We start from the raw sequence: 288,358 nt of genomic DNA, 5'->3' as shown, positions 1-288,358 counted from the left end.
TGTAATTTGTGTTTGTAACCCCTGCTAATAACTCTTAGTAGTTGATGCCGGGTCATTTTTGTTTAAATAAAAAAAAAAGATTCTAAACATTACTTTAAAATAATTTGTATATTAGCATATTGTTTTCTATGGCTAATTGTGTTGTAATTACGATCAAAACAATGATATTTTAGTTACAATTAATTCTGTGAAAACTCATTAGAAGTAAGAATATTAGTAACTCACCATAATGTTCTCTTCCTTGACCGATAACCTTATTACAATAAGTGTTTTCTTTGGTCTTCACGGTAAGAACTCTTTTAAAACCGACCACAAAAACCAACAATAAAAAGATGAAACCAAATTATTTTTATTTATTTATTATTCTTACAAATAAAATAAGTACACTTATATCGGAAAAGTCAAGAGATATTTTTATAAAAATAAATATATTAAATTGTGTAAATTATATAAAATAAAAGTTTTAAAATCTATTTACATCAAAATTTTTATTACTAACCCAAAAATTAAACTTGTTTTTACAAAAGCATATTTAGCGGCAGTTCAAAAATACTTTTTAAAATCGATTAAGTGTATCATTTTCGTCTGAAACTCTGTTTAATTTATTCATTACAGAAATAATATGTTCTTGTTGTTTTTAGCAAAAAAGTTAAAAGTAATGCATTAAAAAAGTGTACAGTTTAAAATCCTTAAAAATAATCTGTATTTAAATTGTTCCGATTATTATTATTTGAGTATTTGATTTGATTATTATTTGATTCTACTGCGGTAACCATTCAGAAGCAGGAAGATTGGCTAAGTATGCATCTCCAAATTCTCTGAGTAGATCTTGTGCGTACTCCAATGTGAATGGCAATATTAAGTTAAAAAATCCTCTGGGATGCTCATTAAAATATTTTTCTATTGTTTGAACTAAAAGAAAAAAATGCAGTAAATATTAATTCACATATACCTTACTCCTATTTCATTTGTTAACATCTCTCCCCGCAGGAAACTTCCTCGTTAATTGTCAGACAGTTACGACATCAACCGAAAATCACTCAACATCAGCAATACATAATAGTTTGAACTATGTATCACGAATCAATAACTAAAAATTCTTGTACCGCAATGTAAGTAGTATTTTGTTTCTTACTAATTTATTACAATTCAATAGTTTATCTCTTACCAATTTGTGGATTTTCACTTTGTCTGCTAAATCAATTTTATGCATATTAATAAACACAAACATGTAATATTGGCATAATTACTATAACCTTTTTTGATCTATATCTTTATAAGACAGCACCCTAATATGGGCTTTTAATAATTTCAGCATTTAATTTACTTTGTACCGTTTGACCTGAAGATGCTTTGCAAAGTGTAGAAAGCGAAACCGGTCGTTTTGGTAGTAAAATTAAATTGATTGTGAGTAAGTCTTATTTTATTTCTTTTATCTATTTGAAATGGACTCACACAAGCAACACATTCATGATTCATGATTTAACACCTTTTCCATTCATAAAAGTAAATGTTTAAAATATTTAAGCGTTATTCTCTTTAGTAGCGGCATCTACTAATGAGAATATAAATCGGAAATCAAATTGAGGATTCGGTCCAAATCTGTATTTTCTAAACTTTGCAAAACAAACAGATGAATTCACCGAAATGCACAGGCATGAGGATTTATAATTTGCATCCACGTCATACCAATTCATCTAAGCTGAAATCCATTCATGAAAACGATCTCCTAATACTCCAAAATGGAGCAAAATGTAAAATACATTCAATCATATGTATATTTCTGCCTCTTGGCATCCCCAGAGCGAACTCAAGGTAAGCTCTAACGAAATTAAACCTTTTCCATCTATAAAGGTCTTCTTCTTCTTCTACTTCTTTTTATATAGACATGACTCTGTCTGTTTTCAATGTACCTCCAGTAAGTTGTCGTTTCATCGTTTTCGTGGTCTTTGATCGTCTTCGTATTGAGGAACCGTCTCTTGCCGTATTTACTACTCTATTTGCTGTGATTCTTCCATTCTACTCTTCTATTTCTAATCCAGTTCTTGATGTTCTCCACCTTGCATTTACGTCGTATATCAGTACTTCTAGCTCTGTCCCATAGTGTCTTACCATCAATTTTTCTGTTTTCATCTTTGCTGTTTCTAACATCCTTTTTGTCCTTTCTGTGCCAGGGCTTGTTTCTGCCGAGTATATCATTATTGGTCTGATGACTGTTTTGTAAATTCTGCCTTTCGTTTCTTTCCCGATATTTTTATTTCTCCATATTGTTTCATTCAGGCAGCCTGTGTCTCTGTTTGCTCTATTCACTTGATCTTTCACTTCAGTTTTGAGCTTTCCGTAGCTAGATAATGTGATGCCTAGATATTTAAACTCCATCACTTGTTCTATTAACTGACCTTCCAACTCCAATTTACATCTTAGAAAATTTGCTGTTGTAACCATGCATTTTGTCTTTTTTGGGGAAATTAACACATTAAATTTTCTGGCGGTTATATTAAATTGGTGCAGCATACGTTATAAATCATCTTCACTTTGAGATAGTAGTATTACGTAGTCTGCGTATGACAACCTTCAATAGAGGTATTAATTCGCCAATGAACAAGTAGAATTACTTATAAAGAGGAAGAAGAAGAAGTAAAGTTTGTGTGTTAATCTGTGATTGGGAGTAAGTACCACATTTTAAAATTTTATCTATCCTATGTTAAAGAAAGGTATTAAGTTGCTTTTTCAGTTTCTCTTATGGTTTGTGAAAATGACCAATAGTGTAGCAATTATAGAATAGTCTTTTGTAGCTTTATGGTACTTCCACCTATCTTCCTTTCTCACTGAGACTCAAAACCTAAAACCATTTGATGATTATTTCCTCATATTCTCTCATTTATAATGTCTCTGTATAATACATACATTAATATTTAACTTGGTGATCATTTACATATATATATATATATATATATATATATATATATATATATATATATATATATATATATATATATACACAACGCAAAAGTCTAGGGATATTTTTATAAATAGACGTATTTTGTTTATTTGTAATCAACTGAAAAAAAAGAAATGCAAAATTTGTAGTTTAAATTGTTGTTTAATATGTCAAAAACCATAAATTGAAAAAACAGAAAATTGGAACAAAAAAAAAATATATTGCAAATCACCCATCTTTCACATACCATCATAAAGTGTTAAAAATACGAAATATAAACTTAAAATAAAGTATGGCCACCACGCTGGTTTATCACAGCTCTACATCTACTGTTCATGCTTTGAATTACATTGTTAATGTCTGCTTTAGGTAGTTGTGTCCATTGTTCTATCAGAAGCTCTTTTAATTGAAATTCATTGTAGATATTGCCCATATGTGGAGTTATTCTTCGTTGGAGCCTGTCCCATACATGCTCAATGGGATTCAAGTCCGGTGATTGTGCTGGCCACAGCAATACATCAATACTCTCGTTATCCAACCAGTTTGTTACAATATGCGCAACATGTGGCCGAGCGTTATCATGCATAAAGTAAAAATTTTCTCCAACAGCAGCAGCAAACGGGCGCACAACAGGTTCAAGAATAGTGTCCAAATATTGCTGACTTGTGAGAAAGCCACGTGAGAAAATGAGGTCAGTTCTATTGTCAACCATGATTCCGCCCCATACCATTATTGTACCACCTCTGTATGTATACACTTCTTGAAGATGTTGTAATCGTTCTCCATTTCCGAGTCATCTCCAAACTCTTGTCCGACGATAATCTGGATGAAATCCATATCTAGACTCGTCACTAAACAAAACTGTGGCCCAGTCATTGTCAGTCCAATTTTGAAACTCTTGAAATCAGGTTAATTTTGCAGCGCGATTACCTTTAGATAAAGGTGGACATCTCAGTGGTCGCCGACTACGAAGATTGGCTTCGTGGGGACGATTCCTCACAGTACTACTGCTAATTGTTACATTATGTGCAAGCTGTAATTCATTAACCATTTCGGGTGCTGTAATTGTTGGTTGACTTCTGGCATTTAAAATTAAATATCGGTCTTAAGCGACAGTTGTAGAGCGACCACTTCCTGGATGTTGCTCGGCTGGACTCCCAGTGTCTCTAAACCGACGCCACAAACGACTTACGATGCTTTGGGAGACACCCAGCTGGTCAGCAACTTGAGTTTGTCGCATACCAGCTTGAAGGAATCTCACGGCTCTATTCATCTCATCCAACGTTAAATGTTGTCGTTGCATGGTAAAAAGACAATATCTTTAACTCACCTATTAAGCAAGAATGGTATAAAGTGACTAAAATTAAAAACAAACAAAACATAAAAATGTCGATTTTTTTGTCCCTTATAAAAAACATTCTAAAACACGTATTGCTATCAGTTTTACAATTTTTTTTTTTTGATAAGAAGTGAGTGTCTGTATCAACAATTATAGTACAAGCAAATTTATATGGTCATGGAATTTCTGTCATTGGTATTGTCAAATTATTAAAATATCCTTAGACTTTTGCGTTGTGTATATATATATATATATATATATATATATATATATATATATATATATATATATATATATATATATATTTTTTGTCATATTTATTTTATCTAACTTATTTCAATTGATAGACACCTACATTTTAATCGATTCCGAAAGATTTGCGTTATAAATGAAAATATAACTATTAAATCAGGCAATGCAAAAGGAACTCCAATAATTACGTACCTACTTAACTATAGGACCTACATATGACTGTGTTTGTCGTATCTTGGGTTAGGGAGTTTTTATTCATAGTAGGTTATATGGAAGGAGTTCTTTTATAATGCTTGTATTCTTTGTACCATCTTATTCCTGTATTGCGTTATTTATAAATATTGCTGAATTCCATGAAGAGTTCGGTAAAATAAGCTAGTTTATAATGTCCATAGATAAGATCACGGATCGTCTAACACATGCTTGCGGACTTCCAGGGGACCGAGGACTGCAGGTTAAGAAACACTGCTTTAGAGAAACCCAATGCTGTTCAACCTGTCTATATCATCATTTCCCAACAGTCTGCAACGCGCTTTAAATTAAGTCAGAAAATCTCACAACAAGTCAGATATTTAGATTCTTCAGTAACGAATTCATTATTGGTCAAAGACAAAAAACAGTATCCTATCAGAATTATAGTTTATTCGTCTTCCGGGTTTGGACCGTGTCATTTGTGAGTGACCCAAAAGTGGGTTCATCTCGACGTTTCGCTACAATTGTATGTAGCTTCTTCAGGAGAACAAAAAGGAAAAGAAAACAAAAGACAGGAAGATGGGTAGTTAGCAACGGTAACTCAGTTACTCAACGCAACCAGAGGCGAATACTAACTACCAAGATGGGCATTTGGTCACAGTAACTCAACTACTTAACGCAGCCAGAGGTGAAAACCAAATGCCAGGACAGGGATTCACGTCCAACAGCTCAGAACACTAACGCGTCGAGAGGCGGGGAGTGAATCCGACAGAGCGAATCCGATAGAGCGGTAGCGGAGTAATCGTCGGATTCACTCCCCGCCTCTCGACGCGTTAGTGTTCTGAGCTGTTGGACGTGAATCCCTGTCCTGGCATTTGGTTTTCACCTCTGGCTGCGTTAAGTAGTTGAGTTACTGTGACCAAATGCCCATCTTGGTAGTTAGTATTCGCCTCTGGTTGCGTTGAGTAACTGAGTTACCGTTGCTAACTACCCATCTTCCTGTCTTTTGTTCTCTTTTCCTTTTTGTTCTCCTGAAGAAGCTACATACAATTGTAGCGAAACGTCGAGATGAACCCACTTTTGGGTCACTCACAAATGACACGGTCCAAACCCGGAAGACGAATAAACTATAATTCTGACTCTGGCCGTGGAAGCCTACGATTTCAGTATCCTATCAATTGTCATATTTACTTACTTGAACTTTGTACTTACCTATCGGCATAAGATCTTTATCTGTAGCTGTTATTTCAATGCGACCTCCTCCTATCTGTATTTTTTGGTTTATTTTATCAAATTTATAATAATCTTCACCGTTATTTTTATAAGTTTTTAGAGTAGATTTTGAAAAAAGTTGAATTTCAGCTAAAAATAAACAAGTTAAGTAAACTGGATACGAGACTTGGTTTATTTTTTTTTATATTAACACTTTAACCTCTGTATCCTTCGTTAAGTGGACAGAGCGAAGAGAGTCGGGTTAGAATCCAATCGCGGTAAAAACTCTAGAATTAAATTAGTAACGTCGTTAAAAGAGTTTGTCTTGATCACAAATTAACAATGAAGTAAAATGTATCACAGGATGTATGTGAAATGTATGAAGGAAAATATACCAATGAGCTGGTCATGAAGTGAGGCTGGACACCAAAGTGTCGAAAAAAAATACATACAACTGGGAAATAAGCAGCCAGCGCGTGACCGGCGATGTTACGATGTTGAAGATAGAAATTACACAAGGCCAAGACTCCCTTTGGCATTTGGTGTCATTGAATTAAGAAAGAAGAAATCAAGGAGAATAATTTCCATTCCCTTTTGGCAGACATCCTTGTATCTTAGCCTACTTATTTTTATGAAGAAGATTACATTTCTTCCAGTTGATATTTCTCATGGATTACGAATTATATCGCCTTTTACACACGCCAATAATCTAAATTACGGAGATACTTACTTATATTTCCCTTAAACGTACCCTTTGCATCTATTGGGTATGAAAAGAATTCACCAGAAATATCATATTCTGTTGCCATATCCAACCAAGGAATAGTAACGCTTATTTCTGCATAATTCTTGTTAAGATCAACCCTAAAAATAAAAAAGATTTATCCGAATTATTATATTACAGATTTTTCTACATTTGTAATTAATTAATTATCTTTTGAAATCATTCAACCTAACCGCAATACCAAACAGCATGTAGATCGGCTACTAAAAGACCCGCATAACCGCAAATCAATAAGTTATAGAAGGGATATAAGTACAATATGTCCATAGTTGTGTTAGATTATCGACAAGAAACTATTGTTTATTTTAGGACGTCATAATAATATGTGGTACATTTCTTAACTACGTATGGTCAGGACGTCCTAAAATATCCTGTAGCAGCTTCTTGGGGATTAACCGACATGGTATTACAAATAGATATATCAAGAAACGGCAAAGAAGAAGAAAAAGAAACAATTACGAATACTGAACAAGATGAAAAAGAAGAAGTATTGACGTATGCAGAAGTGAAAGAAAAATATGCAAACTTAAAAACGGGAAAACAGCGGGAGAAGACGGAATATGTGCAAAACTTATAAAATATGATGGAAAGGCACTATACAGAAAGATTTATGAACTAATACAGAATATGTAGAACAAAGAAATAATGCCCGAAGAATGAAAGGAGGGAATTATAATGACAATCCCAAAACTAAAAGGAAACCATAGGATATGCAAAAACTATCGAACAATTAATTTACTGAATGTAACCTATTATAGTGTAATGACTGGTATACTTAGAGAAAGACGAACAGAGCACTGGCAGAGTGAAGCAAATCTCCGATATATAAACATCGATGGGTATTTACTTGCTAGCAGTTTCTGTAGGAAAAATAAAAAGAACGGTGGTACTGTAATATATGTTAAAAATACTTTTCCGTCGACCGTCCATTTATGATCAATTTTAACACCCTCAAAATCATTGATTAATGACCCCTATTAATAAATGATTTTCTATTAATGAACGATTTTATTATAGGCAACACAACATACATTGCTTGCATAAATTAATTAAACGCTCTGTGATTGGCAGTGACCTGTGGTGTAGGCAACCAAACATATACCTATTTATATTCTCACTAAAAAATTAATTTAAAATGAAGTAGCCGCTGTTAGTGCTATCTTCATTGTATGTCATTATTTACTTTATTGTTTAAAATTCTGTGTATTTGAAAAATCAAAGGATGGATATTGACGAAGAGTTTAATTTAACTCCACCAGAATTTAACTTCTTCTATCACATAATTTACAGAGGTCCAAGAAGACTTAAATATAAATTTGTCAAAATGCTATACAGCAGATAATCATTTATCAATATCTTCATTTAATTTCAGTAATTGCACCATTTCGAATATTAATGTTTACTATAATAAAACTACCACTAAGGAAACTTTGAATAAAGTCAATGAAAGCTGAAAAAATTGTTGTTTATCGTTAAGTAAATAAATATTTAAACTTTTATTTCTGAAAATATGGTCGACGGAAAAGTTTTGTAACGAACTCATGAATTAAAATGGCGATTAACAATCTCGAACATTAACGCGCTCGCTTCGCTCACGCGTTAAAATATCTCAATTGTTAATCGCCCTTATTAATACACTTGTTGGTTAAATAACTATTAAAATTCGAAGCTATTAACTGTGATAAATTTAATATAGAACAAACATCTGAATTTTGTGGAATAGTTCTAAAAGATATTAACACGGTTGTATTGGCAGTGTATAGATCGAGTAAATGTAACGATTTTAAGTCTTTTTTTACAAATTTCGAAAATTTATTATGTTCCATTATGAGGCCAAATTTAAAAGTAATAGTTTTGGGAGATTTTAATATTAATTTTATTGCGAAAACGGCAAATACTAGTAAACTGACTTCTATAATATCATCATTTGGAATAAATCAAACAATCCATGACTATACTAGAATTACTGATACATCTGCCACTTGTATAGACAATATTATGATAAATATTGAAGAAGATCAGTTGCGGGCAAATGTTCTTGAACCTTGTTTCTCTGATCATCGCGGCCAGTATATCAGTATAAGCTTAACATCAATTCAGCAAAAGTCAAGTGTTTGCACTAGAGCCTTTACGCAGAAGAGTATCTTAAAAATGCGGAACTTTTTATCAGTGTTAGACTGGAACATTTTTAACGATAATCTTGATGTAAATTACCTAGCAACGTTTCTAATAGATAATTATAATCTTGAAGTATCGCAATATTTTCCACTAAAAATCTGGTTATCAAAGACAGAAGATGTCCGGTAAACTGGTTCAATGACAACTTAAAAAATATGAGAAACATTTGCAAACATATAAAATACGTGCTGATTGTACTAAAAACCCAGTACATTACAGCGAGTATAAAAGATATAAAAATCATTACAATACTGAGTTGAAAAGAACGAAAAAGCTGGCATATGATCAATTGATATTAACTTCAAAGAGTAGATCCAAGACGTGTTAGAAGGTAATTAACTATCAGCGAAATAAAACAAATGCTTTACATAATTCAACAACCAACATATCTTGTGACTCTTTCAATAACTTTTTTGTTGAAATTTCTGAGAATATTATAAAATCTCTTCCAAATACACCAGACGACAAAATTGTGAACTATCAAAAATTTACAGCTCCATCGAATTCATTTTTTCTGTCTCCAACCAATCAACAAGAAGTATCCACAGTTATAAAAACATTAAAAAATTCAAATTGTTTGGATAAAAATGAGCTAAACGCATCTTTTATCAAAAGCACTAGGAAAATAATTACTAAATCTTTAACACATCTCATTGATAGTATTTTTTCAATCCGGATATTCCCAACTTCATTTAAATACTCCAAGATTGTTCCTATTTTTAAAAAGGGCGATCGTGACCTTGTAGACAATTATAGACCAATTTCCAATGTTTCGATATTGAGTAAAATAATCGAAACAATTCTGAAAAAGCGTCTTATATCGTACTTCGAAACAAATAACTTTTTTACTAGTTCACAATATGGGTTTAGAAAGGATCGTTCCACAACACATGCACTTTTAGATGTGATGAATGCCATAGTTGATGCCTTGAAAAGCATAATCACTCTGCCATAACGCTGTGTAATCTTTCAAAGGCCTTCGACTGTGTTTCTCATGATATTTTGCTAAAAAAACTGCATTTTTACCGTATAAGACGTACTCCTTTGGAACTAATTTCATTATATCTAAAGGATAGATACCAAGCAGTCAAGTACGAAAATTACCTCTCTGAATTTAAGAAGATAAAGCAAGGAGTTCCACAAAAATCTGGCCCTCATACTGAGTATGTGTTCGTAATGACAGAGGAAGGAGACCGTCGCATGGACTGGGCTAGCTTTAGACATGAGTTAAGTGACATAATTGATCTAAATGTACCAACCAAACTATTGAACAACTTGATGAAGAAGCAGAGAAACTAACTATAAATATACAACAAGCAGCATGGAACAATACCAAACAAATTATAAGAAAAACCAAAGGTCAAAATTATCCTAAAGAAATTCGAGAACTGGTGCAAACAAAAAGAAAAACCAGGAAAACAAGGCAACTCATCCAACAGTTAAAAAGGGAAATAGATATAATCTTTGTGGAATTGTATAAAAAGAATAAATAGATCAACGAAACAGATTCCACCGATTCGAATAAAAGATGGAACATGGACACGTGACGCAAAACAAAATTAAATTTTATTAAACACAATTCCTGTCATTTGACACGTTCTACGTGTCGGACTTGTCAAAATGCCCAACATTTTTGTTGGACATTTTTTCATATAGGTGTTATATAACGTTGGCTATTGAATGAACAACCTGCTAGTTTTTACAATCATATACAATACTTGTCAGGATGACACGTTTATCAAGTTCCACAATTAAAGCTTCCCCTGTTCCAGTCTTCACATACAGCCTACTATTAATAAACTTTTTTTGTTACGCGGTCACAACAGTGAATTGTGCAACAATAATTATTAGATTCTAAGGTGAACCATTGGGAATACCTATGAAAGTAAAGTATCAGATTAGGTTATATATAAAATGTTAGTTACTTAGTTAGCTAGTTAATCATAGGATTAGGTACATTATTCCATTAATAAATTAAAAAAAAAAACTAGTTTTTAAAGTTAGTTTTAATGATTGATCATTATGACCAAGTGTGAAGGTATCTGATAACAAAAAAGAAGTAAATATTGTCCTTACTTGACATTATGAATAATAGTGTTTCTTAATCCAGTTACAATTGAATTTTTGAAAGTTGCACTAATCTTGTTTCCCAAAATATTTACATTGCGACTATATAGAGGCAGCGTAAACGGATCAAATGGAGGTATATCTAGTTCCGGAATACCCTTAACGTAGTAAGGAAGAGTATTTCTGAGCTTATTTAGAAAACATTCACTAAAATTTTCCGAAGATGCCTTGCAACGATATTGCTTTAAGTATTCCGCTGAAATAAACAAAATATTATATTAGAAACTTTTATAACTTTAGAGATTAGTAATTGAGAAAGATTGTATGTAGACCGGTCGCAAGAGATTTGACCTAAAAAAAAAAGCAAAAAAGTTTACCACTTATTCCCCCCCCCCCTAAAACCTCCCTTGTAGGGGGAGAAAAACGGAAAAAATCGATTTACCAAGAATTCGTATGGGGTAAAATAAAATGTTTTAAATAAATAATGTAGCTGATATAATTTTGAACAAATATGTTTATTTTATTTTGAGCAAAAACAATTTTTGTGTAAAATGAACCGTTCTATCACAAACAACGCTTGAATCGACCAGTGATATTGAGTCTCAATTACGCGCATGAAATACATTTTAAATCAAATTTGTATCAACTTGGCGGTAAAAATTACAGAGATATGTTCCGTTGTTTCGATTTCTCCGAAATCACCTAATGGATCTGTAGTTATTAACATTCTGTGAAAATTAAGAATTCTTACGTTTTATATACCTAGTTTTTTTAAAAAACAATTTATTAAATTCATTTAATTTAATAAACATTCATAAATTGCCATTTTAAAGTTAAAAACGTATTTTATTAAATAATTACCTTCAATTACATTTAAAATGTGTTACTTTTCACTGATAGACGAAATATATTCAAAGTATTTATTTTTGTCCTTAAATTGTTAATAATTTAAAAAATTTCACAGAACAAACTGCAGTAAACATAGAGATCCATAAAACTCAAAAAAACTTGTTATATAACTACTCGGGTTTAAGTCCCTAATAGGGTACTTTTTTACCTTATTTCTCTGGACTAATAATTTTAACCTTTGTATTGTCTCTGGGTACGCCTGGACCCAGTGGTAAAATTCAAATGTTTATATATTTATTATACATATCTTAAATTTGAGAAGTGATGTTTCATGACATCCTTAAGATAAGGTTTATGGGTTTTATTTGAAATACAAGAAAGATATCTGTTGTTTATGGGTCCACCTGTACCCAGAAGTGTTTTCGAATGTACGTGATGTTTGTTTTATTTATTTTTCTGAGAAGGGTGATTAGATTTTATGGGTTCTATTTTCGGAAGCGTTTGTCTAGTATCTTTAGTGGGACGTGTACGAACTCATCACTATATAGCCCCCCATAAAATTATTAGACCCTCGGAGATATAGTAAACTGATCACCGGCATCCTTTGCAGATAGGTAAACTCATCACCGGGATTTTTGCCTGGTTTCTAATGCGAAAGATTGCCTCTTACCTGTTATACTTCTCGTTTATGTGATAATTTAATAAATTCAGAAATTATTTTAAGCAAGTTGCTTTAAAATTTAACTGAGATATTAATATGTCTCACGGTGTGGCCTATTAGACGTATCTGCCAATCTAAATGGTTTTGAGATCTAGAAATTTAGTTGCATAGGATTTCGATAGTAAACTTTAAAATGAAAATATTTGTCAACATGTGCTATTTTTGTTTATATCGGAGGTAGTCCCCAACTTCGTTATTTGATTTTCATTGCATTTTTATAATTTTTATTGAATTCTCGAGATAATTTGTTAAGGATACATTTGGTATAAATCTTACCGTTTTGGCGTTATTTGACTATCTTAAAAATAATAGACGATATTGGACAGTTAGTAAATATAAAATATCTAAAAAATAGGAAAAGCTGAAAACTTGAGTGTGCTATTAGTGCATAAAAGTCGAAGTAAAATTCAATTTTTGACACGTGCATTTTACATTTTATGGCATCATTGGCGGAAATTTTTAAATTTAAAGTAATTAGCAATGCATTTATTGTGACAGAATGCATCAAAATGCTTAGGTACAGTTTGCTGTACTTTATCTTTTAATGACTTGTACAAAGATCCCACAACTACAGTGCTTTTAAAAAGCAATTTTCTTACATTTTTTGGTTAGTTTTCGCCATTATTTGTAGGAGTCAGATGAGTTGTTCAGTTCATTTTATAAACATCATGACAACAACTAACCTCAATTAGTGTAAGATACAAAATAATTTTTATTTTGTAATTTGTACTAATTTTGTTTATTGTAGAACCCTGATGATGCAAATAAAGATTTGCGAAAGCTTGGTAGACTAAAAAGAGTACTTCTTTGTCCTATCTTCGGCTGCACACCCAGATAGTCGTTTTGTAGTCTAACTGATCAGCGTTGACTACAAGCGTTTATCGCTTTTTCAGTATATATATATATATATATATATATATATATATATATATATATATATATATATATATATATATACAGTATACTCCCTTTATAACGAACACGGTTATTACGAGGTTTCGCTTATAACGAGGTACATTAGATGTCCCGTGAAATTTCTATTGAACTATAACCCTTTATAGCGAGGTAAATTTGCTTATAACGAGACAAAATAAGATTGCAAAACGTGTTTTTTACGTTTTGGCCCGGCCGTAGCTATAAATAAATACCCTTTTTAACTGCGGGCCGCCCGCAATAAACTTCTTACAATTTATGATTCTTAGTCGGAAATATAAAATTTATGATTCACAAGTGTCATTGTATTGGGTTGACCATCCACACCTAATAATATGGGTCCTAATAGACAAGATGTGGAAAGTGTTTTAAAGGTTGTCAGAAACTTTATCCAAGGACAAAACGCAAATGAAGAAGCATAAAACTGTTTCACATCTTTAGAAAATATGATAGATAGAATACTGGACAATTTAAAGCGGTCAAAAATGACAAAATAACTTTATACGCTTTATACATATTTACAGAATACAGATTTTTTGTTTTAACATATATCATTGACAGTAAAAGTAAACAACTCTTTTTTGTTTTAATGCATTTCATTGATAATAAAAGTAAACAACTTTGTTTTAAAAACGCCATTCAAACAATATTTATTAGCATCTTATATTGCTCCGAATGGCTTCACTATAGAAAGTTAATGTTTTAGAAAACTACATATTCATATGTATGCACAATATTATTGTTGTTGGATATAACGAGATCCGCTTATAACGAGGTAATTAGTCTGCCATTTCAGTTCTCGTTATAGAGGGAGTCTACTGTATATATATATATATATATATATATATATATATATATATATATATATATATATATATATATATATATATATATAAGGAGTCCAATTAGGTCGGTACCATATGGAAAATTTTTTTATTTTTAGTTTTATGAAAAAAAATTTAATCTCTAGTTCTGAATGATCTAGAACTTCAATCATCAGAATCATATATTAGTATTCTTCAGTCATTTAGGCGGTTCATTAAACAACATGAATTTGATTAAGACTTGAGAATATCCACAATTCATTTTTTTTTGACAAACCGCGTATACAACTAAAAAAAATTTAATATCTGATCATTGTATTCTAGGTTTTAGATCATTCAAAACTTTTTATGTAACATAATTATTTTATATGACAAAATTCATAAAACTAAAAATAAAAAGGTTTCACATATGGTGCTGACTTAATACCCTATATATATATATATATATATATATATATATATATATATTTAATTAGAAATCTCAAAATGTAATATCAGAAAAGGTAATTTACAGCAACAAAGTAATAGTATGCCTTACCTAGAAGAAACATCTTATACAGTTAACTTAAAAAACTTAACTACGCTGATTTTTTTCTGTTTGATCAGGATGATCGCGAAAACCAGTGCGAAACAACTAAACAAAAACGGTATAAAATTTCTACTCACCAGTTGTATGACATTTAGTCACAAAAGGCAATTTGATTTTCTTTCGCAATTGAAATTTGAAATTATTCATAACCATCATTTTTTGTCCACGTTCGCTCAGAACGTAATCAATTAGCAATTCACCATCCATGTTGAAGAAACAAGGGCAAATGAAGAGAAATTTTTCTTTTCGCATGATTTTAGGTAGCTATTAATAGAAATTTGTGGAATCATAAAATAAAAACCAATAAATTGCAGTTGCATTTAAGATATATGGATTTGGATTATTCTGTGAAATTACCAAAATCTAGCCGTTTGCAAGGATTTTATGGTCTATACCTGATCCGGGGTGCAGGTACCCTAGTGATCAGTTTACCGATCTCTTAGGGTCTATTTTGAAAACACTACTTTTATGGCGGTGATGAGTTTGTACTATGTACGAGGGTATTTATGGTAATTGGTGATGAGTTTACGTGTACCCCTTTAGTGTTGTACCAGACTTGATCGCTTGAAGTTTAGAGTTGAGAGTGTGGTGTGAAAATCATTTGTGAAAAACAGAATAATAAGCGCTTGCTGAAAAATGAGCTCCAGGAGAGGACTCACGGAAGAGGAATTACGAAAAATCCTTGAAGAAGACTCAGAAAATGAAGATGAATCTACCAATTTAGAAACCGTCACTAGTGATGAAGAGTTAGTAGATGAAGAATTTTCTGAAGAAGATCATGTATCTACGGTTGATGATGACAAAGATGAAAGCAAAAACTCGGAAAATGAAATAGAAGTTCCTGAACAAGAAGATTTACAATATACTGCTCGCGATGTGACAGTTTGGAACAGATATCCACCACCTCAGTCACGTGTAAGGTAAGTGGTGGCTCAAGTGCTACACATATTTTCTTACTAAATTTGTGGGTTTTACTAATTGCGTTGTATATTGTTTAGATCCATCAATATACTAAATCCTGTATCAGGTCCCACCAGATATGCCACTCAACGAATTACCGATAAAACTATATCTTTAATCAGATTGTTTTTCACTGTAAAAGAAATATCACTGGAAAAGTTAGAAGCTTTTATAGGTAAATACTTTCATTACAGTTATAAAATAAATTAACTTGAAATTTTGCATTTTTATTCAAGGTTTATTTCTTGGCTGGTGTTCATGCTGATGGTAGGCCCATTTTTAGAGCTACTATGTCTCTAAAACGATTTTGTAACATCAGCCGCTTTTTGCGATTTAATGTTAAAGAGGATAGATCTATTCGACGTAGGCACGACAAGTTAGCTCCAATTAGAAGTTTTTTGATTTATTTGTAGCACAACTTCCCAAAATGTTTGCTCCATATGATAGCCTGACTGTCAACGAACAACATGTACCATTTAAATATAAGTATCCCTTCAGACAGTATATTCCAACAAAACCACGTGGGAAATATGGAATTAAATTATGGGTTTTATCTGATGTCAAAACTGCGTATGTGTATTGTGCAGAAGTGTATACAGGAAAAGCAGAAAATCAGCCCCGTGACGTACATTTTATTCCAGTTGAATTTCTCTCAAATAAAAGTAAAGAAACCCTATCATCAATTTTTGGGTTTCAGAAGAATATTACTTTAGTTGTCTTGTTAATTACAGTAAATCTGTTATTCTTTTGTCCTCGATGCATTTAGATGACCAGGTGTCATTGTACAAAGAAGGTGTAGATAAAACAGCTAAATTAGCGTCAGCTTATACCCGCAAAAGAGGAACTAGAAGGTGGCCACTTTGCTTATTTTATAATATTTGGCTGGATTTGGCGGGAATTAACGCGTATGTGTTATATATGCATGTAAATCCTCAATATAATAGGAACAAACTACATAAAAGAAGGCTTTTTATAAAAGAATTGGCATATAATTTAACAGAAAAATGCCGAATTGCCCGAATAACAAAAAACGTTTCACAAAAAATCCAAATAAATTTACATGCAGTAGCTGGAACAAGTGGAAATGCAAAGGAAAGTCCAAAACGTGGAAGGTGTAAACATGCGGATGGAAAAAAGACAGAAAATCTCGTACAAGATGTCAAGCATGTAAGAGATTTATTTGTCCTGATCATTCAAATAGCTTTTGTAAAAGTTACATTGAATAAATATATAATTTTAATTGAATATAAAGTTTTATTATTTTTTTATCACAAAAAAATGTTTTTAGTTCATTCAAATATCTTTTGTAAAAGTTGCATTGAATAAATATATAATTTTAATTGAATATAAAGTTTTATTATATTTTTTATTACAAAAAAAAAATGTTTTTAGTTTTGATACATCGATAACATGAAACTACAAAAGCTTCTAATTAATAAAAAAAAATGGAATTTAATTCACAACAGGTATGTACTCATACTCAACTTCTCCCGTACCCATAGACAAATAATGTAACATTAACTTTGGAAGAATAGGAACGTTAACACAGTACCTATAAAAATCATAGAGCTACGGCTCTTCGTTTACTAATAATTTATACTTAAATTGATCTGTTCCATTGTACATTGTTTAATTTTTAAACTACAAAAAAAAAACTGCGAGAAATAAGAAAATATAAATCTTGATATCCTATTATATTTCATTATAATGAGAAACGTTGCAAAAACTTACGGTAAATATGAGCTGCAAATGCAACATTGCAGATAAAAGCAAAAATAATTACAATTTTCATTGTTAATCAATACAGTTCAACTCACTAATGGTTAATGTTTTGATCGTTTGAAGCACTACCACCACTTTGTTTTTTAGTATAGCTTATATTATTATCAGTGGCTGTATTTTTCTGGTTTGACCAGTTTTTTTTTTAAATCAAGGAAGAATCTTGTACTTTATCCAATGAAAACATTATTTATAAGGCCAACCAGCCTGCAATAAATATGCTAAAATATCATCATTTAACATAATATAATTCGTATTAATTATGATACATAATAAATTGTTTTTTTTAGAATTAAATCAAATTTTGCAAGGTTTGTTAATGTTGAAATAGAAGAAGTTTATATTTATATTTAAGTTTTTGTTACAATAATTAGGGAAGAAAAATTAACGAAAATATTGAGTGCAGCAATAAATTAGAACAAGGATAAGAAAATTATGAAAATTAGCTAAAAATAAGACTGCTACGATGCTATGTGTTCTCCTTTTTTTCCCAAGGAATGGAAGCTTAGACACTAAAGACAGGTTTTGCTGACATATTGAAAGCTTGTGAACGATGGGCTGATAGAAGAATACTGAGAATAAACTGGTTGGACTGAGAAAAGGAAAACTAAGTTTTGAACAGCAGTCAAACTAGACAGTTGCCATATTTAAGACATGTCATGAGAGGTGAACGTTGTCACCGGGTCTTTTTCATCTTTATAGACCATAATTAAATAGCCGGAGATGATCGTTGTTGTCAAATATTTAAACTGATGAAACCTTTCAAAGTTGTAAAGATCCCTTGTTACGTGTTTCCTATTCTGTTTCGTTTTTTTTGTTTTTGATGTAGCACTATATTTCGTAGGCTAACTTCTTTTGTACCATTTTCTAGTTAAATAAAATCTTCCTTGACATAAATATTTTTTACTATACTTATATCATCAGTGAAATCCAGTATAGTATGAGACGCGTTTTTCTGTTTATTTTTTCACGATCCTATCCAAAGCGATGTTAAAGAGACGTGGCGACAGAACATTTTTCTATTTAAGACCTCTGCCAATTGTAAAAAAAATTGACCGCTTCTCTTTAAATCGCACGGGACTTGTAGGTTTCTCTAGTTATTCTTCAATTTCACTCTTTGATGCTATCGTATGTTTGTCTAAAATTTATAAATAGCTAGTGCAATGTTTTCTTATATTGCCAGCATTAACTGCCGTATCGATTTGATCTTCTGGTTAAATTCAATCTTTATAATAGTTTCAACACTTGGCTCAAAGTCGATATTTCTATTTTTTATCTTCCGAAAAAATATCTACTTCTGCTAGTCATTCTATTAGACTCTAGATCCTCGATAATCTTTTCTTAGTGTGCCCTTTTTTTGATTTTATCGCTTTTTGTCTTTATTCTGGATCCTCCGCATTTCTGGATACATAGTTTGCACGTTTAAATGGTGTATCATTTAAAGATTTAAACCTTAACTATAAGAATCCCTCGCATTCGTTGCTTACTAGCTTCTTTTCATTCTTGTTTCTTTTTCCGACATAAGTACTTCACATAAGTTGAACTTTTATTTCTCATATTGATTTTGCATTATTTTGATTTGCTACAGATCCCAAAGTGGTCTATACTGTTATTCTATATTCAGTTATTTTTTTGTACCTAGGTTATTTATTTTTTTGGTGCCTTTGAAAGCTTCAATATTACATATCGGAATCTATGTTGCTCTATTGTTTTATAATTTAGAATTTTTTGTCTAAATTTGGCTCTAACAAGGAAATAATACTGGATAATGGGAATCGCAGGTGAAAGGTAATCTAATATATACTGTCAATTATTTAAAAACGTATATTTAATAAATAGAAATGGTTATTTAAAATAGTATACAAAAGATAATTGTTCGGTAAACAAGAGTTATATGGCGATACATCTTCTTTCAACTAAGATGATAAACATTCTCCTTCATTTTTTTGTGTTTTTAAATATGTATTTGGCAAATAATTCTACATTAAACTGGACTTCCGGACACATATTAATAATTCGTAGCTCCAGCTCTTTGTTGACCATGTCCTTTGAGATTATAACCGTTTCTCAAAAACATCGCTGCTAAATATGGGTCTCCAAATGAGGTCGCATGTGACGTTGCTACTCCACCTAAAACATTTAAAATAATTTAAAAGATACTAAAATTTTAAAATGCAACCTTCATATGAGTAAAAACAAATTTTGTCTATATATTACAATTTTTTATGAAAGATTTGGGGAGTTATCAAAAAACTGTCAAAGTGTTTAGACGCATTTACAAGTTTCCTCTTGAAAATTTAAATATTTAAAACCATTATTTATACGGGTTTGAACGTGTAAATAGTGAATAGTGATAAAAACATTAGCTTATTGACTGAAAGTTGGCGCCAATTTGTTAAAGAATTGATAAACGGTTATTACAACGGATTTTAACGGAATTAAAATAAAATTTTAATTTTGTTTATGTGTGACAAACAATTTAATAAAATAATACTGTGCAGGGCCAAAAAAAAATACAAAGAGGGCCTGTTGGGCCAGAGAGAAACCGCAGAAACTTCAGATTACCAAAAATGTAACTGAATTTGACGATATAGTAGACTATAATATTTACGAGGACTTGTCAGAGATTAATGAAAATGATGATTTAAATTCAAATTCAGATTGTACAGACTTTAAGTACACAGACATCAGACACAAATTTAGAGTTAAACATTAGTAAAGCAGACGATAACATTTGCATGACGTAGACTTAGAAGTCATTTCCAACATTGCCCATAACGATAGTGATATTGACAGTGATCGTGATACATACGAAATATTGAAGAACCAAAAAAACAATTCTTTCGGAGGAGACTCGGACAGTAGTTTTGAAGACACTAATCTTGTTAAAAGAACTAAACAAAATAGAAGAATGAAGATGTAATCCAACCAATCAATGAAAACATTAGTTGCGCAAAAGAAAAGAATGAAAGAAAAGAACAAATGGCTGATGAATCAAATCCGTCAGGTTCAGGAGGAAAACCAAAATGTGCGGGAGGAAAATAGAAAACAACTGGCCAAACTTGAGGAAAAAATAACCACCAAGAACTTGGAAATTCAAAAACTTACACAAAAGTTATATGAAACGATGGAAAAAATGACAGAAAAAGAAAAGCCGTTATATAAATCGACTCAAGTTGAAAAACCTGCATAAAAACCAAAACCAGTGCAAAAAACGGTTGAAAAACAGGCAAAAATGCAAGAACAAGAAAGACCCAGTACTAGTACTGGCCAAACAAATATATTCGAAGAAAACGAAACGGAGTGAACAGTCCAACAAAAGAAAAAATTAAACAAAAAACCATAGAAGAAACAAAAAAAAGAGTGATGCTGAAAAGTAATCACTTATAATACAAAAGAGAAATGAACAAGCATGCATAGCCAGAGGTATGCTAAACAAACAACAAGAAAGAGATAACTATCACAACACTGTAGTCGAAATAAGAACTGAGGCAGTAAACGAAAAAATGAAGAAAACTGCGCCCAAACCAACGGCACAAAAAGAAAATGTTGAAAAAACAGCAGCGAAGAATGCTGCGCCCAAACTACCGGCGATCATCCTCAAGACAGTAGAAAAAGCCAATATATTTTCCAAAAAGCAGCAGAGAAAGAAATAGGCTCGACAAACAAATTTGCCAAATCGATCGTCATCCAAACACACCACAGAGACGGCTACCTAAACATGATTAAAGTGTTGGAGAAATATAACGAAAATAATAAAATAGAGTGGACTGCCTATCGAATTAATAATAAAAAAACCAAACGAGTGGTGATAAGGGGACTGTCGGAAATGACAGACATAAAATTCATTCAAAAAGAACTGAACAAAAAAAGCATTGACACCATCAAGATATCAAACATGATATCAAAAAAGAAGACAAAAGCGACCGTCACTTTTCCTAGTCACCATCAACGAGGAAGACGACCAAAAAATGAAAAAAAAAAAAAAACACCGATCTCTGCTACATCAGGATATATGTAGAAGATGAAATAAAAAATAATAAGGAAGTAATGCAGTGCTACAACTGTCAGGGATTCTTCCACGGATCAAAGGCCCGCCACTGCGAATCAAGATGTGTCAAGTGCGGAGAAAATTACTCAAGCAAAGAATGCCAAAATGTCAGAAACACTGACCCAAAATGTGCAAACTGTGACCAAACCCATATAGCAAATCACAGGTGTTGTTCAAAGGTACCCAAAAAGAAAAATTATGCTATACAACCACCAAGGAGCAGGAACATATAAAGTGCACCAGTAACAGAATCTGTCACAAACAACCAGGAAGACACAACAGCTGAAAGAACCAAAATCCGTAATCAATTCTGAAACAGCAATCCTTATGGCCAGCCTCAACGAACAGTTAAAGAACTTCATGTTTATGTTCGAGACGATGACTAGTGTAGTAAGCGCAATGGGCAGTATTGGTGTAAGCAGAACTGTCTAAACGGTTGGACAGTCTGCGAATAGGGTAATAGAATTTAAATGGGCTAACACAAAAAATCAATTCTCTGGACGAGTTTGCCAACAGACTCGGAAGACTGTTGCAGACAAACTAGATGCACTAGTCGAATGTACGCAGTAACAGAAGACCCAAAAAATACCCAATCCTTATATTTTATTTCTTTTATTTAGTTATTTTAATTTTTAATAACCTTATGTTACGGCAGTCATGCAACGCCAATACAATACAAAAAAGTAGAGTGAATAATGATCAGGTAGAAAAGCCGTTTAGGTAAAAGGCCCTTCGGGCATCTAATACCCTTCAGGTAGGTCAAAAAGACCAAACTTAAGCATCAAGGTCACGTACCGACAAACGTGGGCTCGATTGCCAGACCCTTCGGGCGCTCAGCTGACGAGGAGAACAAAAATTGTAAATGTAAAAATTAACTTCAGTCATTCATAGGGAGAAAAGCTCTTCTAGCTACAGTAAAACTACTACTAAGTAAAACACAGGATGTCCCATTACCCAGGGCATCCAAAGTAACTTTCAGTACAACGCCTTCCTTAGGACTCATAGCATTCGTTATGTCCTGCGAGGGGCAGGGGTGGTTGGTTATAGCTTGAGGGTCAAATAGGTTTTGCTCCATTAAGGAGTGTGACCGGTTTGATTTTAGGAAATATGGGTCCCACTGTTCCATTGGAACACACATGTCACTCGGAGCTGGGGTTCTACAAACGTTGTTTCAATTTTCTGCCACTCAAAGTACACAACTCTTATGTTATTGTATTATCTAATATTGAGTGTCAATAAACTCTTACCTCTACCAGTCGAGAATGAATTGGCAATAGCTGTAGCAGATCCTGATGGAGAATACGGTATATCGTTTTCATCTTGGGCACCAGAACCTGCCGAACGGCGTTTCCAGCTACCTCCTCCTCCGCCGCTGATGTTGATGGGGAAAAATGACGTAAATGATGGACCCCCACCTAAAATTAGTGTAATTAATTCAATTATGACCAAAATTAAGACACTTAGCTTAAACTACTTAAATAATACTTAGATTAAGACACCCAAAATGTTAAGTAATATATAGTTCTACCCACTAGAATACTAGTATATACAGATTGGCTCTGTACAGGAAATATTCAAAAATAAAAAAAAATATATAACAGTTTGTTTTATTATAAACTCGTTTTATTATAACATAATACAAAATAGTAACCCTCAAATTTTAGAAAAATTAAAAAAAAGAATGTAAATTAAATAACAGACGCAGAATTTTGATACAAAACAAAATTTGTAGCAAGTTACAAAACAATATTTTTACACAAAACCAAAAAATGATAAAATAGAACAATTCACAAATTAAAATAAAATTCACAATAATTTACATACCAAAAAAAACCATAAAAAAATCAAAAGTAAACCACACTAACAAAAAATACAGTGAGTCAAAATAAATTTGAATATTTTATACGCAATTAACTGATATTAAAATATTGTCGTAGAAAAGTGCATTATCGCTAGACACTCGACAGCCAATGGTCCACTCTACTGTTCAATATAAGAAGTCCGAAGGTAAGTTGCTCCAGTAATGAAAATATGAAACAAGTTATTTCTAAATTGAATTAAAAAACATCCTTTTATAATCTCCTTTAAAGTATTAAGAAGTTATGTACAGTAAATCCTTTTGATATAATTCATGTACACTGCACATTTTACGTGGAAATGTTTGTTTGCATAGTACTTTTACCTTTTTTATTCAACATTAAAGACAGTTTCATGTTACTTAACGAAGTTATCAAAATATTTAGATTTTAATACATATTTTTACTTTATATTTACTTGCAAAATATTTGTTACCAGCAGATCAGTTATTACCTAGAATTTAATGTAGTTCTAATCAGTGGGTTCTGAGAGATTAACGTAAGCGTAGATATTTATTAAATACCTCATACCCTGTACTTGGATTTTTGACCATTACGAGAAAATAATATCTTACTTTAGCAATACTCCCAAACTGGTTGCACATTAATGGTACCCTAATAAGTTTGTCAAAGTAACACTTATGATTGGAAAGAGTTTGTGTATTGAAAGAGAAAATCGCAAGGCGTGTCTTAGATATAAAGCAAGTAGTATTTAAATAGCACGCTTATTCTACTACTGAAAAAGCCAATGGAGGCCCTGTGCAACCATTTCAATCCGTACATAAACATGTGAGTGATTCATTGTATATTAGTGAGACAGTAAAATTCAAGTCACATTTTTGAAAACAGAAAAAGTGTAAATAATGAAGTAGAGATCGCACAATATAAACATAGACCACACCCTGAGACTATAGATCTTCCTGATAGTTCATCATCATCATTGGCTTTTACAACTCTTCGTGAGTTTTTGCCGCGTTTACTATTGCCTTTCATTGATTCCGATCCTGTGCTATTATTTCCCATGGCCTTACTTCCATCTTCTCCAGGTCTTCCCTGACTGCGTCTTTCCACCTTTTTCTAGGCCTTCCTAGAAAGTGCAAGATGAACCGCCTGAGTATTTTCCTCTTCCCCAGGTTCAATGGACCGGCCAGTCCCTAGACTTTAAAACGTGGAAAACTATGAATCGGATAAGAACGGGGGTCGCTCCAGTAAAATCAAACATGGCAAAATGGGGAAAAATCGACCAAGATGATGTGAACTATGACTGTGGAGAAACACAGAATATGGAACATCTTCTTACATGCAGAAACTGTCCTCATCGATGTACCCTCGAAGATTTGTGGCTCGCCAACAAAGATGGAACCGACGTAGCCCGATACTGGGCCGAAATTTTATGAATGACATGTCCGGACACGATAAAGTAAGTAAGTAGGCCTTCCTGTCGATCTTCTAATAGTTGTAAGTTCCTGATAGTTGTAAGTTTAAAATTTGAGACATTATACAGGATGCGGCAGATACACGGCCAATTACAAATATCTCGAGAACTACAGGGAACTCACTCATTGGTAAAATAAAAATTGGTATGAAGGAGATTTCAAGGCTGAACTGTTTAATGAAAATATTTTCATCTATTTACTACTTCCGGTTATACTAGAAATTTTTGTGTGAAATAAAAAAATCTTACTCTTAGATGCCCACCACGGAGTTTCGTCTTCGTCTTCTTGTTGAGGTCTAGATGGTTTCCTTCCTTTTCTATTAGTTTTGTTAATATTGTTGTTGTTTGCAGTTGAACCCTCAGCAGAATCACTGTTTTCTATTGCAATTTCCGGAGCTGAAACAATAAAGCATAAAGAAAATTATTTTGTACTACTTGAAAATACAAGTGATTCAGAAATTTTTAATAAAACTATGTTATAAATCTAATATAACATGGTATCCAAACCCCACATTTTCCATGAGTGTGTCTAGCTAGTATTAAAAGAGTGGCAGCTCTCTCCGTGATCTGTTATATTTGTTGATTCTACGTAGTCTAGTATTGCCTCAAGCTACTTTACTTCACTCACCAGATTTAAATTTGTACCATTCAGACATACAAAAAAAATCCAATGGATATTCCAGAAAGTTAAAAAATGGTAATAACTTCCAAAATAATAATATCTTGTCAATGGAAATACGAAAAGATACCAAGAGAAATATTTGCGAGAAACAGATATCTACAAAAAACAAAGGGGAAATAATAAGGTGGATGCAGTGCATGTAAACAAAAACATAGGTCTAAAAATATTAGCGCAAAATATTATGACATATAGTGCAGAAATTTTGATGATAAAAAAGCAGCAGTACGATCCAAGTCATCGGAATACAATAGACAGTAGGAGGTAGGCTTGGAGAGGTAGTACCTTTATATCGGTTGACTCACTGGTCCTCACAACCTAACAGAGCTAGATGAAGCGAATATAGCTCTGCTAAGTGGAGCCTCAGCCTTTCTAGTCAATACTGTAATGTGATGTGAAGTGCCTTACCCTACATGAGGTATCCTCGTGGATCTAGACATGGACATTAAGGATTACGGCAACATTACGGATCTAGACCGGAAAGTCGATAATTATTCCTGGAAATGGTAAACAGCATTTCTATTACCAAGTTGTGGCGTATAGGAATCGATCCTGGATCTGTGCAATATTGGTTAATAAGAGGCAGGACTGAAGCCAAGGTACTGGCTCTTATACTATGATATAAACTTATCAACCCGTCCAACCAGCGTGGCTTTTTAAGGCTACTTAGCATCTCACCAACAATTACTTCGAAATAGCGGATAAAAAAACGAATGGAATTGGTGGACAATTTAGAATATCTGGCTATAGTATTCGATGAAAATGGAAAAGAGAAATGGGAGCTCGATGCCAGAATAGCGAAAGGATATAAAATATTAGGCAGTTTAAGAGCCTAAATAAATAAAAAATACGATTCAAGACAAGCAAACTCCGAATGTATAAAACAGTAATTAGACTCACAGTAAGATATGCCTGCAAGACATTAACATTAAGTAAGAAGGATAAGGATACTCTGGAAAGGTGGGAAAGAAAAATATTGAGACGCGTATTCGAGGGAAGAAGACAGAAGAAAGCTGGGAGAGAAGAACCAACAACGAATTAATGGCTTTGTACAAACAACCTATCATTACCAGGTTCGTCAAGTCGCAAAGGGTCAGATGATTGCGACATGTAGAACGAATGGCAGCGAGCAGAATGCTTAAATTAGTTATAACCAGGAATCTAATCGGTTCCAGAAAAAAAGGTAGGCCCAGAACGAGGTGGATTAGTTAAGTGGAGGCAGACCTTAAGCACGTTAAGGTAAGAGACTGGAAAAGAAAAGCACAAATCAGAAGTGAATGGAAAAATATTATTCATCGGGTCCTATAGACCAGTTAAAAGCTTTGTATATAGGTACTTAAATTTAAGTTTTGATTAAAATAATTTTAATTAGTTAATTTTATAACTGCATTGTTTTATTTATTTAATATATACTATTTTACCAAAGTTATTCAGTTTAGCATTGGAAAAATGTATTTAAACACGCAGATTGGGAGGAAAAAGGCTTAAACATTGATCAAAGCATCAAGCAGAAAAAGTGATAAAACATATCATGAGCAAGCATAGGATGAGAATTGCTAAGAGGAGACATCAATGGAAAAAAATGGAAGAGGCCTAGACATAGACATAGTACCATTACTGCAAAATAACATATCTAAGCATATGGTAATGTCATTCTTGTTCGGAATATTGGAAAGGTTGCCACTATACTATTAGAATGGCTTATAATTATTGTTACTTCTAAGTAGCATACCATCTTTATTATGATTACGACAAGTGAAGAACTAAAAAGATCAAATTAAAAAATACAGATTATTCAATGACCACCAAACTTTCATACCTTGATTTTAAGAAGTGACTCTTTAAACACTTTATTACCGAATTAAACAAGCATCTAATAGCAGCTTGTTTCAAAATTTGCGGCAACATTTCGATATGTGGATTAAGAAACCTAAGTAATTGGCCCAATTGATGGTTGCGAATATGAAAATAAAAATCGTTCTTGAAAATATGATGTAAGTAGCTTCTAAAACTGATCAATCTTTTACCAGGCTGCTAAATTACAGATCCGGTGTTACATTAAATTTTCACTCTAGAGTAAAATTTTGATGTTAAATTTTTACTCTGTGTGTTAAAATTTTTGTCTCTGATTCGAAGTGAGTACCACATTAGAAAAGTTAGTCTATCCTATGTTAAAGAAATATATTTAGGAGCTTGTTTAGCTTCTCCTCTGATTTGTGGAAATGACTAATTGAACAATTGGAAAATAATTTTTGGAGCTTTACGGCACCTTCACCTATATTCCTTATAACCGAGACTTAAAACCATTTGATGATTATTTACACACCTGTTCTCATTTATTATGTCTCTGTATAATATATAGGCTACTGTGGGAAAACCAATGATTAGTATTTAATCTACATGTACGTTGTTTATTGGTATGTTGTTATTTATTTTAAGTCATAACCGGGTATATGAAAAGAGCTCTTTTATAATTCTTGTCTTCTTTGAACAATTCTAATCGTGCAATGGGGCATTTAAAAAGAAATAGGTCCAGATGCGGTCATTGTATATGCGGTCAAGGTAATTTTCGTTGCAAAAGCGGTCAATTCAAAATATTTTGGCAGGTAGAGATCGTGTAAGCACTCTGACCACGGCGCAGTAGACGAAATATGGTTTAGTCCCCACTTCCATGCGAAACGCATTGTACTATGCACTGTATAATTCCAATAGAACCTTTCTGCCTTTACGTGAATTTGACTCCGCCTTCGCGCAGCTTCATGGTCAGGAGTGTTTGAACTATCTTTAACGTTGCACCTGCCATCAGACATTGCCTATTGAAATATTTTAATCCGTTTATCTATATTTCGAAAAATAGGCAATGAAAACAGTAATGACTAAACCACAATAATCCCCTCATTACGGATTTTTGTAAAGTTTGTATTTGCCTAATTATAAAGGTTGGGGGGAGAATTACCAAAATCTAAAAATAAAAATAAATGTATATTATTTGTATATTGTTAGTTTGAGAGATTGTTTAGTGCAGTAGGTAACAACTTTTAATAATGGAAAATTTTGAAGTGATTGAAACCACCAAGGGTAAACCTTCTGCTCTTCATGCTGGATATCAGTATCGAAAATATAGGAAGAATAAGAAAGATGTTGTAACTTGGATATGTGTAAAAGAACGTCACCACAACTGTAAAGGCAGGTGGAAGACAAAACTGACGGAATTACTCGAAGTCAACAACACACCTATGTCCCCGATGTAGCTCTCTTAGAAGTAAAAAAGGCTACGTACATTTCAAAAATAAGAGCTCGAGAAGAAGACACTCCAACCCCAGACATTTTCAGTGAAGAGTTCGGAAAAACTATTTACACAAGGACTCGATTTTGTGAGTGAAATTCCTTTGTATGCCTCACGTAAGTCTACACTTTGTCGTTCAAGACATTTACAAACTGGTATCGGACCAGAACCAGCATTGTCCATTGAAATAGATATTCCACTGGAAATGTTGACATTAGAAGATGGTCAGATTTTTTTGTGTTTTGACGACACTGCAGAAGGAGAAAGAATTTTATGTTTTTCGACTTCGAAAGCAAAGGAAACGTTAGCAACAAAAACAGATTTTTTTGTCGACGGTACATTTAAGAGCTCCTCCAAACAGTTTACACAAATATATACCATGCATATTGATATGGGCAGCACTGACAACGAAACAAGAATTGTTCCTGTTCTGTATGCGCATCTACCAAAAATGAAAATGAAGGCTGTTTACTATACTGACAAAAAAACTAATCGGGTGGAAACCAACAACAGTGACGCTTGATTTTGAAGATGCTGTTATTCAAGCTCTCGAAACTGTTTTGCCAGATGTTAGACTGCATGGATGCAACTACCATTTTAATCAGTCAATAAATTTTATTTTCAACATAAATTGTGGCTAATTTCCCATTAAAATAGTAAATTGCATAAGATGTCACAAAGAAATAGCTTCAGAACACCAAAACGCTGATTAGATTTCAATATTTTTAACATAGCATAAAGGGAGTAAAATTTTAACACACGGCGTAAAATTTTAACGTTAAAATTTTACTCTAGAGTAAAAATATAACGAAGTAAAAATTTAATGTTACCCTGGGATAAAACTGATTTGTGTTTTCTATTAAAAGAATTATTGTCAGAATAGTCAGGATGACTAGTTAACTTAATTATGTAATAACTTTTGTACCCGTATTTGGCAAGATAATTGTAGACTCTATACTAAAAACTTGAATGCATGAATTTATATATTTGAACCTGTATATTTTATATATTTTAAAATATTAAAACTTACTTCTATTTGGAATATCTTGCGCTACTGGTACTCTTTCAGTAAATTCTTCTTTAGAATCAGAGTTCCATCCCTGTTCTTGAGGGAGTCCCGCAAAAGTATTGGTAGCGACAACATCTTTAGTAACAAAAGCAGTCATTGAGGGATAATAATCCTGGTTCGGAGATGGATTCTTGTAGTATCCCCCTATCATGTATCCTGACTGAGAAGGTTCTACATGTCTCCATAAACCTACAAATATAGTATGATATAATCTTTGTGTTAAAAGGAGATAAGAAGAATCCTTCTAATTATAGAAGCATTAATTTTTTACATACAATTTTGGCAAGCAATTAACCAATTGAAAATCGCAAAATTTTATCCAACATTGTCTTAAGTAGGCTAACTCCTTTTGTAGAAAATTTCATAGGAGAATATTAAGCTGGATTCAGAAAAAATAGATCGACCATAGATCAGATTTTTACTTTAAGGTAGCTACTTGAAAAAGGATGCGAATTCAATAGAACTATCCATAATATCTTTATAGATTTTTGAAAAGCATACGACATTATTAAAAGGGATTAAATGTTAAATACAATGACAAAACTTTCAGTTTCACAAAAACTTATCCAGCTTGTTAAAATATATTTGAATGGCTGTAGATCCAGAGTACGATTAGATAGCAAACTCTCAGAGTCATTTGAAAAAAAAAAGTAGCCTTAAACAAGGAGACGCGCTGTCACCTCTCCTTTTTAATATAATCCTGGAGAATGTAGTAAGAACAACACAAATTAGTACAGAACAGTAAATGGACCAAAATTACTACTAGCATACGCAGATGATATTGACATTGTAGGAGACACAGTTACCGATGTAAAGGAAACTTTAAATAAATTAGAGATATAGACAAAAAACAAGTCTAAGAATCAATGAAGAGAAAACCAAATAAATGTGCAATAACAGATAAAAAAGACGAGATAGAATAGGGCAAATGTAACAATAGACTCATAAAATCCGTAAACTAATTTTCGAAACCAAATTCAGATTTTTGCTTTAATCCGTGCCTTTTAAGAATTGCAAGGCAAAACAGACGTTGATAAAGATGTCATTAGAGACATGAAGAATCTAAAAATTGCATTCTACAACATATCTCCTCAAATAAGCAAAAATCCTTAACGAATTGGTTTCGAGTACTCGTACAGAGTATATCGGAATAAAAGGAAGAAGACAGTTAAGATTTGATTTCACGTACAGTGCGTCTGTGTATCCGCCTTATACGTATTCAGAGCGACGGTGAATATCTGTCTCTGAAGAGCCCTATTAGGGCGAAATACGTATAAGGAGGATACACAGACGCACTGTACGTGAAATCAAATCTTAAGACTCATATAACTTTAAAAGAGTGAAGAGTTTTCAATATTTAGAAGTGACAATCACCGCAGATAACGATATCACGGAAGAGATAAAAGGAAGAATTCAGGCAGCAGGATATATAAAACAGTGATTACACCGGTGCTCATGTGTGGATGCGAGACGTGGACGCTGACAAAAGCAATGGAAAGAAAATTCAGATGTTTTGAGAAAAACATCCCTTTAGATGTTTTGACACAATAGAACGTCTTAATATGCAACAAACATTAGAAAAATCTATCGAGTGTATTAAACCAGCATTTATGTGACCAGATTTCATAGACCTACGGAAAGCCTTTGATAGAATTCAACAAAAGGATGTTATCGCATTCTAAATTAAAGCACGAGTAAATGGGGAATTTACAGAACCCATTAAAGTATACGGTGGAATCAGACAAGGTGATTACTAAGCTCATTACTCTTTAATATCATTATGGATGAGCTAATAATGGAAGTGCGCAAAAGGAAAGGATATAAAATGAGTGGTCTGAAAAGACCACCGCTAATTGATTTAGAGCCGCCGTAAACAAAGTTATTATTGCCAATATGATCGCCAACTTTCGATAATCAGACAGGGTACTGAAAGAAGAAAAAGAAGGAGCAATAAACATCTCAATACATATATAAAGTACGTATTATGAAGTGCACAGTATAAACAAGGCCTGGCACAAGTAGAACAAACGAATAATGGGAACAAAAGAGTTGAAAATACTACACGGATAAGCGGCAAAACTTTATACGATAGATGAAAGAAGTGAAGATATTCGACGGTATACGAAGTAGTACCAGTTAGAACATGAGTACAAAAAAGAAGAATAGAATGGAATAACCATATTATTGATTTGTTCAAAACAGAACAGTAAGTATATCCCGAGACAAATCGCCACTAGGTCGAAGAAGTATTTAAGGACCTAAAAAACGCTGTATGTACAAGATATCGAAGATACAACAGGCCATTTCTCCATTAAAACCAATGGAAAAGAAAAAAGTTTTTTCTTGATATGGAAAAAGCTGTTCATCAAAAGTCAAATATTTACATAACATAAATCTGGTTAAATTATTATTGAACGTTATCCTTAGGTCTTCAACATGTTGGCATCATCAAATCGTATGAATCTATGTATACTTCAAAACAAATTATTTCCCATTCCAGTTTACAAAAGTAAAATAAAAAAATATGTTAACAATAAAACTGTAACAATTACAGTTACTTGTAATGTAACGTTTGTTTAAAAAAATTTAAATCTATAAAAAACAAAATTGAATTATTTTAAATAAAATACAGAAACAACACTCTTAAAAAGTTATACTAATCTAAGTATGAAATATTTGTTTAATACAAGAAATATAGTATAAATGTTACTAATAACAATATTGTTTAATATTATTTTTTATTTATTCAAAAACTTTACCTCTTTTGCTGGGAAGTGCATCAGTCGTACAAAGGAAGAAGACACTTAAAATGCACAAGATCACCATGTTTACTACACACTTTAAGGAATTTGTTTGTTTCTCTTGATTTGCCATTTTGACAACGTGAAAAAGATGTTTTATATTATTTTTAAAATCCCCACTAGCAATTTTTGCCGTTTGTACAAGAGTTGGCATAGTTATTTTAAGAAGTAACATGTTATCATAAGCGTTATTAAATAAAGTAATGTATTTTCTTATTAGGAGATAAAATATGTATACATATAATATTTTTATATCATAATCTGGTTCTTAAACTATTGTTTTATAGAATTTCCATATTATCTACTTTATCTAATGAGAATAAACCACAATTTTAATTAAAAATACATTTTATTTGTTGTTTCTAATTCCCTTTCGGAGAAATAAAATAGTTTTTTATATACCGAATTTAGTTATTAACTTGCTAATTTTATTCGGTATCTGTTATTTTTAGTATGCCTAGGAGAGAAACTCCTTGGGCCTACTGCGGCCAGTACTCCGGAACTCTAATCACAGGTCCAGGTTGTAGAGGCAGTGTGGACAAGCCTCGTATTGCAAGAACATCGGTCCTTTCGTTCCCCTCTGTACCTGAATTTCCGGGTACTCGTATCAAGTTCACCTTGTTAGTCAACGCAGTTGTATCTAGGGCTCTTTTTCATTCCATAACTAGCTTGGAGGTAACAGTTGGAGGACAGCTGCCCGATTGTACAAGCAGATATCGTGTGAATACAAGCCCTATCAACTAGTAGTGGGCAAAGAAGAAGATCGAGGTATTGCATTGCCTACCCATTTGTCCGTCTTGGACCTACCTGTAATCCAGACGATCCTACTCGGACGAAGTATTCGGTAAATATACTATTTGCCAAATTAGTATATCTTTATAGCATAGTATCTGTAACTGTCAGATTAACGCTAGCTCCACTCTACATCTAATATTAAAATCACATGGAAAATTTCGAAAATACAGACAATTCCGAGTTCAAACATCGAAAAGATTATAATACCGATGTTCGTCCGTCTAAAGATCTGGTCTACTGGCAAGGATCGATTCCACCGCAAACCAATAATCTCAACGGAAATAAGGGCTCGTGCTACAACCGTAGCGGACTACGATTGTCTAGTCTAGTCACATTGTTTTAAGCCTTTCGACTCTCGGAACTCCAAGAGATGTCGTTGCCACCTTTGACTAGAAAGGATACGGTCTTAGAGGCATTCAGGCGGCATAATCCCACGAATGATAGCTTCGTACCATTACCCGCTTGAGTAAATGCGTCAACCAAATGTTCGAAGCTGCGGTTCCTTTCGTACTGAGCATAATTACTATCGCAACGACGAGTCATCAGTAGGGTAAAACTAACATGTCTCACGACGGTCTATTATTTCCGCTCATACAAAAATAGTATTTTTTGAAATACATGTCGACAAAAAAATAGTGACAAAAGTTTGGGTCTAAAACTACAATGTGAGCAATTGTAAAACAATTTTGTCATACTAGTAGCATGTTGTGTCAACTCAAAACCTTTTCTGGTCGCCGAAGAACATAGTTAAGGACGTGTTCTTAACTAGGTCTTAGTCCCTAAAGAAGCTTACAATGAACAAGGTATAAACTAAATGTCAGAGAAACCTCTCGCATTTAATGTTCAGATCTGTAGATAGCTATAAATTGAGCTATATCGACATGGGATTATTGCGTCTTATTTTATTGAGGATGATGGAACAAGTTCAGTAGTGTTAATCAAGAGTGTTTTAGAACATTATTACACATTTTGAAAGAGATTCACTAATTTTTTGGCGCCCACATAATCTACAAGTGTAGAAGCGAAAGTTTATTATATGTTTTTTATCTGGTCCGTTTCTAAAAAGACCTGTTTTAGGTATTTACTGCATTGGCGAACATTTGTTCTGCAGTTTGTTTTTGTAGAATGTGTATGTTGCTCTCTTCAGTTTTTGTTTAATTTACAGAGGTGATAAGAAGTAAGAATATCCAATGCGAAGACCTATAATTACTTTGAGTTCAGTAAATTCCTTTTTTCATTTTTAGGTATCTTCCATTAGACCCTTTTTTGATATACTATATGTTTCTAATTCGATAAGGGGACTATTAACTTATTCTTCAGCAATACTATCAGCAATCTCATTACCAGTAAATCTTTTATAATTTGGCTTTGTAACAGTGTTACGTTGTTGTACTGGACGTGTACGAACTCATCACTATATAGCCCCCCATAAAATTATTAGACCCTCGGAGATATAGTAAACTGATCACCGGCATCCTTTGGAGATTGGTAAACTCATCACCGCAGATAGGTAAACTCATCACCGGGATTTTTGCCTGGTTTCTAATGCGAAAGATTACCTGTTACCTGTTATACTTCTCGTTTATGTGATATTTTAATAAATTCAGAAATTATTTTAAGCAAGTTACTTTAAAATTTAACTGAGATATTAATATGTCTCACGGTGTGGCCTATTAGACGTATCTGCCAATCTAAATGGTTTTGAGATCTAAAAATTTAGTTGCATAGGATTTCGATAGTGAACTTTAAAATGAAAATATTTGTCAAAATGTGCTATTTTTGTTTATATCGGAGGTAATCCCCAACTTCGTTATTTGATTTTCATTGCATTTTTATATTTCTTATTGAATTCTCGAGATAATTTGTTAAGCATACATTCGGTCTAAATCTTACCGTTTTGGCGTTATCTGACTATCTTAAAAATAATAGACGATTTTGGACAGTTAGTAAATATAAAATATCTAAAAAATAGGAAAAGCTGAAAACTTGAGAGTGCTATTAGTGCATAGAAGTCGAAGTTAAATTTAATTTTTGACACGTGCAAAGCTTTACATTTTATGGCATCATTGGCGGAAATTTTTAAATTTAAAGTAATTAGCAATGCATTTATTGTGACAGAATGCATCAAAATGCTTAAGTACAGTTTGCTGTACTTTATCTTTAAATAACTTGCTTGGTAGACTTAAAAGTCGTGTTTTGTAGTCTAACTGATCAGCGTTGACTACAAGCGTTTATCGCTTTTTCAGTATATATATATATATATATATATATATATATATATATATATATATATATATATATAATATATATAATATATATATATATATATATATATATATATATATAATATATATATATATATATATATATATATATATATATATATATATATAAGGAGTCCAATTAAGTCGGTACCATATGGAAAAATTTGTTGTTTTTAGTTTTATGAAAAAAAATTTAATCTCTAGTTCTGAATGATCTAGAACTTCAATCATCAGATATTATCATCAATATTAGTATTCTTCAGTCATTTAGGCGGTTCGGTAAACAACATGAATTTTATTAAGACTTGAGAATATCCACAATACATTTTTGTTTTGACAAACCGCGTATACAACTAAAAAAAATTTAATATCTGATCATTGTATTCTAGGTTTTAGATCATTCAAAACTTTTTATGTAACATAATTATTTCAAATTCATAAAACTAAAAATAAAAAGGTTTCACATATGGTGCCGACTTAATTGGATACCCTATATATATATATATATATATATATATATATATATATATATATATATATATATATATATAACAATGTGATTTTAAAAATTTAATCAGAAATCTCAAAATGTAATAAATATCAGAAAAGGTAATTTACAGCAACAATGTAATATTATGCCTTACCTACAAGAAACATCTTCTACAGTTAACTTAAAGAACTTAATTACGCTGATTTTTTTCTGTTTGATCAGGATGATTCGCGAAAACCAGTGCGAAACAACTAAACAAAAACGGTATAAAATTTCTACTCACCAGTTGTATGACATTTAGCCTTACACCCTTTCGTCGCACAAGTCCACAAAAGGCAATTCTTTTGCCTTTTGTGGAGTCTTTTGCAATTGAAATTTGAAATTATTCATAACCATCATTTTTTGTCCGCGTTCGCTTAGAACTTAATCAATTAGCAGTTCACTATCCATGTTGAAGAAACAAGGGCAAATGAAGGGAAAATGAATTTTGTGGAATCATAAAATAAAAACCAATAAATTGCAGTTGCATTTAAGACATCTGGATTTGGATTATTCTGTGAAATTACCAGAAACTAGCCGTTTGCAAGGATTATATGGTCTATACCTGATCCGGGATCCAGTTTACCGATCTCTTAGGGTCTATTTTGAAAACCCTACTTTTATGGCGGTGATGAGTTTGTACTATGTACGTGTACTTGGCCAGTTGCTTAAAATTAAAATTGGTATGTATCAGTCTAAATAAAAAATGACAATGAATGTTTTTTTAAACTTGTTTTAACTATTATTGTGTTATATTAAAAACTCATAAATGGGTTTACAATCATCAGCTTCCTTAACTACCAACTCCTTTAAGAAAGTTTGTAATCGTTACAACTATTTTCATGTTTTATATATACTGCAGGTATAAAGAGGTCAGTGCAACTACCTTTATACACTTTTGTCACGCTGCTTAACCAGAAAATGTTATTTTTCCAAGTCTGCGTTTACCTGTATTAACCACATATTATATTTTGTTAAATATACTCGATTTCTACCAACCTGTCAAACAGTGGGATTCAGAAAACATTTTTGCACCACAGATCATTTGTATACCAAAATAATGTTAAAAGAAAAGTGAAACGAGTGTAACCTATCAACCCATATGGCTTTTGTTAATTTTTAGAAGACGTTCGAGTAAATTTAATTATGGGCAATGTTCGAAAAAACGCAAAATCGATTCAAATTAAAGATTATTAAAAACTTATACGAAAATACAACCATAGAAATGGAACAAGAAAAAAATATAAAATAACCAGCCTTATATAATTATAAAGGAAAGTGAAATAAGGAAAGACTATCCACACGATATTTTCAAGGACATGAAATCACACACAAAAGTATTCGGAACTATAATTCGTAATTATTCAAGATTTCTTGTTGTCTCCTGTATCTTCGAACTATTCTTAAATATGTTTTTTTAACATGGTTAGTTTGCCTTTGAAGTTGAATATTATCTTTCAATATAATATCAACAAAAGTATTACTATTGTTTGATCGTTTAATGACTGCAATCTCTTTAATTTTTTAGTTTTAGTAGTTCTTCTATTTTGAGCATTTATCGGTCTACTATCTCTCGTTAGCTGCTTGTATCTTTGTTTTAGTTTTTTGTGGTGGCGATCCACATTTTTATTTTTGTATAATTTTTTTTGTCCATTTTTTATTTAGCGTAGTAACACAAATTAGAAATTTTACTTTTAAATTGAAATAATATATGTCATTAAATTTTTATTTATTAAATGTTCATATCAAATGCTTCATTCTACGAAAGAGGCCGAAGAAATTCAAAAAATCTGCAACTACAAATTCCTGGACTCTTTCTCAAATGTAAAAACTCCCGTCTATTAAAGTCTATTAAAATTAAACAAAACATAAGCAAAAAGGCACTAAAGGCTATAAGAATTTAAAAAAATGACGATTCCATAATTATCCTTCCAGCAGACAAGGGGAATGCAACTGTGATAATGAATAAAATTCAATATGAAAACAAAATTATAGACCTAATAACAAACGAGCCTTATACAAAATCAACGAAGGATCCAACTAAGCCTTTGGAAAACAGAATATATAGAACTTTATTCAAGTTTAAACATTATTTGACAAATTATCGAAGAAGATTAATTACACTCCATTACAGTAAGACACCTCATTTTTATGGAGTACCGAAAGTCAGATAAAATTAAATTATTAAAAGATTTAACTTATCTTAAACTTCTATTGTGGCATATCCCCATTAAAATAGTAATTACTTTAAGATGCCACATGAAAATGGCTTCAAAACAATATTAAATTACATATTAAATATTATTCATTATATTAAAATATACCGTGTCTAATAATAAAACGGATTGATTTCTGATCCCATGATAATGTTAGGATAAAATTCTAATATATCTAATAAGTTTTTTGTTGTGGATCTTTATATATTTCCATATTTGATGAAATTATTACTTCAATTATTTCATCGTTATTTGAAGTAAATTTTATAATTTGTAAATGCCAATCAGAGCAAACTGTATTAAAAGATTTTTAGATTTGGATAAAAACAAACATTTTTAATTTTTCCAACGTAACTAAAGCTTCTTTTGTTTAAAATAACGACACTAGATCAATGTTTTAGCCCAGCCCAGCTTTATAGACGATATTCGCCGTTGTAGGTAGATCTACATGATAAATTTTGCATATGAATTATTTTCTTATTCAAAATTCCGGACAAGTACGGATTCGTGTAAAATTTATATATTTTACCATTCACGATTTTTTTAACACTATCTTGGGCATGGTCTCCAGATGGACGTAGATAAGATTCCAAAGGCGTAGCAAACAGAAAAATAATATACATTTTAATTGTTAATGTTATGTTTCCGTTTAGAGATTGTGTTCTTGAATTACTCCTAATGTGTCTTTAAATATCTAAAACATGATATAACATTTTTATCTGTTGGTTATTAAAAGTATATGAATATTTATTTGGATCATAAACAAGAAAAACAGCAGTAAGATAGTAGCAACAGAGATGGAATGCCCGCGAAGATGCTGCAGAGTAACAAGAATGGAAAGGACAAGTAATGACGAAATAAAGCAAAGAACATCAATAGAAACAGACATACTAATATATATATATATATATCATATACCTTGTGCTGAGTGTGACTCATGTTACATCGGTCAGACTGGGAGATCACTGAGAGGGCGTCTTACGACACACCGCAGTGATATCAATTTATCTAAGCATACTTGTGCTCTTGCCCAACATGCCATTAACACTAAGCATGAAGTAAACTTTAATGAAGTTAAAATTCTTGGCACTGAACGCAATCTCGTTAAAAGACAGTTTTTAGAATTGTGTGCAATATTAAAACATCCTAATACTCTTAATAAGAGAACGGACATTAGTAATTTGAGCCAAATTTACCATGCATTAATTTTACAGAATTAGGCTTGATATGTTGTTTACTTAAATTTTGTCCCATTTTGGGGTTTTCTTTATCACATTTTCTTATAATAAATTTAAATAAAAATAAAAATAAATATAAATAAATTATTCCTTCTTTAATTAAGATTTATCAACTCATTTTTTATCAATATTTGTCAATAACACTTTTACATAATTAAGTAATTGTTCTTTTTGATGAACTTGTTTGATAAAACTTTAAATTGAATCTGATTCATAGAATCCTTTTCATTATGGTCCTTAATATTTGAACCTTTGGACTGTGGAAATTTTTTATTAATCTTCACCTGTTAGCTGGCTAACTAGTGACGTCATAATATTACAATATATGATATATTGGATTGACTTCTCTTGCTTTGTTCTTTGTTGACAGATCAATCACTGTAGGGTTAATGGTGATCTTAACCACCTTTTCCTTTCACTGCTTGGTTTTTTAACGACAAGTTGTCAACCAAATTTATCACACTCTTTGAATATACCGCCTTATACATAGAGGTTGGTAGCTTGCCTTGCTGTTTATGTCATTGTGACTTCAAGGCCACTTCTACTCACGTTGTTGTGCGTGGGTGTCAAAACTTTTAAATTCATTTACCAACGAGCCTCAGTAAGCTAAAGACTGGTAACTTCATTTTTTTTTTCTTTATTACTATTAATCTTTAATAACTTATAATGTTACCTAAAGTCAAAATTAAAATATAATTTTTAAATAAATTTGTTGGAAGTGCAATCTAATGATCTTTCTAGTTCTTTACACTTTAAAATAAACCTTAATGTTTTTTACTAAGTTTTTATAAAATTTTTTTTATATATACATGTATTTTTATCACATGTTCTTTTGCTGTGCTAATTTTGTCAAATTGCAAACTTTACCTAGTTTCAATTAATTGTTATATACAACGTTAACTCTGAATGTCCAGCTTTGTAAGCTTTTTCATATTTTTTACATCACTGACTGCTACATGTCTTTGTAAGGTAACACACTTTGGTTATAACTTCTCTATGGATGTTTGGTTTCATATTGTTCTTTTTAGATGAACTGATGATGCTTTCTGAGCAGAAAGCGAAACGTCTTCAATAAATAGATGAAGTAGCCATCGTCTTTGTCTTTTATTTCTCCACTTTGACCGATAAACCCACCACTCTTCGAGTGTACCTTAGTTTATATATATATATATATATATATATATATATATATATATATATATATATATATGTATATAGAACAAAAAAGACTAAAGTGGTATGGACATGTAAGAAGAACTAGCCATAGCAGATGGATAAAGAGAATAACCGAATAGAGCCCCATAGGAAGGAGGAAAAGAGGACGACCCCGAAAATCCTGGAGGAACGAGGTAGACGACGCCATGAGTAAGAGAGGCCTAAACGATGGAGAATGGGACAACAGAGAGATATGGAAACGGTTGAGCGAGGGAAGGCAGTGAATACTGTAGAATCCCTGAATATATATATATATATATATATATATATATATATATATATATATATATATATATATATATATATATATATATATATATATATATAGTCGGTCAGATAGCCAAGCGGGCTGGGCGGCCGGCTTCTCATTCGCTTCACTGCGAGTGATTCAGTGGACGTGGGTTCGGTCCCCAGCTCGGTGTACAGAAAAACAAAAAGTCTAACGCAGCAGTTTAAAATTCTAGATGAATCTACGGCTTAGACTAGAATATGCTGGTGTCTGATCGGCCTTTGGTGGAGCAGTACGGCAAGAGATAGGGGCTTGCGGCTCGGTGATACTCCTCCATAGATCCTTACCGGAAGGACGTGACGCTTAAAATACCGGGTATATATATATATATATATATATATATATATATATATATATATATATATATTGAATACAATTTATATATATATATATATATATATATATATATATATATATGAATATTTATTGTTTTATTGTAGATATTTGTAGGTTAAAGATAGCTAAGAGTGTGCTGTATATCGATTGATAAATATAGAGCTCTATTCAAGTTATCCTTTTGTTCGTCTGTCCGTTAAGTCTTCCTTCATTGTGGTATAATGTTCAATCTAAGATAAGATATTTGACAGAGACCTAGCAGTTGCACTATTGGTACATAGTTGGTATATCAGACGCCATTATATCCATGTGTTGATTTGGTCTGTTCAAGTCTTTGCCTTATAAATAGAGGAGCCTGTAGTTCCTTGAATTTTGTGTAAGAAATCACATTCTACCAGCTTCAGTTTTTATTGAGTAAATATAATAACATATTTCAGCTTTAAACATAACCTCTAATGTTGAGTAGGTTAAGTTTGGAAAATCACACTATACTGTACTTTTAATGTACCATCGATCATAGGTACATAATATTAGTATTATTTTTTGTTTATCGTTAATTAACATATATAAGAAACTTGTAAAAGTTTTCAGTGTAAAATTTTGTATGCCTCGAAGAGAAAAAAAAATTGCACTGCTGCCTTCCTGGATATAGAACAACGACCATGTTTGACATGACGGTCTCCTGTATAAATTTAAATCATCCCATTTCACTCCTTACTATCTACTCTTAAAATCATACCTCACACAACGTCACTTTCAAGTCAGATTCCTTACAGAAACCTCTCATTACTATCCCATAAAATCCGGTGTCCCTCAAGGAAGTATCCTGGGTCTCCTCCTGTACCTTATATACACTGCTAATATCCCAACAACAAATACGACCACAGTAGCCATGTTCGCAGATGACACCGCCATAATATCCATCGATGATGACCCCCAAGTAGCATCCTTCGTCCTAGTAGGAAACTTTCAAATACACCTGAACCTACTACAAGACTGGATGAATAGATGAAAAATCAAAGTTAACGATACTATATCTAATCAAATTACATTCACCAACAGGAACATCATATGTCCGAGAATTATATTCAACAACATATTACTACCAGTAAAAACAGAAGTCAAATACCTGAGAATGACATTTGATCAAAAGCTCAATTGGAAAGCACACATCTTGGCAAAAAAATTCCAAATCAACATGAAAATACGTCAAATGAATTGGCCAATAGGCCGAAAATCACAGTTATCTACAGATAATAAACTTTTCTTGTATAAGTGCATAAAAAAGCCTATATGGACATATGGAGTGCAACTATGGGGCTGTGCAAAGCCTTCTAATACCAAAATCATTTAGAGAATCCAATTCAAAATACTCAGAATGATTTTCATCGCGCCGTGGTACGTTAGTAACAAAACACCGCATGATGACTCTGGTATACTGTTCGTTGAAGACGAAATCAGCAGACGAATAGGAAAATATTTAGAACATCTCCCAGCCCACCCCAACGAGGAAGCAAGACAACTACACCTCCAACCAGAAGTCAGACGAAGATTGAAGAGACAGTGGCCAACAAACTTTATTCACTAATTTCAATTTTAATTTGAATTTTCATTCTAATTTTAGTTTCAAATTATAATCCTACATTAATTTAATTAGTTAGTGTTAGTATTGGGAGTGTTATCAGTGGATAATTTCTCCTCTCATGTATTTGCAATACTCTCATTTACTAATAGCTTGTAATAGCAGATTGTAAATTTGCAAATTTAATAAAAAAAAGTGTAAAACTTGTCACACTTATACGGCATATTAATACTTTCAAAACTTCTAGAGCAACAAGTTTTAAATATAAGGTTTGTTATGATGCCAAGATAGTATTTAATGGATTTAATGGTGAAAGCCAACAATTATTAGTTTATATCAAAACTATTTGCAAACAATAATTAAGGTTCGGGAATTAGCCTACAAATTGACGCAGCAAATAATAAGCGATCCCCTTCTACATGGAATAAAAAAAAATTGCAGGAGACATAAGAACGACTATTTTTAAATAGCATTCTTACGAAGGTGGCTTTGCCATTAAATATCATAAAAAAACTAGCATATCACAAGCAACTAGTTTTAATAATTCAAATGTACGTAACTTTTTTTGATAATTTGAAAGACGTCCACAAATACTTTGGACCATTTCCTTCAGAAATAATTTGGAATCAAGAGTAGACTGGTGTGACTACAATGCAAAACAAAATCCTTCAAAAGTTGCTGCACCTAAAGAAGTAAAAAACAGGTTGGTAACGTAACTAACATAAACTTTTAATAGTCTTCGCTTGTATCGCTCAGACCAAAATTTAGTTCAAACTATTACTGACACAAGGAAAGATAATGGAGCATTTCCAAAGACGGATCAAAGAAGCTGTTTTTAAGAAAATGTTGCAAGGCAATCAATCAACAAATCTTTAGAAGTGTGTCGATTTCAAAATGGGAAAGCTAATCAAGATAGTATGCCCATTGTATCTGCGGGGCTGAAACCTTATCCTAAAGCTAAAAATAGACAAAAGATAGGCCTACATAAAAGTAAGAAAATCTGGGCATTCTAAAATAGCTACTGGTACTCCAGTAAAAGGTTTCTTGAATTCCTGCTTTAGATAGAATATCTAACTTAAATTGAATGGCCAAATATATGGCCTAGGAGGACAAATTCGTTAAACTTCCCGTGCTCGAATCGGTATCAATAAAGTGTTATGATCATTTCGGCCTAGCCCAGCCTCATCAGACACTTTGGGCTGATACAAATTCAAACTCGGAAAGTCCAACGAATGTCTCCCAAAACTTCACTACAACAGTAGTTAGCTACAAAGGCGCCACCTGCTTTGGCGGCCGTGAACGAAAACGATATGATAATATCGTTTTCTGTATCCTCTGCGCTATGCGAAATGTGTAAAAGATATAATCTTTTAGCGAAAGCTGCTATCGCTTTAATAAATTAAATGGCCAAATATATGGCCTAGGAGGACAAATTCGTTAAACTTCCCGTGGTCGAATCGGTATCAATAAAGTGTTATGAACATTTCGGCCTAGCCCAGCCTCATCAGACACTTTGGGCTGATACAAATTCAAACTCGGAAAGTCCAACGAATGTCTCCCAAAACTTCACTACAACAGTAGTTAGCTACAAAGGCGCCACCTGCTTTGGCGGCCGTGAACGAAAACGATATGATAATATCGTTTTCTGTATCCTCTGAAATGATCATAACACTTTATTGATACCGCATAGCGTAGAGGATACAGAAAACGATATTATCATATCGTTTTCGTTCACGGCCGCCAAAGCAGGTGGCGCCTTTGTAGCTAACTACTGTTGTAGTGAAGTTTTGGGAGACATTCGTTGGACTTTCCGAGTTTGAATTTGTATCAGCCCAAAGTGTCTGATGAGGCTGGGCTAGGCCGAAATGATCATAACACTTTATTGATACCGATTCGAGCACGGGAAGTTTAACGAATTTGTCCTCCTAGGCCATATATTTGGCCATTTAATTTATTAAAGCGATAGCGGCTTTCGCTAAAAGATTATATCTTTTACACATTTCGCATAGCGCAGAGGATACAGAAAACGATATTATCATATCGTTTTCGTTCACGGCCGCCAAAGCAGGTGGCGCCTTTGTAGCTAACTACTGTTGTAGTGAAGTTTTGGGAGACATTCGTTGGACTTTCCGAGTTTGAATTTGTATCAGCCCAAAGTGTCTGATGAGGCTGGGCTAGGCCGAAATGATCATAACACTTTATTGATACCGATTCGAGCATGGGAAGTTTAACGAATTTGTCCTCCTAGGCCATATATTTGGCCATTTAATTTATTAAAGCGATAGCGGCTTTCGCTAAAAGATTATATCTTTTACACAATATCTAACTTGTTTTTAAGGAATTGCGCATTTTCTTTATGTAGACCTCTGTGGCTTATTTTTAATAAATCTCTTATCAAGGGTCACTTTAAATTACAATTTAGGAGAGCTTTTGTTAAGCCCATACACAAATATGGTGATAAGTTATTATTGTTCAATTACAATTCTTTCTGCTGTTCCTAAAATTTTCGAGGTTTTAGTGACTAATTTTTTCGTAGTTCATCTGAAGAATCAGCTTTATACTGGTCAGCATGGACTCTTGCCTGGTCATTCGACTTCTACTTGGATTTTGCATTAATTATTTGTCTGAAACTTTATTTTTAGAAGTTCAAATTTATATAGACTTTTACCATTTACTCAAAAAATTACGACTTTAACTAATCATTTGATGATTCTTTCTTACATTTTAGCTAATTAATTCTAATTTGGATCTACCTATTGTTTTGTATTATAAGATTGAAGTCTGGTATAATGAAAGGTCTGTCAATGAAAATGTCTCTCCAAACTACATAGAGAAACTTTGAATATTTGAACAATAGTCTTTCAAAGATATAACGATTATGCATTAAATTGAAAAGATACTTCTTGGTATTGCTCAAATTTTAAAGAAAAATATGTCTAGTAAACAAATTTACAAGTTCTAATATTATTTAATCAGAATCCTTTATACAGGGTCACTTGTTTTGAAAGTTATGTCATTTGAATTGGCCCAACTTTAAATAAAATCAACTTGAAGCAATTTAATTACTATATTGTGCTTTCATAACACTACATCTATCCAATATTGTTATTATATTCATCTTTTTAAATCATGAAATGTCTTGAACACCACCAATTATTAAGATATTTTTGATTATCATTGTTGAATATCTTGGGCATTGTGAAATTATCACATTATATTTATTCTTCTAATTGTGATTTGCTTTGGGTATATTAAAATCATAACAATATATATATATATATATATATATATATATATATATATATATATATATATATATATATATATATATATATATATATACATGTGTATATATGTATATATATATATATATATATATATATATATATATATATATATATATATATATATATATATATATAATACTCCAACTAATAAAACATTCTTCAATTTCCAATCTTTAAAATCGTTTCATTCCGCCACTGGCAAGTATGAGGAAACCCATTTGTATTATGTACTCATCCACTTATATACGTTTTATTATGTTTATGTATAAATGAACACCTGCTTTTGTATTTGTACGTCCATTCTTTTACCAAGAACAGTTTTATTGTCTAGCCAAATGCCAAAATATGCCACTTTGCATTATCATTACTTTCAATCCAAACGGCCATTTTCTTAATTTCCTACTCACAGTACTCAGTAGCCTGGAGTAAATTTTTATTCTTTTCTTGTAGTTTTGGGAAGAAACACTGTCTTTAAACATTCCACCAAATCAAAGTACCGGAGACGAAGAGAAAAACTTTTCAATGAAAATTGTTTAAAGAAAAAAGCTTTTTGAAGTAATACGGTGTCAAATTATTTGAGTAAATACATAAAAATAATACAGCTGGAGAATATAAAAGCCCAAATTCGGGTGATTAAAATAATACTTAATTACCAAACATCATTAATTCAATTATAACTTTGTAATTTTACAAAGATCAAATTGACGAGATTAATAAAAACATAAATAAAAACCTTCTCGCAGCAGGACTACAGGTCGCAAAGAAAACAAAGACTAAAGAAGACAAAATAAGCAACGAAACTAAACAGCTAATGACCGAAAGAAGACAACTACTAGCGTAAAACAAACGCTATATTCAAGAATACAGAGAACTTAATAAAACAATTAGAAAAGAACTAAAACGCGATATACAAAAATGGAACGAGAACTTAATAGAGCGAGTCATTGAAAACAACAGAGGCTTAAAATGTCTAAGACCCACACTGGGAGTTCAAAAAATCATCAAAATTAAAGACGCCAACAATAAGGAAGAGAAGGACAAATATAAAATAACAAATATTATCGAAGACTTCTACACATCCTTGTACAGCTCACAAGGCCAGCCTAATGAAACAACAAAAGAGAACGTCAAAAGAAAAATGAAAAACGTAGGATCAGAAGTACTACCAAATATAAAGGGATTCGAAATAGAAAGGGCTTTAAAAGAGCTAAAAAATAATAAAGCTCCAGGACACGATGGTATAATTGACGAGCTCTTGAAAACAAGCAAGACATTAACAATCCCTGTACTAACAGAGCTATTTAATAGATGGCTCCATAATAGCAAGATCCCTAAAGACTGGAACTAGAGTCTAGTAATACTCTTACACAAAAAAGGGGACAAATGTGATCTACAGAATTATAGACCTATATCGTTGCTCAGTCAAGTATACAAACTATTTATGAGAATTATTAACAACCGGTTAACCTACAAAATGGATAATTACTAACCGGTTGAACAGGCAGGCTTCCGCAAAGGATATAGTACATCAGACCATCTGCTGACAATGAGAACATTGATAGAGAAGGCAACTACCCGTATTTTTTGCCTTCGTCGACTATGAAAAGGCGTTTGATAGTATCGAGATGTGGGCCATATAACAAGCTATTAATAATTGTAGAATAGATTCGAGATAAAGGCAACTAATACATAATATATATGAAAATGCAACTACGATAGTACAACTAGACGAAAATACAAATCACATACCCATTAAGAGAGGAGTGAGACAAGAAGACGTAATATCGCCAAAGCGTTTCAACCTAGCCCTAGAAGACGTCTTCAAAACTACAAATTGGTCAACCTATGGCATTAACGTTAATGGCAACAAGTTAAACCACCTCAGATTCGCTGACGACATAGTGATTATAGCGAGCACATTCGAGGAACTGCAAATTATGATGGGGGAACTAGCAGCCAGCTCCCAATACGTCGGCCTAAAAATGAATATGAAAAAAACAAAAATAATGACAAACACAGATGACCCCAGACGTATAACTATAAATGGCAGTGACATAGAACAAATCCAGGAATATATCTACCTAGGCCAAATCCTGAGACTTGACAAAGAGAACCAAAGTGCCGAAATTACTAAAAGAGCAAGACTAGCATGGGCAGGATTTGGAAAACTTAGTTGGATACTTAAGAACCGCAAAATACCCCAATACTTGTGGAGCAAAGTGTTCAACCAATGCATCCTTCCTATCATGACATATGGATGTCAAACATGGACCCTAACCAAGGCAAACATGAATAAACTAGTCACAACAGAAAGAACAATGGAAAGAGCAATGTTAGGTAGAATACGATTGTCAGATAAAAAGAGGAACGACTGGGTAAGATCCAAAACAAAAGTAGAGGACATAGCTATAAAAATTGCCAAACTTAAATGGAGCTTCGCGGGCCACACTGCTAGACAAAAAGACCAACGTTGGAATACTACAATAGAACATTGGAGACCTTACGAAAGTAAACGACCAAGAAGAAGACCACAGATGCGATGGGTTGATGATATTAAAAGAATAGCCGAAACAAATTGGAAATATGTTGCTCAGGATAGAGACCGATGGAAGGAGTTGGGAGAGGCCTATGTCCAAATATGGACGACAGAAGGCTAAGAAAAAGAAGAAGAAGAATTTTACAGAAACAACAAGATAGTCACAATTTACATTTACTCGAAACATTAAAAACAAATTATTTTAAACATACAACTTAATTCTCATCGAAAAAATTTATATTGTGAGATATATAGTTAGATAAAATAAAATAATAAAATCTTTTAGCTATGCAGATTGCAAAAGGTCATAATAATAAAAAAATATTTTCTAATATAACAAAAGTTAGACTCAAATGTGCAATCCGGGGGTAAACAGAGCCAACCTTCATTCTCAGGTCTCCTGGTAAAGATTACTTCAGGGGAAACACCATTACGAGGAAAAATTAAGATAGAGTCTTGGAATCTCAGAAGTGTTACGGGTAGGGGTATGGTGTTAAAAGATGCGTTAAAATGAAGGAGAGTACAAATTTCTGGCATTCAAGAGACGAGAAGTCTAAAGGACAAATTGCGAAAAAGCTATTCAAACTGGTTTGAATGAGAATGAAAGAAAAGATTTCTGTCATCAATTGGCAGACATACTTAGAAATATTTCTTCAGAAAGAGAAGTTATAAATTGAAACCATTTTATTGCATTTATGAGTCAATCCAAGATAGCCTAAGGAGCAGTACATGAAGAACCAAGCTTTGGAACTAGAAATTACGCTGATGAGGATATGTTGGCATTAACAATATCACTAGATGTGGCGAAAATCACACCCAGTCAACTTATCACCTACAAAAGTCGAGAAAATAGTCCTCAAATAGACCTTAAATTTACCAAGGCAAATAAATTGGAGTTCCCAGTGATTATGTCAAGATTATAAGGTATATGTATAAGGCAATAATAACTGGTGTGAGAACAAGGGCAAGAGATTTATAAATTTCATTTGAAAATAGGATTTTTTTTATATACGATGAGATCATTGATAAAGACTAAAAACTTTGTTTAATAACTAATTTGTGTAATAATTACTAAGCACTACAGGGCACAATCTTATTCACTTCACCATTGTTGCTAATTTTAATAATTTAGTAAGTATTTCTAAGAATTTTAATATGTTTGATTCTTATTGAATGTATCATATGCCAGTAAGCCTTATAAAAAGTATCAATACTATTTTTTTTTGTTGAGTACGATGATGATTAGTATAATCACAATCTGGACAACTACTATTCCTTAAAATTAGGCGTTTACCCTATAGCATCTATTATCTAAACTAACAAGATAGTTTAAAAGGCTTTGTCCTCTTCAATCTTCTAGGTTGCCGAGTCGTATCGAGGAGCTAGTTTGCCTCAAGATTCTTGTACCCATGAAGTCGTTATTCGTGACTTCCTGCCATCTTCGTGTTGATTATATCCACAGTTTCTATTTCTAGGTCCTCATGGAGGTCACTGTTTACCACGTACCAAGGAGTATATGCAATGTTTCTCAGTATTTTATTTTGGAATCTTTGTATTATTGTTATATTACTTAGTCTAACACATCACGAAGTGGTCATCCATAAGGCTATGCAGGTCTCAATATTTGTTTGTAATTGTTTGTAAAGTAGTAACTTATTATGGATCGATGGAGTGGAATTTGTTCCAACTAACCATACAACCAACAATACAGTTTTTTATGCCATATGTTTAGTTCTTCCTCTCTTTTCTTTACGTGAGCCTTCCAGTGTAGTTTGACATCTAATTTTATACCAAAATACTTAACAGAATGTTCGTATAGTACTTGGATATTGATATTATAACTGGTGTTTATTGTATTTTGGTATTTGTAAAATTAACATAAACAGATTAAGTGTCATTCAGCCGGATTTTCCACTTTTTGTCCATTTGTGGATTTGGTTAATTGCTATTTGGACCTTGTTGGTCGCCTCTTCATTAGTCGTCCCTACTGCATGGATAACACTATCTTGTGGAACACCTGCTCTAATTTCTTTTAAGAGTAAAAAACAATGTTCCTGTTTAAGTCTAAAATACCGTTCATTTACGTACCACTGTAAAAGTTGTGAGTACTGTTAGTCAAAAAACTTAAACTTATCTTAAACCTTCATACCAGACTTTATCTAACGCCTGTGCAACATCAAGGAAGACAGCTGAACAGACTTTCTTTTCTTCTAGCGATCTTTCGACAGTATTTGTAATTCTGTGCATCTGGTCGATTGTTGAGTGCTTATTCCTAAACCAAAATTGATGCGTCTAAACCAGATTTCTTGCTTCAATAATTATTGGTTTAATTATCTTGGGGAGAAAGTTCAAAAAGGCTTCGATATCACAGGTAGCAAAGATATCAGTCTGTATGATGAAACCTCATGTACTGGTTTTCCAGGTTTAAGAATCATAATGACTTCGGCTATTTTCAGTATTATTGGTACATATTTTAATCTGAATGCAGCGGTTTGTCAGTTTTACTATACCTCTTCGAAGAAGATTTTTTTAGCAGCTCACCCGTAATTAAATTATAGCCCGGAGCTTTCTTCGGGTTAATACTCGTATTTTCCTTTATTTCTACAAGCTCTTCTTTTGGTGTAGTTAGTAAACTTTCTTTCTTTAACATTTTGCTCACATCTTTGAATATAAGCCCTTTTAGTCTATTAGTAGCTTTCAATAAGATATAGTCAGAGCTACTGTTATCTGTTAACTCCTGTAAGTAAGAATTGATTGAATCATTCTTTACTTGTATGATAGTCCTTTAGTTTAGTCGATATAGTTTAGTCTTATCTTGAGGAGCCCTTATTTGTTGCCAAATTCTTCTCAGCTTTCTTAACAATTCTGCTGCTTTATATAATTGCTGTGCGTGTCGTAGTGGAACTCTTTAGATTTATTTTCGCTTCAACGCTCAGCTTGAAACTTGTCCAATCCGTCAATTTGATTTTTAATGTAGGGTTATTTTCTTTTTTAATAACCGTGCCACTTATGATTAGTACTATGGGCGAATGATTAGAATTTAAGTCCAAACAATGCTCAATGTCTAGGGAATTAGGTGAAATATTCTTAATGATAAAGAACTCTATTAGATCAGAGGTCTTGTTTCTATCAATAGGTACTAATTTTAAACAAATATGTTTTTTTATATACGCCTCTTTTTAGTTCGTTTTGATAGCCCATGATTTGATAAAAATAGTTGCAGATACTTAGTTATTGGGTTTTAATTTAATAAAACTTTAAGAATCTCTTATTTTAATCACTTATTCTTGTATTGTAACATATTGTAACAAATACATACAAAGTATTGTATTTTGGAGGAATATTGTTGGACAGCTTTGTCAAGGGCAATGTACGAAAGTTTTAGTTTTTTTACATAAAAGTTCTGTTAGAATAATAGATGTGATATGTCACGTATCTCTTCAAGTATATTTTTATACCAAGAAGCCATAGACAATGTAAAACTGTATAATTGGGGTAAAAATAAACAGGTAATCAGTAGCAATTAAATATATCTAAATAAGATGAGAACAGTCGTATTGAATATTATCGCCATAAATTGGAAATTGGGTGAAAGAAAAATAAAAAACAAAAATTTGCAAACCTGGAGAGATTTTCAAACTAATCACTGACCTACCTGCATCCCGTGGCACGTAAATAGCATAAAATGCTTGCAAATCGCAAAGGTTTGCTAATCTAAAAAAATAATTCAAATCCGGATGTTTTAAAAACAAAGGTTGGTTGGTATTTTCAATTCAACTAAATTATATTGATCCCATCCAATCCTCCAACTATGCGAAAAGAAAAATTTCTCTTCATTTGCCCTTATTGCTTCAACATGGACAGCGAACTGATCATTGATTACATTCGAGCCAACGCGGACAAAAAAATGATGATTATCAATAATTTCAAATTTCAATTCCGAAAGACTCTAAAATCGAATTGTCTTTTGCTGACTTGTGCGACGAAAGGATACAGGTGTCATACAACTGGTGAGTAGTTTTTATGTTTTCTTTATTTGCTTCTTAATACTCTTCGCGGACCATTATGATCAAACAAAAAATATCAACTTTTTTTTAAATTAAATTAAAAAGTTTTTTAATACTACTGTATAAGATGTTCCGTGTAAGCGGTATAATATTACTTTGTTGCTTTAAGTAGAATATATCGTATGATATTACATTTTTAGATTTCTGATTAAAATGCATATTATCGCTTATACATAATGTGAAGTCTTAGTTACATCGTTTCAGAATTACTTGTTTTATATAACCAAAAAAGTTTGTAGCTTATTCTAATACATGGTATATCTCAAAGAATATACCATATATTATATATATTAAGTTGACTTTCCTGACGATCAGTCGCACACGAAAATGCCAAAATTATTTATAATGGCGTTGTTTTAATTTAATTTTACTACTTAGTTTACAATGTATGCTTTGTTAATACGTTAACAGATGGCGTTAGGAGCAATCAATGATTTATTTAATTTGTTTAAAATATAAAAAATAAATAAATAATAAAATTACTTTATTTAATTTTAAATACATTATTTAAATTTTAAAAATACAGTAAACATGATATGAAACGTCGCGCTAGTCTACTGTACCGCTTTCTGTATCACTTTTTTTCTAACTTGACACAATTTGCACGTTCCGCGAACGGTAGAGTGGGACACCTTTGGTGAAGTTGAAATCTAAACACAAATTATGTCAATATTGTTCTTTCAAGTTTTTTCTATTGAACAACATTTTCTTTTATGTTCATTTGGTAAAGAAAATTTTATAATTGGATGGGTATATATTTCTCCAAATTCCTTACGAACAACACTGTTTATCAGTCGAAGATATATCTCAAAGGTATAATCATCATAAGACATATATTCGGCGACTTCAATCTTCCTGATTATGTCCTGGTGAATTATCCTGGTGGTTGCAAGGTTCCCATGCATTGTACTTAGCTGAGTTTTATGGTTTCTTGAATTTTTTTCAAATGATTAATATTCCAAATGAAAGAAATGTGTTTTTAGACTTAGTATTTACAAATGTTGTGATTTACAAGTAACAAAAGCTTCAAATCCGATTTTTAAAAATAGCTATCATCACATAAGTTAGGCTTACAATATTAGTTTATGTGAATGTCAAGGTAAGTCATTAGAATATACTGAATTTTATTATGATTTTGTAAACGCAGACTATGAATGTCTCAATAACTATCTTTCAATGATTCCTTGGGAAGACCATTTGAGTTTGTCAAATGTTAATTTGACAGATTATGTAAAGATTTATCAAATCAATGTTATAACACTTATCTGAATCAAGTATTCAAGTAAACCATAATTTACAGTACCTGACCAAATTATTAGGCGAAGCATTAAAAATTTGCATTTTTTAAAATTAATAATTTTTATCAACAGGAATGAATTATTTTTGCGCATAACAACATTTAGTATAGTATGGTAACATTATTGTACTATTTTAACGTTGGCAACACCGCCAAACCCGCCATTTCTAGACAGCATTGCGTCCTGTCAACTAGTGTGCATTTTATAACCTCAAATACTGTCTGTGAACATTTAATTTTTAAACGGTTTTGGCCTGAAATTTTATTGCAGAGGTGAGTGATTTATCCTTTTTTATTATTTTTTAGATTATAAACATATGAAGTGAAGTTATTGGTATAATTAAGGGTATTATACATTTTTGGATGGGGAAAAACGCTGATCTGTCACCAAAACGAGTAGGTCAGGTATTTGGACCCTTGAAAGTTGGACAAATGTCTCAAAATTAAATAGCAGCCATGGTGGGAGTATCAAGAACTTTTGTAAGGAATATAAAACAGAAAATTGCGTCTGGAGTCAGTTTGGATCCAAAGCGTAAGGGTCACAGCGGACGATATTATGTGACTACTCCTAAGACTGATCGCAAAAAAAAGAAATATTTGCCTAGTAAACAGAAAGAAACACTGCGAATGCTAACCCAGGAAATAAGAGATGAAGGAATGTGTGTTTCAGAAAGCCAAGGCTTACTCCGGCTATGATAAAGAAACGTTTCGAATGGGCACAAAAATACAAAACCTGGACAGTGGAAGACTGGAAAAGGTATATTTGTGTTGTTTTGCTTGAATATCAATATTAAAAACTAAAAAACATGAGTATTTCTAAAATTTTTGTTGATTTCAGGTCTGCTTCTCGGACGAATCCGTTTTTCAAGTTTTGGCAGAAAAACGAAGTTTGTTGGGAGACGTCCCAACGAGAATTACAAGCCCTTGTGCCCACCTGCACAGACTGCATTGTACCCACCATCAAACACCCACCGCCACATGGACAACATATTGCAAACTGTTTCAGTAAACTTTTTTTAACAGTTTATTTGCCACAATCAAATATTTTATCCTTACCCAATAAGTTAAGTAGTGGTCCAGATGGTATTCCTGATTATTTCCTAAAGAACTTTATTTATGTACTAACTAATCCAATACGTCTTCTTTTTGAGTCATCATTAAAGACATCGGTTTTGCCAACTTTATGGAAGCATTCTTATATCTGAGTAATTTTTAAATCAGGTAATAAATAAGATAATATTAAATTATCGAAGCGTCTGTAAACAATCCTCTATACCAAAACTTTTCGATAGACTGCTGCATGATCGATTAAAGTTTTAGTGTAAAGAGTACCTAATACACAATTAACATGGATTTTCTCAGAATAAATCAACGGTAATAAATTTAGTACTCTTTGAACAAAAAATATTAAACGCCTTGGAGAATAACAGTCAAATGGATACTATTTGTACTGACTTCTCCAAGACATTTGACAGAGTAGATCATAACATTCTATTAGAAAAATTAAATGCATTTGGCTTCAATCATCAATCCTTACAATGGTTTAGCAGCTTTCTAAGAGACCGCACAAAACAAGTGAGAATAGGTTGTTTTAATTTAAATATGAAATCAGGACATATTCAAATATGACATGTGACATTAGGAGTACCCCAAGGAGCTCACTGTTCACCATTGTTATTTAAATGTTCATAATCATCATAAGTGGCTTGACAATCCGTTGTGGATCTTGTCCTGCTCACAAAGAAGTCGCCACTCCTGTCGATTCCTGGCAACTTCCCTCCATCTTCTGACCATTAAAATCTGTAGGTCATCTTCCATATCATCAATCCATCTCCTTCGTGGTCGTCCTCTGCTTCTTGTGTACTCTGGTTTTGAAAATGTTAATCTCTTCGTGTGTTCATGATCTGACATCCTAGCAATGTGTCCAGCCCATCTAAGTCTCTACATTTTGACGAATTTCACATTATCTGGATCGGTGTATAACTGATATCGTTCAAAGTTATACCTTTGACTCCATAGCCCATTCTCATTTACGGCCCCAAAAATCTTTCCATCATTTCCAAAAATACCAAGAAGTCTTTCATCATTTTGAGATAAGGTCCACGTTTCAGCCCCATATATCAAAACCGGTCTTATTAAGTTCTTGTATATATTGAGCTTTACTGCACGTTTTATATTTTTCTTTTTTAAATGTTTCTGGAGACCGTGAACAGTTCTGTTTGCTATTGCTACGCGTCTTTTTATTTCGTCGCTTGTCGTGTTTGTTGCGTTTACTAGCGATCCAAGATATGTGAATTCTTTGACTTGCTCAAAGGTGTGGTTGTTAATTTGAATTCTCTGTTGGGTACTTCGGGAGTTTTTATAAACCAACATATATGTGATTTTTTCCTCGTTTACCACAAGTCCTAATTCACTTACCGCGTCCGCAAGCCTTGCATACTGCACCATGTCTCTCATACTTCTGCCTACTATAACTGTATCGTCAGCGAATGCGAGAATTTACGTCGATCTATTAAAAATAGTTCCATTCATTCTAATATTTAATTGTCTGATTGCCTTTTCCAAGGCAATATTAAAGAGGAGACACGCCAGTGCGTCCCTCTGTCTTAGACCATTAATAATGTCAAAGAACATAGAGTTTTCTCATTCAATTCTAACGCATGAGCTTACGTTTTGCATTGCTCAGCTCTTAGTTGGGTCAACTTTCATTTAATATGTTTGTGAACGATATATCAGAATGGTTTGAAAATTGCGATTTTCTGATGTTTGCAGATGATTTGAAATTATTTAAATCCGTAGATTCAATTGATGACATAACTTTAATTCAAGAAGATTTAAACCGGTTGGTATGTAACAGTTAATTCATTAAAATCTTTAGGGTTTATCATCCTCAACTGTCTGAGACTATGTGTTTGGGCTTTAAAAACAGTTTATTATGCTTTGGTCGTATTTAAAGTGGAATATCCATCTATTGTATGGTCTCCAAACGGCCAAGTTCATTCTACTGCATTGGAGAGATTGCAGAACCAATTTTTAAGATATTGTACATATAAATTAAACATATTAAAGGAGGTAACATAACCTATATCATTCATTGATTGATTATAAAAGCCCTGAATTTGGGCACACTCGAGATAAAATTAAATATTGCTTTAGCGGAATGAATCTTTTTATTCTTCTTCTTCAAGTGCCATCTCCGCGGCGGAGGTCGGCAATCATCATAGCTATTCGGACTTTTGAAACAGCTGCTCTGAAAAGTTCATTTGATGTACATCCGTACCACTCTCTCAGGTTGCGTAGCCATGACATTCTACGCCTCCCTATGCTTCTCCTTCCTTGGATCTTTCCCTGCATAATCAGTTAGAGCAAGGTGTATTTCTCTCCACGTGTAATATGTCCGAGATATTAAAATTTCCTTGTTTTAATTATGTTTAAAATTTCTATTTCTTTATTCATACTTCTCAGAACCTCTTTGTTTGTGACGTGTTCTGTCCACGATATTTTTAGAATTCTTATATACACCCACAGCTCGAATGATTCCAGTTTTTTCATTGATGTCGCATTCAGGGTCCAAGATTCCATTCCATAAAATAAAGTCGAAAAAGCACCTCGCCAACCTAACTCTTAGTTTCAATTTTAAATCCCTTGTACATAGCACTCTTCTCATTTTGTTGAAATTTGCTCTAGCCTTTTTTTGATTTTTGATCTCCTGAATGCAATCATTTGTGGAGTTAATCATTGTTCCCAGATATGCATATTTGTCCACTTGTTCGACGTTGATTCCGTTTATTAGAAGATTCTCGTTATTTCTTTGAGTTTTCGATATTCTCATAAATTTCGTCTTCTTGACATTCATTGTTAGACCATACTCTTTTCCATACTCCGCTATTCTATTCACCAGTCTCTGAAGATCTTCAATATTTTCGGCTAAGATCACAGTGTCGTCTGCATATTTTACTCCAACTCCATTTACCTTTATTCTAGCTGTTTTACCCTCAAGAGCGCATTTTAGGATCTCTTCGGAGTAGGTATTAAAAAGAATTGGCGACAATACCTGTCTCACTCCACATCTAATTTCAATTTCTTCTGACAGCTTTTCGTTAACACGTACTTTTGCTCGCTGTTTATAATATAAATTTGATATGATCCTGAGGTTCATTCCATGAGGATTGTTTATGTCGTACTTTATCAAATACTTTATTATAGTCAATAAAACATACGTATATATCTTGATTGACGTCCAGGTATTGTTGTATCAGTATATTAAGTGAAAAAAGAGCTTCACGCGCTCCTAGGCCTTTGCGAAAACCAAATTGTGTATCATTAACGTCTATGTCCAGTTTGTGATATAATCTTTTTATTAGTTATGCAATAATCTATGAGAGATCGTTCTCCTTTTGTGCTTGTATATCAATATTTACTTACATATTTTAAATTATATATTTTATTAGACTTACAAAATTTATTTTATATTTTTATGTATACATATACATTATGTATATTTATTTTATATTTTGAATATACTGTATTCAAAATACTTCTTACGTGTAAATTTTTATATTTAACTCTTCGATAAATATTTGCATTTTTTACATATCATTTAAATATTCTTTATGGTAAAATTAAGTTGTTTTAATGTCCTAATGTTCTTCAGTATCACGAAATACATGTTAATATTCCAATATCCCACTGTATATATGTATAACTACCGGTAGAGCATAACACCGCAAGGCACGAAGTCCCGACTTGCAGATTTAAAGAGAAAATAATACATTATGATAAATGTACGACAGATATATTCAAAATTGATCCGTGCAATAGCACGCAAACCATGGACGTATAAATAACTCTGGTAAAAGAGGTAAATTTAAGAGGATTAATACAAAAAGATGTTTAAAACATTAAAATCGGTCTGATCGACGACGATTTAAGCAAAGAAATATGCACTTGGTAGCCAGAATGTCATGACATAGAATAAACCAGGAGCATAAGCATCACTATTTAAGCGAGCTCAGAAAATACAAAATAGACCTAGCACCAAATATAGTGGAGAAAACGGAGTTCGGAGTAGCCTTCATAGTTGAAAGAAGGCTACTGGTATTCGCACAATAAAATGAAACATGTCATATTAGATTTTAAAGCAGTGAATGAGAGAATATGTAAACTAAGAATAAAAACAAAATTCTTTAACCTCTCAATCATTAACACACATTGCCCAACAGAGCAACATAGCATGAAAATAAAAGTAGATTTTTACGAACAGTTAGAGGAAGTATACGACAGCTCGCCGAGAAATTAGACATTAAGATCATACTAGAAGATATGAATGCTCAAATAGACAAAGAAGATTTTTTTAGAAACCATTGGTAAACATTCGCTCCATCAAAACACCAATGAAAATGAAGAATTAATTATTATATAATGCAGTAATAATGCAATATTGAGTAATCGATATTACACCGCGTCTTACACAAAGTGACATGGATTATGCCTGGTGGAACAACCACCAACCAAATTGATCATGTCTTGATAGACTAAAGGGCTGTAATAAGCATACAAGAAGTGAAGAACCGAAGAGGAGCATGCTGCGGATCTGACTACCTCTTCGTACAGATAAAATACAGATGCATAATTTAGAGAAACAGGAGGAACAGACACGAGCAAACAACAGAACAACTAGGTATACAAAAACTGAGACAACAAGATATCAAACACAACTATAAGACAGAAATAACACAAATACAGGCATTTTAGGCACCGCAGAAATTGGGAAGAAATTAAGGCAAAAGTAATTGACGCAGCAAGACATATCATAGGCAAAAAAGAGATAAACAAAAAGAGAAATAAAAAAAAGAAAAAGAGAAAAGAGAATGGTTCAATGACGAGTGTAAAAAGGCCATACAGAAAAGAAATGAAAAACACAAGAAATATATGGAAAGAACAACCAGAAAAAGAAGAGCAAGCTACGAAGATAGAGAGCAGGAGTAATAGAATTGAGGGAAAACCAGAGACAAGAAAAATAAAGAGAGATCGTTAAGAAGGTAACATAAGCAAAAGGGACTGTTCCTTCCAAGAAATAGGATCTACAAAGCTTTTGTGACGTAACTTCACCTGAGAGTGTATAATCATTATATATATATATATATATATATATATATATATATATATATATATATATATATATATATATATATATATATATGTAAATACTTTTTTTTCTTTTTGGGTGTGGTAGTCAATAAAAAATAGAGCTTTGCTAAGGCGTACTATTTATTCTGAATCCAAGCTTTCGGTGGTTTTTTGCCACCTTTATCAAGGTCTACAAAGAAAATTACTATGTTGTAACAATTTGAATGGTGCAAAAAAGAACTATGAAAAACTATAAAAAACTTACCCGAATGTAAGATTCGTGGCATAAACAACAACGTTAAATAACATGATAATACTGAAATTGCAACTAAACAAACAAACAAAAAAGTTAAAAAACAAAATATGAAAGACGACATTTTAAAATAGTCGTCGTTGCAAGATTGATTTCAGTCACATTTCACGAACAGAGAGAGAAAGTGGGAGGACAATTATTGTTTAAATAGTTTGAAGAAAATACATAAAACAAATTTAAAACTAATGTCTCACAAAATACTGTTTATGAATTTTGAGTACTACCAACTGTATTACCAACTTGAAATTGAGCGGGAAATTAAAAATATTATTTGTAACATAAGCAATAGAAAGAAAATAGTATTTAGTAAATAGGTTTAGAAAAAACAACTCAAACAAAACAAAACTGAATTAATAACTGAAGTTTGATCAAAAATATTCAATTAATAAAGAAATTTTTAAAAAAGAGAAAAGAAAACTCTGAAATGCAAAATAGCTCAGTCAAAAGTCAATATAAAATTGTAAAAGATCTGAGATCCAGAATCTTAGCAAAATTTACAATTTTATATTGACTTTTGACTGAGCTATTTTGCATCTCAGAGTTTTCTTTTTTTTTCTCTTTTTTAAAAATTTCTTTATTAATTGAATATTGTTGATCAAACTTCAGTTAATAATTCAGTTTTGTTTTGTTTGAGTTGTTTTTTCTAAACCTATTTACTAAATACTATTTTCTTTCTAATGATTATGTTACAAATAATATTTTTAATTTCCCGCTCAATTTCAAGTTGGTAATACAGTTGGTAGTACTCAAAATTCATAAACAGTATTTTGTTAGACATTAGTTTTAAATTTGTTTTTTGTATTTTCTTCAAACTATTTAAACAATAATTGTCCTCCCACTTTCTCTTTCTGGTCGTGAAATGTGACTGAAATCAAGCTTGCAACGACGACTGTTTTAACATGTCTTTCATTTTGTTTTTTAACTTTTTAACGAGAAGACGTAGTTTAGCATCTCGATAATACAACTGCGCTGATTTGCTCAAGATATGCTGCGACGCGAGTCGATAAATTATATAACTTATCATTAAGATGTAATATTTAAGTAAGGCTGTGGTCTTCAATAAAGGCCGAACGCCGCGTATAGCGTTATGCTGTACGTCACGTCTTGTACAGCAGTTGCACGCGCAGTTCAGCGTATAATTAGAGACCACATCCATTATTCATTATAATACTGCATACAGACTCTACGTAAGGCGTCATGCTATACACGGCGTAAGGCGTATATTGGAGACCACCGAATAAAAGTGGGTCTTATGTAAAGTAAAATATTGATACGCTACAAAAATATTTTTTTAACTCGCATATTAATAACTTTTATTAATGCTTAATAAATTTTCCCGCCTGATGACTATTATTAATAATCACGTGTACATGAGTATGATACTAAAAAATATTTACGACAATGTAATTTACATATGACTTGTCAACTTCACATTTATAGATAAATAATACTTAAAATTTTTTAATATTCTATTTTACTGTCGATCAAAATTAATTGGAAAATTTTGTGAAAAATGTGAAGATTTGAAGTAAACAACATTGCATGTTAGACTAGCATGCTCTAATTATTTATTTTAAAAGTATTTATTACTAAATTAAATATACATTCTAGCTTCTTAGCCGTCTATTATAAGCCGATCGTACTGCCGCAAACTAGGTTTCAGATATTTATGATTTTACCCATTTTAATATTCTGCAACTCTGTACGAGCTTGTTTAGGTTTAGTGGAATATCATTCGTTCTAGAAGTCACTTGTAGCATTGTAGTCTCCAAAATGTGTTTATATTTGATAGTAGACTTTTTAAAGTTTTCTGCTACACAGTCTGCAGTATCTTGACTGGCGCATGGTAAGTTGTGATGTTTTGTGCTATAGTGATTTAGCTCAAAGAGCAATGGAACGAATCATGCTTGGAATATCACTGAGAGACAAGATTAGAAACACCGAGATAAGACGGTGAGAGTTAAGAAGATTATGGATATTATGGAAGAAATTACAAAAATGAAATGACGCTGGGCAGGTCACGTAGCCCGATATAATGACAACAGGTGGACACTGAGAATTCTAGAATGGGGACCAAGGACGACAACAAAAAGCATGAGAAGACCTCAAAAAAGATGGGTAGATGACATAAGAGCAATGGCAGGCAAACAGTGGATTAGATTGGCGCTAGATAGAGAAAGATGGAAGCAATTGGGAGAGATCTACATTCAGGACTGGATGGAAAATGGTTGACAAAGAGAGATTTAGCTATCGTGCAGTAGGTACCACGAAAGATCTTATTTTTTGCGTTAACAAATTTAATACATTGTTTCAATGAAATACATTTATTAATACCCTTTACTACATGCTAATTATACAATAGTTACGGTAGGACGATGCATACGATGCAGTTATAATTATTGACCTTGTTTGTCAGGCACATTCCGATTTTATAATCTATTATGTAGGTCATTATTATACAAACATTTTCGGGGTAGTCATTATATTTGAGGGTCTAGTTAACAGCATGTTTAGCTTGTGTAGAAAAACCAAAACCAAAATAAACAAAAATTTTTGTTTTTTGAAAAAGGACTTGTTTAAACCTATTCCCAGTCCCGCTACAAGGAAAACGCGTACATCCTTCACACCGTAAGGAAACTTGTTATGAGTATAATCTGATTTTTGTTTGTTTTCTGCATTAATTCTGCCCTATTATCGTGTGTCCTTTTGTATATATTTTGACTCTACAATCGTTTAATAAAGAAGTTCATTTATCTTCTTCTGGTCAACAGATCTAGACTGTTGTAATAAAATTATAATTACTGAAAAGGAAATAGATAAAAATTGAACTAAGTGAAAAGGAAAAATGGTGCCACTTTATATTTTCTGTGAGCGGCAAGGAAAATTCAAGGATTAGAGTTAGAGGGTTCATACACAAATAATAAAAATAAATATATAATCGAGATAGAACTTGGTTTGATAGAATAGAAATAGGTTTAATCCTTTCCTAAAATTACAAAAAAAGGAACAATCACACTTACCTTATGTGGTCTTTATTAGAAATTATTAGAATTATTTTTTCGTTGTTCACGGCAAAGTTAGTCGTGAGATAAAAATAATACAAAGTGGTTACCTACTAGCTATGTTTATTGCTGGATAAAAAACTCAAGATGGTAACCAAAGTAGAAAGGTAGCCACTATCCCCACTTTGACCTTTGACCTCTGACGTCGCAAGCCCCGTCTACATTCATCCCCACTCCACGCTCAAGCCGCTCCGGTCATGCTAACTGCTTAAAATTTGTTAAAGCTGTTCAAGACCTATTCGATACCTGATCAAGACCTGTTCAAGACCTGATCAAGACCTGTTCGAGACCTGATAAAAACATGTTGGACATCTGATCAAGACCTGTTCAAGACCTGATCTAAAGCTGTTTTATTATTAATTATTTGTCCTTGTTTGAGTTGTCTCAATTTACTTTGGATGTTTCTCGGTTTCGTTATAAGTTGTCTTTTCAAATCTTTATTCATCGTAAAATGTAGGTATGTGATCAATTTTTGAACAGCTTTAGATCAGGTCCTGATCAGGTCTTGATCAGGTCTTGATCAGGCCTTGATCAGGTCTCGAACAGGATTTGTACAGGTCTCGAACAGGTCTTGATCAGGTCTTGAACAGCTTTAACAAATTTTAAACAGTTTGCATAACCTGAGCGGCTTGAGCGTGGAGTGGGGACGAATGTAGATGGGGCTTGTGACGTCAGTGGTAAAAGGTCAAAGTGGGGATAGTGGCTACCTTTCCACTAAGCAACTGGACATATTAGAATACATTTCACAAAAACAGAAATTTGTCAAATAAAAGGCAGATATCGAGCACAGTTTATTAATTAAATCTTGCCCAAGTACTTTCGATTCCTAGAGCATTTTCAGGGACATTTCGTCAATTTTGACATATCCAACAAACATGGAATGTTATAAACATAAAATTGTACATTACACAAGGACAAACAGTTTAAAATTTAAAATAAAATTGGCGCACCTACATTATGGTTGGCATCAGGAGAGAGGAAAAAAAATTTTAACGGGAAACCAATGTTACAACAGTAACATTGGTTCCTCGTTATGTGCTGATTTTCATAAAACCGCTACACTGTGGTTCATTAAACCCAATAGCCCTGGCGACGCTAGTAGCGGTGGATTACCTCAAAACTAACATCTTTGTATTGTTTCAAAAATCCACGTAGCCCCGTGCCTGCCATTTTTGAAGTTCTATCAAAACGATGTTCTAATTTATTTATTTTAGCGAACTCAAACGCTAGACTTCTTAAAGCTCTAGAAGTTAACCCATAAAACATGTTGTCTATAGTTTTTATATAGTTGCAGAAATCTTCTTCTATTTCTGCTGTTAAAGTAATGTCGTATCTTCCCAGCTTTGTAGCTAAAGTTGTTCTTTTTAGCCTTTTTCTTAACGTAATTACCGCCATTCATATAGATTTTGTTACGCTTCTCTTACTTTATCCATTTTCAACTCTTTTTCCTGTTGCCTCCATAACCACCGGTGAGCATAAAACACGCTGAGAAGTTCGTTTTCTGCCAGACATGCCTAAAAAATGGAAAAAAAAACGTTTAATCCGTTTAAAAAAAAAACCTGGTTTATAAGAGTGCGCGCGTACTCTTACAATATAAATGACTGCGCACTCTTTGTGATATCTGTTTAATTCTGAAGCTGCCTCTGGTTAATTTCCTGGGAGGTAGATTGCCAACTATCCCTCCATCTTTTAGGTGGTCTTCCCGGAGGTCTTGAACCGGGTGGGTTGTTTTCTAGGGCAATTTTTGGGAGTCTATTCTCATCCATTCGTCTTACATGATTGTACCACATCCTCTTACGCTGCCTTCCCGATCTTACAATATTTTGAAATTTGCACTGCTCTCTGACGTTTGTATTTCTCACCCTGTCTCTTCTTGTTTTTCCCACTATTGTTCTTAGGATTTTCTTCGCGCACTTCTATGCCATATGTCATGATCGGTCTTATGCAAGTCTTGTAGATTCTAATTTTACTATCTGTGAATTTGACCAATGCTTTGTTGATCTGACTCCTTAGGTCCTTTACTGGGTTGTGTGTACCTGATATATCTATGCCCAGATATCTGAATTGCATCACCTGTCTATAGGGTTGTTCTAAACCACCAACTTACATCTGAGCGGATCTTTTGCTATTGTCATACATTTATTTTTGTTGGTAGAAATGGTCATATTTAGTTGGCGGCTTATTTGAAAGAACTGAAAGAGCTGTCTCTGAATATCATCTTCTGATTCGGCAATAATGGCTGCATTCTTTTGTTGTCCATTCTGTATCCGAGATTGAGAGATGTTACTCTGTTGCCCATGAGTAGGTTAAACAAGAAGGGGCTTAAAGTGTCGCCTTGTCTAATTCCTCCCGGTGTTGGAATATTTTCAGTGAATTGGTCTCCTGCTCTAACTTTGGTTACATTGTTATTATTTAGGTTATGGACTATCTTTGTTATGTTGGTCGGTGTTTTATTTTCTATTAATATATTTAGAATGTCTCCCAGGCAAACCCTGTCAAACGCCTTCATCAGATCAATGAAGCAAATATACGCTGGCATACCGAACTCTATAGCTTTTTCTTTTATTTGTTTAATTATGAATACTGCATCTGCTATAGACCGCCCTCTTGTAAACCTTGTTGTTTTTCAGCCTTTCGTCCTTAAAAATACTCGTGAAAAGTTTCATCGTTGTATTTAAGATGGTTATTCCTCTGTAGTTTTGTGGGCAGGTTTTTTGTCCTTTTTTAAATATGGGGATTGTGATGCTCTTATGGCATTCCTATGGTGTTTCTGTGTCAAAGTTTATTGCAAGTATGGTAAAATATTACTGCGAAATTCTTACAAACTACAGTTTTGTACAATATCAAAAATTTCAAAATATAATAAAAAAATAGATAAAAATAATTAAAGTTACATAATAACGTTATTATCGGTATTTATTTGTCTAAAATGCTCAAGACACATACAAACACTTCGCTTAATCGGTACGAACTAAAACGTTGTTCCTGTCGACGACGCACTCCGAAAATCGCACTCCGCCCTTTTATTGACCGTGCACTCTTAAAGTACTCTACCCTACTAAAATTCGTGAGTATTTCTTAAAAAATCATATTTATTTTCAAGCTAGTTTTAACAATGAACAACTACTAGAAGCATTAAATAAATTTAATATTAAAAAGTAATATGTAAGTGATAACTTACATATGCAAATATATGCAAAGTAAATGGGGCATACAGTGTTACGTGTTCCTCCGTACCATTGTGTATTTAACCCTATTGAGCATATTTGTCATAAAAAAAAGTAAAGGTGAGGGCGGGAAATAGTTCTTTTACCCCAAGTGTCAGTGTCATACAGTTAATTAAAATTGTTATAAATAATAGTCGACAGAAAGCTGGAAAAATTCAGAACAACATATTGTAAAAGTTAAACAGTCCTATCTGTTATAATGTTATATGCAAAGTTATAATATACAACGCGGGTTCCTGTACGCGGGGCTCTACAGGAATCGACCAACGTTCCCCAGCTACTCGTGGGAATAAATATGAATACTCACCAACATGCTAGGCAAGCACAGTGTTTAAATGCCAAAAACCCGACCACTCTAAACCAACCCTATTCAATGTGCGTCAAAAAGATAAACCTCAACATCGCCACATATAATGCTCGGTCACTCTCTACCGAAGAAAGATTCGAAGAAATGGAGGAAGAACTCTCAAAAGTGAACTGGGATATTGTAGGTATCAGAAAAAAGGGAGAGAGTCTTACCTCACTCCCCTCAGGCCATTTATTTTATTACAAAGGAGAAGAGGAATCGACAGTCGGAGGCGTCGGCTTCTTTATTCACAAAAGAATTTCTAACAGAATTGTGTCAATAAACCAAATCTCAACAAGAGTGGTCTACTTAAACATCAAAATAAACGCCAGATATATCCTAAAGTTCATTCAAGTGTACGCCCCTACTACAGGACATCCAGACGAAGAAGTCCAAATATTCTACGACCAAATATCTTGTGCAATCAAGGAAAATCCTGGCCACTTCTTAATAATAGGTGGTGATTTCAACGCCAAAATAGGCACAAAGGAAGACCCCTCTGAAATAATATTGGGAAATTTTGGAAGCGAAGGCAGAAATGATAGAGGCAAACAACTACTGACTTTCCTTTTGGAAAACAATCTTTATCAAATGAACAGCTTCTTTAAACAGAAAAAACACAGAAGATGGACATGGGAAAGTCCTGATGGAAAAACAAGGAACGAAATCGACTATTTCTTAACAAACAAAAAAGAATTATTTAAAGACGTAAATGTGCTAAACCAGTTCAGTACAAGCAGTGATCATAGGTTAGTAAGAGCTAAAATAACGATAACCGAAAAAGAAAGACTCAAAATGATAAATAAGAAACAACCAAAGAAATGGACAAAACCAACTAACATTCAGGAGTTCGAAAAATATATTGGTAATTCATTGAAAGATACCACAACAGCAGACATCAATATATTGAACAAACAAATAGTCAACACAATACAACAGGCTCAAACTAAATATTGTTCGACAAGCAAAAAAGATGAAAAACTGAGTCAACCCACGAAAACCCTTATAGAACTAAGGCGACAAATGAAAGGAGATAACACTACGAGCAAAGAAGCGATAAATCAAATAAATAAGACGATCACAAAGGCAATAAGAAAAGACATAAGAAACTACAATGTAGAAAAAACAAAACAGGCAATAGAGCAAAATAAGAACATGAAAGTTTTGAAGAGGAGCGTACAAAAGGGGAAAATAGAAATTAACAAACTGAGAAACAGCACTGGAGAAGAAACAACGAACAGAGATGAAATATTAAGAATAGTCGAAGAGTTCTACACAGAGTTATATAGATCAAGAAAAAAAGATAACAATACGGAACCTCCAATTACACTAAAAACTGGGGTATTAAACCAAGGATCAGATTTAATGCCCGATATAACAAAATCAGAAATCAAAGAAGCCCTGAAGAAAATGAAAAATAATCGAACCCCGGGTGAAGATGGAATAGTATCAGAAGCAATAAAAATTGGAGGGGATGTATTACTTGAAAAAATTAAACAACTTTTCAATATCTGCCTTCACAGCGCCAATATTCCAACAGACTGGAACAACGCTACTATGATTCTATTACACAAAGCAGGAGATAAAGCAAATTTAGAGAATTACAGACCGATTAGCCTCCTCAGTCATATATATATATATATATAAGTTGTTTACGCGAATACTAGTTAAGAGAATGGAAAGAAAATTAGAGACTTATCAACCAAGGGAACAGGCAGGATTCCGAAAAAGTTACGGAACAAATGACCATCTACAAAGTATAAAAACCCTAATAGAGAAAGCAGTGGAATACAATAAACCTCTAGTTCTAATATTTATCGATTTTCACAAAGCCTTTGACACAGTTGAGCTAAGCAAAATATTACAAGCGCTTAAAGAATGCAGGCTAGATTATAGATATACTAAATTATTATACAAAATACACCTGCAGGCAACAACCACTGTCAGATTACATACTAACAGTAATCGCATAAAAATAGAACGGGGGGTTAGACAAGGAGACCCAATGTCACCTAAACTTTTTAATACGGTACTAGAACATGCTTTTAAGAATTTGGATTGGATGACAAAGGGAATAAAAATACATGGAGAATATCTAAACAACTTACGTTTCGCCGATGATATACTTATAATAGCTGAAGATCTAGGTATGGCAAGAGAGATGGTACAGGAACTCGTTGTGGCTACAGAAAGTGTAGGTTTAAATATAAATATCTCGAAAACAAAAATCATGACCAATTTGGTACCCAACCAGAACATCAGTATTGGTGGAAAAGAAATAGAACTCGTAGATAGATATAAATACCTGGGACATGAAATTATGATTGGCAGGGATAACCAGACTCATGAACTGAAGAGAAGAATCGGCCTTGGGTGGGCAGCATTTGGAAAACTGAGAGAAACTTTTAAAAGTGAGCTGCCCACATGCCTAAAGAGAAAGGTATTTGATCAGTGCGTCCTCCCAGTCTTGACGTACGGAGCAGAAACACTTACCTTAACAAAAGCAGCAGCTACCAAACTGAGAGTCACGCAGAGAAGAATGGAGCGGTCCATGTTAGGAATAACTCTGCGAGACAGAATAACCAACGAAGACATCAGGAGAAGAACCGGAGTGACTGACATCATCGAGAAGATAGCCAGACTAAAATGGAGATGGGCAGGACACATAGCCAGAATGACAGATGGGCGATGGACAAAGAGGTTATTGGAATGGAGGCCAAGGGAAGACAAGAGAAGCGTCGGTCGACTACCTACAAGATGGACTGACGATTTAAGAAGACTCAATAAAAACTGGATGAGAGCGGCGCAAGATAGACGGGGTTGGAAATATGAGGAAGAGGCCTATGTTCAGCAGTGGACTCTTGAGGCTGGATGATGATGAATATACAACGCATTGTAATTGATTCAAATAAGGTCTCTGACAGTGAAACAATTAGACATGGACTAAAATTTATTATAAATGTTTGTATTATTATTATATGATTTCGCTATATTATTATTTTAAGCTAGAGTCCGCCTGTGATATGTTGTCACTAAAAACCAATAACTTTAATGATTCCATTGATGACAATAATAACACTAATCCTTTAACGAGGGAAAAACTAAGACGATAGATATATTTTGAGACAAGCTATACGTGTTCATGAATATAATAATGTATTAAACCTTCAAAATACTCACGTCCAATAAATTCTCGGTGAATCATAAGGTTGTACCTTTTTACAAAGTGTGTCAAATGAAATCCAAAATAAAAAGGAAGTATTTAAAAGTCAATTAGTAACAAACCAGTTCCGCCTTCTTCACACTAACGAATTAAAATAGTACAGTACTCCCGGTGGGATGATACTATTAGTACCGCCTTTATTATCGATTTCGTCTATTATATTCTACCAATTTAGCAATGTAGAACCAAGATGTGTTTATGATTTTAATTAACTAATAATACATTAATTATCCAAAAATTTGATGTACTAATAAATCATTTTAAACAAATATTTTATTACTTAACTTATTTTTTCATTGCTTGACCAATAATGGGTTAAGCTGATTAGGCGATGATCTTCGCAGCGACTCACGTTGTGCTTCTTTGGAACGTTGACTTCAGCTAATATGTTGCTATTTTTGCATTATTATATACCTAGAGTATTACAGAGTTTGTATAGGTGCTTGATATTAAATATTTTCGCATTTACGTTGTCGGGTCCCACAGCTTTATTATTTTTTAAACCTGCGATTGCATATTCCACTTCTAATTCTAATATTGGTGGTCCAGTTATCTTAGATAACTCCAGTCCAGTATCTTAGATACTATGAATGAATACACTTATGTTCTTACCAAACTTAAGAAGTCCAGGGACAGTTAGAAGAAGAGGTCTTATGAAAGTAGTCCACTCCACCATACTATACGCAGCATCAGTATGGCAGCAAGTAATGCAAACAAAAATACAGGACAATTCTATAGAAAGCCCAGAGAAAGGTTGAGGGTCGTCTGCACATATAAGACGAATTTGACAGTTGCCTTATAAGTGATATTAGGGCTGTCATTAATTCACCTACTAGTGGGGGAAAGAGCAATCGTATGACATAAGTGAAACCTACAAAGCAGACAAAAGAGGATTGATCAACACGAACTGACAAGAAGAATAGAAAAACGAACATAGGACTGAATGGACATGAACACTCATACCGGGCGTGAGAGACTGGGTAGGACATGGCTATAGGGAGACTAACTACACACAGTTCCTCACAGGGCATGGCTCTTTCAGAGCCTACCTGCAAAGATAGGTAAGAAGACGGCAACTGCGTTGACTATGGAGTTAACGATACAAGAGCTACCAGAGGATGGGCGAAGTCAGTTCGAATAATATAATGGAAGAGGCGGGAGAGGAGAAAATTAATACAAAGAAATCTTGGAGGTAATAACTAGAGTAAGAAAAAGAAAAAGATCCTACAAAGAGAACGACAGCAGACAAACGCTAAAAGTAATAAAAAGAGAAGAGACGAAAGCCCCGCATGTATGTAAGGATGGTCTGAACAAGACTAGTATAGTGTGTTCTTATTTAAATGTTCATGTTGAGGGATATGGTAAGGATTCTTTATTTCGAAAGGATTGAACATGTGTTCCCGTTTAGGATCTTATGATGCTAAATGTTTTTGTGTGAAATGCTAAAAGGCAGAACAGCACCGAAAAAAGTATTGTGGTAGTTATCGTGACGTGTGTAGTGAAGCATCTTGGAGGCTGTTGAGATGGATTCGCAAGTTGAATCAGAGGTGGTAGGTTTTTTCGGGATGTGAAGTTCTTTCCAGAGTGTAGTGTTTGTGTTTTTTGAGCTAGATGTGACAAATACCGAGTCAATAGTTACTATTGATTCTGAAAGCCGTTTTTACGCCTACATCCAGCTTCAAAACTAGTGTATTGCACCGTTGATTGAATTACCCTTATTCAATCAACGATTGCACTAAAATTTTGTTATTGGAGGTTTGCGTAACGGCCAGGCCTCGTCAGCTTTCAAGAGGCGATTTTGATACAAGTAAGAGTGTGTATGATGGCATGACAGTGATGGACGCTACCATTTCGATGTTACTTTAGTTACAGTCTCAGTAATTTAGACTCAGTCATTTAGACCTCCTCAGCAGACCCCCTAGAATTAGTGGCGGGCACAAGATTCAGTTGTCGGCCGGGGTGCCAACGGCGAGGTTACTTCGGTAGCAGAAAGAGGACCCTTTCACCATCATGTCATTGTGAGTGTTTTGTGTGTGAATGTTTTTGTTGAGTGTGAGTGTGTGCGAGCTGAACTGGCCAAGACGAAAACTGTATTTTCTAGTGACCTTTTCAGAACTAGTTTATTGCACTAAAATTCGTGTTATTGATCTCTTGCGTTAACGACCAGGCCTCGTCGGAGTTCGATAGATACTCACAATCTTACCCAGTTCAGGTGAGAAAATAGTTGCGGCTATTTTCTCGAGGGCGGACAGGTATCATTGAGTAGTGAGATTGGAAAACCGCAGAAAACCAATCTCCCCCTTTCTGTTAGTCAATGCAAGCCTGCTTTAGAATGGACGGAATATGAAGTTTTTTCTCTTGTGGGCTCCGGGTTCTTACGTGACCTAGATAAGAGCAGGAACTTTTTAGGGTTTCTTGGGTGTTAGACTGGGGCCATTGATGATTCTGAGCGTAAAGTTGAGAGTTTTAATTCTCTCGATGATTGTGGCAAAATTTGCGGTGATATGGATTTGACGGGATGAGAATCTCTAGGGTTTTCTGCTTACACTACTCAGAATTCTGAGTTCAACAGGGAGTAATCTTTTCTTCTGATAATCTTTCAGAAGGCAATATAAGTTAGACTTATACTATGTAACGGACCAAATGAATATTTCTAAGTATGTACGAGAGTTTTTGTGTGTGTTTTTTCAATTTCCCTGTAAGTGGTATGAGGAGGTGGGCTCGATTTCTGACTCTATCTCAAGTTGCCTTTAGATCAGGTTTCCAGTTGAGTGTCTTAGAGAAAAGAACACCCAAATAGGAAGCTATCGGGCGGATATCGAGCGTTTGTCCCATCAAATTCAGGAAAAATTGCAAAATACAGTGGTTTGCGTTTTTGCAGCGTTATGTGTAACTCTCCACTTATTGCACCATTCTGAAAGTTCTCTCAGGAAAATATCCCCCCATAGAGAAACAGTTGAGTACCTGAAATGTTTAGATTAGAAATGTTGCCGTTATATATTATATACAACAGGGGCGCTAGCACTGAGCCTTGGGGAACTTTAGCACGTGGAGTAAATGTGGTTGATATTTGATCACATTCTCACGACGACTTCCAGAAGCGGAGATGCACTCGATTGTATGAACCCTGGGTACTCGGGGAACTCGGGGTATTCAACTCTGAATCTAATACACGCCTGCTATCCGTTTTGGGAGACTCAACTGGTATGGTCTTTAGAAGATTTTACACCCTCAAAAAATTCTTGTTTACCTTTTCAAAATAAGCTGATATTTTTTATGTTCTTATATACTTTTATTATGTTAATATAGAAAAAGTATTGTATATATTACAAAAAGAAGGGAATTTTTTCTCTCCCACGAACTTTTATCACATAGCATATTGCCTTAATTATACTTGCACATAAACAATTAATTATTTAATAAAAAATATAAATAATAACATAAATAAAAAGTTATAATTATTAAATAACGCATAAAAATTTTAAAATTATGTCCTATTTGTCTTAGGGCCGCAACTGAACATTTTGAACATGCAACGGGAAGTTCCGTATTGATTAAATTTGATGAAATTCTGCCTTAAGAAAACCTCTTATAAACCAACATCTAACTTCCCCGATAATTCTTTTTGTAGACGACAATATACTTTACCCTATTTTTTATTTGTACTCGTCATTCGCCATGAAGCCGTTTAAGTGAGTTTGTAAAAGTTTTTTTATTATATTTAGTATTTAAAATATAAGATCGATAAGAAAGTTTAAAAAATTTTTAACCGAAAAATTAATATGTTAAAGTGGTAATAGTTATAATTTAAACGTAAAGTTAAAATAGTATAATATTAGTGACTTTGTACGTACAAGATGTAAACGTTATTGTGACAAACCGGGTATTTGTTTCAGATATTTTGGTTTTAGTGCAAATTCTCAACTATTATAGTTGCGGTAAAAAATATAGTAGAATGCTCAGATTTGTATGTTTTGGTAGTTTTGCTGGCAGATAGTGCGCAGATGTAACAAATACGGCTTAAAACTAAATTGCAAAAAGACAAAAATAATGATCATTAGTAAGAACACCAACATAAACGCCGAAATTACAATAGGCGATACACCATTAGATGCAGCCCAAATAAGCTATTTGGGCTGCAATATTAACGATATTTGGGATAACAGCTACGAAATAAAAACTCGTATTGAAAAAGTCAGAAGCTCTTTCAACAGACTTAGGAAGATTCTCTGCAACTTATCTTTAAGTAAAAAAATTATTAACACCATAAAAAACAGAAAATTGGCTTACTTCGCTCACATCATGCGTAATGATAAATACCGACTTCTACCGTTGATTCTACAAGGCAAGATTGAGGGTAAGAGAGGCCCTGGACGTAGTCGTATATCCTGGCTGGCCAATCCGAGGAAGTGGACTGGTCTAACGTCAACTGATCTATTTCGAGCTGCTGTGAATAGACTAAGATGGGTCAATGTGGTCGCCAACATCTATAGAAGATAGGCACATTTAGAAGAAGATAGTTTTGCTTTAAGATATAGTGCGGCAGCTGGTTGTACTGGTAAATAAATATATAATTAAAAATATTTATGTTTTATCAAAAAATATAAAGCAGGACACATCCTATGTGGTAAAATTAGTTTTGACCATTTTTTCAGGACTCCCACATAAAGAGCTTTTGGCTGATAGTTGTACCTCTATCGCGCATCAGAGTGCTGTAGGGGTGTAAGGGATGGCCTGGGGCATTGGGGCGGGGTGGAGTTACTCCTATTTTACTCGAGTTAATACATCTCGCTCCAATGAATTGTTCTGTTACACCCAAAAGTAATTCCTAGGGGTGAACATGTCTTACAGGCTCGGTTTAATTAGATTGCTTGCTTGCTTTTTAACCGAATAGTCAATAATAAATGTACAAGAACTCTATTTTTTCTTAAAACAATAGTAGTCTGTAACACCAGGCGTTGCGTCAACGCCTGTAGAAGAACGGTGGTAGATGTCGTAATTTTGTCCCATCCTAAAAACATTTAAAACCGAATATTAAGTACGTGCTAAAAATTAGTTTTTTTAACTATGTAACAACTAAAATATTTATATATGCATATTTTTTATAATAAATACTTTAATTTTTAGAAATGCGGAGTTTCATAATGTATTAGAAACTATATTTTTGGTAAGTAAAATATTTTCAACTTTCTTGAAAGAATTCCAAGAATATTTTCCAAGAATTGATGTTAATTTTTAGATGTATCTCTCCCTGTCTACTGTATATATGCCATAATATTAATTTTTGAATATTGCTTTCCCTTCCATAATAACATTAATCGTTTTTCTTCAATTCGTTCATCGGTGATCAATGTGCCTGTTTAAGTCTTCAAGTTATCTGATGTTCGATTTTCTTATTTTAATCTAACCACTCCATTCTCATACCTGTAAGACTTGTAACCATAACCTGTGATGGTGTTTCTCTGAAATAGTCCTCATCCGAAAATCCGAACGAAGATTCAGGTTGCTCCCTTAGCCGATGCCATCATTTTAGTAAATTTTCGTAATATTGGAGAAAGTATTTTCCTTATTATGGCCTGAAAATATTTTCGGACATTTGATGCCGAAATGTCTTTTGCAATACACTACTAATGCATTCAAAGTGATGTGTTGCCTCACATCCGCTGATATTTTTCTGTACAGGTCAAGATCGCTGCTGTAAGGACTGTCCTGTCAGCCAATGTATCGTTATACATATTTCGCCAAACAATAAAATTCGGTATTACGGTTTACCGTTTTTTTAAAAAGTATCTTCAGTTTCAATATGTAGTCGAATATCCTTACATCCTGTTTGTTACTATGATTGATAATTGTGTACTCTTGGTGTGAAACGAACTGTTATTATTTTTTAACAATTTCTAAACGGAGTTACAAAGAGTTATTTTTTAAACAATAAAATATTGCTTGCTTATAGTTTTTAGTATAGTAACTGATACATTCCATTTACTGTGGACCTTTTTCTTTTAGTATTTTATGCATCATACTCGAGATTTAACTGAGATTAATTTTAGTTCTTAAAAAATAATAACCTAACAGAAACAGCGAAACTACTCAACAAAGAATGCAATCAAAACGGTATACAATTGAGCAACATTTCTGGAAAAGTCCTGTACAAATGTTCCCATAAAGGGCCGATAAGAGAAAAGATTAGGTCGGCAGATGAACGGATTGTGCTGTATACATTTTTGCAGAAAGTAAGTATTTTTAAGGCGAAAGTAAATATAAATATATTTAATAGGTATTTTAAGGTTGAAAATGGTGAAGAGAGTGATACCGTTTGCGAGAGCGACGATTTACGATATCAATTTCAACAACTTCAAGAAGATTATAAAACTTTATTAGGTAAGTAATAAACAAAATGTAAATTTAGATCAAAGGTCCTCAAACTTTTTTGATGTCGGAAATCTAATTTTTTTACGGAACCCTTTAAAGCTCTAAACTAAAAGCAAAACAAGTTATATGTGTATAGTTTATTAATATTTATGCAAATAAATCTAGATACAGTAAAGGTGGGTACACATATACGAGCCGAACTGTTCGCGAACTGCTCGTGAGCTGTTTACGAACAGTTCGTTGAAAATATTTTTATGTTTCGACTATTCAATATCCTGAGTATCTAATAACAAACCGATAATTAATGTACTTCGTTATTCTAAATATTTCGGTATTTTGTTTACATTATCTGTTATTAATTTCTCTCGTTACTTTTGAATAAGCCGCTCTCGTTCAGCAATTTTGTTTAACCGAATGATCTCATCGCACACTTAGCAGAAACAATTTATAGCCTCGAACACCGTAGAAATTTAACTGCGAACATTCTTTGTGTTCGTCCCAAAAACCGACAGGCCGTGGTTCCTGACGAGCAACGAAAGAACAGCTCGCAAGCGGTTCGTCCCGTCGTACAAATAGACGAATATAGCGTTCACAAACGGTTCGCGAACAGTTCTGCTCGCATATGTGTACGCGCCTTAAGACTTACTGACTAAGTGATCAGTTAGTAAGCAAATGATAAAACTAAGTTCATTTAATGGGAGGTATGACATTGTTTTTTATTCCTCATTAACTAAGTAATGTCAGGTTTGATAGAAGAAAATTAAATTTTTATGTCTGGTTCGGCATCCAGCCTATTGCGGTATTTTGTTTTTGAAACAGTGGCGCACCCAGGGGGGTTTTGGGGGTTAAACCTTCCCAGGGCCGTATTCCGAGACTGTTATTCGCAAATTTAAGGACTCAAAATGGAGGTAGCATCATAAAAAAATTTTCGTTGCTCAACCAAAACCACCCCCAGAAAAATTCTAGGTGCGCTACTGTTTTGTAGCTGTATATGCCAAAAGTCCACCTCACATAAGTACGCTGTTGTAAATGGCAGAAGAAGATTTTATGTGGACAGTTGTTGATATTTTTTACGAACTTTACACCAAAAACCATTCAGTGGAATTATTTTGAATTTCACAATTTTTCCTTCAGAATTTTTCAAAACGATTTCCAGATTGGAAATTGATACATCAAAACAAAATAAAAATCTAATTTTCATTACAAATAATTCTTGTTTGGTTCAATCTAAAAAAAATCTGTGTGCTTGCCTTGTGATTGTTTCATGACACTAGAAAATTTATCTTAAATAAAAACCTTAAAAAACAATTTTTCTGTTTTTTTAATAGATAATTTTTTTCAGATGTTACATTCGAATTAACAAATTTGTTGCAAATGAATTTGGCAGAACAAGCTAAAAATGTACAACTGGTACTCACTCAGTGTGAATTTTTACACCCATCATTGTTTAAGCCCGTGAAAATAACAAGTGGTTGCCGAAGTGACAAAATTTCAACATCTGAAAAAAGTGATTATATAAATTCTGAAAAGAAAGGTGTACATAGTCAAGAAGTAGACGAACAAATAAGTATAACCACTCCAACAGGTAACTTTTAAAGCTTTTAATACGAAATAATGTTAAACGCGGTAAATCCTGCGTAAAGCGGACTTGCGTCGTCGTAAATCAGTTTTTGGCGTAAACAGGATCACTATTCTACCTCTTTTCTTTCCCGCTATAAGCTATTCTGTTTGTTCATTCCATGTTTTTTGCTATACTTTTTCTACCATTTTGTGATTTATCTCTTAATATTTTAACACCTCTATTCTACTTATGTGAATATTTTATTCTTTATTTTTGCTTAGTATCTTCTTCTTAGGGTGCCTGTCTGTTCTGAACGTTGGCGATCATTCTGGTTATGATAACTTTTTTGGTTACTATACGAAATAGCTGTGTTAAGGTCTTTCTGTACCATGCTCTCCATGGATATTCTTCTGGTTAGCAAGCCAGGATATTCTTCTTCGTCCTGGGGCCCTTTTTCTTTCAATTTTACCTTGCAAAATGCATTGAAATAGCTCGTATCTGCCTTGATTTCTCATGATATGTCCGAAGTACTGCAGTTTACGGCTTTTCACGATCTTGACCAAATCCGCAGTTGTATTCATCCTCCGCAGTACTTCTTCATTGGTGACTTTGTCTGTCTATGGTATCTTCAGGATCCTTCTGTATGACCATAGCTCAAAAGCCTGAATTTGGATAGAGTTTCCTCCTTCAATGTCCAACTTGTCCTACTACTTTCTTAGTATACACTCGCTTATACTCTACTTATAATTTTGCTCGTAACCATGCAACGGGGATCCAATCGATTGCCATCTACAATCACTCTACAATCTACAATAAGTCACTTTTGGAGAATCGCTGAACTTTTGCGTTGATAGTTATCTGGAGGATAGACATTTGTTATCAGAGATAGACAAATGTACCCGTCTTTTCACGTTATGTTTATACTTATTTGTAAGATAAACGTAAGATGATTTTCGTAACACACCAATATTTAATTAATTGTCAAAGAAATCACACTAACGGTTTAATATTCCTTTTGATTATACAATTTATGGTGGCAAAAATAAATTAAATTATGTAAAGAAAAACTTACTAATGCATAAAAAGTGATATATTTATGTATAATAATGATTCTTCTGACATATGTGTATATGTGAAGTATATGTATATTAATGATTCTTCATCTGAGGTTTCTCTGTAACACTAAATTATTATATAAAGTTAGCTCAAACATCTTCAACTTCAGAAAGTTCAATAATGTCCTCATTTTACAATTCATCTTCAAAATTGTCTTTATTTTGATCTGTTTCTAGGTTAGGTGGCGTAGTTACCTACCGGACAAACAGTATCACTTGTCGTCCTGGCCTTTTAAATAGATAAAAACGTTATATTTCCTTCTAATGTAATCACTTCTCTTTCGATCTTTCCGCACATTTCCTGTAATTCTTCTCAGTTTTTTTATCTCCGCCATTTACAATAGCCTTTTTGTTATGATTTGTTTTTGCTTTTTGTACTTAATCTCCCATCTCTTTCCCCAGGTTTCTTTTACAATATCTCTATCGTTTTGTCTTCCCTATCGGATCTTTTTCCCTCCAGCGTGACATATGAGTGCCTGTTTTGTAGAAACAATTCGACAATTTGTACTAAGTGGTAATTTTTGAGTATACCATAGAGTTCTGTCAGCAGCCTTCTGTGATACACTGTAATGTAGCCGGAGCTTAGGTCAATTAGTGCAAGTTCTGTTATTTGTTTATTTTCGCATCCCTCTTATACATGTGTACTTCATGAGATTGGGAATTTGGCTGGTGCATGTTTTAACGGGTCTGTACCCAGATTTGACGAAAATAATGAGTACACAGAAGAGATTAAGGCAAGAATAGGACGGGCAAGAAATTCTTTCAACAAACTGAAAAAAGTACTCTGCAGCAGGGACATTTCAATTTCCTTAAAGATAAGACTTTTGAGATGCTACGTGTTCTCCGTATTATTTTATGGGTTGGAGGCTTGGACATTAAAGAAAGATGTTTCGGACAGATTAGAAGCCTTCGAGTTATGGGTCTACAGAAGGATGTTAAGAATAAGTTGGGTGGGCAGAGTCACGAATGTCGAGGTGTTGAGAAGAATGGGAAAAGAAAAAGAGGTTTTAAATACAATTAAAGTCAGAAAACTGCAATATCTGGGACATGTCATGAGGGGCTTATAACTTGTTGCAATTATTAATGCAAGGAAGAATACAGGGTAGAAGGAGTCGCGGAAGAAGACGCATCTCCTGGTTAAACAATTTGAAAGCTTGGTTTAACTGCACTTCTGCTAAGCTCTTTAGAGCAGCGGTATCGAAAGTGCAAATTGCTACGATGGTTGCCAACCTACTTAGAGAAGATGGCACATGAAGAAGAAGAAGAAGAAGGCCCAGATTTGAATGACACGCAAATAACGTAACGCAAAGATGCAGTGATCTACCAAATAAAGCTTATTTTGCATTGCAAAATCTTTTAATGCTCTGTATAACCCCAAATTAGAACGAATCACCTGATATACATACCAAACTATCATTAAACTTGCCCTTACCTACACGCCAGAAACATAGACGAGAAGGAAAATCAATGAAGTTAGCCAATTTTAAAGATAAAATAATTAGCATTTTTGAATCGATCGCTATTGATTTCTATAGCCCTAAAGATAATAACAGTTACATTATTTTTTATTTCATAAAATATGGCTCCGTATTTTTGGATTCATTTATATTTATATGTTCTAGTGCCTTTAATACCATCATCATCACCTCAAAATGAAGTAAAGTACGTGCTAGAACAAATTCTTGAAAATGTTGTTAAATTAGAAGCGAATAATCAGGAATATACATCAAAAAATAACATTCAAGAAGTGAGATGTTTATTAGAAGATATCCTTGAAAAAGTATGTATATACTAGTTGCTAATAAAATAAAAATAAAAAATAAAAATAAAAACGTTTATTGCCAATAAAATATTTACATTATAACTTAAGATATTTCAAACTTAAAAATTATTGTCTTCTTTCTTCTGATGTCCCGCATCTGCATCATCTACTATCTGAACTGCATCCTCTTTGGGTGTTATCGTACCTACTTTCCTGATTGGTGGTCAATAGCAACCACCTGGCTATTTACATTGTCTGGATACGATTTCTGTCGAGGATGTCTCTTGTTTTTAGGAGTCTTCTTGTGGCTTGGTAAAAGAGGTATCTTCATTCTCAGCCACCTCCCTCAGTGGTGTATACTGGAACCTTTCCTGGATGTGTGCATTTGATATTCTGTCTTTTCATGTCGACCCGTCGATTAGTCTGTAGCATGACGTCTTTGATCTTTCCAGTTTCGTCCAGTTGTAGTCTGCTGTGGAACCCGCAACTAGAACTGCATATAACTTCACCGGCCTAACGTAGACCTGGTATAATTGAATCTTCTTGGTATTCGTTACGGGACTAGTCTTGAAAATATCAGGAAGTGTTAGTTGATTAGCTATAGTTGCTTTTACCTTAGTTTCTTGAACATGCTTATTTAATCTTCTGTCGAGGTGGACTCCTAGATATTGGACTGATGTTTCCGAATGAATGACGTTTCCACTCATCGTGCGGTCGACAACTGGTGGGCTGATTTGCTTTGTGAAGATGATGAACTGTGTCTTCTCAACTTTCTGCTGTCTTCAGCAGAAAACAATCTCAGCAGGTGGTTTTTTAACATCTGGATGATCCTTCTATCCACTTTTCCTGATGTGTAGATTGCCGTGTCATCTGCATATAGTGCTGTATTTATTTTTGCATCTGTTGGTAAATATTAAACAAAAATGTTGTATAAAATGAGCGATAGCTCATCTTGCTAGCTGTAGTTTGCAGTTCCTTTTTCTTCTAAATCCGAATTGGTCTTCTTGAATTATTCTTCCTCTTGCCGCATGTTTCAACAGTCTTCCCAAGATGATCTTCTCAAATATTTTTCCTAGTATTTCCAGCAGGGATATTGGCCTGTAGTTTTCTGGTCTTCTTCCGTCCTTTCTTGGTTTTAGTAGAGGGATGATTTTTGCATATTCCATTTGTTCGGAAAATGCGCTTTTTCTAGGCAAAATCTGAAAATGTAGTTGCACTATCATTTTCTTCGGTAGCTCCTTGTGTGCGATATTGTGGATGTCTTCCTTTCCTGTTGCTCTGTTTCCTTTTAGTCTTCTGATGATTTTAGCAACTTGTGTTGGATTTAGCTGGTCTTCTTCCTCTACTAAAAATTCGTAGTAAGTAGTTGTATCACTAAAGTTAAGGGTTATATACACTCCCTCCCTCCTCCGATTAACTTAATTATCTTCCGCATATAAACAGGTGGGTAAGTCAAGAAATACTGGATCTAATGGAATGCCGAATAAAGTTTAAGTATAAAAATCTTGCTTAGTATGGTGAAATTAATTATTATTCAATTTTAAAGAAAATTAAACATGACAAGAATCTTGAAAACATCGTAAACCTGAGAAGTGGTCAGCTTCTTAATGCTGCCAAAAAAACGAAAATGCATCTAAATGCAATAACTTTAGGCAGTTAATTAAATTAATTCTTGAAAATCATTTCACGATTTCTACACAGTATCGCTCTGCGAGTAGAAACGGAGTGATTAACTTTGTTCCGCATACTTGTACAAAAAAAAATAACTAATTTAAAAAAAAAGTATACGTCTGCTAACTTTCAAATTGTGTTTAGCATAACTTTTGGAATATATGGAATTAGCTGGGCTACACTTTAATCTGAAACTTATAAGACATCTCGACTATTATCAAGCAGCGACCATAAAAATAGACTGTATCTGTACTAGAAGAATTTCAATCAAACGAGTAGAGGAACAAGAGAATATGCTATCACAAAAGTTCGTGCCTAAATTAACTCATGCTGAAAGGAGTAGTCGTTGAATGGACAGAACGTTTTAGATACCTTAAGAGTTGGCTATACGATGCTATCATAATATATAACTTATTGTAGACATCTGTTTTTTAAAGCTCGTTGCGTTCTTGCAATATGACGAATGTCAGAATGCGTTTTGGTTTACGTTAAACGGCCCTTAAGGGATATGTCGGACATGGGCAATTAGCTGGTGAACATAACGCATTTTGGTTATATTTTTCGACCATTGGCCGATATCAGTCTTTGATTCTAACACCTATACAATATTAGTTACATGATATCAGTCTGTATATTATAGGTAATAATTTCTCCAATGGAAAAACATACAGAAGAAACCATATGCCATAAAATCAATGAAAATATTGTTACCACATCTGAAAATTCTCTTCCGATTCCATTGAATTCTGGCGAATACAAAAGAAATTTTCTAAGTATGGATCAATATTCACCAGGTGCTAAAGTCAAAACTTCAAGTCAAAAAATGGACGCAAAACTTACCTGCAATACTATTACAGAAGAAGGGCACTTACAAGAAGTACCAAATTTAAAGATCATGGATGAAGTTCCTCGGAAAAGAACCAAAGATCAAACCAAATTCAAATTTTCGAAATCTCAAAAAAACGCGTTGAAATTTCCACAAACACCTTTATGTTATTTAGAAGTTTGTAGAAAATTGGATGATGATTCTAAGAATACTTGCAAGTAAGTGTTTCGTATTTATAAATAAGTGTATTTTGTATTACTATAAATAGTAGTGTTAAAAATTCTGGTGATACGTTTAGTCTGAGACGTATATAGGCGTTTTTTTCGGTGTATTAAAATAATATCTTTGTAATCCAAATACATTTTCTTCAAGATTTTAATAAAATTGAGGCATTTTTTAAACCTTGTAGAATTGAATGAAAAATGCAAATAGTCCTTTGGATTAGAACATAAATACTAAACTGATATTGCGTCTTCTTTTCATGCCAAACGCCTGTCGAATTAATTGTGTAGATTAAAATTATCATGTTTTTGGTGTATATTTTCATTGACTGGATGCACTTTTCTGTAAAAGTATTGATTTTTCTTTCAAAATATGTTGCTTACATTTAATTTTTAAAATAGTAACTATTTTTGATATCATACCGATTTACCAATATCCATGATGAATCTTGTGCTAATCTCCGCATCGTCAATGTTGTGGTGTTGACTTCTAAAAAGATAAATCTATCAACTTTTTCTAAATTGTCAACTATGAGGTATGGTCTTGTTGCTCCCTGCGATCGGCCTTGTACTACGATTTTTTTAAGGGTTTATTGACAGACCTTTTTGTTTAGCATATGATTTAAGTTATGTATACGTATTCTCGCCTGTTAGTCTGCAACCTAAATATGCTGCCAGTTGGACTGATTTATTGGTCTTCTTCTTCTTCTAGTGCTGACTCCACTAACAAAGGTTGGCTGTAACCATTACAAATTTGTCTCTATCTACCGCTTTTCTTAAGAGCGTCTGTGTGTTTAACCCGGTCCAGTCGCGAATGTTTTTCAGCCAAGATATTTGTCGTCTACCAGGACCTCTTTTTTCTTCCATTTTTTCCTTTATAATAAGCGGCAACAATTCGTATTTCTCATTTTTAAGTAAGTGTTCCAAATATGCTGTCTTTCTACTTTTAATGGTGGTCAAAAGTTCTTTGTCTCTTTGCATTATGTGCAAAACTATTTCGTTCGTAATGTGACCGCTCCATGATATTTTCAAAATTCTTCTAAAAATCCACATCTTAAAAGCATCTAGCTTTCTCATTAAATCAATATTAACATGATCATCATCAAAAAGGCTGCTCTTGATTGCTATATTCTTGATCGAATTTCTGATTTTGGATTTAGATCTTCAGTAATCTAGGCTCCCAAATACTCCATTTGTCCACTTGTTTGATATTTTCATTTTTATCTGGAGCCTTGTTATGACTCTTTTGCCTCTTACTGATAACTATGGTTTTTGTTTTCTTTATGTTTATTGTTAAACCAAACTGTATCACAAATTGTGTTAAGTAGCGTCTGCAGGATTTTCTCACTTTCAGCTATAATTACTGTATCGTCGGCATAACGAATGTTATTTATATTTTTACCACTTATCTTGATCCCATTTATACAGTTTTTAAGTGTTGGTGTAAATACCTTTTCTGGATTTATTGATAGGTGCGGTTTTTCTACCTTTTGATGTTTTTCTAACTACGTATTCCAGATTTAAATTAAACATTGTTAGTGCCAGTCCATCACCCTGTATTAATCTTTGTGTTTAATTTAAAATGAGTCCGTCATCTCATGTTGTATCTGTATCTGAGCCAGTGTGTCCAACATTGTCATTCGGATGAGCCTAACTAGTTTGGACGGTATTTTAAATTCACTTAATATTTTATATTAATTTGCCCTGGTTAGTCGATAAAAACATAGACATCTATGTCATGTTCCCTGGATTTGTTCAAAATCTGCTTAACCGTGAATAATTGGTCGATAGTAGATCTTTCTTGCCTAAATGCTGCCTGATATTCCCCAATGATCTTCTCTGCGAGGGGTTGTAATCTATGGTTAAGTATACTGGTAAATATTTTATATCGACAACACAGCAAGGAGATTCCCCTATAATTTTGACAGAGGATTTTATCGCCCTTTCTATGGATTGGGCAAACTATACTTTAATCCACTCTTTTGGCATTTTCTCTTATCTCCATATTCTGTGTATGACCTCATATATCATTTTCGTTATATCCTTTCCTCTCAACTATATCAATGCTGCGGGTTTTCCATCACATCTAGATGCCTTGTTATTTTTCTGCAGTTTGGTTGCCCTTTTAACCTCTTCTATCGTTGGCGGCTTTGATATCTCATTCTCCTAATTTCCACTTCCTCTAAAAGTTCATGTTTTGTGATTTATCGATATTAAATCCATATATTTATCGATTTAGTTAAAGGCTCTATAATCGTTTTTCTAAGCTTTTGTGCTTATATATGTGCTAATTTTGACATTTCTACTATGCTTAGTCAGATCTTTGCTCTTAAGGATGTTTACTACGTATTAAACTGTGCCTCTCAATGTTTGTTTAGTCTCTTTGTTCCTAGTAAATGAAGGTGATTCACTTTTTGTCTCAGATTTACTTGTCGAATCTACCTAAAACTACTAAAATATCTGTAGCTTTATTTGAATACTTTGATATATTCTATTAGTTTACTTTTAAATTTTAACAAAATTTCAATTCCGTTCCAGGTGTATGAAATGTCTTCCCCAGCAAAACAGATATTACTGCTCATGCTTTGATTTGATTTGTAAAGACTTAGAAGAGAAAACGGAAATAATTCAAACTGAACACGCACCGCTATTACAAAAGCTACAAGATCAGAATCAGTTCGAACCTAGTCAAAACAAACCAAAACGAAAAGTATTAGGCGATGTTTGCGACATATGTAGAGAAAAGAAATGCAATTGTGCCTTTAAATCTAGACCAAAAATAGGAAGATCACCGCCAACATAGCTTCGGAAAAATAGTTTTGTTTATATTTGAATAAAAAAGTAAATTTTTAAATATTTCTTTTATTTCGTGGAATGAAATTTCCCAAGAGTGGTTTTGACACGAAAATCAAAATTTGGTAAACGGCTCGTTCGTGAAAATTTCCTTTCGCTGACGGTTTCTCTGATTTTACTAAAAAGATTCGTTGATATATATATATATATATATATATATATATATATATATATATATGTATATATATATATATATATATATATATATATATATATAGAAGATAAAATAGTTCCATATTGAAAAATTTCTTTGAAGGCTGGTACATGGTTGTACAACAAAACAAATTCTGTTCGTTTAAGATATAAAAGAAACTATGATCTTAGAAATTCTTACACCTATTAGAAAAACCTTGAAAACATTTTTATTCACTTAAAGTTGATTAACTCATTAATTATACTGTTTTCGATTTAATCGATTTTTGGTCATTTTGCATATCGAAACCGCAAAGTGGAATCTTTCGTTTGACTATTTTTTTAAGCCCTTTTCTCTATTCGGATTGCCGAATATAGGTCTCCTAATTCTCGCCATTCATCTCTGTTGTTTATAAGACGTTTCCACATTGGCCCTGCAGTTCTTTTAATATCGCCGCTCCATCGCATTTGCGGTCTTCCTGGTGGTCTTTTGGCTTTATATGGCCGCCAATTCCCGACTTCTTTATTCCATCGGCCATCCGTATTTCTATATTCGTTTGACTATATTTATCAAAAATACAACACTTATCTAGTCCGAAATGCATATTATTGTTCTACGAGAATACAGTTTTAGCATCTAATCTAGGTAGTTGCGGGTAGAATGCATTAATTCTAAAGATCCATATTTAACAATGATTAATCTTCGCCATTACAGAGTTATTAGCTGCCTATCTCTATAATTAGCCTACTTTACATTTGTCTGAATATTACCTATCTGTACATTTCTTTGTCTTTTCAGAAATCTAACTTTTAGATATATTTTCTCATCTTGTTTTGCACACATGTTCTTATTCTATATTAATACATCAATCAGTATTGCTTAACATGTCGTTACCTTAAACTAGTTCTAATTTATTATATACTGTTTGGTTGGTGACAGCTTACTATGCTCACGCATAGTAAGCTGTCAATGTACACACATGTCCAAAAGTTTGGAATACGTACAAATAATATATCTACGCCTATGGTGGTTTTAAAACTGTTGTTGATATTCATTCTAGACTGTTTTTAAATGTAAATGATAAAAAATTTGAATCGTTTTTGTATGGTTTTGGTCACATTCAACTAATTAGCGTATTTACACTTTATTTCAGTCTTTGTTTAAATTTGAATTAAGCCGTTTAAAAATGCTTAAAAACGTGATATCTCATTTTGACAGATCCAGAATAATTGCTTTGTTACAACAGGACTTTATTTAAAGTTATATCCCGAATATTGCTGATACTACTCAAAGTGCTGTATCGAAAATTAAAAAAAAAATTCCAAGATACAAATAACGTCAAGGATCGTCCCAGAAGTGGTAGAAATCGATGTACAACAGCAGCACAAGACCGGCAAATAACATTTATAGCTCGTAGAAATCGTCTGGAATCTACAAGTGGTATATCCAGAGAAATTTCTAGGCTTGAAGAAATGAATATTTCACGGCAAACAATAACACGCAGAATAAATGCGGTAAATTTGTATCGTAGAAGACCGCTACGTGTTCCTAAACTAACCTACCAACACAAAATAGTAAGGTTGCAATGGGCTAGAGAAATGGTTCATCATGATCCTAACTGGAATAACGTGATGGTCTCTGATGAGTCAAAAATTGACTTGGTATTTCATTCGCGACAAACACTGGTTTGGAGGGACCCAGGACGACAAACCCGACTAGAAACAGCCCAACCGTGTGTCCCATTTGAAGGTGGCAGTATTATGGTTTGGGGTGGTATTATGAGTGGTACACGGACGTCACTGCTGGTTCTGGAGAGAAGAGTCACTGGTGCTGTATACATCAAGGAAGTTTTAAATCTTGTCGTACGTCTATTCCGAGGGGCAGTAGGTGATGAATTTGTGTTTATACATGACAACGCACCTCCTCATCGAACATCAGCAGTACAAAATTTTCTTGAAGAAGAAGGAATATCTACATTACAGTAGCCCTCGAATTCCCCCGACATGAACATTATTGAACATGCTTGGGATATTCTCAAAACACGCATCAAGAAGCGAAACAATCCCCCTATTACACTTCGAGAACTTAAAGATACTATTCGTGAAGAATGGGAGAGATTCCGCAAGCCCAACTCGACCAGTTAATCGGCAGCATGCCAAATCGCCTACAGGCTTGCATACATGTCAATGGAGGAAATACTTATTATTAATTTTATTAAAAATTATTTTTTTCTATACTAATTTATTTTTAAATGTAAGTTGTACATTGTAAGTTTTTCACTGCCAGAAATTAAATATTTTTTTCGCATATCGTTTATCTGGTTTTGAGATTTATTCAGTATTGTTGAGGATTGAAACAAAATGATGTTTAACTATTCAGAAGATTTTATATATAAAAATCAATAAAAAGATGAAATATTCTAATATTCCAAACTTTTGGACATATGTGTAGTTTGTCGTTAATATTTTCAACTTCAATATTATTATTTCTAATTATTTTTATAATGATTGTTATTCCCAATAGGGGCTTCAAGTAAAAACATTACTAATCAGTGTGTATAAGTAATAAAATATTAATAACAGAATAATTACACTATAATCATGGCAGGTTTTTAAATATATTGTTAATATAAGTACACCGCATGTTACAAACAACGGGCGAACCAAAAAAAAACATCAAGATAAATTTTCTTGTTCAAGTAAATACAGGCAAAATTACATTTATAAGTTAAAATTATGCAGATAATGAGTACCAGAACAGTCTTCCTTTTTGTAAATAAAAAATAATTTAATTAAGTGTTTAATATTATCAAAATTTTATTAAGAAAAGGAAGAAAAATAGTGGGATAGTCGTTTTTTTAATCTATTTATTCTTCTATCTACCCAAAGTGGAAAAAAGCTTTTATCATCAAGTTGTTCAACATAACCTTGAATAGCTGTTTTCTCAAAATCAGATTCGCCCAGGTTTACCAGATAAACAATGTTTTAATTGGAGCTGATGAAATACAAACTTGTTTCGTTTTAGCTTGAAGGTAAGAAACCCTGATAGTTTGATACTTAGAACGGAGAAGGCTTTGATTGGTAGAACATAATCAACAAGGGGGAGCTGTTTTGGTCGAAAGAAGACATCGTCGTGTGTGATTTAAAAGGCCAATCAATTATTTTTTGTGACAGAATTTTTGTATGTTTCAAATAAAAGACTCTATACCATCAGAAGATCAAAAATTATCGCTATTTTAAAATACCATAAATTTTATAAAAGTTAAAAAAAAATTAAATAAAGTTTTCTGATTCACATTGCAAATATCATAAAGTTTTTTTAACGTCAAAGGATAATTATTAATATTGCTTAATAAATTTAAAAAGTTTCTTTTTATAATATTCAGAATTTTTTTTTTTTTTTAGTACAATAACATATTATGAACAAAGATTTCAATATTTCAAAATTTTCATATTATTTCTTTTGATAATAAAAGATATTTGTATTTGTTTATTTATGTTATTTCTATTTATTTCCTTTTCCTATATACTGTCAAAAATGTACACCTGCAACCCGATTGCTAAATTAATTAAAAACAAGATGCAGCAGCTGGAAAACAAAACATTAGTCTTCGTGTGAGTACCATCATATATAGGCATTAAAGGAAATGAACTAGCTGATAAAAATGCTCGAGAAATAGCAAATTCCCCAAATATCAGACCGATAATAAAACCATTAGCAGATCTCAATCCGTACTTTAAACAAAAGCTGATATGTAATTGGACTAAATGTTGGGAAGAAAAATTCTCAAAGTTAAAAGGAATTAAACCAAATTTTGGACGATGGAGTAATAACGTCCCTAGCCGTTTCCTTCAGGTTGTATTAACCAGACTCCGATTAGGACACAGCAAACTCATACATGAATATCTCATGAAGAAGGATCCTCAACCAAAATGTATGAGTTGTGACGTGCCGTTGACAGTGAAACACGTATTAACAGAGTGTCCCAAATATAGTGCTGAAACACTACCTAATAAAATTCCATCAGTTATAAGAGATATTTTTAGTGAATGTACCAGTGAAAATATTGTGAAATTTTTAAGTGACTGTAACATATTGAATCACATATAAGTATGTTATTAAGTAAGTAAGTATGTAAGTAATCATTATTGTTTACATTAGATCCATCCGCTAATAACCAATATGGTTGATGCGGCTGTCTTTATAAAAAATATATTGAGTCAATACACAACAGATGTGATGCTACAAAAATATTAAGGAATATGTAGGAAATTTCGTGATTTTCTATTTGTTTTGAGTGGATCGTTTTTTTCTGACACGCAGTGTATAATTCGATATTATTTTTAACCACTATATAAGATTGACATTGACACAAATGAAATGAAGTAAATGCGTGAATGTGGAAACTGGTTTCTTCATTTGTTCTCGACCTATAACAAAATTTAAATAGTGTTCAGAAATTATTTGTCAAGTGTTTTCAATTAGCAGACAAAATGCAAAATTATTTTTTAATATTTTTTTTAAATTTATTTGTTAACGTTTTGGCAGTGAAAAATCTACGTAAGTACTTTTTAAAATAATTTTATATGAAAGACCCGTCGTTAATATATATATATATATATATATATATATATATATATATACATATATATATATATATATATATGTTCAATAATATTCTTCCATTTCGTCTTCCAATCTTGTACCTTCAATAATTTTCGGTCTTCTTTTACCAATTTCATCCATTTTCTTCGGGGCGTCTTCTTTGTGAATTCTTACTTCTTTCACTCTTGCGATCTTACCGAGCTATCGTAATATTTGAATTGTGTCAAATATCCTTATTTTTAACTGTCCATATATTTTTATTAAATCGATAGTATATCTTCGCAAGATATTCTCCTCTTTTAAGCTTCCATATTTTAAAACAACAATATAATTTGTTTCATTGCAAAAATTTGGATTTTTATTTGTTTCTTATAAATATTTATTGCTGCTCTAAACAAATCAATCGACCTGCGTTGATACTAATTACGAAGATTCTGCCTTTGGTCAACAGATCTTCCTTGAATCTTTTCCTGTATTGAATCTCAAATTGGCTTACTTTTTTGCTTGTCCTTTAATACTCTGTGGTGTAATCAGAGTTCGAAAGCTTTGATTCTTTTTAAATTACATTTTTATCATCGAATGGTACACGGGCGTAGCCCAAATTTAGTTCCGGGTGGTGAGAATTTAAGAAAATAAAACGAGTAAAAGTCGTTACATATAATAACCCTTATATGCGAAGAAAAATATTAAAGGTGTAAAAAATAGAGATAGAAAAGAGCTCCTGGAAGGAATTAGAATAGTCCATTGAGCGGTGGGGACAATATAGGCTAAATAAAAAAAAACTTACTTTACTTTACTTTACTTAATCAGTAGAACCCATTTGTACCTTTCGGTGTTGGGCCGTTTACAATACAATTCATTAAATTACAATATTTGACAGTCTTCTGAGGTGTCCTAGCTCTTAACGAACTTTCTCCATTCGGTCCTATTGGATGCCATCTGTGTTGCTTCCTGCCAAGTCTTACCCTTACTCTGCAGTATCTGCGATATGTCACTGTTCCATTCTTTAATATAAATATAAATAATAAAAAAAAACACATTATATTCCGGGTATGTCAAAACAATCGGGACGGTCGAATATTTCGCGAAATTTACATTGGATCGAAAAACTGAAAAACGTGTTTTCAATATTTTTCAAAAATCTATCGAATGATACCAAAAATAACCCCCACTCTCACCTCTGGGGTTGGTGTGGGCGACAACTTTAAAATCTTAAATATGAACCTCCATTTTTTGGCAGACTTGGATTCCTTATGAAAAAAAATAGCTTTTATTTGAAATATTTTTGTCGAATTATTATAGATTATAACTACGATAGAATATAAAAAACGATTTATCCTGATACCCTATAGGCGAGCAGTCTACCTCTAAAAAGATGCTTAGAAACGGAATACACCGATCAAATTATATTTTGCATTTCTACCGCACCAAACCTTTTTTATTCGATTTTACATATTTTTTCAAGTTCAACTGTATTTTTTTTTTTAATTTTTCAGCTATAAGTAAGAATATTTTGACAAGGATAAATGGTTTCTATTTTGTCAAAAACCTAGTTTTAAATTTAAACAAAGATAACTCGAAATGGAATTATTTTTCGAAAAATTACCAGGATAGAAAAAGTATATATTATTTTAATGAGACACGCCTAAAAATTTTAACTCAAAGCCATTCCGGAAATTGTTGTTTTGTTGTAAGTTATTTATAACAATTTCCGGTCCACTTGGAAAAAATACATTCGAAAAAAAAAATATAAAATTGAATAAAAAAGGTTATTGCGGTAAAAATGTACAAAAAATTAATTAGTTCATGCACTGCTTTTAGGGGTAAACTGCTCGCAAGTAAGCAAGCAATTTTAGTAAACCCAGCCTGTGAGACATGTTCTCCCTTAAGAATTACGTTTGGATGTAACAATTCATTGGAGCGAGGTATACTAACTCGAGTTAAAAACAAGAGTCACTCCACCGCGCTCCAATGCCCCAGGCCATCCCTTGCCCCCCTATAGCACTCTGATGCGCGATAGGGGCACAACTATCAGTCAAATGCTTTTCGTGTGGAAGTCCTTGGTACAAGAACTCCAACACCATATCCTAACCCGATTATTGCAGGCTAGCGTGACGCGCTCTTTTCCTGCTTTCTCTAGTGACGTATCATCGAACTGAAATTGCTTGCTCGGGCCTCGAGTCTCCGGTTTGGTCTGGCGACTTGGTGTACGAGGATGTGGGCCCTTCGTGCCCAGGTTTTGGGGTTTTGTTAATTTTTTTGGATGGCTGTCGCCTTTTTGTTAGCATTTTTTTATTTTTTTGGCGGTTAGTCTTTATTTATTCATTTTTTATTTTTTTTTAATGTTGTCCTAAAAATAAACATCAAATAAAAAAATTTCCAGTGCTCCTTGGTGGGGCTTCTTCTGTTGGTAGAGCTACGAATTATCTAGACTTTATGTGTTTACCAGGATTTGCTGTTTTGGTCTTTTGTGTTTCCATCGATGGAACGCATCATATCTTATTATCTCTCGCAGCATCGAGCTTGGGTGATTCTCTAATTCTGCAAACCTAATTCTACCTTTTTCTGCCATTTTATCTATCACCCTTACTTGTTGCAGTTCTTTAAACAGAAAGCGTTCAGCGACGTATCTGGGTACATTTGCCGCTTCTCTGAGGATGTTATTGTGGGCTGCTTGTACTTTCTTTTTATTTGAATTGCATATGTGTCCCCATGCGAGAGATGCATATGTGATTATTGAAAGTATGATGCTGTTTATCAGTCTCATTTTTGTCTTTATGCCCAGTTTGCGTTTTGTTCCATAGTGATTCCTAGGTATTTCGCTTCTCTTTTCCATTCGATGGGATTATCTTGCACTAACAGCTGTTCCTCTTGGGTTTCTCTTTTCTTTTTGAATATGATTGCTTGTGTCTTTTCTGAATTGATTGCTATTTTCCAGTGGATACAACATTCTTCAATGTTATCCAATGCTGTGTGTAGATTGTTGACCGCTACTTATAAGTTTCTGTGTTTAGCCGCAATCGCTGTGTTGTCTGCATAAAGGCTGAGTAGTGTTCCTGGTGTTCTTGGAACATTTGCGGTATATTTTGTATACAGTAGGGGTGGCAAGACTGCTCCCTGTGGCGTTCCAGTCTCCGGAGCTCCATGCTCGGATAGTACTTGTCCTATTCGTACCCTGAAGCTTTGGTTGTTCAAGTACGAAGAGATCAGTCTCGTCATAACCTCACTGTATCCTTAGCCTCATTTTATATATTAGGCCTTTATGCTAGACTCTGTCGAAGGCTTTGCTTACATCCAGGAACGCTGCTCCTTGTACTGTTTTTCGTTAAATCTAGCTGTTATGTATTCTGTCAGTCTAAGTACTTGTAATTCGCTAGAGTGTTCTGCTCTAAATCCGAACTGAGCTTCTAGGATTAGTCCCATTTCGTATATTTCAGCTTGTAGTCATCTTAGTATTACTCTTTCTACGATCTTGCTAATTGCTGGCCGTAAGATTATCGGTCTGCAGTTTTGAAAAACATGGTATTCTTTCCTAACTTCAGAATCATGATAACGTGGGCTTCCTTCCACCGATGTGGAAAGAGCCTGCATCTAAGGATCGCGTTCGTTATGTTGGGTAAAAGTACTATTGCTTTTGCTGGTAGATACTTCAGAGCTCTATTTGAAATTTCAATTAGACCAGGTGCTTTTCTCGGTGAGCTATTTTTAATTAGTTCGTTTATTTCTTGAGGAGATGTAGGTGTGATTATCTCCTCTGGTTCTTCGAGCATTTCTTGTTATTCCTCGAATTCTTCGATGAAATCTACATCTTTGTGATAATTTAATGTACACTCTCTCTCGAGAGTCCTCTTTATCACCTTGGCTTTTTCATTTATGGTGTAGACAATTCCATTTTCACCGTGTAGTGGAGGTATGGGTTCTCTATCATTTCTTAGTATTTTTTGTATGTTTCCATATGTTTTGTATGTTTGCACCTTGTTCGTCCATTTCTTGAAGGTGGTTATCCCATTGTCGGCTTCTGTGTTCTGCTTGTTTTTGTCCTGCTGGTTTCTTGTCCTTCTAGCTCTCTTTTTGGCTCTGTTCTTTTCCCTTATCCTGTCTTTAATTTCCTGGTTTATGTCTCTAAACTTTCCTATGGTGTGATGGGTAGCTCTTTCGGGGCAACAGACTCAGTAAAACACAGGTTTGAAATAAAAATAAATCTATTAAGTATGTATATATACAATAAATAAAAACTAAAAAAAAAGAATTCTACGTTGTATACTTATAAAACAAAAATAAAATGAATTCTACGTTTCCGTCTGGGTCCCGCGATGAATGAGTTCCCCGGCAAACGTCTATAAAAGAAAAGAAATTAATTAGTACTACTAATATACTCGCTTTCGCTTCAATTCAGCGACAGCTCCGAATATGCTCGCAAACAAAATATTTAGCTGTGCAGACCCGCGGCAATGTTCAATACACAATGCCGACGGGTTCCGCTTGGCTAAGGACAGAGTATGATCCTCAATACGGAAATCTCTGTCCCGGTTGGTTCTGTGCAGATCCACGGTAATGCTCAATACGCAATACCGATGGGTTCCGCTTGGTTAGGGACAGAGTATGATCCTCAATACGGAACTATCTCTGTCCAGAATGTCTCGCTGGTTCACTACACCGGCGAGTCAGGGAGCCTAGAGCGCTAGCTACAAGACTGTCTAATTCCGCTATTCACACGCCTTAAATAGCCGTTTGAATCCCACTACACCGTCAGGTTGTAGAAGTGGATGCGCAAATATTGACACTCCCACGGTTCGAACTGTTAAACGATCATAGCATCGTTACACCCCCTTCTCTTTGAAAAAAAAAGTAACATACCTTTTTTTTGTGTATATGGTGTCTACAGCCTTTTGATGTCATCTATCCTTCTCGGTATCTTTATCACAATCTTCCTACCCACGGTTTTAAATCTTTTACATGCGCCGTCATCTGCTTGCGGCTACTACTATCGGCCAATTTCAGTTTTACTATTACTGGTGATATTACTGACGTTACTATGTATGGTCCTGAGTACTTCGGCGCTAGTTTGCTGGTGAAAGCTGCACTAGCTGATGATAGATGGTGTTCCTTTTTCATGACTCGATCTCCTGGATGTGGCTGCCAGTCTCTTCGTCTTAGATCGTAATGTTTCTTTTGGTCCTCGAAAGCGTGTTCCATGTGCACTTTCGCTAGTTCTCTTAACGCTTCTAACTTGTTTAAGTTTTCTGCATACCCCTGTATATCTTGTCCATTTGTCGCCTCTGTTGTGTCTAATTCCCTTCCGAAATTAAGAAGCGCTGGTGAAAATCCTGTTGAATCGTGTCTTGACGAATTTATGGCGTAGCAGAATTCTGGTATGAATTTGTCCCAGTCTTTATGGTTATCCTCCACGTAAGTAGCTATCATCGTTTTCAGTACTTTGTTCATTCGTTCTACTGGATTGCATTGAGGTGAGTACGGCGGTGTTAGAATGTGATTTATGTTATAGGATTTTAGGAACGCCTTAAAACTTCCGCTTGTGAACTGCGCGCCGTTGTCCGAGATGATTTTCTTCGGAATACCGAATTGCATGACTACCTTTGATCGTAGAGTGTCGATGATTGAGTTCGTAGATGCTGCTCTTATTGGCTGAGCGACGACCCATTTGGTAAACCGGTCTTGCACGACTATTAAGAAAATGTTTCCTTTTGCAGATCTTGGGAATGGTCCCATTAAATCAACTGAGACAGTATGCCAAGGCTTTTCTACAGTGGACGGTTGCATTTTCCCGGCTGGTTGCATTTGAGACGGTTTATATTGGAGGCACTTCGTACAGGCTCTAACGTAGTCTGCAATTTGTTTAAACATCTTAGGCCAATAGTACTTTTGCGCTATTCGGCAAATTGTTTTTGCAATTCCTAAGTGGCCTGCTGTGGTCAAGTCATGATTTTCCTCCAAAATATCTTTCCTTTTATATCTTGGTACGCATAATTTCCATGGGTTATTAAACTCTGGGTCGGCTAAATTACGGCTGCTCCAAACGTGTTTATATAATTTCCCGTTTGATATTTGTAAATCCGGGAAATCGTCTGGGTTCTGGAGTACATTCCTATATAAATTATCGTACCAACTGCATGATTCCAGTTCTGATGCTAATAATTCCGACTCTGGTTCTTCGCTCTGGTTTTCTTGTGGTTGTCGTGACAAAGCATCTGCTACCTTGTTGAGGACTCCCTTTCTATATATTACCTCGAAATCGTACTGTTGCAGTTCTAAACTCCACCTGGCTAACCGACCTGACGGGTTTTTAAGGTTCTTCAGCCATTTGAGGGACTGATGGTCTGATATGACCTTAAAATTGTATCCTTCTATATAAGGCCTCATTTGCTTTATCCCGTACACGATGGATAGACATTCTTTTTCCGTTGTGGAATATTTTGTCTCGGCTGGTGTGAGGGTTCGACTAGCATATGCAATTACTTTATCCTGGCCGTCGTATTTCTGTGTTAGTGCAACTCCAAGTCCACAGTTCGACGCATCTGTTTGCAGGTAAAATGTTTTCGAAAAATCGGGGCATGCTAATACTGGGGCCGATGTAAGTTTTGATTTTAGCTCTTCAAACGCGTTTTCCTGCTTATCGGTCCATTTCCATCTTATCTTCTTCTTCAGAAGCATGTTTAGCGGTCCTGCTATTGTCGAATAGTTGTCTATGAATCGGCGGTACCATGATGTTATTCCTAGGAACCGGCGGAGTTGACGCACATTTCTCGGTGCTGTAAGTCCGGTTATAGCGTTGGTTTTCTCCGGGTCGGTTTTTATTCCTTCTGCTCCAACCACATGTCCTAAGTATCTGAGTTCTGACTGGCAAAACGTGCATTTCTCGAAGTTCAGCTGTAATCTGGCTTCTTTCAGTCTTCGGAAAACTTCATGTAGGTGATTTAAATGCTCTTGGAGCGTTTTAGATATTACTACGATATCATCCAAGTAGGCAAACGCGAATTCCATATCGGGAGGTATTACCTTATCCAGTAGGCGTTGGAAAGTGGCTCCTGCGGAATGCAGTCCGAATGGGGTGGTTTTGAACTGAAAATGGCCTTTTCCGGGTACGCTGAATGCTGTCACTGGGCGGCTTGTTTCTTCTAGGGGTATTTGAAAATATCCCTGTTTCAAATCGAGGGTCGATATAAAATTTGCTTCCTTAAGTCTATCCAGAATTTCCGATATTCTGGGTAACGGATATGCGTCCTTATCTGATAATTCGTTGACTTTTCTAAAGTCAATGCAAAATCTGTACGAGTTATCCTTTTTCCTAACTAGTACAATCGGTGAACTCCAACCACTTGTGGAGGGTTCGATGGTTCCTTCTTTTAACATCTTGTCCACTTCTTGGTTGATGATCTGTAGCATTGCGGGATTGTGTCGCCTATAAGGCTGCTTGACTGGATCGCACTTTTTCTTCAATTTTATTTCGTGTCTTATTAAGTTGGTGGTTTCTGTTATATTCTCAAACTCCCTTAGTTCTTTTCTTAGGAACCTTTCTAACTCCGTATTTTGAGTGAAGTCTTTTAAAGTGTTACATGTCTCTTCTTGATGTTGTATGTATTGTTTGGTCGTATGTTTATCGAATTTAAGTTCGATAGAATGGTTCCTGAGGAATTCCACTCCTATTAATGCATCTTCCGTCAACCCTGGCATTACTATGAATGTTTGTCGGGTTTGTAACTTATCGATCTCGCATTCAATTGTCAACTTCTGGTTAAGCTCAATTGACGCTCCATTTGCTAGTCTTGTTCTCCCGCTGTAGCTATCTAGAGAGTCCTTGTATATCTGAGCTATTCTATCCCCGACGTAATTTTTAGTAGTTCCTGTGTCTATGAGCGCTCTGTATGTTCTTTGCCCTATTTTTAGTGATGCGAACAGTCGAATGTCATTGCTTGCTGGCTGTGTAACGGCGAAAACGAATGGAGTCGAATCTTGTTTTACAGACTGGGACGACTCCTTGTTTCTCCAGTCTGTAATTCGTTTCCCTGACGCCTGAAACAGCAGTCGCTGCTGTAAACCCCTTCTCTGTCGCAACGCGAACAAAACTTTTTCCATGGGTTTTTGCAGTTTTTACGGCTGTGACCTGGCATCTTGCATCTAAAGCATGCCGTTTTCGCATCGTACTCTGCTTGCTCCGTGCGTCTCCAGTTTCCACGGAAAATCTGATTTGCTCGGGTCTTTTCGTCTTCTAGAGCTTCGTATTCTTGGGCTAAATCCTGTAATTCGGCTAAGTTTCCGAAATCCCGGCGGCGAGCATAAAGCTTATATTCTGGTAACAAATTTTTGTATATCCTTTCGAGTTCTTGGTTTTTGGAAAAAGAGCCTTCTCGTCTGATTAATGTTTGAATCTCCGTGATATATCTATCTACTGGTTCGTTCTGTCTCTGTCTTCTGTTTCGGATTTCCTCTTCTAGTTGTAGCAAATATCCCCTGGGATAGAAAGCTTTTTTAAAATCTTCGCTGAAATCTGTCCATGACTTCCAATTTTTGTTATTATTTCTGTACCATAACAAAGCGTGGTCTCCTAATAATTCAGGTAATGCTCTTAGTAGATCTTGTTTATCGATCTCGTAGGCCAAACTTAATTCGTCTATCCTCTCTAAGAATTCTATTGCATCCGAATGTTTCTTGTCGAAGTGTGTGTTCCACTTTCGTACTTGATTTAGCAATTCTGGTTGCCCCATTTGTTTCGTTATGGTTAATTCCTGTAATTGTCTTCGGATGCCCGAAATTTCCTGGGCCAGTGTGTCGGATTCTGTTCCCTTGGAAGTTTTTTCTTTTGGGATTGTTCCTGTAGCTTCCTCGCGATTTTTAAAATAGGTTCTGAGTCGTGCTCTCAATTCGTCGACGGTTCCCTTGGGATCTAAGCTGCATTTTTCGGCCTCGCTCTGCAATTCCTCTTTGCAAAGTCGATTTATCCACGACGTACCTGTTACTGAGTCTGTGTCTTTATCTGTCGGCATGTTATTAATTTTGCTCGGGCGCCAGTTTGTGATGGGTAGCTCTTTCGGGGCAACAGACTCAGTAAAACACAGGTTTGAAATAAAAATAAATCTATTAAGTATGTATATATACAATAAATAAAAACTAAAAAAAGAATTCTACGTTGTATACTTATAAAACAAAAATAAAATGAATTCTACGTTTCCGTCTGGGTCCCGCGATGAATGAGTTCCCCGGCAAACGTCTATAAAAGAAAAGAAATTAATTAGTACTACTAATATACTCGCTTTCGCTTCAATTCAGCGACAGCTCCGAATATGCTCGCAAACAAAATATTTAGCTGTGCAGACCCGCGGCAATGTTCAATACACAATGCCGACGGGTTCCGCTTGGCTAAGGACAGAGTATGATCCTCAATACGGAAATCTCTGTCCCGGTTGGTTCTGTGCAGATCCACGGTAATGCTCAATACGCAATACCGATGGGTTCCGCTTGGTTAGGGACAGAGTATGATCCTCAATACGGAACTATCTCTGTCCAGAATGTCTCGCTGGTTCACTACACCGGCGAGTCAGGGAGCCTAGAGCGCTAGCTACAAGACTGTCTAATTCCGCTATTCACACGCCTTAAATAGCCGTTTGAATCCCACTACACCGTCAGGTTGTAGAAGTGGATGCGCAAATATTGACACTCCCACGGTTCGAACTGTTAAACGATCATAGCATCGTTACAATGGGTATGTCTATTTCTTCTTTAGTAGTGCTATTTCTGAGTGCTTCTTGTAATATGTTTACGAACTCTAGGACTCTTTCTTCTATTTATAGGATCTCGAGGCCTTACATATGCAGAGGGGATTCTGATATCTTCTTGCCTCATTTGTACTTGTAGTTGTTTCCATAGTGTTTAGTTGTGATGTTAATATTTTGGTGTGTGGAATTCCTTTTCTCATTAGGATTAAACTGCTCGCTGACTAGGAAAATTATGAATACGTGGTGGAGGCTCTCTCTGCCATTATCAATACTTTTTTGGTTGCTTTTATGTCAAAGAAGACGTCGTTTTTGATAGCGGGTGCTGCTATTGGGGTAAAGTACAAACTACACATGTTGTTGCTGTTATATATAAATATGTTTATGTCATGCAAATTCATGTTTTTCTGTATTAAACTCTATTTAATCTTATGCCGGGAATTGAGATATTTTAACCTTTATTTGGATCATTTAACAGTAGCTATTAACAACTGCCTTTTGTGTCTATATATATTTTTATAATATTATTTGTCTTATTATATAAAATTATACTATTGCTTTACATAGATATTTATATGATAATCAGCTGTGAAAGTCATTGCAACTGTTCTTGCCGTATCATATTTTAGCATACTCATGTAAAGATTTTGTAAACGAGCGGTTTGTGTGATATAGATATCCAAAGTTCGTCTCCTAACATTTAGTTTTCGAAAACAGCTGTATTTTCACGCTAATTCGTTCATCTTTTGTAAAGCAATCTGAGTTATGAATAACTACTAGTTTTTGTGTCTTTATCTGTGGTACTTATGTTGGTACTTATGATCTTCTGTTTGTATGTTATTATTCTGTTTACTTGCGTTAAATATAGTTTATTTATAGTCCTCTTGCTTTTATTTGTTTATGGTAATAAACATACCCAAAGCGTAAGGGAGACACCAGTGAGTTCTAGATTGAACATAGACATTCTTCTTCCTTTCTGATGGACTCATGATGAATTGTTATCTAGAGGCCATCGTATGTGCAGAAAGCAACAATTAAAATGGCAAAAGATAGAAAGACGTGGAGGAACACTGAAAAAACTTAGCTAATAGCTTCATAATATCACGATAGCTGGATCAAGTTAAGACGTCTTTTTAGAATTACTTTAATTGTGCCTATATTCCCCATTTATTTTTTCAATTTTTTGTTACAGATATTGTCTCTTTTTGTCTTAGTGTTCTTATAGCTGCAGCTTTCTTCTCTCTGTTAAATTGTGTACGATTTTTTCTCTTGTTTTCTTCCTTTCTTCTCTTGTTTCCTTCTTTCTCCCAATAAATTTCTCTGCTGCTTCTGTTATAGTTCTTGTTATCGAGTACCATTTCTGACCTACATCTTTACTTTTATTTTCATTTATTTCCAAATTATTTGTAAATTAATTCTAATTTCTAAAAAATAATCACAGCAACAATTTTATCGACCCAAATTATTATTAAAAACTGGATACCACATATCAGTAATTTACAACCATATTTTTTACCGCCTTTTCTACTTCTCTTCTTCTTTTATAGCTTCATACTTCCCGAATTGCCACAGATATGACAAAAAATTGAACCAGTGCCTGTTAGATGCCACCGAAAAAGTAAAACCATATTTAGCCAAAGGAGTACCAGAGCTAAACATACCTTCATTCGAACCATTTATCATACCAGAAATAAATTTGGAACAAGGCACGAACGCCTTAAACTTTAAAGCTAAGTTGCTGAACACGGAGATACATGGACTTACTAAATATAAGTTTAGTAGATTTGAGTAAGTAATAGTTCATAATAGCTAAATACTAACAAAAATATAAAAAAAATTCTCAACACTTTATATTAATAGCTAATTGAAAGGTGGTTTTTCTTAGTCAAACGCCAAAATTGAGTGTTTCAAAGTGTGAACGTAAAATATGAAGAAACGAATGCATTTTTCGAAACTCTGGTTACCAGCTGGTTACCAGCTGAAGTCCGTTTGAAGAGGTCTACCCTCCGAACGCTGGTACTCACGTGAGGCATGGTTATTATGTTGCCTGAAGTTAAATCTAATAAAATTTTTATTTTTTAACAATAACATGTACATTTTTTGGTAACTTTAATTTTTGTAAAGGGTTTTACCCTAATATTTTGGTGGCTCAGGCTTGTTAACCTGCTTTTAACCTGATGATGGAATTATTATTCCGAAAACGTTTGTTATTTTGATGTAGCCCTTCTAAGGATTTTTTAAATATACCTACACACAAAGATTTAAACCTCTTTTTGTGATACATGGTATACAGCCAGCTGCAGGAATTTATTTTCCTTGTGGATTTTTTAAAAACCTTTTCAAACATTTCTAATTTGTATTTATTTATCCCATAAGAAGTTGGAAATATTGGTTTTTTAATTGTTTGAAGAATAAATAAGAACTTTTGGTTATGAACATTCATCCTATGATTGGTATTATTTGTTGTTCGTGAATTTGTGAGGTAAGATCAAAGTATTAAGATATTTACTATGAATGTTCATATTTTAAGGTTATTGTCGAGTAAATACTTAACGTTTATTTTAAAAATCCGATAATCAGCGTATCGCGTCTCGGGCTGAGGGCTGGTGAAGGCAATTAAAATTTAATGACTTTTTCGTCTGAGAATGTAGGAGTATCGAATATCATATTATAAGAATATATACAATTACATAGTTAGGGTTAGTTGAGTCGAATTTGTACCACCGAAAGAAACTGAATTAAATAAAACTTTAAGTCACATTTGTGTATTTTAATACAAAAGTAATTTTTTGTAATAGAAATTTAATTTTGTATTTTTTCGAACCAGGAGTCTCTTGCGAAAAATAATCGTAGGACATTCATAACGTAATATTTGGCGACCGTGACAGGACTTATATACGGGTGTGCTTAAAAGTTAGTTATTTTCGCTTATTTTAGTGCAAACTTTTTTCCGGCGAATAATTTTGTTTTTGCCGTGAGGCTCGGCCAAAGTTAACCTTTTTAAGCGAAAAATGGAATCGGATAAAAAACTCAGAACGGTTCTTCATAGTGCATTTACGAAAGTTGCTACTGTTTTGGACAGTTTGTTAGCTGAACCGGTGGACACTCGACCCTGGCAGAAACTGTCTATTTATCTCTTTATCCTGCCAATTTATCCTGTTATTGAGTCATGTTTGGCAGAAGATATAATTCGACTATGGCATAGATCTTCACAGTTGTTAAGGCCTTATGTTTTCGTGTCCATGGAAAATATCGTAAAAATGAACAAACAATTGATTTAGCAACGGAAGGTTTTGGTTTACCGACTGAAAATAAATATAAATTCAATAGCCTCGTTGCCAAGAAAAATGTAAAATTACCTAAGCAAGGAACTGATCAGCCCTTAGTGACCGCTACTGGGTTAGTAAATTATGAGGTTTACAGGTGTGTATTTTGCGAAGTGCAGCATGACAGTACAAATTGTTTTAAAGCACAAAAATTTACTATGAAGCAGAAACGTCGAACATTTTCAGAAAAGAAAGCCTGTTTTCGATGTCTGAAAGTGCGACATTTTTCTAAAAAGTGTATGTATATTATGTTGTAAATCACATGCTGTTTTGATGTGCCCTAATTTGGCTCTTAATAAAATTGATACATCGACCTCAAGTACTACCCGTTCGGAAGAAAATATAACTGAGGATCAGACGCTTGCTAATTTGAATAATACAGAGGTTTTTTTACAAACTCTGCGAATAAACATAAGAAGTGCACATGGTACTAAACAAGTAGGGGCACTTATTGACACCGGATCGCAGAGGACATATATTTTACAAAGTACCGCGCAAGAAATGGGTTTTTCTGCTAAGGGAACGGAAAAGATTGTACATGCATTATTTGGCGGTAGAAGCACTTCTGAACAATGACATAAATTGTACGAGCTAACTGCGTCTAAAGGAACCTACGCTTGTTCATTTGATCCCTAGATCAACAAAAAATTTGTGCAGATGTCTCTTCTATTTATGACGGCCCTAGGATTGAGGAACTCAGTGACATGAATATTTCACTCAGCAATGTCGGAAAGACAGCACCAATTGAGATTTTGTTTGGAGCTGATATTGTAGGCAAATTGTATACAGGGAGGAAATATCAATTACAGTGTGGTCTTGTAACAGTTGAAACTTTGTTAGGTTGGACTCTTATGGGCAAGGTGCCGGCAGTTGCTTCTAATTTTAGTACAAGTATGATTACATTTTCGTTGTTTGTTGATAATTCTTCTATAGCGAAACTCTGGGAGCTTGATATTACTGGGATAACCGACCCCGTAAAAAAAATGACACGAGAGGTGGCGGCCAAAGAGGCTAAGAATTTTTTCTACGAGACTGTACGACGTGACAGCGAAGGCAGGTATGAAGTTATGTTACCTTGGTTGAACGAGCATCCTTTAATTTCAGATAATTTAGTTAGATAATACTTTAAATAAGTTGAAAAGGTCTAATTTGTTTTAATCCTATAACTTTATATTCAATGAGCGGTTGAACGAGGGTGTGATTGAAATAGTGAATAATCCCGAAGAGAATAATTGCGTGCATTATTTACTTCACATGCCCGTTATTAAAAATAATAGTGAAACCACAAAAATTAGGCCAGTCTTTGACGCATCATCTTATAAACAGGGTTGTCCTTCTTTAAATCAGTGTTTGGAGGTGTGGCCTAATCTTATTGAACTTATTTCTTCTGTTCTATTACGATTCAGACAACAAAAGGTAGGAGTTGTGTCGGAGATTCGAAAGGCATTTCTTCAAATTTCTATACATTCAAAGGACAGAGATTTTTTGATGTTCCTGTGGGTGAACGATGAAGGAAAGGAATTTGTATTTTGACACAAGAGGGTTGTTTTTGGAGTCAATTGTAGTCCATTTCTTCTAGGTGCCACTATAGAGTTTCATTTAACAAAGGCGTTGGAGAAATGGTGTAATGATAAACCGTATTCTAAAAACACAACTGAAAAGCTTATGACTGGGTTTTATGTGGATAATTGTGTGACCAGTGTTACTGATGAAAATGAGTTGAGAGTGTTTGTATCAGAAGCATCCGCCCTTATGGAGGAAGCTAAGATGGACTTAAGAGGGTGGGAGGCCTCTGGTAATACAAAAACAGTTGTCGCTGTTCTTGGTCTTCTCTGGGACTCTTCAAGAGACACTCTAAAAATCAATAGTGAAACTATTCAAGGAATGGAATTGTCAAGTCCCATAACTAAGAGACTGATGCTTTTCGTAGCTCAGAGTATATTTTGTTACTGTGTATAACCAACCCTGTTGGTTTTACCTGTCCAGTATCCCTATTCCCCAAACTATTGCTACATAAACTTTGGGAGAAGCGCCAGGGATGGGATGCTCCAGTCGAGAATGATATGGCTAAAGAATTTTGTAATTGGGTTACTCATCTTCCTGAACTGTCAGGTATTAAGATTTTCTCATTGGATTCAGGCTGGACCCATGGAAGCTGATTATTGGAGCTTGCACATGTTTTCAAATTCAAGTAAGAAAGCTTATGCGGCTGAAGTATTTTTAAGAGTTGTTCGGAATGATGTCTCAATTTTTCTTGTAGCAGCTAAGAGTCGTGTGGCCCCTTTGAAGAAGATTTCTATACCCAAATTGAAACAGTTAGCAGCCACTAATGGTGTTAGACTTTATCAGTCGATAAAAAGACAATTTTCTCAATATATTGGACAAATACATACAAATTAGAAATGCTTGAAAAGGTTTTTAAAACCCTCGCCAATTGTGACGTCAGAACTTAGTTAGTCCATTTCTACAAATATCCCAACACCCATTAATGAGAGAAAAAGAGTTAAAAAAGCACATTTGACATGTTTAATATAATTATATATCTACATTATTAAATATCTTCATTTAATTTTTTAGTTTTGATGTTCCCAACTTACAATTTTTTTGTGACTGCCAAATACAGGACTTAAAATTAAGGGGAAACTATACAGTAACTGGCAAATTATTGCTTGCTCCAATTGAAGGCAAAGGAACATTTACCGCTTCAGTAGGTAAGTATATAAAATATGAATTTTAATTTTTTCATATCTTTTCATAGAATAACTTTTCAAATCTATAGAGTAACAAACATTTCCACCATTAAATGTGGATTTATTGCTTTTCAAAACACTCTAAATAGTTTAAATGACCATCATGATAAAGTCAGCTTTACATTTACAAGTACTCGGATCCGAGTAGCTCGGATTTGAGTTACGAGTAGAACTGCGATCGTTTACATTAAATCCGAGCGATCAGAGTAGTTTCAAAGAGAATTTAAAAATGGCTCCATCAAGAACGAAACGAGCTGCTGTTGCATTAGTGTCATTAAACATTTTAAAGGATAAAAATAAAGACAAAAAAATTAAGAAAAAGAGAAGCATTTGGGTGAAACAACATTTACAAGAGCGTCACATATTTGAGATTGAAGAAGGTTTGCTCACAACTTTACTAACGCAAGATGGAAAGGAGTTTAAAATTTTTATGCGTATGGAATACGACGTATTTATGATGTTACAACATAAGGTAAGTTTTAGCACTTTAAAATAGGTATTTATGTTTAAAATTATTTTAATTTAAGGTTCATCCATACATCGATAAACAAAATACTGACTTACAAAGTAGTGTAAGTTCTGAGTTAAAACTTACAGTATCTATGAGATTTCTTGCCACTGGGGATAGCTTTAAGTCATTAGAATACTTAACAAGAGTGTCATCTTCGACAATAAGTTTATTTGTATAAGTTTGAAAGAAAGAGAAAGTAAAGTATTTTTTGTAAATATGTAAAGTTTTATATAATCGACCCCTTCTTTTCCACTGTACATGTGCCCAGAGACTCGATTGGGGTCCCCTAGTCTTTACTTTATTACTAAATGTTAACCGAATCGGTTATCTAGGCACGGAGAAGATATATGTGAAATAAAAAAACCTTTATCCCATAACCATAAGTGATATCCTGGGTGTTAATCTAAAACAGCGATTATTGCAATTAAGTTCATATAGGAACATTAGTCAACGCTGTGGCTTGAAAACTCCAAATTTCGAATAGTTGAGACACAGTTGCAAAGAAGTTGCTGAAATCTATTATGAAGACGTACACGAGAAGTTAGGAGTGGAATGTCTGAATTTAACAGAATACTTGGAAGGCACTAACAGTATTCTGGAAATATATCATTATTTAAAAGGGAAAAAAATTGAAGACACCTTTGTGGCTCAATTTTGTGGCTCATTCCCAACTAAAATAGTAAATTAACATGAAAAAGTATCAGTTTTCAAAATATAAATAATAATTCGTCTGAATTATGCACCTTATTCACTTTGTAAAGATTTTTTTGTTGGCAGTGGCACTTGTATGGCTAAACAATACAAACAATATTGTAAAAATGCCACTTTTTTCTTTTCTTGTAAGTACGTGGATCTTATGTTGTTGATCTTTTTCTTGACTTGGTCTGTGGTAATGGTCATGATATCCGCCATAGTCTCGTACGGCTTATTTCTTTTGATAATGTCCTGATACTCCTTCAGTTTCACATTCCATAGACAAAGAACGGTAAAGATCGATAAATTGATCCATTTTATCTGCAGAAAATCTTAGTTCGGCCATTTTTAATTTGGAATTTCCACCACTTTGACGCTCACTCGTACAGGAACTGACAGGAACTCGTACTGCTACTCGGTTTGCGTTCAACTTCAACTTCAATCCGAGCTCGGAACCGAGTGACAAGAGGCTCCGAGTAGACGTTTATACTTCCGAGTTGCACTCCGAGTAGAGTAACTCGGATCCGAGTACTCGTAAATGTAAAGCGGACTTAACTGGGAATATGACATAGGTGCTGCAACTATGTCATTAACTGTGGAATTGTTATTTAAACGTGGCTCTTATACATAAATACTGTTATACTTCTTTAAAATCACTTTATTCGGAAACAGTAAACAATACTTATAAACAATATTTGATAACAACTTCAACTCGATGATAACTATGCAAATACTCAATAACTACCAGTACTTTAACTATGAACTTTCTGTGTTTGTAGACATCTTCTGATGTCCCAGACTTTACGAGACATTTCGAGATTTTTCGATGACATCTCGTAAATTCTAGATTTTTAATACTTCATTTCTGACAAGAGATTTTTTCTATATGAAATAAATCTGTCGGAACAATACACACATATACACACCCACACGTTCACGCAATAACCGCACCCGCACTTCGCTCCAGAGTAGGTCTTTGAAGTATTCAACCCATCTACCTCGAATTTCAAAACTCAGACATTTTCAGAACAATGCTGAATATTTTATCTTAGAAAATCTCCGTCACTGTTTCATTATGTTATATTAAATTTTATCTCACATGCAATAAAATTTGTGCTATTAATCATTTTCAAATGTACAGAACGTACTTCCTATTTTTATTATTGTTGGTGACATCATGGGAACTGATGTATTGTCTATATACAGCATGTCCGTAAAGTATGGAATAAATTCGATATTTCCTAGATGAAAAGCCTCTATAAAAAAATCTAAAACAAGCCAATTTTAAGTGTAATGTTCTACATTGTACAACAAAATTTCATTATAAAAGGTGATACACATTAGGTGATGACGTCATCGGCTCTTTTTTTAAATGTAACACCCTGTATTTTAGAACCTTTTTAGATAGATATAAATGAGCTGATTCCAAAAAGCTATAATACTGGTTGTCTTACTGATATAATTTGAAAGATATACGATTAAAAAATTAATGTTTATTGATTTATAATATTAATAATTTATAAATAAATTAAAATAAATAACTTGAAAGTAATCCAGTATTTATTACATTGATAATACATTGAGTAAATAATACATGACTTTATCTTAAATGTTCGAATTGTAGCCCTTGGTGTATTTGACAGTAAGTTAAACGTTGTACAAATTCTTGTAGAACTTTGTTTATGGTTCCTTGAGAAATATTGTTTATTTTTTTACGAATTCTTGTTTTTAAGTCTTCAATATTTGCAGGTTTCGTTTTATAAACAACATTCTTCAAATGAGCTCACATAAAATAATCCATAGGAATGAGGTCTAGCGACCTCACTGGCCGTTCAATATGTACACGTCTTCTAATCCACCTGTTCGTAAAAATTTCGTTTAGGTATCTTCGAACATCTATAATATACCTGTTGAAACCATAAACTTTCATCAAATCCTCCAGGATTAATTCTACTGGGGAATAAATTAACTAAAGTAGGTACGAGATGTTGGATATAGATAAATAAATTTAAATATTTTCTAGCAGTGTCATCTATTGGCTACTTTACTAGTTGAATAATGTATCACTTTCCTTTTTTAGTCTAGTAGCAAAATTACAGTCATAGAGTAAACACGTGTTTCATTTTGTTCATCAAATCTCCATTTTTGTTCCAGAACTTTATAATTTCTCAATAGGTTATGGGCCCAGACGATTAAGTGGAAGATTTCCGATTAGTTCAAATAGTGTAGTACGTGTTCATTCGGTAAAAAGTTAGTGGATTAACAGTATCGAAAATGGCTGTAAACTATCTTATAAGTGTACCGCGTTTAACCGGTAGGGACAATTACCAGGACTGGTCGTTTGCGGTTGAGAATCTCTTCGTTCTAGAAGGATTGTCCAAGTGTATCCAGGGAACTGAAGAAGACACAACACTTGTTGCCAAAGCTAAAGCTAAGTTAATATTGACATTAGATCCATCCCTATATTTGCATGTAAAAGATGCTTGCACGGCGAAAGATGTATGGGATACGCTAAAAAAATTATTCGAAGATTCAGGTTTTTCGAGAAAAATGGGATTGATTCGAACGCTGATATCTTTACGGTTGGAAAACTGCAATTCCATGGAATCATACGTTAATCAAGTGATCGAAACGGCTCAGAAATTGAATAGGACCGGCTTCAAGATTGATGACACGTGGGTGGGGTCATTACTTTTGGCGGGACTTCCAGAAAGGTATATGCCCATGATTCTAGCTATCGAACATTCAGGAATCGCTATTACCACCGACGAAATTAAATCGAAATTGCTTGATATGCAGATAGACGGCGCTAGCAGTGGAAAGCAGAAAGCTTTTGCTACAAAGTCGAGTGAAGTTAGCACTAATCATGTCAAGAACGTCAATAAGAAAGACAAGAGAAATATAACCTGCTTTCTGGCAATTGCCTTGCAGCAAAGCCATCAATACAACAAGACAAGACATAACCTGTTTTCGTTGTAAACAGAAAGGTCATTTCATGAATAAGTGCCCTAATGCTAATAATAATGCTTTTAGTGCAGTGTTTTTAAGTAGAAAATTTAAATCTACAGATTTTTATTTCGATTCTGGATGCAGCACGCATCTTACAGCTAGAAAAGATTGGTTGAGAAATATTCGAGATGGTAGTATGTCCAATATATCTGTGGCTAACAGTGAACTATTAACGGTAGAATGTGCTGGTGATATGATGATAACCACAATTGTTGATAATAAGAGATCTGAGGTAAGCATAAATAATATATCATATGTTCCTGATCTGACAACAAACCTTTTATCTGTTTCTCAACTGATAAAAAATGGAAATGATGTTATATTTAACAATGCAGGTTGCAAAATGGATTGATTGCAACAGCTAATTTGCTAGACAATGTATATCGTTTAAATTTTGAAATGCCCAATAAGCAGAAAGCTTTTATGGCAACTACAATTAGTAGTGAAACATGGCACAGAAGATTTGGTCATATAAATTATAAAGACTTAAATCTAATGAAGAATGGTTTAGTAGACGGTATAAATTGCAACAGTAATATAACAAACAATGATGTATGCAAAGTATGTTGTGAAGGAAAGCAGACTAGACCCCCATTTAGTTACAGAGGTAATAGAGCTAGTGCTTGCTTGGAGATTATCCATGCTGACCTGTGTGGACCGATGGAGATGACTTCATTAGAGGTTCTAGATATTTCTTTATCCTTCAAGATGATTTTAGTAAGATGTCTTTTGTATATTTCCAAAGGTTAAAGATGAAACTTTTCAAAATTTTCAAAATTTTAAATCTTTAGTAGAAAAACAGAAAGATACTAAAATAAAGATTTTGAGAACCGATGGAGGTGGTGAATTTTGTAGTAATATTTTTGAAAATTTTCTAACAAGTAATGGAATCATTCATCAAAAGTCAAATCCTTATTTTCCACAACAAAATGGTGCTGTAGAACGATTAAACAGATCGATAGTGGAGAAAGCAAGGTGTCTTTTGTTTGACTCTGGCCTCGAAAAGATATTTTGGGCTGAAGCAGTCAACACTGCTGTTTATCTAAGAAACCGTTCAATTGTAACAGGTGTGACTAAAACTCCGATAGAAATTTGGACCAACAAAAAACCTGAAGTTGGTCATCTAAGAATCTTTGGATCTGAGGTAATGATGCTGATACCTAAAGAAAAAAGGTATAAATGGGACAAAAAATCAAAGAAAACTGTGCTTGTTGGTTATAGTGACAACATTAAAGGTTACAGATTATATGATCCCGAAATAAAAGATATTGTTATAAGTAGGGATGTAGCAATAAATGAAAAATCAGTTGATGTTTCAATCACAGTTGACGAAGAGTTGTCAGGATTATCAGATTCAGTGGGAGATAATCATGAATCATGTCAGGAACAAAATCATCATAATGAAAAGGACACATCGGTTGATGAAATTGCTGAAGACAACGATCCTGAGTACTTATGTAACTTGCCAAACTTACCAGATGAAATCAGGAGATCAACCAGAATACCTAAGCCAAAAAGGTTTGATGATTTTGTGAGTTATTTGTGTTCGGATAGTGACTGTGATCCAGTTAGTGTCGAGGATGCCATGTCAAGACCAGATAGTAATCTATGGTTAGCGGCTATGACAGAAGAACTGCAGTCTTTCCAGGATAACGCAGCATGGTAAGTGGTTGATGTTCCCGAAGATGGTTGTGTAGTGAAGTGTAAGTGGGTATACAAACGAAAGGTTGACAACTTAGGTAAAGTGAAATATCGCGCAAGACTGGTAGCAAAGGATTACACTCAAAAGTTTGGAGTTGATTATAATGAAACCTTTTCTCCAGTCATAAGGCATTCTACATTAAGACTTTTATTTGCTTTGTCAGCAAATGTGAATTTGGATATTTTTCATCTTGATGTAGCTACGGCTTTTCTAAATGGTGATCTAAAGGAAAATGTTTTCATGACTATACCTGAAGGTTTAGAAGTCGAAAATAACAAAATTTTAAAGCTTAAGAAAACCATATACGGTTTAAAACAGTCAGCTAGGTCTTGGCATGAAAAAATCGATAACTTCTTAATTAATCTAGGTTATAAGAAATCTGATTATGAGCCATGTCTGTACACAAAGATGAAAAATAGTCTAAAAACCATTATCTCTGTTTATGTTGATGATTTTTTTATTTTTTCTAACGATTCAGATGAATCAGATAATTTAAAATTGAAATTAAATGAATGTTTCAAAATTAAAGATTTGGGAGAAATTAAGAATTTTTTAGGTATGAGAGTAACTCGTAATAAAGAGAATGGTGTTATAACTCTAGATCAAAAATCCTATATTGAACAATTGTTAAAAAGGTTCAATATGGAGGATTCAAAAGAAGTTGCTACCCCAATGGAGATTAGTTTAAGTTTGAATAGAGAAGATAATGCATCTCCTCAAGTGCCTTATAAGAATTTAATAGGTGGTCTTATGTATCTGTCAGTTTTGACAAGACCAGACATTTCATATTCTGTAAGTTATCTCAGTCAATTTAATAATTATCATTCAGAAACGCATTGGAAGCATGTAAAACGAATATTAAAATACTTAAAGGCTACAAGAGAGTATGGATTAAGTTTTTCAAAAAATGATAATTATTTAAAAGGTTATGTAGATGCGAGTTGGGGGAGTAATTCTCATGACAGAAAATCTTATACTGGTTTCTATTTTCAGTTTTCTGGTGGACCTATTGTCTGGGAAAGCAGAAAACAGAATAGTGTTTCTCTGTCAAGCACGGAAGCTGAATATATAGCAGTATCGGAAGCTGCTAAAGAGGCTATTTTTTTAAAGAATTTGTTGTATGAAATGTTGGGTATTGATGAATTTGTTATACTATATAATGATAATATGGGAGCTCAGAAACTAGCAATAAATCCTGTATTGAATAGAACAAAACACATTGATATCCGATATCATTTTGTCAAAGAAGCTGTAAACAAAGGTTTGATAAAGCTGGAGTTTTTAGACACAGCTAACATGCCAGCTGATCTCTTGACAAAAAGCTTGTCCTGTAAAACACAACCAGTTTTTGAAAGAGATTGGTTTAGTTAATGTAGTGTCAGAAATATTTGTTAAATGATATTTTTTAAATTTGTTTATCTAGTGGGAGTGTTTAATATAGATAAATAAATTTAAATATTTTCTAGCAGTGTCATCTATTGGCTACTTTACTAGTTGAATAATGTATCACTTTCCTTTTTTAATCTAGTAGCAAAATTACAGTCATAGAGTAAACACGTGTTTCATTTTGTTCATCAAATCTCCATTTTTGTTCCAGAACTTTATAATTTCTCAATACGAGATACCCCCTTAAAAACTGAAGGTATGCCGGCTCGTTTAAATTACCTTCGAAAAAGTAGGGTCCAATGATTTTCTTTCTTACAATGCCAGCCCATACGTTTACCTTTTGCGGGTATTGTGTATGATGTTCCCGCATCCACTTGAGATTTTCTTTTGCCCAGTATCTACAATTCTAACGGTTGACCTCGCCATTTAATGTGAATGTAGCCTCATCAAAAAAAAAAAATAAAAATTTGAACCAGGAGAGGGTGTGCATCTAAAGGGGTGCTATTTTTCAAGTTTTATTACTTTAAAATTAAAGACAGTCAAGATTCCCTTTCACGCAAAAATAGTCTATGTATCTGTTGATACGTATTTCGCTTTAATAAAGCTCATCAGAACAGTTATTCATAGGCTTTCTCAACGTGAAAATTAATCTTTTCCTGTCTTTGTGAAGCAACGATAAAATGGCTTCGAAACGGACGCAATAGCGACATCTGATTAAATCCGTAAAATAGTTTCGAAACACAATTCAGATCACTGCCTTAATCTGAACCTTCTATAAATGCAAGGTATAACAGACGCTGATAAAGATGTTAATAGAGACATGGGGAATCTAAAATTTGCATTCCACGACATGTCTCCTCAGCTAAGCAGAAATCGTTAGCGAATTGGTTTCTTGTACTCATACAGAGTAGATCCGAATAAAAATAAAATTAAAGACAGTCAAGATTCCCTTTCACGCAAAAATAGTCTATGTATCTGTTGATACGTATTTCGCTTTAATAAAGCTCATCAGAACAGTTATTCATAGGCTTTCTCAACGTGAAAATTAATCTTTTCCTGTCTTTGTGAAGCAACGATAAAATGGCTTCGAAACGGACGCAATAGCGACATCTGATATTAAATCCGTAAAATAGTTTCGAAACACAATTCAGATAACTGCCTTAATCTGAACCTTCTATAAATGCAAGGTATAACAGACGCTGATAAAGATGTTAATAGAGACATGGGGAATCTAAAATTTGCATTCCACGACATGTCTCCTCAGCTAAGCAGAAATCGTTAGCGAATTGGTTTCTTGTACTCATACAGAGTAGATCCGAATAAAAATAAAATTAAAGACAGTCAAGATTCCCTTTCACGCAAAAATAGTCTATGTATCTGTTGATACGTATTTCGCTTTAATAAAGCTCATCAGAACAGTTATTCATAGGCTTTCTCAACGTGAAAATTAATCTTTTCCTGTCTTTGTGAAGCAACGATAAAATGGCTTCGAAACGGACGCAATAGCGACATCTGATATTAAATCCGTAAAATAGTTTCGAAACACAATTCAGATAACTGCCTTAATCTGAACCTTCTATAAATGCAAGGTATAACAGACGCTGATAAAGATGTTAATAAAGAAAGGGAATCTTGACTGTCTTTAATTTTATTTTTATTCGGATCTACTCTGTATGAGTACAAGAAACCAATTCGCTAACGATTTCTGCTTAGCTGAGGAGACATGTCGTGGAATGCAAATTTTAGATTCCCCATGTCTCTATTAACATCTTTATCAGCGTCTGTTATACCTTGCATTTATAGAAGGTTCAGATTAAGGCAGTTATCTGAATTGTGTTTCGAAACTATTTTACGGATTTAATATCAGATGTCGCTATTGCGTCCGTTTCGAAGCCATTTTATCGTTGCTTCACAAAGACAGGAAAAGATTAATTTTCACGTTGAGAAAGCCTATGAATAACTGTTCTGATGAGCTTTATTAAAGCGAAATACGTATCAACAGATACATAGACTATTTTTGCGTGAAAGGGAATCTTGACTGTCTTTAATTTTATTTTTATTCGGATCTACTCTGTATGAGTACAAGAAACCAATTCGCTAACGATTTCTGCTTAGCTGAGGAGACATGTCGTGGAATGCAAATTTTAGATTCCCCATGTATCTATTAACGTCTTTATCAGCGTCTGTTATACCTTGCATTTATAGAAGGTTCAGATTAAGGCAGTTATCTGAATTGTGTTTCGAAACTATTTTACGGTTTTATTACTTTGTGTACCGTTGTTGTGCAAACATCGAGATCACGACTATCCTTACGAACAGAAGTGTGCGCATCTTCTTCAAAAGCAAATAGAACATCTAATGTTGTATCATAATTTACACACAGAGGGACGAACTGATTTGCGTGCATTTTTAACCGTACCAGTTTCTCGAAATTTCTTTTCAATCTTACTTACTGTTGACTGCGTGATGGATATTTCTGGATATTTATCATTAAATGAATTAAACATCTGAGTTCTCGATTTGTCTTCATTCCCAATAATCATTTATAGTATTTAAATTCTTTGCTTTACACTCAAATTTATTTCTACTTCAAAATAATTCTAAGCAATAATACAGAACATTCACGAATTAACAGAATTATTGTACTACTTAATTGTTGTTGAACGTTACTAAAAATAATTACATTTCACTAAAAAGTAGTAGTAGGCTACTTTTTTGCAATTGATAATAAATAATTTATTTTCTAAGCGCACATCTTTCAAATTATATCTATTAGACCCCGAGTATTATACTTTTTGGTATTAGCTTATTTTTATCGATCTAAAAATGTCATAAAATATAGGGTATTACATTTAAAAAAGAGCCGATGACCTCATCACTGTAATATGTATCACCTTTTATAATGAAATTTTCTTGTAGAATGTAGAACATTAAACTTAAAAATAGATGTTTTAGATTTTTTTAAAAAAGCTTTTCATTTAGGAAATATCGAATTTATTCCATACTTTACAGACACACTGTATATTTTTCTTATTTTTCCATCAAAATATCCAATTATGATTTTGATGTCGATTCTGGGACGACAAGCATAGATGGATGGTTTCTACTCCGTCGGAGAATTTATATTCGACTTCTTATCTTTTTCTTCGGTTGGAGCTTGTTCTTACCTTAATCTTAGATAACAGATTCGTGGACTTTTGGATTAAACTGCATAATAAGATGTTTGATATTCATTTTTATTTTATAGATAACTGCAATGCAACAGTATACCAAAAGGTGACAACAGAAAAAAGAAAAAATGGATTAGAATTTGTAGTTCCAGTTCACACAAATAGCAGCATGACCGTAAGTGGTCCCAAAGCTAACTTAAAAGGTCTTTTTGACGACAATAGTGAGTTAAGTAAGTCCTTAAATACTAGATTTTTGTTACATATTACAAATAAACTCTTTTGTTTCAGGTGGAATTACTAACAAAGTAATAAATGATAATGTAAATGAACTATTTGAGGACTTGAGACCAGTTATAGAAAAGATTTTAACAGAAATATTAGAAGATTTATTATTAAAAGCTCTAGAGAGTCAAATTCCATTTGATATGTTATATCCTCCAATATCTTAAAAATGAGTGTTTATCATTTTTTAGACAAATTCTTTTATTAAAAAACATAAAAATTCAAGTCTTAATTTCTTCTGCATTATGGATATAGATATACCTAACTGTTAACAAAAAAATAAAGGAAGAATACATATTTTTCGCAGCTTATTTTTAAACCATTCAATGGATTCAAGGAATGTGTGGAAATTGTGTTCTTTTTTCTTTCACATAAAGAGCCATTAAGCTTATAGTTTAAAAGAGAGTGAGTTCGCAGTCGGTTAAAAAGGCGCAGGGGTTTTAAAGCACTTGGCAACATTGCAGAAATTTTGCATTGTGTTGTTTTAATCTAACCCGTACGTGTATTCTGTATAGTACATCCACTAATAATTTTCCAACATAAACATGTCTCATTCTGGTATCAAAGAGACCGCCTTTCAAATCAAGGTTGTCAGACATATTTCCTAAAATTCCTAAGGTTATATTTAAAAAATATTCTCTATTCTCTATTCGTTATTATTCAATTGCTAGTCAACGAACGACACTCTTAAAAAATAATATGAACATATTCTCAAAAAATATATATATAAATTAATTAACTAGGTACTAATATTTCCATGGACTCTTCACTAATGAATTAAAGCAACCGTGAACTTTGTATATATTACTTATATTCTAAGTAATTTTCGAATATTGGCAACATTGTAGTCTGGAGAGAATTTGAACGTTCGACGTTGCCCTGTTGGTGAATTTAGCGGTAATACTTTTATAGATATAATGATCGACTTTTAAGAAATCAGACAACTTTTAAGAATCCAAGTTCTCAAAAACGGTTTCAAGAATTGTATTATTTTTTTCCAAATTTCATTCATTTTATACCTTACCCGGAAACATGAAAAATTGCAGATATATTAATAATGGTATTAAGGTTATATTCACTAATTTTAAACTCATGCATTATGGCAACAGCGAAGTGCAAAGCCGTAAATTCTAATGAACACCTGTTTGTCTGGCTATGTGACACCCTAAAATATTTCCTTTTGCAGAGGCGGAGGCTTATTATAAGGTATAAGTAATATAAGTTATAAGTAATATTATATTTTTCTAGGATGGCATTTTTTAAGATGCATCAACTTCTGTGTTATCAATAAATAATGACAATTATGTTAATGACAGCTCCGAATTAAAAAATAAAGATTTGCACGTACAATCCCAAAGAATAGTTTTAAATATGTATGAGTGTTTGAAAAAAGAAAATATTGGGATGGCTGATAATGCAATTGTTTCGAGAATGCATGTATTAAAAAAATCGGGTATAAGACGATATATACAATTATTAAATTAGGCACAGTTACAGATCATTCCTTAAAACGAAAGCGACCAAATAAAAAATTGGGTAGGATTGACACTGCTGCAAAAGACGTTATTCAGCGAACAGTTTACAATTGATAATGCAATTGTTTCGAGAATTCATGTATTAAAAAAATCGGGTATAAGACGATATATACAATTATTAAATTATTCACAGTTACAGATCATTCCTTAAAACAAAAGCGACCAAATAAAAAATTGGGTAGGATTGACACTGCTGCAAAAGACGTTATTCAGCGAACAGTTTACAATTTTTACAAAGAAAATAGAGTGCCTACTTTAGAACTGATTCGTGAAAAATTAAGAGATTTCGATTCCTGAATATAATTATATATTCCGCCGAATTCAGTGATTGTTATGGATAATGCGTCGGATCATTCCCGCATATTAAATAAAATACCTAATAATAACACGAAAAAGGACGAAATTTTAAAATTTATGCAACTTAAAAACATCACTGTTCCTAAAAAGATTCCAGTAAAGAAAGAATTAATTAGAATGATCAAAAGTCGGAATTTTAAAAACGAATACGTTATTGACACCATTTGCAGCAGGCACGGCCATACTCTTTTGCGATTACCCTCATACTATTGCATTTTTAATCCAATTGAAATGTTTTGGGGTACCGTAAAAAAACGATTGCGAAAATACAATCAGTCAACAACATTAAGCGCAATGGCCATTGAGAATATTCGAGAAATAATTAGTGGCATTAATAGCGATGTGTGGAAAAATTGCGAAGCTCATGTTGTAAAAATAGAAAACGAATATCCTGTTTTACCGGCAATAGCACCAATAGTTATCCAACCTGACAACGATTCGACTTCAGAAGACTCTGACGATTCTTTTCAGTCCTTCTAATTAATTTCTTTACAGCTATCGCGATGCATCTTGAACACTAGTATTCATTATTATACAGTGTGTCGCATTTAAGATGAAGACACCTCTATATATCAGCTACTAAAATACATACAGATTTGACATTTTGCACAGTCATACATGTTGATAGTGCACATTTTTTTAAGATAGTCATCTGAAATTTAAATTTTAAACGCGGCTTACTGCGAATCCACAAACAGGGTAAATTTTCGACATTTTGCTTCGCGTTAGAGAAATCGGAATCTCTATCCTAAATCTACAATTGGCTGTCTAAAGATGCATCTCGGGACAGCCAACTGTCCGTTTTAGAATCCTGACTACAATTGAAGAGCTTATTTCCAAAGTGTCTTAAATCCATATAATGAAATCCATGAAATTACAGATTTTCATACAAATTATACAATTTTACAATTTTCATATGCACTTTTAAATGGTAAATAAGAAGTTGTTTTGGTACATATAACTTTATTCTAGACTTGAAGAAATCTATAAAGTTTAAAAAAAGAAAATTAAAAAAATCGAAATTTTGGATTTAAGACACTTTGGAAATAAGCTCTTCAATTAATGAAAAAAGTAAAAGTGCGAATTTTGACATAAAACTTTGTTATGTGGGGTTATAATAATATTTGGAACATCTTTTCCAAATAACTTTTTCAGATATCTCTAACTCGAAGCAAAATATTGAAGATTCACCCTGTTTGTGCATTAACAGTAGGCCGTGTTTAAAAATTAAATTTCAGTTGACTATTGCTGGATAGACAATCTTTTAAAATTTTCTGACAGAATGAGCCATTATTTACAGATAATTGTAAAAAAATATTATGGTTTATGTAAAAACTAAATAATAAGTCCAATATTCTTATAAATCACTAAAATTAACAAGCTTTAATTTGAAAGAATTAATTTGTTATTTATTCGATGTTGTGAGCCCGCTCCCATTTGAAAAAAAAACTGATTCTGTCCTTTGAAGAGTCCTATTCAAAAATGCCCCGTTTAAACAAATCGAAGGTTGAAGGGTGCCGGACATTTTTGCCGGAAACAATTCAAATTCAAAAGATCACCTTTTTCTGCTACGGAAAATATTGCTCCGATTTCTCACCAAAATCAATGTTGATACTTTAGTTTAGATACTCTTGAATCTCAAAAATACTCATTTACATATTTTTCAAGCCTCGAAAATGCATATTAGGTATCGCATTTTTCGGATTTTAAATCGCCTATATCTCCAAAACTATTAACTTTTGAGAAAAATGACATAGATCTTATTTAGAGTCACCCAAAAACCTAAAAAATATTTTTTGGAGCACAAAAGGTGATATTTTGAATTTGTTTAAAAAATTGTTTAAACAATTTCTGCCCAAAAATTGAGAAATTTTCCTGAATATAATTATGTAAAAATTAATAAAAATTATATGATTTTTCTTGAAATATGCGTCAGAGGTACCTTAGGTACGGATCTTTAACAAACGTATACACAGATCCTGGCCGGATAGCCCTTGTAGCTAAGACCAAGCAAATGAATGGAAGAAGAAGAAGGTTATGTGTTAATGACATTTAATGATTTGTTGTTGTATTTGTATTTATTTTTATTTGAACATAAGAGTTAGTTTTTGATAAAAAAATTTAATCAAAGTTTGTATTATTTTTATCCTGGCACAAATCGGCAGTTGAAAAGGCTTAAGAAATTAAGAAAATTCTGGAATATCGAAAATGGCATCGGATTGGACACCCGAAGAGAAACATCAGCTGCTGAAAGGATTGCAACAATTCGGGTCGACAAACATACATGCATTACATAAATCTGTACCCACCAAAACCCCTATAGAAATCCAAGTATTTTGTAATGAATATGCTAAAGCTGCCTTGAATAAAGATAAATTCCAAAATAAGGTTCCTCCAATAAAAAAATGGCTTTTAGTTTTAAAAAGACTTCATCATGGAAATCCCGATAATGTTCATGATTTAATTCCTAGGATACTGAAATACATTGCGTTATATGAGAAAAGAGGGGGTTCAAAATCGCTTAACTTGAGTCAGTGTTATTTAGCACTATCTACTATGTGCCGTGGACTAGATAATAGTGAATTAGATGATAATAGTGAATATTTCATATATGAGTGTTTGACAAAACTTGGAAAGTGTATAAAATATAGTGGATGTAAATCATATCAAAAGTATATTCGCCTTAAAACAACTTTAAATAATGTTAATGAAAGTCACATTGTTCTAAACCCACTGGATATTCCTAGCTCTTTTACAAAAGGGGGAAATAATGCAGAAGGGATGCAGAGATAAAGGAATGCATGTAATATTGCACATAAAATTTACACATTGTGCAAAGAAATGTTACAGCACAAAAGTATTTTTGTGGCACTTGTGAAAAGTAATACTAAGATTTTATATGAGTGGTTGACTGTACTAAATAGTAAAGACTATCAAAAATAAAACAATGTTAAACAATATTAATGTTTCAAAGTTTTGGTGTAAAAATAAAATGAGCTTCTAAATCTACATACCTCTATTTTATATTTTTTTTTGGCAAAGGGGAAAACTAGTCCCAAATTTGAGAAAAGAAATAAAACACAATTATTGACAAGGACAAATAGTTTGGTAATATATTCATAATAACATTCTACATTCAATAATGTACATAGAAACTTCTACAAGGACTAGAACCCAAAATGCAACCATAGGTTATCAAATTCTTTCAACTCAACAGTTTTTCCAAAAATATGAATTTTACTCTTGAAAAAGTACCTTTAGTTTGACAATGTTGAAAATGTTTTATCACAAAACATTGGCAACAAAATTAAAAATAGAGTTCACATTCTTCTTCTTAAAGTTCCATCTCCTATCGGAGGTTGGATATCATAACGGCTATGGTCACTTTGTTGGCTGTTGCTCTGAAAAGTTGTAGTGAACTACAGTTAAACCATTCTCTAAGGTTCCTCAGCCAGGAGATGCGTCTTCTTCCTATGCTTCTTCTTCCTTGCATAATAATTCTCAGCAGCTCATATTTTTCTCCTCTGGTTATGTGACCCAAATACTCTAGTTTTCTTCTTTTTATGCTGTTCATAATTTCTAACTCCTTATTTAGACGTCGTAGTACCTCAGCATTGGTAATCCTTTGAACCCACTGAATTTTTAATATTCTTCTGTAACACCACATTTCGAACGATTCTATTTTTCTTATGTGTTGTTTCTTCAATGTCCAAGCTTCCATTCCGTATAGTAAGATAGAAAATATGTAACATCTTAGAGCCCTCAATCTGAGATGCAACTGAAGGTCTCTGTTGGTAAGCATTTTCTTCATTTTCACAAATGCTTGCCTTGCAGGTTCAATTCGGACTTTGATTTCTCTGTGTTGGTCATTTTTGTCATCAACCCAGGTTCCCAGATATTTGTATGTCTCTACTTTTTCTATTTGGGTTTGCTCTATAATTAATCTTTCATTTCCATGTTGCGTTTTTGAGACAATCATAAATTTAGTTTTTCTCATATTTATTTTTAGTCCGTTTCTAATGCAATAATCGTTAATTCTATTTACCACTTCTTGTAGCGATTCCAGGGTGTCTGCCATTATAACGGTGTCATCAGTGAATCTTATGTTATTTACTATTCTTCCGTTTACAGAGATTCCATCACCCAGATCCGCTATCGCTTCCTGGAATATGGCTTCACTGTACAGCCCTGTCTTACTCCTCTCTTTATATTTATATTTTCGGACTTTTGTTCTTCTATCTTTATATTGGCCTTTTGATTCCAATACAGATTGATAATGATTCGTAAGTTTCGTCTGTCTATATCTTTGTTTCTCAGTACTTCTATTAGTTTTTCATGTCGGACCCTGTCGAATGCCTCCTCGAAGTCGATGAAACAGGAATAAATATCTAGGTTCATATCTAAGCATCTTTGAGAGAGGACATTAAAAGCAAACAATGCCTCTCTCATTCCTAGTCCCTTGTGGAACCCAAACTGAGTATCATCCATATCATCTAGTTTTCTATATAATCTTCCATGAATCACCTTTATAAATATTTTGAGGGTATGGCTTATTAGTGATATTGTCCTATAGTCTGAACAATCTTTACATTTTTTTATTTTTTAAAACTGATCCCTACAATAACAATAACAATTTATCATATAATTTGTCTATAAAAAATATGTCTTGTAAGGTATTGTGATATTTTCCACTCTTTGGTTCTATAATTCAACATAAATTTTCATTATTCACCATCTGGACTTCCGGCGAATACACTAACAGTACTTAACTTACTCAACAAAATGCTAGAAACTGCAATAACTTTTGAAATGACAAACTTTTGTGGGAAGTGTAGCTTTTTTATTGTCCAAGCATATATAGTAAAATTCCACTATTTGGAAGAGTGATTTCATCATTTAAACGCCGAATGTCCTTAAATTTAAATTAAAACTGCATGTTTAATTTGTGTTTTCCCATCCGAAATCATAGAAAGTATAATTAGTACATTTATTTGTGCTTCACTATAGCAGATGTAACCACAAGATGCCGTACAGTGTAGCCGATTCTTGTTGACAAGCAGCAGTTATGGTCATACAAACCTGAATTCTTCGACGCAGCGATTATTACCAACATAAAAATTCCAAAAAAATGAGTTTTTTCAATAGTAAAAATTGAACACAAAATTGTATTGAATTGTATGTTCAGTTTTGTTATATGTTTAAGTTTATAAAATAAAAATTGATATATTAGATTTCATTCCCATTCCGTTTCAAAAACTTGGCAACTTGGGAATTTGTAAAGCATCGTAGCGGTAATACCACCGCACCTGCCGAAGAAACGTTCATTTACATAGGCGGTGCTTCTGTTGCCTTTTGTGATATTTTTTGCGGTTGAAGTTTGTGGTGAAAATTCTAGTGTTATTGGAGTGTGTCGTTTTATAGTAAATTTTTAATTATATTCTGTGCTTATTAAAATATAATGGACGAACAACCGAGTTGTTCCATCAATAAGCTTTTTACAAATTTATTATATAGCTTTTTGTAACATAAAACACTGAAAACTTTGTTTTTGAAACTTCCACAAAATTTATTATAAAATCTTATCACTACAGCTGTTTCGTCAGAGTACCTTTCTCAAGTGATCTTTTTTTGGTATGCATTTACACATTATAGTCTTTAACCAAATAGGTTGAGGATGGGAGAACTGTTTGTCTCAAGTTGGTTAAATACTATAAAGTGGCTTCGTTAAAGACTATAAAGTGTAAATGCATACCAAAAACAGATCACTTGAAAAAGGCACTCTGCCGAAATAGCTGTAGTGATAAGATTTTATAATACATTTTGTGGAAGTTTTGAAAACAAAGTTTTCAGTGTTTTATTGTTACATAAAATGAATTTCCATCAAGTAACGGTCAAATCCATCAATTATAGCTTTTTGCTTATGGCATTCTGTATTTTTAGGGGAATGTAGGGAATAAGCCACAAAATATATTCAAATGTTTAATTTACTGACGTTTTGATCGCTATAAAGAGAGACAGCTTTTTGCTTGTGGAATTCTGTATTTTTATAGAGAATTTTGAAAATAAGCCACAATATATCTATTTACATGGTTAATATACTGACGTTTCGATCTCTATTCCAGAGACCGTTTTTAAAGTTAGAAAAAACAAAGAAAATAAATAATATAAGATTATATAAATATATAATAATAAAACGGTCTTTGGATGTAGAGATCGAAACTTCAGTAAGAACCTGTAAATAAATTTATATTGTGGCCTATTTCGAACAAATAATATTTAAAAATATAATATAATTAACGTTGAAATAAAAGTTAGTGTATGCCACTGGATTTTCATACGTCTTTCCCCACTTCTCTGCCTTCAAACGATGAAATCACTCTTCCAAATAGTGGAATCCTAGTATAGTGATAGTTTTTAATTTAATTTATTCGATTCAATTCATTTTATTTAAAAATATGCATGGGACTGTTACTACTCCACATAGTGTGTGGTCACACAATCTGTTGCATCACATTTCTTTTGTTTTTTTTTTTGCAGTTAACAATAAGAAAGCTATGCCCCTAATTACTTTATTGCTTTATATGAACCTCTGGTGTTTATCAATAAATTTATAATAATAATTTAAAATTGTGTCTTTTTATAAAAATTCACTTCACTTTTAATGACATGAAAATGTACCTTACTCAATTTTAATCCTAAGCTGCTCCTCTATGTTAATCCGTGTTCTGTATCATTAAGTGTACACATATATAGGAGACCTACAATTTAACAACTTAGTGAATTGGAGCTTCATTAGGTAAATTTATATTTCATAGTTTGTCAGTGCCTTCGAAGCAGCAACCTTATCAATATTTTTTACTTTTGTAATGAGAATCCAACCATCATTCAGCACCAAAGATAATATACTTCCCTTTGAGCTATGTAGCTTGAGAGGTAAATATATTATCTTTGGTGAGTGTTTCAGTACTTTGAAAAAGATTCACTACACATGTTTATTATATACTGTTTTGTTCACTTGTTCAATAAAAGTGATGTTCTATTTTTCTGAACTTCCTAAAAACATTGGTTGATTGTAGAAAATTGTTTAAAAATAATTTTGGCCCTAATTTAGAAAGATCTGAGGAGAGTAGTTCATAAATACTTGTCAGGCAATTATTAGACTTGTAAATCTTCCAGTTGTTTAGAAGTGTTAATTGCTTCTTTAGCTTCATGGCTATATTCTTGTCATAATAGAGATGTTACACTTTAAAATAAGTTTGGAAATGGCAATCATAATCAATTTCAATCCAATGTATACACACTAATTTTATCGCATTTATTTTAATACTAGTTTGTTACTAAAGTATTCTAAACCTGCTTTCAATGGATTCTCTGATGAAAAAACGGTTTTTTTTTATTGATTGTGTGCATATTATTATAATTTAAAAAAAAATCCTTTATAATAAGTATAATAATAAAAACCCTATCAGGCTACATCACAGAATGTTTTTGTAATAACTATTCCATCATCAGTGCTATCTGGATGTACATGTTTGAAGCTACTAAATATGTTGGTAAAAACCCTTTAAATGGAGTTTGATTAACTTTGAGTTACATCTTTAACAACTGTGATGTTTAAGTTACAAAAGGAATTAATCAATGGCAATTGATTGGCATACATTGGCACATGGCAATGTATGACTCCACTAGGGTTGCTTGTCGACTTAGACCTTAGACGAAGTGTCTGTGTAGACTAGTTGATAGACTACTGACACATACTTTAAAAACTCACACAAAGACTGACACTTAAATTTTGACATGTTTCTCAGTCAAAATTATACCATCATATTAAGAAAAAAATTAGCTTTAATTTGATATAAAAAACATGTACAAGTTTGATTAACTAAGTTATGAATGTAGTAATCCTATAGTGTAATCTTAGGCTAATATTTTCTTTTAACTTTTCTCAACAAAACCTGATTTGTCAATGAAGATGTCAATTAACAATACTAAATAATTTTGGTAATTAGAGGTACCTAGGGAAATATCATATCCCACACACTTTTACAAATACTTTTTATTTAATAATAAAGAATATAAAATAAAATTATGAAACATTTCACCTATGTATCTATAACATTAGTGGATGAACATTGAATTAAAAAACATAGGTAGTTCACACTATATATAATAAAATATTTTTTTATAGTAAAATCATAAATGCCCATTAGTTGATCAGGTGTGGCACAGATAATTTGGAATTTATCACTTGGATCTCACGAAATGCACTATATGAATAGTTAGAAAAATTTTGCTCCTTGTATATCATCTTCTAGTATAAGTTCACATTTTCTTTCATTTTCCAGAGCCCTCAAAACTTTAATAAGTACCTCTTGATTCATTCCAAAAAATATTGCATCTGAAACATCCTCTCCTTGTGTGAGTTCAAATAGTGTAACCACTGTATTTTGCATACCTCTTTCACAAATAGAATCATATATAATGCTAGCCCATTCCTCTAGGGTATGCCAATAGATTTCCCACCGGTTTTTATTTTTATCTACCGGAGATGCATGGCCACTTTTTTGTAATTCGCTTAGTATAGAGATTATAACCGTTTGGTCTAATTTTCTGTTTATTAATGAATTATTAAATAAAGGTGACTGGTTTGTATCTCTTACATCTAGGGTGTATGTTTTGGTTTGCTCGCAAAAGTTTAAAATTAATGATTTCCATGCATCTACTTGTTTTGCTCTTGTTTCAGGATGTGGTTGTAATGTGAAAAACGGTGGAAAATTGTATTGCCATGGCCATTCAATATCTACTTCTGGCATTTTGTTTTTACTAATTTTTTATTAAATTATTCAACATCTGTCAATTACAATTTACAATATACATTAAACTATGACAGACGTCACATGTCCCGTCACTGATCATGACAGCTGACGGTCAGTATCGTGGCTGACAGCCAACTTTCGCATTCGGGTTATGTTACCAACGAATATTATTATGCGAATATAGATGCGTCTGTTATTATATTCATTGCTATACAGTTCAAATAAATTTTTAAATTTCTTCCGATTCACTGCAGTATCACCACTCACTGACATGGTCTTCGGTGATTTTAGTATCTCCATTTTGATTAATTTTTACTAAGACTTAAAAAAATGTTTATTTTGTACCTCTTTCTGGCTTAGTAGACTTTATCAGATGATGCTTACTTTATCTGTCTCTTCCAAAAGCTGTCATGAGTCATGAGCTGGCGATCCTCATGCAACTCACCTTACACTAAAGCGTAGTGTGCATAGGAGCATAGGCCTATGACCAGAGATATGAGGACCCTTAAGCTAGCGGGGACACATGAGCGGAATCCAATTTAACCTACGTAATATTTTTTCACCCATTTTTCACTAATTTATTACCACCCTAATAATTTTTCACCACCAAACCAACCTTAAGGGGAGCGATTCTGCTGGCTTAAGATTCAAGCTAGCAGAATTCAAAAAAGAAACTTTTTGTTGATGGCATATTTTTTCACCCATTTTTCACTAATTTATTACCACCCTAATAATTTTTCACCACCAAACCACCCTTAATGGGAGCGATTCTGCTGGCTTAAGGTTCAAGCTAGCAGAATAATAAAATAAAAAATCTTTTTGTTGATGGCATATTTTTTCACCAATTTTTCACTAATTTATTACCACCCTAATAATTTTTCACCATCAAACCCCCCTTAATGGGAGCGATTCTGCTGGCTTAAGGTTCAAGCTAGCAGAATTCAAAAAAAAAACTTTTTGTTGATGACATATTTTTTCACCCATTTTTCACTAATTTATTACCACTCTAATAATTTTTCACCACCAAACCAACCTTAAGGGGAGCGATTCTGCTGGCTTAAGGTTCAAGCTAGCAGAATTCAAAAAAAAAACTTTTTGTTGATGGCATATTTTTTCACCAATTTTTCACTAATTTATTACCACCCTAATAATTTTTCACCACCAAACCCCCCTTAATGGGAGCGATTCTGCTGGCTTAAGGTTCAAGCTAGCAGAATTCAAAAAAAAACTTTTTGTTGATGACATATTTTTTCACCCATTTTTCACTAATTTATTACCACCCTAATAATTTTTCACCACCAAACCACCCTTAATGGGAGCGGTTCTTCTGGCTGAAGGTTCAAGATGGCAGAATTAAAAAAAAAACTTTTTGATGATGTCATATTTTTTCACCCATTTTTCACTAATTTATTACCACCCTAATATTGTTTCACCATTATACCACCCTTAAGGGGAGCCATTCTGCTGGCTTGCGGTTCAAGCTAGCAGAATTAAAAAAACATATTTATAATATACCACAGTGTTTTGCTAGGTTTTTACTCCTAGTAATTTTTCACCCCTTAACTACCCCTCGTGAAAAGTCAATAATTGTGTTAGATTAAAATTTAAGGAGAAATTTTTTTTTCAAATTTACTGTCCAGTACTTATAACTAAAATAAAAAAATGTTTTGTTAAGTTTATACTAAACTTTGACCAACCTGATAATTTTGCTCCCATAAACCTATTCGAAAACTTTCCTACTAGCTGAATATTGAAGTTTTTACTAATTTATTACCACCCTAGTAATTTTTCACACCTACACTACCCCTTGTGATAAGTCAATAATTCTGTTAGGTTAAAATTTAACGTGAAAAAAATCTTTTTTTACAATTTTACTATCCTCTACTTATAACTGACATAAAAAAGTATTTTTACCCTGATAAGTTTCCATCTCTAAACCAATCTTATTTGGAAACGTTCCTGCTAGCTTAATATTCGAGCCAGCGTAATTAAAAAAAATTATTTATGATATACCACAGAGTTTTTACGTTTTAAGTTTTTACGAATTTATTACCAACTTAGTAATTTTTTATCCCTCGACTAACCCTTAGTGGAAGTGAATAGTTCTGCTACGTTTAAATTAAAGAAGTTTTGTTTTATAATTTTACTAAATACTATTTGTAAATAAAATAAGAAACTCTCTGGTTAGTTTTTACTAAATGTTAACCAACTTCACCAATTCCACCATCTACACATTTACGCTGGTTGAATGCAAAGCAAATCTTTTCGGAAATATGAGATACTACAGTATTATGCTAGATTTGTACTAATACATTACCATCCTAGTAATTTTTCACCCTTCAACTACCCTCTATGAGGAGTCAATAATTCTACTACGTTAAAATTTAAGGTGATAAAAAATTTTTATAATTTTTAGCTATTTAGCTTATTTAGCTATTTTTATAATTTTACTGTATTCTACTTGTAACTGAAAATATAAATTGCTTGCCTGGTTTTTACTAAATTTGATCCACCCTTATAATTTTTGACCCCCTAAGCCTCAGTTAATGGGAAACATTCAACAAGATACACATTGACGCTAGGTGAATAAAATATCTTTTTGAAAACACAAGAGTGCTCTGCTAGAATTTTACTATATTTTTACCAGCCTAGTCATGTTTTTCTCAACTACCCTAATTGAAAAACATTTTCAAATGTTATTCTATACTAACTAATATTTATTTTTTCAATGTTTAAATATTAAAAATATGAAAACACACATTCCAAAAACTATAAATTTTACCTGTTTTAAAAAATTGACTCTGATTCGAGTCGTATTACATGGCTAAGCGAAATCGAATCGTTAGTCCCTTTTATAAATATAAAATAACTGAAATCAAGTTGAGTTTTAGTAAATACAATGGAATTTTTATATTTCACAGAATAAATTACCAGGTAAGAAATATTCAAATTGAAATAATTTTATTACGTCTATTACCTTATTTATCTGATTGTAAAGGAGGGTCGTCGGGACCATACACACCTATTGTTAAAAGATTTGTATTCATTAGGTATATGAAAATTTGAAAAATAATTTAGGTATTTAATATTTTAATATTATTTAAATAAGAAGAGTATTAACGATTGGTCAAAACATAATTTTAAGATTAGGTGTATAACATAAAGAATTTATATTGGAAAACATTTTAGGATATAAATATTTTAAGCAGGTATATTCAAATGAGACCGAAATTACCGGTTGGTCAGAACAGCTGATATAGATTATTTGCGTGGTAAAATAAATTTATATTAGCAGCATTTTAAAAATTTAAAGATATTTGTATTGTAATTCTTCGTCGATTTTTCATTCATTGTTAGTTGAATATAGGTAAAAATTAAAGGTTATTACAAAAAAATATTAACTTATTTATTTTGGTTATGGAAATGTTTGAAAGAATCGCCCACGGAGAGATCTGGTTTCTCGGCACAATCCACACACTCATAAATTGGGTTTTTTCTTATTTTTAGGATAGGATATACTCTGCATCTTTTCGTTTTCGTTTCGCGTTTGTCCGATTTATTAGCAATTATTTATAGGTAAATGTTCGCGTGCGATATTCCGTCTTTCTTTGCTTTTTTATAAATTAATTTACGAATTAATTCTAACCTTGATATCGTCTTTTATGTCTTTTGTTTAGTATATTGTTTAAAACTAAGTCTAACTTTCCACGGTACCATCGATTCATCTAGCGATAATTCTTTTACTGGATAACGCAGAGCAGTCATTTTATTAATAAAAAGTCTATAACTGTTCTTATTCTATAAAACCGATCTTCAGGAATAACATTCGGTCCCATTGGATTATGGATGAACATTAAGCACCTTAAAATTATAAGAAAAAGATCTCTTCCGAAGTTCTACAAAAAAGATTTTAAGTTGAATAGTGGATCTGTTTTCCAATAACCCTCCAATCTTGAAATCCGTATGTGTCAGTGTGGAAGATAATTCCCATAAATACTAGAAATTCAAATAAGGAAAGTAGTTTACATCTTTAAATGCTAGAATTTACACAAACACCAACTTCACCAACTTTTTTATATGCTAAACATTGCAATATTGTTGTTTTGTACATTGCCTATTTTTTAACAAAATTTTACTACTTAAAAAGGGATCATTCCCGTGAGTTGGCTGTATATCATATAGTTAAAAAACTCATTTAACATTGAACATTGAAGTAAAACACTGTTGTGATTGGTATATTTAATTAAATTTTAAAAATCCTAAAGGATTAAGTTCAAAACGTTTTCGGACGTATCAGTCCATCTTCAGTGAAATTTGTAGTAGTCTTAGTAAGTAATTAATAAGTAATAGGTAAGTAGTAATTTTTAATTAAATATACCAGTTATTACAACAGAAGTGTTTTTCACACACACACACACACACACACACACACTCGCAAATTTATTTAATTTCTGTTAAAGGGGTAATAAGGGGAGAAAAATTACTAAAGTCGTAATAAATTCGTAAAAACCTAGCAGAACACTGTGGTATATCATAAATATTTTTTTTTCTGCTAGCTTGAACCTTAAGCCAGCAGAATCGCTCCCCTTAAGGGTGGTTTGATGGTGAAAAATTATTAGGGTGGTAATAAATTAATGAAAAACTGGTGAAAAAATATGCCATCAACAAAAAATTATTTTTTTGAATTCTGCTAGCTTAAACCTTAAGCCAGCAGAATCGCTCCCATTAAGGATGGTTTGGTGGTGAAAAATTATTAGGGTGGTAATAAATTAGTGAAAAATTAGTGAAAAAATATGCCATCAACAAAAAGTTTTTTTTCTGAATTCTGCTAGCTTAAACCTTAAGCCAGCAGAATCGCTCCCATTAAGGGTGGTTTGGTGGTGAAAAATTATTAGGGTGGTAATAAATTAGTGAAAAATTGGTGAAAAAATATGCCATCAACATAAAGTTTTTTTTTGAATTCTGCTAGCTTGAACCTTAAGCCAGCAGAATCGCTCCCATTAAGGTTGGTTTGGTGGTGAAAAATTATTAGGGTGGTAATAAATTAGTGAAAAATTGGTGAAAAAATATTACGTAGGTTAAATTTAATTCCGCTCATGTGTCCCCGCTAGCTTAAGGGACCTAGAGATATGTAAGAGAGGAAGAGAGCCTTCTATGACGTATAATAACGTACTAAACTTGATGATTGTGATGATATACAGTCCATCTAATTTACTTACCTTTGCACGTCATTATCATTGACATAGATCGAAGTTGACATAGTTGCCAAAGTATAAAAAAATCCTGAATCCATTTTAACTAAAAAAGTCACATAATTATTTCAAAAGTGGATTAAACAACAAAACAAATTAATATTTAATGTAAATAAATAGAAACAAAACAAGAGTTAAAAAATAATCTTGTTAAAAACAGTTTGAGCCGCTTGTATGCGTCGTATAAAGATGTAAAATGGAATACATAGATATTTATTTTATTTTTGTAAAATAAAAAGTGTCAACACCGCAACTCTCAAATAAGTGTTACCAATTTAGGCCAAAATATCACCTTTGTTCGATTACAGTTACAGTGTGTTCCGAACAAATGTTCTTCATAAAAACGCTTTATAATGCATTTATACAAATTAAATGAAACATATTATTGTGTATTTCTTTAAGTTAACATTAATAGAAATCTTTAAATATTATTTCTACTCGTATATAATAAAATATGTCTAGTGGCTGTAATGCCAGTGCACTCGGCAAAGTGATTCTAAAAAAGAACACACCTACCGCCTAAATATTTCGTGTTGGTATCATGCATCGAGCAAAAAGACAAAAGAGGGAATGTAAAGGTAGTGGGGGCAAAAATATTGTTAGACAGGAAGTGCCATCTTGAGAGGCCACATTAAACAAGGAAAGAGAGACTCTTTCCTTGTTTAAGAAATCAAATTTAGTTGGGTTATGTTATGGCTGATGTTATTGTTTGTCCCAACTGTCACATGAACGATTATTTGTATTTTCTATTGAAGTTTTTTAACAATTGTTTCACATTTTAGACCATTATTGTTATTATTTAATTAAAATTTTATTGTGTTCTAGTGTTAAAAAAAGTATTTTAAGTGTATTATGTATTAATATTATGTAATATTAATATTATGTAATATAACAAATAAATAGATAAATTAGAACCCCTACACCACTGTATGATTATTGTAAAGTGTCATGAAATTTAAATTTGGCGCATTTGCATTTCCGGATATGTCCGCCATCAGAAGCCACTTTTTTGGTCTCCTTTTCATAACGATTAGATTCCCTCTTTTGTCTTTTTGCTCGATGGTATCATGTGACCTCACGTGTTATGACGCGGATGACGTGCAACGGTATGTAAATTAGATGAAGTATAGGTATATTTTAAAAATGACTTACCTGAAAAGTAAGGTTTGGCTTTTCGAACTTTCGTGAACACAATCAGAACACTTTAGCTACATTTTACTAAAATATTAAATAGGGGAGCAAATCTATGTAGGGGAGGACGGGGAGGGTTTGGACACCGGGAGCCACTAGAGCAAGCTTAAACGATTGCCACGATAGATTAGTGAATGAATTCAGTGTTGACTGTGTCATTATTGGTGCCGGTACGTTTTTGCGCGATGTAAGTATAAATATCATATTTTCGTAGTTCTTATGTAGAGTTTTATCCATAAATGACCACAAAAGTCTTTGCTGGTCGTTAAAATTTCTTGATGTTATTATTTATTTAGCAGGTAACCGTGTACATAAGATTTGTTTTACGTGTGTTGTGTTAATTAATATATCTAAAATTTGTCTAGAGGTTTATGCTGTTCATACCGACCCCATACAAAGTTAAAGTTTTTTAATGGTGACAATTTCATTTTATTTTTCAGAAATATGGCTTGAACTTATAAAAGACAAACAAACAGAACTTTTAACTCTGGGAACATGAAACTAACAGTTATGGAAGTCCTTACTGGAAACTTATGTTTACGTAAAAGTGCTTAAGAATACTTACGGTGTTACAAAATCAGCTCTTGGTAATTATGGTATTGCAGCCAGACAGAAAGGATTTGAGAAAGGCGACAAGAAGGTTAGCCTTTGAGTATGCTAGTAAAAACAATATCACCAGTTTGGCTTGGATATCTAGCTTCAATCCAACCACCGTTAAAGAATTTCAAGATAACCTCCATGAAACTTGCGTAACTACGATTCAAAAGGTTCAGATAAATATAAGCGCTAAAGGACGGCATCAGGTGGGCCAAATTACTTCCAGGGAATGAGGAAAATTATTTACACAAGTCAATATTATCGCTGCTAGTGGTAATTCTCTTCCATCGGCATGGGTATTGCCGAGACAAAGGTTTGATCCATTAAGAATGATGCGATTCTCTTTAAATGGGAGCATTGGATTTAGTTCATCTAGCAGGATGAACGACAGATAATTTTATTAAATTTTTAAGACACATTGTTCGTCACATTGATTATTCCAGAGAAGCTTTTAATAATGAACAATCATCAGTCACAATTGTTTATGGAAGGCATAGATTATTCAAGAGATAATGGAATAATCATATTGACTTTACCACCTCATACATCTAATAGGTCAATAGGTCTGTTTTAGTACCGTTTAAATCATTTTTTAATCAGGGTATGACGCTTGGTTGGACGTCCTGGACAGACTTTAACTATTTACGATTTACCAACAATTGGTGCCAAGGCTTGGGTCCAAGCCGTAATACCATACAACAATAAATCTGGTTTTAAATGTACAGTCATATGGTTATTTGATAGAAATATATATATATATATATATATATATATATATATATATATATATATATATATATATATATACAGAGACAGATTTTTCATGCTACGTTACAGATAGGTCTGAACCCATACCAAGTGAATATAATCTAGAAACTTAATGAGTTTTGAAATGGAAATTTTATAGCAAGCAGTCAATGGAAGTAATAAATTTTATTGATCTCGCAAGAATCGTAAAAAATGGCAAAAATTGCGCAACGTTTATTTATTTAAAAGATTTTAATAAAACGAATTTTGATTTTTGTCGATAGGACACTCTGATCAAAAGATATCAAATTTTTACCGTCGAGTTGATACAAATTTTATTTAAAATTGATTTCGCGCGCGTACCTGACATGTAAACTCACCGATCGCTTCAAACATCGTTTCTAAGAGAACGGTACATTTTACAGAAAAATACTAATAAACATTTTTATTCAAAATTATCTCAGCTACAATTTTTATTTGAAAGATTTTTCTTACGGCGTACAGATCAAATTTTTTGACCCACCACCTAAGAGGGAGGTTTTAAGGCAAAGCCTTGGGGTACAATTGGTAAACTTTTTTGCATCTTTTTTGAGGTCCCAAATTCATATTCTCAGGAAAATTCAGCTTGTTCGTATGATTTTTAGAGGTCGGATCTCTGACGACTGGACTATTATTATTACTAAAAAATGGAATTAGACACAACGTAATGATATTTCAAATATGCACACTACCACTATCCGGACCGGACTAAGTTACTCACTGACTTGTTGCTTGTAGTTGCTTGCTTTTTGTTGGCCAGCCAACTGATTAAGAATGATGTCTTATTTTGTGGTATAACAATCCATGTTATTTAGTTATTATATCATTAAGACTAACAACATACACTAAAATGAAAATATAAAATTTTAAAGAAACAAGCGTAAGGTGCCATCTAGGTAAGAATTTCCAAACAAATATATTAAAATGATCAATGAATTATTAAACTTAGTTGGAAGTAGTTCTCTAATTGTTATGAAATTTACTGATATTTATTATTGAGAGAGGATAGATATTCTTTGTCTACTATGTATAAACATTCAACTATTTGTGTATTATGATAGATAATTAGTCATGCCAGATATAACAAATCGAACTGTGGTTTTTTAATTACGAAGTTATAGCATATAGTAAAAGTATCGTCAAAAATAGTTTAGTGAATAATATTTTACAAATTATATTAAATTATACAGTAATGTTATTAACTAATATTTTTATAAGACATATATATTAATGCTAACATTATGAAAAAGGTAAGAACATTTAAGTTTTAGTTGTCATTTATTATTAATTTTTGTTTTCATCAATTATTTACCGTTTTATCAGTTTTCATTCGAATTAATTAACAGGTAGTTAGGTCCGTTATAATTACAATTGTTAAATTAATAGAAATAATATTTACAATTTTAGTTTTTCGGATTATTTTTTGCACACGAAGTATAAGAAAAAATTATATCATATCTGTGCTAACATAACTTTCGAATAAAAACCAAAGATCGTTGATTTCAGACGAGATTTTGGACAATAACATTTTTTAATTTTTGAAGAGATATAGATGTTAAATTTTTATTTTCACCAACAGCTTGTAAGGTTCACTGCTGAACATAGGCCTCCCTTAGTTGTCTCCAGTACTCACGATTTTGTGCCGTGCAAATCCAGTTTATTGTAACTCTCTTTATAACATCCGTTTACTATGTCGAAAGTCTACCTTTATCTTTGTATAATTGAAGTCTTCTTCTCGTAGTATTACAACCCTGGGTGGGTCTTCGCTGACTACACAACTTGCTTCCGTCTCACACAGTCGTCCAGGTGTTTCTTTGTTTTCTGTTGATTCTTATTGAATCATGTTTCATTTTTTCTGTCTTTTCCATAGTTTTTCTTGGCATTCTTTACCAAACCATTTTATCAAACGAGTCCTCTTCCTGTTTTTTTTTATTATTAGTTCTGGCGTCTCTGTAACTTTCCACAGCCTTTGGTCATCATCGCTCTGGTCTACTATATTTAGCTGCTTCATTTCCTGTACGTCAATTTTCTCAGTTTTCTTCATTTTACAGTTTTTCGATGTTCCATTGTTTCAATGCTTCGATCGTTGTTTTTGTGACGATATTCCCAACCCAATTTTTGCTCCGATTAGGTAATGGTCTGTTTTTCCATTTACTCCCCTGAAACTTCTAATATCCAGATACTTCCATATCTAGCATCAACAACTAGGTACATGGTCAATTTGGTTCCTTGGAGTTGTCGTTGTCGGAGAGACCCAATCCTGTTTATGAATGTTTTTATATTGGAACATAGTAGATTTTTCATGCATATTGTTAGCCGATACCAGCTTTACCAGCCTTTGCTCAGTTTTCGATTAAAATCTTTACAGCTTAGTTGCATGTCTTGCTAGGGATTCCGGATAATATACCACTTCGATTTATCGGCAAACAAGATACTATTTTCTACTATATCATATCTTGCAACGCAAGATGGCCTATTAAAATTTACTAAAACAGCAGCTAAGGTGAATAAAACAGTATACACAAGAAAACAAAAAATATTGTATGTATAGAAAAACGGAAAAATAAACTATTTTTATATAAAAATCTATTAAGTAAAATTATCCACAATATTATCAAAGAAATTATTTACATAATCACGGATCAAGTTTCTATTTATTAACGTAGTTACCTACGTAATTTAGTTGGTAATCTCGGAAAAACAATATTCTAATTCTGCCGTAGTTATTGGAGTTCTAATAATCACTTTTTAATAATAGTAATTTATTATTTTTAATATTTGCTATATAGTAATATTTCGCAAATATTGCTTACTAAATTAAAAGATAGTAAATTCAGAGCACCGATGATTTTCTTTATATCATTTCTCAAGTTATCGTTTGCTTTGTCTTTATCCATATTTTAAATCGACTTCCCTTGTTAGATTTCTCTATAAGTTTTTAACTTGGGTTATACCAGTATCAATTCCCTTGGATAGGTATGTTCTGCCTAAATGTCTCCTATCAGATCTTCTTTGTTGTTTCTCTCTTATTCTCGTCAACTTATAACTCGTAGGTAAAAGAAATAATAAATTAGACTTACAATCAATTTAATTTAACTAATCAGACGACCGGTTTCGCTTTCTACAATATGCAAAGCATCTTCAGGTCACGATACAAAGTTAAATAAATGCTGAAAACAATAAACCCATATTAGGGTGTTGTCTAATAAAGATAAAACAAAGATAGGTGATATAAATGATATAAATTACAGTAATTATGCCAATATTACATGTCTGTGGTTTTTCAAAATGAATAAAATGTTTAAACAGACAAGGTAAGACCCACAAATTGGTAAATTAGTCAATTAAACTGTAATTAATTAATAAATAAACAAATAAATAAAACATTACTTACATGCCGGTACTCTATTAATTGATGGTTGAAAGAACATGGTTCAAACTATCTTGTATTGTTGATTGGAGAACTCAAGTCAACTATTGTAATTGTTTAACAGTAAACGGGGAAGTTCTTGAGGAGACAGATTTTTTCCAATGAAGTAGAGATAGGTAAATGAAATTGTTTGTTTGATGAAAGTAATGTTTTATACCATTAAGTTCTTTAAAGTTATTTATATTTATTCTGGAGATATATTGATGAAATGTGTGTTATTTATTGAGATTTTTATTTTTGTTTTGGAAGGTGACAGTTGTGAGACAATGAATAAGAATAGATGTACAAATTGTGTGGGTGTGCAATTATATCAGCTTGTAATTATCAAATTTCTTTGATAAAGTTATGTTGCAATATATGACAAATGGTTGTAAAGTCCAATATATAAAGTTCTTCTTCTTCTTAAAGTGCCTATCCGTTCCGGACGTTGGCGATCATCACGGCTATCTTCACTTTGCTTATTGCAGCGCGGAACAGTTCAGTGGTAGTCGTGTTATACCACTTTCGCAAATTTTGAAGCCAGGAAATGCGTCTTCTTCCCGGTCCTCTCTTACCATTTACTTTCCCTTGGAGAATCAGCTGGAGAAGGCCGTAACGTTCTTGATTTCTCATTACATGACCTAGATATTCCAACTTTTTAGTTTTGACGGTCATGAGAATTTCACTTTCTTTCCCTATTCTACGCAGGACCTCCACATTAGTAACTCTGTCAACCCAGGATATACGTAAGATGCGCCTATAACACCACATTTAGAAAGCTTCGAGCCGATTCATAGATGCAACAGTCAGTGTCCATGCTTCCATTCCGTAGAGCAGAACTGTGAATATGTAGCAGTTCAATAGACGGCATTTTGTTTTTAATGATATGTCTCGACTGTTGAAAATAGTTCTCATTCTAACGAATGCTGCTTTTGCTTTTATTATTCGCTGTTTAATTTCGGTTGAGTGATCCCATTGGCTATTTAAATTGGTGCCTAGATATGTATATTGCTCGACTCTTTCGATATTCTGTTGGTTGATTGTAAGTTGAGCGTTTAGTATTGGTTTTTACTAATTGTCATAAATTTGGTTTTCTTTATGTTAAGAGCTAGTCCGTATCTGTTGCTGACTTCTGTTATGCGATTTGTTAATATCTGTAAGTCATTCAGATTATCGGCAAAAACTATAGTGTCATCTGCATATCTAATGTTATTCAACCATTCACCGTTTATTAGTATTCCTTTCGCACAACCGTCTAAAGCTTCCTTAAATACCCATTCAGAATAAATATTGAACAACAATGGAGACAAAATACAGCCCTGTCGTACTCCACGTTCTATTGCAATTTTATCAGTTAACTGGTCTTCTATTTTGATTTTGGCCGTTTGATTGTAGTAAATGTTTCTGATAATTCTAAGATCTTTGTTGTCAATTCCAATTTCTTGCATTAGAGTCATTAATTTGTCATGTTTTACTCTGTCAAATGTCTTCTGGTAATCTATAAAGCATACGTATATATCACAATTCACATCCCTGCATCTCTGAAATAGCACCTGTACAGCAAAAAGGGCCTCCCGTGTTCCCAGAGCATCACGAAATCCGAATTGTGTTCTTGTTAGTTGTTCCTCACATTTTGTATATATTCTTTTGTGGATGACCTTTAGAAATGTTTTAAGTAAATGGCTCATAAGGCTTATAATTCTATAGTCTTCGCACTTTCTCGCATTGGGTTTTTTTGGAAGATTTATAAAAGTTGACACTAACCACTCTTGGGGAACCACGCCCGTATCATATATACTGTTAAATATATTTGTCAACCATTTTATGCCATCATAGTCCATAAGTTTTAAGAATTCTGAGTGAAAATTATCAGGGCCTACTGCTTTACCATCTTTGGTGCTTTTGATGGCATATTTTACTTCTTCGACTGTAAATGGTGGTCCAGATTCGCAATTGGTGTTTGTTGTAATACCAGTGTTACTTCGTATATCTTCAAAAGTTTTTTCCACGTATTTGATCCAAATAATATATATAAAGTTAAAAATTAAAATTGAGACACTTTAAGACACACAGAAAACACACAGAAAACACTTAAAAAGCGGGGGGGGCGAAACAGACATTAAATTTAAAAAGGGGGAGGATTTTAAAAGAACTACATCTCTTACTTGGAGACAATGAGTTTTTTATGTTATATATCAGATTTTAGAGGTAAACTTGACAAATGTATTTTAAAGTGTGACAGTTCTTCTTCTATTTTTAATGCTGTAAGTTAAGCTGTAAGTTAAGTTATCTAGTTTTATGAAATAGGCTGATATTAATAAATGTCTAAAAATTTTAATTTTAGATATCAAAGTTATTTGATGTGTTAATATTGGCATACTTTAACAAACTTTAAATAATTAGATTTCAATGTAACAATATAAATAATTGTAATACATCTTCTATGATAACTAACTCAGGTTAGTCAAAGTTACAGAACAAACTTAAGTGATTATTTGGTAATTAAATTAAATATGTACATTTGTAATCAAAATGTACATAAACAAAATTACAAACTTTCTTTGAAATAATTGTTGATGTGAGTTATCTGTCATGGTGTGTATAAATATTTCAAATATTTATTCCAGTTCTGATATGTTAATATGGAACTTAAATAATAAGCAAATAAACTATTGATAAAATTATTGATAAATTAAAGAAAATTGACTGAATTATTAAGCCTTCAATAGTTAGTTGGTAATTTTAATATCTGACAGTTGGGACCGGAAATTGGTTATACCAACAGGTAAAAAGTTCTCTAGTTAAACCGGTGTAAAGCAAAATTATTCTTATTTCAATTTTTCTGTACCATGAGCAGAAATATCATCACACCGACATGAACAATGGTGAGTTTGTATAATAATTTCTGTAACACTTTAACAATTTCAAATTTATAGCCGTTTATAGTTAAAATATAATATTTCTATTTAAAAATGTTGATTTGCATATTATTAGGAATAACAAAATTCATTTAATTAATACTGCTAGTCTGAACGACTATACAATGTTGTGTTGGGAACAATCAAACCACGTGTTGAATTTGAAATCAAATATTTTGTAAAATGAGTGTATTTCGAAACCAGATGGGATGTACAGCATTAAAAATAGAAGAAGAACTGTCACACTTTAAAATACATTTGTCAAGTTTACCTCTAAAATCTGATATATATGTATATATATATATATATATATATATATATATATATATATATATATATATATTAGGGATTCTACAGTATTCACTGCCTTCCCTCGCTCAACCGTTTCCATCTCTCTCTGTTGTTCCATTCTCCATCGTTTAGTCCTCTCTTACTCATGGCGTCGTCTACTTCGTTCCTCCAGGATTTTCGGGGTCGTCCTCTTTTCCTCCTGCCTATGGGGCTCCATTCGGTTATTCTCTTTATCCATCTGCTGTCGCTAGTTCTTCTTACATGTCCATACCACTTTAGTCTTTTTTGTTCTATATATGTTAGTATGTCTGTTTCTATTGATGTTCTTTGCTTTATTTCGTCATTACTTCTCCTATCCATTCTTGTTACTCTGCAGCATCTTCGCAGGCATTCCATCTCTGTTGCTACTATCTTACTGCTGTTTTTCTTGTTTATGATCCAATTTTCAGCCCCATATGATACTTCGCACTAATGTTTTATAAATCTGCGTTTTTGTCTTCATATTTAGGTGTCTATCCCACCATACTGAGTTAAGTTGTCGGATTGCCGTTCTTGTTTGTCCTAATCTTTGTGTAATTTCTTCCTCTGTTGTTGCCTTTTTCGTGATTATAAACCCCAGGTATTTGAATTTATCCTTTCCTTTGATTGTTACGTTGTCATCAATCTGTAGATCTTCTATGTCTTCTTCACTTGTAGATAGGTACTCTGTTTTCGCGAGGTTAATATCTAGGCCAGCCTTGGTATATTCTTCTTGTAGTTTCTTCATCATGTAGCTGAGGTCGTCTTGGTCTTGTGCAATCACTACTTGATCGTCTGCAAAACTTAATGTATATAGGTATTCGTTCCGTACCGGTACTCCCATGCCTTCGCATTTTCTTTTCCATGTAGTCAAGGCCTTCTCTAAGTATATTTTGAATAGGGTTGGAGATGTGGAACAACCCTGCAGGAGCCCTTTTGTTGTGGTGAAGTCTCCTATGATTCTTGTTCCCATTTTAATGGACACTTTATTTTCTTTATACAGAGCTTTTGTAGCTTCTATGAGTTCCGTCTGTATTTCTAATTTGTACATTGCCTCCCATAGTTCTGACCTTGGTACAGAGTCATACGCCTTTCTCAGGTCCACAAATGCCAAGTGTATATCTCTATTTTTTGCTTTTTTCTTTTCCAACAGTTGTTCCAGTGTGTATATGTGGTCTATGCATGATCTTCCTGCCGTGAAGCCTGCCTGATCCTCTCCGATTTTGCCTTTTATCGCTTGCTCTATCTTTTCTCGCAGTATCTTCCCATATAATCTTCCTATTGATGATATTACGCTTATTCCTCTGTAGTTTTCGCATCGTTTTTTATCTCCTTTCTTAAATATAGATGTCATATATGCCGCCGTCCATTCCTTTGGGAGCTGTTCTCCATTTATGGCTTTCTGAAATATCCATTGTATCATACGGTGTAATTTTTTTGATCCGTATTTTATAAGCTCAGGTCAGATGCCTCCAGGTCCCGGTGCTTTCTTATTTTTGATTGCTTTTATGGCCGTTCTCATTTCCCTATCTGTTATTTCTATTTCGTGTTGTGGGAATCTGCTTCGTCTTCGCCTGTTTTCTTTTCCAATGAATTGTGGTCTTTGTTCTGTTAATAGTTCCTTGTAGTAGTCCTTCCATTCTTTGTCGTGTATATTTCCCAATTTAATTTTTTCTTTTGAGTTTTGTTTCAATCCTCTCAGTACTTTCCATGACTCCGAAGTTCTTGTACCTCCTATATATGTTTCAATATTTAAGCAGATTCTTTCCCATTCTTCATTCTTTTGCTGTGTTATTTGTTTTTTCACTTCTCTATCTTTTTCTCTATATTCTTTATAAACTTCATCGTTGTTTGTAGTCAGCCATTTTCTGTATAGTTGCTTTTTTTCTTGAATTATTCTTTTTGTTGGTTCATTTATTTCATAATAGTGCTGTTTATTTGTTATATGTTCTTTTTCCCCAAGGGCTTCGAATGCTCCTTGCTTTATACTCGCCTTTATATGCTCGTATATTTCTTCGATGTTGCCGTATCTGAATTCTATTAATTTTTGGTCTAGACGTTGTTGGTATAGTTCTCTTATTGATTGTTCTTGGAGTAGTTCTATATTGTATTATTTTTCTCTTATAGTGTTCAACGGTTCTTCTGTGGAGGGGGTCTTGTTATGTTTCCAATTAATGCTCATTTTTGCTGTCAGTAGTCTATGGTCCGTTCCACATCCTGCTCCTCTTTTGACTCGCACATCTTTGATCTTTATTGTGGTATCTTGTTTGATTATTATGTAGTCTATTATCGATTTCAGCTTTCGTGTTTCTTGCGTCCATGTATATTTATGAATATTTTTATGTCTGAAAAATCCGTTGGTGATTTTTAGGTTGTTTAGTTCGCATAATTCAATCAGACGTTCTCCGTTATCGTTTTTTTCATCCTCTCTAAATCTCCCCACTACTTTATCGTTTTCTTTTCTTCCAGTTCTGCCGTTAAGGTCTCCTGTTATAATTATCTCCACGCTCTTTTTAATTAGCTCTATTTGATTTTGGAGTTGTTCCGTGAAATGTTCTTTTTCTACTCTCGGAGAATCGTCTGTTGGTGCATATACTCCGAGTATCACTGTCTCTTTACCGTATATGTCTATATGCATTTTAATTATTCTCTCGTTGATTGGTTCCCATGTTCTAACCCTGTTCTTCCACTTATTTTTGATTAGTATTCCCACTCCTGCCTTTGCTCTACATTCTTTATTAACTCCGCTCCAGCAGTGGATATATCTGATATAAAATCTGATATATAACATAAAAAACTCATTGTCTCCAAGAAAGAGATGTAGTTCTTTTAAAATCCTCCCCCTTTTTAAATTTAATGTCTGTTTCGTCCCCCCGTTTTTTAAGTGTTTTCTGTGTGTTTTCTGTGTGTCTTAAAGTGTCTCAATTTTAATTTTTAACTTTATATATTGGACTTTACAACCATTTGTCATATATTGCAACATAACTTTATCAAAGAAATTTGATAATTACAAGCTGATATAATTGCACACCCACACAATTTGTACATCTATTCTTATTCATTGTCTCACAACTGTCACCTTCCAAAACAAAAATAAAAATCTCAATAAATAACACACATTTCATCAATATATCTCCAGAATAAATATAAATAACTTTAAAGAACTTAATGGTATAGAACATTACTTTCATCAAACAAACAATTTCATTTACCTATCTCTACTTCATTGGATAAAATCTGTCTCCTCAAGAACTTCCCCGTTTACTGTTAAACAATTACAATAGTTGACTTGAGTTCTCCAATCAACAATACAAGATAGTTTGAACCATATTCTTTCAACCATCAATTAATAGAGTACCGGCATGTAAGTAATGTTTTATTTATTTGTTTATTTATTAATTAATTACAGTTTAATAGACTAATTTACCAATTTGTGGGTCTTACCTTGTCTGCTTAAACATTTTATTCATTTTGAAAAACCACAGACATGTAATATTGGCATAATTACTGTAATTTATATAATTTATATCACCTATCTTTGTTTTATCTTTATTAGACAACACCCTAATATGGGTTTATTATTTTCAGCATTTATTTAACTTTGTATCGTGACCTGAAGATGCTTTGCATATTGTAGAAAGCGAAACCGGTCGTCTGATTAGTTAAATTAAATTGATTGTGAGTAAGTCTAATTTATTATTTCTTTAACCTTTTGAAATGGACTCACACAAGCAACACATTCATGATTTATAACTCGTACTTACTTGTATTGGGTGATCAGCATCTCGACGTTGAAGATGCCCTAATTACCTTAACATGTGCTCTTTAATTTTGACACTAAAACATTCCAGATACATTGTTTTTTCCTACTAAAGTTTTTTCTTTTTTTTACAAACTTGTCTACACTGTTCCACCTTTTTATTCTAAATCCCATTCAGTATTTCAGTCGCCTAGATTCAAAACCCGACAAGTCACAATTTTTTCAAAATCTTTTTTATTAGATATAAGAATTTGAAATACATAAACCTACAAGTCCATAATACATTTATCAAGCAAATCCCGACATATCCGATAATTATAGGCTCCCAAAAATGTACCTTAGATGCAAATACCGACAGGTCCATTCTCGTTTTAAATGCAAAAGCCGACACTTCCAATCCGCCAATAGACGCGTAGTATTTTACTCGCCACCTTATTTCGGTTGACAACGTGTTAGCCAAGCAGATCAGTTTAGTTTATGCTTTTAAGTAAATTGTTTGCAGTGTGTGTAATAAATTGCTAAAATAATGGATTCATTGGCAACTTTAAATACTGTTGGACAGTTTATTAATGTAAAACAGTGTGATGTGACAAAGGCTCGAAAAAGAGCGAAGGTCGAAACAAGAAGAGAAAAGGCAAAACGTGCAAGGTATAACCTATAATATTACAATAAATTAGTACATTATTTGTGATGAAATAATTATTTTTGGGTATGCTGCCAAAATCTTACCTGTGTACCCCACTTGCGGCCATAAGGGAAAGCCATATCAACCATTTTAATGTACATCTCATCTGTCCATGAACGATATAAGAGACTTTCATTCAGCTTTTTATCAAAATAAGGATAAAAGAGGACAAGACATGTTCATTTTACGCCACATTGACTCACATATCCCGGTAAGACAAAGGAAACGGCCAGCCAACAAAAATAAACCAAAATCTTATATTTTATCTTACAAATTGAAGAGAAGTGACAGCCTAATTGTTTCTGTATGTCGAACAGCCTTCCAAGGTATTCTGGGAATTAAAAAAGATAGAATTTTAAACATTATGAAAAACTACAAGAAGCATTCGCTTATTCCTACCGAAAGTAGGGGCGGAGATCGAATTGGACAAAAAAACGAAGGTAAAAAACAATCTATAAAAAAATTCATCGAATCCCTAAAATGTGCGGAATCTCATTATTGCCGTTCAAAAACATTCAACAGAATTTATTTGCCTGCTAAATTAAATATCTCAAACTTATGGAGAATATACAACGAGAAAATGGCCCAAAACGAAAACTTTAAAGTCAAAGAATGTTTCTTTAGAGATTATTTTAACAAAAATTTTAACGTTGGCTTTGGAACTCCGAAGACAGATTTGTGTTCAACTTGTTTACAGTACAAATCCAGCATAAAAGGCGAGACTGACGAAGCAAAAAAACTAGTCTGGAAGCACAACAACGTCTCCACAAAGTAAGAAGTGAGAGTTTCTATAGACTTCTTCCACATTTTCATTTGATTGTCAGAAGAATTTGGCGCTACCAAAACTTCCGGATCAGTCGGCTTATTTCAGTATGCAACTTAATTTTTATCACCTAACTGTAGTTTGTGGATCTTCAAAAAGTAAATTAACTCCAGAAAATGTTACGTCATATGATGGACCATCATAGAAGTTCAAACGAAATATCGTCTTTCTTGCACCACTTCCTTTCAGATTTTAATTTTGTGGATAATATACGTGTTCTTCGGCTTATTTGCGATGGGTGTGGAGCACAGAATAAAAATTCCACGGTCATCACCATGCTGAGCTATTGGCTTCAGTTTGAAGCTCCAAGACAAATAAAGGAAATTGAGATAGTGTTTCCCGTTGTGGGGCATTCTTATATTCCCCCTGATCGTGTGTTTGGACAAATTGAAAGAATTTATAAAAAACACACGGTAATTGTTCATCCTGATGAATATGTAAAGTTAATCAAAAAGTTTGCTGGAACTGGTGTTGCAATCAAGGACTGGAAGGCTGAAACTCAAAAAGTAATAAAACAACCAGGCTATTGGCATTTTAAGTTCCAACCGTCAAAGAGAGTAATCATTACAAGAGGACAAACAGTACCACTTATAAGAGGTGAGGCATTTTACAAAACTGACTTACGCGCATCCAAAAGCTTATGCAAAAAAGGAAAAAAGTCTCACAAGTTAGTCCAAGAACACTGAAGGCTGGGATAGCGATTAAAGAAGATAAGAAAAAAAGTATTACTAAGCTTTTGGAGAAACACTACGGAAAGGGATGGCAAGATAGAGATGAACTGGTCTTTTTCAAAGAAGTATTCCACGAAGCTATAGAGGAGGGACAAGGCAGTGAGGCAAACGAAGAGGAAGATAATTGCGAAGCAGAAACAGTTAGCTTTGCATGTTAGTCCATCATACATCATGCATACCTTTTATAGCACAAATACCAAACCAGTCTCTATTTCATCATGTACTTACCGGGTACTCCTTTCTTATTATACGCTTTCTCAAGATCAATAAATACTATATGAGCCTTTGTTTTTTTATTCCTATATTTTTTCATCATCTGCCTAATAATTAAAATTTCTTCTTCTATAGATCTGCCTTCAATACGAAAACCTAAATTGTTTTTCGGATATATCGGTTTTATCGTGTTGTCCTCAGTCCCCGGCAGGTATTTAAAACCAACGCTAAAGAATGTAAATATTATCAAACAATAATTAAGCCAGGCATTGAAATTACTTTTAAAAATAAGACAACCATATTTACAAAAAATTAGATCCTAGCATAAGTACCTAACACATACACACATCGAAAAAGTCAACAATATTTTTAGAAAGAGACGTCATTTCTTCTTTATTTGTCTTGGATAAAAAATAATCGATTTGTAGCGATTAGTAGTATTTAATATAAAGCAAAATTTGTTGAAATGTCAAAAATAACGAGAATGCCTTTAAGTACAATTAAAAAAAATAGGTCATCACAAAATATGGTCGTAATAAAAAAAACAAAATTAATACAAATTATGGCGTCCACCCTGTTTTATTACGGCTCTACATCTGGGTTCGTTTGCCCTGTCTTCTATCACAGGATCTCGGAGACGAAACGGCGTATATATTATATATCTCATCCATATGTGGATTATTTCTTCGTTGAAGCATGTCCCATACATGCTCGATGGGATTTGGGTCGGGGGGTTGTGGCAACATATCAATATCTTCGTCGGTAAGCCAGTATGTCACTAGGTATGCGACATGTGGACGAGCATTATCATGCATGAGGTGGAAGTTTTAACCGACAGCACTAGCAAATGGACGATCGATAGATTAAAGAATGGTGTCGAGATACTGCTGAGCTGTAAGGAAGCGATCTGGAAAAACGAGGTTCGTTCTGCCACCGAATATTATTCCACCCCGTGCCATTACTGTACCACCTCTGTATGTGTAATCTTTCTGTATATGTAGTAAGGGTTCTATATTTCTAGATCATCTCCATACTTTTACTGGCAATAGGCAATAATCTCGATGAAATCCAAAACTAGATTCGTCGAAGAATAAAACTGTAGCCCAATCATTTACATCGCAGTTTTGATATTGTTGACACCACTCTAATCTTGCAGCGTGATTTCCTCTGAAGACAGTTGGACATCTCAATGGCCTTCGACTGTGGAGATTGGTTTCATGGAGACGATTTTTTACAGTATCACGGCCTATGGTTACTGATGTGCCCGCTGTAAGGCGCTAACAAATTCTTCTTCTTTTTATATAGACATGAATGTTTCTGTTTTTCAATGTGCCTCCAGTAATTTGTCTTTCCATCGTTTTCGTGGTCTTCCTACTGATCGTCTTCCTATTGGGAACCATCTCTTGCCGTGTTTTTATTTGTTGTCATTCGGCTTATATGATCGTTCCATTCTACTCTTTTATTTCTTACCCAGTTCTTGATGTTCTGCACCTTGCATCTACGTCGTATATCTGTACTTCTAGCTCTGTCCCATAGTGTCTTATCATCAATTTTTCTAAGTGTTTTCATCTCTGCTGTTTCTAACATCCTTTTTGTCCTCTCTGTGTCAGGTCTTGTTTCTGCCGCTTATGTCATTATTGGTCTGATGACTGTTTTGTAAATTCTGCCTTTCGTTTCTTTCCCGATATTTTTATTTCTCCTTATTGTTTCATTTAGGCAGCCTGCGGCTGTGTTTGCTTTATTTACTTGATCTTCCACTTCAGTTTCGAGCTTTCCATAGCTAGATAATGTGATGCCTAGCATCTTAGTAAATTTGCTGTTGTAACCATGCATTTTGTCTTTTTTGAGGAAATTTACTTGTTAAATTTTTTGGCGGTTATATTAAATTGGTGCAGCATACGTTGTAAATGATCTTTACTTTGAGAGAGTAGTATTGCGTGGCCTGCATAGCAGATTATTTTAAGTTGTTTTTCTCTCATTTAGTATTCTTTTTTAGTTCTTACTTTTTTTATTATTTCATCCATAACCAGGTTGAACAACAGAGGACTCAGGGAATCTCCCTGTCCTATCCCATTGCCAGCTTCAATAGAGTCGGTTAGTTCTTCTTCTACTTTTACTTTTATTGTGTTATTTTGGTAGATATTTTTGATAGTTTTGATTATTCCTAGAGGTATCTCTCTTGCGTACAATAAGTGGATAACGTCTTTTAATTTGACCCGGTCAACAGATAACAGGTAACAAATTCAGATGCTGTAATTGTTAGTTGTCTTCTAGTAGTTAATACTAATAATCGGTCTTAAGCTGCAGTTTTAGCGCGCTCACATTCTGGATTATGTTCGGCTGGAATTTCGGTGTCACAAAAACGCTGCCAGAAACGAGAAACACGTTGGGAGACTCCCATGCGCTCAGCTATATTAGTTTGCCTCATGCATTCTTGAAGAAGCCCTACAGCCTATCCATCTCATCCAAAGACAAATGACGTCGTACCATGATGAAAAACAATATTTTCAATGCACTAACTAAACAAGAGCTTTATAGCTCGAACCAAATCGAAACTACCAGAATATTTACTACAATATAAAAACTATAGTTTTTTTCACCGATATTTTGATTTAATTTCGCTTCCCTCTTTAACGCTCATATAATTAACTTATATTATTAGCTTACAGTCTCTTTAAATAGTCCTAGTAGTCCTTATATTGTAGGCCTTGTTTTCCCTCTTTTTAAAAAATGTGTTAACAATTGGCATATATAGTGCTGTCGCTAATTCCAACATATTATCCCCAGCACAATTTCTAGTTCCAAAGCCTAGTCCTCCATATATTGCTTTATATTTCCTTTTAACATTTCATACCTATCACCTCTAGTAATATGACCCAGCTTTTCTAATTTTTTCACTTTACTCTATAGTCCAGTAAATGGACGTACCCTGTAAGCGAGCGATACCCTCTACTTATCCTCCACTTCACTTTTGGACTTGTGCCGTCAGTTGCTTTTAATATTTTGGGTGTGAAAACTATCCCTATTAGAAAAAAAACTAACAAAAAAATTGACATTAAACAAGATAATTTAAGATTTTATCACAGTTTAACCCCCAAATCTCACCCCCTAAATTAGTTACAATTAAAATAATACCAGTTGATACCTTGTTTCACTAATTTACATGGAAATTTGTATTTAGGCTATAATTACCCTCCAATTCAAAATTGGGCTTACGCCGTCGGTTCTTTTTATATTTTAGGGGTAAAAAGTACCATTATTAGAAAAATATCATATAATTGTAAACTTAAGCACTTTGGAATTATTTAATTATAGTGACATTCAATTTAGATTTCTGATTTCTTTACTGTTTTAATTTTTACCACGTAACTTCTAGTCTTATAAAAATTACCCCTTGCAAAAAATTCGAACAGTTGTATTTTTTTTTTTTTCATTGAAACTGTAAATACAATATTATGAATTTGTTATGAATTTATTTTATTTTAACTTAAAAAACAACCCCTATGAGTTTGTAAAGGCCGTATGACACTATGCATTTTCTTGTATCATTTTTTATATCGTTTCTGATATAACAAAAACATGGATAGTGTCATACAAGCGTATAAGTTCTTATATCAGAAACGAATGAAACGATACAAGAATTTGTGTCCGCTGCAGTTTCTTGTACAAGAAATGCGCCAATTTGTGCGCAAAGCCGCAAAAGCAAAAACGTAAAACTTCTGTCATAATGGCGGCTGGAGGAGAACTTTGATATACAATTAGACCAAGCAGACATCAGAGAAAAGTGCCCACCAACAATAACCAAGATTAGAACAGCAGTAGCAAAATTGAAAAACAATAAATCACAGGGATTGGATCAAATAGCATGGGAACTACTGAAAGTAGGAGGAGATGTATTACTAAAAACCATACACAACCGCTTTAAAAATTCGTGATGAGTTTAAAGATTATTTTATATCTCCAAATAAGAGAGTAGAATTTCAAGAGCATGCCATTCAAACACATAATTTGTAAAAAAAAAAACAAATAAATTATTAAACTAAATTATTTATTATTTCTGTCTTCCATTACAGCCTGTTAAATATGTTCAAAAATTGTGGTTTCCAATTTAGTTTTAATATTGGGACATTTTATTTCTTTCATTTTTGAACCACAGTATTTTAAAAAATAATCAGTAGCAGCTGGCTTGGGTCCTCATGTACTGCAGTTCTATTTTTATATGTGTCGAAATTTCGACCAATCATGTGCCGAATCAGATACAATTTCCGATAAAAGAACTTGCATAGTGTCATACAGAGCACAAATGTACGTGCAAGAAACGATACAAGAAAACATAAATAACTTTCTATATCAGAAACGATATAAGAAATGATACAAGAAAATGCATAGTGTCATACGGCCTTAAGAATTGGTAAAAGTAAGTATGTACCTTAATAGCACATTATGTGTACCTTACAATGCTCCAGTATGCGTATTCTAATATCTCTTAAAACATAAGCTAAACTTGTATACATAGCGTGTAGGAAGGAGCCTCTTTCAGTGGAGAGTTCCTCTTCCTTTTCTTTATTAATCAACTGTAAATGTTAAGGCCGTATGACACTATGCATTTTCTTGTATCATTTCTTATATAGAAAGTTATTTATGTTTTCTTGTATTGTTTCTTGCACGTACATTTGTGCTCTGTGTGACACTATGCAAGTTCGTTTATCGGAAATTGTATGTGATTCGGCACATGATTGGTCGAAATTTCGACACATATAAAAAGAGAACTGCAGTACCTGAGGACCCCAAGTCAGATGCTACTGATTATTTTAAAAAATACTGTGGTTCAAAAATGAAAGAAATAAAATGTCCCAATATTAAAACTAAATTGGAAACCACAATTTTTTAACATATTCAACAGGCTGTAATGGAAGACAGAAATAACAAATAATTTGGTTGTAATAATTTATTTGTTTTTTTTTTACATTTTTACAAATTATGTGTTTGAATGGCATGCTCTTGAAATTCTACTCTCGTATTTGGAGATATAAAATATTCTTTAAACTCATCAAGAATTTTTAAAGCGGTTATGTATTGTTTTTAGTAATACATCTCCTCCTACTTTCAGTAGTTCCGATGCTATTTGATCCAATCCCTGTGATTTATTGTTTTTCAATTTGGCTACTGCTGTTCTAATCTTGGTTATTGTTGGTGGGCACTTTTCTCTGATGTCTGCTTGGTCTAATTGTATATCAAAGTTCTCCTCCAGCCGCCATTATGACAGAAGTTTTACGTTTTCGCTTTTGCGGCTTTGCGCACAAATTGGCGCATTTCTTGTACAAGAAACTGCAGCGGACACAAATTCTTGTATCGTTTCTGATATAAGAACTTACACGCTTGTATGACACTATCCATTTTTTTGTTATATCACAAACGATATAAGAAATGATACAAGAAAATGAATAGTGTCATACGGCCTTTACTAATTTTTAATGCATAGTTTAATTAAAAAGTATGTAAGTTAAAAGCAATAAAATAATAAAACACAATCACAACTACATATCACATACTTAAGGTAGAATTTAAAAAACAGTTGATTTTTCTTAAACAATAAATCTATTTGGTAGAATATTTGGCTTAAAACGTTTCAGCCTACGCACTTCATTATTGTCATCGAATAACCGCTTCGCAAGTACATTGGGATGCACTTTTATCCGTTCACCATATTTGACATTGTAACTTGTTACAACTTCTTTTACCGAAGGTACTTCCAGATCTTTTTCTATACAGGAGGATGTAACATACCATGGAGCATTTAGTATAGACCTTAACACTTTATTCTGGAAGCATTGGAGAATTGCAAGGTTAGATTTGCAAGCGGTGCTCCATAGCTGAGTACCATATGTACATATGGGCCTGAAGATCGCCTTGTATATAAGCAGTTTATTCATCATCATCATCATTAACCTGTATGCGTCCACTGCTGGACATAGGTCTCCCTCAGCTCTTTCTATCTGTCTCTGTCTTGTGCGGCTTGCATCCAGGTGTTTCTAGTTGGTGGGCGTCCTCTACTCCGTATTGCTTCTTGCCTTGGCTTCCACTCTAAAATACGTTTTGTCCATCAGTTGTCTGATAATCTGGCGACGTGTCCTGCCCAATTCCATTTTAACGACGAGATTTTTTCGATAGCGTCTGTTGTTTTTGTTCTACGACGTATTCTTTCGTTTGGGATTCGGTCTCTCAGAGAGACACCCAACATCTGGCGCTCCATAGCCATCTGAGTCACGCTAATCTTATTAACTACCTTTTTTGTGAGTGTTAATGTTTCCGCTCCATAAGTGAGTACAGGTAACACAGATTGGTCAAAAATTTTCCTTTTGAGGCGTATGGGTAGATCCGATTTAAATACATGGTTTAATTTATCAAACCCTGCCCAGGCTAATCCTATGCGACGTGGGAGCTCACATGTCTGGTTATCTCTGTCCAACCGAATTTCATGTCCTAGGTACTTATACGATGTAGTCTGCACAATATCCCTTCCATCAACAGCAATATTTCGATTTAGCACCAGATTAGTCATTATTTGCGTCTTGTTCATATTAATCTTTAGTCCGGCCTCCAAGGAAGCGTGATATAATTTTTCAAACATTATTATTGCATCATCCATACGATCGGCTATAAGGACGATGTCATCTGCAAATCTCAAATGACTGAGCTTCTCTCCATTTATGTTGAACCATGCTCGTTCAGATGTACCTTCTTACAAGTATATTTTAAAAGCGTCGTGAATAGCTTTGGAGAGACTTTGTCTCGTTGCCGTACTCGTCGCTGTATACAGAATTTATTTGTTTTTTATTCAGATAGTCTTACGCTAGCTGTGGGTTTTTATTAGATATATTTGATTATGTTAGTGTAGCGATGGTCTCTTCGGCATTCTGTCAATGCTTTTAACATTTTCTGATGGCTTATGGTATCGCATGCTTTTTCGTAGTCGACAAATACCATTTTGTTGTATTCTGCAGACTTCTCTATCAGGTTCTTTATCACTAGTAAGTGGTCGTTAGTGCTGTATCTCGATACAAATCAAGCTTGTTCTTTAGCAGTTTGTTATCCAATGTTAATTTAGAGTTTCGAGCAATCAACCAGAACATATGTCTAATTTGATGCCCAGTTGTTTTCCTTTGGTAAAGATGTGCTTCTGCCAGATTAGTCGTTTATCAAGATGGATACCTAAGTATTTTGTGTCGTTTGCCTTACTTAATTGCTTGCCATTAAGTGTGACTGGAGGGCATTCACCTCGTTTTATTGTGAATGTTACATGTGTTGACTTGGTCTCATTTACTCGAATTCGCCATTTTTTTAGCCAAGCTTCTATTTTATTTAGGTTTTTTTTTAAATTTACTAATACTTTTGTGGGATTAAAGTCCATGGCCAGTATTGCGGTATCGTCTGCAAAAGAAGCAACTTACTGTACTACGACTAGATGAAAGGTCTGCAGTTACGACTAGATGAAAGGTCTGCAGTGAACATCAGGAATAAACTAACGTCCTAATACGCTTGCTTTTGAAACACATGCTTTGATAGGGTGAAGCTCAGTGTATTCATCGTGCTGGTTTTCCATGAAGTATCTATTTGAAACGTAGGATTTTAGGAATGAAAAGAAAGGATATGGCAATTTTTACCTTATCTTATAAAGTAGACCTTTATGCCAAACCTTATTCTAGGCTTGACTGACGTCTAGGAAGGCTGCTGAGAGGTAGGATTTACTTTCCAGTGCGTAGAAGATTTTTTTACTATTCTGTAGACCTGTTCCCATGCTTTTACGTGAAGTCGAATTGGTGGTCGGGAATAAGTTTACTTTTTTCTAATGGAATCAATCTTATCAATAGAAGCTTTTCGAATACCTTTGAAAGAATCGGCAGCAAACTTACAGTCTATAGGATTTTAGGTCTTCTGGTTTTTGTTATTGAAGATCATTATATTAATTTTTGTAAACGCTTATTTTTAAAAAGGTTGCAGTTGAAAGGGCTTGAACTAGTCACTAATCACGAGTGAATGCAAACTTTGAACAGCAGTGTCTTAACCAATTTTTGTCTTAAAGTCTTTGTCTTTGTAAAAGAAATTACACTCCAAAACGGTCATTTATTGAATTATTAATTTGTTTGTTTGAAAATTATTTTTATTTGTGTTAATTGTTTTATTGGCATCGCATTTCCTTTTGGACTGACCCAAATGTGCATTAAAATCACCTCCTATTATGACTCCCTAGTGATGAAAAACCACTCAGTATGTACGTACTTTTTCAGTTTCCTCTGTGTCGTCTTTTCCTATCCGATATGCAAGTGGAAATTGTTTAATAGGTCTTATTTCTATTGTTTATATAAATTGTTTACAATATCGTAATCGTTCTATAAACAATAGCAATCAGATACGAAGTAGAGAAAATAACATTATCCTTTTCCAGATTATTAGAGATATTTAGAACTAACGGTTTACATTTTATGACAATTATGTGGGTTATAAAATACCAAGTTTCCTTAGACAAAAGAAGCCAGATGTAAACGTAATATTTTCATAAAAACATAAAAATGCACACACGCAGTAAAATGGAAAAAACATAAATAAAACTTATATCATTAGCGTAGTAATATCGTCTTATAGATAAAATTTCAATTTAAAAAATTCTAGTAAGTATATACTAATTATCGTATTTTTTTTATCTACTATTTATTACTTTTAAATTTATGAAATAATTGGTGTTTTTTATAGGATACATACTTATTTAAATAAATATTTGTAACTAGCATAAATATTAACGGCAAAATTATTACATAATTATATTACCGCTTTTTTATTATCAGATTTTTATACTTACACTTTACTAGACCAAAAGTGCTTTAACCTTTAATTATAGCTTATTCCCATTTAAATAGTAATTACGTTAACATGCCACAAGAACATAGCTTTAGAACAATATGCTGAAAAAATGTAAAGATTCTCATTTTGTTGTTGTTGTTCTTCTTCTTCTTCTTCTAGTAACGTAGTCCAATTTTCGAATGGATAATTTTGTTTGCGACAGCTCGATGTAAATCAAAGGATATCTAATGGTACCACTTTAGGAGATTTCGGAACCATAATGTTCTTTTTAGGCCTAGGTCCTTTTGCCGGCCATCGTGTCCTATGATATGACGCGTAAAACGTTATACTTCACTGAATTTGTCATCACATGATCAAAATATTCAGGTTTCGAATCTGTACTGCTTTAATTATTTATGTTGCAGCATGCAGAAAATTCCTTAAAAATTATCTAATATTCAAGTATAAAAATTTTCTAGTACGTCCCTGGCCTGAGTATAAATATTTCCCCAATTCTCTGTTTACGTTGGATGTAAAGGAAAAAATTCCAAATTCCAGTTTGTAACTGCGACTGTAAATATGGTTTTATTTATTTGTATGTGTTTAGTCCGACAATTTTAAAAGTTGTTTGACTCAAGGTCGTTTTGCGATATAACAAAAAAATAAAACCTATCACACGAACTAAATTTTTAAACAAAAATAAAATTTTTAATATGTGCTGGTAAAATAACATCATTATCATCATTTTGGCTTTACAACCCTGTGTGGGTCCTAGCCTCCCCAAGAATTTTTCTCCAGTCTTCCCTATCCATCGCCTTCCTCCGCCAAGCACGTATTTCCATATTTCTCATGTCTTCATCGATATTATCTAGGAATCTTGTTCTGGGTCTTCCTCTTCTTCTTTGACCAATAGGTCTATCAAGGAGCGTTTTTCTAGCTGGGTCGGTTTGCTCCATCCGCATTACATGGCCTACCCACCTCAGACGTCCTATCTTTATGTGTTTTACGATATCTGGTTCCTGGTATATCCTATAGAGTTCGAAGTTGTATCGTCTTCTCCAGACACCATTTTCATTTACCGCTCCATAGATGCGCCTTAGTATTTTTCTTTCGAAACATCCTAACATGTTTTCATTGCTTTTTGTTAAAGTCCAGGTTTCTGAACCATATGTTAGGACTGGCCGTATTATTGTTTTGTAGAGTTTTACTTTTGTATTTCTTGATATAACTGTAGATTTAAAAAGGAGATTAAGCCCAAAATAGCATCTATTAGCCGTGCAAATTGTGCGGTTTATCTCTGCGGTAGTGTCATTTTCAGTATTGACGAGCGTTCCCAGGTATACAAATTCGTTAACTGTGGTAAAATAATAACCTACCTTTTATTAGAACAAATTGTTGTTTTCGTTTTCTTTTAATGTTTAAGTACAACATTGTACTTGTTTCATTATCATCATCAGTCCGTTTCAAGTCCACATCAGGACATAGGCCTCTTCTATTTGTATCCAGACTACAGTGTACAGGTCTTGTACAGTGTGGATCCAATATTTCGTCATATTTCGCAGATCATCTTGACATCGAGTAGGTGGTCTTCCTCTGTTTCGTTTATCTATTCTTGATCTCCATTCGGTTGGTGGTCCCTATCATTGAACGCTCCACTGGCAGTGTTTCTGCACCGTTTCCGGAAATCATTTTCAAAAAAATTTTTAAACTAAATTATAAGATTTACAATGTAAACGATTATAAATCCAGGCTCACCCAGTAAGAATATTACGTCAGTGTTATGTTCGTAAAGAACTTATAGTGAAAGATCACCAGGAAAGGAGTTAAGCTTTTAGTTATTAGGCAGATCCGTTGATGTCACACTTAATCAACCCTTGATCAAGTGGGTCCGTACTCTTAGCCCATTTTACCATAAATAGAAGGTCTAGGTGAAACACCCTGTATATATTTACTTCTACTCCAAGCCACAAAAGACAGAACAAGCAACTTAACTATTATAAAAGATTGAACAAGAAAAGCATTTAAACATGAAAAAATTATCTGTCGATAGATCTTATTTATTAAACAATTATATATAAACGGAAAATAATTCTTATCTTAAATTAATTATTACAACAAATTGTAGAAACTCGGTCAGTAATGACTCATTTATATTTGTGGTAATTATACAGCAGTTTTTATAGAACTAACATAATTTTGGCAACAAACTATGATTTCAATGAACTATGATCTCTTTTTAGGTTGATTCGTATTAATACGGGATGAAATGGCGTTTGACTTAAACAAATATATTTCAGTGGAAATTCCATTATTTTTTATGTTTGTGAATTTTTTACTCACAAGTAAGTATATTAAAATATTATAACTAGACATAAAATTACTTATTTCTGTGTGTCTGCTAATATTCCACTTTATCACTTATCTTTCTACAATAATTTGCAAAAGAATTAATTAACTTGAAATTGGGCGTACCACAATTTATAAAAGTATATACTGGGAATGGTTTAAATAGTTGTATACCCCAGTCTAAAAAAATAAATAGGTGAAAAACATATTAGAGGTAATGGATTTTCTAAAGAGCTATGAGCCATTAAATTTCATTCTTTTCAAGTGTGAGTTGTGTGAAAATTGGCTTTAATTTGATATAAAATACATGCATATACGTCATGAGCAGCGTATTTTATTTAAAAATATAAAAGAACGAAATAAAATTTTTGTCAAAAACTAATTACTATTAATTGAATTAAAAATATTTAAACTTTGATAAAATAAAGGCAGATATCGAGCACAGTTTTATTAATTAAATCTTGCCCAAGTACTTTCCCTCACTAGAGCATCCTCAGTGAGGATGCAGACGCATTTCGTCAATTTCGGGCTATCCAACAATCCCAGAAGTTCATAAACATAAAATTGAAATAAAGTTGAACATAACACTACACTAAACAAGGGCAAACAGTTTAAAATTATTTAAAATTGTCGAAGCTACATTTTTGTCGGCAACAGGAGAGAGCCAAACAGGATTGTTGGATAGCCCGAAATTGACGAAATGCCCCTGAGGATGCTCTAGTGAGCGAAAGTACTTAGGCAAGATTTAATTAATAAACTGTGCTCGATATCTGCCTTTATTTTATCAAAGTTCATTTATCCGAGCATTCAACCTTATATCAAAAATATTTACGGCTACTTTTTGACTGGCAACCTATTATCAATGTATTCTCCTAACTTTAAATGTATGTAAAAATGTAACTTTGATGAACTACGTTATGAACGCGGTGCTCCTACAGTGGGATCTTGTACTATTAGACTGCTAGACCCAAATATAATCTCAAAAAAATTAACTACTAATTAAATATATTTTTGGATGAAATACAAGCCGCACAACTTTACAATGGCATAAAAATAATCCGCATAAAAAGAGACCTTACTGTATATACTAAATAAACAAAAACAAGATTTTTAAATTAAAAAAAAACTTTTTGTTAAAATCCTTTATAAAAGGTATATAAATTAAAAAACCCAAACGGTCTATGTCATGAAGACAAAACGTTTTCGGAATCCATATTCCATCACCAGTGTCCTAAAAAGTATATAACCATTTTAATTAAAAAGAACATGAAGTTAAAATTTTGACCAAGGTTAATACAAAATGTGGTTAGGTGTACTTGTTTTGAGCCACTAAATATCTGGGTAAAAACCCGTTAAAAGTTATATGTTACAATTTGGTTTACATTATTTAGTCTTATATTTTAGGATGTTAAAGTTACCAGTGGATATGATAACATGGCAACGTACGACTCCACATGAAGTTGCTGGTCCTAAGACGAAGTGTCTACGAGGACTTGATGATACGTTGCCATGTTATCATATCCACTGGTAACTTTAACATCCTAAAATTCAAGACTAAATAATGTAAACTAAATTGTAACATATAACTTTTAACGGGTTTTTATCCAGATATTTAGTGGCTCAAAACATGTACACCTAACCACATTTTGTATTAACCTTGGTCAAAATTTTAACTTTATGTTCTTTTTAATTAAAGTGGTTATATACTTTTTAGGACACTGATGATGGAATATGGATTCCGAAAACGTTTTGTCTTCATGATCAAATCAAAATTTTTTGTGATACATGGTATACAGCCAGCAACAGGAACTTAGTTTCCTTGTGGATTTAAAAAAAACACCGAAAAATACATCAAAAATAATATTTCGTTATTATGACCATGATATTCCACCTATAAAAATTTGAAAAAAATCATTACAAAAGATCTGCAAATAATCAGATAACTTGACACTCAAAAAATATTATATATTTTTTTAGGCGTTAAGTTCGAGGCAGTTTTATTTTAAACAAATTTTAAAAATTTCAAAAGCGTTAAAAAAATTGTATGTTGGGCCAAACTTTTTGTAAAAAATACATGTTTTAGGCACTAAAAAAAATTTCCTATAAAAAAAGTTTCTACGATGATTAGAAGTGCATATAAAAACAAAAAAATACGTTTTAATTTTTTTGAGGTTTTGTTTGGGCCTAGGGGTCTAAAATTTTTTTTGGTTGGATGCTTTTTGACGTAGGAAAACATTTTTTACTATCTTAACCGGCTAAACCCTTTGTGCAAAATGTATAGAAAGTTCAAAGGACAATTACTATGTGAAAAGAAATAAATACGCCACCTTTGAAGTTTAAAATAAGTTTATTTACATTTCAATTTCCACGTCGGAAATCGTTATGAAAATACAAATAATAAATTAAATAAATTTTGTTTTTTGTTTATTTGAAATGATTATTTAGACTTGTAAACAGCTTGTGTCAGCTTGTCTTTTAGAATTATTACGAGTATATTTATCATCCATTTCTGTGTTAACATGTTATCTGCTCATTAGTTAGCTTCGTAGTATTAGTGTACTTTTCATCATTTTTTGCATATTTTTGCAATAAATGCATATATAGTTATATGGCATGCAGTATATATTTAATACTAAACAACATATCGTATGCGTCACTGAATGGAAATTTTTAAGATGATGTTTCATTTCCATTCTATTTGACCATTTAATAGTTTAGTTAAGCTTTTGTTCAAACAGTGTTGGTAATTAGTTTTTCAGGAAGTGGTAATCAATAGTATTAAATATCCTTTTTAGTGGATATCATATAGATAACCAAAGATATAATAGTCATTTTAGTAAATAACAAAGATATTAAAATGTCGAGTCATTCTTGCAAATACGATACCAGATTATGTTTTAAAAAATAGTTGAATTATATTACGTAGGAAGTTGAAGGTTGAAACTTGGTATCTTTAAATGATAAAATGTAATACATCATAGACCAGGAAATATATTATAATAGTGGAACATTATTAAATAGTCCATAGAGATTCTTATAATATTCTTTTCGCGCGCACACTGGGACTGGAGACGGCAAAACTCTTTAATATCTAGTGACAGAGTACAATAAATCACACAGAAGACTAAATAAGGCAATCAAAAACAGCAAAAGACAATGCTGAATGGTGCTTTTCAATGAAGTGCAGAATGATCCGTGGGGCAGGCCATAAAAGTTGGTCATAACTCACCTGAAAAGCCGTTCAATGCCAACATCTACATGCCTTCAGTCTCTAGAGAGGATCGTTACTGCGTTGTTTTCTCAACAAGACTTTTATTATCCAATCGAGAAGTGTGAGGCTGAAGAAATCCCGTCGATCACGAAAGATCAACTGATAGGGGCGTGTAATAGAGTAGGAAATAATAAAGCTCTAGGCCTACATGTGGAATCTCAAACATCGCTTTAAAGCAGTCATCAAAGAATCACCTTCAATGCCTCGAGGAGGTTACTTTCCCGCACGTATGGAAGCAACAAAGATTGCTGTGTCCTCCAAAAAGGAAGAAACCATCAGATGAACCATCATCTTATCATCCGCTCTGTATGCTGGATATAGCTGGCAAGATATTAGATCGAATAAGTACATCAAAGAATCTAAGCAGCAGTTAAAGCGGTACCCAATAGCAATCAGTATGATTTTGCATGATATGATATATTTTGTATGGTATAATACACCATAGTATTTGCGGACAACTTAGAAGACCTACAAGTTCTTATGAACAAAATCACGTATTACAGTCAACAGTATGGACTTAATATTAACGTTAAGAAGACAAAGTTTATGATAATTAGCAAGAAAAGAATAACAGAAGGTCAACTCTACCTCAACCAATCCCCTGTAGAAAGAGTGACGCACTACAACTACCTCGGCACTATAATAAATGAAGAATGGAACAACAACCGGGAGATTAGAGCACGCATCGGAAAAGGTAAATCCACCTTCAATCGGATGGGGGCCTTCTTCAAGAGTCACTATCTCTTGATATAAAAGTAAGAATGCTGCGATGCTACGTCTTCTCTGTCCTTTTTTATGGTGTAAAAATCGTGGACCTTGAACGAAGATATGTGCAGAAAACTGAAAGCATTTGAGATGTGGCTATATCGGAGAATGTTTAAGATCCCGTGAACTGACCGAATCACCAATAAGGAGGTCCTCAGAAGAATGAATAAGAACCGAGAGGTACTGACCACCATCAAATCTCGAAAGTTACAGTTCTTCGAACATATTATGCGAAATGAATCCAGATATGCTCGCCTTCAAGCCATCTTGCAAGGAAAAATATTTGGAAAACGAGGTCCAGGAAGAAGAAGATCATCTTGGTTAAAGAACCTCATCTGGTTCAATACAACATCTGTGCAGCTTTTCCGCGCTGCTGCAGATAAGATAAAGATTGTCATGATGATCGCCAACATTCGTAACGGATAGGCACATCAAGAAGAAGAAGATGATTTTTGAATTAGACACTTAACACTAGATGCGATTAATCTTATCTTAACATAGATAAAGAGGCGAATGCTGGGACCAGAAGGAAAAGAGATACGACTGTCTGGTGGCCACATTGGATATTAAAAATGCTTTTAACTGCGCCAACGGGGATTGCAGTGCTAAAGTGTTAGTAGCAAAAGCAATGCCGAATGTATTTGGCCCAAAAGAAAGCAGAAGGACGTTACTTTCGTCAGTAGTTGCATCAATATTAAAATATGGAGTATCTATTTGGGCTGACACCCTCAGAACGTGGGAATTAGAGAAAGATCGAATCAGTATATCATTTGGGCGTCTTGAGAGGTACCAGCTCATTCCGCGCAGTATCTAAGGATACGGTATATATCATAACAGGGTTCTTTATCGTCGAAGAGGGCCAACTGCAACTACATTGTGCCTTGATAAACTCAGAAGAAAAGAACAGCAAAATAGCATGCGTTAATGAAAAATACAGTGGGATTCCGCAACAACAGGCAGGTGAACGCATTTTGTTATACTACAGGTGAATGTTTGACTGAACTGCAAACATGGCTAGGTCAACTACTATCTGATGCAGAAGCTCTCAGATCATGGCTGCTTTCGATCATTATCGCTTCAATCATGACGATTCTCCAGAGTGTTCGTCCTGTCACGGAGTCAGTGAAGACGAGAAGCACGTATTTTTCGAGTGTCTTCGTTTTAACTTGCTAGTTAAACTGAGACTCTAGAAACTGTTCTAAAACACAAAATTCGACGTTAAACCTTAGTAGGACAAATAGTTTGATCAAAGGTAGCTTGGGATGTAATCAGCTTTAGGATGTAATCAGCTTTGCATTGAAAGAAGACGAGCTGAAAATAAAGATTGACAGAGTGAGAGAATCAATGACTTTGTCAACTTGAAGGAAGATTAATAGCTAGATCCTCCTCCCATAAAGTAAAGACAAAAACACACACGCACACACAGTGAGTTTTTCTTCTTCTTGTGCCCTCCATTACTAGAGGTTTGCGATCACTACATCAAAATCTTCTCTATTATGTGCCGCTCTTAGTAATTGTTAAAAGTTTATGCCGTCCAAGTTCTGATACTGCGAAGCTATGACATTGTTTTTTTACCTGCTCCTCTTCAGCCTTCTATCTTTCTTTTAATTATAATTCGTAGCAGGTTCGCAGGTTATAACACGTAGACTTAAAAACATCAATTATGTATATACAGAATTACAGTGTGAACAAAATATTTTAACACTTACTTTGAAATTTAACCTCAAAAACTAACTTTGACTTATCTTCATCGCCCCGTAAAAAATTCGGATACAACAGGTATGGGAATCTACATTTATTATTACTGACAGACATTTATAAGTGCAGTCAGGGTGTATGATTTACTAGCGATACGGCTTTATACTAAAGTTTGCAATATTTCTAAAATGTTTTATAGTTTGTATGTATATTTATATTTCTTCTTCTTCTTTTTATGTAGACATGACTGTCTGTTTTTCAATGTGCCTCCAGTAAGTTGTTGTTCTATCATTTACGTAGTCTTCCTACTAATCGTCTTCCTATTGGGGAACCGTCTCTTGCCGTCTTTACTACTCTATTTGTTGTCATTCGGCTTATACGATCGTTCCATTCTGCTCCTCTATTTCTTACCCAGTTTTTGATGTTCTCTACCCCATAGTGTTTTACTACCAATTTTTTTAAGTGTTTTCATCTCTGCTGTTTCTAACATCCTTTTTATCCTGTCTGTGTCAGGTCATGTTTCATATCATTATTGATCTGATGAATGTTTTGTAAATTATGCCATTCATTTCTTTCCCGATATTTTTATTTCTCCGTATTGTTTCATTCAGACAACCTGTGGTTCAGTTTGCTATATTCACTTGATCTACTTTGCAACTCCAATTTACATCTTAGTAAATTTGCTGTTATAACCATCCATTTTGTCGTTTTTAGGGAATTTAACATGTTAAATTTGCTGGCGGGTATATTGAATTGGTGCAGGATACGTTGTAAATTATCTTCACTTTGTGAGAGTAGTATTGCTTCGTCTGCATAGCAGATTATTTTAATTTGTTTTTCTCCTATTTGTACTTCTTACTTTTTTTATTATTTCATTCATAATCAGGTTGAACACTAGAGCACTCATTGAATCTCCCTGTCTTATCCCATTGCCAGCTTCAATAGAGTCAGTTAGTTCTTCTTCTGGTAGTAGTATAATTTCATTCAGTGTAGTTGCTATCACTTTGGTTATTAATTTTAATGTTGCGTTTAATAAATTAACTCCTCCGTAATTTTCTGGGTCCCATTTGCCTTCCTTTTTGACGAGAGGTTGCTTGATCTTCATTCTTGAGGAATTCTGTTTTATTCTATTATTCTTTGGATTAGTTTTAATAGATGATTGGCCAGATCTGGTCCTCAGTACTTTATAAGTTCGATTGATATTCTGTCCTCTCCTGGTGATTTTCTGTTTTTTAATTTCCTTAATGCTGCCTTCACCTCTTCCTCCGCAATATTTATTTCTTCGTTTGCCGACACCTCTGGTGTTGGTGGTTCATTATCGTCGGTTTTAGCAAATAAAGATCGAAAGTAGTCTGCCCATGTTTCTTTCTGAATGTGTTTCGTTTTTCTTGAATAAATTCATTCATCTCTTTTCTTTATATATAAAAGATATTCATATTTAGTTTAATTAATCATGTTTTATACACGCCACTGTTAGTCATTGATTTCCCTAAGAACTTTTTTATAGTATTTCTACACATAAATATGTATGTGAATTTTCCTTGTCACAGAAATTTTCACCATAGCCATAAAGCTTTAACGGAAATAGTTCATATTGGTGGGGAAGAAATAGAAGTAAAATAGAATATTCCGCTTTTAACATGTTAACATGTCAATAACGTATTTTACAAAACAATATTGGTGTACCTACATTCAGATTTGTTTTTCTTTTTCGTCATATCGTCTTCAATCAATAGTTCTCGAAAGTTGTAGTCCATTTTTCAGATTTTTTTAATGATATGGAGCATTGTCTAAAATAATTACAGCATCTGTTAGAATTAGCTCTTCTTCTTCTTAGTTCAGGCTAGACACGTCAATCTATGGCACTTGGTCATGAGACCTCTGTACCATAGCTCTATCATTTGCTCAAACTATTCCTCAAGAATATCGGCATTCATGGTTTCATGGTAATTACCTGAATAAAATGAGTAAAAGGTTAGTAAACCAGAATCGAAAAAGCCGTATTCACTTCTGATATGGATATTAATTCGCCTTTTTCATTTTGAATTCTTTTGAACGGAGTATTAATATTTTGCACAGGTGCTTCTCTTGTTACCTCTTCCATTGCAAGAGTATTATGTTAACGGATTGTCTGCTTCTTACTCTGTATAAAAAGGCGATGTTTTTGTCATTTTTTGTTAATAGGGTTATATCACACACGTTGCCTATATTCGTTGTGGAAAGATTACCAGACGTAGCCTGTCTCAAACCCCGATAAACGAGGAGGGATAGATGACTAGCTTCTATATAAAAACTAAAATTCTGCTGACCCAGTTGACAGCACCCTGTCCCAGGTTAGATGAAATCATTTAGGTTAGATGAAAACCACAACGATGATAGAAACGGATAAGAAAAATATTCGAAATGATGAATTCGGCGGAAGTAACAGCCTGGCTTTTAGGCTTAGTATAGAAGATTGTAAGAACACTCTTTTGTCCTGTGGTTGAGAAATTGATTCCAACGGCAGAGGAATCAATATAAAATTAAACTGGATAATAATTCAGAATACAACAGGAAACCGCCACATTAAACCTTACACGAATATACTTAATACAAATTATAATGACTAGCACTAGTTCATCAAGTACTTTTCATCAGTAATATTGATTGAAATTCCAGTCAATGGTTTCTAGATAATCAGTTACTATGATATAGTAATGATAAAAATTAGTTTCTGTTCGCTGGACATTTGTTCAAATTCTACACTGTATGGTACAAATAATGTCTTTCTCTTTTGATGGGCTATTTTCGAGTGCATGTTCACATTCCGTTTATGACATGAATTGCTCATCATCATTATCATAATTGGAAATCCTGGCCTGCTAGCACAGAAGTCGCCTACTCCTGTTATTAAAGTTTTTTTGTCTACTTCCCTGAAATCTTCCTGACGATGCATTCTTCATCTGATGCATTTTATTTTCGTCATCTGCATTTATTATTCCATTTTCTATAAAGTGTTTTACACCTTTTCTTTCCATAGTGTTAGAACTCTAAGCTTCAAATTAAATTAATAAGTTTCCCAAAATTTTGCCTATGAATAATACATCTAAATAACTTTAATTTAAATACGTGCTCTGGATCCATAACCTATTGGAATTGTATCGAAATATTACTTAAAATAACTTCTTTCATAACGTTTGTTTAGTCAAAGAGAGATCCAAGTTTAGTACAATGTTTTTTTATTATTTTTAGATACATTATTGACAAATCTTATTGTCTATAGAACATGCTATATAATATTAGGCTATAATAAAACAGCTTGTGCGGAATTAGGTAATGATAACGTTAATATTGTTAACAAAAATGAAACAGAAGCCTTAGATAAGTTAGTAGTACCTACGGCAGATATTATTACAATGGTTAAAACAACGGTGGAATCATTATTTCCGGTTTTTGTGTGTATGGTAGCCGGCCCATGGTCAGACAAACATGGACGGAAACCAGTCTTGTTGATGTCTTTAATAGGTAAGTCATAAAATATTTAGTAAATCTTTTTAATACCGATTATGGGCTTTAGATTTTTACCCTGCGGGTGCATAAAATGGTCGCTTTAAAATATTAACAAATTTTGGCCTTCATTGATAATTCGTTGGGAAAATTAAAAGAAAAATCATCCCAAAGTAATGAATATCATCTAAATTTCGTAATAAATATATTATAGATCCTTATTGTTGTAACACCGAATATTTTCTTTGACCTGAACATATTAATTAGACTCCCAGCGTTCATGCTACCATTAGTAACTCTTTTTACTATTTTTCTGTTTTCTTCATTTCTGTTTGTTAGTGTTTCTCCTAGGAGTTCTAAGTAATCGAATTGTCCAAAAATTTCGAAATTGAAATCCTTAATAGGTATACGTATCTTAAAAAACTGTCCTAAATGATTCCGATTTCCCTTCATCACCATATATTTTGTTTTTTCCTCATTTATTTCTAATCCATACTCCCTGCCTTTCCTTTTTAATCTGTTAAAAATTTCCTTTAAGTCAGCAGGATTTGTTGTGACTAATCATTACTCATCTGACAAAATCATCGGCATATGCTGCACATTTATGTCTGTCATAATATATTGAACCTTAATTGACTGGGCTGTCAATATCACCGCGAAAACAATTCCAGTGACAATATAAAAATACCTATATAAAACAAGATATTGAAAACACGGCGTATCACGTGTGCCGCTTATTTTTCTAAAAAACAAAATTTAGACCAGGAAATTAATTATATTCCCGAAATGCAAGAGTATGGTTTGTTGTCCGATATTACATCATTCAGCAATAGGCTTAAATATTATATAGCAAGTTTGATAAGAAGCGCCACCAATAATAGCGCCGAAAAGTTCAATTCTGTTATTGCAAAATTTGTTGGAGGTAAACATGTAAATCACACCAAGAGAGGTGGCTATCAGTTAAGGTTTTTTTTCGGTAGCAGTATCATATAATTCACGGGAAAATTATTTAACTAATATATTACAAAATACATCAAAAGTGCAACTGGTTAAAACCAAAATTTTTTTGCTCAAAAAAAATGTAAAAGATGGATACAAGAAATAAAAAGACAAAAAAATATGTTAAAAAACAAACAAGTACTAATAAACCAGATAAAGACTATGCCCTAAATGCAGAAGAGTTCAGTTGCCGGATGAAGACTTCGAAGCAAAAAAACAGTAATTTTTAAAAAATCTCCAAAAAATCCCATAAAGAACAGATTTATAATAATACAACGGCTCAAAGTAACAGTGCTGCTTGGTATATCGAACTTCAGCAATGGTTAATGTCCAGTAATTTCGGTAAAATATCTAAATTACGAAAAAAAACAGACAGAACTAAAATTGTGGCAGCAATATTGAATTCAACGTTTTGTGGAAATAGATTTAAAGAATATGGATTGCGAATGAATTCAAAGCAAAAAAAAATGTTAGAATCAATTTTTAAATATTAATATTGAACTATCAGCACTTTTCATACATGATGAATATCCCTTTCTTGGCGAAATGGTTCAATAGGCGACTCAGGCATAGTCGAAATTAAATGTCCATATAAAATAAAGCAAGAGAACTTACGCGTAAAGAAGCTATTGTACAATAAAAAAACTTCAATTTTGCCAACTGATGGACGGTCAATTGCATTTAAAAAGAACAGATTTCTATTACTATCAAGTAGAAGGACAGTTATTTAAATCGAATAGAGAATACTTTTATTTTGCGGTATGGGCCCCAAAGGGTATTTTATTCGAAAAGATTGATAAAGATATAGAACTGTGGGAAAATATGCTACCAAAATTGCAAGATTTTTATTTGAAACACCTTCCAAAGAAACATTACACATAATTCTATATTTATATAGTTTCATTTCATCGATTTTTTAATGATCGTGATACCAATCAAATTCTTATAATATATAATATTTTTTTATAATTTTCCATTTTCGGTAAACTTTAATCTGCGTTAAAATTCAGACAGCCAATTTTTCCGTAAAAAAAATGACAAAACAATTATGCATGTACCTTTGTAACCTTGTGAATTTATTAATAGATAATATTACTCGGGTCTATTATTCTCATTATCCATAAAACCACTAAAGAGAAGACCGCAAACTGAAGTTTATGGTTTTTTTGTGCAGCCCAAAACCTGTCACTTCAGGGGGTGTCCCGGTTGTATAATCGGCTCGAGTAAAAGATGAAATCATTTTTGACCTGGACTTAACAGAGATATCTTAATGATGCTTAGAATATTAGGTACTTCATGAAGAGATTTTGTTTTCGTAAACAAAGAAATTTTTGAAATAGAGATAGCCTACTGAAATTTACCCTTAGGATTTTCCAGGATAAGCCTTAATGTGGATGTTACTTTTTGGTAACATTTTTTTTCTTGGTAGTAGAGAAAAAAGTTAAAATAATATAGTGATGTCAGGAATATAAATGGATACAGATTATGAAACAGAGCTTAAGTAACCCTTAAAAAACATAATTACAGATATGTACAAAGGTAAAAGCAGAGCACCATAGCTGGCTCGAACAACAGAGCAAAACGAACATTAAAAACTCCTTGCAACCATAGAGGGCAAATACTCACCAGGCTTCCCATTAGAAAAGTTCCGTTTCCTCCAGCTAAACTTCTCCACAACACTGGACATGAACTTCCTGATGAGTATTTTGATATCTTAGAATCATTCCCCATCCAATATCGCAGATAAAGACTGCGCTCCAACAACGCTGATAAAGAGCCGTTCCAACCACTTGGCTGGTAACCCCTGAAGTACCTGAACTGGCATGCTAGGCAATTCCCACTTCCTCTTGTGCGTTCCTAGATCTTCTAGATCGACCACACAAACACAGCCACTTTCTGTTTTGCTCCTTCTCCTTAGTAGTCCACTACTTCTTGACAACTACTTCGCGTAATTGACGTTTATCACACCCCCACTACTCCGAAAAAAAAGGAGTACCACATTCCTTGAAGAGGCTCAGGCCTAAACAAGGTTAAAACATTCAGTCAGTTAATGGTTGGCTCGTACAAAATAGTTAAAAAAAACTTACAGTGAACTAAACTACTTAGCCACTGAGAACAATTAGTTAACAATTGAAACTAGCCACTTAATGAGTCGTAGTAATCCTTGGCTTACCTATTAAATGTATTGAACAATAAAATTAATGCGACACGAGGTCGATGCTAAAATATTTAACTTTAAGTTAAGTAATGAAAAAAGTATTTAAAAACCAACACAGAGGAGGACTACAAGAATATGAAATGGTCAGAAATGAAGTTAAACAAGAAGTAAAAAAGCCAAAAAGCAATCCTAGAAATAGAAACCAGGCACTTCTCTAATCTAATGAATGAATTATCGTGGTAAAATATAGATTCAGACCACTTCTTGGTAGGCGGAAAATTAGAAGCACGAATTTCAAACACAAAAAAAGAAAATGGCAAGAAAAGCAGTCGCTATAATTTAAAACTCTTACAAGAATTACACTGGAAAGGTATCAAAATTACCTTAAAAATGAAAACACAATAGATGAGAATTTAACATCTAACGAGCGATGGGATATATGTAGAAGAACAATTAAGGAATTGGTAGATGACGTCCTAGGACGTCAGGGAAAGAACACGGGATAAGGAGCAAACATACAAAGAACTCAGGAAGAAGGAAAAACGAGTGCATCGAAGAAAAAAGCGGACCTTAGTAAACCAGATTACGCAAGAGCTTCAATTACCAAGGGAAAAAATGAAACTAGAAAGTTCTTAAATCATCCTAAATAAGGCAAGAAAAAAATTTAAACCACGGCTGAAGATGTGTAGGGACAAAAATAGACATATAGTTAGTGCATTAGTTTGTGTTGAGTGCGCGAAATTGCATCTCCAATAGTCTTTTTAAATTGAGCTGTTGTGCAAAAACATTATCTGAATTGTTTCCTCCCTTCCACGTAGTTTTGAAAGAAGAGGGGAGTTCCGTATTGTCTAGTAGGAGTAGTTATCCTTGATCGGTCCCTAGCTCCAGCTTTTCCCATTGTTATCAGTCTGCATGTAGTCTTATGAGTATTCTGAAAATTATTATCGCGGAGAATGAAGTTATTATTGCGGTTATTACAGATGTCAGGTTCTGAGAAAGTGAATTCTTCTCCATGTGGCCTGTATACAGAGGTTGTTGAGTTTAGTGAAAGCAGATAATAAAACATTCGGACCAGGCTTAATAAATGTAACTTTTTTACACTAATTTTTGTACTTCTTTGTTTCTTACTCACTCAAATATGATATTTGCGATAGTTTTGCTTATTGTTATTCTTTTTTTTATTGTGCGTTTATTTCCCATTAATCATAGATGGAGACCATAATTACAATGAATTAAACATATGTTGCAATAACATACCTTAATGTATATAAGCTTCATCAATTTTCAAGAAATTTCTGTTCTGAACTATTTTCACTTTCGCAGGCCTTACTGTGGGGAGTGCACTGGTAGTAATTTTCAGCATCTTTGATAGCATAAATCCATGGTATTTTTTAATAGCTTCTATTCCTCCCATGTTAACGGGAGGCGTAACAACGTATTATGCAGCAACGTTATCATATTTAACTGACGTATCAACCGACGAAACAAGAGGGCTAAGGTAAGCATGAACGCTTTGTTTTACTTAACTTGTTAAAATATATATCAATGTATTAATTAAGTATTAATGTATTATTGAAATCTATTTTATCAAAAATTAAACAATGCTGCAACCACTAGGTACAAAAAAATCTTCAAGAGGATACGTAGTCCGAGTTAAAGTTGCAGGCAAATTCTCTACACTCTTAACTTCGCACGCTAGATTCCATCAGGACTTAATTCTAGCACCAGTATTATACATAATCTACAACAGTGACATTCTGCTTCCCTCTATTAGATTCGACTCCACATGTAGATAGTTCTTAATAGAGAATAGATTTCAGACCATCGCGTCGGTGGTAAACGTAATCTCTAAACTAGAGAACACACACCCATGAACTATCCTACATACCTATAAAACTTACAAAGTCCAATACAGAGAACAGTAGAAAAAAGAGACCACTCATTCATTGAGAAGACGTAAAGCCTAAACAAGGTTATTATCACTAGTTCCGACCGACTTAGAATAATGAACTGAAGAAGTCTGGAACATTATCAAAGAGCTTCATAACTGGAAATCTCCTGGACCAGACGGAGTTCAAAACTTCTGGCTAAAGAAGTTTTGGAGTGTACACGAGCTTTTAACAGTATTAATTAATCATGTTATTTTTAGTCTGCCGAAGGATCAAAGTAACACCCAAGACCCAGCCAAGTACCGCCCAGTTACTTGTCTTCCAACTTTGTACAAATTGATCACAACCTGTGTAACCCAGCGTATCTACCAACACTGTTCTCTAAATAATATCATAGAGCCTCAACAGAAAGGATGCGCTAAGGGTTCCATGGATTGCAAAGAACAATTTATAATCGACTCAGTCATTTCCAACCAAGCGTACATCAAAAAAGGAACCTTTTCACCGCCTTCATCGACTACAAGAAGGCCTTTGATTCAGTACCGCTTGAATGGCTTATAGATATATTGAAAATATATAAAGTCGATGATAACATGGTGACATTTTTAATGCATATAATGACGGAGTGAAAGACTAAAATTCACCTTCAAATACCCGGTGAAAACAGCATCGAAACTGAAGATATCCCAATTAAGCGGGGCCTTTTCCAGGGGGACTGGTTTCCTCTTTGGTTCTGTTTAGCGATGGACCCACTATCTCAGCTACTGAACTCTACTGATACAGGTTTTAGCATCAAAAATAACAATACTGTTGTGGCGAAGCTTAATCATTTGTTGTATATGGGTGATTTGAAATTAATGGCTTCCACTCGAAACCACTTAGATCAGATGCTAAAAACTGTAGAAAATTTCTCAAAAGATATCAGTATGCATTTTGGGCTAGACAAGCGCCGTATACTAAATATAGTCAGAGGAAAGGTTCAGCCTGGAGGTTTTGATATGTAAGATGGCCAAAACATCTAGGCAATAGGTGAAAATGATATGTACAAATATCTCAGAGTAAAACAAGCGCGGAAAATTGACCATAAACAAATGAAAACTAAACTAACGTCGGAGTTCGTGCGAAGATTAAGACAACTAAATCGGTCATATCTTATTAGTAAAAATTTGTTTAAGACATTAAATACGTACGCCTGTTCCGCGCTGAGCTACTCATTTGGTATAATAAAGTGGTCAAAAACATATATAGAGGGTCTTCAGCAGAAAGTACGAACACTTCTCACAAAGGCGCAAAAACATTATCCACGCAGTGCAGTAGAGAGAACAACATTACCGCGGTATCAAGGAGGAAGATCACTTATGGACATAAGTGAGAAACTGGATAAACAAATCGCTAATTTAAGAACTTATTTTCAGTTACAGGCTGCGACATCTACTTTACATCGAGCAATTTACGCAGTAGATGATACAACGCCGCTGAGGGACAAGAAATGCGCATAAACCACCTGACTCAGCAAAAAAAAATGCGAACATCTCTACAAGACCATGTAGAAAGCTGTACTCTTCTCAACGTCCAGATGTGTAGGAAAATGTTTGGGAGATACTCCAGCATACCAAGTCACCTAGTTTTCGATAACATGGAAAGAGTCCCACCAGAACTCAATCCTTTTGATACCGTAGGTATCTGGGATGAGTGAATTTTCCCCTTAGAGGGAGTGTGAGCCGTATGGCTAAATCTGGATGTTTATTTACTTCCCATTATACAATATAAAAAAATGTTATAATATAATAGTTCAATATAATAGAATAACATATTAATTCTAAGTTAAATATTTTGTACAAACAACTAGTTGTTAGCGAATAAACAAAGAAGAAATTCCCTGATGGACCAGAGGTTGTGCTCAGGGATAACATTCATTTACACCATTCAAATATTTGTTCTATAGTACCTACCATCAGGTTATTACAAAGTTGTATATAGTATAGTATTAGTTATATGATGAATTTAATTTAAAAAGATCGCTTAAAAAATTTCTGATTCAATGTTCTTAAGAAATTTAAAAAAAAATGGATTTAATCATGTTGAATGAGTTGATTTTTCTCAAGTAGGTTTTATAGATCTCAGGTAAATAGTTAAATATTCTAGGAATAAAGTATGCGAAATTGTGTTTTCCAATTATTATTGATTTATAAGCACTAGTAATTTAGTAAGCAAAATTATGTTTAACAAATATAACTGTCTAATATTAAAAATACCTGCTTGCTGATAAAGAAGTTTTGATGAATAAAAGCAAGATTTTTTTAGCAATATTTTCAGAAACCTCCTTTGTAGTATTTCGAGTTTATTCAAATGAGAAGCATATGTTCCACCTAATGCTAAAATGGCATATCTAAAACGTGACTATATCAAAGAATAGTATACTATCTTTACGTAAGACAAATTAAGGATATTGCTGAGATATCTAAATCTGTATAGTAACATTCTTAGGGTTTTACGTGGGGGCGTGTACGTTGGACAACAATCACCTGGCCCATATAAAGTTGATACAAGCAATATTTCCCTCATTCCTCGCCTCTGCAGTCCTGTATCTGGTTCTCACAAAAATGTAATAATGGACAATTTTTTTACGAGCCTCAGCTTGGCCGATCTTCTTTTGAACGAACATCATCGGACTATGATAGGTACTATGAGAAAAAACAAAAGAGCTTCCACTTCAATTTACTGATCCTAAGAGACCAGAAAAAACAAGTATGTTTGCTTTTAGAGAAAAAATATACGCATATAGAGTCGTATATACCCCGAAAAAAAAAACAAAAACGTTATTTTAGTCTCAACGACAGATAAAATGTTTATTTTTATTTATTCCATCCATTTAAAATGATTATCAGAAAATATTTCTTGAATTGTCTGCACTTGATAACAAAATGGTAGTTTTTTGTCTTCAAAATATTCCTCACTGTGTTTTCATTCAATAGTCCGGTAAAATAAGGATGCAACCTCGGAATGAAAGATAATAAGCTGAAAATTTGCATACGTCTTTATTTTGATGGTATAAAACTTACCTCAAAAGTCTCATATAATCACGTGTCCGCGACTTAAGATATTAAAGGTCAAAGGTCACGAAAATGAGTTTTCTGTAAATATCTCGTTTCGCTTACACTTTATGGCATTTAAGGTGGTAAGAAAAATTGTAGAATGGAAAATTCTCTTCAATTTTTGTTTCAAGTACTTTTATGTACCTTCAACCCTTCTTAAGATAGAGCGCAAAGAGTGGGGGACCGCTTACCTGTGTATACGGTAACGCGAAGTCAGCCAGTAGGATTCAATAAATAATAAGTTATATAGTTAATTACTCACTTAAAATACTATTATTATCATTAAATTTTTATTATTTATCATTTAATAAACTATATTTATAGATATTAATTATAAAATATATATTTTTTATATAATATTTATTTTATTTTTAACAACATACAATATTAAATGAAATATTTCAAATGAACTTTAATAATATTTTTAACAGCTGTATATACGATAAATTAAGATCAAGTGCAGAATTCAACAATAATCATTTTTATATTCAATTAAATACTGAAAAAATCATATTTATTATTTTTTTAAATTATATATTTATTTATTAATCCAATAATCGATTTATTAAAGTTACAAATATAATATGTATTCTTTTATTATGTATGGTTAATATTTTTGTATTAATTTTCTTCTTCATCGTCTTCTTCTTCTTCTTCTTCTTCTTCTTCCTCTGACTGCTCAATATCGGATTCATCATCATCATTCTCGTTTATTAAAGTATCAGAATAAAAATATTCAAGAATATCAGGTGCATATTCACTTTCTTCGTTGAAATCATCTGAAGTTGATGAAGCGTTTAGACATTATTGTCCATTACACTGCCCACAAATTAAAGTACATTGCAATCCTGATTTCCTGCATCCGCAATTAGAACCACAACCTTTCTTGCAATTGCAAAATATTGTATTCAGCAGTCCTTCTGGTGCTGGCGGTAATAATGTTGTTATTGGTTCCAGAAATTCATTTTGCATTACCCAGCCGAATTCTTGGGGTTCTAAATAATTTCCCAACCAAATTTGGGTCTGATAATAGACACCAATGATATGCTGACGAGCTGCTGCACTTGAAGGTGGAAGACTTGATAACAGCACTGGTTTGTTGAGTCTTGTTGATTTGATGAACTGGGTGTATTGAAAAGAGTCTATATCGTCTTCTGATGTTGGAGCATTATACGCTGCTAAGAAAATACGTACTCCATTTTCAAATAGTTCTTGTACAGAGCAGTTTTTTGTTGAAATAGTTGAGGTGACTGATGTAAATGGTGATTTTTTTCGAAAATTTTAATAAACGATATTTTACCTTTCCTATAAATCGCAGAAGTCGTATCACATCCACTAAACGCGTGTAAAAATAAGATGTGTTTCTTAGAATGAGGGTATTTATCAAAACTTTTCGGTATTTTAAAATTTTTTTTTGGTAAAGAAATACTAACGCAGAGAAATAGCTCTACCCTACCATTCCCATCATCAAGTGAAATATCCCTCCACCGCTATTGTGCGTATATACATAGAAGTCCCAAACTCATTCGCCACGGTGTGTAGAAAGTCATATTAAAAAAACCGATTAGGTCATATATAACAAAGGAGCATCTGCTACAGCTTTGCAGAAACAGCAACCGCCGTACAAGAGATTTGTATTTCGAGATATAATATTCGTGGTAATATGGACGAAAAGTATTTTATTTAATATTGTATGTTTGTTAAAAATAAAATAAAAATTATATAAAAAATATATATTTTATAATTAATATCTATAAATATAGTTTATTAAATAATAAATAATAAAAATTTAATAATAATATAATAGTATTTTAAGTGAATAATTAACTATATAACTTATTATTTATTGAATCCTACTGGCTGACTTCGCGTTACCGTATACACAGGTAAGCGGTCCCCCACTCTTTGAGCTCTATCTTAAGAAGGGTTAAAGGTACATAAAAGTACTTGAGACAAAAATTGAAGAGAATTTTCCATTCTACAATTTTTCTTACCACCTTAAATGTCATAAAGTGTAAGGGAAACGAGATATTTGCAGAAAACTCATTTTCGTGACCTTTGACCTTTAATATCTTAAGTCGCGGACACGTGATTATATGAGACTTTTGAGGTAAGTTTTATACCATCAAAATAAAGACGTATGCAAATTTTCAGCTTATTATCTTTCATTCCGAGGTTTGCCCCCTTTTTTGCCTTATTTTACTGGATTACAAATCCACTTTATCGGCAATTTGTTTACTTGAATACGGCGTCGCTTCTGCCAATGCGCAGATCTGGGTTTCTCTAATTTCTGACGGGCAGCAGTTTTTACATCTAAATTTAGTACATCCAAACTATTCAAATTGACTAATAATGCCAATACAGTTTTTTCTACAGGTATTGACCTATTTTCAAAAGTTAGAATAAATAAATTAATAGTTTCTTGTAAAGAATGGCCCCCAAAGTACAATTTTATTATTTGTACTCTTTCTGGAATGGTGTAAACAGTCGACATATAGAATTTTTATTGTCACACCCAGCTACTTCTGGAAGATTGTTGTCCTAGAATTGGTTTTATTGTTCGGTGTAACGCTATGATGGGCGCTCATGTACAATGTGATGAGGAGACTAGGAGGAAATACGACTATGATCTTTGTCTATTAAGTGAAAACATAATCAGTATCTTTGTTATGATATCTCGCTAATTTTGTAAGACCACCATAATTTTTTTCCGAATCTATGTAGTATAATATAAGAATATATCATCGAAAATACATTATATATTAAATTTCGAATTCCAATAAATATTTTAGATAATGAATTAGACAGTTTAAAATTGTCTTCTTGGGATGAAGCTGATGTCTCAGTGAAACATGCCAGTTTGACTGTTTTCTGCAGATATTAAAGCAATGTTTATTTTATGTACTATACATTTGATTTTATTGTTTTAGAATGGCTTGTTATGAAGGTGCTCTTGCTTGTGGAGTTCTTATAGGAAGCATAGCAAGCCCGTATCTATTTGATGCAACTAATTACGAAACAGTATTCGCGCTTGGTTGCGCATGTATGTTGCTCAGTTTGGCATATATGATATTTTTCATACCAGAATCTCTCAACACTAACAAATCTAATGAGAATTCGAGTAGTTCCTCCGTGGGGGTAAGTATAAACATTCTATGACGCTACTCGTGACGACGCCATCTCGTGGCGCTAGTTCCGTGACGTCCGCCTCAGCATTTCCCTTTAGAGAAAAATGTACAATACAACGTCAGTATAAAAGCTTCGCTTTAATAAACGGTAGATGTTTTTTCTAAGAATGTTAAATTAGATCGGTTTATCGCTCGGTTATAGTAATTATAATTTTTTTTCCGAATCTCTATAATGACTGCGTTGTAGTTGACTCATTTGGTGAAAGTGCCGCATTCTATCAAATGTCTTATTGATGGCTAGCAATGCAGTAACTTAGATCTTGCGAAAAAAACATATATCTTTTAGTCCAACTACTGAACTACTATTTGTCTCCCAAAGAAAGTAAATAATGCCAAAGAATGTAGTGATTATCGAACGATCAGTTTTAATATCACATACCTTAAAAACCCCGATAAATATTATCCATAAAAGAATACACGCTAAGCTGGAGATGGATATTAGTGATTTCCAGTTTGGATTTCGGAATGGAGTGGGCACAAGAGAGGCACTGACTTTAACTTCTTTTAACACTTCTTTTAACGTGCCGACCCAAAGATTTTTGGATGTTAATCGAGATTTTTATGTATGCTTCATAGACTACAACAAGGCATTCGATAAGGTAAAACATGACCGACTTATAGAAGTACTCAAAAACAAGAATTTGGATGTGAGAGATGTAACATTGATATCAAATTTATATCAAACGATCAAATGTGAAAATTGGAAGAGAAGTGTCAGAAGAAGTGGAGATAAGGAGAGGGGTCAGGCAAGGTTGCATACTGTTGCCGTTATTGTTTAATGCTTATTCTGGAGAAATCATACAAGAACCTTTGGTAAACGAGACAGTCGGCATAAAAGTGAACGGAAGTTTAATTAAAAACATTAGGTATGCCGACGATACAGTCATAATAGCCGACAATTTGGAAGACTTAGAAAGAATAATGAACAAAATATTAAGATAAAGTGGAGAATACGGACTCTCTCTTAACATCAAAAAAACCAAATTCATGAAAATTAGCTAGAACAACAATACAAACGAAATATTAACGGTAGGCGGCCAGCAGATTGAGAGAGTAAAAAGCTATACTTACTTGGGAATGATAATCACAGAAAATAACGATTATACTGCAGAAATAAGAGTCAGAATTGAAAAAGCACGTGCCAACTTCGTTAAAATGAAAAATATTTTATGCGGCGAAGATCTGACATTGGCCCTCAGAATAAGGCTAATTAAATGCAATGTACACAGTGTACTCTACTTTGGAGCTGAATCATGGACATTAAACAGAAATACAATAAATCGACTTAACGCGTTTGAAATGTGGACATTTAGAAGATTGTTGATTTAGAAGATTCCATGGGTAGATACAGTCACGAATACAGAAGTGTTAAGGAGAATAGAGAATAGGCAGAGAGAGGGAAATGGAAAATACAATAAAAGAAAGGAAATTGCAATATCTCAGACATGTGATGAGAGTCGAAAGATACAACATCTTGAGACTCATAATTCAAGGAAAAGTAGAGGCTAGGAGAAGTGTAGGAAGAAGGTTCTTCAACCTTCGTCGCGGAGATGGCACTTAAAGAAGAACGCAGTAGCTGTGTATATATTCCTCTGTGATATATTCAATCAAACTTAGCACCTGTAACTCGCATTCACAGTGAGTGGGTGGTGTGATGTACGATCTTCACTACTACGAAACCTAGTTTGCCCCAGCAAAAGAATTCACAAGTTTGATGCCAAACACCACTATTATAATCCTAAAGGATTTACCAATACCCTGGGAGAGGCTGAAGAGATTTTGGAAGGGGTAAGTTCCCTAGGACATCTCCAGCAACGTTCATCATTTTTTTTTACTTTGCAAGCTTTTAGTAGCTTTAAATTAAATTTTTGTTTTAGGCCGAAGATAGAAAACTTATTCAATTACAAAATTTCAAGGATATGATAAAAACCACATTTAAAAATAGAGGAGAACATAAGCGAACGTTGCTCCTCATTGCTATACTATCGACGGCAATACTTGGTTTCCTAACTACCGGAGACACTGGAATTCAATATTTATTCTTTACGGAAAGATTTGACTGGACTTTTAAAATGTATAGTTTGTACAACAGTTTCTATTACATTTTCTGGATAATAGGGACTATGGGAGGAACTTATTTTCTGCACAAACTATTAAAAATCAGGGACACGATACTTACTCTAGTTGGATTAGTTTCGTATATGATCAGTTATATTATTATGGTAATCGCAAGAAATAACTTTTTAATTTATAGTGGTGAGTACAGACTTTTTTATTATTTGTTATTTAATAACAGTTAAAAAAAACTGTTTTTTTATGTTTCCGATTCCAACGGTAAAGTAATATTAATATTTTTTATTCATTAAGAGTTGAAGTCTGCCCTGCGACACTTTGCGCATGCGCAAAAATTTATCTCATCAATTTATACGAATTAAATTAAATTGCTTAACTCAAATTTATGTTAATGTATATATGAGAGCGGTCCCATAAGTACTTAGCCTACAAAAAAAACGAAAATTTTGGAAAAGTGGCGATTTATTTCTCAACATAGTCTACTTTTAGCTCCATACACTTTTGACCCAGCGATGCTTTAATTTCTTCAACCTGTCTGAAAAATACATTTTCTCGAGGTCTGCAAAGTAGGGTTCCCTGGAGGCGATAATCTCCACATTCGACTTAAATTTCTGCCCCCAACGAGTGCCTTTTTTTTAGTTTGGAAACAAAAAGAAGCCGCACGGGGTCAAATCTGGAGAATACAGTGGACACAGCAACAGTCCGTAGCCAAATTCGATCTATTTCGCCATGGGGACGGCGGAGGTATGAGCTGGTGCGTTGTCATGATGGAAGAGCGCTTTTTTTCACCATTTTTTCTGAAATTCGGCGGGGAAACACCCAATAATTATTCGGCGTAGTAGATCGTTTTGCCCTTCTTTATTAACCTAATTTTTCTTTTAGTTACTTAATAATGCGAATTATTATAATTTTGATATGCAACGAACAATAAAAATATGATACTACTGAATGAAGATTTTTTTTTCAAAATAGTTTGCAAGTTGCTCCTTAGTGCAAAATTTAATTAGAAGAAGATTATTCATTTTTTCAATGATATAACGATATTTATTTTGCATTTACTTTTTTATTGTATTTTATTGCCTTTTCAGCTGGGGTAGTTAGATGCCTAGGAGGATTGGTATTACCTATGCTGAGATCGCATATATCGCGTATAGTTCCGGCTGATGAAATGGGAAAAATTTTTGCTGTGCTGGTAGGAGGTACAGCTCTGATTTCGTTGGGAGCTTCTCCTTTATATACCATGGTTTACAACGCCACAATAGATACAAATTCCTCATTATATAATTTGGTATCTATTTGTTTAATAGGAATTGTTATGGTGTTTACTACGTAAGTATTAGTATTTAACAATTGAAAAGAATTAATATTTATCATTTTTATATTTGACATAATAAATATTAATAATTAAGTTAAATTAATAAATGAGTTAAACTTGAAATTTTGAGTATAATAATATCATTTGGCTTCAATCTTTTCTCTTCTGTATATGTCACTCTTTTAAGAAATTTTTGGTGTCCGTCACATTCAATTTCTGTACAATTCAATTTCTAATTTTTATTGGTAGTCGTTAATTGTTTTTTATTGGGATACTTTCTACAGTTTTTTTATATATTTTTCTGGCCGAAATATATGATGAATTATCCGCAAATATTCTTTTGTTTAGAATAATTGCACAGCTGTCTTAGTCGTTATATTTATTGATTTCCATATTTCTATATTCAGCAACCAATCTTTATTTCTCTTGGTTGTACCTCTATTTTGTAGATTCTCGGGTGCAGTATTCTTAAGAAAATTTTCAGTACATGGTTCATCAGACTGATGGTGCAATTATCGCTCCATTATTTACCGTTTATTTTCTTCGTCAATATATTGCTTCCACCTCTGTTTGTTTTGTTCATTGACTATAATATTTTCTTGATTGTCGAGGTATGTCCTTGTATTTGATATAGTTACTTACTTTTTACTTTTTTGTCTCCAAGCGTGATCATTTTAAGCGTTTGGCCCAGAATCGGGCACAGGTTATTTTTTTGGTGTTGGCTTTCCACAGGGTGTCCATCGTATTGGAAACGGGCATTGGTTGCACTAAAGCAGATGATCCATGACCTATTGTTGGTCGCACCTACATAAGGTGTCATTTTCATTGAGCTGGCCCCGTCTTGCTCCGTCGGTCTTCACAGCGGCCACGCCCGATCTCATTTGGTTCAGTATTGCCCATGTCCTCTGATCGCAGTTCAAACCAGTCGGTGTGTTTGGTTTGGAGGCATACCAGTCTGGAGGTTCCACGGGAACGCCACTGAGAAAACCTTTCCTAGATTTCAGCTGCAGGTTGTCGTGTGAGTGCTCTTCCGCATCGAACATTACATGTCTGTCTTCAAATGACTGCCTGAAGCGCTCAGTGTACTCTGTGGTTCGTTTTCGCAGGTCTGATCGGTAAATTCCCATACACTGATATAGTCTACTTCTTTATCATAGGTAATAGTATCCCACCCTGCGCTAGGCCATTCTTTTGGTTTCGCCAGCTGCTTTTCTTCCACTGAAAAGAGAGCAAAGATTTTACGAAAGTTGTGAATTTTTCATCTCCTGTTAATGCTCAAACCTTTTCAAGAAGTAGTCTTGGACTGACAGTGTCATACGCTGCAGTTAGGTCTACGAACGCCACACCTGTAATTAGTTATTGTCAGTAGCCCTGTTCTATATGTTCATTGAGATGTAGGACTTTGTTAGTACAGTTCTTTCCCGGTCTGAACCCAGCCTGTTCGCGTATCAGACAAAGCACGAGAGTTGACTTCACTCTCTCTAGTATAATTCTTTAGTAAAGTTTGTAGTTGGCATATTAAAGAGATTGACCTGTAACTACTGGCAACATCGGCGGCAGGTTTGCCTGGTTTCAGCAGGGCAATAACTTTTGTTTTCCTCCAGATTTTGGGTATTTAGAGTGAAGAGACACATCCGATACCAACGTTTAGTCCTTTCAATATGAAAGGACAAGCAAGTACACTTTAAGGGTTAGTTATCAGCACGGCAGCATTTTTTGAGCTTTCCGGACGTAATTTTTCCGGCTGGGTTTTTCATTGACTAGTATTTGGTTGACGATTTGGTCTGGTGTAACTTGACTATAGATTGTAACAGCTTTTTTATCTCAGTTTTATTTCTTGACAAAGGTCCACGCGATCCTACTGCTTTGTGTCATATCCATCTTCTCTATTTTCTCTATCCACTTTCGCTGCCTCCCCACACTCATAGTCTTCGTATGTTCTTCTCCTCATTCTATAATTTCCTCACTAAAGGGATCGGTTTCGAACAGTCTCTGATATTTACTTAGTAGGTCGCGTCCTTCGCCGTTAAGGCCCAGGACGTATCGTTGTCTACAGTCTCTAGGAATGTGCATCATAATTTGCTGGGTTGGCTTCGAGGTTTCGCAGTGCACGGTCTCTCTCGGCAGCGTATCTGTCCCACTTGGCTTTTTAAAAATTGAATCTACGTCAAAACGGGATTTCTGTCGTTTTGACTATTGCGTGTACGTTTAGACTAACTGGACGGTGCTGTGTTTTTGGGATAGCATTATAGACCGTCCCTGTGCAGCAGCCATCAATTACGCCACTTGCTAAGGTCAAGTTCATATTCTGCTGTAGAATAATTTTGACAGTTTCGGATCGTGGATCAGAGATAGGCCGTTTAGTTCTGTCCATTCTTCAATGGCCTGTCCGCAATTGTTCATTTCTGCATATCCCCATGCTGTGTGATGACTGTTGAAGCCACATACGACTAAGTTCGGACTGGCGGATTGGAAGTTTTTGGAAGGATCAGATATAAATTTCGTACCTGAAGGCTTGTATACAGAAGTTACTGTGTGCAATTGTCGAGTTCGACTGAGGGGATTTCTGCGTCATCCTAGTTTATGCTGTCAGTTGTTTTGACAGTCAGGCCACTTCTTGTGAAAATACAGCAAAATGATTATATTTTTAAAACACTGTTTTTATTTTGTTGATTCATTTGTTCTTGTTTGTTTATCTCTACTCTTTTTTTTATTTTTTTTACTATTTTAGAATTATGATGTGTCTGGAACCTAGGCAGACGTATTCTCTCATTGGAGCAGATTCAGAACATTCGTTGATAACTGAAGATTTGGGACAACCGCAGATAAATGCAGAAATGTGATATTTTGACGTAACAAAAATAAATAATTATTAAAAATGTTTTAGCCTTTTTTTTGTCCGTTCCATCATCCTTATGCTGAACAATTTTGAGCTTAGCACATAAATGGCAACGCTATAAATAACTACAGTTTCAAAATATGCAAAGGACAGACTTTCAATATGTAAAGGCGTAAAATTATATATATATATATATATATATATATATATATATATATATATATATATATATATATATATATATATATATATATATATATATATATATGTTCGGAAAGATTTCCGCGGTTAGTACAATTAAACTTAGAGCTAAGATTAATATTATTATAAAAATTAATATTAAACTCACCAGTCTTCCGGGTTGAACCGCGTCGATATCCATTTTGCCGAGCTTTCGACATCCTCTCTGATGTCTTCTTCAGGGCTTCCGAGGTCTCAGTCTCCCGAGCCCCCCGAGTAGTGAACTAGTGAGTGAACTAGAAGTGACTAGTGAGTGTAGTAGTGCCTGGGGGATCGGGAGACTGAGATCTCGGAAGCCCTGAAGAAGACATCAGAGAGGATGTCGAAAGCTCGGCAAAATGGATATCGACGCGGTTCAACCCGGAAGACTGGTGAATTTAATATTAATTTTGATAATAATATTAATCTTAGCTCTAAGTTTAATATATATATATATATATATATATATATATATATATATATAAATATATACATATATATATAAATATAAATATATATTTAAATATATATATATATATATATATATATATATATATATATATTAACAACACCTAACCACCTACCAACAGGTATTATATTAATAACACCTCTACTTATATACAGAAGTACTGATTCTATAATCATCTCGATTAGTCCATCTTAATTCATTACTACACTGTATATTCTACAATGCCAATGTCATTATTCTACACGCCCGCATGTTTTGGACAGTCTACTTTCAGAGTAAAAGTTATGTTGCGTTCATCAACCTGGCTCTATCAAATTGGGTGCTTCGGCACCCTATCAAATTCTTCTTGATATCCCCACACTAGCCTAGATACTACATTGGGGCTCTAAGACTAGCTGCGCAGATACAGATGAAACTCTATAAAATAATTGCTGACAGGAACAGGATCTAGATACGTGTTGATTAGAATTATTAGATTAAGAAGAATGAAAGAAGCCGATGACTGCTAAATATCTCAGATATAAATGAGCAGAAAAGAGAAAAATATCACGATCAACAAAACGTTAAGTAAGATACACTAAAAGCCCTACCCTAGACTACAATCTACTATACAGGGTGCTAGTAAATAAGTGCGATAAACTTCAGGGGGTAATTCATGAAAAAAGGTAATAACAGTTGTTGAGTTATATCATATTGTTGACAGTAGTCTACTAAAGTTTACTGTTAAAGAAATTAGAAATACGCGCTAAGATTTTTTATTTTGTTACATAAAAACAGCGCCCCATATAAAAAATAGGCAGAAAATATATTTTGTCACAAATCAAACAATTACTTCTTTCTCAAAAATTTTAACACCTTATATCTCGGAAACAAAGTATTTGTGGACATACTTTTATTTAGCAAACTGTCATTAGTATTTCATGTAGAATCACCACTTGAAGTTTGTAGCACTTATTTACTAACATGCTGTATAATATAATGCATCTACTTAACCCTCTAATGCACACAACCGCCTTGAGGAGGACTTTGATCAAAGTCTTATTAATATGAACGGGCGAAATTCTGGTTGCATACCTACTTAAAACTGTTTCGTGGATAGCTTGTTTTATATGATAGCAATGTCTGTAGCTGTCATCGAGTTAGAATCTATGGAGAAGCTATGAGCATATTAACGTGTGTATTAAAAACGGCGTAGATAGGCGTGGCTAAGGTGATACCAATATGGCGGTGAGATCATGGCCGGACTCAATAATATTAAAACTACTATAAAAATATGACTAGTTATTCAGAAGATTTAATCATAATCTACAAAGTGCAATACATCTTTAATAAACTATGATTTATTTATTTCGCGGTAAACACTAAAAACACGATATATTATACATAAAGATAAATTAATAAAGTCAAATACTATTAATTTATTCTCTGAAGTACGGGCCATTACTTTGTTTACATATTTGTATACTAACCTGTAGAACGTTATTCCTGAAGATTTTTTATTAACATTGCTTCTGCCACTGCAACTACGTTGAGAACAAGAAACCATTCTTATGCACTATCATAATATATTATTACAGTTTCTATAAAAGTATTATAAAACTAAAAATATTCGAAAATCGACAAACGTAAACAAACATATACGATCTGTCAAAAGTGTCAAAACAATATGGCCGAAGTGAGGTCGTTTTTAGTCACGAGATGCCCTCTCCATAGATTCTAACTCGATGGTAGTTGTGTAGTTTCATATCTGTCACAGAGCAGCCGAGACGGTTAGTTATATGGGAACAATTATTAGTAGTATTGGATGAAAAAATTATTTGGCGCGAATACACATTTTTAATCAAATAAATACTTGTTTGTGGAACGCTAAGTGGAGCAGAAAAAATTATAGGTAAGTAGCTAAATACCTCTATTACACATTTTTTATCTGATTTGAGTTGAATAAATTTCGATATTTTTGTTATGCCCCATTTTCCATGGGCTTGTGCATTCTGGCGTAGTAAAAATTTATTTGATGATGGCTTATTACTAAAGCGTTTTGAGATGTGGTACAGTACATTTTTCTTTTCAAATATGGCATAACGGGGTTTCAGACTGTCTGAAATGACTGATGCAGAAATCTGGGAGATGTTGGATCATATACCTGCTGCTGACGCTGAAGCAACAGATGTTGAGAGTGACTATGATTCTGATGGTAACGATAGTTTAGCTGATCCTGTTGCTAAGGATGCTGCTGATTTAAGAGCTGATAAAATGGAATCGGATAGTGCAGCTTTAACAGTCGCCCAAATAATTCAAGAGCAATCCAATACAGATCAACTAGGGGTATCAGAGGTGTCGAAATCACCAAGTGTATCTGAGGAAATTCCAGTGCAGGGAGGCTCACAACCTTTTCGGCGACAGAAACGTCCTCGAACGCCAGAATTAACGGAAGAAGATGGTGGTCCAAGAGTAGCAGTTCGTGGTGTAACAGGTGGTGTTGTTGCCATGAAAAATAATTCTAGCGAATTTAAATCTATTGTTTGGGAAAGTAAACACCTTCAACTTCATGTAAGGTGGTATTTCGAGGCCAAAAGCAGTTTCCAGAAAAAAATTAAGAAATTAGCCACTCCATACGAATGTTTTCTTTATTTTCTTGACGACACAATGGTTGATCAACTAGTGGAGCAAACAAACTTGTACGCTCGGCAAAATTATATACAAATAAAATTCAGCATCCAGTTCGACGATATTCGAAAATTTTTTGGCATTCTTCTATATATGTCTGTTTATCGCTATCCGAATGTCCGATCATATTGGGAAAAACACTCTTTTAAGCCAATTCGTCAGACTATGCCTTTGCTTCGGTTTGAATCCATACGCCGGTACCTACACTATAATGACAACTTAGTAGCTGTGGAAAGGGGTAACCCTGGATACGATCCTCTGCATAAAGTTCGTCCGCTAGTGAAACATTTCAGTGACAGGTTTCTATCAGTCCTTATGTCTTCTAGGTTGTGCGTAGATGAACAAATTAATGCAAAGTGCGCTACAAAGATCACTGAAAGTGACCTCTGACAAAATATACCCAACAAGCCACATAAGTGGGGCTTCAAACTTTTTTGTCTTTGTGGCACTTCTGGATTTTCGTATTCATTCGAAATTTCCACTGGTTCAGAAGACAACACAATCTTGGACGACACTCCAGATCTTTTGGCTGCCTCGAATGTTGTCGTTCGCTTATTAAAGCACATTCCAAATTTCGTAAATCACATTTTATACTTTGACAATTTCTATACGTCTTTGGGCGTGCTTACCTATCTCCGAAGTAGAGAAATATACAGCTTGGGAACAGTGAGGAGAAACAGAGTACCCAATTGCAAATTATCGACCGACGCAGATTTGCAACAGAAGAAAGTTGTCCGTGGCTATTCAGAAGAATTGGTTGGTAACGCATATGGTATATCTCTGTATTGTGGAAAGATGCAAAATATGTGTGACTTTTGTCGACTTATGTTGGAGTGAAACCATTTGCATCCAAAAATGATAGCGTACAGCCCCAAAAAATTAGACGGTTGGACAGAAAAAAGAGTTCACGATGAAATCGATTGCCCACAGATCATCAAAGAATATAATCGGCATATGGGAGGTGTTGATCTGATGGATGGACTATTAGGTCGTAATTCCATTCATATGAAGACCAGAAAATGTAATAATCGTATTTTTACCACCTCATAGATGTGGCGGTGATCAACGCTTACCTACTGTATCACAGGATTCATCCCCAAGAAGAAAAAATTGAGTTGCCAGTGTTCAGAACACAAGATTTTCATAATAAACAATAATTTCAATATGTTTTTATTTGCTTAGTTTGATAATTAAAAAAAATTAAATGCTGTTACCTTAATGCATGGTTACTGTACAAGTCCGCCTTAAGGCGGATGTTTATTTTTTCCTTTTAGAAGTACACCTGGCAGTAATATCAATTTTTGCCTTAGTACATTTTTTGTGTTTGTAAGTGCAAAATCTAACTTTCCTGAATTTTTCAGCTCGAACAAAAATTGATGCATTAGAGGGTTTGGCTACAAATAAATAATCTTACCACGTGTGAGAAAATTTAATTATAATTTAATTACAGAAATATCAACTGATTTTAATTTTTGAATACATCCTCGAAAAATCTGCTATTGATAATATCAGATAATGGTTTTTTAAAAGCAGATACTGCAACAATATTAGAGGTACTTCATATAATTTTGATCGCCTTAGTGCTTCCTAAAACTTTTGAATAATATATTGTTGCAAAAATATTTTAAGATATTTATTAAATCGTAAGTAAATTTTAATGTCTAACTACATTCTATCATTTAGTGTTATATTTTATTACTGCGTTGTTATACATTATTATTATAAGTTTCTATTATTACAAGTCACGCCGCCCTCTTAAATAAACGATAGGTAAGTATGTATGGCACCGCTTTCTGCTATTGATTTTTAAAATTCTCTAGAACCTGTAGTCTGATCTACCTTCCGTAATATTCTACTTAATACACCACTTGTTGTAATGGGGGTAATGGGGAAGTTACAGAATAAAATAAAATACTACATTGTGATTGCAGTCATTATCGATGTTAAAAAGATGATAAACAAGAAATCTCTTATCAGAATCTTAACCAAACACACTTTCATTGCAATTTGAAATAAAAACAAATCGATAGTAATTAAGGAGAGATTGTGTAGCATTAATTTTTTATATATAAATTATTACACAATTGGGCTGATATTGCGCAGGTATTTTGAAGAAAATAAATTTTAATGTGCCATCATATAACAATCGGATATTCAAAGAAAATGTGGTTCTGAAAAGAACAGTTTTAATATACATATATAAACTAATTTTCATAAATATCGTGTGAGTAGTTTCGGATATATAGGTAGATAGTGTCAGCTCATCGTGAGACACTCTGTATATAAGGATCTCATTATCCATGACCATTATCGCAATATTCTCGTCTCTTTATCTATGTCATTTCACCAGGAAATAAAGAATCTCTTCATTTCCACCTGCATATTTATATACATTTTCAATTTTCTTGTTTTGCCCACTATTTTGAAAGGCATTTGCTTATTTTGTTATCATTTGTCAAAACCATCGATTTTAGCCAAAATTGGTGGTATTTTTCTTGTGCGTTCTATTGTTCTTCTTTTTGGCAAAATATTTGGTTGCTATTTTCACAGATTTGTTGTCTTTATTTCTACAGTTTGATTCGATTCTTTTTTCTGTTTTTGGTCCACTGCCTTATTTGTTTGGTTTGATTATGTTTCGCAGAATTTTTATTTCCGCTGTAGGAGTTATGTGTTTTGGTCTTAAGTACTTTGTTTCCACATTGTATGTCCTTATCATATTTATTATTAGTTTTCGTTTCCGTTGTAAGATATGTGTTCTGACAGTGTGTGAGATATCTCGTTGCTCTATGTCTTGTTGGCCTGTTTTCTTATTTAGTCCTACACTTATATCAAATATTTCACTTTGTTTACTTGTTATATCATCTTCTTTAGCAACAAAATATTAAGACAGTAATATCTGACGAATTTCTCTATAAACATCAAATTAAGTAATAGTTAGAAGTTTGTTATAGAAATATCTCATCGTCAATATAAGAATATCAAGTCGCGATTCTACTTGCCTTTACCGCTAATTTAAATACATACACAATTTTAACCTGGATCCTAATGAGAAAGAAAGAGGCACATGGATACTCGTATTAAGATAAACCTGTTATAACATATTTTATTTGTGTGTCGTATAAAAGAAATTACAGATTTAAAATTTTTAAATATTATAATTTGCGGCAAGAAGATCAAAAGTTAATTATTAGACATTTTAATGAGTCTATTGTGTTTAATAACAAATACTTGTAAAATTAGTCCACTAAAGATAATAAAAATCGATAAATTTTACAGATAAAAAAGTGTTATTTAAGATAGCCAAAAATATTCCATTCCTATTTCAGAAGCCAACGAGTGAACATCAGGCTTCTACTAATAGCATTTTTAATAAAAACTTGTTAGTTTAATGCGATTGTTTATCAAGTAAATATTGGTAAGTCGATATCACTTAAATACTTTCGACAATTAAAATTAGGCCAGTCGTTTCGGGCCATACGTAATATTTTGGCATCCAAAATATTAAAATCAAATTATGGCATCATCATAACAAACAGTTCAACCTAGCTTCGCTGCAGTTACCAAAATCACACAGAAAAAATCTATAACAGCAACATCATGTCCCAGTAGAACTCAAGCCATTGTTATGAACGCTATCCCAGACGTAGTGCTATTTGATTACATAAAGGCAATCGGCGAAATTGTTACCCCTAAAGAAATAACCTTTGCTTCACATATTTCTAATCAGCGTATATGCATCTATCTTTCTTCCGTAACCGTAGTAGATAATCTTCTAAAAAATAATCCGACTATTTCTGTTAGAAATCAAACAATATCTATTCGCAGACTTATCACACCTGCAAAGAGGCTACTACTTTCTAACGTGTGTCCTTCGATTCCGAATGCACTCATATAGCAAGCACTTAAAAATGAACTTGGATTACAACTTGCTTCCCCTATCTCGCTTATCCGTTGTAGTTCACCGGAAGACGAATAGGCTCACATCTTCAGTTTTCGACGCTCAGTCTTTGTGATACCAGATAAAAAAATACTTTGAGTCAATTGTAATCTCATATGAAAATACAAATTATAGGATCTTTATTACTTCGGACAAACTTGAATGCTTTTTATGTAAGCAATCTGGACACACTGCAGACTCCTGCCCTAACCCTCAAGAAATATCTGGCAATCCCTCCACAAATACAACATCTAGCCAAATCCCAATTGATCCTCCTTCTAGTATATCTCCTCTTTCACCGTCCTCAAAAAAAGAAATCTATTCAAATAACCCACCTACTGACATAACAAACCCAAATAAACAGTCTATAACACCATTATCTATCCCTTCTAACTCTGGCATAAAAAGAACTCATTCCACTGACACAAGTCTTGAATCACCTTCTTTACTGGTTACCGCTAGCCCACTAAACTTAAACTCTAATAACACACCAAACACAACAACCTTCGCAACTCCTAAATCAGCTCCTAAAAAGAAAACAAAAACTGATGACAAAGAAATTGGTAAAATTAATCCAACTGCCCATTCAAGTATCGAAAAATTAATTTGTGCTAATCCAGAAAAAATTTCGTTATCATCATTACAAATAATTGCCTTCCTAGAAAATTCCTTTGGGAGGAGTGATCCTCTCAAAGAAGCTCATAATTTCACCACGAACATTCATTCTCTCCTCGAAGATCTTACACAAATATACCAAACTTTATCCGATAGATCACTTAAAAATCCGATAGATCACTTAAAAAACTTACCAGCCTCACGTCCAATAATTCATGTGACTCTAACTGCAATGATATCGATCTTTTCTAAAATTACGTAATTAGTACAAGGTATATTCTTTCTACTAACTATATAAGTTTTTAAATTCACTATTTTACAACGGAACTGCGACGGATACTATCCGCGCCTTGAACACATTCAATATCTTATATCAATTTATCATCCAGATTTTCTTTGTCTCCAAGAGACTAATTTTAATACAACTAATATTCCTCATCCTAAATCCTTTGAAGGATACCACTTCATTAGGATGAACTGCTTTAGAGCTAGTGGAGGTGCATCAATATTTGCATCTAGCGAAATCTTCTCAACAATGCTACTACCATTAATAACGAATCTTGAGGCAATTGCCATAACTACATATTGCCCAAATAAACTTACCATCTGCTCCATATATATTCCCCCAAACCATTCTCTAAAAGAAGAAGAACTCCTAGACCTTATATTCCAACTTCCACAGCCGTTTATACTCACAGGTGACTTCAATGCACATAACAGTATGTGGGGTTCTCAATCAACATTTGGACGGGGAAAAGTAGTTGAAAATATTATTAACTGCACAAACTCATGTCTTCTTAACACAGGATTTAATACACATTTTAATATTTCCTCTGGATCTTTCTCTGCTATAGATCTTAGTATTAGTGACCCTAAATCTTGATAGCAATCATTATCCTATAATAATTTCCAACAACTGTAATGGGACTGCCTCTGCCAAAAGCTATTGGCGCCTAAATAAAGCTAACTGGCCAGAGTATTCAAAAGCTGTTGACACTCTCTTGCTCGCTCATGATCATCTAATAATCAATGATGTAGACTATTTGTTAACGTCAATTACAGACACTATTCTTTCAGCTGCTAAGACTCACATTGGCAAAACATCATTCTCTCCAAATCATAAAGCAGTTCCTTGGTGGAACTCTTCTTGTGAAGAGGCGATTCGTTTATCCAAAAAAAAGCTTTAAATAAGTACCAAAAAAATAGAAGCCTTGAAAATCTAATAAATTACAAAAAATTCAAAGCCAAATCCAAACACGTAGTTAAAAAAAGTAAAAAATCATCCTGGCAAGATTACGTATCATCTATCAACAAAAACTCCATCCTAGCCAACCTTGGAAAAAATACGACAAATTCAAGGTCACAAATCTAATAATAAAATTACTTGTTTAATTTCAAATGGTATAGAGATCACTTCACATGAACTTATTCCTAACGCTTTTGCCAAACATTTCGAAGAAAAGTTCAGGAATAAAACCAATAATATTGCTTTATCTCATCATGGCTTATATTCACACAGAAATCGTCTGATATCATATGAACATAGTAGATCCCTTAATTCTCCTTTCACTATCCATGAGCTAACATCTGCCTTAGCTAATAGTAGAAACACTGCAGCTGGGCCCGATGATATTCCTCATGCATTCCTAAAGCACTTGTCTAATTATGATCTTAATAAACTCCTTAATTTATATAGTATAATCTGGAGTTCCCATAAATTTCCATCTCAGTGGAGCAAATCTATTGTTATATCAATACTCAAGCCAAATAAGACAACTATCTTTCCACAATCTTATAGGCCCATCTCTCTCACATGCACTATGTGTAAGCTAATGGAAAAAATGACCAACAAACGTCTTTTATGGTATTTTGAAAAACACAAGATTATTCCAAAAGAACAATCTGGCTACCAAAGACAGCGCTCCACAAGAGATAATCTGGTAATAAATACTCCAAACCCATATCTCCAACTCAATAAATTGCAAGCAAGATTTGATAGCAACTATCTTTGATATAGAAGGCGCATTTGATACCATCTTTAGAAATGCAATTCTTGACAAACTTTTTGAATGTAACCTTACTGGCAACATATACGCATTTATCAAAAACTTCCTAACATCTATGTAGATCGTTCAGGGTTTCTGTCAATAACTTCCTTTCTTCTCCACACATCCAACATGATGGAGTTCCTCAAGGTTCAGTTTTAAGCACATCCTTATTCATTCTTTCGATTAGCAAGTTAAGTGAAAATATAGCTCCACCAATCAAATGCGTATTATATGCCGATGACCTAATAATGTACTGTCATGGTAAATCCAACGCAACTACTAGTAAAATTCTACAATTAGGAGTAAATGACCTACAAAACAAAGTAGCTTCTCTAGGACTTACTCTCTCCCACTCTTAATCCAAAGTAATTAAATTTAGCAGAAGAATGAGTTCTTTTGATCCTGAAATCATTATCAACAACTTCAAATTACCGGTTGTTGATAATTGCAAAATATTAGGGCTGATATTTGATTCAATATTAACCTGGAAACAACACATACAGGAACTTAAAGGAGTTTGCCTAAAAAGGTTAAATATAATCAAAACACTCTCACATTATCATTGGGGCGCGGAAGAAACTACGTTATTGAAAGTTTACAGATCACTTATCCGCTCCAAGCTCGACTATGGATGTTTTGTCTATATGTCTGGTACTAAATCAATCTTAAATTCACTAAATACAGTACACAACACAGCTATTCGTCTATGTCTTGCAGCATTCCGTTCTAGTCCGGCAGAAAGTCTTTACTGTGAAGCTAATGAACCTCCTCTATGGCTTAGGCGAGAAAACCTTCTTCTATCCTATGCTGCTGCAATTTCTTCCAATCCGTCCAATCCAGTATATCATTTAATTACATCATCACACCATCCCCATAACAACACTTCATGTAACTTAATTATAAATCCTATTCCTAGTCTTCTACAACCGTTACTAAAAGATATAAATTTGTCTGAAACCAGAACTCTACCATTATCCAATAATCTCTATTGGACCAACATACTCCCACATCATGATATTTCCCTCACCAAGTTTAACAAGGAAAATACCAGTATTAGTACATTAAGAATTCTCTTTCTAGAACTTATAAACAAAAATAAATATAACATAGTTCTTTACACTGACGCGTCAAAGACTGAAAGTGGTGTTGGATATTCTGTAACCACTGTACAACAGCCTATCGAACTATCTAAAATTTCTCCTTGGTGTAGCATCCATACTGGTGAACTACTAGCTATCTCACATGCTTTCAAATATGCCCAACAATATTCAAATGCACATAGAGCCATATGCTCTGATTCACTTTCCTCTATACACTCCATTAATGCTATATCCACCAACCATCCTATCGTCCAAGATATTCATGACACATATCAGCTTCTTATAAACCAAAATACAACTATCACTCTGATATGGGTACCATCCCATGTTGGTATTAGTGGTAACGAAAAAGCTGATTGCCTTGCCAAAAAAGCCGCATCATCCACGGACACCATTATGAATATACAAATTTGCAACGATCTCAAAGCTAGACTGAAGAAGCTGAATCTATCCACCTGGCAGATTCACTGGAATAATGTTACTTCAGCGCTGCATGAAATTAAACCCTCAGTGAACCTTCTTACCTATCCCAGTTTATCTCGAAAAAATATGGCAATCATACGAAGATTGCGTATAGGACATACCCGTCTAACTCATAGCTACTTGATGACATCGTCTCCACAACCAAAATGTCAGCACTGCAATACGACTCTCCGAATCAGGCATATACTTATCGAATGCCCTTTTTATGCCAAAATACGCCAACAACTGGATATCAGTACTAACTTCAGAGAGGTCCTAAACAGCACAGACCAAATCAACAAGGTTATCAAATTCCTCGAGAAAAGTCAACTGCTCAACAAAATATAAATGTTATATTATTATAAGTTTTTATTATTTTCTCTTTATGTTAAATGTTAACTATATTATTTTGTAATTTTGTAATTTATATGATATTACCATGTAAATCGTAACTCGTGCTAATGACCATAGATGTCACATGCACGTTAATTTAAATAAAAAAAAATAAATATATTCCCTACACACATATCAAAGAATTTTAGTAAAGAAACACTTGTATTTGGCTTCGTTCGGTTGCGCGCATCCGAAATGTCCAATTTTCCATGACTTTTGCACATAAATCAGGCTAAAGTTTCGTTGAAGTTAACTTGAAGACGTTGATGGGCCGGAATAATTTGATTTTGCAGTAATTGGAGATATTTGACTGCGTTTAAATTGCCTTCAATTAAAAAATGGCCAGTAATATGGTGGCCCAAAATTCCAGTCCAAATATTCAACTTTTGTGCGTACTGCATACGCACAGACACACGCAAATGCTATTCTCCTAAGACCAATAACGTACAACGGATATATTGTTTCTTGTGAATTGTGAAGGAAGACTCATCTGTAACCAAACCAAAAAATTATTATTTGCATGGCATCTCTCCATCATAATTTCACAAAATTGCATCCGTTTAAATTGATCATCAGGAAATATTTCTGAGTTGTCTGCACTTTATGACAATGATAGTTGTTTCTTTTCAAAATATTCCTCACTGTTTTTGCATTCAAATCAACTTCATCGGCAATTTGTTTACTTGAACATGGCGTCGCTTCAAGCAATGCACGAACTTGAATTTCTCTAATTTCTCGTTCTTGAGAAATTTTCTTTTCGCGAGGTTTTTTTGTTTTATTTTGGAAAATGTTTATCTTCACACTTACGCGGTTACCTCCAAAACGAAATTATAGCATAGCATTCGGCCTATCTCGTATGCAGTTTACCATTGAAGAGAACGGATGAATGGCGATGTTGCCAAAATTATCTTATTTTATTGGAAATTAGGTTACAATTTCGTCAAATAAAAATGCGAATCTGTAAATTTCTCATGGATTTAAGAAATTTTGTACCAGTATTTGTGTCAATTAGTGTTTCATTTTTAATATCATCATCCAGTTTTGAATGGCAATATAACCGCGCCACTGATCGCCAATTTTTTGAATCAATTTAATGTTTTAAATCAAATATGTAATAAGGCAAGTTGCCCTGCCGCTGTTTCTTACGTATAAACTGGATCGGAAATAATCGTCTGGCGTTCACTAATAGGCGTGCATGAGGAATGTAGAGGAGAGACCAAGGGGAAATAATATTTATACTTATAAAACTTTTACCTACATCGTATATATATATATATATTATGTTCCGAAAGGATTCCGCGGTTAGTACAATTAAACCTAGAGCCAAGATTAATAATATTACAGGAAGTAATATTAAACTAAACACTCTTCCGGGTTGAACCACGTTGATTTATCATTGAGGCGCCTTTAGTTTACTTGTGTTATGTCTAAACTATGAAGTTTATAACAATGTTTATAACTAAGTTGATCTATAATTTAAAATATGTGTATAAAATAATTTAAATTAGCCCGCTGGCTGGATTATGTTGCTCTTCGAGAATAATCATCTTAATAACATTCTTGGAGCATACATAACTATTAAACCATTATTTTTTAATTGTTAATGAGTCGCGTATGGCAGGTCGGGTACTAATTTATACAATGAGAATATTAACCAGCAAAAATTTGTGCCCTAGATCTTGTTTTTCTCTCTTATACACGCCCCCAGCGCCCGCCCTATCATAAGCGCTTTATCAACGATTAAAAACAATGTTTTAAAATAAAATAGGCCCAAAATACTTATTGGGTGATGATAGAACAAGGTTTGAACTTGAATTTAGGTCCTTGATGAATTCAAAAATAATTATTTATAACTCGAAAACAATCAAGTTTACAGAAAAACTATAGACTTATTATATATATATATATATATATATATATATATATATATATATATATATATATATATATATATAAAACTAACAGACTTATTTTGTTCAGAGTGATCCAGATTATTAAAAAAAATTGTCTGGATCAAAAAAATTAATTTTAACAATTTGTTTGAAAAAATTGGTTAAAAAAATTTGAGCAAAAGTTTTTGCCTGAGCGAGCATGAAAGTAATTATGCAAAATAATCTCATGGGAATATTTTTCCGAACAAACCCGAGCTTTTCGCCTTGTCTAATATAAATACTGACAAATATTACAAAAAGCTTGAAAGTAAACATTTTTTGTAGACACTATTTAATATACATTAAACTTTTATGATACACAGTTGTTTATAGTGGTGAGGTCAATAAATAATAATAAATAATATGTCCAAATATCAAAATGATTTGGATAAAGCAAGTATGTATATAGTAATTATCTATTGAATATTTAAGCTTATATTTATATGGACAGTACAAATATAGACCAGGGAACTAACTATTTTCCCATCACACTCGTTGATAGAGATTAGTTCAGTCTGGTTATGCAAAAATCATCGATTTCACGGCAAAATTGTTCGCAGATATCTGAAGCTTTTAAGATATAGGTGGGGGTTACTAGATGACGAATAGATGAAAAAGTACTCGCATTTTTACCTTGCGTTTTTTTTTTAACAACAATTTATGGTCACAATTTGATTTTTTGTCTATAAGTATTTTCCCTTTTATTTTACATAAACAATATTTATATCATTTTTTTTTTGTAATAAGAATATCTTTATTTTCCCGTTTTTAAATTAAAATTGATAAATAATTTACGGAAATATTTGAAAAAAATGAGTTTTTTGCACTAATTTATAAATTTTATTAATACCAAAACAAAATGTTATTAATACATTTAAACATCGAGGGTCTTTTAAATTTGTGTGAAATTTTCCCCCGGACAAATCGGACAAATAGTTTAAAAGTTATTTAATTTGTTTATCCCCGAGGCTAAATATTTTAACTCAATTTTCCTCAATTTCTCAATTTTTCCGAAGTTTTCCCTATTTAACGACCAGTGAAAACTATGTAGTTATTCATATTTCGACGAGCTACCCCAGATTAAAAAAAAGAGACTTCTAGCTGCAATGGAAGCCGACATAATCTAAATTTTTTTCTACGTGTTTCAATTTTAAGTTCCGAGATCGAAAAAAACGGAGCTGAAACAGTTATCCCCTCCACTTTCCTATGTCGATCTTTCGAAAGTACCTTCGTTTCGAAGGGCTTTCAAGGTTCGAAAAATTGGATGAATTTTATAGTTAAGTTTCAATATAAAGTTTAGATTTTCATTCAGAATTTGTGCAAATTTTGTGCAGAAGAAAATTAAGCAGGATGGTCGCAATTTCTCGTTCTTCAAAGCTATTTTGCCGACCTTGGCTTTGCTTGATGATGACTAAACTTTGGAATTCCAATCAGGGGTGATAAACCTACTACAAAATATTAAACATAGGAGAGTTGGCCAGTCAACTTATGAGTGGTCAGCCTATACACAAACATCTGGTGCTAGTCACTATCAATCCCAGGTCTATTTTAGCAGACCACAGCGTACTGATTGTGCCCTATCTTCAGTACAATATGTATACAGTGATACTACGTTAGTAGATATGTCTGAGTTTTAAAAATAAATGTATGTACCTCAAAAATATCGCTAGTTTTTCTTCTGGGCAGAAACTTTTCCTCCAACGAGTATCTTGCCTTTTTAAATCCTTTTCCAATAATTTACGAAGTTCATCAAAAGTAGACATTGACATACGAAAGTAATTGTAAAATTTCGATTCATCACCTCGTAACTGACTCATAAGTAAACTGTAAGCACCCTCTCTAAATTTTTGGGCCATATCGCGTTGCGGTAAAAATAAGACAGGTTGCGTTTTCTTAATCGCTGTGTTTATTTAGTCGCAAATGGATTGACTTGTATTTGAACCAATGTTTCCGTAGCCCAAATGTTGTCCCTATACATTTTTCTATTTTTTTTTTAACACAGAATAATCCTAATAAATAATATTTGATATTCGATACTTGATATTTGATACTTGTTCTAGATTATCAAAATGGCGTGCAATAACAAGGTAACTGTAGAAGTTCCTCTATTTTTTAATTATGTGTATTTTTTGCTAACATGTAAGTATATTTTTTATAGTTTTTTAATAAATTAGAATTAACGCATACGATATGATCAGAGGCGTATCATAATACAACCCGTCTTTTGCAAAGTTTATGAATATTATTACAACAAAGATATTTTTATTAGATTTTTTTGAGAACAGTGTAATAAAACGTTTTTGACTGTGCTGTACAAAATGTGTGTTTGCTGCGCAGTTAAAAGGCGTTTTATTACACAGTTCTAGCGATAAACGAAAACACCTTCCTTCTTTCCAATGACGCTAAAGCCCAAATTGAGCCTTGGCCTCCTGTAATTTCTGCCTCCAATATAAGCGGTATTGCGCCGCACGTCTCTAAGTTCTTTTTCTTCCATTCATTTGTTTGGAGTTACCTACCAGTGCTATCCAGTCAGCATCTACGTGTTTATACTGATTGTTTACTTAAGTTGCATTTGTGCTTAAGCTCGTAGCTCCTGAATCTGCAACAATAGTTAAAATAAAAAATAAAAAAGAAAAATTAATTGTTTATAAATTCTTTCACAAAAGTTCTTTTATTTATAGTCCAGTACTACCGCACTTAACCGCATGAAACACATGCACTACAAGCAAGCAGATAAAATCTTATAAAGTACATTAGCAAACTATACATGTGTCGTTATTGACACTAAAAACTTTTTCACTGCGAGTGCTGTATTTGAGCTTAAATTTTTGAAAAACATATCAATAAATGTTGGATGACCTTGTAATTTTCTTCTAAGCAACTGAATACTCCCTTAGGTATCTAGTACATTCCAATAAAACATGCTTTCACTGCCTAAAACTGCCACATAAATACTGATTTGTATTCATTACTTTCAATCTAAATAAATGTACTGGAACACTGCAATGTCCACTCCTCATACGACACATTTGTGTAATTATACCCCTCCCCAGGTTGGGAAACCTTATAAGAAAGGTTTTTTATATGGAACTGTACCATTTGTACAATATGTAATCGCCTTTCCTATTTGTTGAATTCGATTTTTTCTAATAATCCATAGATTTTTTCATGGTTGATTTTGATAGTGAAAGGCATTAGACTTATTTCTGTTGAATTAAGTCTAATGCATTTTTATGGTAAATACTTTTGTTAGACAAATTGAATTAGAAGATGGTATTATTGCTGTTAATTCTGTGCTCTCATTAAAGTATTTTCCAATACCTACATTACCTTGTTCATCTTTGGATCCATCTGTGAAAATAAGTTTATATTCAGACCACTTTTAACATGATATAAACTTGGCTTGGTTGTTTTCTTGTTTTCCAATATCCTATGGAAAGGAGTGACAAGGAAATAAGGAGTTATGCGCTACCTCATGAATCTCATGTAGCGTATTCTGCAAGGCAACCAGAACTGGTGGAAAGTATTTTCTTCTCCAGAAATTAAGTAATTTAGAAAGACTTTATGAAATTGCTCAATTGGGGAATACATCTGGTTGGCATATGCTACGTTTAATATAAATTTAGGTGCTAGCCATATCCTTCTAGTATCTAACGGTGTTTCTCCGCAGTCTGACAAAACACTTATTAGTTTTGGTAGATACCCTACCACTCTGAGAGCTCTATATTAGACTTTATCCAGTTTTGTAATTAAAGAACGAGCACAACTTACAAGAAAAATCGATCCGTAATCAAAAAAGTGGCATGATAGTTCGACACATCATCTGACCAAAGACATAATCTGACATCTGACATCTGACCAAAAGGTAAACATTTTTTTTTTATTTTAGCTTCAGTTGTTACAAATTTAATTATATACCGAACATGCTATATAACACTCGGTTACGAGAAAAGCGATTGTTCTCAGTTAGGAAATAAAGATAATAATGTAACTCATCATTATGAAAAAATGGTTCAACCATATGCAGATGTTGTACTAATGGTAAAGAATCTCCTCGATTTACTTCTGCCGACGTTTATTTGCCTAATAGCAGGTTCATGGTCTGATAAGCATGGAAGAAAACCAGTTTTATTGGTTACTTTAGGAGGTGAGTAGTTTGTGCCGTTTTTATTTTTGTATGTTAAATTTAGTGGTAGACAAGATAACAACATTTTAGTTTGGACTCATTTTGATAGCTTACAATGTGAGACTAATTTAAGTCCACATTATAAATATATAACTGGAACAAGCAGAGATCTCATCATTTTTAGCTGAAACGATGTTATAGTTACTTCTATAAAAAGAAATATAAATGATAATGTAAATTTCCTACTTATAAAACTCAGTTAATTTTGGCTTATGCAGCCAGTTTCGATATACAGCAATAAATGAAATATAACGTATAACAAGATTTGTTTTGCATATCCTATGCATACATGCAACCAATGACTGCATTTAACATTATTACCAGTGATTATAATATGGTAATATGAAATATCATCATCATAATTCTAGCTTTACAACCATGTGTGGGTCCTAGCCTCCTTAAGAATTTAAGGGGCATTTAAATGTTGAACGTAGACTAAATCTCCTGGATGTTAAACAATGACAAGTTGGAAAACTGGCAAAGTCACCTTGTAACTGCAAATTAACTTTATTTAAGTTAGTAAACAAATCTGTTTAATATTCAATGTCTGAATTCCATTTGGAAGGAAACTATACGTTGGTACCCTAGATCCTAAATAAGAACTTACTGCGAGTTACCAATTACCATATACCGTATTAAGATCACTTAATAGGCCCAGATTGGCAGTATTGGGAATATTTACTCTCTATCTTCAGTCAAGTCAAAGACGGAATGCATTCTCTTTGACTTGATACTAGCAAATAAAAAGTGACGAAATATTGGCATATTATAAGATCTGAAGAAGAGAGAGAATGAGAGTAAAGACATCAGAAGAAAATGTAACATACATGGTATAAATGAGTGGATATTAAATAGAAAAAAGAATGAAATAATTACATAAACATAATGGAGGACGCCAGAGCATTCAAAAAAGCAAGATATAAATCACCAAAAGTTAAAAGAAGAACAGAATTCTATCTTGTGTGCGTACGTAAAACATAGAGTGACAAATTTCCATGGAGGTATTAATCAGCCAAAGAATAAGCAGAATTACTTATAGCGAGAAAGAAGAAGAAGAAGGTCTAACGAAGTGATCGAAATACGTAAAAATATCACTAGTTTTATTGGGAATGAGCCACAATTTAAGTTTAAAATAATTTTATTTTTGATGTTTCAATTTCCACTTTGGAAATCGTTCTCACAGTACAAAACAATGTTTTATATTACATTTTTTGAACTGCTGCATATTTAGTTATGTTATTATTAAAATTAAATTAAAAAATTAAATATTTTATTTTTTTAGGTATGGCATTAGGCTGTGGACTAATAATATTGTACTGCCTGTTTGAAAATTTTTCTCCCTGGATATTCTTGATCACTGCAATACCAACCATGATAACAGGCAGTAACACTACATTTTTTGCAATAGTACTGTCCTACATATCCGATACTTCAACTAAGGAATCCAGAGGTATGAGGTGAGTTCTTTGTCTACTAATGGGCATACCAATTTCCCTATTACTTAAAACTATTACTTTTTACAATTTTTAACATGCTTTGGTTGCTAATAGTTAAAGAAGAAGTCAACAACAAGAACATACCTGCAATAGCGGAGTAATAGGGAGCGGAATAATTGCCTACAACTCACTTACAATACATATGCAACACACAATACACAATTATTATAATCCATGTTACACAACACAACCTATGTTATACAACCTTGACTACGATACACACTACACAAACATTTAACACAAAAAAAGGACATGCAAGTCCTTCTTGCATGCCATATCTCTTACCTAGCGGATCTGTTTTCATCACAGCTATTTTTCTGCAATTTTCAGATCACACTTATATACACAAATATATGCAAATATAAATCACAAATTATTGCATCCCATAAATAACATTTACACTTACTTCTAAATTATAAATGTTAATAAATTGGCAACATGAATGTTGACAACAAATTGAATCAAAATAGCATGAAAAATAGTTCTAATGTTTCGTCTCTAGTACAAGCCACAGGTAGAATGCAGTGTTGGTCTTACGTTGCACAGCGATGCCGCTCATGTCGGTACAGTGGAGTGGTAGGTCATGGTACAATGAATACGCACCACAATGTGTATTCATTGTACCATGGTGGTAGGTGTGTGGTAGTTTGGCGATAGATGGAGAAATCAGGACCGTACGCGCTTCGATTTAAAAATCTTTACTCATTAATTTAATTAAGTTAAATAAGAGAATAAAAAAAACAAATTAATTCCATAAAAAATGTCTGTATACATAAAATATGTAATACCTCGTAAATACTTATATACATAATATACAAAAAAATACAAGTAGTTTACACTATACGGCACGATAAATATATATACATAAAATATACAAGATCATAACTGAAATGTACTGTACGGACAGTACTAAAAAACAAATGAGCAATAAATCCGAGATATTATTCGTTAATTAATAATAATCACAATCCATATCTAAATCGTCTTCATCCTCTGAATGAACTCCTATATTAATTATCACAGGTTCAATATCTTCCTGCAAATTATCCACAGCAAACATTTTTTCTTCTACTTTCTTGACAGAGTTCACATATTTATGCCACTGCTCCTTAGATACGCGTTGGTAAGCTTCTTTTATCAACCTTTCTACCATTTTTTCTTTAAAATCGACGTTGTTTGAAGCCACATATCTTTTCACTTGAGTTCACACCATCTCAATCGGGTTCAGCCCGCAATGATAAGGCGGTAGTCTCAAAATCTTAACGCCACATTTTTCCGCGATTGTTTTAATTTTGTACTCGTCGTACTAGTCTCTAAATGCGGCCGCAATATCCAGTAATTTACTTTTTAGGTAATCTTTCTCGAAGAAAATGTTCTTTTCGATTAGCCAATCCTTGATTTGCCTTTTGTTCCATAATTTTTTCGGGAAATCAAATTTGCGGGAGTGGTTCTTCTTCTTATGGTGCCTAACCGTTACGGATGTTGGACACTAACATGGCTATTCTGACTTTGTTGACTGCTGCCCTGAAAAGTCCGGTAGTGGTTAAGTTAAGTTAAACCATTTTCGCAGTTTATGTAGCCAGGATATTCTTCTTCGTCCTGGACCTCTTTTCACATGCACTTAACCTTGGAGTATGGTTCGAAGTAGGTTGTATCGTTGTTCATTGCGCATTATATGGCCCAGGTATTCTAGTTTGTGACGTTTTATGGTTATGACTAGTTCGCGCTCTTTACCCATTCTATGTAGTACTTCTTCGTTGGTAACTCTGTCTATCCAGGAAATTTTCAACATGCGTCTATAGCACCACATTCCTCTTCAGTGATGCTTCCGTTAAGGTCCATGACTCCACGCCATATAAAAGAACAGAGAATACGTACCATTTTAGTAAACGAACTTTTATTTCCAATTTTATATCGTGGCTGTTAAAGATTTTTTTCATTTTGACGAAAGCTGATTTTGCCTTCTCGATCCTTATCTTAATTTCCGTCGATTGGTCCCACTGTTCATTTAAGTTTGCACCTAGATAACAAAAGTTGGTGATTTGTGTTATAGGTTGTGGTTAACTAATAATTGACCAGGTAGTATCCTATTTTTGCTTATAACCATTTGGTTTTTTTTATGTTAAAATCAAGCCCAAACCTGCTACTTACTTCTGCCACCCTAGAGACAAGTGTCTGCGACCTTCAAGACTGTCTACAAAAATGACAGAATCATCAGCGTATCTTATAACAACCGTTCTCCGTTTATAAGTATTCCCTAGTCTATGTCCGTTAGCGCTAGGTTCATAATGTGCTCTGAATATGTATTGAACAATAATGGGGACAATATACATCCCTGTCGCACACCTCTTTTTATCTTTATGTCGTCTGTTAACTGATCCCCAACTCTAACAGCTGCAGTTTGTTCGTAATAGATATTGTTTATTATACGGCGATCTCTGCTGTCTAGACCAATTGAATTTAATATTTGGGAGGAGGATATTAACGCGGGAGTGATATGACGCGTTATCCAAAACGACAACGTTTTCTTTCTCTTTTGGCAAGTTCGGAACTAACGTCTTCTAAAACCATTCTTCATATAGATCCCCGTCCATTTCATCGTAGTAATCTGCGGTTCTCTTCTTGACCAAGAAAGTTAATTAGATACATGCCACAAAACCAGTTTCGCTTCCAGCATGAAGAAAAACAAACCGAGGACCTCTTTGGGTTGAAACCTTCAGTCTAGTAGAGAGCCCTTTTATGAATACATCTTGTGGATTCTTGATCGTTGTGTCCTTCCATTCCTTTTTGACTGAATCACCGACGTTAATCCAAGATTCATCGGTATAAACAAGGCTTACATTATCCTTCTTCCTGAATGTTTTTATTTGTCTGAGGTACCTGTGTCTCTAGGTTATGATATCTTCTCTTTCCATCATTATCGAATCTCAACCTCTTTTACAATATTCAAAACTTATGTCATTTAGTAGCCTACAAAATCTGGTTTTTGAAAAAGCTGGTAGGTCCTCATCATCCTTCACTCTGTTCATTGTGCTGTTGACGGTTGGTGGTATGTTTTCCAAAAAAACATTATGGACAATTTTCCTTATTCGAGATTTCACTCCCTCATCGTAAGTATTCTCAGGTGAATTGGACTGGAAACTGTTTTTCTTCCTTTTTTGTACCGGTTTCAGTTCGCCTTGCTGGGCCTCTTTGCGGATGTCATAAATTTTGCGAACACTCACACCGCACATTTTCGAAACTTTTTCCACAGTAATAGTCAAACTGTCACCATTTTTTAAGTTTAGATGATAGTTCAATATATTTAACACCACACCTTTTACTTCCACACTAAGAGCCATTTGAAATTCACGACAGATACTGACAACGGCTCCATGATGTAGGTACTTTCATCCACTTGCTAAAATGAAACAAAACTGAGCTTTCATAGTTTTTGCCAACAAGTTTTTGTTCTAATGGCCAATACCCAAATCCATAAAGAGACATGTTTGCTTTGCGTGGACAATGGGGATTAAAACTGATTCACTACTTCTAATAACTTTATAATAATCTGTATTTCTCAAAGAATGTGATTACAATGGAAGCTATTGAAAATAAATATAGATAAGCTATCGACAATGAGTTTTTGATATTTTTCCTTTTTTTATACTATTTTTCTTGATGTTATTGTTTAGTTCGATAATGTAACTCTCTTAGTTATACATCGATGATTAAATCATGCTTTAGTTAACACAATAATGATAGTCTTTGATACAATCGTAGGCAATTGGTGTGTGCGCGTATATTCCAGTGCGCTATGATTGTTAAATCCGGTGATGTGCCGCCTACGGTGCAAACCGGCAACGTGCTCGATCGTTCTCCCGTAAGAAATACATTGCCTATCTTACCTGCACTGAATTTTCTGTCTATATAACTGCACTGCAAGTGGCTTCTACTATAACAGATATTGCTTAAAACATCACGTGGGCATGCGCAGTAGCTTAATCGGCCTTGCGTAGCTCTTACAATGCATTAAAATTACATAACGTAAAAATAGCTTTATTATAAATAGATTTACAAATTTTAGACCACATAAAGTTCTTAAATAATTTTAAACAAATACTTTTTTCATTTTAGAATGGTTTTTTCTGAAGTAGCTTTAGCTACTGGTTCTCTTTTGGGAAGCATTACAAGTTCTTATATATTTTACGCCACTAATTATCCGTCCATGTTTGCAATTGGACTGGCATGTGTATCAATCGGTATAGCATATACAATATTTTATATACCTGAGTCTATAGAAAATACGCACGGTTCCAAGGAATTAATAATAAATCATGAGGTAAGTCACAATATATTACATATCTCAATATTTATGAAATAGTTCAATAACAATTAAAATATATAGAATAAACCGATATAACATAGTATCGAAGAAAACACCAAAATTTGAAATCTGAAAAAAAAGAAGAAAGAAAAATATATTTTATACATATATATCAAGTTTCAAGACTTACTCACTTCTGCCGAATCTCATATCGCTAAAAAATAATCTTGTCTACACAAAATGCTATCTTGGTAGAACTCAGATCTCAGAAACCCACGAAAATCTTCTTCTAGACAAGCAACTTAAAACTAAAGCCAAATTTATTATTAAGCAAAGCAAAAGATCTACATGTCAAAATTATATTTCCTCCCTAACATTCAAATCCCATTCAACATTATGCCTTCTCCAGCTGGAGTCGTCTGTTACTTTGGTTTCTTTTGATCTATTGCTTCAAAATTCAATACAATTCTTTCTCGGAGATAAATCTGTTACGTATGCATGACAATGTTACTAGAGCAACGTAACTGCCTGCTACGACTACGTAACAGCTTTGTGACAACAATTTAATAGCGTGCGACGTAGCTGTCACGTATGTTTGACACATCTGTCACATTTGTGGTCAAAACGTTACGTATTATGTCAAAATGTCATGTATAATGTTAAAACGTCATGTCCTGCATTCATACTCGATCCTGTTCTACCGTTAAATGTCCAGGGAGGTGACTCTAGCTTTTGATGAATGTTTTGTTCTGTTTTTTGCCAATTGTGCTGATTCTTGCCAAGATTTGCCCGTATTTTGTAGTATCTCTGCTATAACGCTATTCCACTCTTTTGTTGGTATGCCTATTGTGTTTTTCCTCATTGGTTAAGCTTCCCACACTCGCTGTTTCACGGTTTAATGTTAAGTCTGTTTTTTATTTCTTCATTTTTAAATATGTCTGTCCTTCTTGTCCCTATCGTTCATCTGAGATATTTCATCTCTGCTGCTTTTATCCCACTCCGATGTCTTCTATTTAAGATCCAGTTTTCTGTTCCGTAAATCAGCGGTGGCCTATATATTGTTTCATATTATATTGTTGTTGAGATCGACACTTCCTCTGTTTTTTATTACTGTTCTCAGGAATTTGTATATGTTTATTTGCTTTATTGTTTGCTGATCTATCACCACTTCACTTTGGACAATAGTTTTATCGTTAATAGGAGTGGTTCCTTATTTTTGTGGCAGTGAATTCAAAAATATTGATTTGGACAATCTTTTGCCCGTCAAGCGGTTCCTTATTTTTGTAGCAGTTGCTCTTGCCTTCAAATAAAACTATTCCCTAAAAATGAAAGTGTGCAACCCATAGGATTATGCTACCTTATATAACTTTGGGTACACTGTCTTCATTTTTTTCCATAATTCGAGCGGATTTTCTTTTAGGTTCCTCACGGAAAGATCGAGTTATTGAGTTAGCCCATCAAGCTTCTTTTTTATGTGAAATATTTTTTGTGATAATCCTATAGATCTACATCTTCTTCTAAAAATAAACAAAGGATTTTAGACAGAGCTATAAATACAGAAATACTAAGAATAGGAAACCTATCTGATGAAGCACGACACCAAAAGCTCTGAGAACTAACTCTACTTATTTTGTTTAATATTGCTTGATCATTATTCAAAGTGATTTGTTTCCGTTTATTACCAACAAACCCGTGGTTATTATTGAAAAAATATGTTTCAGAGTGTTGTTTTAAAAATTATAATATACTTCATCTAATTTACTTACCGTTGCATGTCATCCGCGTCATAGCCCGTGAGGTCACATGATACCAACACGAAATATTTAGGCGGTAGGTGTGTTCTTTTTTAGAATCACTTTGCCGAGTACACTGGCATTACAGCCACTAGAAATATTTTATTATATACGCGTAGAAATAATATTTAAAGATTTCTATTAATGTTAACTTAAAGAACTACACAATAATATATTTCATTTCATTTTTATAAATGGATTATAAAGCGTTTTTATGAAGAAAATTTGTTCGGAACACACTGTAACTGTAATCGAACGAAGGTGATATTTTCGCATAAATTGGTAACACTTATTTGACAGTTGCGGTGTTGACACTTTTTGTACTTTATTATTTTGAATTTTAAAGTGAATACCTCTTGTTTTATATTTTTAAATATTTAATAAAATATGTTCTTGTTAGAACAAAATTAGTGTGTTTTATTTAAAAAATGTCACGTAAGAATTTAAATAGTCGTTGTAAAGAGATGGTAGCTTCTTTGATTCATTATTTTGAACAGGAACGTGATAATAACGACCCCATTCTACCTTTGACTGCTGTTAGAGAAGTATGTAAATGTGTGTTTTGTATATTATTGTAGATGCTTAAAATATACATTCTTGTTTTAGCGTGTAGCTGCAGCTTTAAATTTAAAAGTGTTGTTTTTAAGTATTCCATTTTACATGTTTATACGACGCATACAAGCGGCTCAAATTGTTTTTAACAAGATTATTTTTTAACTCTTGTTGTGTTTCTATTTATTTACATTAAATATTAATTTGTTTTGTTGTATAATCCACTTTTGCAATAATTATGTGACCTATTTGATTTAAAATGGATTCAGGATTTTTTTATACTTTGGCAACTATGTCAACTTCGATTTCTGTCAATGATAATGACGTGCAACGGTAAGTAAATTAGATGGACTATATAGGTGAAGAATCGCCAAGACATATTTATTTCAGTTCAAAGTTAAAAAGAAATGTATTGATTGGACTTTTCAAGATAAGCTTATTGTCATTTGGCAGTAGATGGTCACTTATAACTTCAAAAACACCAAACATGTAATCTATACTATTAGATAAACATTGAACTGTGGATTTGAAATATACAAGTACTTAATTTTTTTCTCTCCGAAATTCGAAATTTTAATAATAGTGTTTTGAAGTATAAGTGGATATTGAGGTCTTTAAAACACGCGCAAGTGTTTTAAAGACTAGTGATCCACAAATACTTTACGCTATTTTTTTAGTGGTACACTTTGAAATCATGTATTATTACTACAAAAAATTGAAATAAAAGCTAGGAATGTAAAATGGTTGAATTTGTGATGTACATCAATATACCTTTCGTTGTTATGGAAATGAGAAAAACAAAAATTAATTTTCAATCTGTCACATAAGATTGATTGTTGCTGGTTGTATATTGCTTAAAAATAAGTTCTAACATTGATTACTTTAATAGTAAAGCAGAATCGCCGTTAATACCGCAAAAATATCGGCAACTGTTTCGGCTGGTTACGTTGAAGAGAGTATTACCAATAAGAACAATACCAACCTGTACCCTGTACTTTTCACATTCATTTAAAAGATTAGGATTTTCAAATATTTGAATAAAGCTTTTGAAACATTTGTTAGTAATATTGTATTCATATTTTATTTATTTGACGTTACAAGGTATGTACTTCTGTCAGGTTAGATCAATATTTAAAACTGATATGATTGAACAGACTGAATATAAACACTCTGAGGCGTAGTGTTTAAATAAGCAAAATGGGGTACCTACCAATAAAAAAAAATATTTAAAAATAAACTTTAAGGTAATAATTGTACTGATGTTTTTGTATTTAGACTAATTTTGTACATATTTTAGGGTGAAAAAGAAAAAGTGGTTCGTTTAAACTTTTTTAAAGAAATAATTCAAACTACCATTAAAAAACGAAAAAACTACGACAGAGCCATAATCATTTTAACACTTACGTCCATCATAATTTATATATTTCTCACACATGCAGATACAAGTATGCGATACGTCTTCCTTCGAGGAAGACTGAACTGGACATTTACAAAGTACAATCTTTATAACAGTATTTGTAGTTTAGTTTGGGTTGTTGGTACAATGACCGGAACTTATATTCTACAGGGGAGATTTCATATTAGGGATTCCATACTTGCTCTGATAGGGTTGATATCGATGTTAAGTTGCGTCATTTTGCAGTTCCTGGCAACCAACGATACAATGATTTATATTGGTAAGTATATTAAGCTTTATACGCGGGTCTGAGAATAACAATCTCAAAATGTAAAACTTCCCTAGTTTATTGAACCTTCCCTAAGACGGTCAAAGCATTCTGCAGAGCATTTGAGGTGTTGAGGTGCGACGATGACACTGAACGTCGAAATAAGATGAACTTAACTGGAGAATATTACCACGGTGTTCAGTGATATTACTCGCTACTATTTGTGACGATTCATTTATGGTGGATTGTTTCACTGACATGACGTTTGAGTGGGAGTTGGCGCGAAGGTTCTTTATAACGGGAGTTTTATTACGAATTATGTTTTGTTATTTATATCAATCATAACAAAACATCGTGTTCTCCGGAAAATATACGTGATTTCTAATTATTTGTTCGCATATTTATGTTTATAATTAATAAGTGTTTAATCTCTCTATTTCAGCTGGCGCTTCAAAATGTTTGGGAGGTCTGGTCGCTCCCATGTTACGAGCTCATATATCTCACTTAGTACCATCCGATGAAGTTGGTAAGATATTCGCAATGGTTGTTGGAGGTGGAGCATTAGTTTCTGCTGCTTTAACACCTGTATATACATTAGTATATAACAGTACGATCTATCTTAATTCTGCATTATATAATCTTCTTTCCATTTCGTTATTGGCAATAACCATGGCTTTAGTAATGTAAGTATTAAGATATAGCTCTAGATAAATAAAACCAGCAGTCTTGATTTATTGATTTGTTAAAACTTCACCTTCTGACTCATAACCACACCTTCTGCCCATTCTTGTGACGGTTATGCTGACTGGTTACTATCATTGCTATCACCATTCAGCACTTCAACCACCATAACATTGTAGGTACAGTTATGTAAGACATATTACATCTTCCCCTTTTTAAAAATTTAGATTTAAAGGTGATTTAACAACTCGACCTGATTTAGTTCTGAAGATTAGTACTGATTGTCCAGCTACTTTCCTTTGGCTGTCAATAGAGGTAGGTAATTTTGCCCTTGTCAGCTTCGTTGAGGATGAGGGTTTCTTGATCTTAATCCACATTATTATTATCTGTAAGTATTACAGATGACTGTGACTTAAATTTATTTAGAGATTCTCTAATATCTACCCGATTACGACGAACAATATTATTACGTTCATCTTTTAAGATAGAAGACCTTGGGGTTTCGTGCTGTGATAATATTTGTGCTAGCTCCCACCTTCTTTGACGTTGATTGTACGTAACAATATCTCAGGTTCCAAAGACTTGGTTGTAGTCTTTTACATATATATTTCTCTTTTTACTTAATTTTTCTTTAACATTTAGACATACTGGTTTTAACACATGTGTTTCTATATTTTAACAATGCTGATTCAATGTCAGAACTGTCATCAATAGACTTTTTAACCATACCCTTGGCAATGGCACGTTTCTGAGCCAGTCTATTTGACCATGGATAATTAGGACTTCTAAATTTAAATTGACAATTCCATTGTCTTTCAAAATTTTTAAAATGAAAGCCATTAAATGTAACATCACCAGAAAATATATAGGTTGGTGAGCCATGTGTAGCAAACATTGACCTTAAAGCTTCAATGAAAGAAAAAACAAATTTGTCTTTTATTGAGTGAATCTCTATTCGGTTTGAAAAAGAATCATAAGCTATTAGATAACTTTTACCATAACATGTAAAAATGTCCATGCCAATTCTTATCCATGGATGTTTTGGTAAAAAATATAGACATAACGTTTCCTTTTGCTGCTTTGGTCTAAATTTTTCACAAGTTTACAGTTCAAAATTTTACATTTTTTTATATAAGCCTATATATCGCAGCTCAGTTCTGGCCAGTAAAAATTGCCTAGCTCTAGCTTTTGACTTTTCGATACCAATATGACCTTCATGCACCAGCCTCAACATTTCAGATCTTATGCTTAAAGGGTAACAATTTTGTTGACATAAAATAACAAGTCATCAGAGATACATAAGTTATCTTTGAGCTTAAAAAAATTATTAACTGTTTGTGGAACATCACGCTGGTGTTCTAGTCATCCCTGTATACATAAGTTTATTTATTAACAGTTTGCAATTGTTCATCTTTTAAGGTTTCTATTCGAAACTCTGATTTGCTAGCATCACTACAATATTTACTACAGCATGAACTGAAATTCGGCATCTGATTTCAGACCACCTTGTTGTAAAAATGTCCGTGACAACGTATCTGCAATGTACAGATACTTTATAGTATTATATTTAATTTATATATGTCATAATTCAGTAACCGCAAACGCATTGTTTACAAGCGTGGAGAAATTGTACATAAATCTTTACGATTTATTGATTCTACTGGTTAGTCATCACAACTAACAAGCATTTTGTGACCATACACAAAATAATGGAATTTTTGAAATGCAAACACTGTTCCTAGCATTTCCTTCTCAATTTGAACATATTTTTGCTCAGTTGTACTTCAGCTTCTCGATACAAATGCCTCTGGATGGTCAACTTGCAGCAAACAGGCCCCTAGACCACCTTTACTGGCATCAGTTTCAATTTCAATGTCTTTATATGGGTAAATGTTAACACCGGTGATGTTGTCAGCAAATGTTTTAATTGGTACAAAGATTTATCATAAATATCAGTCCAGTGCCAAGGCACATCTAGTTTTGTTAATTCTCTTAATGGGGCTGTGACTTTTGACATGTTAGGTACAAATTTGCCCAAAAATGTTGCCATCCCCAATAGTCTCATCAGGTCAGATTTATTATCTGGTGTTGGCATTTCTGAAATAGGTTTAACATATGCCTTAATTCAACCTAAATCTTAAGTTTTATTTTAAATGCCTCTAAAACATTTTATATAAAAAAAAAACAAAAAAAAAAGACAAATGGCAAGACAAAATTGCCCCACTTGGATTTTGTTTTATAAAGAAAAAGCATGTAATCCCTAATAAACGTTCCTTCGCAAATTCAGTTAAGGCAGTACCAAGGCAGTACTAGATAAGACGTACAAACAAAAATTTAGTCAATATTCATACTAATGTACATCCAACACTGCTAAGCTTTTACCCTAAAAAAACTACAAAAACGTGTCCAAATTTCTTACCTTACTAACAGCTTTACACGTTTTGTGAGCCGGTGACCGTGAATTGACATCTGATAATATATCTGGCCACTGATCACGGTTATCGAAATTATCAAGGAAAGGTAGTTATCGGTGATTTATAAATCACTGTGACTAGATCACCAGTAGTGAAATCACGTCCCATTACTACCATGTTGCCAAGTATTTTTTTTTTACAAATATTATAACTTATACAGTGGGCAAAGTTAAACCATTTGAACAAAGAAGAACATGTTGACGTTTAACCCGTTGGCTTATAATGCAACAACCATTACCTTGCATTTATTACATTCACGTGTATCGTCCTGATATAAAATCTACAATCTGAGTAATAAGGCTTTCTTTTTCTTTTCAAAGAATGTGTTAACAATCATCTTATCTAACTACTGGTGTTATAATTATTTATTAAATTTAGGCACTAGCAACAAAAAAGCATTGTAGATTGAAAGATGTTCCTACCATGTTTTTTTTATTTCCGTAACTTTCCTATTATTTCTCTCGCAAAAAATTTAAGTGAACTTCTAATTTTTTATAAATATATATTTTTTAGATTGGCGCAATTTTTAGAAAAAAAGTCTAAACCTGAATCTGAGGTTGTTAAAGAAATTAATTAGAAAGAGGGCTAACAATTTAGAAAACTTGATATTATATTTTATTGTTTTTTGTACTTTAAATTTATTAAAGAAATATTTTTCGTTAAATATTTTTATTTATTTATCAAACAAACATCAAACTAGAAAACAGACTTAAACATGAAAAATAAATGACGGGTGGAAAGGATGCCGAAACATCATGAAAGAAGCAGCTTAAGTATTACTAGGCATGAAAAGTAAACAAAAAAAAAACAAGAACGAATGACTGTTTTGACGAAGAACATCAGATTTTAATTTAAAGAAAAAACAGAGCATACAACAGAAGTACAGAATACGACAAGCAGAGGAAGAATATAAATAACTACGCAAGGAAGAAAAGAAAGTCCACCGCATAAAGAAGACAGAGACTATGAACAAAGAACTTAAAGAACTACAAGATCTAAGTAAGCCAATATAGAGACGAAAACATTTTGCCAGAAACTAAACAAAAGCAAAAAGGAATTCAAACAAAAGAAGTAAAGAGATAAGGAGGGTAATATATTGACAGAACTGCAAGAAAAACTAAGAAGATGGAATTTTTGAATGAGACCGAAAATGTTTCAGATTATATTGATACATTACATTTTTTTAATAATATTGCTTTTAATTATGTGTTCTTAATATGCCATAAGCTAAATAAAAACTATATAATTCTTACGATATTACGCATATGACTCACTTCATTATTTCTTTGCTGGAGAATAAAATCCTAATAATAATTTTACCCTGCTGATTGCTCTGTTTTATTTTTCGTATCATCTTTAAAACCTTTCTCCATTTTCGAACAGTTGGCTCTTATCTTCTTATTATAGCCTATTTTATAATTTTTCCTCTTCCTTTTTCGTCATTAGATACTTTAGACACGATAGACTTTAGGCTAACATGAGAATACTGGTAATAACTCGATGGACTGGCGGAACACCACTTTTCATCACCTGGTGATCGGGGATCACATGGCAATACTATCCGCGAACGGACAAAAGACTTAACAGATTGCAGACTCTGTAACAGAAAACCGGACTGTTATTATTAATTTTTTTTTTCTACTTTGTTCTTCTATGTAATACAGTGTTTCTTCTAGTTGTTTCACGTCTTTTCTTAAACTTTGGTTCTCTTGTCTTACTTAACATAATTGTTTATTAATTTCGCTTTGTTCTTTCCTCATCTGCTTCATATCCATGCCATTTCTTCATTTTCTCTAGAAGTTATTGCATCATTTTTATAATAACCGTATTTGAATCTCCATTTTCTTTTATCTTTCTGTAGTGTTCTACTAGTTATCTTGCTTTTTTTTTTAAAGTAGTCACCTCTTGTCCATTTCTGTTTCGTCTCCAATATCCACTTTTATTGTTACTCATCTTGTTTTATTTTATTTTATTTCTTAACAATTGACCATTACTTTTTATAAAATTTGAAACATATTGAATTCCCTTAAATCTTCTCTAATCTAATCTAATCTCTCTTCTCTAATCCCACTCTGTATTTTATTTATCATTTTAACAAAAATGATCTTTGCCTTGCGGAAATCACAAGGCTCGATTTATTGGACCTTGGCTACTTATCAGTGTTTTTGCCTTAAGTATGACTTTTTTTATTCCAATAAATTTGAATTTGTTGTTAAATATTTTAATATACAATTATAATTGAGAGATCTCACCCTTTTATAGCACCAATTTAATGGTGTAAGCTCTTGTACGCAGACACTTTATATTTTTTTCTATTCGTAATTTTCCACAGTTTATAACTCAACTTAAGTTAACCTTTGCTCATTAGAACCCCCTTTTGTAAGGAATTAGGCAATTGTATATACATATATGTTCGCTTAATTATATAACACAGTTTAGCATAAACTTAGTTTTCTCAGGGATTTTAGGGTTTTTACAAGAAAATTATAAACATAAATAAATATGTACTAAAACAACTATATCTTAAAACCTTAGACATTTAATACAAATAGACTGACTGTTACTATACAGGCCCGTTTCCCCAGTGCGACAGAGAAAACTGACACAAAGCATTCCCTGCATCCCTTTCTAATTTGCCACATTTATCGATTCCCATTCCCCGTTCCCATTTGGCCATTGGTCATTTGGCTCATGTGGTCGATAAACCCGGCCCTTTAGAAAGAGATGCAGGGACTGCTTTGCGTCAGTTTTCTCTATCGCAATGAGGTAATGGGCCTGTATTGCCACAGTCAGTCTATTTTTATTATATGTTTAAACTTAAAACTAACTTACTAATACTGTCTGTATTTTATGTAAGTCTGTGTATCAGATAACAAACCCTTCTTGGACCACATAAGCACATTAACGCCAACCACTTGACTTGTTAAGAATGCTCTTTCATCTCCGTATACCCATTCATAGGCGTGGGTATGATTTGTTACAGTCTCCGCCTTGGCACCGAACTCGTTAGAGGAAGAGCCAGCAGAAGACGCAAGTTTCTTTTTGTGTATTCTTCTTCGTCTTGGCAGGCGTGGGAGCTTTCAGACTTAGTAGCCACTTAAGGGCTGGAGATCAGTCTGCAGGGTTATTTAAGTACCTTCAGTACAACATCTAAACTTTTCTAAGACCCAAATAACAGCTAAAGCTTCTCTTTCTGAAGTGAAGTAGTTGCGCTTTTAAATAAAACAGTTTTTTCAACTTTTCTCTGGGCATGTGGGGTTTCTCAAATAAGCTATTCAAATGATATACGGCTGATTTTCATCAGCTTGTCATAAAATTGGTGCAGTGGTCAATAACTTCTTAAAAAAGTTTTGAAGTAGTTTTGTTCCACTACCGTCCATTTCCATGGCTTACTTTTCTTACTTAAATCGCTTCAAGGTCTAGATATTTTCGCGAAATTATTTATAAATCGGTGGAACCAACTAGGCATCTGATGGAAAGATTGCACTTCCTTAACGTTTCTCGGTGATAACCGTTCTGATATAATAGCAGTTTTATCCGGATCAACGGTATACATATACAAAGTTCGCTTGGCGGCATGTTATAACTTATCTATACGCGTCAACGGATAAGAGTCACTAGTAGTCACAGCATTCAAATGTTGATAATCTATGCAAAGTCTTGTACCGCTATCTTTTTTCTGCACTAATACAACCGACACGGCCCATACACTTTCACATTCTTCGATGATACTTTCTTCCAGGAGTTTATCTAACTCAGTTTTAAGCACTTCCTTATTTGAAGGTGACACTCAGTATGGTGGTAGTGCGATTGGTGCGCTATTCCCAGTATTAATGAGATGCTCTGCATAGGCTTAGGCTCTTCCCCCATTCTAAAGGTATTCTTCCTACTTTCTAAAAAGTTATCGACTCGAACTCGTTCATATTCAGCTAGCATCGTTCCTTCATCTTGTTTTAGTTCTGTACACTTGGCTTCAAACAACAACTGCAGTTATTTGCTTTCATTCGAAAAATACCATTCCTTATTGTGCAAATCTTGTAGCATTTGTATTTTCTTTCGTATGTATTAAAAATCAGCCTGTATGTTAAAACACCGAAAAAGTATTTTCAATCCTTTTCCATCGCTGGAGTTGATAATAAACACATTTTAAAGTTTGTTTATATATTAAGGACGCGTATTCCTTTGGTATTTCTTTGATCGTTTTCGCTTAATATTGCGCGTTAAATAAATATCCACTTAGATCGCTGAGAAGGTATTGCGGAGAAGGGAATTACATCACTATCGATGAAACCGCTGTTAAAGACGTTTAGTTTTATTGGAGTCCGATTTTTTCTTTTAATTCGTAATGTTTTCTCGTTTTTCATCTTTTGTTATGAAAAATGTGTAGTTTGGTGAGCAGTTAATAGTTACAGTTGAAGTTGGATTTGAAATTTTGACGGGAAAGGAGCTCGGCTTCTAATCTTCAGAAAACCGGTAGATTTTGTTTGTGGAAAGTTATATGTGTTGTATTGTGTCTTAAATGGAAGATTTGTAAGCAGTATTAGAACGATATTAGGGATTCACATGTTTTCGAGGAGTATTTGAAAAGCCAATCTTTGAAGATTGCAATTTTTGAACCCGAAACTTGATAATCCAGTGCCCAACTTCGTCTATTTGTTTGTCCCTGGTAATTCCAGATCATTTTGCAGCTTGTGAGACATATTTTTGTTATTTTGCAGTGTTTAGAAAACCAGTTCCAGTCCCAAAACTTTTAAAGGAGATATAATGTTCAGTGAAATCAGATACTCTTTTTGTTAATTTTTTTTTAAGTAAAAATAGATATTTTTCATCAATAATTGCTTTCATGACAAGTTAAAATTTGTAATAAATAAAATTATTAATATTAGGGATCGGCTAACTGTCATATTAATTATTCTTATAAAGTTTTAATATTTAATCCTGACATATATGACAGTTAGCATTATTTTCTTCTGACATTTGGTAGATACCTAACCATAAATTTTGAATTTGTTTTGCTTACCCTATCTCGAGCCAAGTAATTTCAATCCCCAATTTTCAACCCCATATAAGTGATCCCAATGTGGTAGGCAATATAACCGCTACAATCTAAGGCTATTTTTGGATTGGTCAAAAAATCAATTCCAAGAAGAGTTTTTACCAGGAAAAACTATTAAATTAGTAGGCACTATTTTATCTTTTATTTATACATCAACTACCGTTGTCAACACTCGTTCGTTTATATTAACACTATCAGTAAATTTTACCGAAATTTGTTCTGACTTAAACGTTTGACATTTATTTTCCAAAAATATAAAGTTACTGTACAAAGTTGTACCCGCTACACTTTATTCAGCACCTGTATCGATTAAACCTTGACCTTCATGACCTAATATGTTGATACATAAGACCGGTCTAGATTGAGGTGAAATAAATGTATCTAAGAAAGAGAAATCTAACGAGTGTACTTCCATACGCCAGCTTTGGTAAAACCTGGTTTAATACAACCCTAACAAGTTAAAGGGTTGTTTAAGCTATTGTGCGGTGATTTCGAGATAGTGGCTCAGACGACGGTATCACCGTCCGTACGCGAAGAATCTGAAATTACTTTCGAAATCGTAGGAGCAAGAAATTTGCGACAATCTTCCTTAGAATGACCGCGAACACAACAATAACTACAATGGGACCGTTTTTGATGCGATTCGCGATTATGTGAGGATTTCTCCTCTTTAAAATTATGTAGTAGGTCTAGATTGGTCAGACATCTTTAACTTTCCATGCTTCTGTAAGTAAATCATTAAAAGTTGCAACTGATTCTCGAGAAATCTTTTCTGTAATACTTTTGTGCAATAATCTGTACACTATATCTAATTGAACTGATCCCGTAAGACTACCTGGTTCTAACTGTGCAATTATGGCACAGTTAGACCTAGGTATTTACAATCGCAAACGTTAACTGATGTTTATCTTGTTCCTCAGCAAATAGTTCGCGATAAACACGATATGCCGGTTTTTTCGGACCAAACGTAATTCTTAAAAGCCTAACAAGTTCGTCCGATGTAGGTATAGTGTCTTTATTGCCTTGATAGCATCTAGTTAACGCCTTGATACCATCTAGCAGCAAAATCATCAAAAATCATTGCAATTCCTCGTATCACGTTTTTGTCTGACACTAATGCACAATCTTTGCAAATTTTTACTGCACTAATAAAAGCATTTACGCAAAGGATATTTCGAAAATGAAAATTACTATGAAACAGAAGCATTTTGTACTGACAGTCTCGACATATATTCTTCGAATTACTCATTAGCAACACTACGTTTTGACTCGTCATGTCTTTACTGTTCATGTACGGATGTATTCGACAATAATTCTTCAGAATTCGACTCGAAATTACTTATCCAAATCAAATGTTTGTCAAGGTCTCTATTTTGCATAGAACCCAAATTATAAAAATGGTTTTGCATGCAGAAAATTTGAAAATACTTGCCAATCGCTGGTATATCCAAATTTGAGTAAAATACCTCCAGAACCTTACTTTCTGCAAACACTGTATTAAATGTAACCTTGGAACAAATTGACCCTAAATCACTTTCACAGGGATTTCACAGAAACAGAAGGTTTAAACACGTTTAGTCCAGTAATTAATAGCAAACAGACCGCAGCTACTTATTGTTTAAATAAAATACACCACAAACAGTCCAGATATAATTCTCGAAATACTTTGTTCGTTTTAGTAACCGATATATCCAGTAACTGAATATCGAAAATCGAAGAACTAGCGTCAAATAATTATCGTGCAAATAATTTTCGTCTGTTTACATTGTAGTATTGTTTAGATTGTAGTCTGGGCAGTTTTATTACATTATGAATATGAACAAAAACGAGGTTCGTAGACGTTCTACGTTCGTAGACCAAATAAATAAAAAGAAATACCAGGCAGATAAATATAGAAACTTGGAAGGATGTCTCTAGAAAAAATCGCAGAGATTTGGGTTTGACATACACGATAAGCAAGACAAAAATATTAGTTCCTCCGAAGACAGCTCCTACCGATGTAAGTAAAAATATTGAGAGAAAAAAATAATGCAAATGAAAGTTTTATTTTAATAAAATGAAAATAATATTAAAAATATAACTTTGTTTTTTTTTTTTTCGTTAAAAAACGAAATGATTCAAACTATACAACGAAAAACTCAAACTTGGTGTTCGTATTCCTATAAATCAGAGAGGCAAGCATCATAATAGGCCAAAGACGATTCTATACGAGAGTAGGAACTTGGTTATGAAACATATCATTAAATTTCTAAGGCAAGAGTCGCGCTATTATCGAGGTAAAACACAGAAAGAATGCTAGAGTCCTGATCTAAATTTGTCAAAAATGTATCGATGTTTCCAAACTGAAAATCCTAATGTTGCTGTGAGTAAAACGTTTTATGATACAGTTTTCAAGCAAATGAATTTGCGTTTTGGCGCTTCTATAGATCAGATACGTGTAAAATATGCGATGAATTCTATATACTGAGTTCTGCAAAATCAGAGGATGATAGGAAGAAAATACAGCTGGAAAGTGATATGAAACTAGAGCCTCTTTGGGATATCAAGAACTTAAATCGGACATAGTTTAATTTTATATCACATGTTATATTAATACATACATGTAATAGTTTCTATTAATAAAATTATTTCAAAAACGATTTTTTACTTTTATTTGTGGAATATCGGTCTATGTTACATTTCCTCTCACAAAATTTCAAGAAATAAGCAACATGTTCAAACGCCCCTTTTCTCGAAAATGTCAACTTGTAACATAGACCGTTATTCGTCCGAACGCTTCTTTTGTTACAAAGGTATTTAATCACCTTCGGCCGCCAAAGGAACGGTTTACATGCATATTTTGATATAAAAATAGTGCTGTCCCAAAGAATCAAATATACAATTTTTGTAGAAAGAAGAAATATTAATTTAATCATGCCGATGATGGCATAAGTGTTAATGATGGTGTAAGAATTTTTGGGATACCATTTTTAAACAAGAATCGATATAAAATTTTATATGTATATGCAGATAAGAGTAAAGAAAAAAGGGCGAAAAAACTAGATGTTAGATACAAATTTTGTGATAGGTATGTACGGAAAAGTAACACTAGGAATGGAGTTTATAATAATTATTATTGCCGATAGAGAAATAAAATAGAACGTAGTACGAGTGATAAAATAATGTCAGTGATTTATGAAAATATTTCTATGATCAATTAGGAGACATATTTATGTAGAGATATTCCATCTGAGGAAACAATATCGCTCACTTTGGAGCCAGAATTTCTCGGAACAACGACAACACTGCATCTGTTCGCCAACATTCGTACCACCTTCACAATGCAGTTGAATGTACTCTGTGTGCTGTGTGTTGCAGTCACTGCAGTCAGTGAATTTTTTAGCTTTATCACAGAGGAGCGGCTAAATGTAGCATACGAATCCAACGTTGCCAAGTTGGTTACAAAAAGAATAGCGCGAATTTTAAAATTTAGGATTGAAGTTTCTGATATTAGTGTTAAACCAATAAACTTACTCGCATATTTAGCGAATAAGTTGCTTATAATTAAGATATTTTTAATCGTCTGATGCTAATTATTTGTTAATATAGGAGACAACATTCACACTGTAAGTACTTACATATTTTTTTAAGAAATAAATGAGAAGTTAAAACTGATTATTTTAATTAAATGTTGAAATTTTGAATGTTGTTTGTAAAGATAAAATATTATAATAAGGAACAATTTGTGTTTCGCGTTCTAAATATGACAAAAACAGTGAATTATTTTAGTAAGTTATCAATCACTCTGTATTAGGAATTAAAAGAAAACAATGGTCAAAAATAAGTTTATTTATATCTACATACAGTATACCACAAAATATATCGATCGTGAAATTGCAAAAGTTCGTGTTAATTTAATATATTTCAAAAAAAAAGAAAGATTTGTATTTCACTATTTTTAAAATATTCGACCTAAAGTAGGTATAACGTCGATGTAAACTTAAAAATAATTATGATCATTTTCAGTACTTCGTGAAATAAATTGAGATTGTCCAAGTATACATTCTTTTATATTTACAATTTCTTTTACAGTGGGTTTGCTTATATGTTTAGAATTCATAACTTGTTTCTTTTTTTTCGTATAATAAAATGTTAGCTGCTTTTTAATTTTTTTATTATGAGGCTCTACATTAATTGTTGTAGGTGAAAACTTTTTGATTGTATTTAGGTTACATTCAACCATAGTATTTTCATTTTTTAATGTTTTTACAACATGTTTTAAATTGTCTGCATTTTCAATTAATTCTATATTGTGTTGTAGTTTAGAAACTTCTATTGTAGCATGTTTTCTCAACTGTTGAATATTGTCAGTAATATTATCATTATTTTGTGACAGCGTTTTTAAATGGTCTACAATTTCTACACTATCATCATTGTAAATAATACCTAAATTTATATTTCGTTCAAGCGACTTCTGTCTTAAAGTTGAAGCAACACTATGTATGTGTTTACATATTGTATGTTTTATAGAAAAATCTATACAATTACAACTAAACGAATGAATACATACATGACATTCAGAGCATGTTAGGTGACAGCATGGTTCTCCATTTTTTGCCACTTCATAACTTTTTATACTGGAAGTAGTACTGCCTAATTCTGATACATACCACATAATACTACTATTTATATTTTCAATTATTTTAATTTGATTAATTTCTTTTATTGCAGTTCTATGTCTCTTGTTTATAAGCTGTATATGTGATGAATTTTTTCCTTTTACCTTTTTTAAGATTCGCTCAACAACTTTATCTCTAATGAATTTATTAAGTGCATCAAGTCCTTTGTCTAACCTTTTTACCTTTTTACCATTTAAATACACATATTTTATAATTTTATGCATGCTCTCTAATCTCATGTTTGTATTAATTCCTGCATTTTGACGGTATCAATAAGCCCATAGTTGAAAATTTAACTATGGGCTTATTAACTATTGAAAATTTAAACTAAACCACGAGGACAAATGTATTCTGCGTTGGAAACACTTTGAAAGTTTTTTAACCAAATCTGAAAGTCTAGAAAAAAATAATGTAAGTACCTAATGATATTTAGAAAGTAAATGGATTCATACTGACCTTCAATTGTAGAGAATTCGTACATCTCTCGTTCCATTTTAAAATTATGACAATCCTCTAGGTGCCCTACTAATTCTAGTCGTAGCCTAAAAGAAATATTGCATCTCTCTAAACACTTAAACGATGTCATATTTTTATCATAAGATATTATTTGTGCATTTAAGCCATGAATTTCCTTTAAATGTCTATTCAGATTACTCTGGCTTGAATAAACTTTTGAACATTCTTTGCACATTACAACCATAATTATCTTCAACCGAAAAAAAAAAATCAAAAAAATAAAGAATTGATGAATTGATATACTTTGTAATCGAAAATCGAAAGCGCGGTAAGATCTTTTCTATACTATATCTATGGTTATGCTATTCTCTGTGACTAGCCAACTTGGCAACGTTGGATTCGTATGCTACATTTAGCCGCTCCTTTATCACAGAGGCGGGATTACGAACATTCGATACGAATCGTATCCGCCATGTTTTTCCGAAGGGGTGATTACGAACAACTTTCGTCACGTTTTCGTATCGACTCAACTGGAAGAATCCATACGATACCTACAGAGCTATCGAATCGCCAATTCCATGTTAGTGTCTCTTTTTAAATATACTCTCTGTCTCTCTCATTCTTCTAAAATTCGAATATATTTGTTCTGTTCTGAGTTAGACAGCGACATAATAAAAATTCGTTAAAATAAAAATTTTCTTGGGTTTACCATTAACGTTTATCTTCTGTACTTTTCTTGTACTTCAATCATTATCATGTCTTTTAAATTAACAGAGGGTCATTGGAACGTCCTTTTAGAGTTTATGAAGCAGCATAAAGAATTTGCAAAAGGACAGTTATCTGGCCCCACTGGAAGAATAATTCAAAGAAAACTTTGGGAAGAGCTTAGAGAGAGTTAAGGGAGCTTAACAAAAGCATGTCATCAATTGCCAATTCATTAGCAGAACTAGTGGCAAAAAAGTGAAAGTGTATTTTTAATTTTTTGTGTTTAATTTCTGTTTTTTTAATGTATTTTATTTTTGTGCTTAGTTTTATCCTTATATATATATATATATATATATATATATATATATATATATATATATATATATATATATATATATATAATAAAGGTAAATGATATCGGCATAGCTCGCAACAAAGGAAAAAAAATATAATAAAATATGTGTATGAGATGGAAGGCAACCATGTATACGTATTTCTGAATATTGGTCGTCTTCAGTACAGTGCAGCTATATATATTCCTTTCCTTTCCTTTATATATATATATATATATATATATATATATATATATATATATATATATATATATATATATATATATATATTGTTATGATATGTAAAATCGAGAAAAATATTGGGTTGATTAAAATATTTCAAAGTTCAAAAACATTAAAATAATTCAGATAAGTAGGATAATAAACAACAAACATTTCGAAGAAGGAAAGTTATTAAATTCTTGGATTACCTGTACTAAACAAAATGTAAGCTATACATAAATTATTTCTTTGTTATACTTGAGTGACCCGCATAATTTTAAGTAAAATCCAAAGACAATTGAACAGGGTTTTCCAAATACATTAAATGCAGTGATTAAAGACAATAGAAGGGATTTTAGAAAGAGGTTTTTGTTAGTTTTTAAGAATTATAGAAAAATATTATTTGTAAATAAGTTTTAGGAAATTTATAATTATAGGTAAAAATTTGTTTGTTATCGAAATAAAAAAATGGGGGAATTGTGACGAGTTTTGATTGGCGGAGATAATTTTGATTGTTCACGTACGTAGAACAAATTTTGAGAATCATTATATGAGATTTGTTTATTGAAAACTTTTGAGTGTGAATTATTTCATTATTTTTTATTTCAATATATAGTGTTAGATCATATGTTGTTTTTTATTATTCCGGTATTCTTTGGACCTTACCTTTCACATGTAATAGCATAGATATTGAAGCACGAATTTAACCCTGAGATAAAAGAATTAAAAATTGTGATAGAGTCATAATCATATCATTTAAATAATTTTAATTAATCAAAAAAATTAATTAGCTAATTATTGCTTGGCGCACCAAGACTTTAAATATCTCAATAACTGGCTTCCAAAACGTGGGGCTTGAAAATATCGCAGCTTTACATTTGAAGGAAGGGAAAGAGATCTGGAATAAGTACAGGTGATCCAGAGATAAAAACATATAACATTGAGGGAATTTGAATTTGAAAGTATTTTGACAATTTTTCCAGGGAATATAAATTTGATTTATTGATTGATCGTAGTTAGTGGATATTTACTGCTATTGAATTATTTGATTTTATTTTCTTTACCAATCGTACATTTGATATTTATTTTGAATTATTTGAATTTTACTGATTGCATATTTGATATTTGTCGTGAAAATTTAATACATTTGGGGAGAAATATTGTCGTGTTCTGAAACATATAGAGTGTTGTAAAATTTCATATTTGGCGGGGACAAAAACAGTAACGAAAAGAAACAACATGTCGACCACAAGGAGTCAAAGCAAAATGCAAGAAAGGAAGGAGGATAACAGAGAAGAGGAAACAATTGTTGAAGAAGGATCGGATAATGAAGGAAATGTTACAATAGTTGAGGAGAAAAAAGAATTATCAGGAATAGAGAAATTATTAGCAATGATGCAAATACAGACACAAACAATGAATGAAACATCAAAGAAAATGGATAGAAATCAACAAGAAACAAAACCAACAATGGAAGAAAACCAACGGGAAACAAGACAAGCAATAGAACTAAATAACAGGAATATAGAGCAGCGTTTGGAAAACTATGAACAAGAAATTAAAGGATGTGTTGAGGGGATAAAGAAAGAACTGATACAACAGATAGAAGAAATAACCATAAAGAATGCAAAACAAGAAACAGAGATAAAAGATATCCAAAATACGATGAAGGAAATAAAGATTGTCCAGAAAAAGGAATTAGAACAGTTAGAAGAAAAATTTGAAATGGCGCTACAAGAAGACAGGAAGGAAATAGAAAGAAGATTAAAGCAAAATGAAAAACAAATGGCAGAAATTGAACTAAGAGGGGTAGAGAGAAAAGAAGTTATCATCCATGGAACAAGCGAGTCGAAAATACAATTTGGCGGGGATATTCGGAAAACACACCCAGTACCGTTTGTTAAAAATTTGAAAACCAAATTACAACATATTAGATATTTTGACGATTGCAAAGAAACAATTAGAAACCATTTGAAAGAAGGAGCAGCGTTATGGTATGAAAGCAAGGAAGATGAGTTTGAAAATTGGACAGATTTTGAAAATAAATTTCTCAACTATTTCTGGGGGAAAAATAAACAGAGAGAAATCAACCAAGAGCTACAGAATGGAAAATATCACGAAAAAATGGGAATATCTGAAGAAAGATATGCTTTGCAGATATATAACAATTCAAAATATCTAGAATACAAATATTCTACCGAACAGCTGGTAGAAATGATCAGCAGACATTTTGAGGAAACGTTGGAAGATCACGTGATTTTGAGAAACTATCAAGATATTGATAGTTTGTGCCAATTCCTTCAATTAAAAGAAGCGAAAAGAAAAGAAATGAGAAATAGAAGACAACATGACCAATATAATGAACCGCAAAGAAGGTATTCATCAAATTATGACCAGAGAAACCGACATCCCAGATCAATAAACGAATATAGGCCGAGAAATTACAATAATTACAATAGACAACAAAATTACGATAACAGGAATGACACACAACATAGAACATATGAAAATCACAACAGGAATAGAGATGCACAAAATCCTCCGAATAGGAATACTAACGAACAAATGGACGATAGAAATAACCAGAGCTTCCAACAACAAAATAGAAGGGAGATGAATCATGTAGCAATAGGAAACGAAAGACAAATTTCTAATTCTAATCTAATATTTTTAGATGCATTTATAAAACATAAAGCGATTAAAATTGTGATTGATTCTGGCTCGGAGATATCGCTAATCAATAAAAAACTAGTAAAAGAATTAAATTTGGACAGATTTGTGTATAAGATTCCTAGGGTTGATTTAGTGGGTGCAAACAATAAAAATTTGACGACAGTAAACGAAGGTTTGGGAGTACAGATAAGAGTGGGAAACAAATTCCATATTATGAAATGTGTGGTGATTGAAGATTTAAATCATGATATGATAGCCGGAATTGATGAATTGAGAAAAAAAGATATCACCATAAATTTTTCGGAAAATAAACTGGAAATCAGAGCAGAACCAGACAACACAGGAGAAGAAAAGCAAACAGATAGGAAAACAAATTTTGGAAGGATCAATGCACAGGAAAAACGCAAAGAAATCGATATGACTGTAGAGGATAAACCGAAAGTACAAGAACAAGATCTAACAGAAGAGAAAAAGAGAAGGAAGAAAAAGAAAAAGAGTTCGAAAAGAAAGCAGGAAAATAAGATGGAGACCAGAGAAAAACAGGAAATAGAAGGTACAGAAGAATTGTTGGCAACCGACGATAAAACAGAATGGAAGCAGGAAGAAAAAAAAGGTATCATCAGAGAAATGAAAGGAATAGAAACATGGTGCTCGGAATACCAAAGGGAATTAGAGGATAAAAAGAAAACAGAAGAAAAAATGGCACTGATGGACGAGAATCCAGAATTTTGTGAAGAAGTATTATGGACAGTGAACACATGTGAACAAAAGGAGGATGAAAGAAAAATAAATTGTGGAGAAAACATGGGAAAGAAAATAGAGAAGATTTTAGGAAACCATGGAGATTTTGTTAATGAAGTAAACCGAGTGGCTAAAAATTATGAACTTTCTTTTAAGAGAAGATACTTGGAAAAATTTAAAACGAAAATATATCCAATCCCGTATAAAGACAGGCAATATACGGGGTATTTTAACATTCACGACATTTATCAGTATCATAAGTAGATTTTAATAACATGGTGAAATAATTTGATCCTAGAAAACTTTTGTCATTTTTAAAATTTAACAAAGAGTTTTCGGCAGATCAAATGGCGGGGATTTGTTATGATATGTAAAATCGAGAAAAATATTGGGTTGATTAAAATATTTCAAAGTTCAAAAACATTAAAATAATTCAGATAAGTAGGATAATAAACAACAAACATTTCGAAGAAGGAAAGTTATTAAATTCTTGGATTACCTGTACTAAACAAAATGTAAGCTATACATAAATTATTTCTTTGTTATACTTGAGTGACCCGCATAATTTTAAGTAAAATCCAAAGACAATTGAACAGGGTTTTCCAAATACATTAAATGCAGTGATTAAAGACAATAGAAGGGATTTTAGAAAGAGGTTTTTGTTAGTTTTTAAGAATTATAGAAAAATATTATTTGTAAATAAGTTTTAGGAAATTTATAATTATAGGTAAAAATTTGTTTGTTATCGAAATAAAAAAATGGGGGAATTGTGACGAGTTTTGATTGGCGGAGATTGAAAAGGTGGGATAGGTATGTAGGAGTGAGAGTTTGGCTAGATTGAGGAGAGAAAAAAGATAATCAGTTGGTTTTCCAAGTCTGTAAGACGAACAGTGATTGTTCTCTGACGGTTCCCGAGATGTAGCAAGCAGTAGTGTTGAATGTTAGTGAGTTTTTGTGGAGTTAGTGTATCTGACAGAAGCTGAAGCAGCAAAATATTGTAAGTCATATTTTTCTACTTATATTCCAAGAGTCACTGTTCAGGCCAACGAGAGATTCAGTTTATCGTAAAGAGAAGATATTCCAAGAGTCATTTTTCACTCGGGCCAACGAGAGATTCAGTTTATCGAGAGGAGAAAGGCTATCATAATTTGAATGATTTGTGCTTTTGAAGGAGATCATTAAGGACGATATACTTGCAACAATCTGTTGTACGCTTGCTGATTACATAGGGAGCGGTTGAGAGGAGATAATATAGTCTACAAGGAACAAGGATTTGGACCACTCATCATCAGAGAGAGATATTTTTGTTTTCTGCAGTTTTTTCTTTTATTGATAACACAATTTTTACACTTAATTTAGAAAGGATATAAATATTTTGATTAGGAGAGTTAGAATAGTTTGGGATTTTGAGATTTCAATTAATATTGTTTGTACCATTAATTTTGATTGTTCACGTACGTAGAACAAATTTTGAGAATCATTATATGAGATTTGTTTATTGAAAACTTTTGAGTGTGAATTATTTCATTATTTTTTATTTCAATATATAGTGTTAGATCATATGTTGTTTTTTATTATTCCGGTATTCTTTGGACCTTACCTTTCACATGTAATAGCATAGATATTGAAGCACGAATTTAACCCTGAGATAAAAGAATTAAAAATTGTGATAGAGTCATAATCATATCATTTAAATAATTTTAATTAATCAAAAAAATTAATTAGCTAATTATTGCTTGGCGCACCAAGACTTTACATATCACAATAATATATATATATATATATATATATATATATATATATATATATATATATATATATGTATATATATATATATATATATATATATATATATATATATATATATAATACTGAGTTCTCGGGAAGAACCGCGTTGAGAATTTAAAACTCGACGTTTCGGCACCCATTTTGGAGCCATTATCAAGAGTGATACGGTTCGGTTCGAGTTCGGGGTCTCAATCTGCCTACTCCCCTCACTCGAGACGTACCAGTATCGTGTTCTATATTGCAAGAACTGTCTCTCGGCACTGAGGTCTCAATCTGCCTACTCCTCAGTGTCGAGTGACAACCGGTCTTACCCTGTGTGGCTGCTTTTATACTCGCTGTATGCGCGGGAACGGTGACGTGGTCTGAACTGACGTGGCCTGAGCGGTGTGGGCGGGAGGTCGCTGAAGCAGGGGTCGCCATGTTGCCGGCAATCGTTTCGCGTCATCGCGCGTGTTCAAGCTGTTAGGCTGTTTTTCGATTTCGATAGCTTCACGAATGATTCTCGCTTTTAATGAGCGGATGGGAGCGATGGTTTTTGCTTTTTCGAAATCTATTTTGTGGCCTGTCTGAATATGATGTTGGGCTAGGGCATTTATTCATGAAATCCATTTTCATTTGGTTTCTCATAACAGGATCATTCGGAAATTTAATATATTGGGGAACAACATTTTGCTCCAATAACTGTGTCACTTCATGGATTATGAAATGAATTTTGGATTGACTAAGTCCAAAATTCAATTCCTCACCCACACCTCTTTGGTAAGAGCCAGTTGCATAGAATCTTAATGCAAGTAAAACTTTTCTCTCTATATTAACGCCTCTTCTTGACCTAGGCGCCTGTATGTACGGCCGTAATTGTTCTCCTAAATTTCTCACAATGTTTTTATTGAGTCTAAATAATTCTACAAATCTGAATTCGGGTAAATCGAATGGTTCGCTTTCCGTTCTAATATATTGCCGATGCAAAATAAGCCTCCTATTTTCATTTCTCCTTCTTTGCCTTCTTTGTAAAATAAAGATTGGCAACATCTACAAAAACATACAATAATTATCAACATAATATAACGCTGTATTTATAGTAGAAAAATAAATACATACTTTGATTTCTTCAATTTAAAAATAATTGAAATCTGTTACTATTTTACATAAACGTTGTGTTATATAAATATATATAATTAACGTTATAAAATACGATGATTACCGATCATTTTCTGACATTCCAGTCGAACCGAGTTCGTAATCACTTTTTGGCTTCGATACGTATTCGTATCGAGTTTGCCTTCGTTTCGTTTTGTGACTTCGTATCGGAATTTCATAATCCCGATGCAGACTACATGCGCTCATCTGCACCTCACCTGAGTAAATGTGCAGCGTTTTATCGAATCTATGTGTGCGTTTATAATTATTAGATTTCTCAGTTATTTTTCTACAGAAAGTTTTTTGGTGAGTAAAGATAATCAAAGAAATATTTAGTTATATTTTGCATTTATTTTGGAGTAATGGCATATTCGTTTTTGAAAGAAGTGCTTCTGACATCGCTTTTGTTGATTGCTTTTCTTATTTTGACTTTACAATCAACTGTCAATCTCTGTCCCAAATAAAAAATAAATACAAAAATTTTCATTATTAACGGCTACGTTAAAGAGTGTTGCTTTGCATATTTTTATTGTTATTCGGTAAAATGCCGAGTTGCCAACATGACAAAGTTTACTTCCATACAAGATGTTTTTATATTTTACATGAAAATTTTAAAGATTCGATACTTGATCATTTGGTCAGAAATGAAATAGGTATAATAGCTAATTGTTTATCAAATTTTCACTATTTAAGTATTTAAATTTACTATTGCCATCGATGGCAGTTGATCAAAATAGAGAAGACCGCTATTTTTAGGTAGTTATTTGCAAAATCGTTGAAATAAAAAAACAACCTGAAGAAATAAGTGACAATCCTAGTATAAACTGGGAAGTATTAATCCATACCTACGATAGTGATTACTGGCCTATAAAAATAAGAAATAATAATTCCACAAGAACAATTATAAATTTTTCAGAAAAATGGAAAACTAAAGATGCAAATTGGATAGCTTACCAATTATTTGAAAATCTTACACGCCCACCTGATGCGCACTAAATTTATCGGAAATATACCAGTCAAAGTCAACAATCCAACGTGTAAAGTTCGGTCGCTACAGTCTGCGGCAGAGTTTTATTAAAGAACAGTGAGTCCCAGTGACGTAAAATGGAATTTAAATAAAAATTAAATCGAAAAGTTTTGTCCGGTCAAAGCCGAGAAATTATAGCAAATGTTATGCATTTTATGCAACAAGAAGCAAGGTACAACGTACCTCTAATAGACTTAAAACAAGTGCAAAACGTGTTGTAGGAGCAACAGGTGTAAGTTTATCCGCCATACAAGCCATTTCGAAGGAAATGAAGTGCATCGAAGATGGTACTGCATCAACATTTAGTACTCCAAATAAAAAAAGAAATAAGTCGGCTTTAAAATCTAAGTAGGATGAGTACGATTTAAGGTGTATGAAATTGTCAGAATACTGGGTAATAGTGGTCATTCGGTATTACGGCTGCCTCCGTATCATCCAGATCTCAACCCCATAGAATTAGTATGGGCAGCTCTTAAGAAATACGTGGCCGATAAAAACGTTGACTTTAAGTTTAGTTCTGTGGATCGTTTTTGCGATGCATTTTTTCAAACATTTTCAAATGAAGAGTGGAAAAAACGGTGTGAACACGCTAAAAGTTTCGAAAAATTTTTTAGGGAAAAAGAACCTGTTTTAGATTTAGTTTTTGATGAAATAATGATTAATCTTGACGAAGGCAGTAGTAGTGATTTCAGTGATGATAATTCTGAGTCTGATAGTGATTTTTCAGGAGTTGAGCCTTTGTAAACATTTTACTCTTCTTAATTATTATTTCTTATTGCTCTATCTTCGCGAAATTTTAAAATTTTCTTTTCTGTCCATTTCTAAGGCTCTATACTCTTTATATATATATATATATATATATATATATATATATATATATATATATATATATATATATATATATATATATATATATATATATATACTTTCCTGTCCTATTTATGACTGCAACCTCAAAATAAAACTTTATTTTACATAACGTGTCAGTCAATAATACCTAACTACTTTATATATATATATATATATATATATATATACTTGACTTAAAATACTGCCTTGGGGAGTCCAAGGTTCGTAGTTCTAGGTGTAGTCGTTACTTGATTTATTTTTAAATGCATTTTCCTGTTTGTGTACAGCTAGTAGTTAATTATAAAGTTCTCTAATTATTGTTTAAGAAATCCAATTGAAATTAATTTGTTCGTTAAAACATCTAGGTTAACATTTTCAAATACCCCTGTAATATCCTCGAAACCTGCCGTAGTCATGAGGCTACTATTAAATCCAGCTAAAGTATCTGTTTTTACTGCAGTATTTTTATAATTATTGCTTTATAGTAAATTTGTAACTAACATTGCAATTGTTTGGCTTTGAAATCTATCATTAAAACAATAATAGGATTAGTCATATTTTCACATTATTTATTAAAATTTATTCGTTATAATTACCTTCTTTTATGTTTACTTTTTTTTATTTTGTAATAAAATTATTTACTTCATTTATAGTTTTATTTCATTATTATTGTTTACTTATTTAGTGTAAACACATGTAAAATGTAAACCATAAAGGAAAAAAGCTAATGAATAAAAAATAAATGTTTGACGTGTTTTTTAAATAATACCTACCTTCCTGTATAACATGATTACGATTAAAAAGATATTAATGGATTACGTCAAATTCAACAAAATATTTCTTGCTAATGACTCCATACTAGGTATTTGTATAATTTTTTGTATTATATCCAAATGTTTCTTAGTATTTAAATTTTAACATTTAAAAACCCATTAAATTCATTACCTTGTTCCTAATGATACCTACCTACCGACTCGAGATGTTATAGTAAATTAAAATAAAATAATTTTTGAGGAAGACTATACCTTATTACCAAACGAGCGTTTACGTCTTTCCTGTTTTACTCTCCGAATGCGCGCTCTCTCGGATCTCTGCACCGAGGGCTAAGATTCTGAAACCTTTTCCTAATTTTGCCAAATAATACCTATCTAATTTTGTAACAATAGGAGATAATATTAATGTTGTTACAGACAAATTTACCTCACTGTTAACAGAGGTAGCCACAAATATTATAGGCAAAATAGCAAAATCAAAACGTAAACATTCAGTACCGTGGTGGAGCAAACAAGGTGAAGAGGCACTTAAACAAAGTAAGCATGCCTTCAATGTATTAAAAAAACATCATACACCGGAAAACATAACAGCTTTTAAAAAATATAGAGCCCACGCAAGGTACGTAATTAAGAAAAGTAAACGTGAATCATGGCAAAATTATGTTTCCACAATAACCGAAAATACTCTTGCATCAGAGATCTGGAATAAAATCGGTAGTATTGAAGGCATTTCATACAGCAACAAAATTAACTCCCTTGACATTGAGGAAAACTTAATTACAAACAACAGTCAACTAGCCAACCCTTTAGCGAACTCATTTCAGACATATTCAAGTGATTCCGTACATGACCCATTATTTATCGAAAACAAAAAGAAAATAGAAAAAGAGGTCAAAATTACAGATTTCATCAGTCCGCTAAATGTTGCAATAAGTATGCAAGAACTAAACGAAGCACTGCAAGGACTTAAAAACTCTAGCCCTGGACCAGATGAAATTCCAAATTGTTTTTTAGTTAATCTTCCTTTAGCTGCTAAGCATCTACTCTTAGATATATTCAATTTTTTATTTTCGACTAAAGAATTTCCTAAATCCTGGAGTACCGCTACAACAATTCCTCTTTTGAAACCTAACAAAAACAAATCAAACCCGGAATCTTATAGACCAATATCCTTAACATCTTCCTTATGTAAATTACTAGAAAAATTTTTAAATAGGCGGTTACAATTCTTTTTAGAATCAAAAAATCTAATAGTTAATCAGCAAAGCGGCTTTAGAAAAAATAGAAGCACAACTGACAAATTTGTGTCGCTAGAATCGGCAATTAATGAGGCATTTGCAACTAATCGACAAGTTATAGCTACCTTCTTTGATATAATTAAAGCTTATGATACTATATGGAAATGTGACGTTATTGTTAAATTACAGCATTGGGGCATAGATGGAAATTTTCTAGCATTCGCCAAAAATCAAATCAGGAACTTTCAGAATACACAAGAAAATGGCATACCCCAAGGATCTACACTAAGCGGAACACTCTTTTTAATTACAATTAACGATATCGAAAACAGTATCCGAAACCCTGTTAAAGCAATCCTATATGCAGATGACCTCGTAATCTATATTTCTCATAAGAATCTTAATATGGCATCAAACATTACTCAACTTTTTATTAATTTCCTACAAGAATGTTCTAAAACAACAGGACTGAAATTTTCTAAGGTTAAAACCAAAGTAATGTGCTTTTCTCGAAAACATCAAATTGTTGCAAATCTTCCAAAATTAACACTGTATAATCAAGTTTTAGAAAACGTTGAGGAAATTAGATTTCTAAGTATGATTTTTGATTCAAAACTTACTTGGAACAAACACATCGAATTATTTAAAAAATTATGTTTACAGAACATGGATATTCTTAAAGTACTAGCAAATCATAACTGGGGCACAGACACAACACAGCTACTTTTACAAATCATTTTACATTTACAAATCCTTAATCCGCAGTAAAATAGATTATGGATCAATTGTATATAATTCCGCTAAGGACTCAACAATAAAAAAATTAGATATTGTACAAAATACCGCACTAAGACTAGCTCTAGGAGCCTACAGTCCTACAGAACCAGTCCAGTTGAAAATCTTTATGTCGAAGCAAATGAATCTCTACTTTCTATTAGAAGATGACGTCTCAGTTTACAATATGCAAGTAAGCTATCAACTAATCCAAACAACCCGGCTACCCCTATGCTTTCTCCACACATTACCATTTTAATTACAATCAAAATCCTAATCTTCGGCCATCATTTAGCAAAAGAATTAGCAACCTCACATTTTCGGGTATTATGCATACCAATATTGATTATATTATTGTTTATTGTATTGTAACTAGGCAAAATTAAAACTATGGTGGACTGTAAAACACTGGCTTTAATGCTGTTTAAAACAAAAACATTGCCTTTTGTAAAATGAAAACTTATACGAATTTATTGTCTTTTTACCGAAACTGCCTCACTGTTTTTCTGCTTGATGTCTAGTAGTCTCTCTTCCCCCTTGTCGTCTCTTCGGTGCGCGCACTCCTGGGTGAAGACACGCACACTGTTGCCGGTTGTAATAAAAAGTCCAATATAATTGTTTGCGGCGCAAACATGCCCCCGGCCTTGAAAGCAAAGGGCCTTAGCTTTCAATTGGTAATGGACAAATTTTCGTAAAGCTCCGCTTAACGATTCCATCTTGGGTCTTGATTGATGCTACTCTTGCGACGTTATCAGAGCCTTTGAAAATATGAACGATGCGACCTAGACGCCATTGAGTAGGTAGAGTATTGTCCGACTTGAGTAAAACAAGAGAACCCTCAGATAGGCTGCCATGGTTGGTTTTCCACTTGGTTCTGTATTGAAGTTCGGCTATGTATTCGAGACTCCAACGTCGCCAAAAATGCTGACACAATAACTGGATGTGCTGATATCTGGTAAGACGGTTTACCCTTTCTTCAGTAATGTTGCGGTCTGGACATGCAACCAATGGTCGACCAATTAAAAAATGAGCAGGAGATAATGGAGTATAGTCGGATGGATCGGATGATAGCGGACAGAGCGGACGGGAATTTAATATAGCCTCAATTTGATTTAACATAGTATTGAATTCCTCAAATGTAAAATGAGTGTTTTGAAGAACTCTCTTTAAATGGTGCTTACAACTCTTAACACCCGCTTCCCAGATTCCGCCCATATGTGGTGAATACGGTGGGTTGAAATGCCATGAAATAGCTTCTTGAGTATATGCTTTCTGCAAGGTTAGTTCGTTATTAGAAAGAAAAGTACCTAACTCTTTAAATGCCCCAACAAAATTAGTTCCGTTGTCGGAAAATATCTTTATAGGCTTGCCCCTCCGTGCAACAAATCTACGAAGAGCAAGTAAAAATTCGTTTGCTGAAAGACTTGAAACAAGTTCCATATGCACCGCCTTTGTAGTGAAGCAGATAAACAAGCTGATGTAACCTTTAATTATAGAACCACCACGCCCCTTGTGCGTTTTGATATTGAAAGGTCCAGCATAATCTACTCCGGTATAGCTAAAAGGACTAGACAAATTGAGGCGCTCCTTAGGTAAGTTACCCATCATAGGTTGCATGGTCTTTGGATTAAATCGAAAACAAGTGAGGCACGATTTAACTGTTGACCTAGCGAGTCTTCTGCCCCCGATGGGCCAGAATTGTTCTCGGATAGTGGCTAACAAACCCTGAGGACCAAGATGCATTAATCTATAGTGCTCAAATTGAAAAAGAAGCTGACAAAACTTGTGCTTTGAGTCTAAAACGATAGGATGAATTTTATTAAATTCATAGGAAGAATTGATCAGACGACCGCCTACCCGCAGAAGTCCTTTATCGTCCAAAAATGGGTTTAGGCTAGCTAGTTTGCCCTTAATTATTGATTTGTTATTGGTTAAGAGTTCAATTTCATTTGAGAAAGATTCCTTTTGTGACATTCGAATTAATGAATGAAAAGCTTGATCTAATTCGTCAATGGAAATAGGAAATTTATTAAGAGATCTTTTCTCCTTATCTGAGCGCAGAGAATTTGATTTGAAACGAAAACACACAGCAACCACTCTTTTTAAATGACTAAGACGAGAAAAGCGCTCAAATGGAAATAACTTTGAGGCAGTAGCCAAATGAGTGAAATTCTGTTGCTTTAATTCTGGTAGGTCTAAAATATAGTCGAACTTTGAGGTGGGCCAAGAGGATTCATTCAACTGAAGCCATGGAGGACCTGACCACCATATCTCGTGATTCAAAATATGGCTGGGAAATAGACCTCTGGACAAGATGTCACATGGATTGTCACGTGATGATACGTGTCGCCATTTGCAATTGGAAGTGAGAGATTGAATTTCGGATACTCGATTACTGACGAATGTGTTCAGTAAATTTGGACTGGTGCGAATCCAGGATAGTACTATAGTAGAATCCGACCATAAAATGGTTTCGTTTATTGTTATTCTCAAAGATTGCTTCACTTTATTGAATAAACGTGCTAACAAAAGTGCTCCGCAAAGCTCTAACCTAGGGATACTAATTGTTTTTATTGGAGCTACCTTTGACTTGGAGCAAAGTAAATGAATGTGGACCTGATTGTCATGATCTAGACTACGCAAATAAATGCACGCCCCATATGCAATACTAGAGCTATCGGCAAATCCATGAATTTCAATGTATTTGTAATTCTTGCATATGGCATGCCTAGGAAGATTGACTTGACTAAGCTGGGCTATTTCAGATTGGAATTTAATCCAACGTTCTGCTAAATCGTTTGGAATGGGTGCATCCCAAGAAATCTTCTCGAGCCAAAGTTTTTGCATTATAGTTTTGGCTAACACTGTGCATGGACCTAAAAGTCCTAATGGATCAAAAATCTTAGATATTGAAGAAAGAACAGATCGCTTCGTAGGAATTTTATTGATGGGTAGTGTTTCCACCTCAAAATGTAGTAAATCCGCATTACATGACCATGTTAGTCCAAGCGTTTTTGCCTTTTCTTCTGGATCAAACTTCAAAATACATGCATCGTTTGAATGCTGCAAGCCATCTAATACTTTATTGTCATTAGAATACCATTTTCGTAGATTAAAACAACCTGCCTTTAAAATGTTTGAGACGGTTTGACAAATATGTTGGGTTTCTTCAATAGTGTCTGCTCCAGTAAGCATATCGTCAACGTAGAAATCGCGCAGAATAATTTCCGCTATCTCGGGAAAAGTTTTTTCATTGTCTGTGGCGAGTTGGATGAGACATCTTATTGCTAAGTAAGACGCACATGCTTGTCCGTATGTAACGGTGTTTAGAACAAATGTTTTTATTGGTTCGAAAGGATCGTTCCTCCATAATATTCTTTGTAAGTTTTTGCACTCATCGTCAACAGTAATCATGCGATACATTTTCTCGATGTCCGCTGTTACGACATATCGGTGCTGACGAAATCTAATTAGTATTGAAAATATATCATCCTGTAAGGTAGGCCCGACGCATTGAATATGGTTCAAAGACAACCCTGATGTGGTCGGTGCTGAACAGTCAAATACTACTCGTAGTTTGGTAGTCAAACTTTGTTCACGAAGCACTCCATGATGTGGCATATAGTATACAGGATGAGGATAATCGTTTTCTTCTATCGCAGTCATGTGATTAAGCTCTTGGTATTCTTGCATGAACTGAACGTACAATTCACGGAATGATGGATTTCTTTTTAGTTTTCTTTCAAGGCTGTAGAATCTCTGTTCTGCTTGAACCTTGGATTCACCTAGTGATTCTGGTGACTGCTTTAATGGAAGACGCACAATGAATCGACCGTTCTCGTTACGACGTGTATTTTCCTTGAAGTGCTCTTCACAAAATTGCTCTTCAGTGGAGAGAATCTTCGTAGATTGGCATTCCTCCAATTCCCAAAATTTTGCTAATTGCATTTGCAAATCCAAATTAATGCTAGTGCTGAGGTGGCATCTGATATTGTTTAAACTAGAGAGGCCGACCTGACCCGATGCAACCCATCCTAGATGAGTCTCTTGGAAAACGTACTGGTTGATTTTGATTTGGTTGGGACATAATAGTTGCCAAAATAGATCTGCCCCAATTAAAATGTCAATAGGTCTAGATTCGAGAAACTTAGAATCTGCTAGGATAATATTGCTTGGGATATTCAAGGTTTCATTATCGACAAATGTTGCAGGTAGATTGCTAGTTATTTCCTTTAGAATAAAAAATGTAACATCAGCCTTAAAATAGTGATATTGTGATTCTATACATATATTGCACTTTCTGGAAGAACAAGAAGTCTGATTGCTGATGCCAGTGATAGAAAGATTGGTAGCTTGACCCTGAAAACCTAAGAGATTGAAGAAGCGCTCGGTTATGAATGATTTCTGAGAACCTGAATCTAGAAGCGCACGCGCAATGTGATATTTACCCCTCGAATCTGCTATTTTTACACAGGCAGTTGATAAAATTGTTTGCTGCACAGAGGGCAATGCAGTTATGGTAGTTAGAGAAGTGTTATTGTTTGCTATAGTTTCATTGTTTTCATGTTTATTACTAGATATTTCCTCATGAATAAGAGTATTGTGCCATTGCTTACATTTTCGGCAAGGTCCTAGTTTGCATTTAGAACGAATATGGCCTGTTCTTAAGCAGTTTAGACATAATTTGGCTTTATTGACAAAATTGCGCCTCTCAAAAATAGAAAGCCTAAGAAATTGCTCACAGGAATAAATTGAATGATCGCCCTTGCAGAAAACACAACCTTTGCTAGTACCGTTAAACTCGCTTGTAGAAGTAAAACTTCGAGCATACCCTTTAGACCGTTGCTTGGCATCGAATTTACCCGATTTCTCTTGTATTGAAGGCTGCTTTTCAATCTTACCCTCTATTTTTTCTAAATAGTCTGCACGATCCCTTAGAAATCGCTTTAAATCGCTCCACGTTTCGTCTTGCATCTCTTTAGTATGTTTTTCCCAATCACGTAAAATATTGTTGTCAAATTTAGATGTAATCATATGAATCAAGAGTAGATCCCAATTGTCAGTACTTTTATTTAAATTCTCTAATGCCTGCAAATGATTAGAAACTTCATCAACCAATGCTCGTATTTTGTGTGAAGTTTCTTTGCTTATTGTTTCTATATTAAAAAGTGCTTTTACGTGCTTGTGAATTAACATTTTAGCCCTATCGTATCTTTCGCATAGTGAGTTCCAAGCACTGTTGTAATAAGAAGCCCCGAATTTAATTTCTTTAATGACTTGTGCCGCGGAACCTTCTAATGAACCTTTAAGATAATAATATTTTTTCATATCGTCCAATTTTTTATTGCTGTGTATCATGGCTATGTAAGTATCGCGGAATTCGATCCAGTCCTCGTAGTTACCGCTAAATGTTTTTAGATGCATTGGAGGCAAAGAACTCAAATTTATATTGTCATTATCAGGAATATTGCTTGAATTTGAATTATCGTATTTGCTTATCAAGTGTTTGGCTAGTGCCACAGAATCGAAATAATTATTTTCGAAAGTGAACCTTTCGTTATCCTGAGTTTGTTGTAATTCTAGTTCTCCCTCAGCACTGATATCGATATCGCTTTGAATACTATCGAATTCCCCACATAATGGTTCTATCTTTTCTAGTCTTAATTTTAATTTTAAAATGTCCTGTTCTGAAATATTTGCCTCATTTGCCATATTGTTAACTATGCTAGTAAAGCTTGATAGTTTAGAATTTAGCGATGTGCGGCGCGAAATGAGTTTTTTCAGTTCTGCTTTCATGTTTAATCGAGTGCAAACACCACCAAAGATCGTTTAAATATAGTGTAATGTTAGCTAGATATGTTTGAAAAGAAAGAAAATAAAAAATATTTTAAGTTGAAAATTGATTCACCCTGTATATTGAATTTGCAGTAATTTTAACCTACTTAAAATAAATATCGTATTTGAGGTGACTGTAATATAGTTCAAACTTAAATTTATAGCTTTATTTTCAAAACAAATAAATTAAATTAATGAGGCTATAATAAAAAATGTTATTGTTTGGAATAGATAAAAAGGATCGCTCACCAATTTGCCGGTAAAAAGTGTTTGTCTTTCTTTTCTTGGCGTCGACACAACCGTAGAAACTTGAGTTTCAGCCTTTCTATAGTTCGTCAAGAAATGCTCCATCCGTGCTCGTTTGGACCAATAATGTTTATTGTATTGTAACTAGGCAAAATTAAAACTATGGTGGACTGTAAAACACTGGCTTTAATGCTGTTTAAAACAAAAACATTGCCTTTTGTAAAATGAAAACTTATACGAATTTATTGTCTTTTACCGAAACTGCCTCACTGTTTGCTGCTTGATGTCTAGTCTCGTCTCTCTTCCCCCTGGTCGTCTCTTCGGTGCGCGCACTGCTGGGTGAAGACACGCACACTGTTGCCGGTTGTAATAAAAAGTCTAATATAATTGTTTGCGGCGCAAACAATTATGCTCTCCCTTGGACTATACAAATTCCATATTGTAACACAGATCTGTCAACTTATACTAAGGACAATACCCCTTCATCTCTTTTTCTCCAATACTTCTACAATATTAAAAATAAATATTCATCATGTCAAGTAGTTTATACCGATGCATCAAAAACACCCGAATTGGAAACAGTAGGATCCGCCATTGTCACAGAGGATTCTGTGCTCAAGTTTTCACTACCTAAGGACTACTCAATTTATTCTGCTGAACTTTTTGCGATATCCAAGGCAGTACAACAAACTCTTAATCGACCTGAAGACATGACAGTAATATTCACAGATTCCTTAAGTGCAATCCAGGGAATTCAGAAAATATATCCGAATCATCCGATTTTAGAACAGATTAAAAAAGACCTTGTGACTCTACAAAATAATCATAAACAACTACATGTTATGTGGATACCATCTCATGTGGGGATACCAGGAAATGAGATAGCTGATCAAATGGCCAAAAAAGCTGGTAAAATGGAGAGATCCGATGATAGAACTTACCCAATTCCTCACTCAGATATGAAAAAATGCATCAATGAGTACACAAAAAACTTATGGTTACGAAGATGGCAACCAAATAATAGATTGCGACAAGCAAACCCAGATCTATCAGCGAAAACACCAAATTTAGTGAAGCTAAGGGACCAGGTTGTACTATATCGTATCCGAATAGGACATACCAGACTGACGCACGAACACCTACTAAGGAAGGAACCTCCTAGAATATGCTACGCCTGTGACACCAATATAACTGTAGGCCACATTGGTATAGACTATCCATTATATCAAATGGAAAGACTAGCTACTGGACTACCAAGTGATATAAAGTGCGCTTTAGACAGTGCGGATTGTGACAAAATCATTAGGTTTTTACAGAAAACGAAATTGTATAATCAAATATAAGTGATACTTCAAGAAAAATTCTAAATTATAATCAACTTTGTAAAAACTTTATAGTTTATATTTTATATGAATCATTATAATATATATTATAGTCTATATTGTACCACCGCTAATAACCTTCTATGGTTGATGCGGGTTATTCCCAATAAAAAAAATAAGTGACAATACTCGATGAACATAGTACTGATAAAAATGAGACGACCATTAGTCGTCTAATAAGTCGTCTAAGATAATAATCCTTAGAGTCCTGATTAATACGAATTTGTTTTAGATTTAGATGACGAGGCGGACCTGAATTCAATAGTGTCATCGAATAATACACGAATCGAAATAGTGCAATGAAAATGACATCGGTCAATTTGTTGGTTGAGGTTCGTTTTTATTAACCAAGCTGATAAAAGAATTACTCGAAAACTATGGGATTGCACATAAAACGTACGACTTCGTCAAATACTCCCAGAATCTTAAAAGAAAATTCAATAATTCCTGGTTGGAAATATACTCTCCATGGTTAGCAAACTCACGACAACAAAAAGAAAAATTCTGTAAATTCTGAGATACTATGTAGGTACACTCGACTTTGCGTTACGAAGCAGATGCGTGGACTTTCACAGGCGTCACACCACATCATGAGATGTGGTGCTATCGACTCATGCTAAGAGTCCCATTGATATACAGGGTGTCCCAGACTAAATTACCCACGCTATATCTCTTAAACGAATAGAGATTTTCGAATGGGACAAAAAATGATCTATTCTACTTGTAATACACTTTAATATGGCGTAGAAAAAATCATCCCCTAAATATTCATCCCTTAGTTACAACCCCTAACTTAAATTTTTTTAATAGTACCCTGTATATTTTTTTATAGTTTTGGATGTGGTCTTCTATCGTCTATTCAACAGATTTATTAAAAATAAAATCGGTTTGTAAATAATCAAGAAATCAATTTTTTTTAAATTTTGTTAATTAAGTGTCCCAGACTAATTTATCCAGGCTATATTTATTAACAAAATAGAGATTTTTTAAAGGGACAAAAACTGGTCTATTCCATTTGTAATACACTTTAATATGGCGAAGAAAACATCATCCCCTAAATACTCATTTCTTAGTTACAACCCCTAACTTAAATTTTTTAATGGCACCCTGTACATTTTTTATAGTTTTGGATGTGGTCTTCTATCGTCTATTCAATCGATTTTTGTAAAAATAAAATGGGTTTGTAAAGTATCAAGAAAATATCAGTTAATTTTTTATTTTTGTTAAATTAATCAAGATAGCCTTAAAAAAAGAATAGAAAAGAAATATTATGCTTTATTATCATTGAAAATTTTACTATTTTTACTACGTAGTATAACTTCTTACGTGCGTACGAAGTACACAGTCTTTTTATTTAAACATTATTTTTAATTTTTCAAAATTTGGTCTTTGTAGGAGCATACGTTATCTTCCAGTGTGCAAAAATTAACAAAATACAATATTTGAAAAACTTTTGCGGTTATTTTACGTCTTGGATATTATTGATATTACCCTTAATTCAGGTTGCCATGATTTGATCTGTCAAATCAACAATTATTATTTTTGACGTTTGGTATTAGACCAGTAATAATTATATTTGTTGTAATTGTGTATCTATAACATTTCAATATGCCTTATTTATTTTCGCCTGACGAGTACGTTGATATCATTTTGATTTATGGAGAATGCCTAAAAAATAGGAGAATTTCCCGACAATTATATCAAGAAAGGTTTCCAAATCGAAACATTCCAAGCGAAAAAACCTTTAAGAATTTGGAACGCTCACTTAGACAGGGACAATTTCCTAATAATAAAAGAGGTACAATTGAACGCACAGTAAGATGTAACCAAAACCTTATTAATGTACTAGCATATGTTAATTTTAATCCCAAGGTGTGTGTTAGAACCCTCGCCAGTGAATGTGGCATTCCAAAATGTTCTGTGCATAGAATTCTCAAATATTTTAAGTACCATCCTTTTAAAGTGCACCTAGTTCAAGGATTACAGCCTGGTGATGACCAAAGACGTCCTGAGTTTATTGCAAAAATGATGTTAAAAATCAGTGATGATCCACTTTTTTTATCAAAAATATTGTGAAGTGATGAGGCTAGATTTCACAATAATGGTGTTGTCAACCATCACAATTCCAATTATTGGTCTCCCGTGAACCCACATTGGATGATAGAAACAAGATTTCAGAATATTTGGGGTATAAATATGTGGTGCGGTTTATTTAATGGCCGTGTTATAGGTCCTTACTTTTTTAACGGCACTCTAACAAGTGTTCGATATTTAGACTTTTTAGAAAACATTCTACCCGAATTGCTAGAAGATATTCCTCTTCATGAACGTCAAGAAATGTGGTGGCAACAAGACGGAGCTCTTCCACATAATGCGAGAATCGTTAGCGACCACCTACAAAACCGTTTCGATAACCACTGGATAGCAAACAACTCTCCAGAAATTATGTGGGCCGCACGTTCATGTGATTTGTCACCTCTTGACTCTTTCTTTTGGGGAGCGATAAAAGATATTGTTTGTCAATCAAAACCGCAAAATTTAGAGGAATTAAAAAAAAAAAAGATAAGACAAGCATGTCGCCAAATTACTCCAGAAATGATTCGAGCCACATGTACCAGAAATCTTCTGGAACGATTCGAAATGTGTGTTGCAGCAGGTGGGTTACAATTCGAACATTTAATGTAAATAATATTAGTTAGTTAAATTTTGAAAAATTAAAAATAACGTTTAAATAAAAAGACTGTGTACATCGTACGCACGTAAGAAGTTATACTACGTAGTTAAAATAGTAAAATTTTCAATGATAATAAAGCATAATATTTCTTTTCTATTCTATTTTTTAAGGCTATCTTGATTATTTTAACAAAAATAAAAAATAAACTGATATTTTCTCGATACTTAACAAACCCATTTTATTTTTACAAAAATCGATTGAATAGACGATAGAAGACCACATCCAAAACTATAAAAAATGTACAGGGTGCCATTAAAAAATTTAAGTTAGGGGTTGTAACTAAGAGATGAATATTTAGGGGATGATGTTTTCTTCGCCATATTAAAGTGTATTACAAATCTATTACATTTGTATTACAAATGTAATAGACCAGTTTTTGTACTTTTAAAAAAATCTCTATTTTGTTAATAAATATAGCCTGGATAAATTAATCTGGGACACTTCATTAACAAAAATAAAAAATAAATTGATTTCTTGATTATTTACAAACCGATTTTATTTTTAATAAATCTGTTGAATAGACGATAGAAGACCACATCCAAAACTATAAAAAAATATACAGGGTGCCATTAAAAAAATTAAAGTTAGGGGTTGTAACTAAGGGATTAATATATAGGGGATGATTTTTTCTACGCCATATTTAAGTGTATTACAAGTAGAATAGACCACTTTTTGTCTCATTCGAAAATCTCTATTCGCTTAAGAGATATAGCGTGGGTAAATTAGTCTGGGACACCCTGTATATCATATATCTAATGAAACCATCTTACAACGCACTGGTGAAGAACTAGAATACCTCCCAACTATCAAACGTAAAAAAATAGAACGCTTTGGTCATATCGAAGGTCGACAGGATGCAGAAGAACATCGTGGCTGCGAAACCTACGAATATAGGCGGGAGTGACGTCAACATGTGGTCCAATATGATAGCCAATATCCATAGAGGATAGGCACTTTAAGAAGAAGAACCTTTTCCCGTAACTAGATAGATTAAATGAAGTGTCTTTTAGCCTATTCTACTACGACTTTTCCAGATCTATTTGGCTCCTTCAATCCAAATTACATTCTCCAGCCTGACCCTTTTTAAAAGGTCTAATAGCTTGAGACTGAACCTTTTATGAAGCTCATTTTCTTTGCCTAATATAAAGAACCACACATTTGCGAGGCTATCGCACTGACAAAAATGTACTCTGCTGTTATTTGTATCTGTATCTGTATATTATAAAAATGTTATTTTTTTGTTGAGCTTGAGTATTAAATATGTCACTCTAAAGAAAATTCCTTTTATGGACAATACATTGTCTCTATATTTTCTATGGACAAATAATTTAATTCCAGATGCTAATATATCTTTCTTTCCTATATTACAGAATATGTGGCCTGAATTGAGAGCCTTTATGCTTTCATTTTCTTCTTATCTTAGATATTACTATTTTATCACTTTCCTTGTTTGACATTTCGTATTCTATTTATACAAATCTGTCTTCCAATAGCAGAATTCTAAAATTGTATGAGAATATTGTGATTTGCAAGGAGACAGGATTCTTTATTGTCTTGATTATATTTCTATTTACAGTTTAACAGATTTTTTCCTCCTTTAGAATAATTAAGGCTGACGACCTTTGAGTCGTCACAAAATCCGTACGATACATGCCGGTTGGTTCAAAATGTCGTAGTACTTTTATAAAATTTAATCCCTCCCACTTTATGAATGGTATTGCTGTGCTGAAACTTCCTCCACATATATCTAAAAATACTTCATCCGCGTTCAATACATTCAAAACGTGTATTTTAATCAAGAATCAACTTTCTGGATGTTTTCAAGCATGGGATAGGCTTCGCTTTATAAAGGAATGTGTGGAGATTGCACCGGTTAAATCAAGTATCTGGGAGTCTGGTTGTCGGAAGGACTAAGGTTCGGAGTACACATCCAAAAGACGGTAGAGAAGGCGAACCGAAATCTGGAGGCATTGATATGGCTAATGCCAAACATTGGAGGCCCAGGTAGCACCAAAAGAAAGGTGTTAAATGGAGTTTTCCAGTCGGTGGTAACCTACGCTGCTCCCGTGTGGTGTAGAGTAATAACACTGCGAAATACGCTAAGTTGATGGATACTTCGCAAAGGCGAATGCTCCTTAGGGTATCTATCGCATATAGGACAGTTTCAAATAAGGCTCTATATGTCATTGGAGCGGTGATACCAAGCCAAGGTGGACGAAGGAAGGAGCTTATTCCCGATCTGAATCTGAGGCCGTGGTGGGAATGTAAGTTCAGGAAACTAGACTACTTCCTGACGCAGTTTCTAACCGGACATGGTAGTTTTGGCACCATCACAAATAGAATAGGCAAATCTGCCTCTGCAGACTGTACTGTTTGTGGGATACCGGACGCTCCCGACGTCCGGTAATTTTAACTTCCAGAGATGGGCAAATGGGAGGGGAGATTTCGAGAGGCGAATGGGTTTCGGGCTGAATGAAAGAAACGTTGTAAACATAATGTTGAGAGGAGAGAAAGAATGGAGAGAAGTACACTATCTGATTTCTGGGGTGATGAAGAAAAACTAGCAGGAGGAGAGATGAGGAAATTGAGCCAGGTATCTGAAATTTTTGATTAATATTATTTATTAGTTTGTGGCCTAACGTCTGAAACATTTTCTGATTTACGGTAATAGGTATGGTTATTTACAAATTTTTAGTTTTTTATTTTAGTTGTTCATTGAGTGGCAATACCACCTCTCTGGAACGGTGGTTAAGGTTCTTTGTAAAAGGAAAGACAGTTAAGATTTGATTTCACGTATAGTGCGTTTGTGTATCCGCTTATACGTATTTCACCCTAAAAGGGATCTTCGGAGCGGCTATTCACAAATGCTCTGAACGTGAAAATAATTTTTTCTGTCATAATAAAAGCAACTATAAAATGGCTTCGATCTGGACGCAATAGCGACATCTGATAAATAAATCCGTAAACTGATTTTCGAAACCAAAAACCAAACCATTACCTTTTTTCTTTGTGGTGTTTGGCTTCAGTTCATATTCATCACACGTTGTGGTAATCCTATTAATTAGAGGTTAAAGTTCTTCATAACTATTTGCAATTAACACCGTGTCATCCGCGTACCTCCAATTATCAATATTGATGCCATTAATTTTGATACCATATGGAACACTATCCAATGCTTTATTTAAAACGAACTCCGAATAAATGTTGAATATTAGAGGAGACAAAATGCAGCCCTGTCTTACTCTCCTTCGTATTTAAAGCTCTTTAGAATTATTCTGGCCAATCCTGATGTCAGTGGCGGCTTTTGTGGGTAGGCAGGATAGGCCGGGCATACCCAATAATTTTAAAAGCTTTAAAATTGAAAAACGTATATTCAAAAATTATGTTAATGCATGTAAATAACTTTTAAATGTACTAAATTACTCAATACATTAGCGTCCGTTAAAACAACTAAACTCTAATTTCACTATTTGGGAGAGTGAGTCATCGTTTGAAGGAGTAGAAGTGGGGAAAGACGTATGAAAATCCAGTGGCGTACCCTCACTTTTATTTCAACGTTAATTATATTATATTGTTTAAATATTATTGTTCAAAATAGGCCACAATATATTTATCTGCAGATTTTTACTGAAGTTTCCATCTCTATATCCAAAGACCGTTTTCAAAGATATAAATTATAGTTATATTTATTTTATTTGTTTATTATTATATATTTATATATTCTTATATTATTTTCTTTTTTTTTTTTTCTTAACTTTAAAAACGGTCTCAGATCGAAACGTCAGTAAAATAAACATGTAAATAGATGTATTGTGGCTTATTTCCAACATTCTCCCTAAAAATACGGAATGCCACAAGCAAAAAGCCACAGAAAAATAAATATTGCTATCATTTGTATATTTGAAAACGATCTCTTTATATAGAGTTTGAAACGTTAGTAAATTAAACATTTCAATTAAATATATTGTTACTTATTCCCAACATTATTTCTAAATATACAGAACGGCAAGCAAAAAGCCATAGAAAAATAAATATTACTATCACTTTTATATTTGAAAACGATGTCTTTATATAGAGATCGAAAAATCAGTAAATTAAACCTATAAATAAATATTTTGTGGCTTATTCCATAAGTCTCCTAAAAATACAGAATGCCACAAACAAAAAGCTATAAAAAATAAGTAATTTTGCAGAAAGCTTACTGATGCTACCAGGCTGTCGCGGAAGTTACGCTAAAACGTCTTTTGACTTGACCCGTCCTTAAAGAGTTACACAATGAAATTTTTTTAAAACAAATTTTAAGACAGTTTCCACACCACCCGAGAGGTATGTCTTGTGGCGCGTCCCTTTTTTTTTAAATGGGTGTTCGCCAAGAGCCATATTGTCTCATTAAATAAAATAAACAAAACACTTAAACAGTATAAAACAAAACAAAATAAAATCCTATAAAACAAAATAAAATTCTATAAAAACAAAATAAAAATAATTTTGGATGTAACAAAACATTGTACTATTCTATTTAAACACAAACACTATACACACACACTATGTTCTTCGAGTTTTTTTTTGTTTTTGGTTTTTTTATGCTGATGTTCCTACTAAACTATTAGAAAATATTATTCGCTGTCTAAATCTGAAGATGCAGTGCTGCTATCGCTGTCATTATCTTCACCTGGTGTAACTATAATTGGCTCTAGTAAAACTTTGACATAAGCGTCAAGTTCCCACATACGATATTCTTCTTTAATTATGTGGCCTATACATTTAGCCCATTTCTCTGGAGTTACATGGAGGATTGCTTGAATCAAAAGTTCCTTAACTTCGTTTAATTTGAGCGTTTTGTTATTGCGTGCTACTTTTCCTTTCACTTGCGCCCAGATAAGTTCAATGGGATTAAGTTCGCAATGATAAGGTGGTAGACGTAGAACTTTGACACCATAATCTTTTGCAGTTTCATCCACAACATATTTAAGATATTCACTTTTCCTTAACCATGCAATATCAAGTAGTTGAATTTTGAGCATTGATTCTTCGTATGCAATCCCCTTTTCTGTAAGCCATTCTTGAATTCTCCCTTTCAGCCATGCCGTCGTCGGTAATTGTTCTAGTCTGCGGCTATGATATGGCGCATTGTCCATAACAACCACAGACCCAGATTCCAATTTTGGTAAGATTCTCTTAAACCAGCTCTCAAATACTTTGGAAGTCATTTCTTTATGATATTCACCTGTTTTTTTCGACTCAAATTAAAGCAAACCATCATCAAGGAACCCTGTATCACTTCCTATATGGGTGATGATTAAACGCCGTCCTTTTCCTGATGGAGCTTTTAATCCTGTAGACCAGCCTTCTATAAATGCTTCGCGTTTCATTTCGCGCATGGTTCTAATTAAGACCCTACGAGATATCTTGGGTAAAGAGTCATCGTTTTCGAGCTCTTGAGAAATTTTTTTCAGTGTTGGAATTTCACTCCGAAAATAAAATGAATGAATTTTTCGACGTATAATATTCCTTGTCTCGTCATCGAAAACAATGCTTTTCCTACCTCTAGTTTTACCTTTTTCTTGCTTTTTATTTTCCGATGTATTTTTAAGTACAAATGTCAACCGCTTGGCTAACATTTAATGCCATTTTTCTGCCGAGAATTCCTTCATAAACAATTCGTATCATTACCTTCTCTTCGGACGTTAACATTTTCCGTCTCTTTTGCGGCTTTTCATTTTTGGAATCAACATCAGAATTTTGCTGTCTTCTCTTGGAACAACTCGGCTTTTCGTCCATTGTATTTCAATAATTTGTGTATATACTATATATACAATAATTTCAACAATTCTGTATAAGAATATAACTAAAAATTTACTATAAAACGACAAACTATAACACTCTTATTATCAATAGCACGTTTTATCAATACTACAATACAGTATTGTTAAAACAGTATTGATAACAATAAGTTTACAAACTTATCACATAAAATATACTCACAAAATGCACTACTCATAGAAACGCCAATGTAGATAGACCATTTCTTTGGCGAAAAAAGAATAAAAACTAGTTTTACGGCATGTCTGGGTCCGAATTGTAAAACGGAATTTCGTCGCTAATTCCAACATTGCCAAACGATTGAAAAATAATGTTTTAAAATATCGATTTTTATTTTATAAATTTAAATATGTAACGAAACGGAACATATAAATAAAATTTATTTCCTTACAATTTTGTGCTTAATTTTTACTATTGAAAAAATCATGTTTTTTTGTATTTTTATGACGGTAATAATCGCTGCTTGGAATAATACAGGTTTTGTATGACCATAATTACTACTTGTGAACAAGAATTGGCTACACTGTACGACAACTTCTGGTCAAGTCTACTATAGAGAAGCACAAATAAATATACTACTTTATATATTCTGTAATTTCTTATGAGGAAAAGCAAATTGCAATCAAGAAAACTGGCAGTTTTCGAGGGCCGCTGTGTACATTTAAATTTGAGGATATTCGGCGTTAAACTATGAAATCACTCATCTAAATTGAGGGTTTCTATTATATGTTATTATATTACCACAGAAAGCATCGAATCGTATTCAGGCATTTTAAATATCATGAATAGGCCCGATCGAAACTGGCCCACCCAGCTCACATAAGATCCCTGTACAGAAAGCGTTTGAAGTTGCAGCTTGGCGGACAACGATTTATATTGTCGTGTTTATGCTTTCTGTTTAGGCACCAGACGATCGGGCCTACGCCGATCATTGTTGTCACTTGTAACGTAATTATCGAATTGTAATATAAATTTTCTTTTAAATTATGATAAAAAAATATGTAACATAATCTATAATTGTAACATATTTTTAAACAAACAACACAATTGCAAACAAGTACACGGTGGCCCAAATAAATTTTAAAAAAATCGTAAAATTCGAAAAAAAAAAGATTCCCACTCTAACACAAAAAAAATGTATTACACACACTGGCGGCTACAGAATTTTTTTTTTTTTGGAGAGGTCATGGATCTTGAGGGTGATTACTTTTCTCTGATGCAAGGTCACTTTTAGTCTTACCACTAATAGAATAAGTGGGTTTCCAAATATTTTTAGGGGTGGGGGTCATGATCCCGTGACCCATCCCTCTGGATCCGCCACTGATTACACATAGCTATATGTAATTTGCTGGCTTGGCCTACCCAAAATTTTACCACACCAGCCGCCACTGCCTGATGTTTGCACGTTGAGGCCAGTAAAGATTTTAAATGATACGCAGGTCTTTATCATTAATACGTATCTGCTAAAGAACGGCTCATTAATACGTATCTGCTAAAACCTCAACGGAGCTGTTTCGAGCCGCAGCGAGCAAGGTCATGATTGCCAATATGATTTCCAACATCCGAAACGGATAGGAACCAGAAGAAGAAGAAAGAACGGCTATCATTTCAGTGTGTATTACTGAATCAATCGTCTTTTTAAAATCAATAAAACACCCATAAACTGAATGGCCGACATTTCTACATAAATAGTGCTTCTCAAGTTCCAATGTTATTGTGATACACAAACTCCGAGTCACTAACTGCAGTTAAGATTTAGACGAAGAACTGATAGAAAAATATTATCTAGAGGAGAATACGTTGTTACTAACATTTATGGAAAGGCTTGTGTTCAAAAATATCTTGCACTCGTTGATAAAGTTTATGATAAAGAATGTGACGTCAAATTTCTAAAGAAACATTTACCATCGAAGAGATTTAGTTTCAGTTCCGAGGAACCAGCAGTAAATGTAAAAGATACTGTAGCTATTTTGCCCATTTTTATAAATGATAATAGACAAAGATTTGCAGGAATGGTTTATTTTAATATACATTTATCCGAATGTAACTTATGTTAATACGGATATTTTGGCCCTTTATTTGGTATTTTTTCTTGAAAGATGGTTTTTCTTTGTTATGGACATAATTTGTAAAAATTAAGATTATTTTGTGAGAATACCTGATTGATATTCTCACTGAGACTGTCCATAGTCTCCTAATAACAAGGAGACTGTGGACAACTGTAACATTATTTTTTATATTGAATTTCAGGTAAAGTAAAAGTGATATGGCGCCTAAAATCGATAGATATAAGGTCTTAGAGTAGAACATAGAACACTAGCCAAATTAGAGCTTCTGCTTCTAGACAGGTCTGGTAACCGCTCATAGTCTCCCAGATCTCCCCTACTTGAGCTAAAAATAATCTTTATATGTTATGTACGATATTTTGATACTTATAACAAACACTTGTTTCTTATTTTCGTTTTATTTATGTTTATTATATTCTATATTATGTATCTACGCCTTCACAGCTAAATACATTTTAATACTTACTCATTTTAACAATTAGTATTAGCACTGAAAAAAAATTATACAATGATAAGATTAATAATTTATACAGTTCATTATAAACAATATTATCGATGTTTATCTTCATAGTGTCTGGTGAACACGTAAAAGTGATGTTAGTGTTATTGATATAGTTGGTAAATTTGCCTTTGAATTTTATTACATTCATATTTCACTCCCGTGTATATAAACTAAAAAACATACTTTTCTTAACATTTCTGTTGTGAATGTGTTCAAGATTGTGTTTAAAACTGATGTAAATATTAACATGCTGGAAACAAAGAACAACTTGTAAGAGTAATTTAAAAAAAAAGTAGCTTTTGATAGTATATTATTTTATATATATATATATATATATATATATATATATATATATATATATATATATATATTCCCAGTTTCATTTGCAATTTGTAATTTTATATATTAAAACGAATAAATAAATTAAATAAATAAAGGAATGATTTTTTTAATAATCACATGTAGGATGTTAATGGACACTACAATATGATAGACATTAATCAATAAGCAATTTTTCTGCTACTGTTGGATAATTCTCTATATTTTAAATTCTCCTTAGGTTTATCTTTTTTTCCACATAGAATGCACCTTCTTTGTTTTGGCCTTTTCTGCTCTTGCCCTTCCTCTTCATCAAGTAATAATGCCAACACGGTGAGATCTTCTATCCAAGCCAACATATTTTCAACTATCTTTTACACAGAAATATGTAATAACATTTTTCTCTCTATTCGGCCCGGAACGCACACTGATTAAACGCGGTTGTATGTAAATATAACAATAAAAATACCCGGACTCGGCACTGACACTAAACGGACACGTTACGGATATATATAAATCGACCTTTCAAGTGCCATTAAAAACTATATCCAACAGTTTGGAGCTGCAAACATTTGTAGTTTACTATGGCATTGTCCTTCATAATGCTTTGCTGTTTTCAAAAATTCACTAATTAATGTTCAAAATCATTAATTTTTGTCTCTACAGCTTGTACTATGACATCTACACCACAACTGACTGAGAGAATTTTGATCTTGTGGGAATGAAATGTTGGGGAACGAGAAAAAAACTGGATTAAAAGATGAGTCAGAAATCTGTGACTTTCCTGAAACCATAAATAAAAATATAGGGGGAACCATAAATAAAACCATAAATAAAAATAAGTTCTTATTTTTATTCTTACCATAGTTTTTCGTTATTATCGTTCACCACACCGCGTAAAAATAATTAGGATTTAGAAGAATGAAAATATTATAAATCTAATTCAGCTTTATTATAACTTTGTTGTAGGTTTTGAAATGGCATGTAGCAACAGGGTAACTGTAGAGGTCCCCCTATTTCTTAATTACGTATACTTTTTGCTAACATGTAAGTATATTTTTAATTAAAATTCACATATAAGCGCTTAAATTACTTCAAATATCTTGAGTGAAAGCAGCATTTTTCTTATCGTTTATAATTTTATTCTTATTTTTTTTCTTATTTCTTTATAATTCTTTAGGACCAAGAGGCTTGCACATAAATCTATCAATCTTTGAGCACTAGCATTTTTAGTAGATATCTTTCTGTCTATCTCATGTTGGCTTTTTCCGTTCGTGCAATAAAATCTCCTAAAATGAACTTTCTATACTGTTATGTATGCTTGTTAGAACTTGTGTCAATTTTTCATAAAATTCGTTTTTTGTTGTTACATCTGCATCATAATTAGGGGGGTGTAGTATTATAGACAATAACAACTTCTCTGTCGTTTTTCTTAAGTTCTAACGTTATTATTCTTTCAGTTAGTCTATTTTAACTCTTTTCAACGTTATTATTCCAACCAAATCTTATTCCAACTCTTAATGTTCTTTTTGCATCGTTTTTTTTTATAACAATGGACACTTCTTTCATTGCTCTCTAATTTTTATTTACTTCACTGTGAAAGTGTATATAGTCGCCATTTATTTTCCTCTCTTTCTTCTTTCTTCTTTGTTTCAGTAAGTACTGTGACAACAATTTTCATTTTTAATAGCTTTTTAAATACTTCCTTCTTTTTGTACCAATACATAGTATATTCCAGGTAACCATATTGATTGCCCGTTTTCTTTATCATTTTCGTTATCTTTGATAATTTGTTATTCCGAAGCTCTTGATTGTAGTTTTCAACAATTGGGCTTGGACACTAGGGTGGAGCTCAAATTTATTTTTTCGAATTTCATTTTGCGAGGAGCGGAATTAATTTTTCTACTATTTTTGAATCAAAACTTAGACAACATTTGTTCGTATTTTCAGTCTGAAGCGTGTCCCATCAAGATTGAAATTTTATAATTTTCTAAAAAAAATTCGTCATCTACGCAGGGTACAGGATAGCTGTAGCCTGCTTTGCTAAGATACTAATCAAAAACCTTTGAGATAATTTTTGTTTTTTTTTTCATTCTTACAACTGCCCCAGCGTCTTTGAAATTTTGATGATTTTGTCAGTTTCAACTTTTCAAGAAAAAAAAATCGATAGAGTCAACCGTTTAATATTCATTCATTTTAGCTATTGGGACTAATATTAAGAAAAAAGAAAAAATAGTCAATATTAAATGAAAAATTATGCTTATAAATTTCAGAATACCATAAAAAATCACTGTGAACGATAGTATGTCAAATTTAAGCATCAAAAGACATGATTTGAGCTTATTTTCTTAATTAATCCGCCTCTTCTCTCTGGCCCACAGACGGCAGTAGTTGCTTCTGTAACTAATTTGAAAAACCTTTCAATGAACTGTGTGTGACACGGATTTTTTCTAATATTTCCCAGGATTTCATTTTCCGTAAGCTGTGGCTCTATGATGACCTGAGATATTATTTCAGTACTGATATTCTTCGTAAGTGGAGGTTGTGTCTCGGGTTTTCATATTTAAAGTAGGTATTTGGAAAATACGTAAGGCTCCGATGTCTGATGTCTCTCTGATCTTCAATATTCTGTGGAGTGCAAGTTGTCTGACGTACTGTTTATTGTCGGCTAACATTCCTAGTAATAAATTCTCTGAATGTCCAAAGAATGCATTTCTCTGTATGACTGGAAAGAAATGTCAGAATAAAGTTGCAAATCGTTTTGGCATCACCAGTTTTCAAAGAAATATGGCCTAGGTATTCAGAGTCCGGCTCTTTCAATATTGTAATATGCTCCTCCTAAATCACTCTTCCACGACCATCTTCGTGTATCAAAGTTTTATCTTCTGTACCATCGCAAAATAATTCGATCATGTCTGCACCAAAAATTGTAGGTTCATCTGTCAAAGTAGCCCCAGCTTTAAAACGAGGTCGTCGAACTCTATTTCTGTATATAACTGGTGATGAAATGATTGCAGCTCCAGCACGGTCTGAAACCCCATAACGATCTAATGTTCTGGCAACAACCCGAAATGTGACATCGGGCATTGTGAGTGAAAAAGTGGAAATAATCTACTGCGATTTGAAGACCTCAATTTTACTGTTTCTTTAATATATCTGTCTGTTGAACATTCGATCGTATCTTTGAAGTTGTAGGTGATTTATAAGTACTAGGAATGGATTCCACCTTTATTTGCAAGGCTCTTTGTTCTTCACGTTGTTTTTGTTGGTATAATATATGTAAATTATTCTAAATTTTTTTGATAGTCGCTTCACGATCTCTACCAGTCCGTTGGTCGATTAATAAATTTCGTTCTGGTATTGAATTTTTTTTGTTTCTAGGATAGTTACAATCTCTGAACTCTAAACATTGACAAGTATCAATATCAAACAATTCCTTGCTATCCTCACCAAACTTGAACAGCTTCTGAACATTGGTAAGTAGCAATATCAAACAATTTCTTGCAATCCTCACCAAACTTGAACAGCTTCTCTTTGTAACCGTTTTCGTCATTCCTGCCTTTATAAGGTTTCAATATTGTTTTATACGTATCATGGTAAGCTATAATTCTAGCTAATATTGTTTTGTATTCTACGATTGATAATGAAACTCTTCATTACATCTCATCTATTCTTTCCGTCACAATTTCACTGGTTTTCCGCACACAGTTGTTATAGCTTTGAGATACGAATATAAACCGTTTCATTATATTGTCGTATATAGGTAACACATTTTTAGGTATCGCACTGCCAGAACCAAATATTGGACAATATACTTCACTCCGGAGCAATGCCATCGTTGTAATCTAATTCTAATAACTGTAATCGAATTCACACCAAATTTGTCACAATACGAAACCTTGACTATTGAGCTTAATGCTATAGAAAACGATACTAAGCCCACCGATTATCGAAATAGTACCGAATAGTAAATACCTACCTAGAATTGAAATTGAGTGGAAGAGTGAGTGTGATAGACTCCTGTGACTGGTCATAACTGATTTATTGCGCCGTTAGGCAGTAGGTTGGCCCAAAATTCAAAATAGATCGATTTCAGTAGCACTGGGGCAGTTATTCTAATGGAAATAGCAAGAAGTATTAATGAAGTTTTTATTCATACCCTAGAAGCGGATTGATACCAAACCCTGCGTATGTAAAAATAAAAAAAAAATTAAATTTCAAAATTAAAATTACGTTGGGGCAGATGTCCGAGCGAAAATATCAAAAATGGCAATGAACTTTTGACTCCTTCGATTTCGCACCCCGCGTTTGTGAAAATCGTTATTTCATTTTCCTCCATATAACAGCCCTATTGGACACACCTATGATTCAGCCTTTCAACCCGATACGATCGTACATCCGGACGACTGAATGACAGGGAATTGACTGTACCTTGTGAATGCTGCAGGCCTCAGGCCTTAACTGTTCGTCGCGTGACCAATTCTACTCCCACCCGTCTCCGTTGTCGTCTCCGATCAAACACCGACATTGCTAACTGCAGTGGAACTTGGATATTACTGCCTCGGTAGTTACGTCATCTCGGTTGTAACGTCAATTTTTAATAGGTCCGCCCAAAAACTATTCGATAAAATTAATAAAAATCAACATTAAAAAAAAAGAAATTTTTTGGAGCAATATCGGACCGAAGTGTGAAACGAAAGGCTGCATGACAGGTGTATCCAAGCGATAAGCAACCTTACATAACTTCTTATAATTATTTTACTATCTTCTTAACATTTTTTTATTTTAGCTTCTGTGGTAACAAATCTAATTATCTATCGAACTTGCTACATAACACTCGGTTATAATAAAAGCGATTGTTCTCAACTGGGAAATAAAGATAATAATGTAACCCATCACTACGAAAAAATTGTTCAGCCTTATGCAGATGTCGTATTAATGGTAAAGTCCCTCCTCGATTTACTTCTGCCGACGTTTATTTGTCTAATGGCGGGATCATGGTCTGATAAACATGGGAGAAAACCAGTTTTGTTGGTTACTTTAGGAGGTAATGTATTTTGTTTTAATTTTGATTGTTGTGATGATGCGCTTTTCTCTGGGATCGAAAACAATTCCCAGAAAATCTAAGGGTAATATGAAACGTTTTGGATATAGTTCCCAAGAAAACATCGCGTAGGGAAGGCTGCAGTAGAAACCCAAGATAAACGTGTATGGAATAGTTTACAAAGAAACTTAGTAAAAGTAAGTTTTGTGGAATACATGCATATATATACATATATATATATATATATATATATATATATATATATATATATATATATATATATATATATATGTATACTTACTGTTATAGGTTTACTTACCGTTGCACATCATTATCATTGACAGAGATCGAAGTTGACATAGTTGCCAAAGTATAAAAAAATCCTGAATCCGTTTTAAATCAAATAGGTCACAATTATTGTAAAAGTGGATTATACCACAAAACAAATTAATATTTAATGTAAATAAATACAAACAAAACAAGAGTTAAAAAATAATCTTGTTAAAAACCATTTGAGCCGCTTGTATGCGTCGTATAAAAATGTAAAATGGAATACTTTTAAACAAAAACAACACTTTTTTCATTACTTATTGTTACGAAAGATTTATCCCACATAGGAAAAGTCCATTGATGAAAAAGATAGTGAAGTTTAAAACGTCAAAAAATGATTAGACAGTTGTCAGTTAGTTATATGGTATTGTCATATTGTTGGTGTTAAATAAAGTTAATTTTGAAGAAGTGTAACATTGGTGACAGCGGTGGGATAAAGAAATATTTAGCAGTTGTTAATGGTAAATACAAGATCCACTGAGTTTGACAAAGAAATGGATACGTCCGGACCCCCTGCATGGTTTTTAAAAATGAAAGAAGATGAAGAGAAGCGTAGACAAGAAGAGAAAGCGGAAAATGAGAAGCGTAGGCAAGAAGAGGAAGAGGAGAAGGAGAGGCGTAAAAAATAGAGGTAGAAATCATAGATGGTTTATCCAAAATTCACGAAAATTTTCAGTTAGAGATAAGTCAAATCATTAGTAGAATAGATAAGTTAGAAGAAAAACAAAACAATTTTGAAAATAAAATAAAACAACAACAAAATGATTTGAAATCTAATTTACAAATACAAATAGTTAATTTAGAAAAAAAGATTAATACACAAGCTTCTTTACCTAATGTTTCAGTAACTAATGTCGAATCTAAACAAACAGCTTCATCACCTTCCATAATTGAACGAGGTACAATTAGAACTAGTAAATTTTTAAAACCACCCACATTCGATGGTCAGACAGCATGGGAAACTTATCGTTTTCAATTTGAAGCTGCAGCTAGAGCAAATGGCTGGAATGAAAAAGAAATGGCAGCTTCTTTGGTGGTGTCGCTTCGAGGACAGGCAGCAACCGTTTTGCAATTCCTTCTCCAAGATGCACCCAGTTATACCTCTCTCGTTGAAGCTTTAGAAATAAGATATGGCCAACAGCATCTAAAGCAGGTTTTTCAAAGTCAGCTAAAAATTCGATATCAAAAACATAACGAAAGCCTGCAAGAATTTGAAGCCGACATTAAAAGACTATTGCACTTGGCATACCCTCAGACACCTAAAGATTTTCTGGAACAAATTGGAATACAGGCATTCATAGATGGACTACAGGATGTTGAAATGCAACAAGCTCTCCGATTACAACATCACAAATCGCTAAATGGAGCACTAGTCTCAGCCCAGGAGTATGAAGCGGCAAAAAGCATTTCCAAATCTCGCCCAAAATTAAGAGAAATAAGATTTCAAGAAAATGAAGAAATCATAACCGCAGATAACCAACAACCTATTTTATCCCAAATTTTAAACATACTGCAAAATCTTCAACAAAAACCTCGAAATGAAAACAGAAGATGTTTTAATTGCGGGAGAATAGGACATTTTCAAAACAATTGCAGAAGCCGATCCCAAACAAGGCAAGAACATCCAAAGAATGAGGCTAGAAGGTCGCCTAGATCGACATCCAGAAGCCCATCACATAGTCCTATTAGAAATACTAGTAGAGATAGGTCTCTAAGAAATCGATCTCCCACAACTGACTACAGATACGCAAACAATAGCCAGGGAAACGAATAAAAGTCGACACTAAGGGGCGGGCGTCGGCTGTATCTAATAAAAGCCCCCAAATTCCCACTTATACTTTACATAAAAATGAACAGAATTTATTACTTAAGGGCTACGTTGAAAATCAAAAATGCATCTTTATTATTGATACCGGTGCAACCAGATCCTTTATTCGAACTGGATTTCTGAATGAGAAACTACAACCCACTAAAACAAACTTAGTTCTTGAAACAGCTTCAGGCCACACTATTCCAATTCATGGAGAGATAACGGCAACCATACAGATTGGTAACACCTTGATAAAACACATTTTCCTTGTAGCCGATATTAAAGACGAATGCGTTCTTGGGATGGATATTATGCAGAACAAATTTATCATAGATCTTCAAAATAAAATTTTGTTAATTGAAAATGAAGAAATTGTACTAAATTTGGAAGAATCGGTACCTCAAGTAAGAGTTATAGTGAGCGAGGATACCGAAATTCCTCAAAATTCTGAAAGTATCATCCTGGCGAGACTGAGTCAAAAACCTGAAGGTCTACATTTCGGCGTTGTGGAAAGCGATGAACTAGTTAGTGATGGAATTTTGATAGCCAGATGCCTTATTAATGTAGATGAGATGATTCCAGTAAGGGTTGCTAATTTGTCTAAAAAGCCTTTTAAATTAAAGAAAGAACAACAAATAGCATTCTGTACACCAATAGAAAAAATAAGCAAGTGCGAAAAATATTTAAAAAAGAATATAGCTTCCAGTAACCCAGTTGACGCTAGCCTAGTGAAACAACCAATCAAAAATGTTGACCACTTAACAACTAAAGAATTAAACAAAATTAACGAATTTATTAATGAAAACTACGACATTTTTGAATCCGAGAAATCTACAGGGCGTACTAGTTTAGTTCAACATAGAATTTATACTGGAGATGCAAGACCAATTCGTCAAGCGCCACGGAGATTGCCATTTGCTAGACAAAAAGAAGTTGAAAACATAATACAAGACATGATAAATGCTGATATTATCGAAGAAGCTTCGGGCCCCTGGTGTTCACCAGTAGTCTTAGTAACTAAGAAAGATGGATCTACTCGCTTTTGTGTAGACTACAGAAGATTAAACCAGGTTACACAAAAAGACAGTTATCCGTTGCCACGAATAGATGATACACTAAACACTATCAGGTGCTAAATGGTTTTCTACCCTAGATTTAAAAAGTGGCTACTGGCAAGTAGAAGTACATCCTGATGATCGAGACAAAACTGCTTTTTCAACTGGCCGTGGTTTCTACAGGTTTCAGGTTCTACCATTTGGTCTGTGTAATGCTCCAGCTACGTTTGAACGTCTAATGGAGATGGTTTTAAGAGGACTTACCTGGAAAACGTGTCTAGTATATCTTGATGATATAATGATTATGTCCAAAACGTTTGACGAACATCTGAAAAAGTTAAGCGAGGTATTTGATAGATTGAGAAATGCCAATTTAAAGTTAAATTATAAGAAATGTTCACTATTTCAAAGAGAGGCATACTATTTAGGACATATCGTTTCAGTAAAAGGAATTAAAACTGATCCAGAGAAGATTTCAGTTATTAAAGATTGGCCTAAACCAGGAAATAAAAAGGAAATTAGAAGTTTTCTTGGACTCTGTTCATATTACCGAAAATTTATTAAAGATTTTGGCCGCATAGCTAAGCCCCTTTATCGACTAACCGAAAACAACATTGAATTTGACTGGACACCGGATTGTCAAAATGCTTTCATAGATTTAAAAAAACGACTTACAACAGCACCAATTCTAGCATATCCACGAGAAGATGGTAAATTTCTGTTGGATTGTGACGCATCTCAGCATGGTATTGGCGCAGTATTATCACAAGAACAGGAAGGCGAAGAAAAAGTTATTGCATATTTTAGTAAAACAATGGGAAAGGCTGAAAAGAATTATTGTGTTACCAGAAAAGAGCTCCTAGCTATTATAAAAGCCCTAGAACATTTTCATACTTTTCTTTATAACAGAAATTTTATAGTTAGAACTGACCATAGCGCTTTACAGTGGTTAATGAATTTTAAGAAGCCAGAGGGACAAGTGGCTCGGTGGTTAGAGAGACTCCAACAGTATAACTTCGACGTAGTACATAGAAAAGGGCGTCTCCATAACAATGCCGATATTCTTTCTAGGCGACCCTGTTTGGAACGACAATGCCAGTACTGTAAAAGACTTGAAGATAAAGAGAACATAACCGAAGAAGTAAGTCTCCAGGTAACCACAGTTATACAAGAAGAAGATAATGATCAGACTTCCCTAGAAAACCTTAAAAAGAGTCAAAAGAAAGATAATGACTTAAAAGTCATACGAGAATGGCTTAAAAATGGAGTAAGACCTATTTGTCAGGAAATAACCAAATACAGTGGAACTATAAAAGCGTACTGGGCTCAATGGGAATCTCTGTATCTTTCCAATGGTCTATTATATCGGAAGTGGGAAAGTCCCGATGGAGTACGTATAGTTCAACAAGTGGTACTGCCGAAATCACACATTAAAAGTGTGTTGCAAGAACTTCATAGCAGCCTTTCTGGAGGACATTTTGGAGTCAAAAGAACACTGGCCAGAGTTCGAAACAGATTTTACTGGATCAATTGTCGCCGAGATGTAGAAGATTGGTGTAGGAAATGCGATTTATGTAATGGTAAAAAAGGTCCTAGAACAAGAAGTCGTGGTAAAATGGCACAATATCTTTCCGGAGAGCCTTTTGAACGACTTGCAGTGGATATTCTTGGTCCACTTCCGATGACAGAGAGAGGGAACAAGTACTTAATGGTAGCAATAGATTATTTTTCAAAATGGCCTGAAATTGTACCCCTTCCTAATCAAGAAGCGACTACAGTAGCAGAAGCATTTATAACACACGTCGTATCAAGACATGGAGTTCCTTTAGAGTTACATTCTGATCAAGGACGAAATTTTGAATCAGAATTATGGCAAGAATTAATGAAAATCTTGGGTATTAAAAAAACTCGCACTACGCCACTCCATCCTCAATCAGACGGAATGGTCGAAAGGCATAATAGAACTGTTTGTCAATACCTTTCAATGTTTGTCTCTGATAATCAAAAAGATTGGGATAGTTTAATTCCTCTATTCCTGTTAGCCTATAGAAGTTCCGAACATGAAGCAACTGGTTATTCTCCATCAATGATGATCACCGGAAGAGAAATGAAGCTTCCTCAAGATCTTATTTTCGGAAGATTGTCCCCCTGCGAAGAAGAACGTTCATTCCCGACCTACATTGAAAATTTGAAAGAAAAATTAGAAACAGTCTACGAATTTGCTCGTAAAAGTTTGAAGCTTCAAAGTGATAAAGCCAAGGCCAGGCTCGACATACATGCTACTGGTACAACTTTCGCAAGAGGTGACCCAGTATGGTTATACAATCCCACACGTAAGAAAGGACTTTGTCCGAAACTTCAACGAAACTGGGAAGGCCCATACACCGTCCTGCAGAAAATAAATGATTTAATCTATCGCATCCAGTTTTCAGCTAGAAGTAAACCCAAGGTAGTTCATATCGAGAGACTAGCTCCATACCATGGAACTGATCCACCTCGTTGGCTTCAATCGATTCCCGATAGTCCAGTTATTCGAGGCGAATAACTATAAAAGAGGAAGCAGTGTTACGAAAGATTTATCCCACATAGGAAAAGTCCATTGATGAAAAAGATAGTGAAGTTTAAAACGTCAAAAAATGATTAGACAGTTGTCAGTTAGTTATATGGTATTGTCATATTGTTGGTGTTAAATAAAGTTAATTTTGAAGAAGTGTAACATTATTAACATTAGTCAACACAGCAACTGTCAAATAAGTGTTACCAATTTATGCCAAAATATCACCTTCGTTAGATTACAATTACAGTGTGTTCCGAACAAATGTTCTTCATAAAAACGCTTTATAATGCATTTATACAAATTAAATGAAACACATTATTGTGTATTTCTTTAAGTTAACATTAATAGAAATATTTAAATATTATTTTTACGCGTATATAATAAAATATGTCTAGTGACTGTAATGCCAGTGTACTCGGCAAAGTGATTCTAAAAAAGAACACACCTACCGCCTAAATATTTCGTGTTGGTATCATGTGACCTCACGGACTATGACGCGGATGACGTGCAACGGTAAGTAAATTAGATGAAGTATACATAATATATATATATATATATATATATATATATATATATATATATATATATATATATATATATATATAGTATCTACTCTAAAAACTAATCATAAAAGTAAAATAGAGGGACGAAAGAGAATTGATAAACAACAGCCATTACGGCTGAAAACCCTTCGTGACTGGACAGAATAATTGCCAACATCAAGAAGCAAAGGAAAAACAAAAGAAGGAAGTGCAATAATTAATAAAAAAATTAACTATACAAAACTATATCACCAATGAGAGGAAGAGTGAGACAAAGAAGAGGTGACAAATTCAGTAACGTGAGCTCCGAGCTGTGCCAAAGCCTTTCAGTAGAACATCTATATACCTGGTAAACTCTGCTTCAAAAAATATTTTATAGCTTAGGATTATATATACTATCTACATCATATTTTGTTTTATAAAATTTAATTTTTGTAGGTATAGCTTTCAGTTGTGCACTAACCATATTATACTGCTTATTTGAAGATTTATCTCCATGGATATTTTTGATTACTGCAATACCAACCATGATAACAGGCAATAACACTACATTTTTCGCCATAACACTCTCCTACATATCTGATACTTCGACAAGGGAAACCAGAGGCTTAAGGTAAGTTCTCAGTTCAATACCGGAGGTACTGTTCAGAGACCTAACCTGCTCAAAGTATTTGGAAAGTAGCATAAAAAACTGTGCATGAGAGAGCACAGTTTTTTATGGTAGAATGTCAAAACGGTCTTTGTACAGGATTGCTGAAAGAAGAAAAACAATAAATACCGATATGTGTGTCAGGTGTATCATAAAATTGTGCTTTTAATAATTTTCATACGTAGTATACTTTTGATTTTGTCCTGCTTCTAGAATTTTTGTATAATATCTAATAGAAGACATGATATTTAAACAAGATCACTTAGCCTCTGAAAGTCATAGTGGTATAAGTAAAAAAAAATTAAATTTTGACTTATACCAGTTTTTCATCTGATTAGGTTTCTAACTATTATTTGATAAAGTGATTTAAGTTTAGTTTGTGATATGACCACTAGGAAACTTGCAGATGTTTTTAATAGAAACGAAATTTATGTTTTTCCAAGCGGAAGAAAGGTTCGCACGCAGTTGATTCACATCATTTTTAGCTGATATATTGGTATAAGTTTGCGAGTAAATATAACAAACATAGCAAATGCAATACTAAGACACAGGCTTGTCTCAAACTGATGGAAGGAAACCAATGTAATCATGATACTGAAGCCAGGAACGAACAACACATTTCAGCAACATTACAGGCCGATTAGCAGTCAGCAAAATAGTAGAGTGAGTCATCTAAACCAGACTCCAATCAGAGACAGACAGGCTAGTATTAATGCCAGAAGCACAATTCGGATTCAGAGCTCAACATTCCAGTGAACTACAAGTACTTAGACTTACAGAGTACATAGCAGCTGTATTCAACGACCAGCAATATACAAGAGCAGCTTTCATGGATGTATTTAAGCAAAGCCTTCTTCTACGGAGTGTGACATTAAGGATTGACATACAAAATAAGAGATTATGGATACAGCTGAGCCAAGAAGAGACTGATTTCTTCGTAGCTAAGCGACCGGAGATTCAGGGTCCAGATAGGATTAGTTCTATCTGAACACGGATTCCCGGAACCTATAGTACCACAGGGAGTGGTCTTATCATCCCTTTTGTATAGCATATATGCAGTAGGCCTTCCAAGAACAGCCGGAATACTACTCAGCCTGTATGCAGACCTGAATATGGCTGCAAGAAATCTATAGGCAGTACTAGATATAGTAGAAGAATGGAGTATTTAACGGAAAATAGCCATAAATTCAGAGAAGATTACGGCATTATCTTCAAAAAGAAACGAGATAGTCCAGAAGAACAGCTAACATTGCAAGACAAATCCGTGCAATGACAGAATGATACTAAATATCTAGGAATCGTAATGGACCAACGTTTAACGTTCATACCATATGTAAACGCAGCAATAAGACGACTTACAGGAAGAAAAAAAAATTAGCAATGAAAACAAAAGTAAGACTAATAAACAGCATCATAATATCCATAATAACATATGCATCCCTTGCATGGGGAAACACATGTAACACTAACAAAAAGAAGATACACGCAGCACACACCAGATGCCTAAGAGAAGCTGCAATTTGTCCCAAATACGTAGCTGCGTAGGAAATCTATAGAATATGTAGAAATCAATAAAACAATAAGCAGAATGATAAAAGAAAATAAGAGAAAAGAACAAGAAATAAAAATAGAAGAAGTAATACAGAACAACAAAAATATGAAATGTTTAAGACCGAAATTAGGTAAGTGTGAAATAAACAAAATAAAAGATGTAAACGGAGTAGAAACAAACATTAAAGATGACATCATAAATATAATCCACCATTTCTACTCAGAATTATATAAAACAAAAAAGGAACCACCAGAAGAAATTAAAAACCAACTTAAGGCTAAAATAAAAAATTTCAACTCAAAGCTACAGCCAGAAATAAGCAAATCAGAAATAAAGAAGGCATTGAAAAAAATGAAAAACAACAAATCGCCTGGAAAAGATGGAATAACTGCAGAGATGCTGAAATATGGTGGAAAAATGGTAATTAATACTCTACATTTCTTTTTTAACAAGATATTAAAAGAAAAAAGAATCCCAAACAACTGGAAGGAATCCGTAACCATTATCCTACACAAGAAAGGGGATAAAGCAGATATAAAAAACTACCGCCCTATAACACTCCTCAATGTAATGTATAAACTCCTAACAAAAATTTTAACCAATAGATTGACGACAAAATTCGACGGATACCAGTCGAAAGAACAAGTTGGTTTTAGAAAGGGATTCAGCACAAGTGATCATTTACTAAGTATGAAAATACTTATAGAACGAGCAAATGAATACCACATTCCTCTATCTATATATAGCGTTCATAGATTTCGAAAAGGCTTTCGACAGTGTCGAACATTGGGCAGTGAAAAGTTCTTTGATTAACAGCAGAATTGACCACAGATATACGGAACTAATAGCCAATATATATAAGGAAACCAAAACAACAATTAAAGTATATGAAGGAACAAAATCAATACAAATAAATAGAGGCGTGAGACACAATATCACCGAAACTTTTCAATCAGGCTCTGGAAGATATTTTTAAAAGATTAGAATAAGAAGAAAAAGGTATAAAAATTTGAGGACAACGCTTGAACCATCTAAGGTACGCTAATGACATCGCATTGATAACCGATAAAAAAGAAGAATTATTTGAAATGATGAAAGAACTGGACGTAGAAGCTGGAAAGATAGGCCTTAATATGAATTACAGCAAGACCAAAATCATAACAAATACAGATGAAGACATCACAATGACGATCGGACAAGATGAAATAGAACAAAGTTCATGATTATATATACCTGGGTCAAACTATAAAACTTAACAAAGAAAACCAAACAGCAGAGATAAAAAAGACGAGTTAGACTGGCATGGGCGGCATTTGGCAAACTAAGCTACATTCTTAAAAACAAAATATATCCACAGCATCTTAAGACCAAAGTATACAATCAATGCGTACTTCCTGTTCTCACTTATGGTTCCCAAACGTGGACATTTACAAAAGCAAACATAGACAAAATCATGAAAACCCAAATTAGCAATGGAAACACAAATGTTGCACATAAGACTAATGGATAAAAAGAGAAACGAGTGGATAAGAGAGAAAACAAAAGTGAGGGATGTTAGACAAGAAGTTGCAAAATTGAAATAGAGATTTGCCGGACACAATATAAGACAAAATGAAGACCGATGGAACAAAATTCTTATAAGTTGGAGACCGTGTGAATATAAACGAAGCAGAAGAAGGCCTAAAATGAGATGGGTAGATGATATCAAGAAGCACGTGGGCTCTAGGTGGATGACTGTAGCGACAGACAGATAAGAATGGAAAAGGATTGTGGAGGCCTATGTCCAAAGATGGACCGAAGAAGGCTAATTAGATAGAGAGATAGACGTAGCTGAACGCTTTACGAAGAAGCCTTCGTAGTACATCAGCGTGATATGGGGTGGGGTGGAGGGCGGTTTGAAACATTGAGGCGGGATGGAGTGGTCCCTGAATTACACAGATCAATCTTCATCACTCCAATGAATTGTATACCAGAATGTTATTTTAGGGATGTGTAAGTCGCAGTGGCTAGGTTCATTTCTAGGGCTTACTTGTTTGGTATAAGCAACGAATATAGACGCTTATAGAATACTGGTATTTAATCAAAAAAATATACCTTAATTTAGACGATGTCAGAATTCACAAGGTTTGTAACCGGGTTAATAATAAATTTTTGGCCTAGTTCAAATAAATACAAACTTTTGGTAGTGGTTGTCAGATGAAGTTTTGGCGGAGCGAGAGAGCGCTCTGCTGATGATTTTAATTTGTAGAAACGAGTCCTGCATAGGTACTTTTTTTACTTTTATTTTTTTTAACTGATATTTTACGGTTTACGAAATGGCACAAATTTTTTTTTCCCAACGTCACTTAATTACCAGAAGGAAACAAAACACGAAGAAAGACAATTTTACTTTACTCAACAAACAATGAACATACCAATTTTCTGTGTGTGGATTTATTTTAAACATATAGTGATAGACCTCCTACAAGTATTTTACTGCCAACATTGGCACGACTTTACCAAGAACCAAGAATCAGCACACGTACTTTACCAGTCTGTAGTCCTCAGCTGACTGGTTGGACGAATATTCTAATTCCGAGTTGGAAGAAGACGAATAATCTGTGATTTTTTAAGCGTACCTTTTGCCAGAATCAGAACAGTTCAAATAGTAAATTAAAAAAATGATCTATGGGTCATTACAGAGACTGGGCAGAACTTAGATGTGACAATTAAAAACATTTTTGTTTAAGCCATGATTCTATATTCATACTGTTCCTTATTTAATCGTTATTCTCCAATTTACTGCTGCAGACGAACTAAATGCATGCCTAACATCATCCAAATAATATGCGAGTATTTTTACAACAAGATCAAAGTGCATTTGTGTTTTCGAAGCAGTTGTTGGATATTTGAAGTGGTAAAGTCGCTATTAACATCTCAACTGGATTCATTTCATTGCCCAGAGATTTCTTTTACTTTACGGACTCAAAATGGTAGCTTATTGAACATTAAAACAATATTTAGTTTTACCATGGGAACCAATCAACGAGAGAATAATTAAACGCATATAGACATACGGTAAAGAGACAGTGATACTCGGAATATATGCACCAACAGACGATTCCCCGAGAGTAAAAAAAGAACATTTCACGGAAAAATTTCAACATCAAATAGAGCTAATTAAAAAGAACGTTGAGATAATTATAATAGGAGACCTTAACGGCAGAACCGGAAGGAAAGAAAACGATAAAGTAGTGGGGAGATTTGGGGAGGATGAACAAAACGATAACGGAGAACTTCTGATTGAATTATTCGAACTAAACAACCTAAAAATCAAATATGTGCAAGTCAGAAGAGGAGCAGAATGTGGAAGGGACCATAAACTACTGACAGCAAAAATGGGCATTAATTGGAAACATAACAAGACCTATAGAAGAACCTTTGAACACTATAAGAGAAAAACAATACAATATAGAACTACTCCAAGAACAATCAATACGAGAACTATACCAACAACGTCTAGACCAAAAATTAATAGAATTTAGATACGGCAACATCGAAGAAATATGAGCATATAAAGGCTAGTATAAAATAAGTAGCATTCGAAGCCCTTGGAGGAAAAGAACATATACAAATAAACAGCACTATTATGATATAAATGAAACAACAAAAAGAATAATTAAAGAAAAAAAGCAACTATACAGAAAATGGCTGACTACAAACAACGATGAGGTTTATAAAGAATATAGAGAAAAAGATAGAGAAGTGAAAAAACAAATAACACAACAAAAGAATGAATAATGGGAAAGAACCTGCTTAAATATTGAATCATACATAGGAGATACAAGAACTTGGGAGTCATGGAAAGTACTGAGAAGATTGAAACAAAACTCAAAAGAAAAAATTAAATTAAAAAATATACAGGACAAAGAATGGAAGGACTATTACAAGGAACTGTTAACAGAACAAAGACCACAATTCATTGGAAAAGAAAACAGGCGAAGACGAAGCAGATCCCCACAACAAGAAATAGAAATAACAGATAGAGAAATGAGAACGGCCATAAAAGCAATCAAAAATAAGAAAGCACCGGTACCTGGAGGCATCTCATCTAAGCTTATAAAATACGGATCAAAAAAAATTACACCGGATGATACAATGGATATTTCAGAAAGCCATAAATGGAGAACAGCTCCCAAAGGAATGGACGGAGGCATATATGACATCTATATTTAAGAAAGGAGATAGAAAAAGATGCGAAAACTACAGAGGAATAAGCGTAATATTACCAATGGGAAGATACTGCGAGAGAAGATAGAGCAAGCCATAAAAGGCAAAATCGGGGAGGATCAGGTAGACTTCACGGCAGGAAGATCATGCATAGACCACATATACACACTGGAACAACTGTTGGAAAATAAAAAAGCAAAAAATAGAGATATACATTTGGCATTTGTGGACCTAGAAAGGCGTATGACTCTGTACCAAAGTCAGAACTATGGGATGCAATGTACAAATTAGAAATCCAGACGGAACTCATAGAAGCTACAAAAGCTCTGTATTAAGAAAATAAAATGTCCATTAAAATGGGAACAAGAATTATAGGAGACTTCACCACAACAAAAGGGCTCCTGCAGGGTTGTTCCACATCTCCAACCCTATTCAAAATATACTTAGAGAAAGCCTTGACTACATGGAAAATAAAATTCGAAGGCATGGGAGTACCTTACGGAACGAATACCTATATACGTTAAACTTTGCAGACGATCAAGTAGTGATTGCACAAGACCAAGATGACCTCAGCTACATGATGAAGAAACTACAAGAAAAATATACCAAGGCTGGCCTAGATATTAACCTCGCGAAAACAGAGTACCTATCTACAAGTGAAGAAGACATAGAAGATCTACAGATTGATGACAACGTAACAATCAAAGGGAAGGAAAAATTCAAATACTTGGGGTTTATAATCACGAAAAAGGCAACAACAGAGGAAGAAATTACACAAAGATTAGGACAAACAAGAACAGCAATCCGACAACTTAACTCAGTATGGTGGGATAGACACCTAAATATAAAGACAAAAACACAGATTTATAAAACATTAGTGCGAAGTATTATGACATATGCGGCTGAAAATTGGATCATTAGCAAGAAAAACAGCAGTAAGATAGTAGCAACAGAGATGGAATGCCTGCGAAGATGTTGCAGAGTAACAAGAATGGATAGGAGAAGTAATGACAAAATAAAGCAAGGAACATAAATAGAAACAGACGACGACGAAGTAGACGACGCCATCATGAGAGGGGCCTAAACGATGGAGAATGGGACAACAGAGAGATATGAAAACGATTGAGCGAGGGAAGGCAGTGAATACTGTATAATCCCTGAATATATATATATATATATATATATATATATATATAATTTTAAGGCGATAAGAAATTTAGCGGGTCAGCTAGTATTTAATAAAATATTTCCCTTTATTTTAGAATGGCCTTTTCTGAAGTGGCTTTATCAATTGGTTCTCTGTTAGGAAGTATTTCAAGTTCCCATATATTTTACGCCACCAATTATCCATCAATGTTTGCCATTGGTTTGGCATGTGTATCGATTGGTATAGCTTATACAATAATTTGTGTACCAGAATCTATAGAAAATCTGCGGGACTCAAGGAAATTAATACCAAATACTGAAGTAAGTGATAAGTTAACATAAAAAGAAAATATATAGTAAACGTGTTTATCTTTTCCTTATTTAATTCTTTGGGTCTCGTATTACCTAAAAATGTGGTAGTTAGTCCATAAAATCCGAGGATTTACCTGTTTTTAAATCTTTGATTGCCGTTTTGACATCTTCCGCGCTAAAAGTCTGCGAGAGACGTTTATGTCTTTTTCTTTTTAAGAAGTTTATGTTGCTGTTTAACTTTAATAGTACGTGTTTTATGGAATGGAGGCTGGAATAAGTTTACTATTCTGGTAGCTATCTGATCAGGAGTAACTGAGCTTGTTTTGTTATTTACTAGTTTTGTACCACCACTAATTTTCCTCAGCAGAATCCAAGTATTTCTACTAGAATATCTAAATTCTAAATTTTCAGTTGTATGTGCCCATTTTATTTTCTTCTTCAATATGAATCAATAGCACCACATCAGCTATTTCCGAAATTTTCTTATTCTTGGGACTTGCTACGTAATAATTCTGTTTTTTGCAGACGAGATGGTAGCTTTTCTAAAGCGATCCCAACTGCTGATTTCTGTTGAAATCTATATTGTGGCCATTTCTAAGCATGTAATTCATTTATTTTCATCACTATGAAAGCTCTATTAAGGTCACATCGGTATTTTTAGACCCAGGTTTAGAAGGAGAAATCATTGTTGTGAATGTTATGGAGTTTATTTGGACCCGGAAGTGAATAATTTTTGACACAAAAAACTTAGAACCAAAATTCAATCTATTCCCCAGGTGGCTGATCTAGATGTGCCTTTGTTTTTCCATCAAAGACTATACCCTAGCAAATAAAAAACGAAATTAGTCATCAAAAATCACGCGTCATAAATGGTCGAAAGTAGCCGAAATCACATGGCAATCATGAATAGTCGAAAATTTTGAATTCCGTCATTGGCGGCGCGTAAGAAAATATGTTTCCTTGGTGTTCACTTCGTATTCTAAAAATATAATATTATATTTGTGCTTCTAATAATACAAATAATACATTGGATCTAGTTTATAAAATAAGTTTTCATGAAACATATTGTTACAAATATAATCTTTCCAGAAATTGTTCACACGTGTTCAGCAGTAAACAGAACAAAAGGCAATTATCAAGATTCGAAGTTTATTTCTGAAAAGATTTTAATATTCTAGAGTGTCAAAAACGTCAGCACCAGGAAATGAACAAATGCAGATTCAGATCGCTACCGGGCCGAAAGTTGGGTAACGGTCAGAATTTTGAACATAAAAAAAGGACTCAAAGATATGAACGAAAATATAAATATCAAACTAGAAAACAAACTATCACATGAAAACATAAATAAAGAGTGGGATGGATGCAGAAACATCGTGAAATAAGCAGCTGAAGAATTAGTAGGCATGGAAGGTAAACAAAGAAGAACAAAAACGAATGACTGGTTTAATGAAGAATGTTCAGATTATAACAGAAATACAAGAAAAAACAGAGCATATTTATTAATGCAACAGTGGCACAGAACCAGACAAGCAGAGAAGGAATATAAATAACTACGTAAAGAAAATCCAACTCAGGAAGAAGAGAGAACATATGAAATAGAACTTTAAGAACTACAAGAACTAAGTAAGCCAACAGACACAAGAAAATTTTACCAGAAACTGAACAAAAGCAGAAAAGAATTCAAACACAAGATATGACGAAATAAGGAGGGCAATATATTGACAGAACAGCAAGAAAGCTCACCACCACAGCGAGAGCGCCCAACGAACTCACTTACATGACTCATTTCATTTTTATTTGCTGAAGTATAGCTAGATGTTGTTAAGTTGAGCCCAGGAAATTGTCTGCGGTATATAGGTGTATGGTGTATGTTTTTATTTATTATTTATTTGTTTTTTATAATCATAAAACAGAGTTACCGCAGATATATATAGCATTACACCAATAATAGAAAAATATCAATTATATATGCTATAATAATATACTAATAATATATTAAGTTGTCGGCTATATTTACAATCATTTTCTTTTTACTTAGTAATACTATTTTTGTACCCGTTTTAGGACGAAAAGGAAAAACCAGTTAAGTTAAACTTATTTAAAGAAATTATTCAAACCACCATTAAAAAACGGGAAAACTACAATAGAGCCGTAATCCTTTTAACAATTACGTCTATTATAATTTACATTTTTCTCACACATGCAGATACAAACACTCGATATATCTTCCTTCGTGGAAAACTGAATTGGACATTTACAAAGTACAATCTTTATAATAGTGTTTGTATGTTAATTTGGGCTGCGGCTACCATGGCTGGAAGTTATATTCTTCAAAGGAAGTTTCATATTAAGGACTCCGCACTTGCTCTGATAGGGTTGATATCTATGTCAAGTTGCGTCATTTTGCAGTTTCTTGCAACCAATGATACGATGATTTATATTGGTAAGTACTGTTCGCTGGTTAAATTGACAATGGTTGTGGACTGCATAACTTGTAATTGAATTGAATTAAAATTGATACATGACTTGCTTCATACACATACACACTACTGAGTATTTTTTGTCTACTGTCTTATAAAATGTAATGTTTTTGTTCCAGCTGGTGCTTCAAAATGTATGGGAGGACTGGTCGCTCCCATGCTGCGAGCTAATATATCCCGCTTAGTACCATCCCATGAAGTTGGTAAGATATTCGCAATGGTCGTAGGAGCTGGAGCTCTGGTTTCTGCTGCTTTAACACCTTTATATACATTAGTATATAACAATACGATCTACATTAACTCTGCGTTATATAATCTGCTTTCCATTTCTTTATTGGCAATAACCATTACTTTAGTACTGTAAGTGTTCATTTGATCGTATTTATTTAGCTATTTTTGTTGAACTAAAGAATTGCAATATATTTTTTAAGTATGCCCGTTTCAGAAATTAGTACAGTCAAAAGTACAGTGAGTGTAATGTGCTAACTACCTAGGTTGTACCATTTCGTGAAAATGTCACTCTTAGCTAAAGTATCTCCCTTACACCACCACAAAAACAATCATGGAGTTCCCTACTCGGAGCTTTTCTCCCAGATAGTTGATCTAATCCCTTGGACAAATATTGGTAGCAAGAACGATCCCAAGAGAGATCAAAGCATAAACCATTACACAAAAATTTAAACATACATTTTTTTGAATAAATTGGCTCACGTTTTTCTACATTACAGCAAGTCCTGTACAAGAGTAGCTAAAGGACTAAAAATGATTGAAGGTCCAAACAAAAACTAAATGGCTGAAAGTCCGAAAATAAAAAAACTGGCTGAAGTCCTTAATATTAACGAAAAATGCCTGCATTAAATATCTGCAAAATGTGTTTTCGATGTAGGGCTTCTGGATGAAAAGTTAACGATGTCACAGCGGTATCAGGTCTCCTAATTATCCATTAGATGATGGAATCTTGTGACTATATAAAACCATTGGTTTTAGAATCCAATGGATGTGGAATGGAGCTTGATGGTGGATTAATTGCCAGTCCATGGATTTCCGATACGGGACGGGACCCAAGATTCTAAAAACAGAGTAAGTTTTCGGCACAGAAAATGATTCCACACTCTATGTAAAGTCCCTAATCCCAAAGAGTAAGGAATTTTTCATAGAAGAAAGTTTATTGAAATAAAAAGAAATTAACATAAAAAAGCCCAATGAAAATTTGCCCACATGATACAGCTAAATGGAATTTCTACGTGAAAAATATGAGTTTATTGGTATTAAAATATTAGCAAATCACAAAGAAAATTTAGGGATTAGTAAACCAAAAATAACAAAAAAATTCTACATTTCTTATCTATTTTTTTAGATCAGTAATATGTTTGGAACAAAAATCACAAATATATACACCTGCAGTTCAAATAGTTGAAGAAGATATAAATGGAAGCTAATTTTAATAATGTGATAGTCCCAGAAAGGGTGAATCTAATTTATTTTTTGTTAGTTCAAGGTTTTATTAAAGAATTATTTTTTACTAGGCGCGTTTTTATTTTCCATTTATTTAACCATCTAGGTATAGCTATGACAGTCAAAAAGAGATTAGAGAGAAGTAAAAAATTACGGAACAAAAGTTTTAAAAACTATATACAAATATTATTTACTATGTTTAATGTGAATTAGCCACAATTTCCGATGAAAATACATTTATTATAAAATTTCCATTTCCACTTCGGAAAGCGTTCGGAAGACGTATCAATCATGTGTGTGTGTGTGTGTGTGTTTTGTTTTATGGCACTGGAACTAAGCCAATTAGCCAGAACAAATATGTGAAAGTTATAAGGAAAATGCTTCAGTTAAGTATTAATTTTCACTTAATGCGTATCTAATATTATCTTATATTATTTAATGAACAACACATATTATTATACATAATACTCAATATTATATTATTGATTATCCTTATAATGTAACTATTTTTTTTTTTAACTATATTGTTTGGTTTTTGATTTATTATTTGTTTTTTTTTTTTTTTTGCCGCTAATTTGCCGATACAAAAGAGTGGGATTTATGTTAGTGTGCTTATAATTTAAATTTACATTTAACTGTATGTACATAAATAACCTCATATACTCGTATATCTTCAGTTGCAAGTAAGCTCGATAAGTTAAAAGGTGTGTCTATTTTTAATTTATATAGATTACTAAGTAGTGCAGAGATCTCTTGTTGAATAGAAGGGCATTCTAATATAATATGTTCTAAACTACCATGTTTTCCGCATTCGCAATAATCTTCGTTATGGATACCTAAACGGTGTTTATATTCCGGATACATTGCATGGTTACTTCTGATTCGTGAAATTGTTTTTATAAAATTTCTATTTTGTACATTAAAAAACCATGGTTTTATGTTTAGTTTTGGAAGCAACAATTTAAACTTTTTCCCAGAGTTGGATTTTTCGTATTTTTCTTGCCATTTAGTTTTCATGGTTATTTTCATTTGGCTTACGTGATCGTTCAAAGGTAGCTTCATGTTAATCATCTCCCCTTCTGTAGTAGCCCTTTTTGCTAATCTATCTGCTATCTCATTATATTCTATCCCACAATGACTTTTTACCCAAGATAATGTAATTATCTTTTCATTTTTATTCAAATTTGTAAGTACTTCATATACATCTTTAATTAAATCGTCATACTGGTCGGTTATGTTAATATTTTTTATCTTTTCTAATGCACTTCTGCAGTCAGAGAATATTACTATATTAGTGCCGGATAGGGATTGAGCATAGATTAGTGCATTTTTAATTCCGACTATCTCTGCAGTGAATATTGACGATCCCTTAGGCAGTTTATACAGTCGCTTTATTTTTTTATTAACATGATAAAGAGCCAAACCGGCATTTCCATTAATTACAGAACCGTCAGTAAAGATGTAATCATGATTTTCCCATTTATGATGAATTTTATTAAGAAAATATTTATTTAGTAATTTTTCTGGGAGTCTAGGGTAGTCATCGATTAAATGGAATACAGGGCGAATATCGTAGTGTTTAAAAGACGTTAAGTTGTTAATAGTTAATATATTGTCCTTAATTTCTGGGTAGTTATAATAACTTTCGATCAATAGAGGAGTTTTTTTATATTTCCAATATCGATTTGTTAAAACCTCGATAGTTAACTGATGAATTGTGTGTGTAAGATTGTAATTTTTTGCGTATATCTTAAATAAGTTTTTATTACTTAAGAATTGTCTCCTTAACTGAAGTGGAGGTATGCAACTTTCCGCCTCCATAACAACTATGGGTGTAGATTTCAGATACCCATTACAGATTCGTAGACATTTATTTTGGATTTGATCAATCTTTTTAAGATGACATTCAGAGGCCGATCCATATAATACGCACCCATAATCGATTATTGACTGAATAAAAGATTTATAAAATAGAAGACAAATATTAGGGTCTGCCCCCCACTTACTATGGCTGAAAACTTTTATGATGTTTATAGCATTTTCAATTTTAGATGTTATATAATGAATATGAGATTTCCAGTTAAGTTTTGTATCTAGAGTAATACCTAGATACTTAATTGAAGCTAGGTACGGGAGTGTGTAATTTTTTAGTGTTATTGAAGACGGATGATGAAACCTCTTCCTAGTAAATGTAACAGCTGCTGACTTATTTTCTGAAATGGAAAATCCGTTATTCTTTACCCACTTTTCTAATGAATCTGAAGCTACCTCTAAATGTTGATGACATTTTTCTATATTTTGTTCTGCCGTATATATACATATATCATCAGCATATTGTAATGTTTTTATATTCCTATGGAATATAGTATCCAAGTCAAATGAGTATATAATGTACAAAATAGGACTTAATATGCTGCCCTGAGGAAGGCCAACAGCAGCTTTTTGAGGACCTATTAACTTGTCTAGTGTACGAATATAAATATTTCTCTCATTATACAATTTATAAATATTAAAAATAAGTAGTTCCGGTAGTTTTAGCTTTTGCATCTTGTCCATTAAAATGTCTAATTGAATATTATCGTACGCTCCTTTTATATCTATGAATAAGCAGGTTGTTGAAAAATTGTGTGAGAATCCACTTTGTATGTCAGTAACTAGAGTAGTCACATTATCTAACGTTGAACGATTTTTTCTAAATCCGAATTGGTTTTCGGGTAATAGTTTATTGAATTCTAAAAAATGTTCTAGTCTATTTTTAATCATTCGTTCAAAAGTTTTTAATAAACAAGATGCCATAGCTATAGGTCGATAAGAATCTGAATTATTAGATTTTTTTCCAGGCTTTAATAAAGGGACTATAATATAGTCAAGCCAATCATTGGGAATTGGTATTTTATTAAACCATATATTATTATATATATCCAACAACGCATTTCTGCCGGAATAAGATAGATTAAATATCATATTATACTGAATTTGATCCTTTCCAGGGGATGTATTACAATTTTTTTTCATAGCTCTATTCAATTCATACAGACTGAAAGGCGCTGTTAAATAATTATCTGAATTTCCAGAGGAATCATATGCACAAGGTTGTAATGGTTTAGAAATGCAAACTTTTGGACATAATTTATTTTGAAAATCCTCTATCCATTCAGCACTTGATTCTATGTAATGTGTATTGTTTTGTCTTCTATTTTTATAACTATTTACTTTTTGCCAAACTTGTTTCATAGGCGTGGTTTTATTTAAGGACTGACAATATATTTTCCATGATTCCGATTTGGTTATTTTTATCGTTCTTTTTGCTATTGCATCAGCTCTTTTATAGTTTATTAAATTTTGCAGGTTTGGATTGTTTTTGTATATTATAAATAAATGTTTTCTGTTATTAACTTTTGCCTGACATTCATCATTCCGTATCAATCATAAATTCTCGGAAATTTTGAATTCGATCTTTGGCAGCGCGTAAGAAAATATGTTGCTTTGCTGGTCACTTTCCATTGTAAAAATAGAATATTATATTTCTGCTTATAATAATAAAAATAATTCATTAGATCTAGATTATAAAATAAGTTTTCATTCACATTAAAAATGGCTTCTATAGAGTCGCGGATGAGTGGGAGTCAACTATATATATTAAGATGTAAAATACTAAACTTAGTATATTGTTTTTATTTCAGAACGATTTCTGAAAACTCTAAAAGAGTTAGTCTATTGAATAGCGGAATTAATCAATATCCTAACATTATAGTCAAAATGTGTTTACACAGAAAAATAAAAACACAACAGATGAATCAACAGCTGAATCCGCAGCTAAATCAACGATTTCTGCAACGAAGCAAATACTTTCATTTTACAAGCATTAATAAAAAAACTGAAAATTCCACCAGAGGAAGAACTGAAATACAAAATAAACGCTTAACTTGCATGGTATAAAATAAGAATGATAACACAGACCAACAAAATGAAAAAATTGGTGCTTGTGAAATAAAGAATTTTAAATTTAAATTTTTTATGATCTAATTTCAAAAATGTCTTCTTTTTGTTATAATAGTTTTTTGGAATCGATTGTTTAATTTTAACTTCGATCGAAAAGATAATATACACAGGCACCTGGAAATCACCAGAGGGACTTACAGTAATGACAGCTTCTTCCATTTTTATTGAATTAAACAATATTTAACAAAAGCAATATATCGTTAAATACAATGCACATGTATACTTCTATCACAGAATGTACTTATATCTCTGAGAAAACTAAATATAGGTATACTAACCATATACGTATCCTTTCTCCGCTACTGACATTCTTCTTGGTAAAAGTCACAGCAAGAACTAAAGCTGGGCATTCACGTTCCGACTTGCGGTCCCACTTAGTAGTACTACTAGTAATATATTCGTCTCCACTCACGCTCCGACTTGCTATCCAACTAGCGGTCCAAATTCAGTTCTGGTTTGTTTTCACGACGATGTACATCGCTTAACCACAAAATGTACCCAGTAAACACTACGCAAAATATAGTTAGGAGGAGGAAAATGGCAGCATTGTGCTTGTTATCCTTATCATTTGAAAAAAAGAAGAAAAACGTTGGACAAAAATTGTTTGTTGATCGTGTGAATTATTGTGACACTTTTTCGCTTTTGCTGGAAAAAGTTGGTCTACTCATTTCCAAAAAAGATACCGTCATGCGTGAATGTGTCAGTACTAAAAAACGCCTTGTAGCAACTTTACGCTTTCTGGCCACAGGAAGCTCATTTAAGGATCTGAAAATCAGCTGTAAAATATCTCCACAACTATTGGGAAAGGTCATACCAGAAACTTGCATGGCTATAATAATTTTTCGTGAAATTGAAAGTTATTTTCGATTATTTATTTGCGAACTAGGGATCTTTGCTCAGCGATGTTGGACAGACAGCACCAATTGAGATTTTGTTTGGAGCTGATGTTGTAAGCAAATTGTATACAGGGAGGAAATATCAGTTACAAACTGATCCTGTAGTAAATTTTTACTGTTTTAATTGGAAATAAGCCACAAAATGAGTTTGTAATTAAATGTATTTGACGTTTGGACTTCCACTTCGGAAATCGTTATCAAAATGTTCAGAAGTTGAAGTCGAAA

General features: G+C 33.3%; 11 protein-coding genes across 26 annotated transcripts; 7 read left to right on the top strand and 4 right to left on the bottom strand.

Moving 5' to 3' along the window:
• Positions 1-411: 411 nt before the first annotated feature.
• Positions 412-17,728, bottom strand: LOC140440727 (uncharacterized). The gene is made up of 5 exons (XM_072531104.1): positions 17,573-17,728; positions 10,975-11,221; positions 6,667-6,800; positions 5,937-6,086; positions 412-912 (listed from the first exon to the last, which is right to left on the bottom strand). The coding sequence occupies exons 1-5, from the start codon at positions 17,631-17,633 to the stop codon at positions 761-763; spliced, it is 744 nt and encodes a 247-aa protein (XP_072387205.1). The 5' UTR covers positions 17,634-17,728; the 3' UTR covers positions 412-760.
• Positions 17,729-19,429: 1,701 nt separating this feature from the next.
• Positions 19,430-32,908, bottom strand: LOC140441576 (uncharacterized). Its single transcript, XM_072532396.1, has 5 exons — positions 32,756-32,908; positions 29,958-30,185; positions 25,212-25,358; positions 22,919-23,086; positions 19,430-19,750 (listed from the first exon to the last, which is right to left on the bottom strand). The coding sequence occupies exons 1-5, from the start codon at positions 32,868-32,870 to the stop codon at positions 19,629-19,631; spliced, it is 780 nt and encodes a 259-aa protein (XP_072388497.1). The 5' UTR covers positions 32,871-32,908; the 3' UTR covers positions 19,430-19,628.
• Positions 32,909-74,219: 41,311 nt separating this feature from the next.
• Positions 74,220-87,130, top strand: LOC140441575 (uncharacterized). The gene is made up of 8 exons (XM_072532395.1): positions 74,220-74,440; positions 75,876-75,915; positions 76,799-76,981; positions 77,036-77,129; positions 78,463-78,705; positions 81,419-81,576; positions 83,870-84,273; positions 86,815-87,130. The coding sequence occupies exons 1-8, from the start codon at positions 74,427-74,429 to the stop codon at positions 87,077-87,079; spliced, it is 1,401 nt and encodes a 466-aa protein (XP_072388496.1). The 5' UTR covers positions 74,220-74,426; the 3' UTR covers positions 87,080-87,130.
• A 4,491-nt stretch (positions 87,131-91,621) lies between these two features.
• On the top strand, positions 91,622-118,690 carry LOC140441573 (circadian clock-controlled protein daywake-like). The gene is made up of 5 exons (XM_072532394.1): positions 91,622-91,822; positions 103,143-103,383; positions 107,499-107,632; positions 118,220-118,372; positions 118,431-118,690. Exons 1-5 carry the CDS (start codon positions 91,756-91,758, stop codon positions 118,589-118,591), a joined length of 756 nt encoding a protein of 251 aa, XP_072388495.1. The 5' UTR covers positions 91,622-91,755; the 3' UTR covers positions 118,592-118,690.
• Positions 118,691-122,352: 3,662 nt separating this feature from the next.
• On the top strand, positions 122,353-123,325 carry LOC140441572 (uncharacterized). Its single transcript, XM_072532393.1, has one exon. It carries the CDS (start codon positions 122,525-122,527, stop codon positions 123,107-123,109), a length of 585 nt encoding a protein of 194 aa, XP_072388494.1. The 5' UTR covers positions 122,353-122,524; the 3' UTR covers positions 123,110-123,325.
• Positions 123,326-128,354: 5,029 nt separating this feature from the next.
• Positions 128,355-129,214, bottom strand: Vps25 (vacuolar protein sorting 25). The gene has a single exon (XM_072531103.1). It carries the CDS (start codon positions 129,127-129,129, stop codon positions 128,596-128,598), a length of 534 nt encoding a protein of 177 aa, XP_072387204.1. The 5' UTR covers positions 129,130-129,214; the 3' UTR covers positions 128,355-128,595.
• An 8,476-nt stretch (positions 129,215-137,690) lies between these two features.
• Positions 137,691-187,808, top strand: LOC140441571 (probable peptidoglycan muropeptide transporter SLC46). 8 transcript variants are annotated; one of them, XM_072532387.1, is made up of 8 exons: positions 137,691-137,854; positions 160,885-160,986; positions 169,956-170,228; positions 174,691-174,865; positions 181,282-181,489; positions 183,417-183,795; positions 184,701-184,941; positions 187,659-187,808. In XM_072532387.1, the coding sequence occupies exons 2-8, from the start codon at positions 160,911-160,913 to the stop codon at positions 187,768-187,770; spliced, it is 1,464 nt and encodes a 487-aa protein (XP_072388488.1). In that variant the 5' UTR covers positions 137,691-137,854; positions 160,885-160,910; the 3' UTR covers positions 187,771-187,808. The 8 variants fall into 8 exon arrangements, with proteins under 8 accessions (XP_072388488.1, XP_072388493.1, XP_072388487.1 ...); XM_072532386.1 differs by lacking the exon at positions 137,691-137,854 and adding an exon at positions 138,018-138,208; XM_072532384.1 differs by lacking the exon at positions 137,691-137,854 and adding an exon at positions 143,082-143,252.
• Positions 187,809-192,631: 4,823 nt separating this feature from the next.
• LOC140441569 (probable peptidoglycan muropeptide transporter SLC46) lies at positions 192,632-219,423 on the top strand. 4 transcript variants are annotated; one of them, XM_072532381.1, is made up of 8 exons: positions 192,632-192,764; positions 203,668-203,746; positions 205,497-205,754; positions 207,076-207,250; positions 211,406-211,610; positions 215,238-215,616; positions 216,047-216,287; positions 219,273-219,423. In XM_072532381.1, exons 2-8 carry the CDS (start codon positions 203,677-203,679, stop codon positions 219,334-219,336), a joined length of 1,392 nt encoding a protein of 463 aa, XP_072388482.1. In that variant the 5' UTR covers positions 192,632-192,764; positions 203,668-203,676; the 3' UTR covers positions 219,337-219,423. The 4 variants fall into 4 exon arrangements, with proteins under 4 accessions (XP_072388482.1, XP_072388483.1, XP_072388484.1 ...); XM_072532382.1 differs by lacking the exon at positions 192,632-192,764 and adding an exon at positions 194,447-194,536; XM_072532383.1 differs by lacking the exon at positions 192,632-192,764 and adding an exon at positions 201,915-202,004 and having other exon boundaries at positions 216,047-216,130.
• Positions 219,424-236,667: 17,244 nt separating this feature from the next.
• On the top strand, positions 236,668-283,296 carry LOC140440725 (probable peptidoglycan muropeptide transporter SLC46). 6 transcript variants are annotated; one of them, XM_072531100.1, is made up of 9 exons: positions 236,668-236,833; positions 261,064-261,141; positions 263,476-263,570; positions 264,884-265,141; positions 271,871-272,045; positions 279,105-279,309; positions 281,365-281,743; positions 281,900-282,140; positions 283,138-283,296. In XM_072531100.1, exons 4-9 carry the CDS (start codon positions 265,033-265,035, stop codon positions 283,217-283,219), a joined length of 1,191 nt encoding a protein of 396 aa, XP_072387201.1. In that variant the 5' UTR covers positions 236,668-236,833; positions 261,064-261,141; positions 263,476-263,570; positions 264,884-265,032; the 3' UTR covers positions 283,220-283,296. The 6 variants fall into 6 exon arrangements, with proteins under 6 accessions (XP_072387201.1, XP_072387197.1, XP_072387202.1 ...); XM_072531096.1 differs by lacking the exon at positions 263,476-263,570; XM_072531099.1 differs by lacking the exons at positions 236,668-236,833; positions 263,476-263,570 and adding an exon at positions 259,847-259,870.
• On the bottom strand, positions 241,849-246,900 carry LOC140442394 (uncharacterized). Its single transcript, XM_072533467.1, has one exon. It carries the CDS (start codon positions 246,898-246,900, stop codon positions 241,849-241,851), a length of 5,052 nt encoding a protein of 1,683 aa, XP_072389568.1.
• LOC140442393 (uncharacterized) lies at positions 247,980-248,612 on the top strand. Its single transcript, XM_072533466.1, has one exon. The coding sequence runs from the start codon at positions 247,980-247,982 to the stop codon at positions 248,610-248,612; it is 633 nt and encodes a 210-aa protein (XP_072389567.1).
• Positions 283,297-288,358: the final 5,062 nt, after the last annotated feature.

The sequence above is a fragment of the Diabrotica undecimpunctata genome, chromosome 5 (genome assembly GCF_040954645.1).
Source record: "Diabrotica undecimpunctata isolate CICGRU chromosome 5, icDiaUnde3, whole genome shotgun sequence".
Lineage (NCBI taxonomy): Eukaryota > Metazoa > Arthropoda > Insecta > Coleoptera > Chrysomelidae > Diabrotica > Diabrotica undecimpunctata.
The sequence above is the reverse complement of the archived record's forward strand: the minus strand, read 5'-3'. Positions and strand labels throughout refer to the sequence as shown.

Bases quoted from the DNA above. Each gene is read 5' to 3' on its own strand.
- LOC140440727 (XM_072531104.1), bottom strand. From the start codon at position 17,633: ATGAAAATTGTAATTATTTTTGCTTTTATCTGCAATGTTGCATTTGCA. The intron at 6,801-10,974 runs GTAAGGACAATA...TTTTATTTTTAG, and splicing joins ACTATTATTCATAATGTCAA to GGTTGATCTTAACAAGAATT. The intron at 6,087-6,666 runs GTAAGTATCTCC...GTTTATTTTTAG, and splicing joins TACGTTTAAGGGAAATATAA to CTGAAATTCAACTTTTTTCA.
- LOC140441576 (XM_072532396.1), bottom strand. From the start codon at position 32,870: ATGGCAAATCAAGAGAAACAAACAAATTCCTTAAAGTGTGTAGTAAAC. The intron at 30,186-32,755 runs GTAAAGTTTTTG...CTATATTTGTAG, and splicing joins TGCACTTCCCAGCAAAAGAG to GTTTATGGAGACATGTAGAA. The intron at 23,087-25,211 runs GTAAGATTTTTT...CACTAATTTTAG, and splicing joins TCCGTGGTGGGCATCTAAGA to GTGGGGGTCCATCATTTACG.
- LOC140441575 (XM_072532395.1), top strand. The intron at 75,916-76,798 runs GTAAGTAAAATA...GATTAATTTTAG, and splicing joins TATTAGAAACTATATTTTTG to TTCTTAAAAAATAATAACCT. The intron at 77,130-78,462 runs GTAAGTAATAAA...AATTTTTTTCAG, and splicing joins AGATTATAAAACTTTATTAG to ATGTTACATTCGAATTAACA.
- LOC140441573 (XM_072532394.1), top strand. From the start codon at position 91,756: ATGCAAAATTATTTTTTAATATTTTTTTTAAATTTATTTGTTAACGTT. The intron at 107,633-118,219 runs GTAAGTATATAA...TTTATTTTATAG, and splicing joins AACATTTACCGCTTCAGTAG to ATAACTGCAATGCAACAGTA. The intron at 118,373-118,430 runs GTAAGTCCTTAA...CTTTTGTTTCAG, and splicing joins TGACGACAATAGTGAGTTAA to GTGGAATTACTAACAAAGTA.
- LOC140441572 (XM_072532393.1), top strand. From the start codon at position 122,525: ATGGCATCGGATTGGACACCCGAAGAGAAACATCAGCTGCTGAAAGGA.
- Vps25 (XM_072531103.1), bottom strand. From the start codon at position 129,129: ATGCCAGAAGTAGATATTGAATGGCCATGGCAATACAATTTTCCACCG.
- LOC140441571 (XM_072532387.1), top strand. From the start codon at position 160,911: ATGGCGTTTGACTTAAACAAATATATTTCAGTGGAAATTCCATTATTT. The intron at 174,866-181,281 runs GTAAGCATGAAC...TTATTGTTTTAG, and splicing joins GACGAAACAAGAGGGCTAAG to AATGGCTTGTTATGAAGGTG. The intron at 183,796-184,700 runs GTGAGTACAGAC...TTGCCTTTTCAG, and splicing joins TAACTTTTTAATTTATAGTG to CTGGGGTAGTTAGATGCCTA.
- LOC140441569 (XM_072532380.1), top strand. The intron at 203,747-205,496 runs GTAAGTATATTT...TTTTTATTTTAG, and splicing joins TGTGTATTTTTTGCTAACAT to CTTCAGTTGTTACAAATTTA. The intron at 207,251-211,405 runs GTGAGTTCTTTG...TTTTCATTTTAG, and splicing joins AAGGAATCCAGAGGTATGAG to AATGGTTTTTTCTGAAGTAG.
- LOC140442394 (XM_072533467.1), bottom strand. From the start codon at position 246,900: ATGGCAAATGAGGCAAATATTTCAGAACAGGACATTTTAAAATTAAAA.
- LOC140442393 (XM_072533466.1), top strand. From the start codon at position 247,980: ATGACAGTAATATTCACAGATTCCTTAAGTGCAATCCAGGGAATTCAG.
- LOC140440725 (XM_072531096.1), top strand. From the start codon at position 261,072: ATGGCATGTAGCAACAGGGTAACTGTAGAGGTCCCCCTATTTCTTAAT. The intron at 265,142-271,870 runs GTAATGTATTTT...TAATTTTTGTAG, and splicing joins TTTGTTGGTTACTTTAGGAG to GTATAGCTTTCAGTTGTGCA. The intron at 279,310-281,364 runs GTAAGTGATAAG...TACCCGTTTTAG, and splicing joins AATTAATACCAAATACTGAA to GACGAAAAGGAAAAACCAGT.